At 42.4% G+C, this 288358-nt stretch overlaps 1 protein-coding gene and 1 pseudogene across 10 annotated transcripts; one reads left to right on the forward strand and one right to left on the reverse strand.

Annotated features, from left to right (window-relative positions):
• The first annotated feature begins 13982 nt into the window (after positions 1-13982).
• LOC148010138 (ARM repeat superfamily protein) lies at positions 13983-211789 on the forward strand. Of its 10 annotated transcripts, none has more exons than XM_087672320.1 (25): positions 13988-14260; positions 14337-14528; positions 59630-59730; positions 67443-67653; positions 68717-68789; positions 68897-69206; positions 69313-69421; positions 69573-69709; positions 78869-79048; positions 79136-79326; positions 79645-79785; positions 79870-79958; positions 80042-80189; positions 117344-117423; positions 117513-117556; positions 119475-119638; positions 122640-122806; positions 122915-122975; positions 155362-155434; positions 176428-176529; positions 176624-176720; positions 192406-192546; positions 192644-192924; positions 209830-209973; positions 210667-211789. In XM_087672320.1, the coding sequence occupies exons 2-25, from the start codon at positions 14486-14488 to the stop codon at positions 210865-210867; spliced, it is 3288 nt and encodes a 1095-aa protein (XP_087528446.1). In that variant the 5' UTR covers positions 13988-14260; positions 14337-14485; the 3' UTR covers positions 210868-211789. The 10 variants fall into 10 exon arrangements, 9 of the variants coding, with proteins under 9 accessions (XP_087528443.1, XP_087528448.1, XP_087528449.1 ...); XM_087672319.1 differs by having other exon boundaries at positions 14403-14528; XM_087672315.1 differs by lacking the exon at positions 14337-14528.
• Positions 81442-102754, reverse strand: LOC148010139 (uncharacterized; annotated as a pseudogene).
• Positions 211790-288358: the final 76569 nt, after the last annotated feature.

Below are 288358 nucleotides of genomic sequence, written 5' to 3' on the forward strand. Positions count from 1 at the left end.
TGTCAACTCTTCCATGACTTTGTTAAGGAAATGAGTGCCTCTGTCACTTACCAGCTCTAAGGGACTGCCAAACCGGGTGATGATATTCTCGTACATGAACAGGGCCACGCTGTTACCATCGTCCCGCTTGAGGGCTTTAGCTTCACACCACTTTGTGACATAATCCGTACATACGAGGATGTATCGGTTCTATTTCCTTCTGGTAGGAGGATCGATCGGACCTACAAAGTCGATGCCCCACTTCTCAAACGGCTTCAACGGAAGGATAGGTTGCAATGGCATGGCACTTGTCTTCGTGGGTTTCCCCATTCTTTGACAAGCATCACATCTTTTACAGTAATCATAGGCATCCTTATGAATGGTAGGCCACCAATATCCCGCTAGCAGAGCCTTCCTGGCCGTAGCTTCTCCTGCAAAGTGACCTCCACATGGCTCGTCGTGGCAAGCCTTCAGAACAATCCCAATCTCGTCTCCTGCAACACATCTTCTGAGCACTTCATCTTTGCCTTTCTTGTACAGTGCACCGCCTAGCAGGGTGTAGGGGGATGATTCTAGCATGAGCTTCTTCCTTTCCCGACTAGAAATACCAGGAGGGTATTGTTGGGTTGCCAGTAGATTGGCAATGTCTGCATACCAGGGAGTTACAGTTTCCACCAAGAATAGGGAAGCATCAGGGAGGTCTGGATCATCCTGCTCCTCGTCTGTAGTTTGTGGGATACGCGACAAATGATCAGCCAGAACATGGGAACGACCAGGCTTAGTAATCACCTCAAAGTCAAACTCCTGGAATAAAAGGAGCCATCTCATCAATCGTCCTTTCACATCTGCTTTGTTCATCAAGAAGGAGAGGGCCTCATGATCCACATAAAATTTAAAGTGGGTAGATAGGAGATAATGGCGAAACTTCTCCAGGGCAAACACCATTGCCAAGCACTCCAGCTCTGTCACTGTATAGTTCCGTTCCCTATCAGTGACCTTTCGGCTTGCATAATAGATCGGTTGATCCAACTTCGAGGAGCCCTTTTGGCAGAGGACAGCACCTAAGCCTTCAATTGATGCATCAGTGTGTACATGGAACTCTTTCGTCCAATCAGGAGGTTGCAAGATGGGTGCCTCTATCAGACACTGCTTCAGAGTGTGGAAGGCTTTGTCACATTCTTCCGTCCAAGTAAACTCTGCATCTTTCCTCAGAAGCTTGTGCAAGGAAGTTGCCTTTGTCGCAAAATGGGCTATGAACCTTCTGTAGTAACCCACATGGCCTAGGAATCCCCTCAACTGTTTGAGGTTGGTGGGTGCTTGCAGAGCTGAGATCTTTTCGATTTTTGCAGGGTCTGTTGATATCCCTTGTGCTGAGACAATGTGGCCCAACAGAACTCCAGAAGAGACCCCAAAGATGCATTTGTCGGGGTTAAGGGAAATCCCATACTCCCGGCATCGATCAAAGCATTGCTCCAGGTGGTCCCAGTGTTCACGGATCAAACTATAGACACAAAAGTCATCCAAATATACCTCAATAAAGTCGTGCAGATGATTTTGAAATGCAGCCATCATGACTCGTTGGAAAGTAGCAGGGGCATTGCAGAGCCCAAATGGCATCACTCGGTAAGCGTAGGTCCCCCATTCTGTGGTGAAGGTTGTTTTGGACTGGTCTTCTTCTGCGATCTGCACTTGGTTGTATCCGCTAAATCCATCAAGAAGAGAATAAAGTTCATGTCCTGCCACTGTGTCCAACAGTTGGTCTGTAAAAGGGATAGGAAAATGATCCTTCTTTGTCTTGGAATTAAGCTTTCGGAAATCCACACATATTCGCAATTTGCCATTCTTCTTGGGTACAACCACGATGGGTGAAACCCATTCACTGTTTGCCACTGGATAGATGAACTCGGCCTCCAGAAGCTTTAACAACTCCGCTTTCACCAATGTGGAATAATTCGGGTTCATTCGCCTCTGTCGTTGCCGTACTGGCTTGGCATCAGGATCCAAGTCAATATGATGCTGACATATTGTGGGATCAATCCTCTTTAGGTCTTTGTAAGACCATGCAAACACGTCCAAATTTTCTTTCAACAAGTTGTACAAGGTTGACAACTCCTCTTCTGGGAGACTGCTACCCACCTTCAAGTGGCGTTCAGTGCCTTCTGCATCCACAAAGGTTAACTGCCTTTCACCTTCTACTTCACGAATGAAGGTCCCGCGGACCGCTTCTGGATACAGATCCGACTCCTTCAAGGGAGTGGTGTCCTCTTCTGATGTCCCACTAGAACTGATTTCTTCTTTTGGTGGAGACTTAGGTTGCTCTTTAAGATATTGGAGTGGGATAAGAGCCATTTCGGGTTTGGTTTCAAGATTAATTACGTCTTGGCTTGAAGACTCATCTTCTGATGATACATCCAGGAACGTCACATAACAGGGACCTACTGATGCCTGTTGGGTTGATGGGACTGGTGCTTGTTGGCACGGTGCATCATCATCATCTTTCTTTGGCAAGGATGGATTAGGACGGCAGGAGCCACACTTGAAAGACGGCTTGTTCTTCTTCATCCATTTCTTATAAAGGTTTTGCATATGAGATGATCCATTTACCAGACCAAATGGTACCATTGCCATTCTGTCCCATAGCATGAGCTCATCGGCTTCTGATGCTTCTGGAACTTCTTCCCCAAATGTATCCTCTTCAGGTGGGATAGAGCCCTCTGGCTCGCTTTCATCATTCTCTTCGTCCATATCATATTCATCCTCTTCTGTCTCTGTCTCTGCTTCTGCGTCTGCTTCTGTCTCTGCTTCTGTCTCTGCTTCTGCTTCTGCCTCTGCTTCTGCTTCTGTAGGAGCTCTGTAACAGAAGAACAGATTCTCTGGTTCCTCTCCTGCCTCTGTCTCTGGCTCTGCTTCGGCTTCTGTCTCTGCTTCTGCTTCTGCCTCTGCTTCTGCTTCTGTAGGAGCTCTGTAACAGAAGAACAGATTCTCTGGTTCCTCTCCTGCCTCTGTCTCTGGCTCTGCTTCGGCTTCTGTCTCTGCTGTGGCCATATAACAGGGAGAGCAGTACATCCATGCTTCTATCTCACTGTCAGAAGTGATTTCAGAAGTCATGCCTGGTTCAGGCAGGAAGTATTCACCCATTGATAATGGCTTTGCATCTTTTGGAAGTCGACTTATTGTATCCACTGTTAAGGAATGTGCCACTGTTTTCTTAGGAAGGATTTGTTTGACAGCATCTTCGTCTGCTGATGTTCCATCTGTAGCCTCATTAAGGGAATCAGAAGATAATTCCAAGGAGGTGGATCCATGTCCTTTTTGAGAACCATACAGTTTCAGCACCACTTTGTTGGGTCCTCTGCCCAAGGTCAAAGTTCCTTTAAACCAATCCGTCCTTGCTCGGGCTTCAAAAAGCCATGGTCTGCCTAGTAACAGAGGATAGGATGTACCATAAGAGTTTGGCTTCACCATCAAATAGGTTAGCCAATAATCTTTTCCAGCCACTGTAGTCTTCACATATGGGAGAATGCCCAAAGGCTTGATTCTGCTCTGATCCGCCAGTCTGATGAGCCATTGGGTTGGTTGCACACCTTGTAAGCCTAAATCCTTCATCGTCACATCCGTCATAATGTTCACTGATGAACCACCATCAATCAGTGCATTTGCAATGAAGCAGCCTTCTATCCACACGCCAGTCTCTGGAGTACCCGGATCTAGAAAAGCATTAGCCACGTCCACTTCTTTTACAGGCTCTGGAGCCTTGTTGGACTTTGTCACTGTTGAGGGAGCAATCCTTAAACCACGTCTTGTTGTCAGTATGCTTTTGAATCTTTTCCGGCAACTGGGAGACAACATCAATAATTGTCGGAATGTGAGGTTTGGTTTAAAGGTATCTAGATCTCTGACCAGATCGTATTCCTTAATAGGATCCACTGGCTTCTCTAACCGGTTAGGAAATGGGGCAACACCCATTTTCATTTTCCCTCTTTCTTCCAACAGAGGAATTACAGGAACTTCTTCTGCCAATTTGGGCACTTCCTCCTCTTCTGTATCCTGGACCTCTGGTCCTGCCTCTGTAACTGTCGCTGTAACTCTCTGTGGCACTGTAGGGCTCTGTACGGCACTGTTAGGCTCTGTTCTGTTCTGTTCTTCTGGTGGAAGATTGAACTTCACTGTTCTGGTAGGAGGATTATTTTCTTTCTGGATAGGTGGTTCCTTCTGCTTTGCGCGCGTGATGGCAGCAACTTCCAATTCTACCAAATTGGAGGTAGGCTCTTGGACCTTGGACGGACTATCAGTAGCACTGTTTTTCACTGGGGCTGGGCTTGGACAGTCTTTTGCAGTGTGGCCTTCTCCTTTGCAACGACTGCATAAGGGCTTGTAATCCACTGACCTTCGAGGATTTGGACAATTTGGTGAGATGTGGCCCTTTTCTCCGCATCTGTAACACTCCACTTCTGATCTCTGACCACCGCCAGACTGTCTTCCTCTGTAACTTTGAGAAGGAAATCTTCTGGGTCCGAAATTAGGACCAAACTCTCTAGGCTTGGGTCCAATATCTTGTGTTGTCATTTTGGATTCCAACAAGTTGAATCTTGCGTCTTCTTCCTTCCTTCTCCTATCATGCATCTCCTTCAGGGAACAAATGTCCTCTGTATGGTTCTTCCGCAAACAGTAGGAACAGAAGGCTCCAGGGATGGTTGGTTTCCGTGTACATTCAGTGGCTAAATGGCCTGCTTGATGACACTTACCACACCAAGTATTTGACCGCATCACATCTCTTCCTGCTCCTGCAACGTTGGATATGCTCGCTGTGTTCACTTTCAACGTCTGTAGTTGCTCTGTAATCACATCCATCAACTCCTTTTTGATGTTTGCAACTGAGTTGGATAAATAATCCTTCAAGCTTTCTCCTCCAGACGTACTGGTAGGAGGGTTTTGAGGAGTCTCTGTAATCACTGCATAAACGGGTTGGGCTGGTACAGAGGGGTCTCTGTTCTGGTTCTGATTCAGAGCTCCTGTTTGAACTGTTGGCTGTTGACTCCAGTTGGTAGGATTCCACTGTTGCTGCTGACTTGTCATTGAGGAAATTGGTTGAGACCATTGTTGTTGTGGTTGAACCATCATTTGAGGCATGGATTGTGGCCACTGTGGATTTGGTGCACTGTACTGTGATACCGGGGGCATCTGTTGGTAAGGATAGGGAACAGTCCCTGGGACTGCATTTGGTGGGTACATCATTCCTGGCACCAGAGGAGGTAGGACTCCTCTTCCTGTATTCATTGCTAATCTAGCTTCCACTTCATCGTACAGTCTTGCACCTTCTGTTGCAGCTTGCAGGGTGGCTGGTCTTTGTAGCTCCACAAACTTACGGACTTCTGGTTGTAATCCTCTGAGAAACACTCCCTTCTGAATGCCATCATCTAGATTATGGTTAGTCCATCTCTTCAGGATGGATTCCATTCGTGAGACATAGGCTTCTACTCTTTCTCCAGAGGACTGACTTAGGTTCATGAATTCCTCTCTCATCCGCTCTTCAAAACCTTCACGCCTGAATTTAGTGAGGAAGGCCAACTTCAGGTCGTCCCATGTGCCAAAAGTTCCTGCTGCTTGTCTCTCATACCACTGAAACGCCGCGCCCTTGAAAGTGGCGGGGAATATTGCTAACCAATGCTCAGGGGTTCTGGCATTGTTAGCCACACATGCTACCATAAACTCTGCTACATGAAGATCGGGGTCTTCATTGTATTCTCCCTTAAAAACTGGCAATGGGACTACATTCGCTGGTCTGTCATCAATATTTCCAGGACGGATCTGGCTTGGAAGTGGACCTCCAACAGGAGGAGGAAGGGCTTGATGTGCCATTGGGACTTCTGTAAAGAGTTCCGCAAGGGCGTCAAAGGCGGCTTCTGCTGCGAGCTCGCTCTCGGCTCTGATTCTTGCTTTCTCTCTTCTTACGTACCTCTGGACTCGTTCTAACGCTTGCCTTTTTATCGCATCATTCATCAGGGGGTTGGCTCCACTATGTTATTAGTGCTCCACAGAGGGTTAACAGAAGGCTTCAGTCTCTGGAGGACTCTCTTGCCAACATTTCTTCTACTTCTTTCTTTTCAACGTCCCTAAATTCTGCTTTCATGCCACTGCACAGAGGAAGGTATTCGGTTCTGAAGGTGTCATAATGCATACGTCTGAGCATTGTAGTGGTGCCATCATCATAATAATGCCAGCTTCTGATGGTTTCAATAGTGTATGTTGTGAAAAACACTCTGTCTACCAACTTCCAGTGGGTTGCTAATTGAACAAACAGAAGATTATCAGTACACCAAGCATCCCATGTATCTTGCTGTTGAGCATCCACGAACAAATTCCAACTCTTTTCCTTCTTGTCCCTGTGAACCTCTACAGACCAAGACTCCTGAAGCTTCTTCACAATCTCCCACTTGATGTTGTCTGGAAACTTCTCAATGAATGCCAAATCTTCCATGGATGTTCATTCTCTCTGTTTCTGTTCTTCAGTTTGTTCCCAAACAGTTTGCCACCAAGATGCAAGTTTCTGCTGCTTCAATAGAAAGAGGAAACTGTCCACCACATAGAGCATGCATCATGATGGTAATGTGTTTCCGCCATTGTGGGATGAACTTCTTGTGGAAAGTGACTTTGATTATGAGAAATTCCAACTCTTCAGTGGAAGAAGGAATTTTACAAACATCCATTGAATTCTTCTCTTCTTGGCAATGCCAATTCCTTCATTTTCAGCCTCTTCTGGTGCTTGTTGATGGCAAGGTTCCCCGGCTGCGCACCAAAAACATGGAGCCCCGAGAGGAACACCAAGGAAAAGGGAATTCTCTTGCAAGAAAATCTATCTTGTAACATCAACAAGCTTGTTTATCATATTTTATATTGTCACAATGAAGAAAAGAACACCAGGCACAACAAATCTTCATGCAGCATCATGTAAATCTCCCACGGTTTTTAGTAGAATCAACCATATTCTCCAACATCTTTACAAAATCCATCAATATCACAAAGAAAACAAAGAAGTACACCATCTTTGAATGGAAATACATCACATAGTATTCATCTTCAATATCTTCATAGTCTTCTCTCTCAATCTCTCATATACAATCACTTTGTTTCAGTAGAATTGGCTATCTCTGATTCTCTCTCACACACTCCATCAATAATACATCATATCCTCACTACAATCTCTCAAAATTACTCTCAATAATCACTCTTAGGTCGTGGATACCCCTCCAAAGAGGTATGTCTGATATGAAAGGTCACCAGAGCCACTACAGTGTCTCTTCACAGCTCACTACTGTCACTTCACTCTAGTCTTCTCTTGAGTCTTCAACAGCTACTTCTTTCACTTCCTTCAGCTCTTTTGCACTTGTATTCACCTCTTTCCAAGGCTAGAAAACTTTCCCCAAAATCACACATACATTCCACAGAACACTTACAGAACAGTCTACAGAACAGTACCAGAACAGCTACAGTACAGAACAGAACAGAAACAGAACAGAAGCAGAAACAGAACAGAAGCAGAAGCTCTACAGAAGACCTACAGAAGGTTACAGAAGGTCATCAAAACTTCATAACTCACTCTCAAACCATTTCAAAACTCTCACAAAACATTCAATAAGCTTTCACAATATCTCATTCTTCATTAATCAATACTCCATCCCTCCTTACAGAAGACAATCAGAACAAAAACAGACCAAAACAGAACAAAACAGAAGGTATACAAAACCAATCAGAACCTATCAGAACATCACAGAACCATCAACAAACATCATGATCTTCCAAAACACAATCAATATCATCTAAAACACTCTCAATCCACTTCCAAACCAATCAATCATCCCATAAAATCAATCATTCAGCTCTCAAAAACAACAAAAATCAGCCAAAAAACAAGTCATTTCAACACTCAACAGAAACCCTTGGGATCTTGCTAAATTGCGAATGATCTAGGATCGAATGTTGGAAGTATTCGAGGAGAAGGATTTACACCTTAGCAGTTGGCCGTACGAACGACCACTAGAGTGCTCGTGATTGTACACTTAGGTGCACTGTTTGTACTTCTTTGCTCAAGGAACTAATTCAGGAAAAACAACTAATGCTTCAGGTTAAAATCCTGGAGGGAAAGGCAGTATCAGCTACCTCCGACTGTCTGTCTGATCCCATCCAAGGGGGTTATTAGCCGCGCCAGATACGTGGACCAAAACCTGCGGCAAGAGGTCTCTCCATGGGTGCTACTTGGAGCAGGAGGATGCTTGGGTGCCAGGGGAGGCTCTAGCCGTAAATTCCTTGCCTCCGAATCGTGCACCAGTGATCGACGTGACTCGAGATGGGATCTCGAGGCCCGTATACTAGTTAATAGGCGGAGCTGGGAATAACGATCCCTGAGGATTGCTGGGATAGCCTTCGGGCAAGTTATTTTATGTATTCCAAAGACTATGATAAATAAAGATCAAATGTTGAAAAATGAATTTACTTGACATTGTTTTTTGTGTCAGTGCCTAAGTTACGTGAAGGAACCAGTGATTAATTGGTTAATTAAGGAAGCTGTTTTTGCTTGTCAAACTAAATGTGATAGATAATTAGATAATTAAGCAACCCAAGAAAAGTGCGGTGGACGTGACTCTGGTTTCGTCCTACGGAAGGGTAGTCCCAGTTGGCCGGGAACTTTTCTCAAAGGAATTGACAGGGAGGTAACAATGACCTAGAATCTATAGAGCTAGAGTCCCGATTTATGTTGTTTTAGGGGAACGGAATGGGACTAAGCCTTACGGGCAGAGAGATTGAGCTTCGCATCCCTCTCGTTTCCCATTCTCCTTGAACCAAGTGCAGTATAAATCCGCTTCGACCCTAATGTTTCAGCGCAAAGTGGTTCGACGCTAGCTACCTCCTAGGGACTTGACTATTAGGAAAACCCTGATTGAGGTCGGTCTTAAGTGGGAAGGGCCAGATGCTTCCGCTTCGTGGCAGCGGGAAGACCTTGATCGCAAACCCCGTGACATTCCTTGTGAGTGCCGGGCGGTGCTTTCTAGACTCTCTTCCCGATGGGCTGCTAAGACGTGTCCTACAAGTATACAAGGGGACACATTACAGTTGGTATCAAAGCGAACCAACGGGATCTAATATTTACAAGGAAACTTAATGAGGGAAAGTAGAGCAATGTTGCCGTTAAGAACATTTCCTTACTTACTTATGGATATTGGGCTGCAGAGTCGCGAAGCATGGAACAAATTCTTGGTGTTCAGGTTAAATTTATGACTACAATGCGTGCTTGGATTATCAATGGAGGCTAGGCATGATGAATATTTTAAACTGCATCTACAATCCTTCACCCCTATATGTGGAACGGAGATGGACAGGTGAATCAGGGATATATTACATAGCAGCCCACCGACTTGCGTACCTTCAGACCAACTTGAAGAGAATCAAGTGGATGGAGGATTTAAAGATCGTAAAGCTGTTCATCTTTGTTGAGGCTCACGCAAACGCAACCCTACATGTCAGCGGTCGAAAGGTCAAGCAGAACAAGTATGTGTACGAGGAAGTGACTCGAATAATCCCTGTCGACAGAATCAAGGTGCTGGGACGTTATGAGAAGAACGGGTATCAAAGGAAGGGATACACCAAGCTTCCTATGACCTATCGATTCCTGAAAATCCATGACCCCACTCCATATTATTACTCAGTCCCCGTGGTCGAATGTAAACAATCCTATTTTCCCCAAACTAATGTGCCAATTAGCTTGTTCTACCTTCCTAAAAATAAATGTACTCAAAAGGGCTACGTCCACATGAATGAATAAGATTTTTATCATTGTCTATCATGGCTGTAAGTGTTAGTAAAGGAGTAAAGTGATTAGGTCACTTGGCTAAAAGATGAACTGGGCATATTAATGTAATGTGAGAAACGTTTAGTAAGTTTTTATCGTAAAGAATCTTATTGCCCAGGCGCAACCTCAAGTGCAGATTCCTAGCCCAACCCCTGCACTAAGTACAGTTGTAATTCAAGAAAAGAAGTTCATTCTCAAACAAATCAAGCCACCTAAATTCGATGGTAAGGGAAGGACTGTCCAAACTGATGCCGAGGTCTGGATCGAATCCATGGAGGATTATTTCGAGGCAGCAGGAACTGCACCCGCTAACCAAGCTATGCTCGCCAAACTAAAGCTTACCGGCGAAGCAAGACTTTGGTGGAAACAATGGTGCAAAGACCAAGGGGTCTCGGAAGGGTTAGTTACTTGGGAAAAGATTAAAAAAGCTGTGCGAGGGAGGTATCTGCCACCTGCCTACCGCACACAGAAGATGAACGAATTCTATGAATTAAAGCAGCTTAGACTATCCCTGGATGCATATTATTCAAAGTTTGTCTCTCTCTTAAAGTACGCATCTCAAATGGATATGACACAACAAGTGTCAAAGTTTTGTGTTGGGTTAAATCCACCTATAAACACCTGCTTGGAATCAATGCGCCCAACGGACCTACACGATGTACTCATTCGAGCTGTGCCAATAATATAGGAGGTGTAGACCAAGCCAAGGAATAACAGGACTTGGTCTTACAAGGATCAAAACAAGGGAATGTATAGGTCTCAGGTTAAGAGAGCACAGGGCCAAAATCAGGGACAAAGGAAGAAAGCTAGGGCCAACATTGTCAACAATTTCGTTCCTACACAAGGTAATGGCCGCAATCTCTGTTGCTTCCATTGCAACGAGCCTGGTCACTTTAAAAGGCAGTGTCCCAAGCTTAGTAGAAGACAACGTCAAGGGCCATTCCAAGGAGCCGTCCATGGCCAAGGAGCCACCGTCATGGCCAGAGGGAGAACTTCCAGTGTTGCCAACAAGGAGCTGGGTGATGAAGAAGATCCATCCATGGAAGCTGACATTGAGAGGGCAACGGTTCATGCCGCTCTTCACAAGAAAGGCCCAAATCGCCAATTCTTGGTGATTCAAACTCCATCGGATTATCAAGGTAAAAGCTTCAAAACCTTGATTTATTGTGGCAGTACACATTCCTTCATTTCACCAGTCTGTGCAAGAAGATTAGGAATAGCCACAAAAGATACACCTACCTTACTTGTGGCATTAGCAAATGGTCATGAGGTCTCTTGTACCAGGCAAACTGCTAAGGTGAAATTCCTACTGGGTGGAAAGTCGACTTTGGTCAGATTCAGGGCAATGAATCTAGGTGTCCACGAATGTTTGCTCGAAATGGATTGGCTAATACCCAAGTGACGCCCACAATCACTGTGGAAAGAGCCAAGTCTCCTTTCGAAATTCTGAAGGGGAACTAGTTACAACTCAAGGAGAGGCTGGTAAGCAAAAAATTCAGCTGGCAAAAGCAACATGGATAATAAAAGGAGTTAGGATAGGCCTACCTGTCTATTTGATTAAACTAAATAAGCTAGATCAGAATCACGAATCTAGGGAGGAACCTTCATGACTAAAGGAATACACAGACATATTTCTTGAAGAGCTGACAGAACTTCCTCCTCAAAGGGAAGTCGATCACGAAATCAAGCTGGCGCCAAGAGCTGCACCATCGCAAAGAGACCGTATAGGATGTCCATCCTGGAAGCGATTGAGCTGAAGGAGCAACTCAAGCAATTGTTAGACCAAGGCTACATACGTCCTCGTAGTTCGCCATGGGGAGCTCCAGTGCTGTTCCATAAGAAGAAAGATGGAACGCTTCGGCTATGCATTGACTAACAGAGGGTTGAATCAATCAACCATTAAAAACAAATACCCCATTCCAAGAATAGATGAACTTCTTGACCGTCTTTAAGGTGTGAATATCTTCTCCAAGATAGATCTCAGGTCTGGATATTATCACATAAGAATTAAGGAAGAAGATATCCCGAAGACCGCATTTAGCACAAGGTATGGACACTTTGAATTCCTAGTCATGTCATTCAGGCTGACAAATGCTCCTGCTACCTTCAACAGGTTAATGCAAGATATCTTTAGGCCCTATCTTGATGACTTCTACTCGTCTTCTTTGACGATACCCTAGTCTACTCTAAGCAGGAAAAAGATCATGAACCCCAGCTTCGCATTGTCCTCGAAACAATGAGAGCACACAAGCTTTATGCCAAGAAGAAGAAGTGTGCATTTTTCAAGCGACATATCGAATATCTGGGATTCATTGTATCAACGGAAGGAATTTCAGTAGATCCGGCCAAGGTCAGAGACGTTCTGGAATGGCCAACACCAACTTCTGTCAAAGAAATACGTAGTTTTCTTGGATTGACAGGATGGTGCAGGGTCTTTATCAAAAACTATGCTTTGATTGCAGCGCCTCTGGACTGATCTACTAAAGAAGCAAGTATCAATTGTATGGTCATCTGCTGAACAGACCAACTTTGACAAACTAAAGCAAAACTTGGTATCAACACCCATCCTGAAACTTCCTGATCTTAGCAAGGAGTTTGAAGTGATAACTGATGCTAGCACACTTACCTTAGGGTGTATGCTCTTACAAGAAGGTCATCCCGTAGCATACTCTTTAAGGAAACTAAAGAGCCATGAAAGGAACTATGCTACCCACGATCTGGAGTTGTTGGCTGTCATCCATACTCTCAAACTTTGGAGATACTACTTGTTGGGTAACAAATTTGCCTTAGTGACAGACCACAAAAGTCTTAAATGAATTTTCACCCAGAATGAGCTCAATATGAGGCAACACCGATGGATTGAAGTACTGGAAGAATATGACTTCGAAATCAAATACCGGCCTGGAAAGGAGAATGTAGTTGCCGATGCACTCAGTCGCAAAGCATTTCCAAATTCTCTGATTTTGCAAGATCCATCAACAGCAAGATCTCTAGCCACAAAAGTATCCATGCCAAACAACCCAATTCTTGAGCTAGCTAGAGAAGAGGCATGTCATGACCCAACCTATTAGAAATTGCTAAGGGAGATCCCCATCAAAGATCAAGATCCGAAGCTGGAAACGGAGTATCAAGAATTCTCTATCAATAGTGGACTTGTCTACTTTAGGACAAGATTATGTATCCTGGCAAGTCAATCTCTCAAGCAAAAGATACTTTGGGAAGCCCATGACTCCCCTTTCTCAGGACATCCTGGCTATGCCAAGACCCTTAATGCGGTCAGGAAGAGCTATTATTGGGATAGGCTCAAAGGTGACGTTCTCAAATATGTCATGGAATGTTTGTATTGTCAACGCATTAAGGCCGAAAATGTCAAAATGCCAGGGAAATTGCAACCACTTGATATTTCCCAAATGAAATGGGAATTCATTAGTATGGACTTTGTTATTGGCCTACCCCAAGTTCAGGGAGGATACAACTCCACTATGGTCGTGGTAGATATGCCTACCAAGGTTGCACATCTTATCCCTGTTCAGATAAACTATAAAGTCTCAGACATCGCACGGTTGCTCATCAAAGAAATATTCAAACTGCATGGGTTACCCAGAAGAATCATTAGTGATCGTGACTCCCTCTTCACATCACACTTCTGGAGGGCTATCTTCGAGGCCATTGGGACTCAACTCTGTTTTAGTACAGCTTACCATCCCCAAACCGATGGTCAAACGGAACGAGTCAACCAAGTCATTGAAGATATGCTTAAGGCACACTGCTGTCGCAAACCCAAAAAGTGGATTCAATATTTGCCACTGGTTGAGTTTGCCTACAATGCTTCTTACCAACAAAGCATTCAGATGACCTCTTTTCAAGCATTGTACGGGCATGATTGTCGTAGTCCTTTGAGCTTTTCGGATCCAACCTTGAGGGTTAAAGCTTCAAAGCAAATGCTGGAAGACATGGATGACCAAATCAAATCAATAAGACAAGACATCCAAGCCGCCAAGGACAGACAGAAGGGTTACGCAGACTTGAAACGGCAAGACAGATCCTTCATTGGCATTGCATACACTTGATTGAAGGCATGGCATGAGTATTTGTTTGGGATGATGGAGCTCATGTGTCTTCAGTGCCGATTACTTTTTGAATGGAAGTGCGAACTGTTTCTCGAGGCATTAGAGGCCAGATATAAAAATAACAAGGCAAATGTTCTCAAAGCCTTGGGCTCCATCATAACATTTTACTCGTCGTCGATGGAGGCGAGAGCGATGGATTCCTTCTTGCTTGACGTTCCTTCGTCGTCATCCTCGCAATTGGAAGAAGACAGGATGGAGCTTCTGCAGGAATCAGTTTCTGAGAGTAACCTCCCTCCGCTTGGTCGTGTCCTCAACGTTTTGCTTTCAGCAAAGCGTCAGGACCTGCAATTTCAGAGCAGCAAGAAAGGTGAGCTTCTTATTGAACTATTGCATGCGCGCTCAAAAATGCACGAGCGCACAAGTGCACATACGTTTTCCTTCAGGTACCACTTCATGGTAATTAGTGGGAAGCCAAAAGGATGAAAATCGACTAGAATAAATGGTAACAGTATTCCTGTGAACATCGACGACATCAAAGGTGTATCTGGCTGGGATCATAGCTAAACACAACAGCACGAGGGGTCAGAGTGTGATGCATGTCTCGAACCTAGTCAGCACCCCCATAAACCTGCAATGTAAGTCCTTAACTGAAATACAAAGGCCAGGATGTAAGTACTGGAAGAGACTAGAACCTGCATACCAATGCTTCATGTTGAGATGCTTTGGTGCTAAGCAAAGTAAAATAAAGCAAACCTAAAATGAATAGATGGGTAAATGAATGTGTGCAGGAGAGGATACAAGAAAATTTCAAAGGTGCCTATGGGCCTGACTCAATTAGCCTAAGAAGGTAAAATGGAAGGAATGCTAGACTAGTCTAAGGATGTACTGCCTAGTGTATCCGAAGGGACCTAGAAGGTGCTAGCCTAAGGGGGGTGACCACCATCACTCATGCTGTTTTGCAAGTCTCTGCTAAGGAAAATTGTGGCAAGGGAGAGTGTAGTAGAAGCTTTCGTATGAATGGCTAGATGAGCATGTGGTGAGAAGTCTAATGTGCCTAGTGCCCAAGACCAATCAACCATACGTTCAATTGTTTTGAAAGGTGCTAATTGAGTTGGCTGTCCATGTTACCACATGCCCAATGGTGCACCATTGTGGTGGGTGGGAATTAGAAGGAACAAGATCAATAGGTGCTGGTGCTAGAAGACCTCTTTTCTTCTTTTCCTTTACAATTGCACCTCCCTATTGTTCTACTAATGATAAGCTTAAAGGTTTTAACTATCTTACTTGGAGTGCCATGACAAAAGCTTGGTTTGTGCAAAAGAGCCTATGGTATGTTGTTTTGGGAGCTATCCCGCGTCCCTTGATTCCAAACTCTATTCACCAAGACAACTACAAGGAGTTAGTCCATGAGGCTCATGGCTACTTTGCTATTCTCAGATGCATCTCTAAAGAGGTCCTTCTAGCCGTTACCTTGTGTAGGACATGTCAATTTAAAAGTGAGGGAGAATTTATCCTTGCACATGCTTTGTCTTCTTCACTTGTGTACTTTGCCAAGAGTTGCCTTCGCATTTTGGGTGTGGTATTTGGGCAAAAATTTATTTGGGCTCCAATGTCAACATGGCATAAGTGTTGCTTCACACGATTGGGTCCTCTTGTTTTCAAATGCTTACACCTTTTACATTTCCATTTCTTTGCATCTCCCTTTGATGCATGATGGTCCACTTTCTCAACCTCGTCCTACCAACTAGGCTGAGATCGCTTATTGTCTAAACACTTTGATCCTGAGGAAGCCATGACTTCTACAAGTTTAGGAATCAAAAGCATTAGTGAACCCTCCATGAGACGCAGCCTGTTTTGAGAGAGAGAGAGAGATTGCTGTGAAAACAGAGTTGTTTGAGAGAGAGAGAGAGAGAGAGAGAGAGAGAGAGAGAGAGAGAGAGAGAGAGAGAGAGTATATTAACGTCTCTAAAAGGCCAATGTGGCCTATGAGACCAAAACAGTACATACAATGATGATGGTGTGTTTCTCATCTAGAACGAGAAGAAAGATGAAGAACATGCCTATAAGACTGAAAAGGAAATGAAATGAAATGAAATAGTGTCCCATAAAGGGAAACATGTCAGTGATCTGAAAGTGAGAGTAGAGAAAGGAAAACTCTCCATCAATGATATGTCTGTTCTCTAGGGAAGTGTATCTCTGCATAGCTAAGGCGTCTTGGCATCTGTCTCCTGTGGCGCTCAATGATGGCTTTAATTTGTCTGTGGTGTGGATGTCTAGGCCTTCGTCCGGGTGGACGTGGGCGCCTAGATCGGCTAAGTGCCACTGCTCTATCCAAAGGGACACCTACAGAAGATGAGGTCCAATGATTATGTATTCCTGTAGGCTGTGTGGCAGTAGTAGTGGTATCTGCCATACTCTGTCGTGTATCCATGAAAAAGTCAGTGACTGCTCTCTGTCTATGTGAGCCGAGCTGTGGGGGCCTCCTACTCCGTAGAATTGTTGCTCTGCGCCTCTGGAGCTCCAAGAGGAAAAATCCCAAGCATCTCTGATCCTCATACTGCATGATCCGTCTCAGGGGTTCAAAACCCTCTCGAAACAGACAGTGGTATCTACCTCGTATGTCGTAATATACAGTGCATCGGCAGATGTAGTGTTCCTCTGTCTCTGGCTCTCTGTCGCTTAGTGGGCATATGCGTTCTTCTGTCTGTATACCCTCCCATCTGCCTGTCTCAATCCTCAGGTGGTGGGATGAGGTGCGGATCTGACCAATAGCTGTGCGTAGTCCATGAGGCAGCTGTGTGTCCATGTAATTGGGTCGGGTGATGAAACCATCCTCAGATACCTGGAGGAAGTGGGTCTGGTAGTGTGCCATCCTCGTGCCATGGGGCGAGGGGGGTCGGATCCAGGTCTTCTCCGTATCTAACTTCAGTATGTCTGCTCTGATCACATGGTTTAGCTCTGATCGGCTTAGGTCAAGTGTAGGGCAATCCAGGCTATAGTCAAAGGGGGGTAGTCTGTCAATCTGCAGACCATGTAGACGCATCCATGTGCTCATCTGAGCATACCAACAGTGTCTGTCACCGTCTGCTGCTAGTTGTCTAGAAGAGAGAGAGAGAGAGAGAGAGAGAGAGAGAGAGAGAGAGAGAGAGAGAGAGAGAGAGAGAGATAGATAGAGAGATCTATTAACGTCTCTAGAAGACCAAAATGGCCTATGAGACCATAACTAATACAATTGGTATCATCATCTCTCATCGGAGAAGAAAATAGAATTATGTCTAGGTCTACATGATAAATTGAATTGGAAAATGAAAAATATGGAAAATTGAAAAACTGAAAAGAGTATAGAGTATCTTCCTCTCAGTGTATGGAATCCACCAAGACTTTGCAAGCTGCCTCTGACTAAGTCATTGTGGTAATCTTTGTTTGTAACGAGCAATCATGACGTGAATGTGTCGCATATGAGCATGCCTACATTGTCGAGCAGGTACCCTAGGGCGTCGTGCTTTGCATAATGTTGTAGCTCTGTCTACTGTGATGCCACTTGATGGTGTCCCTCGATGGCGCGTGTCAGTAGGAGATGTAGTGTCTAAGGTGGTAGTGGTCGGGGGGTCAACTATATTGAAAATGTTTGCAATTGCTCTTTGGAGGCGTGGATGTGGCTGGGATTGCCTCCGATCCTGGAACAATGCTTCTCTGCACCGTTGGAGCTCCAATAAGAAAAGGCCTAGACATCTCTGGTTCTCATAGTTCATCACCCATCTCAATGGTCTAAAGCCCTCCTTAAAGAGGCAATGGTACCGGCCTCGGATATCATAGTATACAGTGCATCTACAAATGTAGTGTTCCTCTGTCTCTGGCTCCCATCTACAAAGTTGACACATCCTCTCATTTGCTGCGATATGGCTTCATCGACTTGTCTCAATCAAGTTGATGTGATGAGGTGCAGATCTGTCCAATAGCAACTCGAAGCTCATGAGAAAGTTGAGCATCCATATGTCTCGGCCTCACTATGAAACCATCATGGGAAAGCTGCAAGAAGTGACATTGGTATTGTGCCATCTTTGTGCCTAATGGAAAAGGGGGTTTGGACCAAGTCCTCTTTGTCTCCGCTTTAGTGATGTTTACTTTGATCACTCTATTCAACTCTGAATGGTTGAGGCTCAAAGTGGGACAATGAAGGCTGTAATCGAACGGTGGCAATCTGTCTATATTCATGCCATGCAATTTGAGCCACGTGCTCATATGTGCATACCAACATTGTCTATCTCCCTCTGCTGTGTGCTGTCTTGAAGACTCCAGAGCTAGCCTAAGGTATCGGTCTTCAAGGAGCTGCCATATTCTGTGGAGAAAGGTGATTGCTTGGAATAGTGCCTCCACTACCATGGGTGTTGCACTCAACTCTGCTCGCATGATCTCTTTTGGTACTTAGGCTTTTGCCCTTATCATACGTGCTATCATCATGACCAGTAGTCTCTCCATATGTTCCCAGCCATCATAATGTTGTGCTTTAGGTTTGTTATTGTCCATGAGAGGCACCTGTCTAGTATGATAAAGGCTTGGGTCCCAAATGGTTGCTCCATAGAGTAGTGGGCATAACTAAAGCATCAAAGAGCCACAATTTGGTACGAGGCTTGTGGAATTGTATATGTGCACACTGTTGCTCTAGAGTGCCCAAAGCTACATATGCCTCGTGTAAGCCTAGTATGTGAAGTCTCCTTCCATGAAAACTATGGCTCTTTGAAAGTGACCCCAAGGTATACATATTGTCTAACCATTTCCACAGATTGACCGTCGTACATAAAGTGAGGCTCTGAGCGTGTCACCAAGGCTGCCGAGGTGTTAAAGACCATAATTTTAGTCTTTCCAAGATTAACCTTGAGGCCTTTCTCTTCACAAAACACATGCAATGTATCTAGATGTCGCTGTAGCCCCTCAAGTGAATTTGAGATGATCGTTTGCATATAACAAAATTGGTATCAATACACCAACCAAGTTGGCTCCCATACCACCCCATCCTTGTATGTAATTTGAAATCTTGTCAATGTACAATCCAAACAGCAAAGGAGAGAGTGGACAGCCTCGCTTTACACCAACTGTGGTAGATACTGAGTTCGTTGTGCCAGGCACTCGTACTCTGCTTGTCACAGTCTTATACAATGTATAGATACACCACTGTATATCCTCTAGGATGCCAATGGTTTGCAACCTCTCTATGAGTCTTGCATGGGGTACCGTATCAAAAGCTTTGCGGAAGTCCATGAAACAACAATAGATGTTTTGCCTTTGTGATCGTTCCTTCTTAATCAAGGCCCTCAGCGTGAATATATGGTCTAATGTATTGTATCCTTAGGGGAAGCGAGCTTGTTCTGCAGACCATATCCCCTTTGTTTCAGTCCACTAAGATCTCTGCTCTTAAAAATCGGCACTATTGTGTGGTCACACCAACTTGTTGGAAACACCTCACATACAGCTCTATTGAAGGTATTTGACAAGATAGGGACCAATGCATAACATGCATGTGTAAAATGTTCTGCCACAAGGCTATCTTGATCATGTGCTCTCCTATTCTTTAATCTCCAAATGGCATACCTCACCATTTTTTCCGTAAAGAATCCACGCTGTGTTGGCCTAGTGTTTGATGGATAGGGAATCTGCTCTTGTGATGGAACATCATACAGTGCACTAGCATGTTCATGCCATATCGTAGGTGATGTCAACTGAATTGGGGGTTGTCTACCATGAAATAGCCTCCATGTCTTCTTGCTGTCCTTGCTCAAAAAGAGCTGATACATCTCAGACTCCAGTTTGGCTAGATAATCCCTCTTCTTTTTCCTCACAAGACGATGGAAGACATTCCGAGCATGCTTGTGTGTGCATGCCCCTAGTGTAACATCCCTTTGTAGAGGTGAAACCAACCTTCCTTCTTGGAATGGGTGGTGATATCCTGATTTAAGAGTTAATTACATCAATAAATAAATGCACATAAAACGAAATACACACTTTACCATAACATTCTTGGACAGTAGACTCCCTGTTGGCCCCAAAACTGGCGCCCCTTGTGGTATTTCTTTAGCTTTCATTCAATTGGAAGGAGTACAACTTGAGATTCTTCAATCTCCTCTTGCTAACCAATTGCTCTTGCTGTCATAAATGACCAGCAAGCCTTTTGGGTCATTTGCCCCTTGATTCACCCAGGACTTCTTCTCCAATTTGACCCTTGGCTGGACAAATGCTGCCCCAAATCAATTCGGGATGGGTTGGCTCTTGAAATCCCTTGATAATCTTCAATTATCAGCTGCTGATTTCAATCCCTTGAGCTTTCAATCTTTGGCACGGATCCCAAGGTGGCTGCTAAACCCTAATTTCTACTGTAAATTAGGGTTTATTGCAGAAATTACAGATCAGTCCACCAAAAATGGCTGAGATCACCTCCGAATGACTGAGAATTACTGAGAATGGCCAAGAATAGGCTGAAGGAGATGAGAGAATGCTGTAGAGAGAGAAAATTCTGAGATTTGTTGCGAAGAACTGATCAAAATCAGCTGCTGCCTTGTTGTACCAGCCCCAAACAGATGCACCAACAACAATAGGAGCATCAGAGATTGTGATCTTTAGGAGAAAGTGCATCAACAGTAATTGCCAGCTTCCCAAGGTCAAGAATATGCAATCTCCATCACCAAAATTGTCTCTAATGGCTGGGAAATGGCCCCAGAAGTTGGTAGCAACAGTCCAACATCTCTTTCCAACAGCTCTAAAATGAAAAAACGAGATTTCCCTCTCCCTTCAGCCCTTTCTAGCCTTTCCCCTACTTGCACGGGAAAGTTTTGCCAAGTGGCAGCTTTCTTAATCCATTTTCAGAAATTTCCAGCCATTTAATTAATTTTCAGAATTAATTCTGAAAATTAATTCAACCCTTAATCCATGCCTAGAAAATCGACCTTGCCTATCCAAAAATTAATTGGCTAGGCCATTTGCAACCCAAAGTGGTCCCATGCATTAATTGACCCTTGGACACGCATTAATCCATTAATTAATGCCTAGTCCCTAGTATCACCACTGACACTTAATGGCCAATTAATGGTCCCAGGGGCAAACTGATAGCAAAATTCACCTAGAATCTAACAAGTGTAACTTGTTACAACTTTTGTCTTTGACACCCATCTTTTTCACATGGTCCTTCAGCCTTCAACTATGAAAAAGTAGCTTGCACCTCACATGTGCAACACATGTGCATCTTTTAATTGCACATTTGATTAATCCTTTAATCAAATGTCAATTAAACATAAGCAAAGCATCAAATTTTCACGTCCTCATGATAGACCACCGGTGCCCTTGAAATCCTTGCAATCATCCTCGATTGCACTGTAATGTGTCAAAGTAAACAATATTGCATTGGAATTTTTACAAGGCATCATAGTCAACACAACATTGGCCACCGTTGGCTAACTATCTCATATGCCCACCATTTGCTGAAAATTTCCAGCCAGCATAAACATAGCATAAAGCTCAACAATAGTCTAGAACTGTTGCCAAAAACTCATCGGATGCATCCCAAACTCTTGTTTCTCAACAGTGCTGACTACACAACCATAGTAAAGCATAAACCGAGCCGAAACCATGACTGAATTGTCAATGGCATTCAATACACATGCTGCTGTCCATAGAACCAGCTGAATACCATTGAAACTAATGATTATACACTGAAAACTAGCACTCGGTAATCAGTCTCTCATGATCATAACTTGATGCAAATGTACAGTATCAGAGCTGTAGTGAAAACCATACCCATCTGCATACATACCACAGTGACTAGTACATTGAATAGTGACCTCATGGCAGACATACTGTTAGCACAGTACCTTGGATGCATGTTGAATACATCCCAGATCCACTATACACGAGAGCAGTCCATTCTTGGAGGAGTGGAAGTGCTATCTCCCCCTTGAGTATCAGGTGGTACTCTGGACCCTTGCCATGCTGAACCTGAAAGAGCCCGATCCAAAGTCGGCTCTAACTGAAAGGTATCAAGGTAAAGCTACAACAACTGAGGGTGGTTTGCCAAGTCATCCTCTTCCATCCATTTAGCATCCATTGGTGAACAGTTGTGAAACTTTACCCAATAACTTATGGAAGCTTTACCTTTGACCTTTTCTCTTTATGTGCCAAAATATGCTCGGATACCAATATCTCATTCAGCTCCTCTACATTGGACTGAATTTCAGCAGATACATCCTTAGGCACTCACATGAAAGACAGTGTGTATCCGCTAGTGTAGAGGCAATTTCCATGATAGCCAGCATTAAACGGAGCATTTGCATGACCAGCACTTATTTCTTGAGCCCCAAAAGCACGACGGGGTACGAATGCTTGCCCAAACACGTGATTTTGCACACCAGGCATCATACCGATGCCGCCATACATCGGATTATGCATTCCATGAGCCATACCCGAGTACATTGGGTTATGCAAGCCATGTATTGGCTGCTGAAAATTATGGGGAGGCGTGCTATACATTCACACATTCGGTCGCTCACCCACCATAGCATGAAAAATTGTGCTACCACCAAAGTGAGCTGGCTGCCCCAAATTCTCATGCAAGCCTTGCTGTCCAAAAACCATAGGACTAGCATTTACATCATGAACTTGCATTTGCATTTCTTACCCAACTGGCACCAACTGCTTTTCACCATAAGCATCTTTAGGAGCATCTTGAGAAGGCTTTGGCTTGTTTTTCGGTGCATCTTGCTGTCCTGAAGTTCTAGAAGAGGATTTTCTCTTCTTGCCCTTGTTGTCCTTCGTAGGAGTGTTCAAAAACCGAGTAAAGTGAGGATCTTTTGCCAATTCAGCAAAGATATTGGCTGCTGCCCTCATTCGATTCTTGAATGCATCATCGAATTCCATTTCCCCTTGTTGATCATCATCCTCTTTCTGCATTGAGGGTCCAACATCTTGGCCTTCAGCCACATTTTCAACATGTTGTCCATGATTCGTGCCTTGTCCAAGATCAGGCATTGCATTTCCTTCTTCCCCATGTGAATGTGCATCATGAGAGGCATCATTACTACTTGATTGCATCCCACTGTATGAAGACATCTTGCTGTAATTTCTTAGCTGAGCACAAAGATTAGCACTAGCACAAAGCTTTGGCTTGCAATTAGGTGCCTCGGGCTCACCAAATCAAGAGATTTGATGTATCCCAGCAATGGAACCTTGAAACCAGCCTTTCTTTTTGGAATGGGTGGTGATATCTTGATTTAAACTGGCGCCCCTTGTGGTATTTCTTTAGCTTTCATTTAATTGGAAGGAGTACAACTTGAGATTCTTCAATCTCCTCCTGCTAACCAATTGCTTTTGCTGTCATAAATGACCAGCAAGCCTTTTGGGTCATTTGCCCCTTGATTCACCCAGGACTTCTTCTCCAATTTGACCCTTGGCTGGCCAAATGCTACCCTAAATCAATTCAGGATGGGTTGGCTCCTGAAATCCCTTGATAATCTTTAATTATCAGCTGATTTCAGTCCCTTGAGTCTTGAATCTCTGGCAGGGATCCCAAGGTGGTTGCTAAACTCTAATTTTTGCTGTAAATTAGGGTTTACTGCAGAAATTGCAGATCAGCCCACCAAAAATGGCTGAGATCACCTCTGAATGGCTGAGAATGACTGAGAATAGGCTGAAGGAGATGAGAGAATGCTGTAGAGAGAGAAAATTCTGAGATTTGTCGCGAAGAACTGATCAAAATCAGCTGCTGCCCTGCTGTACCAATCCCAAACAAATGCACCAACGACAATAGGAGCATCAGAGACTGTGATCTTCAGGAGAAAGTGCATCAGCAGCAATTGCCAGCTTCCCAAGGTAAAAAAAATGCAATCTCCATCACCAAAATGGTCTCCAATGGCTAGGAAATGGCCCCAGAAGCTGGCAGCAACAACAGTCCAACATCTCTTTTCAACAGCTCCAAAATGAAAAAACGAGATTTCCCTCTCCCTTCAGCCCTTTTTAGCCTTTCCCCCACTTGCACGGGAAAGTTTTGCCAAGTGGCAACTTTCTTAATCCATTTTCAGCAATTTTCAGTCATTTAATTAATTTTCAGAATTAATTAATTCTGAAAATTAATTCAACCCTGAATCCATGCCCAGAATATCGACCTTGCCTATCCAAAAATTAATTGGCTAGGCCATTTGCAACCCAAAGTGGTCCCATGCATTAATTGACCCTTGGACAAGCATTAATCCATTTATTAATGCCTAGTCCCTAGTGTCACCACTGACACTTAATGGCCAATTAATGGTCCTAGGGGCAAACGGACACCAAAATTCACCTAGAATCTAAAAAGTGTAACTTGTTACAACTTTTGCCTTTGACACCCATTTTTTTCATAGGGTCCTTTGGCCGTCAACTGTGAAAAAGTAGCTTGCACCTCACATGTGCATCTTTTAATTGCACATTTGATTAATTCTTTAATCAAATGTCAATTAAACATAAGCAAAGTATCAAATTTTCACGTCCTCATGACAATAGGTGGGCCCTAATTTCTGCACTCATTATCATACCAAGCATTTTGAGGGGCAGTGCCACTGCGTGGTGCAGTAGAGCCCTGTATGTAAAACTTTTGCTAGAGATTTAGTGACATCCTCCAGTGGTTCATGCTGGTCTAGTTGGCTTAAGCCATCTCGTATGCGAAGTTTGCTCTAGAAACTCATAGTGCGGAAATGTGTGTACGTGTGTGCATGTTTCTTGTATTTGACTACATGCTAGGGTGAATTTTAGGATTGTATAGTCGGTTGCTAGACCGATCGGCTTATTAGATATCTCAAAATGCTTAATTTCTAGAATTAACATTGGTTAGTCCGTTACATAGTCCGCAATGCTGGCTCCCTTTTTGCTGTTCCAACAAGTGAAAGCATTTGCTCCCGGCCATCTCGATAAGCCATTGAATATAGCTAATCCGTGAGCACTTCCTAATGCTGGCAAATGGGATTGATATACTGTTATCTCCTTATCTTGAGATGTCTTATCAAGCCCTAGTTCCGTCCAATGCCAACTCCTTAAATATCTCATGTTCAATATCATAAAAGGCCAACTGCTTACTTTCTGTTTGAGCATTAAAGTCTCCCATTAGTAGTATGTCTCCAATGCTTGTATAATTCATAATGTCCTCGTAATACTTCAAATGGTGATCCCTCCCCAGGGGCAAATCCTGAATAGGCAGGTGGAAAGTAGCATACTACAATATATAGATCCCTCGAGCGCCCTATCCTTAGCCTTACCCACATATATGTAGCCTGCACATCTCGTGACACCACATGAATCATGTCTTGGAGGCTCTCACAATAAAGGATAGCCACCCCACCCGACCTTTGGTTCCCCCTGGCCTACAAGGCTAAGGCGTGTAAACACTCTTCCATTTGTATCCCACAACATCTAGCAATCTAGAACTTATACATTGATTTGTCTTTGTATACATAGCTATGTCTATCCCACGGATAGTATCCTCAAAATAACCCGCATCAAGTCTCATTGAACCATTACAATTCCAAAGGGACATCCTTAAAAACGTCTCATAGGCCATGTATCGTCATTGTGACCTTTGTTTTGCTATGATTACTTTGCCATCTCTATACACAACATACTTGCCTTCTTTATGTGCCTCCAACACTGTTGGCATGCTAGCCCTTCTCTGCTCTAACTGTGTGGGTGTGAGATCCTCATCGAGATAAACCTTTTCGCCTTTCAAAGCCTTTCTTTTTGAGAGGAAGGCCCTCTTATTATCCATGTCCTCAAATTTCAGCATGAGGATTGGACCTCTTTTGTCACTTGGATCAGCCACCCTCCAGGCATCCATTATGCGTGTCTCATCCTTACCCATCTTAGCACAAAGTGTTTTAGCATCCTCTAGGGGTGTTCCTTTTTCAACCCACCCCACCACACGAATACGTAATGCATGGAGTTTCATTTTTGCTTCCTCTTCTAGTGTCGTATTCATTGTTTCTACTTTGTTCTAAGGTATCCCTTTGTTTCTTTTGACTACCTCAATCCATTGTGCATTTTCTTTCATTGGATGCTCGACATTTTCTATTTTCTTTTGAGCTTCCTCTACCACATTCACCCATGTGTGCTTTTTTAAACTTTCCACCTCTTTCTTTAATTCTAGTGCAATTGGCATTGCTGTTTGTGCATCCATCATTGACTTGTATGTCACTAATTCTTTCTTACATGCCTCTAACTACCTTTTCAGTTCAGCAATCTCCATATCCTTGGCTGCTATACGTGCATTTGTATCAGATTTCAATTCATTCATATCTACTTTCCAAGCATCACTTACTTTTTTCAAGTTATTTGTCATATCAACCTGCAGGTCAGCCTTGATGCCATTTATGACTTTTTGTTGCATCTTGCCCCAGACCGTCATACATGTTTTCAAGTTTGCATTCAAGTTTGCATCCATTTTAGCATTTAATTCCTTTTCCCATGTTGCATGCTTTGCATTCATGTCACTTGTCACCTTGTCAATCGTTGGCATACATATTGCTGCAATCTCATCTCTTATGAGGGTTTCATGTCATCCAAACTGTTTGTTGCAATCAGCCTTTGCATCTTGCACTTGTGGGAGTGGCATTTTTACGAGCTTGTTGGGTTCGAGTCACGCCTACGCTCAGAGAGGAGTATCGGTGATCCTCGGTAGGACACTGGGGCACTTTTTACTTTCCTTACGAGAGGTTTTTTCGCCTTATTTATTCTCTTTTATTTGATGTGCTGTGTTAGACAATTTGGGCACTTATCATGTTTTACACCTTTCAGGTGTGAACACACTCTAGCAACCCTAAGGTTTAAGGGTTGTACTTTGTAGTTTCATCTTACACTTTTTAGATTATTGCATTGGGAGTCATGCCTGTACTCTCACACACTCTCTTCATTGTCAACTGTACTCCTAGCTGAGCTTCGATCTCTGTGCATTCCCTCACCTCTAACATTCGGTATTAGAGTTGGTCCTCAGCTCAGCTTAGCCAGTGGCCACCATCTCCAGCTGAGCTCCTCAGGATTCAGCCCCATCCGCCAGCACCAGTAGCGCTGCCCACAGCTCTAGTTGTTCCTCCTTGCGCCGCTAATTCCATGTGCCCTGTGCAGCTGCCCCAGGGAGCGATCCTGTCTGTGTTGCCAGTCTGGGCAGTGCCTCTGTCTGTGCCGCTAGTCGCCAGTGCTACAGGCGCCCGTCCCAACATGTATCGACCTGCTCCCTGCACTCCTTCCAGCAGCGCCCGCCACCTGAGCAGTTGCCGCCAGATCCTGCCCCACCTGTTGTGTGAGCCGCGCGCCACTAGTACTTGCCACCTCAGCCACAAATCTGCCAGATCCAACAGATCTGCCTGCCGAAGGTCCGCCTTGCTCCAGCTCTACACTACTCAGTTAGCATTATCAGAGGTAAAAAGAAAAACATATTAATTTTTTATTCAGATTTAATCTTATGGAAGGGGCTTGTGCTTGGGCAACATATCTCTGTTCTTGCAAGTGTCTGGGACACATTTCTTGTAGAGGTTTTTGTGAATTTTGGGTCAGAAATTTGGGGTTTTTGATGTCAGCTCAGAAATTGGCAAATGTACATTGGTGACAGCCTGTAACAGACTGAATTTGTGCGTTTTGGGACAATAAATTTTGGGGCTTTTGCATTTTTGGTGCTGTTGAGCACTATTTATGCCTTGGACAGCGTGTACAACAGACTGCTTTTGACAGAGTGTGATTAGATTTGCTAATTACAGCAAGGTGCTTGCTGTAATATATGGAAATTCTAAGATTTCTAGGTTAGTCTAGCTTGAAATATTGCTCTTGTGCTCCTTGATCCGTGACATTTACCATGGCAAATTAGGGAGGTAATGTATTCACATATGTGTCCAAGGAGGATAGGTCGGATGGCAACAACTATTCTCTATGGTCTTTTATGATGAAAAATGTGCTGATTGCAAAAAAATCTTTGGGATTATGTCAGTGGTGAAGAAGTTCGGCTTGGAGTTGTGGGTCCTGCTACACCTTGACGTGGACAAAGGGCAACTCAGCCCACTCAGCCTGTTCAGCCCGCTCCAACTCGGCCACTTCCCCAAAGATTAGCAGCATAAAATGCATGGGATACACGGGATGCTCAGGCATTGTCACTGGTTGCATGGGTAGTTCAGCGGTCCATCATCCTGAACATTCGGTCTTAGCTTCTTCACGAGAAGCATGGCTGACCCTAGAGTAGATATTTGTTGGAAAAAATGAGACACTTATCTCTTTCTTGAAGAAAGAGCTTAAGACTATGAAGATGGATGAAGGTGATTTTATGCAGGATCATCTAAATAAAATTTAGGACTTGCGTGAGCAGCTTATGAATGTAGATGAGTTGATCTCTACTACTTTGAACTTATTGCTGACCTCGTATTTGGCCTTTCACACGGCCTTGAATCTCACTATGAGAATTTTCCCACAACCACTTACTTTCCTTCAGTTGGTTAGTTTGCTCTTAGGGGAAGAGCAAACCAGAAATAACAATGGGGTGGATGTTATAGTCTTTGAGCAGGCTTTTATGGCAAGGCAAAAGGGCAAGGGCAGCCAAGCTAAAAATGCTCTGTGGAGCTCTGGGACATTAGGTACTTCACAGAGTAGTAAGAAACAGGGGGCACACAAGCCAAGAAGGGCAAGTATCACTATTGCAAGAAGCCAGGTCACTACATCACAGAATGTAGGAAGCGCATAGCCAAGGAGAGAAAGGAGAAGTTAGGGATTTTTGTTTTTGATGCACCTTCTACTGCTACCGAGTCCGCATCTTTTGTTGCAGATCGTGACTATTGTTTTTATATTGTAGTTATGACTCTTCTTGGGCTAATAGAGCATTTAGCTCTACTGAGGATGCGAGCATATGGTTCTTTGACTGTGGTGCTTCTAGGCATATCATATCTTGCAGGGATTTGTTTTCCTCCATTATTGTAGCTCCCGTTGGCAAGTTTGTACAGTGTGCCAAGAATGCATCATACCCTGTTAGATTGTGTTGACAGCCATTGATGGCTCTATTCTTTGTTTGCAAGATGTATTATTTGAGCCAAGCATAAAGAAGAACTTGTTGTCTATTTTTTCTTTGGCGAAGTGTGGTTTGCAAGTCACCTTTGATGATAACAGATGTATAGTCAGAGATAAGGAACACATGACTTTGGTTTTGATGGACACTTTATGTCATGGGTTATATGAGTTAGATGCTTATTTAGTTGATTAGGTGGTCTATCTAGTGTCTACTCTCACTCTTGCTATGTCACAAGGAGAGTTATGGCATACTCACATGGGGCATGTAAACTATGGTAGCTTGATTCTTATGCAGCGTACATAAATGCTTGATGGTTTACCTCTTTTGGAGAGACCTCTTGAGCATATATGCGAGGGATGTGTTTTGGGAAAAATGCATCGGTTTAACTTTCCTCGTGATGTTGCTTTTAGAGCAACTGCCAGATCACAGATTGTGCATTCAGATGTATGTGGCCCTATGCAGACAAAGTCATTGGGTGGCTGTTACTATTTTGTCACTTTGATTTTTGGCTTTTGTAGCACTTGTTGAAAATCAATCTGGTTGGAGGATTAGGACTCTCCGTTCGAACCGAGGGAGGGAATACATGCCGTCTATGTCGAATAATTTTTTGAAGCAGCAAGGCATTGTCCATCAGTGCACTGTTGCTTATACTCCACAGCAGAATGGGTTTGCAGAGAGGAAGAATCGGTCACTCATGGAGATGGCCAGATGTATGCTTAAAGCAAAGAGCTTTCCATATAGTTTTTGGATGGAAGCAGTTATGTGTGCTTGCCATGTTTTGAATAGGTGCCCTGCAAAGGCATTAAAGAATGTCACGCTTTTTAAGGCTTGGAATAGTCAAAAACCTTATGTTGGACATTTTGGTACTTTTGGGTGTCTTGCATATGCTCACATACCCATGTTACTAAGAAAGAAGTTGGATAACAAGGCTATTAAATGCATTTTTGTGGGGTACATCAGTGAGAGCAAAGAATGTAGATTATATGATCCTGTCTCTAAGAAGGTATTTGTCAGTAGGGATGTGGTTTTTGATAAAAAATTAGAAGTATCCCTTGCTGGTTTTGATACATATCAGGCTGCCAATGATGTATTTGAAGGGCTGTTGCCCATTTTTTTTGGTGATACAGTTGGAGCTTCAACAAGTGAACTTAATGTTCAGCCAGCTGTGCCATTGTGTAATGCAGAAAATCAGCCTATGGCTGATCTGAATATTCAGCAAGATGCTGAATTTGAAGTTCAGCAGGAGTTTATACATAGTCAAGAAGCTATGCAGATGCCTAGATGGTATTTGTAGACTATGAAAGATAGTCATTTGGATGCTCCTATTGGTGGTCGTACTAGAAGGCAAGCTTGTATGCACGATGGTGTATACAATTTTGTTATGGCAGCAGATACACTTGATGATGAGGAGTCTGAATATTTTAAGGATGCACAACATAGTGTGCATTGGATGGTAGCAATGCAAGCTGAGTTTAATTCTATCATAAAGAATCAAACATGGAATTTAGTATCCTTGCCTATTGGGAAGAAAGCCATTGGTACAAAGTGAGTCTATAAGCTGAAAAGGAGTGCAAATGGATCCATTGATAAATATAAGGCTAGGCTTGTGGCCAAAGGCTATGCACAGAAGAAAGGCATTGACTATGAGGAGACATTTACTCCTACATCCCGCATGACTACCATTTGTTCTATGGTTGCTTTGGCTACCCATTATGGATGGACTGTGCATCAACTTGATATAAAGACTGCAGTTTTACATGGGGAACTTCAAGAAGAAGCGTCTGTACATCAGTTCATTGGTTTGGTAGTTGTGGGATCTGAACACTTGGTATGCAAGCTGAAAAAGGCTTTGTATGGTTTGAAGCAAGCTCCCCGAGCTTGATATGCAAAGATTGATGCCTTTTTCCTCAGCCAGGGGTTCATAAACAACTTATTAGAGTCTACACCTTACGTATGTAAAGAGAGGGGATCCTTGTTGGTCAAATGTCTTTATATTGATGGTCTTTTGCTTACAGGGACACATGCTGATCAGATTTCAGCATTTAAACAAAGTTTGCAGTAAACTTTTGAGATGTCAGGTTTGGGGCCTTTGCACTATTATTTGGACATTCGGTTCATTCATGATGCTAGAGGCATTGAATTATCACAGTCTAGATACATTGGTAGACTTCTTGAGAGATTTGGCTTATAGGACTGCAAGCCAGCTTGTACACCAATGGAGACTGGACTCAAGCTGCCCTTGCATGATGACAATGATTTGTTTGATATCCATATGTATGCTCTAGCAGTTGGACGTCTAGATATTCAGATTTGGCCTTGTTTTGCATAAATAAATGAGACATCCAAATGCTGGAGTATATGTATGAATGTCAAATAGATCACTGTCACGATGCGAAGAAAACTTGAGTCCAGTCTCCATCGGTGTGCTAACTGGCTTGGAAACTTGGAAGCCAAATCTCTAAAGGAGTTTACCAATATATCTGGACTATGACAATCCAATGCCTCTAGCATCATGAATAATCTGAATGTCCAAATAGTAATGTAAATGCTTCAAATCTAACATTTGAAAAGTTTGATGCAAATTTTTCTTGAATGCTGAAATTTGATCAGCATGTGTCCTTGTGAGTAGAAGATCATCCACATAAAGACAAATGACCAGCAAGGATCCCCAAATGTTGAAGATGAAGATGGCAACTATCAACTCAACACATCGTAGACAGTAGAGAGAGAGAGAGTTTAGACTTAGCTAGACACACGATTCGTTTTTCTAAAGTGTGTCAATGAAAGTATAGTGTATAACCCTTAAACCTTAGGGTTGTGTAAGTGCCTTAAGGTGCGTTCACACCCGAAAGTGTGTAAAGTGCTTAAAGTGTCCGAATTGTGTAACATAAACACACAAATAGAGAATAATGTGATTGGGGGAAAAAACCTCTTTTGGAGAGTAAAAAGTGTCCCAGTGTTCTATTGCGGATCATCGACACTTCTATGTGAGCGTAGGCATGAGTAAAATCCAACAAGTAAAAGGCAAAATTTTTTAAAACAATGTCAATGGACATAATTTCAAATGGTAAAAAATTCAGTGACCACTTTTTTTAAAGAAGAGTTCGATTGCATGCTACTTGAACAATACTGTATGGTACGAAATGTACCATTCACGCGTAGAATGCAACCTTGCCCTACTCACAACCAAAATATCATCAAAATTCTTGGGAAGAAAATCTTTGAATTCTTATGAATATGCTTCCAAGGTTCTCTCCTATGTTGAGCTCAAACAGTGTATTGAAATTTTCAATCCAATCATGAGTTAGGACATGCTTTTGAAAAATGGATTAAAAATCTGCCCATTTTTCTAGATTAGGGCTATGCCCTACCCACCAAGCGTATGTCTCCACTACAATATGATTTGTATCTGTCCAATACATTTAGTGTCATTGAAGTGATACAAATCAAAATAGGCCATCCATTTGGCCAGCCGTGAGTCAATGTTTGTCTCGTCATATTCCTTCTTCTTCCCATTAGGTTGGAATTGAAGAGGCAATATCCTCATGGCGGTTGTGGGTATAAATGGAAAATGGGGAGTGCATATATCGGCCAATTGCCATCGTATGTCTTTGACTTGAGAGAATTGCCACTACTGACGAATCTCGATCAAATTTCATAAAAGTGGGTGCTTTAGGATGCTGCTTGTGTGTATGTTTGGGTCCAAATGGGCATCCTCCATGTGTTGAGGTTTGGTAGAAGTGGGGGTATCAAAAGGAGAGACTCCTCAAGATTCAAGAAGCCATGGTGGTGAAAGAGAAGGGATAGGTCGGGAGAAAAGGATATAACGGGAGAGTATGTGTAGATTAGAGTAGAGAGATAGACAGAATGTAGATGAAGGCATGACTCTAATTAGAGTGCAATGTCATCGGCCAAGTGTAGCCATGCAGCATGCCATAACTTCCACTGCAAATGCTATGGTAGGATGTGTGGCTATCATGGCATAGATCAAACTGCCTATTATGGATGCATAAGGGATCTTGGCCATCTCAACCTTCTGCTCATCAAATTGCAAACAAGTAGCCTAGCAAACCTTCACATGAGAAGGTAAAGGATAGCGAATAGTCTTAACATCCTGCTCTACTTTTGGTCTACAGTTGGATAGAATGTCTAGTTCAAAGGTTGCAATATGGAAATATGCTTTGTCACTCCCGGTCCCTTTTTTAACTTTGGGGAAAGTAGTTGATCTCAAAATCTGCACACGATCTCAGCTATGATGCGGTCCATAGTTGCTTCATTGATATGAGCGGTAGTGAGTCTGCGGTGTCTTGTGATAATGGCTCTAATTTGATTGTGGTGTGGCCTCCTCAGACCTGGTCCCGGTAGACGGGGTCGTCGTGCTCGACGAAGGGAAATGACTCTATCCAATGTGACTCCACGGTGTGGCCTGTAAGGTGTCTGGTGGGGTGGCTCTGTCTCTGCTAGACTGGTAGTGTCAGTAGGGTCGGCTCTATAGAAGAAGTGTGTCTCACTGCTCTTTGTGTGTGTCCCTCTGGGTGAGCTGACCTCCTGTCTTGTAGTAGTGCAGTTCGGCGCCTCTTGAGCTCTAGGAGGGAGAGACCTAGGCATCTCTGGTCCTTGTACTCCATGACATGACGAAGGGGTCCAAATCCATCACGGAAGAGGCAGTGGTACCGTCCTCTTGTGTCAATAGTATACTGTGCATCTGCATATGTAGTGCTCCTCTGTCTCAGGCTCTCGACCGCAAAGCTGGCAAGTCCTATCCTTTGCTAGGGTATTTGCTCATCTGCCTGTCTCCATCTGAAGCCTATGTGAGGAGGTGTAAATCTGTCCGATAGCAATCCGTACGCTATGGGAGAGATGGGTGTCCATATATGCTGGCCGAACATTGAAACCATCATCAGAGAGACATAAGAAATGACTCTTGTAGAACTCCATCCTCGATCCTAGAGGCAATGGTGGATGGATCCATGTTCTTGCTGTCTCAATCCTCAAGATATCAGCTCTGATCTTGGTTCAACTCTGATCGGGCGGCTGAGAAAAAGTGTAGGGCAGTCAAGGCTATAATCCAAAGGTGGAAGACAGTCAATATCCAAACCATGTAGGCTCATCCAAATAGTCATCTATGAAAACCAACAATTCTTCTCGCCTCCTGCTGCTAGTTGTCTAGATGAGGTTAGTGCCAATCTAGAGTATCTATTGTGTGGAAGTTCCCATAGTCTGTGCCAAAAGGTCACTGCCCTGAAGAGTGTCTCCATAACTATAGATGCTGCCCCTAGCTCTGCTCTGACAATGGGATGTGGGGTGGAGGGCTTACTCCTAATCATACGTGCTATCATCATGATTAATGGCCTTTCCATGCTATCCCAACCATCATAATAATCCCTCTCTACTCCAATCTGATCAGTGAGTGGGCTAAGGCACCTGTGGTACAAGCTGCAACCCCATACCTCTGCTCCATATAGTAATGTGGGTGTGACTAGGGTGTCAAACAACCAGAGTTTGGTGCGGGGCTCTTGGAACTGTATGTGAGCACATTGACTCTCGAGTGCCCCTGGTGCTACGTATCCACGTGCCAGACATGTCTCTGATGCCCCTCTCAACAAAAAACGTGGGCCAGAGAAGGTGACTCCCAAATAGACATATTCCCTCACATGCTCCAGTATCTCTTCCCCAAATGTGAACCGGTACATAGATCTAGTAACCCATGCTGCTGAAGTATTGAAAACCATGGTTTTGGTCTTTCTAAGGTTCATTGTGAGGTCTTTATCTCTACAAAAGATGTGCAAAGCATGTAGATGGCATTGCAATGCCCCCGGTGAATTTGAAATGAGAACAATATCATTTGCATACAGTAATATCAGTATCAGCACCCTTGCCAGGCTAGGTCTAGCTCCTCCTCCTCGGTCTATGTAATCAAACACTTCATCTATGTATAGACCAAACAATGTGGGTGAAAGTGGACATCCTTGTTTCACTCCTATGGTGCTGTCAATCCTCTCTGATAGCCCCCCAGATGCTCGTACATGACTTGTCACTGCCTCATATAATGCATAGACACCCCATTGTATACCCTTTGGTACTCCAATGTTCTGCAATCTCTGCATGATGCGTGTACGAGGCACTGTATCAAAAGCTTTGCGAAAGTTTACAAAGCAACAATAGATCCTCTTGTCTCGGGTTCGACCCTCCTCAATAATGGCTCTTAAGTGTGAGAATATGGTCCAGCATGGTATATCCTCATCTGAAACCTACTTGTCCTTGTGCTCTCTTGCCTTGCATTTCATCCCACTCACTGAATTCATGTTCCAATATAGAACCATATATCTTGGCCAGAGTATGACTGATCATGATAGACTTGTAGTTGCTAGGAATCAGGGGATTACCACTTTTAAATAGCGGAATTATAGTATTGTCTAACTAACTCACAGGGAAACCTTCACATACTGCTCTATTGGACATATATGCTAATATAGGTGCTAATATGTCACAAGCATGCGAGAAATGTTCTGCTACTAGTCCATCTTCATCCTGTGCCCTTCCATTTTGTAATCTATAAATTGCATCCCTAGCCATTTTTCATGTGAAGAATGACCACTGTGTTGGCCTACAAGCTTGTGGGGGCTGCATAGGTGGCTGTCCTGGCAGGTCATACAACTGTCTCCCATAGTCAAGCCAAGCATCTGGTGATGTAATCTGTATGGGGGGTTGTCTTTCATGAAAATCTTCCATGTGCTTTTGCTATCCCGCCCCAAAAAGGGCTGATATATCTTTGCTTCTGCTTTCGCTAAGTAGTCTCGTTTCTTCTTCTGCACAAGGCGTTTGAAGAACGCCTTTGCTTGGTGATGTGTCTGAGTGCCTAGCTCCACTTCCCTCTGGAAGCGAGCTCGAGTAACTCTACACTCATCATCATACCAACTATTTGGGGAGCAGTAGATCGTGTGGGTCTACATCGGGGCAAGGTGTGTGGGAATGCATACATGGCTGATTCATGTATGGCCTCTGCTAAATCTCTTGTACATTCTTCCAACAATCTATTGAAGTCCAATGTATGTAAACTGGTCTGCAGAGAACCACTGTAGATGTGTGAGGCTTCTGTAAAGTAGTATTTGGGATGTTTAGGGAGGCATGGTGTTTCATGTTTCATATGTACACAAGAGAGCATGAGTGTCAAAATAGCATGATCTGCTGCTATGCCAATTGGTCTCTTAGATATCTTAAAGTTTTGGATGTCTGGTATCAATGTTGGTGAGCCTATCAAGTAGTCCACAGTACTTGCCCCTCCTTTGTGATTCCAACATGTCAAATTGTCAGATCCTAGTCATTGTGGCAAACCATTAAAGATGGCTAGTCTATGTGCACTTCCCAAAGTCAATAGGTGTGTCCCATAGGTACTCACTTCTTTATCCTGGGCTCTCCTGCGTAGGCTTATTTCATCTATGTCGATCTCTATGAACATGACATTATCATGCATATAAAAGTCACTCTGTCTATCTCCAGTGCGTGCATTGAAATCTCCTACTAATAGTATGTCCCCAATGTTAGCATATCTCATGATATCCTCATAAAGTACATTAAAGGGAGATCCATCTCGTGTGGCATAGGTAGAATTTGCAGGAGGAAAGTAGCATATTGCGATGAATATATCCCGTGGTCTTCTTGCATGTATCCTAATTCATAAATATCGTGCATCATCATCTCTTTTCATTACTTGCACTATTCCTTTGAGATCTTCCTGGTATAGTACGGCCACACCTCCAGAACCCCTAGTGCTTCCTGGTTTTCTAGCTGTTGGACGAAATGCACTTTCCCACCTATATCCCCGCACGTCGGGTAGTTGGCTGCCTTTACATTGGTGTGTTTCTGTGTACATCGCTATATCTATGTTTCGGAAGCTATCTTCAAAGTAACTAGCATCGGGATCCATTACAATTCCATATTGACATGCGAAGTGTCTCATAGGCCTCGTACCGTCATGAAGTCCTTTTGTCAATGATGATGACTTGTCCATCCTTATAAACAGCCCACTTTCCCTCTTTGCGAGCCTCCAATACCTTGGGCATGTGTTCTTTGCGATGCACTATTTGTGTTGGGGTAAGGTCCTCATCCAAAAAAATCTTCTCATCCTCGAGGGCTTTCCTCTTGGAGAGGAAGGCCTTTTTTTTCTCTCTGTCTCCAAAGCGAAGAATTAGAGCCTTGGACTTAAGAGTCCTCTTTCCCCACTCTCCAAGCATTGATGATAGGTACGTTTGAAGCCCCAATTTTGTCAGCAAGTGTCTTAGCATCTTCATGTGGGCTGCTCTTCTTCTCCCATCCTACTACCCGTACATGTAAAACCCTAGCCTGTCTCCTAGCCTCTTCTTCCAAGGTAGCATTCATTACTTCAGTTTTGTTCACTGATGTTTCCTTATTCTTTTTTACTACCTCAATCCATGGGCTGGCTTCTTCTATCTGCTTTTGTGTTGTCTTTGCCGCTTCTGCCCATGAGTGAATCTCCCTTTTACATGCCTTCAAAGCCTCTTTCTCTTTTTGTAATTCTTCTCACATGCTCATTTCTTTTTTCTTAAATGTATTCAATTCTTCCCTCAGTTCTAAGATTTCAGATTTGTAGGCATCTACAACTTTCAACATTTCAGTTTTTAGCGTGTGCATTTCAGACAACATTTGTGCGTGTAAGTCATTCTTAATCTTTATTTGCACGTCTTGCATTTCTGCCCCTTGATTTACCATTAGTTCGGCTTTGACCTGCTTTCGTATTTCTTTCTCCAATTCTTGTCTCATAATTCGTAGTTTAAAGCGAATCATGAGATGAATTTCTTCGTATTTTTTTTCATTCATGGTGCGTGAGGTCTTTGCATGCCTGTCAGATGCTGGGGAGACGGTCCAATCACGGACCCTACGGCCATACGTCTTGTATCGTGTGTTCTTAGAAGGGGTGTTGAACATTGCTTCCATGGACGGTTGTGTTAGTTCTTGATCAGATTCATCTCCCAGATATTCATTTTCCACAACAAGATGAATAGATTAATGTGATAGTTTGTGATAAAAGTAAGTGATAGGGCTTGAATATATAGGCTGAGGTATTAACCTACACCTTTGATCCTTATCAAATGCTAAGTGGTGTAAAAAGATGTACACACCGAAAACACACTTTTACGCATAATAATGTGTGTTCACACGGGGATAAATAAATCTTACAAATCCCTCTTTCGGGTCATGGGTGGCTGAACCCATGACACGACACATGGAAAAAGGAAAAGCGAAGTTCTTACCTCTAAGAGGGAGTGTCTAATCCCGTACAATGATTCTGGAAAGGAAACACATAAGTGAGAGAGATGCACAGTGAGGAAGATCATGACATGGTCTACTGAAAAGCTTAGGGACCTGAAGTAAGGCATGGTTTAGAGCTGCATATGCATGGCTCAAAGGTTGATCAAAAGCTAGCGTGGCTCAAAGGCCTTAGGCACATGACTAGAGGCCAAATACACGGGTATAGCTTTCAGGATCAACTCAGAGGTCATGTGGTAAGTGGTTACAATCCCCCTTGAAATATAGCTCCTAATAGAATCATAAAAGGAAAGTACAAATCTTTTTGGATAAAAATCTAGGCAAAATACCCCACACAATAAGTGTTTGGAAAGGTCTTAACACATGCATTGGCATGGTTAGTGTCTAATTCTAAAACACATTATTTATTTATTTAGGATTTGATTCAAAAAGCATATTGACAAGGTTTAGCATTGCCAAGAGACAATGATTGAACGGAAACATTAAAGGCAGTGTCAGAAGTAGTAGGTGGTCATCAGGGTCCCTATTTGATAAGGTATTAGTAGTGGCATATTGGGCATGTTGCTTGTCTTTCTTCTTGTGGTATTGGTCAACAGTGTGGCCAATACTTGCAGTATCGACACTTGGGCAGTTGTTTCTTGGTGTAGAAGACTATTGGTGCTATGTCAGCATCTTATGGCAACCATTTCTTCATATTTCATCTTTGGAGCCACCTTGAGAGCTGTCATGGTTTGATGGAATTGTGCTTCTTTCATTAGGCTATTAAGATGTATAGTCTTTTTATCATCATGATGCGGACGACTATTAAGAGTGGTCAATTGTTGGTAAAGAAGACTTAAATGATCGAGATGTTGCTTAAGAGTCTCTGAAGCATAGTTACCTGGAACGGGGAACGAGAACGGGAACGGGACCCCTTGGAACGGGGGGAACGTCCAAGGTCGGGGAATGGGAACGGGGGGAAAGGCACATGTCTTAAGTGCCCCAAATATGCCCTGCATGACCCAAATTGCCCCAAAGAATGTCCCTCTAATTGCCCCAATACCCCTCAATGCTTGAAATTGACCCAAATGTCCCAAAATTGACTTGATTACCCCCATAGCTCCAAATTGCCTTGAATTGCCCCAATTATCCCAATTTCCCTTGAAATTAGACAATATAAATGGATGAATACCTTGAAATTGAGGATAGAGTGAAATTTGATTGTGATTTGCAAGAGTTGATAATGCATCAAATTTGAACTTTGCATTGACTCCTAATTAGCTTGTGGGTTGTCTTGACACTTTGAATCTTCAACCAGAGAGAGAGAGAGAGAGAGAGAGAGAGAGAGAGAGATTAGTGTGTGCACATTAGGCAATGGAGATGGGTGAATATGTGGTAGAAGGAGTGTGACCCAAGCAAAAAGAAAAAACTGGAAAAAACGTCAATTTTCGGTGAACAGGCTTGGAATGGCCGTTCCAAACAGGGAACAGCCTTGGGAACGGCATGGAACATTCCCTGGCCGTTTCACCTCCTTGGAGGGTTTAGAACACGTTAGGCCGTTCCTACAGGCTGGAACGGCCGTTCCCTGTTTCTATGTTTGAAGGATTGTAGGAGATGCTAAATTTCCGTTTTTGTAAGATCAAGCTAATGAAGAAGATTGTCAGAGAGGCTAAGCCCGATGATGGCAAGTGCGCTTTTGTTCTTCTCAAGCCATTGTTGATGAAGTTGTGCATTGCCTTGAATGTGCTCTAGCTCGTTAGCGGAGATGATTCTCCATGCGCCTTCTCACATAAGTATGAGCTGAATCTTTGTCTTCCAAATGAAGAAGTTGATGCTTGCGAATTTTTCAATTGTGATGCTATATCTCGACATCCCAATGGTAGATGCCATGGAGAGAGCTCAAATTGAAAAATTATGAAATTTTGATGAAGAAATTTGAAGAAGTAGGCTTAGATTTGAAAAGCCCCAATTTTTATTGGGTAAATGATGGAAAATTTTGATAAAAATAAAAGATCCCAAATTTCATGAGAAGTGCCCCGTAAGAATTTTAAAACTTCCATTAATTTAAGGTTTGAATCAAAACCTTATCTTTGGTTGATGAATGATATCGAGATGATGAGAAGGCCTTGATGACATGGCTGATGTTGTGGAACAGCATGAATGCAATAGGCAGGTGACGTTGGCTGGTTCACACATGTTGGACGTGACTAGTTGAGACAAATGGTAGGGAGGTGAAGGAAATGTAGATGATTGTTGCTGCTTGTTAATGGGCACTGATGACTGATACGCCTAAACCAAGACGCAGGACACACAAGTAGAGCAATGAGACTCAATGGACAGGGGCTTGATGGCCAGGACAGTGCGTGTTTTTTGATTGGACAAGTCAAGCATTGACACGAATGAGGTTAGGGATCATCATCATCATCATCATCATCTTCTTCTTCTTCTTCTTCTTCTTGCAACCACAAGAATAGGTATCTCCTAGCACTAGCAGACTATCCTCATCTGTTGAGATGTTGAGCTCTACATGAGCTGGCATCCACTATGTGCCTTGGTGATGTGGCATGATATTATTCTCTGGTGTGTTAGGTGACCGACATGAGGATACACCAATGATTCTACAACTAAATTGCACCTACGCAGTCCATCCTTGGTTATGGCACATTCATTGTGCATACGTTGTGGTACTTTCATATTAGTCTTTTATCATGTTGTGGACTTAGTTCTTTTTTGCGGAAGAAGAAGAAAGAAGAAGAAGAAGATTTCAGCCCTATCTCTTACGTGGCATGCAATTTAATTTTTGGTTTAATGCTCAATTTTGGCCACCAAAAGATGGAGGTCTTACGTGTTGCTGAAGCCTTTTGTAATTCTCGCAAGTGATTAAGTGTTAGCCGATGTGATGAGATCCTCTATGACATCTAGGATCACTGAGTGGTTTCTTGCTTTTAAAGAGTTTGAATTCACCTTTATCAAAGAGGATCCTATAATTGCTTAGATCATAGATTTGGTTAGATACAAAAAGCTATTGGAACTTGTGCCTAGCTTGTAGAAGGCAACATGAAGAAATGCAAATCATGTTGTTCTTATCAACAACAATAAGAGAGCATTGTAGAAAGGGAGCATTGTGTATGTTGTTGTAGATGCTAATGGAAAGAGGTGTTTACATGTCATCTCAAACGTTGTTGTAGAATGTAGATGCTAATGGAAAGAGGTGTATACATGTCATCTTGAAGATAGCAATGTGCAAAGCAACCATGATGCTGAGTATAGTAGCCTTCACGTAGTTTTGTAGGAGGGTGTGCAGATGGGGGGGCGAAAAGTAGCAATGAAGGGAGATGCTTTGTTGGTGTGAGAGGTGCAAGGAATATGGAAAGAATAAAGATGCTCTTAAACAATGGATTTATGAGATTAGAGAAATCCTCAAGAAGATAGACAAGCTTGAAATATGGCATACTGGAATGGAAGAGAACTAGAGAGCACATGACATGCTTGTTGAGCTAAAATATGCATTACTTGCTGATTAGTCTCTTAAACAGCTCCAAAACACACTAAAAAATGCTATTTTAGAGTAAAAAAACCCTAAAACGAGGAGTGGTTTAAGAGAGTTCAGTGGAAACCCTAAAACGTGGAGTAGTTCGAGAGAGTTAAGTGAAAACACTAATTTTTGGGATGCCCTTCCACATCTATAAATAGATAGGCTGCCCCCATTCAGCCTCATTCCGTATGTGTAGGTTTCTCACTCCATGTGCAGATTTCAGCCATTAGCCTCCTCCTACGTGGCTGTCCAGCCCTTGAGACTGCTGCCACTCCATCTGTGTTTGCTCCTGCTGCTGGCGCCTTCATCCACGCTGACGTCAGTTGCTAGCGACATCATCATCTGCTGCAATTTGATCATCTAGTCATCGCTAGCCACATTAGACGCTGTTTCAGCCTGCTGTTTATCGCAGATAGTGCACAATTTTCAGCCTCTGATCGATGGTACACTACTGCGTTTACTAGTATCCAGCCTCCAGACTATTCAGCACTCCTACACTTTAACTGGTGGTCACAGACTTGGGATCCGTCTTCAGTGGACGTTACACTCCGACATTGCTCTACCCTTGAGCACATTGTACACTCTTACATTCATTCACTTTAGAGTTGTGTTCTCTCTCTCCCTTCTTTTGTTTGTATTTGAGTTTCTATGTTTGAGTTTTGAGTTTTGCATTTAGGGTTTGAGTTTTTGAGTTTTGCATTTAGGGTTTGAGTTTTACCCTCTATGTCTGTGTTTGTCTCTTTGTGTTTCTGTCGTGGTCATATACTCTGTGTGTCCTCAATGAACCCTAGCAGTTTTCATCACATGGTATCAGAGCCGGGGCTCTTGTAAAGAGTATCCTGCGGATATTGTGGAGAGCTAGTCTTCGTGCAAGGCTCACAATACGACTTGTAACCGAATCACAATGTCTCAGACACCTTCTTCTCCAGTTTCTATGATGTCTTATCAGGCTTCTCCATCATTGGAGGCCTTGAGATGGCATTATGGACTCGGTGAGGAGGACGACACTCTACCTTCATCAGATTTCACTAACATGACAGAGGAGGACTTTTGCAACAAGTACAGTGATGTTTACACCCCTCCTACCAGTTTTGCTACTACATCCAGACCGGTTGATGAGGCTGGCCACGTCTCCGCCGATCATGGAGGACATATGGCATTCGGAACGTATGGTGATCCATCTTCATTATCTCAGCCAGGTCCAATGTCAAGTTTGTATAGTTTTTTCGTGTTGCATGATTCAAAACCCTCGCCTGTTTCTTCTTTTGAGATACAGGATCCGGATGGCTTTGCGTTTGTGAACTTCAATAGAGGGGGCTCACGAAGCAGATGGAATTCAGGTACATCTACAGCTTCTGTTTCATTTAAGCATATCACACACACTTCTCACTTCCCTCCCATCTCACCCTCTTCTATATCACATCTTGATCACCTCTCATCATCTTTCCAAAACCTTGGATTACACTCCACATCTGCATCAGACACCTTAGGGGTTGGATCTTCCATCTCCGCTCCTAGCACCTTTTCCTTCTCCATCCCATTTTCTACCTCTTTGCACCATGGTACTTTGTTAGGGGGAATGCCACCCTTTAACACAATGCCTCTCACCTTTCAGCAAATGAGCACACCCATAACTCCTTGGTCAACTGTGATGGGCATCTCTCTCACTATCCCTAGCTTCACATCTCACATGACCACTCATACACAGGGGTTTCTATCCTCTGCTTATGGTGTGTCTTTACACTCTCCTTGGGTTACACCTACATAGGGATTTCCATCTTCTGCTCCCCGTGTTCCCATCCCATCTCCTTGGGTTCTTCATGTGGCTACAATGCCTATGCCTAGTCATCCCATCCCTATCTATGAATCCACCTTGCACACTACTCGCATGCCTGGTGGGCACTCTGGGGCCCATTCCCGAGTGTACTCCACTCCCCTATCCTACCCACACTACACTTTTTCACACTATCCATCTCCGAGCACTACCACTCCTGTTGCGACGGCCAAGAATGCCTTTACGGATAAGACACGTTTTAACGGGTCAAATTTCACCACTTGTTCTAATTTCATGCAACAAGTGCTTGAGTCTCAGGGTCTTTGGGACCTCATCATTGGTCTAGAGCCTATGTCGGACCCTCGGCTAGCTCACCCTGATTACATCCGTCAATGGAGAGCCCGCAACGCCACAGCCAATGTTGAGCCGATGTAGGGATTGCTTCCTAAGTTTCACTCTTAGTTGCAACACTTTTTGCTCGCATTAGAGTGTTGAGTCATCTTCTCGACCGCTATGCAGCTCGTGATCGTACTCGGCGCATCAATCTTGACTTTGAGCTTCGAGAGTTCTCTATTAAGAAAGAGGATGATCTGAAAGTCAAGTTGGCTGAATATAGGCGGTTACTTGCCGAGCTCGCCACTACTGGCTTTCCAAAGTTAGATGACGATCAAGTTATATTCTTCTTGAATAAGTTGCCCAAAAAATACTTCAATTTCATTCAACACATCATCTCCCAACCTTGATTGCCAACCTTCAACGAGTTCGAGTGCCAATTCTTGCATTACGCAAGGATGTATGATCAAGTCCACAAGAAATTCTCATCCCAGCCTTATTTAGAGTCGAGGGGGTTGGTTGCCTCTTCTTTGGGAGGGAAAACCACCAGTGGCAAGAACTCGCAAGATGCGAACGCAAGCCAATCAAAGGGCGACTCCTCTTCCTTAGATGGAACCAAAGAATCTAGACCTATCTGGTAGCAACTCCCTAAGAAAAACCGGTTTTGCACACACTGCTAGTGAGGAGACCATGTGGACGAGGAGTGTCGCTCCAAGGCTCAAGGTCTTCCACCTAAAAAGCCTTAGCAGACCGCTGCGACTGCATAGTTCAGTGGGGCTACGCCTTCCGCTCTTGCTTCATTTGCTCCTTCAGCACCCGTCGTTGCTGTTGGATATGTGGCTCGAGTACAGCCTCAGCAGGCCATCTCTTTCACTACCCCTGAGGGACTGGCTGATTGGTCTGCAGGCTCCGATCCCATTGCACTTCATGCATCTATCTCACCTTCCTCCCCACCTTGTCAGGCGTTCCCTTGGCAGAGCCCTACTACTAGACATACGCGATGGTAGACACGTTCTTAGGCTAGCTTGTCTCTAGGTCCTTTCGGATATCCTAGGTTAGTCTAGCATTCATTTTTCGCACTCTTAGAGTCGGGCCTATAGGATTCATTGCCCTTAGCTTTTTCATTCTTTTGACTTCCGCTGCATTTACTCACACACATAGACATTCATTGCATCTCTTTTGAGTTAGATTTTCTTTCTGTTATATTTTGCTTTGGAGCATCTCATCACTAACCTCTGTGTTTGCAGATTCTCATCTCTTTTGCTGGGTTTTGTCTTTTAGTGTAGAGCTAACTTGCAGATTGCTTTGGTCCTACTTGGGCTAGAGACGTGGGGATGCACACCGTTCCTTTCATGGTTTCATTATTCTAGGAGAGCTTACTCTTCTTCCAGCATGGCGGTTTCCCCTCTCGAGGCGGATCATGCTACATCTTTCTCGATGCTATCATGGTGGTAACTTCTACCTTGCTCTTCTAGTGGGGTGCTTCATTCACTTCATCCAGTTCCTTTTCTTTCATTCCTTATGGTTCTCGGCACCATACAAAGACCGACATTAGGCTCCTCTTCCTTCTTTGGCATCTACATCCAGGTTGAGAGGGGATTTCTACCCTTCTTGGTATTTTACAGGCTTCAGCACTTTGTCTTCGATATCGGCTTCTTCCTGTAGTGACGGGAGAGGTATGAAGATCGAGATAGTCAGTCGTTATGCGTAGGAAGAGACCAAGAGAGTGAGATAGAGTAGAGTAGAGAGTGAGCATGTTTTTAGGTACAATGACGAGTGTGTATCTTTAGATTTTTAGATAGATATATATGTGTAAGTACAAATGCTAAGGGTGTGTTCACATCCGAGCACATTTAAAGGCACGAGGTCTTTATTCCCAACAACCTTCCACCTAAAGGCAATGTGGCTTAAGAGGAGAAAAGAATGAGCTAAGTCTAGGTATGTACAAAGCTGAAATACATATATCTATCCAACTCCCATCATTTGTCTCGGCAATGAGCAAACTACTCTGCTGGAAGATCCTTTGCGAGAAGGTCTGTAGGATTATCATCTGTATGTACTTTGACAAGCTCAATGCTCTTGCTGTCACGTACATCTCTAATGAAGTGGTACTTCACCTGTATGTGCTTTGTCTTTGCATGAAAGACAGGATTCCGCACTAGCATGATAGCACTCTGACTATCACAATGGAGAACAGGTAACTTTGTGATGCCAAGCTTTCCCACCAGACGTGAAAGCCATAAAGCCTCCTTTCATGCCTTAGTGGCAGCTACGTACTCTACCTCTGTAGTAGACAATGCAACACACTTTTGTAGCCTGGAGATCCAAGAGATTGCTCCTCCTGTGAAAGTAAACATATACCCAGAAGTGGACTTTCTGCAGTCCGCATGACCAGCATAGTCTGCATCTGTAAAGCCAACAACAGATGCCTTCTGCTTGCCAAAGGAGATGCACAACTCCTTTGTGCCTTTGAAATATCTCATAATACCTTTCACTGTATCCCAATGCTTTTTGCCAGGGGTTGCCATGTATCTGCTAACCACTCCCAGTGCAAAGGCAATGTCAGGAAGTGTAGCAACCATAGCATACATCAAATTGCCAACATTTCAGCCTTCTCATCATCAGATGTAGGGCTGTCCTCTGCACTGAGTTTCACATATAGAGGCAATGGAACCCCAATTGTTTTCCCCCCCTCCATATTGAAACACTGCAAAACCTTGGAGATATACTCTTGTTGAGATAGATAGAGTAAGCGCGTCGACCTATCTCTGAGTATTCACATGTCAAGAATGTGATTTGCATCACCAAGATCCTTCATGTCAAAGCTGCCATGAAGACTTTGCTTCAATGAATCCAAGGCATGAGTATCCCTGCCAGCAATTAGCATGTCATCAACATACAAAACCAAGATAATCAAGCTGCCATCTGCTGCCTTCTTGGTGTACAAGCAGTGATCCACTTGACTTCTATGAAAGCCTTGGGACTGCATGAATGTATCAAACTTATGATACCATTCTCTTGGTGCTTGTTTCAGCCCATACAAACTCCTTTTGAGTTTACATACCATCTTCTCTTTTCTTGTTTCCACAAACCCTTCAAGCTACTGTATATATATGTCTTCATGCAGATCACCATGTAAAAATGCAGTCTTTACATCCATCTGTATGAGTTTCATATCTTCAACTGCAACCAAGCCCAAAATGGTTCTCAATGTAGTCATCTTGACTATATGAGAGAAAATCTCATTAAAGTCAATTCCATGCTCCTGCTTGTACCCCTTTGCAACCAATCTTGCTTTGTACGTTGGTGAGGAACCAGAAGTGACCTTCATCTTGTAAACTCATTTACATGGAAGTGTTTTCTGCCCTCTAGTAAACTGCACCAAGTCCCAAATGCCATTTTTCTCAAGAGATTCCATTTCTGACAACATGGCTTTATACCATTTCTTGCTATCGTATCTGTCCATTGCTTCCTTGAAGCAAGTTGGTTCACCACAGACTGTCAACATGACATAATCAGCCACATTGTTTGCACCAGGAACAAATCTGTCAGGTTGTCTAGTAGCTCTAGACGATCTCCTAACCCAATGGCCATTGTTTGCTGGCTGTTCTTACAAATTTCCATTTTCAGCGTGGTCCTGGCATTTCAGCCTGCAAATCAGCATTAACAACTTGCTGTCCTGGCTGTTCCCGCACATGTAGCGGCTCATTATCATGGGCAATAGCTGGCTGATCATTTCCAGCATCATTTCTTGTATTTACAGGTTCATTTACAATAGGTATTTGCTGCTGTATAGCGGGCACATTTTACTGTCCAAAAGGTATTTCTTCCTGGAATACAACCCTACGGACCTCCTCAGTCTTTTCAGGCTGTTTATGCATGCGATCTTCCCGGAAGATAACACCATTGCTGCGTATTACTTTCCTTTTCTCGGGATCCCACAATTTATACCCCATTTCACCCTCATCACCATATCCTAGGAAAATACATTTACAAGACTTTGGCTCAAGTTTGCTGCGTTTTTCTTTACGAATGTGCACAAAAGCGTCGTAGCCAAACACTTTCTGGTGAGCATATGAAGGTGGCTTGCCCGACCACGCTTCTTGGGGAAACCCCCCCCCCCCCCAAAAGACCTGTTTGGTGACCGATTAATTAAGTGAACGGCTATCATAATAGCCTTTGCCCAAAAATCATGGGGTAATGCAGCATGAGACAGCTTCGTACGGACATTATCTTGTATGGTCCGATTCATACGCTCTGCAACTCCATTTTGGGGTGGATTATGAGGGATAGTGAGCTCCCTCTTTATCCCTCTACTGTCACAAAATGCCGGAAAGGCCTTGGACACATATTTCCCACCATTGTCAGAGCGAAGACACTTAGTGTCTTATCAGTCTGATTTTCAGCCAATGCCAATAATTTTTTAAACTTGTCAAGTACTTCATCCTTGCTACGAATAGGGTAAACCCATACCTTCCGTGTAACATCATCGACAAAGGTGACAAAATATTTCTTTCCCCCTAAAGATAATCCTGACATTTGACATACATCGGAATGTACCAACTCTAGAGGAGAAGATTTTAAAGAAAGACACTTTTTATGAGACGTCTGTGCATGTTTGCCATAAATACAATGATCACAATGCTCAAAATTAGCATAACAAAGACAAGGCATCAAAATTAGCATCACAATGCTCAAAACGAGAAAGCAATTTCATTCCTGTTTGACTCATGTGTCCCAACCGGCCATGCCACAAAGAAACACTTGGCTACTCGGTCACAGCAACAACATGGTCACGCATACTGGATACATGAAGTGGATACAAAGTATCACTTTTGCAACCTCTGACAATCACTCTTGATTCCTTACAGATCTTCCATTTTTCATCACCAAAGGTGGTATGAAAACCATCATCATGTAGCTGCCTTGTGCTAATCAAGCTCTTCTTGAGCTAAGGTACATTGCCATACATGCTGAAGTGTAAAGACAGAGCCATCCTGAAACTGTAACTGCACATTGTCAATACCTGCAATGTCACATGCATAGTTGTCCCCAAGATGCACAATACCTTGTCGACCCGCTGTATAGGCAGAGAACCACTTACGTTGAGGGGTGACATAAAAGGAAGCACTTGAATCGAGAATCCAGGTATGCATGTCATCATCTGTATCTGCAAGTAAATCATGTGTACCAAAGTGTGAAGAGACAAAGAGTACGTCACTCCCACTATTACTGTCATGAGTGACTACATTCACCTCTTCAATTTTTACACTGCTCTTCCTAGGGTGACTATCCTTCTTCTCTTCCTTGCTATCATATGTCTTCTTGCCTTTTCCTTTCTCTTTCTTTCATTTGTAGCAATCACGTTTAAAGTGACCCTTCTTGCCACAATGATGACATTCAACATCTTTGCCACGTAATTTACTGCGTCCCTTGCTATCATATTTGCCCTTTTGTTGTGAACTACCCCTAGTATGCAAAGCACTGGAAGGCTTACTGGATGCATTGCTCTGCCGATTCATTTCTTCCATAAGTAGAGCACTGTCTACATCAACATACAAAAGGATCACATTAGAATTGCTTATAGAAATTTTGAATGTATCCCAACTCTCTAGTAGAGTGCAAAGCAAGAAAGTAGTCTTAAATTCCTCATCAATCATGAACTTCAAGGAAACCAGCTGGCTGAAAATGCAGTTAAACTCACTCAAGTGAGTAGACATTGCTGTACCCTCTTTCATGTGCAAATCCATAAGCTTTTTCAGCCAATACACTTTGCTTGTAGCACTCTTTTCTGCATACAGCTCTTCCAGTCTAGTCTGTTAGCAGAGTATTTGTCAGCTTATGTGTGAGTCTGAGCTTGATCTGGGCTGGGCATTTTTATTAGTATTTTAGGTATTTTTCTGGTGTGGCATTTTATGCCAGTGGAGCATTTTATGCACCAGTCGGCCAGCATTAATGCTGTCCGACCAGCATTATTGCTCCCCACTTTTTTATCCTATTTATACTCAGTGCTCCTCCTCAGTCAGTATCATCATTTTCACCATCTGCAGACTCTGTGGAGAGAGGAGCCAGAGCCAGTGCGAGTGCCCACGCAGCCAGTGACTCACTGTTGTATGCGACTGTCTCGTGTTCAGATATATGGATTCCATTTCCCGTGCATACATCTGAGTTCTCATCTGTATCGTGTTCTTTTCTTTTCTCTTTTTGTCTTGTGTTTCAGCAGTTTATTTCAGCACATGTTTATGCTTCCACCGCTGCTCCACTTCTGACATGGTATCAGTTTTCAGGATGTGTGTTTTTGCTGTGTTTTATTGCTGATTTCAGGACTGTTTTGTACCCCTGCTGATCAGACGACTGCTGTCGCAGCCAGGCGACCTGTTTTGGGCTGTTTTCAGCCTGCGTTTTTTGCAGTTTTGCCATCGCCTGCTGCCTACGCACCCTCTACTGCCTGCGTTTTTCATCTGCAGCTGCTGGCGACAGTTTTCTACCTGTTTTTCTCCAGTTTACAGTCTGCATTTTGCTGATTCAGCATCTCTCGTGGCTGGGTGACTATTAATTCAGGCCGTTTTTACTGTTTTTGGCAGTTTCTGACTGATTTTTTGACTTTCTGCAGCAGATTTTGTCTTCTATTGATCAGATTTTGGTTTATATTGCATGTGAACTCTCATTTTCTGCCGTTTGTGCTTGTGTTTTGGCTGTGTTTCCTCTCTACATTCCATCTCTTCTCTACTTCTCTTCTTATCCTCTCCATATGGCTCCTCCGTGCACTTCCCCTGATGATCAGTTACATGGACCTGATTATCTCACATGGAGTGCTGTCATGAAAGCTTGGTTTGTGCAGAAGCGGTTATGGTACATCGACTGTGGAGCTATTGCTCGACCTCTCTGTCCTTCTCCTCTTCCTGAAGACTTTGATAAGGACAACCATGAGGAAGCGGTGCTCACATGGGACTCGGACGATGCCCGTGCTTACTCGGCATTGCTTCGGTGTATTTCTAAAGCGGTCTTACCGTCGGTTACCTCCTGTAGGACATCTCCTGAAGTATGGCAGAAGTTGCAGCAGATGTACGAGGCACCTTCCACCATGTGGGCAGTCACACTTTATGACCAGCTCCAGCAGATGAAGTTTGAGCCGAAAGATACTATTCAGTCTTTTCTTCTTCGTGTTACGTAGGTACAGGACCAGCTTTGGCACATGCAATCTGCTCTTTCCGAGGCGCATCTCGTCAGGACGGTCCTCTATAAGCTCCCCCCGGAGTTTGATGGAGTGGCCAATGCTTTGCGGGCGCACACATCATCGACTCCTGTCAGTTTTACACATATGACCTCGATGCTTCTTGAGCATGAGACATCCTTGAGATTACAGGGGCGGCTTCCGGCACATTATGGAGGTGAGGCTTATGTAGCTTCAGAGAGGGGTGACGAGAAGAAGAAGTTGAAGGCCCAGTGTTACCACTGCGGCAAGAAGGGACATTTGCGGAAGGACTGCAAGAGGTTAGCGGCTTCCAGGAAGGAGCAAAAGACGAAGCAGGATGTTGACTCTACCGATGAGTCCTCTCCTTCATCAGAGTCCGACTCAGATCCTCCGACCAAGGTGAAGTCCAAGGCGCGGAAGGGATCCTCTTCTTTGGATCGCGGGAAGGGCTTGGTGGCCCCTTCCTCGGCTGCTTTCTAGTGGTGGTGATGAGGTCATTCCTCACGACTCTCTTGTGCCAGAGAGAGAGTGTGAGCGGGTGTTCAGATGGGGCAGCCGCACCTCATCTATACTTTTATACAGGTGCACAGGTTCCAGAGAGGGACGTCCCTGATGCATCGACTTCAGTCTGGCGGAATCAAATCCTGGAGCTGGGATTGACATCAAGGTTCATGCTGAGCTGATTATCTGACAGAGAGCGGGAGGCTTTCGTCCGGAGCTCATATGAGGGGACACTTTGGCGGTCTGGCCAAAGGCGGGGAATCCATGGTCACCTATGTTCCGGGGCATTTTTGACAGGATGGTCTTGTATGCTACTGCGAGACATTGGTGATGGACACAGAGATATGCTATGATCTTCTCTATTTTCAGGTGTTTGGTACGATTGACATCAGGTTCTCTCCGAGGCACCTTGGTGGTGGCTTGATCACCCACTGCTTGGGTATCCATGGTTCTACTTGGTGGTTCTATAGTTTCTGATCCCTTTTCATTGTACTATTGTATTGTATCAGATCACCCATGATGTGAGAGAGGGTGTTAGCAGAGTATTTGTCAGCTCATGTGTGAGTCTGAGCTTGATCTGGGCTGGGCATTTTTATTAGGTATTTTAGGTATTTTTCTGGTGTGGCATTTTATGCCAGTGGAGCATTTTATGCACCAGTCGGCCATCATTAATGCTGTCCGACCAGCATTATTACTCCCCACTTTTTTATCCTATTTATACTCAGTGCTCCTCCTCAGTCAGTATCATCATCTTCACCATCTGCAGACTTTGTGGAGAGAGGAGCCAGAGCCAGTGCCAGTGCCCACGCAGCCAGTGACTCACTGTTGTATGCGACTGTCTCGTGTTCAGATATATGGATTTCATTTCCCGTGCATACATCTGAGTTCTCATCTGTATCGTGTTCTTTTCTTTTCTCTTTTTGTCTTGTGTTTCAGCAGTTTATTTCAGCATATGTTTATGCTTCCACCGCTGCTCCACTTCTGACATAGTCCATATAGCATATGCAGAATCCAAACCTTCAATGTTGAACAGCAAGGCATCAAAAATCGATAGCTCTATGGTTGTGCGCGTAAGCTTATTTAACTCATCCCAATTGTCCTGTTCCATGTCCACGGGCTTTGCCCCTTTGGTTTTGATCGGCTTTGCTTGCTTCTTTTGTAACAGGATATTGTAGCATTGCTTTTCGCCAAATTGCAAAGTTAGGTGCTTTATGTGCATGAGATTATTGCTGTCACTGCTGCAAGCGATGATTTTTAGCCAAATATGACAAAAAAATCAGCAAATGCAGGCCCAAACTGTCACCCAAGTGACCAAGGTACAAACAAGTACCAACCAGCAATAAATAACCACGTAGAAGCACAGACTTCAGATCTGTAATTAAATTTTCAGAAGCACGAAACCATGTGCTACAACATTCCACAAGTGATTACAGCTGTTCCAAGGGCATATGCATCACATTACATGAGAGATTCCAAATTTAACCTGCAATTTTGTTGTGCATGTACCACGGGCATAAAATTTAACTCAAACGGTCAAAACCCCAAAATTTTTGTGCTCAAAGCATCAACCACACATCTACATTTTCTCTGTCATGCATAGAACAGGCCAATTTTGCCAAAATAGAGCAATTTCAGCAAAACCCGCAAATTTTACGAAGTGTTGATGTCCAAATTGCATGGAATTCAACCTATATGCACATAAACTAACCAAATGCTGCATAGATTTTACCCAAACTGCAAAAGCCCCAAATTGCTTTGTGCATGTACATGAAAAGCCCCAAATGTCGGGGACAAAATGTCACAGATTTCCCTGCAAAATTTCTAAGCCAGATATCATTATTGCATCTTGCTCGCACCAAATCTAGACGAATCCCCAGATTTTCCAAGTCTTGTGTGGACTAATTTCAGTGAAATTGAAAGAATTTCACTAAAATGTGAAAAGCCCCAAAGTTCCCGGGCAAATGTGTACCGACTTTGCAATTTTTGAGTTAGATTGTCCAATTCTATGTTGAGATCCTCAAATTCGGGAAAAGTTGCAAATTTTTGGGCCTAAATTTGCCCAAAATCCTGACTGTGCCTACACGCACGAATGCCCGTCAGTGGGCAAAGGGAGTTTCAAGAAGAAATTGATTTTGTAAGAAAATTATGACGGGTCCGTTGACCTGCCAGGCGGGTTGCGTGACTGACAGCCCGTTGGCGGCCGTCCCAAGCGCGCCTTATCTCACTCCTGCCATCCGCTGGTCCTTGTTGCAGGCTGCGCGCTACCCGCTGCCCGTTGCACGCTATTTGTCAGTTCTGTTCGCTATGATGCTGCAGGCCTGCTTCCTGCTCAACTGATTATCGCCCTTATCAGGCCGTTGCCTTCTCGCCCAGCCTGTCACACCACTGCCATACACGTGTTGGTCACTTGACTGCTGCCTTGTCGTCAGACTGTTAGTCTTCAGTATAACCTGTGTTGAACGAGCCTTGTGGCTCGAGCAGCTTGTGCCATAGTCTCACGAAGCTTGCGAAACCTACGCTCTGATATCAGTTTGTAGTGATGGGAGAGGCACGAAGATTGAGACAGCTAGTCGTTACGCGTAGGGAGAGACAGAGAGAGTGAGATAGAGCAGAGTAGAGAGTGAGCACGTTTTTAGGTACAATGACGAGTGCGTACCTTTAGGCTTTTAGATAGATATATATGTGTAAGTACAAGTCCTAAAGGTGTGTTCACACCAAGCACATTTAAAGGCACGAGGCCTTTATTCCCAACACTTCCCCCTGTTGTTCCTTACCCTTTGCATTGCATGATTTCATCATCTTTGTACTAGGGCACTTGGGCAAGTGAACAATTTCCCCATGAGGGACACTGTCCAAGTGGCACCTGCTGCATGAGCATTCTTTAGCATGTGGCATACTTTGTGTCTCATTGTTCAGAGCACCACTTGAGCAGATCCTAAGCTGTTTCCATCGGCGGCTGTTGTTACTACACCACCATCCTTCATCACATGGATACCTCATCACCTATTTTTCCTTGTCATCGACACCCTGAGTGGATGGGTTAGCTTGTACTGTTTTGTGATGTATTGGGTGTAACCTCCCTACTCCCATCTTCTGGGTCACTTTTACTCAATCGACCGCATTCCATAAAATTTAGCTCACTTAAAAAAAAAAAGTTCCATGTGGTTCCATCCGCCTTTGTAGGGCTTGGTAGGCAGCCATTGTGCACTCTTTGTCCGATGCCCTGTCCTCTTTGGGGTGACTACTTGGATTCCCTTGGTATGATAACCATTGCCTCTGTAGTCTTGGTAGGCCACTGGGTAGTCGACGTGCACCCTTTGTCCGATGCCATGGCTGCTTTGGGGTGGGATGCCTTGGGGTCAATAAACATCGTAGTGGTTGGCCTAACCTTTTAGCTCAGTTTTGGGCCTGAGAGGGGGTGTTGAGTTAAAATATGCATTATTTGCTGATTAGTCTCTTAAACAGCCCCAAAACACACTAAAAAATTGTTATTTTAGAGTAAAAAACCCTAAAACGGGGAGCGGTTCGAGAGAGTTCAGTGGAAACCCTAATTTTTGGGGTGCCCTTCTGCATCTATAGATAGACAGGCTGCCCCTATTCAGCCTCATTCCGTTTGTGCAGGTTTCTCACTCCACGTGCAGATTTCAGCCTAGCGACATTATCATCTGCTGCGATCTGATCATCTAGTCATCCCTAGCTACATTAGACACTGTTTCAGTCTGCTATTTACAGCATACTGTGCACAGTTTCCAACCTTTGGTTGGTGGTACACTACTACGTTTACTAGTTTTTAGCCTCCAGACTGCTGTGCTTTGGTGACTAGCCTGCTGCCATTCACTATTCAACACTCCTACACTTTGACTAGTGGTCATAGACTTGGGATCCGTGTAAACGCCCCGAACAACGTAGTATGCTTAACAATTATGATATTCGCTTGTTTTCGAGATTTAATATAAAAGAGAATGAACACCTAAAGCTGAAAATGAAAATTACTCACAAAATTACAGCCATGAAAATGTAAAAGTAATGGAGACAAAGATTGAGGGTTGAAGATGGGCAAACAAACCCCCTCCCCTCCCCGAAGGAATGTATTTCTACTCAACCCAAGTCCCTTAGGGAAGAGCTCAGTTACAATCAACCTGAGAGTGAGGAGAAGTAATTCTCACTCTCACAAGATTATGCAAAGATGTATAAACACACATGCATTATCTATTATGCAATGATAAAAACTGATTTCTTTACAATATTAGAGAAGAAAGAGGGGAAATCAGCCTTTTTCCATCGTTGACCAGCAGTACATGGATAGGGCTTGCTTCTTGTTGCTAAAATGGAAGAAAGAGCTCGAGAAGGAGGTGCTGTAATGAATTTACAGGCTTGCTGTCCTGTAAAACAACAATGATAGAAGAGGGAATATGGAGGAATTTGATAATGGAGAAGTGGGGGATGATGATGGGGATGGATGGGGCCAGTTTCTGGCTATCTGTGGGTGCTGTACATTAGTTTACAGCAAAAAAAAAAGATACTGAATGAAGAAAAACGAGCTCTTATTTATAGGAGAGGGAAGAGATAGTACAAAAGGGGAAAGTGGAGCAGCACAAGACAAGTGTCGAGCCACATGTCATGAGATGTGACAAGTGGTGGGACACTTGGAAACTTGTGTGACAAGTGTCTTGATACTTGTCTCTTCTCTATGGCCTTCCTTTTTGGGCTGAATACTGTCAAGAATAGAAATAACTAAATTTAGTAAGCACAGTCAGAGTACAGAATTTACTATTTTTAGAATGACATCCCTATTTTTTAGGACTAGCATTTTTAGGCTAATTGGAGGCTCCTAAAATTTAGGGACCCCCCAATATGGGTGTCATATGAAAGCTTTTTCCGTGTACATCGCAAAAACGGTATCAGAATCTTCATGTAACTTTCCTATGCAAAGAAATGTGCATTTCAAGCTTTCAGCCTACACATGCACATTGTACAAGCATTTCATGATCATGCCATCTTGTTGATTGTAACCGTCTGTTCTGGTGGATCTAGCCCACACTTCAAGGCATCAATCCTTTCTGTGTGCGAGTCTAACCTTGATATGCGTGAGTTCTGGTCACAGGCGCCCAATCGGGCCATATAGGTGGAAGTGTGAACTATCTTTTCTCTAACCCACCACGTGGGTCCACCATAACCTGTGACCACTCATCAGTGGCCAGCTCCAATGCACTTTTCTTTATATCTAATTAGTGCAAAGGAAACAAATTTAATAAATCATTATATAGACAAATTAATAAAAAAGGATACAAATTTTGTTTCTTTAGAGTTGTGACAATCCGTCTCTGGTGGATGTCACACTCCGACATTGCTCTGCCCTTGAGCACACTGTATACTCTTACATTCATTTACAGCAAGCATTCACTTCAGAGTTGTGTTCTCTCTCTCCCTTCTTCTGTTTGTGTGAGTTTTGAGTTTTGCGTTTAGGGTTTGAGTTTTGCCGTTTGTGTTTGTGTCTGTCTTTGTGTTTTTGTCGTGGTTGTACACTCTGTGCGTCCTCAGCGCAAACCCTAGCAGTTTTCTTCACAATGCCAAAACCCCAATATATCTATGTTGCGGAAATTCTTATGTATGATGAACCCAAGCATGTAGGAAATGAGAATTTGTACATCAAGCAGAATAGATTTTGAGTGTGGGAAAACTAAGCAAGACTCTGAAGAAGAAAGACATGCTGTTATTAGAAAGTCATGAAGAACACCACGGTTCATTCTGAATGGTAGATGAGATGTGTTGATGGGGTTTTTCAAAAGAGTACTCAAATATGAGAAAATTGGTATATGCTTAGCTGCATCTCATGTGGAATGTTCTGGTGGATACTTTTGGAACTGCTACGACTAAGATGAAGATATTTTGGAGGTTTGATTCAGCATAGTTTTAACAGATATGTTGCTTATTGGTTTAGAACGTATACCAGAACCAGCTAAGGCAGTTATAGCCTGTGGACTGTTTGAGAAATGTAAGTTGAATTTCATAGGGCCTTTACCAGGAGCCAGGACCGGCAAAGTATAAAGTCCTATTTGGAGTAGACTATATGACAAGATGGCCTGCAACTTTTGATTTTTATTACCTTTTGACTACTTCATGTGTCTTGACTTTTGATTTGTAAATTGTATTGGATCTGAGTCAGAACATAAAGTATCGAACTTTTGAGCCTTGAATCTTGAATTTGAAATATCAAACCATCACGTTTTGAGGACACTAGTGTGCAGCAAGCAAATGCATAATGCAATAAATGTAACTTTTAGACTTTTAGCAAATGATGTGTTTGTCTATTTGTACTTTGGTGGTAATGTTATATTTGTAGATGATAAATGTATAATATTAACAATAAATGTGCAATATTAACATGCTTATATTGTTGAAACTCTTGGTTCTTATAATATAAATTCTTTCATATCCAATAAGATTGCTGAGGAGTAGATGTTGCAAGATATGTTATGGACAGTTTTTGTTGCAGATTTTGGGGTACTATGTGATTAGTTTCATATTTGGACCCAGGCTTCAGGAAGGATATTCTTAGAGTTGAAGGCTAGATTTAGTTGAAGCTTATCCAAAAGGATTGGATGAGTATTTGCCACAACCATTATGGTCATTTAGAGTTGTGTAGAAGGCAATCTCAGGTTCACTCCATTTCAATTATTTTCTGGGCAAGAATTAGTAATACCCATGGATGCCATGATTCCTTCTTGCAGTTTTATCAGAAACATAGTCAAACACAGCTGGAGACGGATGAAATGCTTTTGAGAATACACTTGCAGGCTTGCATTTAAATAGAGAAGCAGCCATTGATTACTATGTGTAGCAAGTTACTAAGAGAGAGGAACGGTTCAATGCTCAACTGAAAGAGAAGATCAAAGGTGGATGCTTACACTCACATATTGTAGTAGCTTGGACACCATTTTTCAGATAAAGTTGAAAACTAAATGGGAGAGACCTTTTTGTGCTAAAAAAGGCAGATCCTAATGGGACCTACTTGTTGCAGGACTCGGATGGTTCAGTGCAGCAGAAATAAGGTCAATGTTTTTAAGTTGAAGAAATGTATCATCATTGGGGTTAGGTAGTGTAGCCGAATGGACTGCTCATATTTCATGTTCCAGTCTCAGGGGGTTTGCTAATGATGGTGATGGCAAAACAGAAGTTCCTATCCCTATCCATCCTAAATAAACAGGGTCCAAATGATGAGTTTGATTCATTTCCCAAGGGCTGAAGGATGTATGTCATCTAGGTACCTTAGGAGTTAGTAGGAGTAAGTAGTTGTGAAGAATCTTAGCATGGCAATTGCATGCGACCAGGCATGCAAGGAAAAGTAAAGTTGGCCATCCATTGTATCTCAAGGCCTGCATGCTACAAACAAAGGTGGAAGAAGTCAGAGATTGCAAAGTTCATCCAAGTCTATGCATGTGCTAAGAGAAAGTAGAGGAAGAAAATTTATGTTGTGACACTTGTTTTTCTAACAGTAATCATTGTGCATGGAGAGTTTTGCTTGAGCGAGAGTTTGGCAGGCTGTTCTTAGCTTTCTTTGTTTGAGCATGATCATCATGCCATCTGCCAGTAAAGTTGATGGTTTTTGATCCATCCAAAGCCTTGTATCAGGGATTTGCCTCATAAAACATAGATACATTAGCAATAGAGCTTTGTTTCTGAGATGTTGCCATTGAGTTAGATGTTCTGAGTTCCTATAATATAGCTGGGTGATTGTCAGAGAGAAATTGATTGTGTTTGTGAGGTGTTTGGGTTCCTTGGGTTGAGGTGATTGTTTTATGCTATAGTCTCTTGGTTTGGTCAATTAGAGGCTAGCACAATATCAATCTACCTGTATTTGTTGCTGCTAAGTATGGAACTGATTAAGATTGCTACTCTGATATTCTAATTGCTGACTTTGAATGCGAATCTTCCATGCCATACAGTGGCTAGCCTGCTTTGCATCTCAGTTCTGTCAGTCTAGTTGATGGCTTATTGTACACATAGAGCACCGGTGATTCATATTATTAAAAAAAAAAAAAACCACCACCTTGCCCTAACTGCAGTCTATATGGTTATTTTCAGGTCCAACCAATAAAGCTTTGGTGGCCTTTTTGCGTCATGCTGAGTTCTCAGCAAGGAAGGGCCTTGCTTTTGACAAACTTATCGTCCCTCTACTACAGCATGTATGAATCATATTTAATAAAACCATCAGTACAAGTACTTTTTAGGATACATATTCTGCAATCGATTTATGAAAATTATGTTCGTTTCCTATGTGTAACTTGATTAATGTTGGTCCCATTCTTGATTTTGGAGCTTTTGAGCCCTGCCATATCGGTGGAAATTTAGGAGGACTAGATAATGCAAGAAAGAGAGAAGAAACAATGTTGTATCAACATCTATTAAAGGCTTATTTGAGGTGTTTCAACAGATTTCATGGTAATGCTAGAGAGAGAACATACGACCAACTAAATTGCTTTCTTCGAAGTAGAGCTTTCCCAGTATAGGTGCATGTCATTGATTTGAAGTCGGCAAGATGTTTTGAAGAGTTGACTAAAATTACAGTGGTAGTCAGCAAACATCTTACCTATCATTCAACCTACTAATCTTCCATTGTTGTTGATATAAACTTTCTATACTGACTGCAATATGTCTATGTCCTCCTTGTGTGATTTGTCTTACGCGTGCACTATAGTTCCTGCCTAAAACCTACAACCCCTTTTTCTTATGACAATGGGCATGTTCCACATCTTTGATTCTGGGGTAGTGGTCACACAAGTGATGGCAATTCTAACATTGGCTTGCAAGAATGTGACAAATCACATCCATTTAATCAGATTGCAACAGAAGCTATGGTGAAAGAACGTTGTGTGTGACTTGTTTGCAAGTTCAGGAAACATGGTTGTGGTATGGTGAAAATGATGAGGTAGTGGAGAGATGATGAATATGAGAGCACAACATTTAATTATGCACTTGAGGGCTGCATATAGGTAGCTGATGAGCACATAAGAAGACTTAATGATCTATGGAATAGGTCCGCATGATCCTTGTGTACATTTACATTCTTCCTATTTATGCTGGGGAAAATGATGAGACACGGGAGAGATGATGAATATGAGAGCACAACATTTAATTATGCACTTGAGGGCTACATATATTTAGCCAATCAGTACATAGGAAGACTCAATAAGCACCTTAGCAGCAAACTGAGCCTGACGTGACCTGTGTCAATGCCTTATGGATGTTGAGCATCTGATGTGACCAATGTTGATGCCACCTCTCATGACCTGTGCTGATGACCTCTGCCTGATGCCTGATCACTGCTCGCCACCTTGCCTTGACTGCTGACACCCTTGACCTGCCCTCTTGCCACCCTTGCTTTGCCCGCTGACACTTGTTGCCAGCCCACTAACTTCCTGTCCTTGCCTGCCGATCCCCATCTCTGCTTGCTGACACCCCATCTGCCTGCCCTTCCTGTCTGTTCCCATTGCTTGGTTTGCTGTCCTGCTCCAGAAAAATAAAAAAGACAAAAAAAGATTAAGAGAATTCTATTAATAATACATTGGCGAAAACCCCTGAGATAGCTACAAAGTATAAGGAACTCTATGAAGAGTAACTAAGTACATAAAATATACAATGGTTGTATGAACAACCAATCTGGTGGTAGTGTGATACACCATATTGATTGTGGAAATTTGAGGCTTCCTGGACAATGCATCAGCCACCATATTTTTCCTACCATCAATGTGCACAAGTTGGAAGTGAAACATAGAGAGGAAATTCACCCATCTCATCTTAGATAACTTCTTTTGGAAAAGAAAATAATGCAATGTTTGATGATTAATTCGAATTGTGAAATTTGTTGCGAGGCAAATAATATTTACGTATAAATAGTCCATGAGTTATAGCAAGAAATTATTTCTTATTTACTTGCAAATTCTTTTCTGCACCATGGAGAATGCGACTCTCTTAGAACACTATATTGTGGCTTGATTGACCTGTCAGCTATCTCTTGCTTGCCTTGGACTTGGTGCCCTATCGATTGCCTACCTTGGTGCCTTGTCTACCCCCGCTCAAGTGATCGTCTAAGTATATGTCCAAACCTCAAACATGCATTCCAAGCAATACATCACAACCCTCTAATGGAGCAATAAAAAACTCTTCATTGTCCACGTGTGATGTAACTATGAATATGTAACTAAAGCTTTCCAATGAGGGGTATAATGGGTTGTACATGGCCCTTGCATGCCATACCAATCTCTCCCATGGGACCCATCTCACCCTCCTTGATATCCATTATTGCCCACACATCCATCCTCACTCTATCTTATTCATCCTTAATCAATTCATTCACTTGATTACACTTTTAGACTTAGCCCTCTTACCATTGTTATCCATACCCCTATCCTAGCGTATCTCAGTTCATGGTTTTGTGACTTGTCTAGCTGATGCATGACACTATCTCAGTGGGTGACTTCATTCTGGAGGTCTTTTCATGTGACTTTTAGCTCTTGACAGTCCAAATTGTTGCCTTTGTGTCCACACAATGTGGCAGCTTGTTCTTAATTAGTTTTATTGCTGCATTTGCTAGTTTCACCCTAGATTGCTACACATAGTATGGGGGAGTTTTGGAAATAGGGGAAACAAAAACAACAAAAAAATGAGGTTTTGGAGTTTCAACTAGTTTTGAAAATGGGGGGAGGAGTTTTGGATTTTAGCTTGTATTCCATACATAGGTTCCTATATATATCAATGCCTACAACCACATTTACTCAAATTTCACACAAAACTTCAAATCTTTATGTCACATGAATCATCATGAAGTTTAAACATGTTACAATTTTGAACTTACTAGTCACAACATACATGATCATTACAAGATTAAAGAACATAAAAACGTTGATAGGCGATTGATCATGGACAATGGACAATGGACTTGAGAGGCTAGGACTCACAATACCAATCTCAAGATTTAGAGACTCAAAACAAGAAAATGACTCATGATACCTAGTGGCAAGTCCAAGATGCAACCACTTATATGTTATGATAGATCATAGTAGATATAGAATCATGATACAAATAATTGCCAAGACTCAACATTATGTAATCAAATGATAAAACCTATGTGCATGTGTCAAGATCCATCATAGAATGATAGGTCATTATTAGTAGAACATGGATGATGGGCCATGGCATAGTGACATATGTGTAGACTCTAGTCTCTAAGCATCATTTGAGGACCCATGTATCATCTCCTCATCAGAGGACTCCCTTCTTAATTGAGAGGATGATGAAGCAACCTCTGGCTCTGCAGCCTCTGCCTCTGCCTGTAACTTATGCTTGCAGATTCTATTGCAAGTGTAGTTCTTACTCTAACCTTCTTGTATCCACAAGTCTCGTGGACTAGTATTGATAGCTCCTTGAAAAACACAGAGTAGATATCACACTCATTTTGAGGTATCTCTAGGATATCATGCACCTTTTGTATATCAATTTTGTTCACATCACCTGTAAAGACGAATGGACAAAGACATGAGAGAAGTTACAAGTTACAACTAAAGCACTTATGCTCAAGACGTAATACACCCAAACAATCCAAGGTTAAATGCATCCAAACAATTCAAGGTTAAACAAGTTAGAATTCATCATATGCAAAGGCTTAGATGACAAAGTTTCCTTTTTTAGAAGATAAAGTTTGCAGTGGCAAGACACTAGGCACTCCAACTGGGTTGTTTTGAGCTTGTTTCTCTTCTTTGTGTGGAAGAGAACTACATTTGCACGACCTAGTCATGCATACCTAACTCACAAAGCAAAACAAAAGAGCCCATGTACTCTAGTTTCTCTCTAAGGCCTTGAATAGTCTTGTGAGAGAAAACGAATGACAATGCATTCTTGTTCAAATTTAAGAGATCGAGTAGGCAAAAATCAGCATTTAACTGGGCAATAGGTTACATTAGATTATCAAATGCCACATATCAAAGTTGAAGCATAATTGCAGTATTTCTCCTGAAGGTGTATCTCGTAGAGCTTAGCTGCGGGTCAGTCAAAATGAAAGAGAGTGATTGCAAAATGCTAGCAAATCATCCTCTATCCTCCTCATCGTATCCAAGTCATCCCTGTGAGGTGCTGCATGTAAACCATGAAGCTCTCCTCCAACTCCTCGTTATTGTATTGATCTTGATTGCACCAAAGAGGATGGAATATAGATGCAACAACATGGATTGGTTTATGAAACCAATCCTATCGTATATTCCACACTCTCGGATCTCTTCAATCCTTGAGAGTGATGGATCATAGACTAAAAAACAATGAGTCATCATTTATATTATATAGATAAAAGTTGAATAATAGATAAATGATAAATGAACTATGAACACATGTCACACACACTAGGTAATTTACTTGTCTTGGGGCAAGCAACTATTGTGAAGTAAGGCTTCCTTGATTTATCCATGTACTCATAGAGAAGACCTAGAGTACTCTCCCTCCATTTTGGTGATGTATAAGACGATGTAGATCGAAGTGAGTCTCTTCACTAATGCCACATGCTCCCATCTAAGATAGTGTATCTAAATGTAAGAGCCTTTGGAGACTGTTTCACTCTATGCAAGCTACTTTTCACATACAATGATCCATATCTAATTTGAATGGATTCGTATAGGCTGCTTCAATACAATAAATATATAGATAGATCTTGTAGTAGAGGGCTTGAGTAGCTTGAGTGTGTTGTTGGCCTTGAACATACTAGTGATTGATAGTTTCTACTTTACAAATCATACCATGCTTTTTATTGTCTTAAAGATGTTGTTTACCCAAGCTATTTGACCAACATCTTCAATGGCAAATCTAGGGAATGTGAAGCACATGGAGTCTATGTGATGCTAGGAAACTCATCCTCAAGCATATATCCCATGGGCATATAGTTGTTTCCATTGTGTGACAATTTTCACTGCATTTTGGACCCCTATGTCCATGATGACTTCTTCCATGTAGCATCAAATATAAGCTCATGTGATCATAAGGTGTGATGCAAAGGTATCGATGACCTTAATAAACATAGTGCTCTTACATGAAGACATCAAAACATTATAGGCATTCCTTCTATGAATGTTCGACTACCCATTATATAAGATCGTGTATCTGTATTTGACCCATGTTTCCTTCAAGGACTTCCATTGAACCTCTATGGATGCATTTTTCCTCCTTAACTCTGGCGTATACAATACCTCAGCTGAGAGATCTTCCCACTTGCATCCTGTGTGGCTAATTGCCTTGATAGTCCACTTCCACTATTGTATGGTATCCATATTGAATGGAATGACATAGCGAATTAATAAGTGTGCAAGCTCTTGAGTTTCATATACCATTGCTTGCTTTTGAAACCCTACATGGATACTTGCACCTTGCAATGGGCTGCATTGCCCATTAGAAAATGGCAATGGAGTTCTTTTGGTACTAGGATTCGACGTTGATGCGGATGCACTTCTTCTTGACGCTACCAATGTTTGGCTAGCCTCTACTTGACTAGTGTAAGATTCAATGGCCTCGTGTTATGTTGGATAAGAGGATTCTTCCTCATGAAGCACAAGCTTTTGCTTTCGGTGCCAAAGATCGAGGGTTACCTTTACATCCGCTAACACATTTGTGCAAGGCCCAGTATCCTTGTTGGGCACGCATGCTAAATGGTCCTTCACATAGGTTACACTACTTGATTACCATAATCTTGGAGAGATTTCATCATGTTCATGCTCAACAGCTCCTAAGGATGTATTTCGCTCCCTTCTATTGCTACCCTTCATCTTCCAGTGTCTGTTGTAACATTCTAGTGCCTGGAGAAGTGCGTTTCACTCCCTCTATAGAGTAGCTCTTTTCCTCTCATTGATATATTCGCTGGGTTTTTCTCCCATCACACTGGAGATTCCTTCCAAGTGTTGTGGCTTGATCAACAAGGACAATGCAATTACCTTCCAGCTCAGCTCAATTGTATTAGCATGATTCATTCAGCATGGTTCAATGTTCATCCTTCTTTATTCTTTTGAATTTTTGAGGTTTTTTTTTTGGGTCATAGTGTTTGTTGTACATATTTTTTCTCCACGCAAACCCAAAGTCATTTAGTGCATCGTATTACATTAATTCCAATTTGGTCTCCATTTATAGCTCCAAAAAGGCTTTGTTTGTACTATTTATGAGTGTTTTTTTCTCTTCTCTTCATCATTCCATTCATCAGAGTTTTTTTCTCTCTTCTCTTCTCTTCTCCATGTTTGCCGAGTTCACTCTGTGTTCCTCCCTGCAAACCCTACTGTCTTGCTGGTACGCCATCTTTTGACAAGTTTGTGGTGCTGTCCAGCTGATTGAGACACCATACAGCAGGCAAGTGCATTCTGGAGGTCTTCTTCACATTTCCATCAAGCTCCAAATACTGCAGATTGCTGCATTCTGTCCATACAGCTTGGCGACCTGTTCTTCATTATTTTCCACTGCTGCATTTGCTGGTTCATTCCTCCCTAGACTGGTACAGCAGATTGCCTTCATCTTAATTGCATGTTTCTAGCTGGGGCTAGCACCCCAACACCCAGGCTATAGTTGTCAGCCATTAGCCACATTTTGTAGGCTTTGTTTGGGGAAGATTCAAGCCGTCTACAACAGTCTACATCTTTATCAGCCCTACATGAGATACCTACGTTTTTGCATTTTCTCCTTTCCTGAAAGGCTGCCTAGAAGCAGCCTGTTGAGAGTCACTACACAAAGAGATCTTCATTGGACATTCTTGTGTTTTTTTTTTAGTTGGTTGCCGGGTAGTCATATTCATAGCAGCCATCATTATGGGGAAATTTCAGCATATCATTCTTTACCAACAACCCCTGAGGACTGTGTTTTGGTACCTCTATTATGGTCCTTCATCTTCTAGTGTCCACTTTGACATTCCATGGCGTGGAGGATTTCGTTTCACTCCCTCCATAGAGCAACTCTTTTCCTCGTTATTGGAACCTCTTCCCAAAGGAGTGCATTTTGTTCACTTCACAATGGAGAGTCCTACTAGGTGTTGCTACTTGATCTACTAGGGAAGTGTAGTCATCTTTGAGCTGAGCTCTATTGTATTACCATGATTCAATGTTTATCATTCTTTATTCTTATTTTGTGTTTTTGAGTTTTCTTTGTTAAAGTGTGTGTTTTCCATACATTTGCTGTCCCGCCCTGCAAACCCTACCGTTTCTTAACATGTAGGTGGGCTCATAGATTGGTATTTCATGGCTAAAGTGAGAGCATGATGGGTACCCAATGGCTAGTTGCACCAGTCATGGACAGAGGTCTAGCATGCAGCTATGAGGATTTATAGGGCAGCTAATCTTTTTTTCTAGCTACGTAGCAAGTGAGTGCTATCCCTTCACTGGATTTCTCATATACAGAATGGGCTCTGGGACATTGACATAGATGGCAGCTGATGGTGACATTACAGCTTGGTATATTGGGACAGTGAGATGCAGTCATGCTATCGAGCCACCAGGCATATCCATAGCAAAGACCCCGTCCACTGCATTTCAAATTTGGGTGGAGATATTTCACATCCATTAGAGAGACTGTAGTTGATTGTATGCATGAGGAGGAGCAGAGGTGTTTTTCTTGATACATGGGACTCAGGCATCTTCTTCCATCTTGAATCACATATGGTTTGGCCTCATGAATCCCTTGCATTAGACTTTCTAGGGGAATTTTCAGTGATTTTGTTTAATCATTAATGTCCTATAAAGGTCACCTATTATATTCTATGTTGGTTTAGATTGACTGAAGTGTTTATTAACAGAAATCTCCTCTTGGAGAGACGAGAAGAAGTGCATTGCTCTTTCTGCTTCCATTCTGCCACATTTCAAATTCTCTAATCATCCCTCTGATCCAGGTTGTTAAGTCAAGAGATAGAAGCAATCGCAAGCAAGTTTCACATATTATGGAGTGGCTACTTCAACAGACGTTTTTGCGGACAGCTGTTGTCGATTGTCTGACAATGATAATACGGCAAAAACAGTTTGATCATAATGTTAAACTAGGCTGGTGTATTGTTGTGTGTGACATTCTTCAACAAAGGATCAAGATGAGACAGTCACCTTCTGGTATGGTTTTGAAATGACAGAATTTGAAATGGATATTTCTTTTATTGAGTGCGAGAATGAATGATATTTAAGTACTTTATCTCTCTAGTTTCATGCCGAGCAATCGGTCATGTTTGTTTACTGAAAAGGATAGGGATAATGTGTACCCATGCTAGTCATTTTTTCCTATAGGCTATATGGTTACTTTAAGATGCTGATTCACACTAGGTCTTACGGATGTACTATTCCATTTCTGTGTCATATCATGCTGTCAAGGATGAAACAGTATGAAAAAGAGATTTTTACTCTAGTTTCTCACTTTAAGCTTGATTGAACACTTGGCTTTCTCCTGTCTTCTCGTTCAGCTTACAATCTTAGTTATGTTTTATGTGCTTTTGATGACTGCCCTCTGCTCTTGATAATGTCTTTGGGTATTTCAGCCTTAAAAAAAGAGCATATCATTTTTCATTTTTAAAAAAGGCAACTAAAATCTAGAGTATATACCTTTTATTCAGGCAAAACCATTGTTCTTTAATTTGTTAATGTACAAAGGGGATAGTTCTCAAAGCATGGATTATCCAAAAATATTAGATTTTGTGTAAAAATGGATGCATGTGAGAATGATGCACATCAATCACCAACAAAGTAGCTATGATAGAGTAACCGTTGCAAGGGCTAAAGAAACAACATCCTTCCTTCAATATTGTCCAGAGTGCCCAATAACTAATCCAACTGAAAAGCTCGGAAGAAAGGCATGCAGGTGGTGGGGGGGGAGGAAGGGAACATAGAAGGAGAAGAGGAGTTGGAGAAATGGAAGGGAAGGTGGAGGAACAGTGATACAGATTTTGGCAAAGTATACACAAAAAAAAGACGGGGGGAAGGGTGGGTTGGAGGCAACGTGGTTTCATTTAGTCTGTATGGTATACATTTTTTACACAGCCAAACTTGCAAATTGTTTTCTTTAGTGGATAAGTTCTTCTCAGGACCTGAAAATCATCTTCATCCAGTTTCAGTGAAGATTTCTCAAGCTTTGTTTAGAGTATCATGTGTTGGTGCTATAGTATTCGTCTGATTGTTCTTGCAGGGGTTTGGGGTGCAGAGGTCACGCTTCTAACGAACTGTATACCTGATCTTTTGTTGCTTATGCATGCATCAAGGTTACCCTCTTTTCTTTATTCGGCTAGAAATCTCACATGTATGTGCATTTGCTGTTTGCTTGAGATATGACCTTTATTTATATGTTCCCCCTGTCTTTTATATACAGCTCAAAGAATATGCCCACGCGATTATCTCTAACAGCAGCAGATTGTGTCATCCTGCTATCATTATATATAGCTGATACTACTAATTCTTCTCTTGAGAAAACTCACACATCAAAACAGAGAGATAATTCACAGCTTATAGCTTCTTTGGATTCAAAGTCGCAAAATCACCTTGATAATGCGAACCATTTTCAACTAGTATCTGAGGTTGGAGCTGCAAGTACATCAGGAAGGCCAGACATTACATCAAAAGAAGTATTACTTTGGAAGCAGCTGGATAGCTTGGTTGAATTTCTTTTTCAGCTTAGGAAGGTGAGTGTAATTCAATATCATAGTGTCTTTCACACTATGTCTAGTATGAAGCCCTGAGTTCTGAAAGATTGGTCCTCAAATATGTCTTTTTTGTCTCTTTCTCTAGCAGTGGAATGAAATAAGCCGTCCTCTTCATGCTAGAGGGATGCTTCAAGTAGAGAAGGGTTTGAAGAATTTGGTGCACTTTCGTGATACCCTTGAAGCTGAAGATGGAAGTAAGCTTAGTGTTTAGCTTCAAATGTCACATGCCCTGTTACTTTTGAGAGTTGCATACTTTGACTCATCTGGGGTGCAAATGGTGCATCATTTGTCTCATTTTCTGTTGCATAGACTGAGTGAGTTGGATAATTTAATCATTGGGTGCAGGTGGAGGTGACCGCTTTGTTCTGATGGTAGTATTGTCTACTTGCTGGGGTCGTTATGGCTCATTACTGCTAACTGAAAAATTCATATCATCCTCGGAGTCCAATGTTTTGCTTCAGCAGTGGATTGAGGGGCTTCAGGTTAAAAGTCATTCACCTCAAATTCATGAGGTTTTATACCCTAGATTTTGAATAGTTGAGAGCTTTCTGGAATGACGTTACCACAAGCTGTTCAAGCTTGTAAAAAGTTGTTTGTTCTAGTATGCCTGTGAAATAATTGGAACTACAATGCCTGAATACGACTCTGATGTCAATATTCAAGATGTTTTGTATGAGATGTGCAAAAATGGGCAGTCAATGATGCGAAGCAAGCGATGATAAATGTTATGGGTATGGTGACTTAAGGGTACTTTGAAAGTCTTGGCTAGACTTTCAAAGTAAAGATAGGCATATATTTAGAAGTAAAGACGCAAAATAACATGTCACATCATGTTCACTGTATGTCCAAGACTCTCAGAAGTCTAATAGGAGCTACACATGACATGATCCTAATCTGTAGACCGTTTGTGGATAAAAAGCTGGTGACAAGCAGATTATGGAAATGTTGTTCACAGATTCTTGAGCTGAATCATTGGATGTCTGAATGGTAATGGATGCCTATTGCTTGAATGCTGAAAGCAAAAATATGGCAGCATTACATGCAGATAATTGAAATGAATGGGTGGATGACTGAATGGTAAATGGGTCCAACAGTGTCCACAGACACTTGAACTGTATCATTGGATGGCCGAATGTTAATTGATGCCTATTGTTTGAATGCTTGTAATGTGCCTAGTCTTTTCAATGAAATTAATATTAGCATTGTACTCTGGACTCTTGCAAGCTCGACCCTTGATTGCAATTCTCGAGTTATATTGATTGCGAGTGCTTGGAAAAAGAAAAAATCCCAAATAGTGAGATAATTAAAAGCAATGGCCGAAGCATACATTTTGGATAATAATGGTGATTGAGATATAATAGATCTAGAAGACCATATTAATAATAGTTGTAATAATAATAACAATAATAATATTGTTGATAATAGTCATCGTACAACTTATTGAGACAATAGCAATAATAAAAATAATGGAGTTATTAAGATAAATAGGCATCAGTGTTAAGTATTTATAACAATGATACTATAATAGCTCGTTTTCGCTTTGAATTGGTTGTTTCTTTCATAACAAGGTTGTTTTAAACAAATAATAACAATTTTTTTTTTTTTCTAATTGACTGTTTTTGCCAAAAACTAGTTGTTTTCTAGGTGTGTGTATGAGTCTATGACACTAAAAATGGCCTGTGAATTGCCACTAACCATGATGTCAATTAATAGATTAATTAAAATTAATTAAAATATTGTGAAAAATGAATCATAGAGGCTAATAAAAGGTTACGATAGACCCAAAACGGCCGTGTTGACATCATCACGATATCAAAAGCTGCCATTGAAGCCCCAAATAAAAGCAATTAATAAAATTATGAAAATAATTGTAAATAATAACATATAATAGCTAAATGAAGACCATGAAAGGAATAAAATAATGAATAATTATAATTGTAGCTTATATCTAGGATAGAGCGACATTGACTCATCAAGCCAAGCAAATAAACCGTTGTTATTTATTACAAAATCAGTTTTAAAGAAGATAATAATAAATATAGATATGGATAATTATAGCCAATAGTCCTCTAGTTAAAGGCCATTATTAGCCTAGTGAATCTAACATAGACTAAAAGGGTGTCAGAATATGTGACGATGTAGAGAGATAGTAGGGTTTGCGGGGAGAAACATAGTGTGTATACGGCAAACATTAAGAGAGAAGATAAACTTTGAAACACAAGAGAATAAGATGATGAAGTATTGAATCATGCTATGTGAAGAAAAGCTAATACAACGGAGTTGAAGCTTAGAAGATAACTACATTGTCATGTTTGAATTAGGTGGTAGCACCTGTAGGGAATTTGCACAGTCAAGGAAGCAAAACACAGTCCTTTGGGCAGCGAGTGTCAGAGTGCAGCGATGCGGAAGCGTGGGACCAAGACTGAGAGAGAGAACGCAGAGAGAGGAGAGAGAAAGAGATAGTGGAAGATGAAGGCCTGCTGTATAAAGTGTGCTGTATACAAAGATATGCAGATATGTATACGGGCGCAGTGCATGGGACTGCGTGTCTCCACCTCGACGATGCAACCTGCTGTTCATCTCGAAGTCCGCTGCAGTCTGCACGATCTCCAGTCTGAAATCTGCAAACAGAGATGTAATCTGTACGAATCTCCAGCCTGAAACCTGCGATCAGAAGTGTGAGAGATTGTGCTGGACATCGGCTATAAATAGCCAGGAAATATGCGCCTAGAATAGACAGGTTGGCTGCATTAAATGCAGCCGACTGGTGCAGTACAATCGTGGCAGTCCGATTGGTCAGTCCGACCAGTCCGACTGGTACGGCCATGATCTGACAGACATCACTAACACCCCCTCTCAGAGCCTGGACGGGGCAGAAGCCTGAGGGATCTGGCATGTCTCCGAAATAGAGCCTGGGGAAGTGCCTTTGTAAACAAATCTGCAAGATTGTCCTCCGTCTTGCAGTACTCCACAGCGATGGTCTCATCCAGAAGCTTCTCTCTGATGAAGTGGTACTGGATCTCTATGTGCTTCGTCCGGGCATGGAAAATAGGATTCCGTGCCAAGGCAATGCAACTCTCATTGTTGCATTGCAGCAAAGTAGGACGAGTCTGGGGGCAGCCAAGCTCCTCTAACAATCTCCGAAGCCACACATCCTTACATGTGGTGGAAGACGCGGCCCGATACTCTGCCTCAGTAGACGAAAGGGCTACGTGGGCTGCTTCTTGCTACTCCATGAGATAACACCTGCACTCAAGGTAAAACAGTAACCTATAGTAGACCGCCTGTGGTCCACATCACCAGCCCAATCTGAGTCGCTCCAACTTGCAAGTACAAGATCTGAACCACCTGTGCCTGCTGGATAATGAATCCCTAAGTCAGATGTCCCCCTCAAATACCGAAGTATCCTCTGGGCAGCCTGCCAATGCACCGTCTGAGGTTCACTCATGAACCCCGCCAAGAGACCAACAGCAAAACAAAGATCGACACGAGTGTTGAGGAGCCAAATCAATGATCCAATCAACTGACGATAGCGGGAAGCATCCGCCAAGGGAGAATCTGAATGTGAAGTGGCCTTCCAGTTCGGATCCATAGGAGTAGAAATAGTCCGACAATCCTCCATGGCAAAAGAAACCAAGAGCTCCTGTACATATCTCTGCTGAGAGATGAAAATCCCCCTCTGAGACTGATAAATCTCATGGCCCAAGAAGAAATGGAGTAGACCCAAGTCCGTCATCTTGAACGTCTGATGTAAAGCTGCCTTCGTCTCTTTGACCTTCTGTGCATGATCACCTGTGACAATCAAATCGTCAACATACAACACAAAAAGCACACAACCAGCCTCGGAAGTGTGTACATAAAGCTGCGGATCGGCCTTGGAACACTGATATCCCAACTGCGACTGAAGGAACGAATCAATCTTCTCGTTCCATGCACGTGGAGCCTGCTTGAGGCCATACAAGGCCCTCTTTAACCTGTAGACTTGCCCATCTGAAGATCCAAAGCCAGGAGGCTGCTCGACATAGATCTCCTCCTTCAAATCACCATTAAGGAAGGCCGACTTCACATCCAACTGGTAGACAGGCCATCTCCTATGGCCAGCCAAGGCAAGAAAAGCTCGAATAGTCGCCATATGAGCAATGGGGGCAAAAGTGTCATGACAATCAATCCTTGGGCGCTGTGCAAAACCTTTAGCAACAAGGCGAGCCTTGTCCTTGTCCAAAGAACCATCTCTAAGGTACTTGGTCTTGAAGACCCGTTTGACGCCAATCACCTTCGTATTCGGGGGGCGTGGCACGAGATACCAAGTGCCATTCCTCTCAATAGCCTCCAACCCGGCTTCCATAGCTTTCTTCCATGGTGCGGACTGTAAAGCCTCCTTCACGGAGGTGGGCTCTCAATCCTGCATAACATGGGTCATCAAACAATAGTTAGAGCAAACAAGCTCCGTAGAATGTGCCTGGTGCCTCCATGACCGCCGCGGACCATCCTGCGGTCCCCACTCCTCAGGGACCCCCTCGATCCCTGAATCTCGGAGTGTGTCACGGGCCCAACGAGGAGGAGGCCGGACCTCTCCTTGTCGCTCTCCATCAGCTGAAGACTCTGGGATATCCACCAGTGGTAAGGCCTCGGGGGTGACCTTTGGAACAGTAGACTCTGTATCGGAAATTGAATCGGAATCAAAGGCGTTGGCTCCAAAGGAACTGTCTCGGGAGCCCAACTCTCCCCTGGATCTCCAAGAACGGGATGCTCCTCACCTGCTGCTATGGTCGGAACCTCCACGAACCGCACATCTCGACTGGTGTACACATCCCACTTGACGGGATCATACAAACGATAGCCTTGGGTCTGAGAGCTGTAGCCAACAAATACCTGTCTTCGGGAAGCTGCTTCAAATTTATCACGATGAGTCTTGGGAATGTGAACATAGGCATCACACCCAAAAACCTTGAAATAAGAAACATCGGGCTTAGTCCCAAAGTAGGCCTCAAAAGGTGTCATCCCATCAACGGCCGAAGTGGGGGATCGGTTAAGGATGTGGACTGCACTAGCCACAGCCTCGGCCCACAGAAACTGAGGTGTTTGTCGGTGCTCCATCATGGTGCGCGCCATCTCGATCACACTTCGGTTCTTCCGTTCAAGAATGCCATTTTCTTGAGGAGTGTTGGTATTAGCAAACTCCTGGTGAATACCTTTATCTGCACAGAAACGAGCAAACTCATTAGAAACAAATTCACCACCCTTGTCAGATCGCAAGGTCTTCAATCGCCGGCCTGATCGGTTCTCCTCAAAGAGAAGCCAATCCTTGAAGTGGGAGAAAGCCTCCGACTTCAACGCCAAGAAATAGGCCCATGTCATCCTGCTGTAGTCATCTACGATCAACATGAAGTACGAGCTTCCTCTCAAGGACTCGTTTCTCATAGGACCATAAAGATCCGTAGATACAAGCTCCATTGGTGAAGTAGACCGCTGCGAAGCTTTGGTGGGAATCGCATCCCTATGCTGCTTTCCATGAATGCAGGAGACGCATGGCTGCTGGCTCACCACTATGTCCGGCAACCCTCGAACAAGCTGTCCACGTGATGCCCTCCGAAGTAATCATAGTTCAGGTGACCAAACCGCGCATGCCATAGCTCTGACTGTGTCTGAGAGGTAAGAAGAAGAGTAGGGAGGGCGGTAGAAGACGTCAATTTGTAGATGCCGTTCTCCTCATATCCTGATGAGAGAACCTTTCTTGACCCAGATCAAGGACTCGCACTGAATCACTGTTAAACTCCACCAAAAGTCCAAGTAAACAAATTCAGTTTGTCCCAGTGAGACTGTGCCTTGGCCAACTCTGCACGAGCATCAGAAGAGAGTTTGGACTCATCTCTCACCGAAGGCCGGTCGATCTCCTGTACAAGCTCCGCCAAATCGTAGGACTCAAGGATGGCCAACATCATCACTCGCCAGATACGGTAATTGTCGCCATCGAGCTTTTGATCTGCGGGAAGAGCCGGTAAGACAGGCACGTTCCGATCGATGATCGTCTGGAACTCCAAGTCAATCTCTCTGTAGACATCTTCACTTGTAATGCCTTCACAAACGCAAAAGTAGCCCCCTCGGACTGTGAAAACGCAGCCTGCTAGGGCCTTTTCTTCCGCGTCCCGAACCTTCTTCACCTGCCAGAGGTGATGAAAAAGCAAAACCTGCACTTGAAAACTGAAAACTCAGACTTCCTCTTCTTCAAACAGCAGTAAACAGCAGCAAATCCACCAACTGGACTCCTTTCCCGCACGCCCATGCTCGCTTCAGCCTTGTTCCGATGCGCAGCCCTCCCGCTCGCCCTTGAATGCTGGAAACGCAGCCTTGTGTCGCGATGGAATCTCCTCTTCAGGCTGGTTCTTCACTCAATCAGCCCTTCTTCACTGCTCTGATACCATGTCAGAGTGCAGCGATGCGGAAGCTTGGGACCAAGACTGAGAGAGAGAGAACGCAGAGAGAAGAGAGAGAAAGAGACAGTGGAAGATGAAGATCTGCTGTATAAAGTGTGCTGTATACAAAGATATGCAGATATGTACACGGGCGCAATGCGCGGGACTGCGTGTCTCCACCTCGACGATGCAACCTGCTGTTCACCTTGAAGTCCGCTGCAGTCTGCATGATCTCCAGCCTGAAATCTGCAAACCGAGATGTAATCTGCACGAATCTCCAGCCTGAAACCTGCGATCAGAAGTGTGAGAGACTGTGCTGGACATCGGCTATAAATAGCCAGGAAATATGCGCCCAGAACTAGGTTGGCTGCATTAAATGCAGCTGACTGGTGCAGTACAGTCGGACTGCCACGTGGCAGTCCGACTGGTCAGTCCGACCAGTCCGACTGGTACAGCCAGGATTTGACAGACATCGTTAACAGTGAGCTATTGAAGCAATCACTAGAAGGTGAAGGATAGGTGTTGAGGGAGCAAAGCACAGTCCTCTGATGCCGTCTGGGATGAGAAACATGATCACCAACCACTGAGGGAGTGAAACGTAGTCCTTGGATACCAGGAGGTGGGCTAGGGCTGCAAACACAGATGCTTGAGGTGTGTGTGAGTTGACACTTGATGAGATGGAGGTCGCTAGGGGAAGGAGCAGCCACCTAGCAGTTAAATGCAGCATGTGAAGGCATGTCGATCCAAAAATGTAGGTACGTGGGGCTATAGAAATTGACTGATGGCTACAAAGCGCAAATGCTGATTGAGAGAGAGAGTTGACGCCTTTGGTGAAGATGATGATACCAGGTAGGGGAAGCTCCAAAAGCAAAGGCCTGATGATGTGGAATGGGGTGCCTAAGGCAAAGGGTGAAGTTGGACTGGGCAGCTACGACCCCTCGAATTGCAATGCCCTCTAGAAGGGGTGTGAGCAACAAGGGAGAGGTTGGAGAGAGAAGGGAAGGGTGTCTGATGATGGAAGAAGAGTTGCGAAGAGTGTGGGTGGTATTTATGGAATGAATAAAGAGGCGGCCTATCTATAGGCCTCAACTGTCTAGGGTGGCGTACCACTAAGTGGGCTTCCATTGATAAAGTGCCCTTAATGAGGGCTCCAGCCCTTTTTGGGCTATCATTCCGAAACCCTAACTGACGTGGATACATGCAAAAGGTGATTTCTTAACAAAGGGAAGGGCCAAGAAGAAAAGGGAGACAAACCAATAGTAAGATTATAAATTTCAAAGGTCTATGACAAGCCCATAATGAGATTAACAGGTTGTTATAGGAAAAAGAGAGGTAGATCACTCCTTGTGAAAAAGAGAGGTAGATCACTCCTTGTTTAACTTGAACTGGAATCCCTAAAGCTAACGTGGGAAGCTTATGAGCCAAGGAGTTTTGCAACCCCTTTTAGACCGATTTCAAAATCCCATGACCCAAAAGCCAATATTCTGCGATCCTCCCTTTCCCTTATAAATAAAGCGCCACCTAAAAGCTAGGATCACTCCTCCCTCATGTGAGAATTATGTTAATGCATTGTATGAGAGGTGAGGCCAAGAGAGAGAAGTACATGCACTAGGGTTGAGGTTTTGCCAGAATTAGAGCTCAAGGATTTGGTGACATATGGTGATGCAGGAGCGCTGTTGAGGTAAGGACATGATGTGCGGATCTAGTAATTGCGATTGGACCCTAAAGGTGTGTGGAGGCACCTTCCCTGTCTGCAACATCCAATGGGACATCTATGAATCCTTGGATCATCGAGGATTTGTAGGTGCCACCTTATTTCTCTTTGTCTTCCTAATTTGTTGGATAAATTCACCCCTCTCACTCTCTTCATTGGCCTAGTTGTAAGAGGAGTAGCTCCCTCGAGTAAACGTGTGTGATGACCATAAAAATCTAATTATCCTATAGGCCCAAGATTTGTCAGAATTGTCTTTCATCGACAATGAACTAGCCCATGACAGGTCACATTTGTTGGTCTTGAAGATGGACTCTAGTTCCATTCTAGTCAAAGGGAAAAAATCCACTCTTTGTGCATCACCTAGCAATATTGCATCTCAAGTTCTTTAAAAGCTCATGGCTGCTTGACTGGCCACCAGCAAATAAATAATAAATCGATCTTAAATCTGCAGTGAAAAATTGTTTCCTGCCATGTAGCATATCTGCCCGACCTGTCCAGCATGCTGGACCTGCCCGAAAACTTGCCCATACTGTTGGTGATTCCAAAATTGCTGTCTGATCCTGCTCCTATACATGGTATGATTGCATACACTGCCATAAACTTCACTGTACATACCTATGTCCATATTGGAGGTGACCAAATTTCTAACAATTGTATTTCTATCTACAGTTGGATTTGTTGCATCCACAATTGTTGTGTGGTTTTATGAAAATGTGGTGAGAATAGTTTAGGCTAGGTCTAATTAGGTTAAGAAACAAGCATGCTTCAAGGAATGACCAGCCTAGATCCCACAAAGTGTGGGTAGGATATCCAAAAGTAAGTGCAAACCCCAATTCATTGTTGTGGAAACCCTAAGGCACTAAAGGGGTGCAAATCCTAAAATGCAAATGGGGCATTGGTCTAAAGAAGGGGCCTAACCCTAACCTTAATTTTAGTCAATATAAGGATGGGAGGTCCGAGTTGTAATCATCCGTGTAATACATCCATGTTGTAGAAGCTCTGTTAGTGTAACTTTTGAGAAACCATTCGCTTATTTTATTCTATCATCTCTCCATTGTTGAGAGAGAGAGAGAGAGAGAGAGAGAGAGAGAGATTAACATTTACGGAAAAAAAAGAGAGAGATTAACATCTCTAGAAAGCTAGGATGGCCTATGAGACCATAACCAATACAACTGGTATCATCATCTCTCATCAAAAAAGAAAGAAAAAAAAGTCTAGATCTACATGATAAACTGAAATGAGAAATGAAAAATAAGGAAAGAGTATAGAGTATCTCCCTTTTAGTCTATGGAATCCACCAAAACTGTGCCAGCTATCTCCGACTAAGTTAGCGTGGTAATCTTTGTCTGTAGCGAGCAATCGTGGTGCGAATGTGTTGCATATGAGCATGCCTACGTTGATAGACATTCGTTTTCCTTTGTCAAAAAAAGTCAACAAATAAGGGTCATTGATTTTTATTTGCTGACTGTGATGTGTTGTGTTTTACAAATAGTGTATTTGTTTGTGTGTTCCAGCACAGCTCACAGTTGCAATCAGTGGAAAACAATGGCCAACTGTCAAAGAAGAAAGCTGATGAGCTTCGTGTTTTCTTTTTGACTTGCTTGGCCCTGCTGTTGGGAAGGTTTGGTACTGAGGAATTGGAGTCTCTGCTTCAAGAATTTGGTCCGGAGCTCTTGCATGCTGTTTTTGGGCAGGTAGAATGGCAGCATTCCTCTATCTGGATGATGATACGGACCATCGGCTTCAATCATCCTTGCGTCTTGAGCCCTGTTTTTTTGCAGTTACGAGGGGAAGATGGAGAAGCTGTAGATTTAGCAGTTGCAATTGTAAGAACCCTTTTGTTCCAAACAAAGATGGACAACAACAAAAAGTTCAAAATGGAGACTATTGCATCCTCACTTATAGATTTACTGGATGAACGGGATTCAACATCTAAGGCTGTTGTGGTGCTCATAGCAGATTATCTAGCAGCGTATCCTCTGAGTCTTATTACTAACAAAGTTGGCTCTGATCTGACATCTCCTGCATGTATGGGTTGCCCTTGTTTGCATGATACAGATGACGCAAAGTGCTTGTCATGTTCTGATATCTCTGCTTACCCGTGGATGTGCTTTGTGTTCTTGTTCAATGTTGCATAAACATAACAATCTTTTAGTGTCTGCTTTTTCTGATTGTGGGGCTTGAAGCATACGGTTCTCTTTGTATTTCGATTTGACATCTTTGAGATTTAGAAGCTCTCTTCCAGCATTGTGTTTAAGATATCTATTGTTGTCTCCTTATTGTCCTGTAGAAATCCTTCCACCTCAAATGTAGAACGGCTGTTCACAATCCTTGTTTCAGGAAGTTTAGCACAACGACAAAATGCAATTTGTGTTCTTTCTGAGCTACTGAACTTGCTGTCATCTGAAGACAGCATGACTAGTACCTTCAGGTACTGTCTAGTGCCATAACTTTGTATTGTGGATGCAAATTGCAAGGGTTAGTGAGCAGTTTTCTGGAATCGTTCTTGAAGCAGACAAAATATTGCAGCTCATTTACTGAAGTGCCTTGGTGATGTTGAGCTTGCAAATCGGCTAGAAGTTTCACAACTTTTTTCAAGACTGGGTAATAATACACTGTGGCTGCACTTTTTAGTATTGCATAACTTCATTGTATTTGGCTCTTCAAATGAATTGCATTTTTTGCAGATCCAAACTTTGTACTACCAGCCCTTGTCCAGCGGGTGTATTCTCGTGATGAAAAAGTACGCTCATCAGCTAGTGCATCTATTGTGTCAGTTTTGAAAGGGCACAGCAATCAGTGTGATGCGCTGTGCGTTCTTCTTGATTGCACTAGGTAAGATGGCCAATCTGCTTTAGCAGACTTACACATTGGTTCCATTTAAGTGTTTTCTTTTTCAATATGGCAGATTTTCCTTTCCCTCCATTCAGAAAGGAGCAAGATTGAATTTATCTCCCTGACTTGCTTGTAGTAGTTGGATAAAATCTGACACAGAACTTGACACAATAAATAGGATCAAATAACTTAATATTAGTGATGGAAAGCCATATTATCTTTCAAAATTAATACCAAGCCTAACAAACTTGCTGCTGCTAATAGAAGTTCACACTTTAAAGCTTTTGTTTTTGGCAAGGGCAAATCTGGAAAGTACAATCTCCTTGATCTAATAAGCTTACTCCGATGAGATCCGTTCTGGTAACATTTACAATGGGTCTGGTGTGCTTGACCATATCTCATTGGAGTGAGATATCACCACTCTTGAGGCTGTTAGTAATTATCATTTATTTCGTTCTTTCTGCGTGTCATCTAGTATTAGTTTGAGTCAGATGGACATTAAAGTGCTTTGACAAATTGGCACTGTTTGCATTGGTTCTTTCTGCCCGTTTCTGTGTTCTAGGCGAAGCATCATGTCCCCCATAGTTTTGTAGAGGGTCCAGCAACTGTCCTCAGCCCTCTGGGTGTTTCTCCATGCAGCTGCCCATTTTTTGGCAGGTCGAACTTGCATGGAGGTAGCCTTCTCACTCTCTGTTGTCAGCAGTTTCCTCTCACGCTGCTGCAAACCAACATCTCTTTGCATGATTTACAGAGTTTGAAGATTCAATGTCATGGATCATTAGGACAGGTATACGGACCATCGAGGCAGACAGGCGAATTGCAAAGCTAGGCAACCTTTTCCCCCTCACCTTTTCTAGAGAAAAGTGAAAATTCTATTAACATTCCTCAGAAGAGTGTTGGGTATTTGACTCACGCCTCACTTACGCCTACGCTCATATGGGAGTGTCGGTGATCAGTAGGACACTGGGGCACTTTTTACTCTCGGTAGGAGAGGTTTTTTCCCCCAGACTTAATAGTCTTATTTTTGTATGTGCTTATGTGCTTATGTTACACACTTATGGGCACTTACCGCGTGTTGGGTGTGAACACCCCCTACAACCCTAAGGTTTAAGGGTTGTACTTTGTACTTTCATGTTACACTCTTTCAGTCTATTGGATTGGGTGTCGTGCTTCACTCTGTCTCTCTCACTCTCACACTGTCTACTGCACTCTCAGCTGCATTTCGATCCTATCACCATCTTTACATTTGGTATCAGAGCAGTCTGCAATCTGCAGACTGTAGCTCCCACTGTTTGCGGCCCCCGTCAGTTCTGCAGCTCTCGCCAGTAGAAGCTGAAGGCACCATCAGCACCTGCGTACGCCACCTGTCCCAGCAGTGCCTCATCCTTGTCAGGCACGACCTGCAGCTCGTCACCCGTACTGCTCGTCAGCTCCACCGGCCTGTTCGTCCGCCCTCACCTGCCTGTGCAGTCGCCAACGGGCCTGGGCGCCGCCTGCCTCTAGCGCCGCCTGCCTCCAGCACGTCCGCCAGCTGCAGGCTTAGATTTCTGGTAGAGGGGGTTCCTACGCAAGCAGACATAGAATTCTAGATACGCGTCTGGGCCACGGCTGATGCAAATTTCTGGGCACATTCATCAGAAATTTTGGGGCTTTTATGTATTTTGAGGACAGTTGCATATGAACTGCAGTTACAGTCACAGAAAGACTGTTTTGAACAAATTAGAGGCAAAAATTTTGGGGATTTTGATATTACAGTGTTGTTGCACTGTTTGCACCTTGGGAAGCGTGCATTAAAGACAGTTGTTGCTCTTGAAAGTTTCACCATAGCTTTTGCTTCCGCTTCGTGCTTCCACTTCAAGGCTCAGTCCCTTTATGTAGATGAATCTACAAGTGTTGTACGCAAAGAGAAAGGGAAGAAAAAAGTGTCGAATGATAATGATGCATCTACTAGTCATTTGGGATTTGATGGAGATTCCAATGGTTTAGAGAGTTTGGATGATGAGCTTGGTATTCCTTCAGTAAGGACACTAGGTACACATAGAGAACACATGGTAATGTAAATGCTTCATCGAGTGATCCAATGGTACGTAAGTCTAGCAAGGTTACACGCCTGTTGCCGACCTTCACGTCAGGTTTACCACTGTTAGAGCATTTGGGGTCGGAGGTCTACCACAGGGGTAAGAGATAGTAGGGTGAAGGGAGATTGGGGAGAGCAGTAGATGAAAGAGAAGGGGTTTGAAGAAATAGAAGATGTAGAAGAAAATTGATAGAGGTGAAGCTTGTCTATTTATTTCAGCATCCTGTCATACATGGAAGACATCAGCTCATAATCACAGCTCTTAACCAAATACATCCAAATAAGGGTGGATCGAAGTACAAGACACACTGAGACAATAGCTCAGCTCGTACACAAATACATAACATAATCCATAATCATAATCCATGATCCATGTTGCTGCCATCCATTGAATGCTATAGGTATTCACCTCAAAATTACATGCAAACTTCAAACTAGTAGTGAAGAAGCCACTACAAGCAGGACACACATCCAAATCTCCAGTCAAATCACTATCAAAGCTAAAGAAGCACTTCAGCCTTGTCAATAACAATGTATTCTAGCCCTCAATCAAGGCTCCAAAATGCGTACAAATCCAATCATAAGCCTTTAATGAATGCCAAGGTTGCCCCGCCGTTTAGGGACCGTATCTGATGCATACGTTCACTTAGATCATTATTGGCCAGTCATATTATTTTTTAGGACATGAAAATAATTATTAGATTAATTTTCAGTATTTAAAGATTGAAAATTAATATTTAATTATAGATAATGTTGGAAAAACCATTTGGGAAGGATGTCACTTGTCAAAAATGCCCTTGCAAGTTTGAAAAACGTATTTAGAGACTGGAGAGAGGCATTTTAGTGTATTCAGCATGCAAGAGAGGGAGGAGATGTTGCTGGTTTGATTTGTAGCTATAGGAGAACCTTCCGAGATAGGGCAGCAGTAGTAAATGACTGATTTTCTTCAGTTCTTTGCATCTACAAGCTGTTGAGATAGGGCAACAATAGTAAATGGCAGATTTTTTTTAGTTCTTCGTGAAAAAAGTTTGAATTTTCTCTCTCCTCAGTATTCTCTCTCATCTCTTAGCCTTTCAACAGCCTTGCTCAGAAGATTACAGCATTGAGATCACCAGAGGTCTAATTTAGGCTTAGGCATTGAGATTACATAGGGCTTAGGCTGTTTTGAGTCAAATTTAGATGGAGGGACTAGCAAATCAATGAATTTGGGGCATTTTCCATCTCCATCAAAGCGGGTGAAACTAATTGATTGCCAGAATCAAGGGGCAAATCAGATTGAAGACTTGCTGGTCATTTTGGATAGCAAGGGGAGTTGGAATATTGAAAGGGATTGGGAGAATACCATTGTACATCAATTACTTCTTCAATTAAGTTAAATAAATATTGAAAGGGGTATCTGTTTTGGGGCCAACTGGGTGTCCAATGTCCAAGATTATATGGTAAAGTGTGCATTTCAATTTTGTGAATTTGTTAATTGCTATAAATAGTGCTTAATCAGGTTATTTATCATTCTATCCGAGGAGCAAGATTGGTTTCATTGGTCAGAGATACCCAAGCAGAAGATTGGATTTGCTAGCTTTGTGATGAGAGCTTAAGATAGAGAAGCAATGCACATGCAGATGTACATCATAGAATGACATGTAGAAATGACACCACTTGCTCTTTTGTGATAGCTTTGGCTCGTTTTGCCATGTTATAGAATATAAGGACCAGAGATGCCTAGTAAATATAAGATTTGTCTTGTCGTACAAGGGATTGATTATGAGAAAACCTTTGTGTTACAATGCGGTTGACTTCTTTCCGTTTATTAATGGCTTTAGCCTCCCATCATCATTGGCCTATAGATCAAATAGATGTCAAAAGTGCCTTTCTAAATGGTGAAGTAGTCTCTTGGGTTTACTCTTCCAGACTATAAAGATAATGTCTTTTGTTTATGAAAGGCCATTTATGGGTTGAAGCAAACAAACATTCTTGGTTCCATAGAATGGATGATTTTCTTAGATCTCATGGATAGAAGTTTGCCCCTAACGATCCGAACTTGTACATCAAAATTGCTTTAGAGGGGTTCATCTATGTCCTTTTTTATGTCATTGATTTATTGATCATCTATGTTCTTTTTTATGTCATTGATTTATTGATCACTGGCTTAGATTTTGCAACTATAGCAAATAAGGCACAAGTTTGCTCCACATTGGAAATGTTTGATCTCGATCATCTATCCTACTTCTTGGGCATGCGGAGCTTGTTGGCCATGTAGATGCGATCTTTATATCCCAGCACAAATGTATCCTTTAGTTAGTGGATTAGTGTTGCTCCGACTAGACATGTCCCATTGCTACAACGTTATATCTCACTTTGACACTATTGAAGGATTATCATGTATAACCTTTCAATGAGCATAGTTGTTATTTGGCCATGGAAAAGCTCTTATGGTTGATAATGTGAGAGTGTGCAACGGAAAGAGAAAAGTGAACACGGAGAGGAGACAAAGTGAGAATGTAGGAGAGAGAAGGAACAATGTGACTACAATGGCTGAAGATAGAAGGTTGCAATAGTTAGCCCCAACACGCAGCTGTGCGTTAGCGTGGGCGCTAGATGGTAGCGGGGGGATGTGAGAATGAGGAGGGCTAGTTGACCACGAAGGATCAATGATGGATAATGGATAATGAAAGTGGGAGGCCAGGTTGCCTATATATAGGCAAAAAAGAGGAAAAACTTTAAATGTGGTCAAATCCCAAAAAAATAGCAAAAAACACACAAATAGAAATGCACTAGTGTGCCCTCCATCTAAAGTATCTAAAACTCATAAAATAATAGAGCTCCTAATGTCCTTGTTTGACTCAGAGTGAGGCTCATAGGCAGGAGATGACCACATAAGACACACATTACTATTACCCCCTCTTAGATCTTGGATGTGGCGGAAGGCCAAAGAAGATGCGGATCTAAGGGTGGCAAGAAGTGTGCCAATGCTGATGTAGTCCATCTTCAAATCCGCATCTTCTTTGGACGCATCTCCTTGTGATGGACCCCTGTATGGAAACACATCCTTTTCGGGATGCATTGGAGACTAGTCTTGTGTTTCGAGACAAGGTCCCTATGTTTCGCACCTGCGTTTCCTGTGTCCCCTTTAGAAGATTATTTTTATGATTGAGTGAAGCCTATGTTCTTGTTAGTCACCTTGCTCGAGAGTTGGGATACTTTCAAGATTGCCATTAGTAACTTCGCATTTGCAGGTGGTCTTACGAGTGCTAATGTTGCGAGTAACTTGCTTACTAAGGAGATGAATAGAAAGAACAATGTAGGGTCAAAGAGCTCCAATGCACTTATGGTGAGAGGAAGGTCAAATGCTAGGGGGAATTCTCGTGAGAGAGAGATGAAGAAGCAAGTCACATAGCAAAAAGGATGTAGAAGGCTACTTCTTTAACAAGAGGAGACACATAAAAAAGCTTTGCTACACGTAGAAGAACAAGCAAAAAGGTAAGAAGGCAAATGACGAGAATTACAAAGAGAAAAGCAAGGTAAAAATTGAGGAGACATTATGTAAGATTGATGGCGATGTCTTGTTTGTATTCTCTTTGTAAGGAATGTCTTGTTATGGCTAAAGGGCTGAAATCTAGCACTTTTTTATTCTTTGTATGTTTCTGGTGTTAAAGACCATGTCGTAGCTATCACTGGACAACCATTTGTTCTTTATGGCGTTATCGTTTAGGGCATATATCAGTCATTAGAATGAAATCTTTGAGCCATTTGAACTATCTTCATTGTTTAAATTTGTCTAATTTTTTCTTTTGTAAGCATTGTCTCTTTGAAAAGTAAATGATGTGGTTGGGAAAATGAATAAGACCATACTGGAAAGGGTTCGTAGTATCCTCTCTAATGCTGGTCTCACTAATGGGTTTTGGACTGAAGTTGTAAAGGCAACAATGCATTTGATTAACATGTCTCCTAGCAATTCATTAGATAGCAATATATTAGAGGAGTTATGGTGTGGCAAGAGACATAATTATAATTGCTTGGGCGTGTTTTTGGTTGAGGCATTTATGGATATACTTAGGAACAAGCAGAGTAAACTTGATTGTAAGTCTAAGAAATGCATTTCTCTTGGCTATGGAGAATTGGGTGAAGTGGGCTATTGCTTGTGGGGTCCGGAGTCAAAGAAGGTAGTCCGTCACAATGATGTTAATATGATGATAAAATGTATAAGTAGCCTATTAAGACAATTGAGATTTGTAGAGTAGTGTTTCAAGAGGATGGACAGTCAATATATGAGCAAATTGTATGACCTTTTCCATTTGATGCAGGGCTTGGATAACCAACAAATACTGAGGTGGGAGTGCCACAAGATGGTGGACAGCCTCATGTTTTGTAGGATAGTCAAATGGGATAGCCAAAGGCTTTTGTTGAGCCAGTTTTACATAGGTGTATGAGGGTTTCTAGACCACCAATAGATACACTCCATCTCTAGACTATGTCATGGTCACGGATTGCGGTGAGCCTTCTCATTATGTAGATGCTATGATATGGATGATAGTCATAGATGGAAGAAGGCTATGTAGTCAGAGATGGATTCTTTAGGAAAGAATGCTACTTGGGAGCTAGTTTTGCTTAAGAGTAAACATGCATTGCCATGCAAGAGTCTACAAGTTAAAGGTATCTCCATTTGATGTGCTACCTAAGTACAGGGTAAGATTGGTGGCCAAAGGATTCAAGCAACAAAAGAGGATTGACTTTAATAAGATATTCTTACTAATAGTAGAGATGATTACCCTTCGTATGATTTTTGCTTTGGTTGCTAGAGAGGATATGGAGTTGGTTTAGGTGGATGTAAAGACGGCTTTCTTGCATGGGGATTTGCATATTTACATGTAGCAACTTGAGGGGTTTGTCATGGAAGACAAGGTGTAATTGGTATGTAAGCTACTTAAGAGCTTATATGGTTTGAAACAGGCTCCTAGGAAATGATATGGTAAGTTTGATGCCTTTATGTGGTCTTAGGGGTACACTAGGAGTGAGATCGATTACTGCCTATATACTTAGAAGGCTAGGGATGGTAGCCTTATGATCTTGATTCTATATGTGGATGACCTGTTTATTGCTAGGAAGTCCATTATGGATGTGGATGCTTTAAAGAAAAGGTTACATGAAACATTAATGTTGGTCACATTCTTGGCATGCACATTTTGCAAGATCAAGACAAAAAGATACTCGATTTATCTTAGAAGAAATACATTGGGAAGGTATTTGAGCATTTTAATATGGAGAGGGGATAGACTATTGGTGTTTCATTGCCTCCATATTTGAAACTTAGCCAACAGGACAGCTCCAAGTCATATGGGAGAAGGTTGAAATGACTAAGATTCCTCATGTATCCATAGTTTGTAGCTTGATGTATGCCATGGTTGTTACACGTCTAGATATTGCCTATGCAATGGGAGTTAGCAGGTATATTGCAAACCGTGGTAAGAAGCATTGGAAGGCAGTGAAAAGTATCATGAAATACTTCAATGGCACTAGGTCTATGTGCATATACTTCGAAAGGAAGGATGTATCTATTCTTGGATATGTATATACTGATTTTGTAGGGAGTATAGAGTTCAGGAGATCTACTATAGGTTTTGTCTTTACTTTCACAGGTGGTGTAGTCTCTTGGATCTCTCGAGTACAGCCATGTACGACTTTATCTACCATTGAGGCAAAGTATGTTGTAGCCACTGAGACTTTCAAAGAAGCTATATGGCCTACTTGTCTAGTGGGAGATGTAGGTATTGCAAGAGAGGTGCCTACATTGCATTGTGATAGTTAGTGTTATTCAATTGCTACGAAATCCTGTTTTTCATACAAAGATAAAGCACATTGAGATGATGTATCACTTCATTAGGGAGTTTCTTAAAGACAAGTGCATTGAGCTTGTCAAGATGCATATAGATGACAACCTTGCAAATCTTCTCACGACGAGTTTATCTTTTGAGTGCTTTTTGTACTATAGAGTAATAATGGGCATTGGATAGTATCTTCACTATCTTCTTATACTCCCATAAAGGCACATTGGCTTTTAAGTGGAAGGTTGTTGGGGTAAAGGCCAATGGCTAATAGCTAGATAGGCACCTCTTGTATATATGTATATACTGTACAATCAAATATAAGTAAAGATAACAAAGAATAAGGGTACAATTTATTTTGTATCCACACAACTCTTGTGCTATTCTCTCTCTCAACCCTCTTGCACTCCATCACTTCTACCTTGCATTCCACCTTTCCTCTCAATTCTAGCCTTGACATTTTGTTTTTGGTGGATGGAGCGCTTTGGATGAGGGGAAAACCTCTATTTTTAGGCACCCATTCAAAGATGACAATTGCATTATATGTGTGCATGCTATCTTTTACTTCTACACAAAGTGGTTGACTTTGGATGCATCATATTCACAACATCTCTTATGGCAGTCTCTATAGCAGTATCTTATGGCAGCATACGGCACATACCTCTATAATTCCTTCATAATTGTCACTCTAATAGTGGTTATGTAAGCCTATTTGTTTTGTGATGTTGGAGCCAAGTATCGCTTTTCTTCCCATGGGCATAGATTTCCTTTTAAAAAGAAGATAAGGGGGGGGGGGGGGGGGAAGAATAAAAGAAAGCATAGTTAAAATCGGTTTTCTTTGTAGATCCTAGTAGGCCATTGGGTAGTTGTTGAGTATCCTTTGTCTCTAATACTATGGCCTCTTTGGGGTGGTCATTTGGACTCTCAAGGGAAGGTAGCCATCACTTATGTAGTCTTGGTAGGTTCTTGGGCAATAATCATTGTACACCCTTGGATGGATGCCTTAGTTTGGCCTCTTTGGGATGGTCATTTGGACTCTCAAGGGAAAGTAGCCATCACTTATGTAGTCTTGGTAGGTTCTTGGGCAATAATCATCGTACACCCTTGGATGGATGCCTTAGTTGCTTTGGGGTGGAATCTCTTGAGGTAATCTAGGTTAAACTATGCTTGTAGTCTCTCCTAATTATAGTTTTAGATGTCTTGGTTGCTTTGGGATTGGATCTCTAGGGGTAAGCTATGATTGGAATTCCTCTTGGTTATAGTTTTGAGCCTTACAGGGGGTATCAACCTAAAAAAGGTGCATTTTCAGTTAGATCTTAATTAGTTCATTTTAAACAGTCCAAAACTCAAAATGCTATAAAGTTTGTGTCTCTTAAGCAAACCTCTAAACTTTGGTTGGCTTTTTATCTTTTAATATGTGGGGTTCATAGCCACTAGCTATCACGAGGACGTGAAAGTTTATTGCCGTGCTTAGTGTTTGATTAAAAGTTAATCAATTGTCCAAATGTAACTTCTAGATGTGAGGTACATGTCAATAATTTCACATTGTGGGACTGGGATTAAAGTAACCAATTCACAGTGGCGATGCAATATCCGGCGATGAAAATGTCAAGTAGAGAGCAAAACGTGAGCAACAGTAGAGAGTGAGAGTCAACGAGAGAAATGCACGATGTTCTTGGGTACAATCTTTTTTGTGTGTACCTCTTTAGGTTTTAGATAGATATATATGAAAGTACAAATGTGCAAAGGGTGTGTTCTCACTTGAAACTAGCCGTCCTTTTTGGAATGGGTGCGAGCTTCCCAAGGTCAAGAATATGCAATCTCCATTACCAAAATGGTCTCCAATGGCTGGGAAATGGCCCCATAAGCTGGCAGCAACAGTGCAACACCTCTTTCCAACAGCTCCAAAATGAAAAAACAAGATTTCCTTGTCCCTTCAGCCCTATATAGCCTTCCCCCCACTTGCATGGGAAAGTTTTGCCAAGTGGCAGCTTTCTTAATCCATTTTCATCAATTTATCAGCCATTTAATTAATTTTCAGAATTAATTAATTTTGAAAATTAATTCAACCCTTAATCCATGCCCAAAAAATTGACCTTGCCCATTCAAAAATTAATTGGCTAGGCCATTTGCAACCCAAAGTGGTCCCATGCATTAATTGACCCTTGGAAAAGCATTAATCCATTAATTAATGCCTAGTCCCTAGTGTCACCACTGACACTTAATGGCCAATTAATGGTCCTAGGGACAAACTCACGCCAAAATTCACCTAGAATCTAACAAGTGTAACTTGTTACAACTTTTGCCTTTGACACCCATATTTTTTACAGGGTCCTTGGGCCTTCAATTGTAAAAGAAGTAGCTCGCACCTCACATATGCATCTTTTAATTGCACATTTGATTAATCCTTTAATCAACTATGAATTAAACATAAGCAAAACATCAAATTTTCACGTCCCCGTGACAGACCACCCCCTTGAAATCCTTGCAATCGTCCTCGATTGCACTGTAATGTGTCAAAGCAAACAATATTGCACTGGAATTTTCACAAGGCATCATAGTTAGCACAACATTGGCCACTGCTGGCTAACTATCTCTTATGCCCACCATTTGCTGAAAATTTCCAGCCAGCATAAACATAGCATAAAGCTCAACAATAGTCTAGAATTGTTGCCAGTTATGCAGGCCATGCATTGGTTGCTGAAAATTATGGGGAGGTGTGCCATACATTCCCACATTCGGTCGATCACCCACCACAGCATGAAAAATTGTGCTACCACCAAAGTAAGCTGGCTGCCCCAAATTCTCATGCAAACCTTACTGTCCAAAAACCATAGGATTAGCATTTACATCATGAATTTGCATTTGCATTTCTTGCCCAACTGGCACCAATTGTTTTCACCATGAGCATCTTGAGAAGGCTTTGGCTTGTTCTTCGGTGTATCTTGCTGTCCTGAAGTTCTAGAAGAGAATTTTCTATTCTTGCCCTTGTGATCCTTCGTAGGAGTGTGTGAAAAACTGAGTAAATTGAGGATCTTTTGCCAGTTCAGCAAAGATATTGGCTGCTCCCCTCATTTGATTCTTGAATGCATCATCGAATTCCATTTCCCCTTGTTGATCATCATCCTCTTTCTGCATTGAGGGTCCAACATCTTGGCCTTCATCCACATTTTCAGCATGTTATCCATGATTCGTGCCTTGTCAAAGATCAGGCATTGCATTTGCTTCTTCCCCATGTGAATGTGCATCATGAGAGGCATCATTAAAAAGCTTGATTGCATCCCACTATATGAAGACATCTTGCTGTAATATTTCAGCGGAGCACAAAGATCAACACTAGCACAAAGCTTTGGCTTGCAATCAGGTGCCTCGGGCCCACCAAATCAAGAGATTTGATGTATCCCGGCAATGGAACCTTGAAACCAGCCTTCCTTCTTGGAAGAGGTGGTGATAACCTGATTTAAGAGTTAATTACAGCAATAAATAAATGCACATAAAATGAAATACACACTTGACCATAACATTCTTGGACAATAGACTCCTTGTTGGCCCCAAAACGCGCGCCCCTTGCGGTATTTCTTTAGCTTCATTCAATTGGAAGGAGTACAACTTGAGATTCTTCAATCTCCTCCTACTAACCAATTGCTCTTGCTGTCATAAATGACCAGCAAGCCTTTTGGGTCATTTGCCCCTTGATTCACCCAAGACTTCTTCTCCAATTTGACCATTGTCTGGCCAAATGCTACCCCAAATCAATTGGGGATGGGCTGGCTCCTGAAACCCCTTGGTAATCTTGAATTATCAGCTCTGATTTCAGTCCCTTGAGCCTTCAATCTCTGGCACGGATCCCAAGGTGGCTGCTAAACCCTAATTTCTGTTGTAAATTAGGGTTTACTGCAGAAATTACAAATCAGCCCACCAAAATTGGCTGAGATCTCCTCCGAATGGCTAAGAATTGTTGAGGATGGTTGAGCATAGGCAAAAGGAGATGAGAGAATGCTGTAGAGAGAGAAGATTTTGAGATTTGTCGCGAAGAATTGATCAAAATCAGCTGCTGCCTTGCTGTACCAGCCCCAAACGGATGTACCAACAAGAATAGGAGCAGCGGAGACTGTGATCTTCAGGAGAAAGTGCATTAACAGCAATTGCGAGCTTCCAAAGGTTAAGAATATGCAATCTCCATTACCAAAATGGTCTCCAATGGCTGGGAAATGGCCCCAGAAGCTGGCAGCAACAGTGCAACATCTCTTTCCAACAACTCCAAAATGAAAAAACAAGATTTCCTTGTCCCTTCAGCCCTATATAGCCTTCCCTCCACTTGCATGGTAAAGTTTTGCCAAGTGGCAGCTTTCTTAATCCATTTTCGGCAATTTTCAGCCATTTAATTAATTTTCAGAATTAATTAATTTTGAAAATTAATTCAGCCCTTAATCCATGCCCAAAAAATTGACCTTACCCATCCAAAAATTAATTGGCTAGGCCATTTGCAACCAAAAGTGGTCCCATGCATTAATTGACCCTTGGACAAGCATCAATCTATTAATTAATGTCTAGTCCCTAGTGTCACCACTAACACTTAATGGCCAATTAGTGGTCCTAGGGACAAACTGACACCAGAATTCACTTAGAATCTAACAAGTGTAACTTGTTACAACTTTTGCCTTTGACACCCATATTTTTCACAGGGTCCTTGGGCCTTCAATTGTAAAAAAAGTAGCTTGCACCTCACATGTGCATCTTTTAATTGCACATTTGATTAATCCTTTAATCAACTGTGAATTAAACATAAGCAAAACATCAAATTTTCACGTCCTCGTGACAGACCACCCCCTTGAAATCCTTTCAATCGTCCTCGATTGCACTGTAATGTGTCAAAGCAAACAAAATTGCACTGGAATTTTCACAAGGCATCATAGTCAACACAACATTGGCCACTGCTGGCTAACTATCTCTTATGCCCACCATTTGCTGAAAATTTCCGGCCAGCATAAACATAGCATAAAGCTCAACAATAGTCTAGAACTGTTGCCAGTTATGCATGCTATGTATTGGTTGTTGAAAATTATAGGGAGGTGTGCCATACATTCCCACATTCGGTCGATCACCCAGCACAGCATGAAAAATTGTGCTACCACCAAAGTAAGCTGGCTGCCCCAAATTCTCATGCAAACCTTGCTGTCCAAAAACCATAGGATTAGCATTTACATCATGAATTTGCATTTGCATTTCTTGCTCAACTGGCACCAATTGCTTTTTTCCATGAGCATCTTGAGAAGTCTTTGGCTTGTTCTTCGGTGCATCTTGCTGTCCTGAAGTTCTAGAAGAGAATTTTCTCTTCTTGCCCTCGTTATCGTTCGTAGGAGTGTTTGAAAAACTGAGTAAATTGAGGATCTTTTGCCAATTCAGCAAAGATATTGGTTGCTCCCCTCATTCGATTCTTGAATGCATCATCGAATTCCATTTCCCCTTGTTGATCATCATTCTCTTTCTGCATTGAGGGTCCAACATCTTGGCCTTCATCCACATTTTCAGCATGTTGAGTGTATATTGGTTATGTCTTGAGGGTTCTCCATCTCTTGTGTCCTCTTAAGTTTTATTGATTCATCTATTTTTTGTAGTTCTTCCTCTCTCTCTCCCTCTCTTAGTTTTCCTCTCTTCTCCCTCACAAGCTCCTCTCCCTCTTACATAGCGTCCTAGTCCGCTCTTCCATGACTAGGTGGTGCCCTTACCTCATTCACTTTGTGGAAAAAGGGAGTTTGGCATAGTATAGAGGCTTTCATACGGAATTTCCTTCGTCATAAATTGGTGCCCCCGCTGAGGACATTCTCAAAGATCAGGCATTGCATTTCCTTCTTCCCCATGTGAATGTGCATCATGAGAGGCATCATTAAAAAGCTTGATTGCATCCCATTGTATGAAGACATCTTGCTGTAATTTTTCAGCGGAGCACAAAGATAAACACTAGCACAAAGCTTTGGCTTGCAATCAGGTGCCTCGGGCCTACCAAATCAAGGCAATGGAACCCTGAAACCAGCCTTCCTTCTTGGAATGGGTGGTGATAACCTGATTTAAGAGTTAATTACAGCAATAAATAAATGCACATAAAATGAAATACACACTTGACCATAACATTGTTGGACAGCAATCAATAAATGCACATAAAATGAAATACACACTTGACCATAACATTCTTGGACAGTAGACTCCTTGTTGGCCCTAAAACTGGCGCCCCTTGCGGTATTTTTTTAGCTTCATTCAATTGGAAGGAGTACAACTTGAGATTCTTCAATCTCCTCCACTAGCACAAAGCTTTGGCTTGCAATCGGGTGCCTCGGGCCTATCAAATCAAGAGATTTGATGTATCCTAGCAATGGAACCTTGAAACCAGCCTTCCTTCTTGGAATGGGTGGTGATAACCTGATTTAAGAGTTAATTACAGCAATAAATAAATGCACATAAAATGAAATACACACTTGATCCTAACATTCTTGGACAGTAGACTCCTTGTTGGCCCTAAAACTGGCGCCCCTTGCGGTATTTCTTTAGCTTCATTCAATTGGAAGGAGTATAACTTGAGATTCTTCAATCTCCTCCTACTAACCAATTGCTCTTGGTGTCATAAATGACCAGCAAGCCTTTTGGGTCATTTGCCCCTTGATTCACCGAGGACTTCTTCTCCAATTTGACCCTTGCCTGGCCAAATGCTGCCCCAAATCAATTTGGGATGGGTTGGCTCCTGAAACCCCTTGGTAATCTTGAATTATCAGCTGCTGATTTCAGTCCCTTGAGCCTTCAATCTCTGGCACGGATCCCAAGGTGGCTGCTAAACCCTAATTTCTGCTGTAAATGAGGGTTTACTGCAGAAATTACAAATCAGCCCACCAAAAATGGCTGAGATCTCCTCCGAATGGCAAAGAATTGCTGAGCATAGGTGGAAGGAGATGAGAGAATGCTGTAGAGAGAGAAGATTCTGAGATTTGTTGTGAAGAACTGATCAAAATCAGTTGCTGCCCTGCTGTACCAGCCCCAAACGGATGTACCAACAACAATAGGAGCATTGGAGACTGTGATCTTCAGGAGAAAGTGCATCAGCAGCAATTGCGAGCTTCCCAAGGTCAAGAATATGCAATCTCCATTACCAAAATGGTCTCCAATGACTGGGAAATGGCCCCAGAAGCTGGCAGCAACAGTGCAACACCTCTTTCCAACAGCTCCAAAATGAAAAAACAAGATTTCCTTGTCCCTTCAGCCCTATATAGCCTTCCCTCCACTTGCATGGGAAAGTTTTGCCAAGTGGCAGCTTTCTTAATCCATTTTCGGCAATTTTCAGCCATTTAATTAATTTTCAGAATTAATTAATTTTAATTCAGCCGTTAATCCATGCCCAAAAAATTGACCTTGCCCATCCAAAAATTAATTGGCTAGGCCATTTGCAACCCAAAGTGGTCCCATGCATTAATTGACCCTTGGTTAAGCATTAATCCATTAATTAATGCCTAGTCCCTAGTGTCACCACTGACACTTAATGGCCAATTAATGGTCCTAGGGACAAATTGACACCAAAATTCTCCTAGAATCTAACAAGTGTAACTTGTTACAACTTTCCTCTTTAACACCCATCTTTTTCAAAGGCCTTTGGACCTTCAATTGTTGCACATTTGATCAATCCTTTAATCAACTGTCAATTAAACATAAGGAAAGCATCAAATTTTCACGTCCTCGTGACATCACCCGTGTACATATAAAAGGCATGGTGGCCCTTTATTCCCAACAACCTCCCACCTAAAGGCAATGTGCCTGAAGAGGAGAAAAGAATCAGCTAAGTTTAGATATGTACAAAGTTGAAATACATATACCTATCCAACTCCCATCATCTGTCGAGAATGAGGAAACCGTTGTGTTGGAATTCCCTTTGCGAGAAGATCTGCAGGATTATCATCTGTATGCAGTTTGACTAGCTCAATGCTCTTGCTGTCAAGTACATCTCTAATGAAGTGATTCTTCACCTGTATGTGCTTCGTCTTTGCATGAAAGACGGGATTTTGTGCTAGCATGATAGCACTCTGACTATCACAATGGAGAATATGTAACTTTGTAATGCTAAGCTCTCCCACTAGACGTGAAAGCCATGAAGCCTCCTCGCATGGCTCAATGGTGGCAACCACATACTCTGCCTTTGTAGTAGACAATGCAACACACTTTTGTAGCCTTGAGATCCAAGAGACTGCTCCTCTTGTGAAGGTAAAGATATACCCAGAAGTGGACTTTCTATGGTCCGTATGACTAGCATAGTTTGCATCCGTAAAGCCAACGACAGATGCAACTAGTCTATGACTCATATAAAGCGGTAGTTCCTTCAATTAATACCTGGACTTTACATACACACACATAAATAGAGACCTCTCTCCTTCGCTCAACAGCAGATTGGCCCTGAAGACCGGTGCCCCTCTCGGTATTTCTTTATCAAGTAAAAGATAGAAAATTATAAAAATGGTAATGTTCCAAAGTACATAACCTGTGAATAGTTGGTTTTCATCTCTTCTAAGTAAATCCCAGGTGCATAGTAACAATACAGCATGTCCAGATCAACATCCCTTACAGTCCAGCATGTGCAGAATTCACTGTTCTTAGTGTCCAGCACACTGTTCTTACTGTTCAGCATGTGCAGAGTTCACTTTTCTTATTCAGCATGAGCAGAGTCCACTGTTCTTACGATGCAGCATGTGCAAAGTTTACTGTTCTTATTCAGCATGAGCAGAGTTCGCTGTTCTTACGATTCAACTTGTGCAGAGTTCACTGTTCTCATTCAGCATGAGCAGAGTTCACTGTTCTTACGATTCAGCATGTGGAGAGTTCACTGTTCTTATTCAACATGAGGAGAGTTCAGTGTTCTTTTTCAACATGTTCAGAGTTCACTGTTCTTCTTCTGCATGAGCAGAGTTCAGTGTTCTTACGATTCAGCATGTGCAGAGTTCACTGTTCTTATTCAGCATGAACAGAGAAAACACAGAATTGTACCTTCAATGGAATCAATCCATCATGCAAAGCATTTCTTCTGAGAATAGAGAGAGAGGTGATCACAGGGAGCAAGCTATACCTCCGTGCTTGAGTCAGAGACGTAGAAATACTCTCCACGGCTGGTTTTCTTGCAGCAATCTGCCCTTAGCTCCTCTAAACTTCATTCTCCCATCTGCCCCTTATGCCTATTACGTTTTTTTTAATGCTCTCTCTCTCTCTCTCTCTTTTGGGAATTTGTGCCACATGGCATACATGTAACAATTTTCCTGTTTAAACCTTCCGGTCTAAAATTCTCCATGATCGGTGCAAAATTTGACCTCGGTACAGACCAGAGAATTAATCATCGTGTAAAAATGAAGACAATGACGCGAACAAATTCTGGGGTCCAAAAATAGTAACTCCCTAAATTTTAGGGATGGTGACCCCTACATTCCTCAAGTTGTTGTGTGCAACTTTTCTCATTGCGACCACATCAAAAGTGTAATGTGGCTCAGCTAGAGTGACTTTTATTCCGTGAGCATTCTCACATGTGCATCTTCTATCTTAGCCAAGCTCATTATCCTGCACCATCTCTAGCGGCTAAGCACACAGTCCCAAACCACTGGCATTCTATTCTTCAGTGCCCATTCAATATGGAACTGGTCCTAAGGCTCGGACAAACTATTAGTCCAATTTGTTCCAATGGCTGCCTCTTCTAGCCATGCAAAGATCCCGCTTATTCCAAGAGAACTCTGGGGGTAAAGAGCAACAGCAACAAAAGAAAAGAAAAATAAAATATTTATATAAGTAAATAAGAAAAGCAACTGTAAAAAGTATCACCACCTGGTGACATACCCCCTCTTGAGAGAAGCAAGCGAGCTCGATTGCATGCCATACATGCTAATGGATGACACAGGGTGATAACAAGATTCTCCATGTTATTAGTGCTATCGCATGTATCACTTGCTAATAGATGATACGGGGCGATGGTAGGAGTTTCCCCACTACCATTTGTGTCATCGCAAGTTCAAGTCTAACATAGATGGAGGATTACATCGTGTATCCAACTATGATATTATTAGGAGCCTTTCTAATATACATGTTTCCGGATGCAACACACGGCAATAGCACGTATGCGCGAACTATTAGTGTCACAACATGCATATTCATTCAATTGAAGTGTAACAAATACAACTTCAAAGCACTGAGATTTCATTCAATGAGATACAATATTCAACTGTACAATAGAGAATGTACATTGCTTCAAAAAGCATTCTAAGTCACTGTAGATTCGAGTAAGAAAGCTTCTCGGTAAAGTTACAATAACTGAGGCGCATTTGCCAATTCAGCCTCTTCCATCCATTTGGCGTCCATTGGTGAATAGTTCTTGAACTTCACCAAAAATCTTCTTATAACTCTACCTTTCACTTTCCTATCCTTATGTGCCAAGATCTGCTTAGGAATAAGAATCTCATATAATTCCTCTACTTCAGGCTGTCCCTCTTGAACCAAATCTTTTGACAATTCACCAATAAAAGGCCTCAATAGGCTCACATGGAATGCATTATGACTTTTCCAATTCTCTGCCAATTTCAGCCTATATGCTACGTCATTGATCTTCTCTGAGACTTGAAAAGGGCCATAATAACGCATACTCAACTTTGGAAACAAACGTTCCTTGCCCTTCTGTTTTCTCAAACGTCCCTTTTCAAAACGCAATAAGACCCAATCATCCTTTTTGAACAAGAGCTCCCGACGATGACTATCAATAGCTCTTTTGTGTTTAGCTTGTGACTTTTCTAGGGTATACTTGACCTTTTTATATGCTTCTTCCCAATCTTTTACATGACGATCTCCTTCAAAGATGCTATTTTTTTTTCTGCAAAATGGGAGGCAATTTCTTTCCACGTTCCACAATCTCAAAAGGTGCTTTGCTAGTATATGAGTGCACTGTATTATTGTATGCATACTCAACCGATGGCAAGTAGTGTTTCCAAGAAGTCTTATGATCTGAAACATAACACTTCAGTAAATCTAAAACAGTCGAATTTGCTTCTTCAGACTGTCCATCAGTTTGTGGATGGAAAAAAGATGAAAATTTCAGCGTAGCGCCCATGTTTTCAAACAATGCTTTCCAAACTTGGGTCTCTATCACTGACAATTGACCGTGGCATTCCATGGTACTTGAAGATATTTTGCATAAATATCTTTACCATGTGTTTTGACTTAACCTTTTTCCTTACAGGAATGAAATGTGCCTATTTGCTGAATCTGCAAATGATAGTCCACATTCCATCATTCCCTGAATAAATTCTTGGAAGATAAAAAATGAAATCCATGGCAATACTTTCCCATGGCCTTCTGGAATAGGCAGTGGTTGCAATAACCCTGGTGCCTTCTGTCTATCAAATTTGACCTTTTGATATACAAGGCAAGATCTGACATATGCATCAATATTAGATCTCAAGGCTGGCCAATAGAAGAAAGTCTCTACCGCATTGACTGTAGCATCAATACCACGATGTCCTGTATACGGTGGAGCATGACTTTCTAATAAAACTTTTGGCCTTAGCTGTTTTGTAACGCATAGTCTTCCATGCATCATGATAAAGCCTTCTTTGAACACATAATGGTCATGATGTTGGCCATTGATCAACTGTTCATAGATTTCAGAGAAATCTTTATCATCAGCATACTCCTCTTTCATATTATCCAATTCATGGTGATAAGGAATTGAAACAGCTGATACCTGTGGTTTGCGAGATAAAGCATTTGCAACTACATTCTTCTTGCCTTCCACATGCACTATCTAAGAATGAAACATAGATAGGAAATTTGCCCAACGCATGTGTTTCTCTGACAATTTAGCCTGTGTGAGAAAGTATCTAAGTGTTTGATGATCCATTTGCACTACAAAATCAGCACCAAGCAAATAATGCTTCCAACTAGAGAGTGCATGGATCATAGCCAATAATTCCTTCTCATAAATTTGGTAAGTTCTTTCAGCGACAGAAAGTACTCTACTCTCGTATGCCACAACTCGGCCATTCTGCATTAATACAGCACCAATGCTGCTTCCACATGCATCACACGGCACTACAAATGGCTTAGACAGATCTAGCAAAATAAGTACTGGATCTGTAGTCATTTTCCCCTTCAAACATCTAAATGTTGATTTCTCTTTGTCAGTCCATTGCCATTTGACATCCTTCTTTTCAAGCGTATGTAAAGGAGAAGCAATCTCTGCAAAGTGTCTTACAAATCTTGTGTAGTAAGAGCATAGGCCAAGAAAAGTGTGGATATCATGAACAGTTTTCAAGTCTGGCCAAGAGACAATTGCTTCTATCTTTGCAGGATTCATCTTCACACCATCTTTAGAAACTATGTGCCCAAGGAAGTGAATCTCTTTCAAAAAGAATTCACTCTTCTTACCATTTATGAGCAATCTGTTACGCTTAAGCTCATTAAAGACTGCAACTAGGTGTTTTCTATGCTCCTCTTCATTCTTTGAAAAGATAATCATATCATCAAAGAATGTGCCGACGAAACTTCGATAAGGGTGGAAAATTCTATCCATCATCATGTTAAACGTAGCAGGAGCATTGGTCAATCCAAAAGGCACGACTAAAAATTCATAGAGACCAAATGTCGTTCTAAAAGCAATCTTATGGATATCCTGTGGCCTGATTCTGATATGATGGTATCCACTTTTTAAATCTATCTTGCTAAACATTCCTGCTCCCTGTAATTGATCAAGAATGTCATCTATCATCTATCCTCGGAATCGGAAACCTATTCTTGATCGCGTTCTTATTCAAGGCTCTGTAGTTAACACACATTCGCCAAGAGCGGTCCTTTTTCTGAACTACAACACAGGTGAACAAAACGGAGAACTACTAGGCTGAATTAGTCCTTTCTCTAAAAGCTTATTAACCTGTGTCATAATCTCTTTCTGTTGCGCTACACTGACCCTGTACGGTGGCCTATTGGGTGGACTAGTCCCTGGAATAAGATCTATGGTATGATCTTCAGGCCTCTCAGGGGGTAACTCTCCTGGTAACGAATCTGAGAAACAATCATTGAATTTATCCAAGAAAGCCCTTCTACTTTCATCTAGTACAGACACATTACTGTCAACTTCATTAACTTGCTTTGCAAAAACCAAGTACGCAGAAATATGATTTTTCATTATAGAAGTAATTGCAGAAGCAGAAACAACTGGGATAGACTCTCCTTTAAGCTTCACATCTAACACATGAGTCTTGCTCCTATGTATAAGAGTAATCGTTCTATTGTAAGTATCCAAGATAGCATACTTCCTGTGGCACCATGGGATACCCAACAGAACATCACAGCCCTCTAGAGGCATAATATGGAACTCCTCTGTGTCCACATAGCTCTGAATATGCATACGAAGTTTGCCAAGAATGGGGGTGACAGGTTCAGTATGTCCTGGGCATGCCAAATCAGTTTGTCCAACTGGTTCCGTTTCCTCAGGACGTATACCCATCTTAGCTGCCAATGCTGGTGAGATAAAGTTTGCACGAGCTTCAGGATCAAAGAAAATAAGCAATGTGGAATCTCTGATCTTTCCCCAAGCTCTGCACAATTTTGTAGCATCATCAACTGATTGATCTCCCACCATATCAGGCACTAAGCCAATGCTGGGCTTCTTTTTACTTGGCGCATCTTTATCCTCCGCATCTTTAGAAAATTGCTGTGGGCACTTAGAAGCAATATGGCCTTTTTATTCACAAATAAAGCATTTTCCAGCCATCATTAAAGCCTTTCTTTCTTCAAATGTTTTGCCAAAAAGTGGCCTCTTTTGTCTTTTACCCTGTTTAAAAGAAGTCTGAGGTTGCTGCTGAAATCTTTTCTTCCAAAAAGGCCTCTTTGTAAAACTGGTCCTTTCTGGAAATTGCTTCTTCTTCTTGCCAGGATCCTGCTTAAATTGAGAATCCTTCTTTTCAGTGTCTTTAAAGTTGTCAGCTTTTCCTTTCAACAATGCATTTGCCACACCAACATTTTCAATTAACTGTACCATATGTGTAACCCTAGTCTTGGTACAATAATCCCTGATGGCTTCAGGCAAACCGCAACAATACTTTTCAATTTGTTCTGATAGGGGCACTATCCTGTAAGAACTCACGGGCAAAAGTGCTTCCCAAAATTTCTTATTGTACTCTTCTAAATCCGTACAATTTGCCACGTCCAATTTATGCCATGCAATCATGACATCTACTTCAAACGTGTTAGTTAACCATGAGGCTGGAAACAACTGTTTGAAATGAACCCAAGTGGTAGGTGCATATCCTTGTATCAACAATACGTTCCACCACTGCAAAGCATTACCTTTCAAAAAAAGTTGCAGCCTTCCGCATCTTAGAAGTCTCAGTAAAATTTCCTCCTATGTAAGCTGCATCAAACTGCTATATAAATGTCAAAGCTTTCAGCTAATCTTGCATACCATTGAAGGTTTCAAAATTTATTGCCTAACCACCCTCTTTATGGTCTTTAGGCTTTGCACTTTTTGGTGTCAGGTTGTCATAGACAGGTGGCTGTAAAAAGGGGAGTCCCTTGGGTACATTATCAGCATTCATTTCACTTGTCTTAGCTGCCATATGCCCACTAGGCTGAGAAAAACCAGCGGCTGCATTTTGTACTCCAGGCATCAAATAAGGACTTTGCAGAGTCTGATAACCGGGTTGTAGACCAATATTAGTATAAAGTGGGTTCACTGCCTCAATAGGCATCATTCCTGGTGGCCCTCTAGACAAGTATCCTTGATAACCTGTGGGTAATTCAGCCATTGCTTGAAAAACTTGCCCAACACCAAAGTAACCAGGATAAGTAGCAAATTGAGGAGGAATAGTTTGCTATGCCACTTGTGCATAACTGCCTTGACCATTCACTCCCTTATCCTGTGCTTGCGCTTCTTGTTGCACTGGACCTGTCTCCATGTTTGGTGTCTTTTCCATATGTTCACATACATTAGAGGTTTGCCTTTTTGAGCGCTCCATGATATGATGTGATGACTCAGCCTGAGAATCCTCATTATGTGACTTAAATTTTTTTTGTATCCAAGGATTCTTTACCAGCTATTGGAAAGAACCGACCATACTGACGAGTTGTGCCATAAATAAGTCCTCCTGTTCTTGCTTCTTATCATGTGGTTCAATCTGAGTTCTAGAAGGTATTGACACCTGTGCACCAATACTCTCTCTTCGGTGTCTATGAGGAGAAGAAGAACTCTCTTCTTCATGGGGGAGTTTTCCTTTGCCTTTATCCATGTCTGCAATTTCTCCAGTCTTGTAATCTCTGTAAAACCTGTGTGTATGGCCTTTTCACCCAAAACTATCCGAGCTTAAATTCTTACAGAAAAGAATTCAAATCCGGGGATGGTACCATGCAACCGGTCTATGACTCTCATAAAGCGGTAGTTCCTTCAATTAACACCTGGACTTTACATACACACACACACACACATAAACAGAGACTTCTCTCCCTCGCTCAACACCAGATTGGCCCTGAAAACCGACGCCCCTCTCGATATTTCGTTATCAATTAAAAGGTAGAAAATTACAAAAATGATAATGTTCCAAAATACATAACCTGTGAACAGTTGGTTTTCATCTCTTCTAAGTAAATCCCAGCTGCACAGTAACAGTACAGCATGTCCAGATCAACATCCCTTACTGTCCAGCATGTGCAGTATTCACTGTTCTTAGTGTCTAGCACACTGTTCTTACTGTTCAGTATGTGCAAAGTTCACTGTTCTTATTCAGCATGAGCAGAGCTCATTGTTCTTATGATTTAGCATGTACAGAGTTCACTGTTCTTATTCAGCATGAGGAGAGTTCACTGTTCTTACGATTCAGCATGTGGAGAGTTCACTGTGCTTATTCAACCTGAGCAGAGTTCACTGTTCTTATTCAACATGTGCACAGTTCACTGTTCTTATTCAGCATGAATAGAGAAAACAAAGAATTGTATCTTCGATGGAATCAATCCATCATGCAAAGCATTTCTTTTGAGAATAGAGAGAGAGGTGATCAGAGGGAGCAAGCTCTACCTCTGTGCTTGAGTTAGAGACGTAGAAATACTCTCCATGGCTGGTTTTCTTGCAGCAATTTGCCCTTAGCTCCTCCAAACTTCATTCTCCCATTTACGTTTTTTCTTTATGTTCTCTCTCTCTCTCTCTCTCTCTCTCTCTCTCTCTCTCTTTTGGGAATTTGTGCCACATGGCATACATGTAACAATTTTCCTGTTTAAACCTTCCGGTCTAAAATTCTCCATGATCGGTGCAAAATTTGACCTCGGCACTGACCAGAGAATTAATCCTCGTGTAAAAACGAAGACAATGACGTGAATAGATTCTGGGTCCAAAAATAGTAACTCCCTAAATTTTAGGGATGGTGACCCCTGCAATCCTCAAGTTGTTCTGTGCAACTTTTATCATTGTGACCACATCAAAAGTGTAATGTGATTCAGTTACAGTGACTTTTATTCCGTGAGCATTCTCACATGTGCATCTTCTATCTTGGCTAGGTTCATTGTCCTGTACCATCTCCAGTGGCTTAGCACACAGTCCCAAACCATTGACATTCTATTCTTCAGTGCCCATTCAATATGGAACTGGTCCTAAGGCTCAAACAAACCATTAGTCCAATTTGTCCCAATGTCTGCCTCTTCTGGCCATGCAAAGATCCCGCTTATTCCAAGAGAACTTCGGGAGTAAAAAGCAACAACAACAAAAGAAAAGAAAAATAAAAGATTTATATAAGTAAATAAAAAGTAACTATAAAAAGTATCACCACGTGGTGACAATAGATGCCTTTTGCTTTGCAAAGTAGATGCACAAATCCTTTGTGCCTTTGAGGTATCTCATAATACCTTTCATTGCTTCCAAATGCTTTTTACCAGGGCTTGCCATGTATCTCCAAACCACTCCCACTGCAAAGACAATGTTAGGATGTTTAGCAACCATAGCATACATCAAGCTGCCAATAGCTGAAGCATATAGTATCTTGGCTATTTCAGTCTTCTCATCATCAGATGTAGGGCTGTCCTTTGCACTGAGTTTCACATATGGAGGCAATGGAACCCCAATTGTTTTCCCCTCCTCCATATTGAAACGCTGTAAAACCTTGGAGATATACTCTTGCTGAGATAGATAGATAATCCTTTTGACCTATCTCTGAGTATTTGCATGCCAAGAATGTGATTTGTATCACCAAGATCTTTCATGTCAAAGCTGCCATGAAGACTTTGCTGTAGTGAGTTCAAGGCATGAGTATCCCTACCAGCAATTAGCATGTCATCAACATACAAAACCAAGATAATCAAGTTGGCATTTGCTACCTTCCTAGTATATAAGCAGTGATCCACTTGACTTCTATGAAAACCTTGAGATTGCATGAATGTATCAAACTTATGATACCATTCTCTTGGTGCTTGTTTCAGCCCATACAAACTCCTTTTGAGTTTACATACCATGTTTTCTTTCCCTTTTTCCACAAACCCTTCAGGCTGTTGCATATATATGTCTTTATGCAGACTACCATGTAAAAACGCAGCCTTTACATCCATCTGTATAAGCTTCATATCTTCAGTTGCAACCAAGCTCAAAATGGTTCTAAATGTAGTCATCTTGACTATAGGAGAGAAGATCTCATCAAAGTCAACTACATGTTCCAGCTTGTACAACTTCGCAATCAATCTTGCTTTGTACTTTGGCGAGAAATCAGAAATGACCTTCATCTTATAAACCCATTTGCATGGAAGGGTTTTCTGCCCTTTAGGCAATTGCACCAAGTCCGAAGTGTCATTTTTCTCAAGAGATTCCATGTTTGACAACAAGGCTTTATACCATTGCTTGCTATCCTGTCTGTCCATGGCTTCCTTGAAGCAAGACGGTTCGCCATAGTTTGTCAACATAACATAATCAGCCACATTGTTTGCACCAGGAACGAATCTATCAGGTTGTCTAGTAGCCCTAGATGATCTCCTAACCCAATGATCATTGTTTCCTAGCTGTTGAGCCTACAAATTTCCATTTTTAGCTTGTTGTCCTGGCATTTCAGCCTGCAAATCAGCATTAACAGCTTGCTATCTTGGCTGTTCCTGTACATCCAGTGGCTCATCATTATGGGCAATGGCAATTCCAGCATTATTTTCTACATTTGCAGGTTCATTTACAGCAGGTACAGCGAGCACATTTTGCTGTCCCAAAGGTGATTTCTTCCCGGAATACAACCCTACGGATCTCCTTAGTCTTTTCGGGCTGTTTATGCATGCACTCTTCATGGAAGATAACATCATTGCTGCGTACTATTTTCCTTTTCTCAGGATCCCATAATCTATAATCCATTTTACCCTCGTCACCATATCCTAGAAAAATGCACTTACAAGACTTTCGCTCAAGTTTGCTGCGTTCTTCTTTACGAATGTGCACAAAAGTCTCGTAGGGAAACACTTTCAGGTGAGCATATGAAGGTTGCTTGCCCGACCACACTTCCCGATGGATCCCCCCCTCTTCCCTCCGAAAACTTGTTGGGTGATCGATTAATCAAGTGAACAAGTATCATAACAACCTTTGCCCAAAAGCCATGGGGTAATGCAACATGAGACATCATAGTACGGATTTTATCATGTATGGTCCGATTCATACGCTCTGCAACTCTATTTTGGGGTGGATTATGAGGGGCAGTGAGCTTCCTCTTTATCCCTTTGTTGTCACAGAATGGCTGAAAGGGCTTGGATACACATTCCCCACCATTGTCAAAGTGAAGACACTTAAGTGTCTTATCAGTTTGATTTTCAATCAATGTCAAGAATTTTTGAAACTTGTCAAGCACTTGGTCCTTGCTATGAATAGGGTAAACCCATACCTTCCATGTAGCATCATCGAGAAAGGTGACAAAATATTTCTTTCCCCCTAAAGATAACCCTGGCATTTGAGATAAATCAGAATGTACTAACTCTAGAGGAGAAGATTTCAACGAAAGAGACTTCTTATGAGACGTCTGTGCATGTTTGCCATAAACACAATGATCACGATGCTCAAAATTAGCATAACGAAGACAAGGCAAGTAACCCAAATGAGAAAGCACTTTCATTTCAGTTTGACTCATGTGTCGCAACCGGCTATGCTACAAAGAAACACTTGGCTGCTCGGTCATGGCAACAACATGGTCACACACACTAGATACAGGGAGAGGATACAAGGTATTACTTTTACAATCTCTGGCAATCACTCTAGATTCCTTACAGATCTTTCATTTTCCATCACCAAAGATGGTATGAAATCCATCGTCATCTAGCTGCCTTGTGCTAATCAAGCTCTTCTTGAGCTGAGGTACATGCCGTACATGTTGGAGTGTGAATACAGAACCATGCTGAAACTACAACTGCACATTGCTAGTACTTGCAATGTCACATGCATAGTTGTCCCCAAGATGGACAACACCATGTCGACCCCCTGTATAGTCAGAAAACCACTCACGATGAGGGGTGACATGAAAGGAAACACCTGAATCTAGAATCCAAGTGTGCATGTAATCATCCGTATCTATAAGTAAAGCATGTGTACGAAAGTGTGAAGAGACAAAGAGTACATCATTCCCACTGTCACTGTCATGAGTGACTACATTTACCTCTTCAATTTTGATAGTGCTCTTCTTAGGCTGACTCTCTTTTTTCTCTTCCTTGCTATTATATGCCTTCTTGCCCTTTCCTTTCTCTTTCTTCCATTTGTAGCAGTCACGTTGAAAGCGACCCTTCTTGCCACAATGATGGCATTCAACATCTTTACAATGTGATTTACTACGTCCCTTGCTATCATATTTTCCTTTCTGCTATGATCTGCGTCTAGTATGCAAAGCATTGGAAGACTTACTGGATGCATTGTTCTGCTGATTCATTTCTTCCATGAGTAGAGCATTCTCTACATCAGTATATAAAAGGATGAAATTAGAATTGCTCATAGCAGTGCTGAATGTATCTCGACTCTCTGGTAGCGTGCAAAGCAAGAAAGTAGCCTTAGATTCCTCATCAATCATGAACTTCAAGGCAACCAGCTGGCTGAAAATGGAATTAAACTCACTGAAGTGAGTAGACATTGGTGTACCCTCTTTCATACGCAAATCCATAAGATTTTTCAGCCAGTAAACTTTGCTCACGGCACTCTTCTGGGCATACAGTTCTTCTAGTTGAGTCCAAACAGCATAGGCAGAATCCAAACCTTCAATGTTAAACAACAAGGCATTAGAAATCGATAGCTCGATGTTTGAGCATGCAAGCTCATTTAACTCATCCTAGCCTTCCTGTTCTATATCGGTGGGGTTTGCCCCTTTGGTCTTAATCAGCCTTGCGTGTTTCTTTTGCAACAGGATATTATAGCACTTTTTTTTCCAGACTGGAAAGTTATGTGCTCCTTCAAGCTTCTTAATGTGCATGAGATGATTGCTGTCACTGTTGCCAGCCATGATTTTCCAGCCCAAATTTGACCCAAAAATTCAGCAAATGCAGGCCCAAAGTGTCACACAAGTGACCAAGGTACAAACAAGTACCAATCGGCAATAAATAACCATGTAAAAGAAGAAATTTCAGATCTGCAAATAAATTTTCAGAAGCACTAAACCTTGTGCTACAGCACTTCACAATTGATTACAGCTGTTCCAAGGACAAATACATCACATTACATGAGAAGTCCCAAATTTAGCTGCAATTTCTGTTGTACATGCACCCACGGGCACAAAATTTGACACGCACGGTCAAAAGCCCCAAATTTTTGTGCTCAAAGCATCTTCCATACATTTGCACTGTCTCTGACATGCATAGAATAGGGTAATTTTGCCAAAATAGAGCAATTTCAGCAAAACCCCCAAAATTTTCCAAGTGCCGTGTGCGGGGTTCAATGTGCATCAATGTTGAGAGATTGGGTAAATTTCAATCCAATTCTTGCATGTACATGAAAAGCCCCAAATGTCACAGGCAAAATGTCACAAATTCTTGGAATTTCTGAGACAAATATCACAGTTGTGTCTTGCTCGTATCAAGTCTGGACAAATCCTCTAAATTTCCGCACAAATCTGCCCAAAATTCTGAATTGTGCTTACACGCATGAACGCTCGTCAAGGAAAGGAAAGGAAACCTCTTTTTTTTCTTTTAAATTTCAAAAAAAAAAGGAAAACGTTGACCGTCAGGTTCGTGATGACCCGGTTGGTCATGGCCCTCACGTGTGACCAGTCGGACGTCCGTTGAAGCGCATCTCGTCCGGTCGCGCAGCGTGGCCAACAGCCCGTTTCACCTACGCGGTTTTGTGTCTCTTGTGCTTGGTGGCTTCGCCTACAGCTTGGTTGCCTGCGAGTGCAATATGGTCGCCTTTGCGACTGTAGCCTGGTCGCCTGCGACTGTTTCCTACAGCCTACGACTTGCCAACTACTGTTGAACGTGTTGCCTGGTCTGCACGAGTTGTCACCTGTCTGTCCAGTGAGAGAACAATGATGAGCTGACTTGCACGGACTTCGAGAAGCGAGAACACCTTAGCCGCAGCTCTGATACCAATTTGAAGTGAGTGATGCATAGTGACGATGCAATGTTTGGCGATGAAAATGTCCGGTAGAGAGCAAAACGTGAGCAAAAATAGAGAGTGAGAGTCAGCGAGAGAGATGGACGATGTTCTTGGGTACAATTTTTTTCGTGTGTACTTCTTTAGGTTTTAGATAGATATATATGAAAGTACAAATGTGCTAAGGGTGTGTTCACACTTGTGCACATATAAAAGGCACTGCGGCCCTTTATTCCCAACAGGGATCTCAAGATATTAGTTGGTTCCTAAGGCAAAAGTTGTAATAGGTTATGCCTGATAGGTACTAGGTGGTACTGGGTGTCAAAAGTTGGTCTTTAGAATATTTAATTAGTCATTAATGTCAGTGGTAACCTTGGGGAATTTGCATTAGTTAATTAATTAATGTGAGTATCGAGTGCTTAAGATCAGTTGGGTGATACATTGGCCTAGCCAATTGAATTGTTGGTTGGTTAGATTATTTTTCTAGGCATAAAAATAATTATGAAGTTAATTTTTAGAATTAATATTCTGAAAATTAATTTAATGGGTTGGATAATGGTGGAAATTTAGTTTAGAAGGCAGCCACTTGGCAAAACTTGCCCTACAAGTTTGGGAAAGCTGAATTGGTGTTGAAGGGAGAAGTAAATATTGTTTTTGCATTTTGGAATTGTTGGGAATAGAGGTTTGGTCATTGCTTGCTATTGGGGCCATTTCTCAGCCATTGGAGATGTTTTTAATGAAAGCGGTTGCACATTTGTGACCATGGGAAGTTGGTGATCACGGTTGATGCACTTTCTCTTGAAGATTACAGCCTCTGATGCTCCCTTTGTTGTTGGAGAATCCATTTAGGGCTGGAAAACCAAGTTAGCAGCTCGATTTCAACAAATTCTCGCAACATATCTTTTCTCTCTCTACAATAATCTCTCTTTCTCTCTAGCCATTTCCTAGCTTTGCTCAAAGTTTTATAGCAATCCAATCACTGGAGGTGGAGATTTTGGGTGATAATTTGTTTCCGAAGGAGTATAAGTGAAGGTCAATCCCCTAGCAAATCAAGGGACAGATTGATTTGAAGACTTGCTTGTCATTTATGACAGTATGAGACACTAGGATTAGTGGAGGAAGAGGTGGAAGAATCTTAGTTGTATTCCATCCATTTGCAATACAAGTTAAAGAAATCCCGCAAGGGGCACCATGTTTTATGGTCAACAGGCTGTCCAATGTCCAAGATGAGATGGTAACGTTTGCATTTTCAGTTTATGTGAATTTTATGCTTGCTGTATTGTTGGTTAATCGGGTCATTACCACCCTCTACAAGGAGGAAGGCCGGTTCCTTGACTAGCCATCCTTGTTTTGCAGATTCAAACTCTCCATCAACGTGCTCTTCTAAGACACCTTGTGGAGGGCTCTCGAGCCTTTGTCAGCTGAGGCGCTTTGTTTGCGGCTCTTTCTTTGCTTCATTGACTTCTGGCTGTGCTTTGAAAAGCTGCTGTCCATCAGTGACTTCTGTCCTAGCCTGTGCAGCTGCTGCCTAGCCGGTTAGAGTAATCAGCAGCCTGCCACATCTGCAAATTGGTGCATTTTCAATCAGCTAGTGCCACCCAGCCTGAGACATGATCTAGGAGCTGTCACCCACTTGAGACAGGCACATTATGCAGTAGATTAGCATTTTTGTGCTGCATTGCTACGCTTTCCGCACTGTGGAGGCTTGATGACCCACATCATCCATATTGCATTTGTATGCATTATGCATTGGCCACACATAGTCAGCTTATGCCCAAAAGTTACATGCATACATTCACATAGGCACACCCCCACCCATTCTCTCATCCATTGTATACATTGTATTGTGTGAAAAAGAAGAAGAAGAATAAACTAGCAAGAAAACATTTTGGCCCCCATCTCTCTTCTTGTGTTATTGAGCGAGCTTTCTCTTGTGTGTATGGTGTGTGTTTGGCGCAACAGCTTAAGCAAGTCCCTTACCATGAAATGTGTACCATGGTATCAGAGCAATGCCATTGAGAAAGGTTAGTTTCGAAGGTTGAAGTGAAGGAGAAGAAGCAAGGATTTGAGCAAAGCAAGCAATTAGTAAGAAACTCTTCCATTCTTCCACTCTTTCGCTTGGATAGTGCTTGTGGAGACACTAGAAGCGAGGCAGATAAAAAATCTCAGATTGTTGTGAGATTTACTGCTTTAATGGCCATTTGAGTTCGTTTTTGGTTCTCGTCTTAGATCCACATGGTTGCAGACAAGAGTTTCAAGGTATACTGTGATTTCAGTTTCGTCAACCGAAAATGGGTGCACAAGTTACAGATTTTGAACTTGTAAGTTACAAGATTTATTTGATAAGATGTTATAGATTACATGTACTTTTGTGCAGTCAGTGAAAAAGATTGCTTGGTGTGTTGCTCTGCATTTGTTGTGAAAGGTTGCAAAAGACTTGCATATTGTCTCTGTTAGTGGAAATCCCATCATTGAGAAGTTCGACAATAATAACTATCAATCGTGGAAGTTTTGTGTGACAACTTCCTTATTGGAAAAAACCTCTATGAGTTTGTTTTAAGTGAAGAAAAAGAGCTAGAGCTAAGTAACCTTGTGATTGCAAAAGAATTAAAGGCATGAAAAGAATGAAATGCAAAAGATAAAAATGTGATCTATTGGCTATTTGCATTTATTAATAATACTATACTGGGATATATTAGAAATGTAAAAACTTCACATGCAGCTTGGACAAATTTTGAGACCACATTTTTAGAAAATACAAAGATACGCAAGATTCAACTATAAAAAAAAGTGAATAGTTTGAAGAAAGAGAAGATGTATGTAAATGAGTATTTTCAAGAGGCCATGGAAACTTTAGGGTAGGGGAAGCTCTAGAAAAAGAGGTGGATGGCAGAAGAAAGATTCTAGCAATTTTAGTTTTGTTTGTCATTATTATGGCAAAATAGATAATATTGCAGCCGAGTGTTATACTAAGAAGAATGATATCCGCAACAGTGATAAACTGCATCAAGAAAACTATGCATCGCCTTCATGATAAAATGAATAGAAAAATGAGCGTCCGTTTATTATGCATCATATGATGAAGGTTGTTGCATGAAAGGAGACACATGATGCATAGTATGTTGATTTAAGTGCATCTAATCATATGACCAGCCATGTTAAATGGTTTGGAGAGATGAAGGATTTTAAAAATCCAAGTTATATGCAGATGAGTGATGATTCATGCCATCCAATTTTGCACATTGAAAATGTTTTCTTGTCCTTATATGATGGTCGGACAAATAATTTTTCAGATATATCATATGTGCAATCCGTCACAAAGAATTTAATGTCTGTTAGTCAGATGGTAGAGCTAGGCTGTAGGTTTAATTTATTGCAAAAGGTTGTTTTGTGGAAGACTTAAATGATAAGTACAGGTTGGTCGCAAAAGGAAGTAGAGTTGGCCGTATGTTCACTTTAGATGCTGAAATTTTGGTTATGAATGTTGCTATGTATACTAAAGACAAAGAAGTGGTTGCAGACATTGATATATTTCACAAACATATTGGACATGCAAATATGTAAATATTGAAATTAATGCAGTAGTCCAAAGAGTTGGTTATAGGATTGATTGCTTTTAAAGTTATAGAATTTTATAAAGTGTGTGAAGCATGTCAGTTTGGGAAGTAGGCAAAACAACCTTTTTCACATGATAGAGATGTGACAAAAAATATACTTGATGTTGTGCACACAAATGCTTGGGAGCTTACTCAAAACATATCTCTTAGTGACAGTAAATATTTTGTCACGTTTATTGATGATTGTTCAAGAAAGCTATGGATGTATTTCATAAAGAAAAGAGTGATGTGTTTGAGCACTTTAAAATTTTCAAGGCTATTGTTGAAAGAGAAACAGGCTTGAAAGTTAAGTGCTTGAGGTTAGATGGAAGGGTAGAGTATCTCTCTGATGAGTTCAGTGACTTTTTGAGGTTTCATGGGATAAAGAGATAATTTACTTGCAGTTATATCCCATATCAAAATTGATTGATGGTAGGAAATTTTGATAAAATATTTTTAATTTGAAGTTGTTTATATTGCTATCTATATTATGAATAAAACTCCCATGACTGTCACTACTGCAGTTCATAGGATAACCCTCGAAGAATGCTTTACAGGCAAGAAGTCCAATGTGTCACACTTGAAAGTGTTTGATTGTATTGCATATATTCATGTGTTAAATGAGGTGTGAAGGAAGCTTAATCTAAAAGCTGAAAAATGTATTTTCATTGGATACCCTTTAGAGCGAAAAGGATATCGCTATGATAACCATATCATAGATGAGTTCAGAGTGAGTAGCGACATTATTTTTTATGAGATGAGTAGTTGGTATGCATCCAGTGGTGATGCATTGGATGATGATGATAATCATGATAGTTATGTGCAAAAAGAAGAGAAAAAATCATAGAGCCTTAGTGGATAAAAAACATAATCTAATACTATATCTATATTTAGCCTTTGGTTTGGGAGACTAAGGAGTGACCCCACATCTTCAGGTGCATCTACAAGTATTATAGGTAAAGACAAAGGGAAGAAGAAAATGTCAGATGGTAATTTAATGCATCTGTTAGTCATTTGGGGTTTGATGGAGATTCTAGTGGTTCAGAGTGTGTGGATGATGAGCTTGGTATTGCTTTTGAGTTAGGACACGAGGTGTATAGAGAGCACATGGTAATGTAAAGGCTCCATTGAGTGATCTAGTAGTAGGTAGTTCTAGTAAGATCATGAATACTATTAAAAGATTTGGTTTTGAAGGTTATGCAGCTCACCATTATGTTTATATGGTAAAGGTGGTTGAGGATGTTGAGCCCACTTGTTTCGAGGATACTGTTGATCATACTCATTGGGATGCAGTAATAGACGAGGAGATGGCTGCATTAGAGGCCAGTTGACTTGGGATTTAATACCATTGCCTAAGGGCAAGAAAGCTATTGGTTGTAAGTGGATCTAGAAAATAAGCATAATACAAATGGTTCTATTAGCAGATATAAAGTTAGGCTGGTTGCAAAGACTATGCTCAAACATATGAATGGCATAGATTATGAAGAGACATTCAGTCCAGTTGCTAGGATGACAATTGTTAGATTTGTGATTGCTTTGGTAGCAACTAAATATTGGAGTTTGCAGTAAATGGATGTAAAGAATTCATTTTTGCGTGGTGAATTGTAAGAAGAGGTGTATATGGAGCAGCTAGTAGGTTATGAGGATTTAGAGTATTCCACATATATGTGTAGGTTAAAGAAGGTACTCTATGTGCTGAAGTAAGTACAAAGAGCATGGTTTGATAAGATTGGAGAGTATCTTGTCAACATTGGCTTTTATGTTTCTGATATTGATTACTCACTTTATGTGAGAAAGGGAGATGGAAGTTTAGTTATCATAATCATCTATGTAGATGACTTGATTATTATTGGTGACTTGGACAGTGGGATTGTTAATGTCAGATTTTTTGAAGAAGTTTGAGATGAAGGATTTGGGTAAGCTAAGTTACTTTCTTGGTATTGAGGTGATCAGATGTGATGATGGTATATGGCTATACTAGAGGCAATATGGCTTTCAGAGTGCATGTAAGCCTCTTGCAATGCCATTGGAGTAAAATGTGAAAGTTGAGTGTTGATGTTGAGGATGAGATAGAAGACCCTACTATGTTCAGGAGGATAGCAGGGAGGATTTACATGACTATCACAAGGCCAGACTTGGGTTATGTTGTTGGTTTTGTCAATAATTTTATACAGATGTCTAGAAAGCCTTATTTGGATGCAGTTAGATGCGTATTAAGGTATATGAAGTCCACTTTGCATTATGGACATTGTTATGAGGTAGGTAATGATATACAAGTATTTGGAGAGAAATGTAGATTGGGTCGGTAGTATGTTTGATAGAAGATCTATTAGCGGATTCATGTTTTCCCTTGGTAGTGTAATAGTTACGTGAAGCAAAAAATAACCTACAATTGCTTTATTGAGTATAGAGGTTGAGTACAGAGGTGTTACTATGGCAGCATGTGAAGTTGTATGGTTGTAAAAGTTATTGGGTGATTTGGGTGTATTGAGAGATGGTTTAGTCCAGTCAGAGTGTAAGAGTGCTGAATAGTGAATGGCAGCAGGCTGGTCACCAAAATGCAGCCGCCTAGAGGCCAGAAACTGGTAAACGCAGCAGTGCACCATTGATCGGGGGCTGGAAACTATTCACAGTTTGCTGTAAATAGTAGGCTGAAACAGTGTCTGAGAGTGTCAGGGCCTGCAATGCTGAAAACGCAGGCTGGCTGACCCTGGAGATGATGGACAATAGGTTGAACAACAGTCTGGGACAGTTTGGTGCAGTGGCCAGCAGCTGAGAGCTGTCGCCTACAGCAATGGATAGGCTGAAGATAATGTGGCTGTAGTCAATGATGGCTGGATAGTAGATGGAGGCGGGCTGCACGCTGGAAGCTGAGCGTCAACAGCAGCAGAGGGTGGGTGGGCTAGTGTAACCTACAAAACAAGGATGATAGCTGAATGGGGGTAGCTTGTCTATTTATAGATGTGGAAGGGTGCCCCAAGTCATTCACTGTGACAACATGAGCAACATACAGTTAGCCAGGAACCTAGTGTTCCATGGGAGGACAAAAGACATTGAAGTGCATTACCACTTTGTGAGAGAGAAGGTACTTGCAGGTGAGATCGACTTGGTATATGATAGTACATAGGATTAGATAGTTGATATCTTCACAAAGACATTGGATATTGAGAAGCTTCAAACAAAGCTTAGAGTTGCAAAGATATAGTTGAGCTTAAGGGAGAGTGTTGTGATGGCAAGCTCTACATGTGGGGACATTGATGATGAACCGCATGGTTAGATGGATTTGCACTTCTACACTTAAGCATGTTCGTGGTCATTATGACTCTTATATGGCCACTGATTATCACTTATTATATTTGGTTTGTTACACTTATCTACAAGTAGCATAGTTATAGCACCAGTTGATTAGTATAGTTAGTTATGCAATGCTTGACTTAGTAGGCCACTTTCCTTTACGTTGTATCTTATCTATACTTTGTGTACATTGAATTGTGTGAAAATAAAGAAGAAACAAGTAAGAAAACTTTTTGGGCTCCATCTCTCTTTTTGTGTTCTTGGGTGAGATTCCTCTTGTGTGTATAGTGTGTGTTTGGCACAACAACTCAAGTCCCCCCACGACGCAATTTGTGATGTTGCAAGCCTTCAGACCATACAAGGCAATACATTCTACCCTCGTAAAATTGTTCTTGAATATCTCCATTTGGGGTGGTGCTCTTCACATGTACTACTATATGGGCACCATGATGAAAGCTGCAACAGATAAAATCACCCCAATAGAAGCGATGCATGAAGCTAAAGTCATCTGAATTGAAGCCATGCATGAAGTAGGAATGAAGGTCTCCAAGTAATAGCTGTAGGATAAAGTACGGACTTGCACATCTTAGGGCAAGTTATGCACCTCATGACTCAGGCCCAGCCATGAACCTTGCAACTCAGGCCCAGTTACACACTGCTTGCTAGTCTTTAATGATTTCAACGAGGCCTTAAAGCCCAATTTGGAACCTAAATCTTAAAAATGTGTTGTTATTTGTCAAATCCTCTCATGCTAAAACAGTTTGGGATGTTTACATTTTTCTAACCGATTTCCTTGGCAGCAATATGGTTCTCAAAGCATCTCCACCTGTGCATCCAGGCGAGATAAGCAGCATTGGAACCATGGGAAAATTGGCACCAGGTCATGGTCCATGTTAACAGGTTCAATGTCTGCTTTCTTTTTCGATTTACGTTTATGGGCTGATTTATTATGTTGGATGTCTTTTGCAGATGTTGATCGAATCATGCGACTGACTCCATTATGGGCTTGTGAGGCAAGTAAATGGCAAATGTTTTTTTATTCAGGAAAGTTAAGAATCTATGTTTCTTGAAGTTGAGGAAACATAGCAGAGTCATTAGAAAAGAGAGCAAAGAACTGGGGTGCCCACAGCTGGCTGCAAGGTGACTAGTATGCATTGGTTGTACCTATACTTCTTTGCTACCTGAAGACATGTTCGTTTTGGAAAGATCCTAGATCTTGCTGCCCTGGCTCTCTCCTAGAGAATCAAAGAGAACCTGCAAATCTGCCAAACCCTACATTCTATCACCTGATCTGGAAGATAAATTCCTCCTGTATTGCAGTCTCTCCTCCTTTATCTTGCATCTCTTGCCCTTAAGAGTGCTTAACCCTATTGAAAGCCCCCCCCCTTGCTGTCCAAATTGGCCAAGCTGAGTCTATCCACTCTCTCCGCAGCCTTTTGGAGAGTTGGAAATTCTCCCATGTCAGAGGAGTTGTCTGAAGACTGTGTGACTGAGCCAAGGTGGGTCTCTTGTGCATCATTAACCTCCTGAAGAGAGGAAAACCAAATTGCCAGGTGCTGTGTGGAACCTTTGATGCTGGAGCCTAGGAGTGTGTTTCTTTGGAATGTGTGGAGGAGAGGGTTTGGGGGGCAATTGGTGATCCCACTTGAGCAGCTGGTTAGAGGTTTCTAGCTGCTCTTCACTCTTGCCATCTTGTTTGTTGCTTTATCCTGTCTCTTCTTCTTCAAATTGCCTCCTGAGAGGTGGTGAACCCCTATGGCAGGCACCCATAAGGCGGTCCATATGACAAACATTTCCCCCTGGGGGGTGTCAATTTAAAGCTGGAAGATCCTTGCACTAAAGAGATGATGGCCTACGGATGGGAGCAGGAAGAGTTATGGATGAGGGACTTTACAGATGTATAATGAGGGCCTCCTTCAAACCACACTAGTACATATCCTATATCACTAAATCATGTGCTGTGTACCGGATGTAGGAGAGAGAAGGGGTGGGACAGGACTGGGGGTATAGGCTAACTCCAAGGGGGGGGGGGGGGGGGATGATGAAGGTGGGGCTGAGGGAAGGAGTAAGTGGGATCAGGGCAGGATTCTGGGCAACTCAAGGTGTGAAAGAGGGTGTGCCTGCAGAGCTGGAGGAGTGGGCATCATAAGGGGAGAATGAGAAAGGGGGCAGCTTGAGAAACTATGCCTCTTAGCCATACAAGCAGCAAGTTTGCACATCAAGATAAGACCAATGAATCTGTGATGCTGTGAACAGAAAGATCCAACTGTTATTTTCAAGTTTGTGAAAACTTTTGTAAGATGTGGTTATGATGTTGTAGCACCTGAATTATACTTTTTGTAACAAGGATCACAGGAAGCAGATTCCATGGGCAGGTGAAGCAGAGAAGCCATATGAAGCCACTGGAAAATCGCAAACATGGTTCCTACTGGGACTTTTAACTTTGGATGCTGGCTGAGGAAGGAATGTGAAGAAAGTGCTTCAGTAAGGAGAGCTGGGATAGATAGGAGGAGCAGATAAGCCAGGTGAGTGCATGGGTGAACATGAAATGCGAAGAGAGATGGAGTAAGGAATGAGGGGATAGATAGGACAAGAAGCAGATAAGCCAGAGGAGTGGCAGTAGAATAGGAAGGCAGCACAAGGTAGGAAAAAAGCTGTTTGCAAAGCAGAAAAATACTCTGTAGCTATGCAGAGTTGTAGAGCTTAGAGGAAATCAAGCTCTTGATTGTTAAGAATCAAAGTACACTACTGTCGAACAGTGGTTGCTTAGAACGAATGGCAATGCTTTTTGGAGGGCATTTATGAATTCGCAAATAGCTTAAAGCATGATGCCTAGTTTCCATAATGTAACTGGAGCTTTCACATTAGATTGAGTGAGATGGAGGGATTACTTTGTGATATATGATTCTAAATCTGTAATGGTGTTTGCAGGTGAAAGAGTGGCCTCCATTAATTGAGATGACTTTGAAAAAGATGTTCTCAGAACCATCAAATCCTGTTTGCCCAAGGTTTTTGAGTGAGATCAGTACTTATCTCTCTGACAATGTCTCATGTGTCTTCAACCATGTTCTTGCCTTTATGGTCGCTCAGCCAGAGTAAGCAACTTTACTGCATTGAGCTGTTTGTCTCCAGATATTTTGTTCCGAGGGGTCTTACTAGTAGAATTTTCTCTCTTGTTTGAAAAAAAGGATGTCTAAATGAATGGTTGAGCAAGGTGACAGTAGTTAATTTGGTCTGAGTATGTATCGAGTGATGGCATTTATGTTGAAGGATGTCATTTGTATAGAGCATCTATAATATTTTAGAGGCTGGCTTGTGCACAGTTATCTTTGCTGTTCATTTGTGTGACAAGCCAATAAAAGGGATCAGGCTTTTGAGTGAGGAGCTGTGAATTAAGATTGAAGCTTCCAATTCAATGGAAAGACCATCAACTGAAGTTGACCCTGATCACCATTAACTGAGATTGACCTTGTATGTGAGCTAATTGCTTAAGTAATTACTTGGAAAATACATCAATCTTATACTTATGCGGCTCATTGGTCAGTAGTCATTATTCTAGATGTGATAGTGGCATCTTTTGAGCATATCTAATACTGTAATGGCTGCCTGTATAATTTGATCTGGAAATGTATATGATTGGCTAATCTGTTTGAATTTCTTAGAGAAAGATGCAGGCATAAGACACTTTCTAATCTTGATCATGTCTTGCAGGATAGATAAATTGTTATGCCAACTCAGGGAATTCTTGAAGTACAGCTTGATAGGATTCTAGAAATTAGGGAGAAGCCTCTTAGAAACTATAGTTTCCGAGAATACCTTGTATAATGGAAAGATTTTCCTGAAGGAGATGCAACATGGATCGAGGATTCAATTCTCTAGAGAGACCACTCCTAGTTTCTCTCAAGATGAGGACATCTCCATCTCTTTAAGGGGAAGAGAATCTAAGATATCTAACTTTTTTAAAAAAAGTTTTTAAAATGCAGCGAACTGTCTAGACACTTTTGAAGGGGAAAACAAATGGTACCTCGGTGATATAATCACCACTAGAGTAAAAAGCGAAAGAACAAAGACCCTTTACCTACAATAAATAAAGAATAAAAGAATTTATTAGTGGATACACAATGCCTTTCATGTCAGTTTGTTGAGGCCTTTTCATGGTGATATGCTAGAGGATATGTCTGCTGAAATTCAGCCTGAGGTTAAGGAGCTAGATGAGATTTTGGTACTTGAGCAGATTCTGATACATAAGGAAAGAAAGGTCAAAGGTAAAGCTTTCAGGAGATACTTGGTGAAATTTCAGAATTATTCAACCATGGATGCCAAATGGATGGAAGTGGATGACTTAGTAGACCATCCTCAGTTGTTGCAACTTTATCCAGATGCCTTTCAGTTAGAGCCGACTTTAGTTCGGGCTCTATCAGGTTCAGCATAGCAAGGGTCTGGAGTATTGCCCGATGCTCAAGGGGGAGGTAGCACTTCCACTCTTCCAGTTATGGAAAGCTCTCGTATGTAGTTCCCCACTCAATCACCTTGTAGCCTCTCTTGTCTACCTTTGAGTGTGTGAATGATCTCTGTCCAATACTTGTGGACATGTGATGCTGCTTTATAACCTCAACTGCATCTGTTCTATCCAGATGTTCTATGCAATAATGCAGCTCCTGCCTCTAACATTGATGAGCTGTTCACTCTGTGAAAGAGAAGTCTAGGGTGGATGGCACTTGTCTGTTGATCAGAAATCTGATGGGCTGTGCTTCCTCCATGATCTATTCTCATAGCAGCAAAGAAACATGTTTCTTTGGTTTAGAAACTTAAATGTTTTTAGAAGTAAGATATATTTATGGGAGTAAAAAACCGGAGTTTAAAAAAATTTGAAGTCTGACTTTACTAAAATGTGAATGATGTGGACTGTTACTGAGGAAGATGAACATGAGCATGGAGCAGCCACAGTGATAGTGATGATGATGATGACGATGACGACATTGAGTCTGAGTAGTAACTCGCAAGGGCTCAGGATTTTGGATGAGAGACAAACTTTTTGGTATTTTGTTTAGTTATTGGAGTCTGTCACTTTAGTATCTATTCTTGTCCCGAGAGCTGATTATATGACTCTAGTCTCATTTGTGGGTTTCATGATTCATTTGGATTTTGATATTTTGTCATTTTGTTTTGTAATGAGAATCATGATGTTGCAACTTGACTCATTCCACCTTGCACATGGGCTATGTAACATGTTTATTTCAATTTTCTGTGTGATATTGTATGAATCATGATGCTTGAGCCTGAATCATAGTATAGCTTGTCTAAAGACTAAACATTGACATAAGTCAATAATTGATGTGTTACTACTAATGTGTTATGCTCATATGGCTCCCATGTATCATCACTTATGCCCAATTGGCCATTTCTTGTTGAAGAAAAAGTTCTATAGAGGTCAAAAACCTCTTTCCTATTTTAGAACTTTAATAAAACCGTGTTTTGAATTTTAAGAATACGTTCTATAGAGGTTTAAAACCTCTTGTCTAGTTTACAACTTGAGAGGAAGAACAATAAGGTCTTGCCCCTTGGCTTTGTTTAGGGCCCTAGGGTTGCAAGTGCCGATGCTTGGATCTATATGTTGCAGCATTTAGGAGAACATTTCAAAGCAATTACTGTTGTCATCATCATGATAATAAACTTTATGATTTGCAGGTGCCACCTATAGTTTAAGTGGCCTGTGCATGTCCTTGCAAGCTAGGAATAAACTGAATGGAGGGTGTAATCTTTTCACTTTTAGATTGCCTAGGAGATTTCTTCTATGCCAAGCATTGCTGTATTGGGAGATAGGCATTGACATGCTGTTGACTTGGAGGTTCTAGGATCACCACTTGAAGCCTCAAAAATTTAAAAATGTGTTCAAGTCAAATGTTCATTACCCTTAGCATGCAGATGGATTATGTGATATTAATAAGATACTGCCAGTGTGCTTTGTAGGTAGAGCAAGTTTTTGTACTTTTCTTCCATGTCAGATTATTGATGCAAATATTAGCAATTTCACAAGCATTTAAATTTGACATCAGTCAGCTGGAAGTGACCAATTCTTGCTGTTGCTTTGTGTAGGATATCAGAAGAGGTTTTGCAAACAACAGAAGGTGGACTTAATCAACAAAATGGGAAATTGGATGTTTTAATATTCGAGCGATTAAGTCCGTTGCTTGTCTTGAAAGTCTTACCTCTAGTAGCTTTCAATAATGAATGCTGCCATGAGCTTTATGGAGGACTTCCAGGTGAATGAGCAATGCTACATTTTCTCTGGTTCTTTTCTTTTCATAGTCTCAGATGCAGGGGGGCACATGCAAGCCAGATATCCCACTGACAGCTATTCGTTTGTTCAGAAGCTACTATGGTTCAGAAATCGTATGGTACAAAGTCTCTCACTCAAATTTTATTTGAGAGGTAATTTTCCTTGTTTGACAATCATGTTTGAGGTAGCTCGCTGTGGCTTGAAGTCCCAAGTGCCATATAAACAGCTGGGGTTCCTTTGAATAAGGAAAATGATAAAACTTAGAATAACCAAAATATCTGTCGGTAATATTTTTTATTGTGTGATTATGGAGAACTTTACAGCTTTTTGAGGTCAACTACAGTTAAAACCTCAACAGTATGTAAACAAATGAACAAAAGAAGGGGGTTTCAGTACACACATTTCACGCTCTGTGCCTACCAGATCAAGATGTTGACTAACTACTAGTCCTTCCACTAAGACTTTTGAAACAAATATTTTGGGGCTGTGCTTGTAAACAGCATCCTTGCGTAATGGATAGAATCTATTGTTGGATATTTTGTCAGCTGTAGGTTCATCCTTATGACCTAAGCCAGGGTTTTTTTTTTCTGCCATATTTAGGCTTGGCGATCTCTAACATAGATGTCATGGCATACTTGTATTCTCATTTGAGTCACCATGAAGGATAGTTCCAGTACCTTAGACACATGGAGCTTGCAAGTCTCATGAGATTGCAGCAGGTCCTCCCACACCACCAAGCGGTTCCTGATTTAAATTAAAAGAAAAGAAAAATCTTCTACGACTGATGCCTTCTTGTGGATATGCTGCCCTTTGGACACCGAGCTTGCACTTAGGGACAGAGTGGTGGCCCTTGAGGTTTCTTCTTTGGCTTGTGATTTGTATTGCCTTCAGCCATGTTGTACAAAGAGAAAAGACCCTTGCAAGCGTAGTCTTAGAGGGTCCACATTGATACCCATGTTAGAGTCATTGAGCCCACAGAGTCCTAACATACCCTACCCTAGATTGTTAGAATCCCCTTTGTCCACGGGGGCTTCTACATCCAGCATGTCTCATACATGACTCCTTGGCCATGTTTCACTTGTAGGATGATCTGATATCTAGCAATGGAATGCCTAGAACATGACAATAGCAAGCCTTCTTGAGGGATGAGGGAAGCAGCAAACAGGCCACAGAGGAGTGAGGTAGAATGCTAGAGATCTCATAATGCCAAATAGGGGAGAGAACACCGTGACAAAAAGAGCACCTAGATGTGGCATATCCACAAGATTAGAGAGGCCCAGAGCCACAAAGACAGTTAGTGGGAAGCCATCCAAGAGCTATAGATTACAAAGCCCTAGATAGCAATAAGTCCTCATATGCTGTGATGCAGCCTTGTGCAGTAGCAGTGATGCTAGTAGCCTCCCAGTAGGCCGTAGATGTGTCACTGTCTCCAATACCCCTCGTCACCATGTGGAGTCACCGGAGTTGATCCTATCATAGGTCCTTGATACATAGCAACTCGGGAAGTTGAGTTGGGTCAAAAGAGCAAGTAGGAGATGCATGACTTAATGAGGATTTCTCTCCTTCTGACTCCGTGAGACAGGTGTGTGTCGATGTAGCTTGGGCGGGTGATGAAGCCATTCGGGGAGATATGCAGGAAGTGTTCTCGGTAGAAAGCCTTCTTGGTTCCTAGTTCCGACGTGGGGGTCACCCATGTCCTGGCGGTGTCTGTCTGGATGATATCCATTTTGGTGATGCGATTTACCTCCTCTCGGCGGCTGAGCTCCAGGTGTGGGCAGTCTAAGCTGTATTGTAGTGGGGGGGAGGTGGTCCATGTGCAGGCCATGTAGCCGTAGCCAGGTCTCTGTTCGGGCATTCCAGCACTCAGTGTCCCCTTGTGTTGCTAGCTGTTTGGATGAGTTCAGGGCGAGTCTGGGGTACCGGTGCCGAGGCAGGTCCCATATTCGGCGCAAGAAGGTCACGGTCTGGAAGAGGGCCTCAGCCACGAGGGGCGGTGCCTCCAGCTCTGCGCGGATGATCTCGTGTGGTACAGAGGGCTTGCTTCGGATCATCCGTGAGATCATAAGTATTAAGGGTCTCTCCATCTGCTCCCATCCCTCATAGGTGGCCTTCTCCTTAGGCAGTGGCTGATCCTGTGGGGCCCTCGGCGTGTGGTAGAGATTGGACCCCCATATGGGAGCCTCGTACAGGAGGGCTGGTGTGACCAAGGTGTCAAAAAGCCAGCGCTTTGTCTGGGGTTCCTGGAACTGTATGCGGGCACATTGGTTCCCCATTGACCCGAGGGCTGCATAGCCTCGGTTTAGTCTATCTTCCGCGGCTTTTCTCAGGGTAAATCTCGGTCCAGAGAATGTAATCCCCAGATAGACGTATCTTTGGACCACGTCCACGATTTCTCCGCCGTATGTGAAGGGGGGTACCGACCGTCGGAGCCATTGGGTTGACGTGTTGAACACCATGACCTTGGTTTTCCCCAGGTTCACAGTTAGGTCTTTGTCTTGACAAAAGGCCTGTAGTGCGTCTAGTTGGCATTGTAGCCCTTCGGGTGTGCTGGAGATGAGGACTATGTTGTCTGCATATAGTAAGATAGGTATTAGTGTCCCTCCCAGGCTCGATCCCTCCTCGCCCAATCTATCTATGTACTCTGAGATCTCATCAATGTAGAGGCCAAATAGGGTGGGCGAGAGTGGGCATCCCTGCTTGACTCTGATGGTGCTGGTGATCTCCTTTGACAGCCCTCCCGGTGCCCGAACTCGGCCCGTTACCGATTCGTATAGTGCCAGTATCCCCCATCGTATTTCGGTTGGTACCTCCAGTTCCTGTAGTCTCTGCGTGAGCCTCGCTCGTGGAACTGTGTCAAAGGCCTTGCGGAAGTCCACGAAGCAGCAATACACCTGTCTTCCATGTGCTCTGCCCCCCTCTATGATGGCTCTCAGTGTGAGGATATGGTAGAGAGAGAGAGAGAGAGAGAGAGAGAGAGAGAGAGAGAGAGAGAGAGAGAGAGAGAGAGAGAGAGAGAGAGAGAGAGAGAGAGAGAGAGAGAGAGAATTTCATACAGCACCTTTACGAAAAAAAAAGAGAGAGAGAGAGAGAGAGAGAAGGGGAGAGAGAGAGAGGGCGAGCGATGAACGCGATGGAGATGCTGTCGCCTGCGCGTCTAGCCCTAACGCGGCCTGTCTGACTTTCGTGTTGCCTTCTTCCCTGTCGCGAGGAGCTCCGTTGACCCCCAGTTTGCACAGGGACTGGTGACGCCGTCCTCCTGCCCCTCGTCGCCTGACTGGGTTGCAGCAGCGCCCGCCAGCCATTCAGCAAGGGAACACATGGGCGACAGCCTGGCGCCCCCCACCTGAGCCGTTTCACGATTGCCTTGCCCTGGGTTCCGCGCTTTTTGAACGACCAGCAGGATACCGAGCCAGAGGCGCCACTCTTTCTTCAGACCGGCACGTTCGTCAGCAAACCACTGTCAGGAAAATCAGGGCAGACCCGTGCAGAACAGGGGAGCAGACACGAGCCACAGTGATGACTGCTCCTGCACAGTAGCTTTCAGACAGGGATTGGCATCTGCTAGGCTGCTGTGCACAGGCTGGAAAGAGAGAGACAGAGAGGGAGAGAGAGGGAGAGAGAGAGAGAGAGGCCTGTACCCCTGGGGGTCTGCGACCTGTGAGCCACCCCTTCGCTTTTCAGCTGCCTGCCGCCTGTTCCTGCAGCGATTGGCAGAGAGAGAGAGAGAGAGTTCTTGGCAGAGAGAGAGAGAGAGAGAGAGAGAGAGAGAGAGAGAGAGAGAGAGAGAGAGAGAGGGACAGGCAGATAGACATTTTACAAGGACAGATCTGTGCCGAGGAGGCAGCAGATTATTGAAGAGCAGAGACTGTAGACAGTGCATCCTGCTGCTGCAGTGAGGGAGCGAGCGAAAGAGAGAAGACAGCGGTATGGCTGGCCTGGATATGGATTTTCTCGACCGGACGGTGGCAGCCCTTGGCCCTGATTCCGATACTGAGGAGCTGGAGGATATGGTGCCATGTACGGAGGAGCCGCCTCCGGGTTTTGAACTGCCACCGGCAGGCAAACGCTCTAAGCACACTTCAGACGAGCCAATGGGTCCTCAGGACCGTTCCTATGCGCAGGTTGCCTCCGAACCTGTGGATTCGCAGGAAATAGACTGGGAGCATTTGCTGGACTTTGCCAATACTCTGCTTGGCGATTATGTCCAGCATAATAATGAAACTTTCTCTGCTGCGGCTGCGGATGATGTGCTGGAAGCGACAGTGGACCCAAAATCAGTCTTGCGGTCCTTCTCGGTGTTCTATGACCGTGCAGTTATACTTTTTTTCACCGGCAGGATCCCAGTGCTCTCACATATTCGCCAGTGGATGCACCACTTATTGCAAGGGGAGTATGTTGAGGAGATCTTCCTTGGCCCTCGCGGCTTTTATGAGGTGCTGTTGAAATCCGAATCGCATCGAGCTGAGCTACTGTCCAAGTTGCCACTATTCTTTGACCGCCGCTTGGTCCATGTGGTACCATGGCGCCCTATGGCTGACTTCCAGCGTCTGCTTCAACGCGAATGCCCGGTGTGGGTGGAAGTGGAAAATTGTCCAGCGGTATATTGGCCATTGTTGAAAGATGCGATGGCGGTTGTGGGCACAGTGCTGGTTCCCCCCAGCCTCAGGGCTATGAACCGAAACCGTCTATGCATGCTATGGGATACGGCCAGGAAAAGGCCTGCGTGGCTTCGCCTCAATTGCGCTGGCATGCATCCTTTGCATTTTCGCCTGAAATGGGGCAATTTTGCCGGACACTGCTTTTCATGTGGTAAATTAGGGCATTTTGTAGCTGAATGCCCGGAACGGCAACTGTCTTCTGAGGAGACGCAGGTCGTGCAGCCCAAGGATGACATGGTGCTCGATGCCCAGACACAGGAGACCCTTCAGCCCCCTACTGTCATGAAAAAAGGTAAACAACAGGTCCGAGCTTTGGATTCTCCTAGCTCTGATTGGATTGAGGCACGACAAAAAAAAGGTAAAAAGTTGGACGCGGGCCTGGCAGATCCTGGGCCTCATGTTTCCCCGGATTCCGTGCGCACGTACACGCGCAGGAAAGACATGGTCACCCCACAGCAGGTTGTGCGTACCATGGCCCCGTCAGCCCCCCGCAATCCGTCTTCAAGGAAAGTCTATTCCGAGGGCCCCAAGGGCCCACCTGCTAAGCTGGCGTTTGATGCGAAAGGCAATGTGATTACTCCTTGGGATAGGCGTTATCCCCGCCCTGCTCCCAAGGTAGTGGATTTCCCTTCTACCTCTAAAGCAGGTCGCCCGAATTCATTTGCAGTATTGGCTGATTTTCTGGATGAGGGTGTCCTGGATGCCCTCGCGGAAAAGATGCAATCGAGGCAACAGGCGCCTCGTTCCTGACTTCCTTTGTTTGAAAATATATGAAGATTGCCACGTGGAACGTGCGAGGCATTTGCTCTCGCCATAAGCAGCATACCATGTGGTCTGTCTTGCATGAAAATCAGTGGGATGTATTATGTGCAGTGGAGCACAAAAGTCATGGTGAGGCAGGAAAGGTTGTGGATTGTCGTGGATTTCGTCTGTTTTATGCAGGGACACATGCTAAGCATTATTCGGGCGTGTTGATGATTGTTCATGAGAAATACCAGCCTGTTCTTGTTAAAAATGATGTGCACGGCCGCTTTTTGGTAATCGAAGTCCTATTTGAAGGTGAGATTTTATGGCTACTGGGGCTTTATGCTCCCAATGATCCCACATCCCGACGGGATCTATGGTTGACTTTGCAGGGCTCCATGGCACTTGGCCGCAGAGGGTTTTTGATGGGAGATTTCAATATGTGTGTTGACTCTTCGCAGTCCACCTCAGGGCATTCGGTAATGGATACGCCAGAAAGCCGGGTGTGGAACTCCTTTGCTTTGCACATACTTAAGCAAGATCTTTGGTCGTGGCTTCACCCTTCTGTTTCAGGTTTTACTTTTCATTCTGCGCAATATGCAACCACTTGGTCGCGATTGGACAGAATGTATATCATGCAGGGGGATGATTTTCTTCCCGAGATGCTGGAGATGAAGGTCTTGCAGCAATATGCGTTGTCGGATCATTTTCCCCTCCAGCTTGAGATGCGGGCACAATCTGTTGCACCTTTTATGCAGTTCCTGGATAAGCTCCCTTTACGCTTCAACTCCTCTTATTTGAAGCATCCAATTTTTCAGGATTATATGCAGCAACTGATTGAGAGGTTCTTACTGGACTTCGCCTCTGAGGGCTTGGCTTCGTTTGCACGCCTGCTCTCTAATGTGCAGCGGGTTGCTCGGCAGTATGGGATTCACACTGCCTCTCTTTGTCGCCGCCGTCGACTTGCAGCAGAGGACTTATTGGCCTTGGTCCGCTCCTTGCTCCTGGATTCCCCAGATGATGATTTTCTGCTGTCACTGGAGCGGCGTTTGGCCCATCTTATTCAAGTCTTTAGCTTGAAATCTTATCAGCAGGCCAAGCTGCATAACTTGACTGACACATTGCAAGATAATGCCTGCCAGTCTCATAAGTTCTTTCGCGCCTTGCATGCTTCTCCGGCTCGCGAAAATATGACTCGACTTCAGGACTCGGAAGGTCGCATGGTCACTGATCCGCAGACCATTATCAATATGTGCAGAAATTATTTTATGGATCTTTTTGGTTCTTCATCCTTGCCGTCTAGCCAGGTTACGCATGCCCGCTCGGTCTTCTATCAGCTGGTCCACCAGCAGGTTCCGCTTGATATGCAAGCCTCTTTGGAGGCAGATATTTGCGAAGAGGAGGTTATGGATGTGTTGTTGCACCTGCCTAAGGATAAAAGTCCTGGTTGGGATGGTCTCACTAATGAATTTTTTGAGCACTCAGCCACGCAGTTGGTAAAGCCTTTGGTGGTCATGTTCCAGCAGGTTTGGGAAACAGGGGTCATGCCTTCTTCATGGAAAGAAGGCCTCATCAAACTGATCCCCAAGGTCCCTTCGCCGTCAAAGCTGCAACACTGGAGACCAATTTTGTTGATGGGCGTGATGTATAAAATCTTTTCCAAAGTGCTGGCAAATCGGCTTCACAAGCACCTTCCAGCTCTTGTGCACCCCCTCCAATATGGTTTCATTAAGGGACGCAACATTTTGCACAATATCTTGAATGTGCAAATGGCTATTGATTATGCGAGGCACTCCAATCAGCAAGTGGTCTTGATTCAACTAGACCTGGAAAAGGCGTTTGACTGTGTGGACTGGTCTTTCCTTGCAGAGCTTATGTCTGCTATGGGCTTTGGGATCCGCATGTCCCGATTGATCTACACCATTAGTACTGAGGCTTCTTCAAGAGTTATGCTTAATGGTGGGGTCACAGAGCCATTTCTCCTTGCACGCTCGCTCAGACAAGGCTGCCCTTTGAGTCCTCTCTTCTTTGCCTTGGCGACTCACCCGGTCCTTTCAATGTTATCCTCCATGGCGGCTTCTGCCCAGCTGGCAGGGTTATCTCTTCCTTTGGGGCAGCACTTCATTAGCCAATCCTTGGCTGATGACTCCTTTATGATTTTGCAGGCGGACAGGGATAACATTCGCAAGGCATTAGATGTTTGGACGCTCTTTGGTCAAGCTTCTGGTCTTCGCATCAATGCCTTCAAGTCAGCCATTCTCAGTTGCACGGAGCCTGATTTAGAGTCATTAGGCTGGCAGGGCCAGGTGGTTTCTCGTGGCGCGATTGTCAGGCATCTTGGATACCCATTGGGGGTGGATGTACGGCCAAAGGCCCTGCTGGAGTGGATTTCACACAAACTGGCCGCCAAGTTTATGTATTGGAAGTCGCAAGCCTGGCCGTTCCATGTCCGCCTCAAAGTGGCTCAGACAATTATGCTACCAATGCTGACGTATTTCCTGCCATTACTGCCATGGACGCCCAGTACTTTGAAGGCTCTTACTCATCCCATTCGTTTCATGCTATGGAAGAAAGATTCACTGCAGGCAGGCATTTCCTGGATTTCATGGTCACATGCATGTACCCCTAAGCGCATGGGTGGTGGAGCTATTTTGGATGCAGAAACTCATATGCTGGCTCTTCGTTGGTCTCTGTTTCGTGCCATGTGTGTGGATCATCACCCGTGGACCATCATAGCCCGTTATTTTCTTGAGGACAGCGGCCTCCGCCAGGGTAACACACGGCTTCGAGCCTCATGGTGGCATGTCCTTAATGCTGACGCTCGTTTCTCCAGTCCCTCTTCCTCTTTGTTAGTGCATTTGGTCGGCTCTTGGAAAGTGGTGCTCCAAAAGGCCCGTTGGCATCCTGTAGGGGACCGCGTGCAGACAAATTCTTTTCAGCTGGAATTGTTGGCGGTATCCACATTACTTTCATGGGAAGATAAACATCAGCTCAGACCAAGATTTAACCGCATGGCCCGTTTGGGTGTGACTTCGATTGCGGATGCTACCCTTGCCACTCGCAATGTCCTTGCATCATTTCGGACTGCTAGGAGACTTTTCAGGATCCCGCGCGGATACCGTGATTTATGGGGGAAGCTTTCCTCGGAACTTCAGGGTAGGCAACCCTTTCCTGCCCTAGCTATGGATCGCCCTTGGCAGGACTGGGACCTTGCAGGCCGGTTGAGTCTGGAAAAGGCCTCTACTAATCAGGTGTATCATCTTCTCATTAAAGATCACCAATGGTTGGGCGTGAAAGTTAATGCTGTTTGGGGCCTGCGGAAATCACTGTCATGGTGGCAGGCAACGCTGATGGAGGGATGGCAGAACAAGACACCTTTCAAATGCAAGGTCTTTCTGTGGCGGGTAATGATTGGTGGTCTTCCTCTTGCTTCGGCCCTTTCCAAGCGTCGAATCTCGAATGGCACTTGCTTCTTCTGCACCACTTCGGCGGAATCGGCCCGACATCGTTTTCTTTCTTGCCCGCTCGCCAAGAATATCTGGTCACTCTTGTCACGAATCTGGCACGCGGTGGTGGGGTCTTCACTGACTCCCTTCGATTGGGTTTTTGTGCGCCCGAAGTATCCCACACCACCACCGTTACATATGAAGATCTTATTCCATTTTTTCAGATACTGGGGATGCTGGCACATTTGAACCACCCGAAATGCTTTTCTCTTTGATACGGCTTCTAATGTACCGCGACATATTGCAAGGCTTAAAGGGCTCTTGCATTGGCAGCTAGATCTCATCAGGCACTCTGACTTGCTCCCTCGGGAGGATTTGTATTCCTGGCATTTGGCAATTGCCTCTGGGTCCTTGCCATGATTGGTGTAACTTTTTAGTACCCTAGTCCGGGGATTTCCCACACGTTGGCCTATGGCCCTCGTGCCTCTTGTACTCGTGTAATCATGTAATCTTGTACTTTCTTCGTAATTAATACAATTACCTTTTACGAAAAAAGAGAGAGAGAGAGAGAGAGAGAGAGAGAGAGAGAGCATTAAAAAAAAAACGTAATAGGCATAAGGAGCAGATCTGAGAATAAAGTTTTGAGGAGCTGAGGGTAGAAGCTGCAAGAACATCAGCTATGGAGAGTACTTCTTCGACTCTGACTCATGTACGGAGGTAGAGCTTACTCCCTCTGGTGAACTCTCTCTCTATTCTCAGAGGAAATGCTCTGCATGATGGGCTGATTTCATCGAAGGGTTTTTTCAGCTTTGATTTAGTGTTGTTTGTTGGACAATTTTAATGCTGGAATGATGCTGTCCTAAAAGAGATGTTGTTCTGGACATGCTGGATAGTAAGAACAGTGCATTTAGAGATCTGGATAGTAAGAACAGTGAATTCAGAGTTCTATAGATTGCAATTCTGCACATGAATCATTGAGTTATGGTCATAAGAAAATGCGTTCCTAAAAGGGATGTTGTTCTGGACATGCTGGACAGTAAGAACAGTGAATTCAGAGTTCTACAGATTGCAATTCTGCACATGAATCATTGAGTTATGGTTGCAGAAAATACTTTCCTAAATGGGATGTTGATCTGGTCATACTGAATTGTCCTTAAGCAGCTGGGATTTACTCAGGAAAGATGAAAAGAAACTGTTCACAGGTTATGTGTTTTGGAATATTTAATTTTTGTAATTTTCCATCTTTTAATTGATAAACAAATACCGAGAGGAGCGCCGGTATTCGGGGCCAATCTGGTGTTGAGCGAGGGAGTGAGGTCTCTGTTTGTGTGTGTGTGTGTGAAAAGGCCAGGTGTTAATTGAAGGAACTATGGCTTTATGTGAGTCATAGACCGGTTTCAATCACTACTGGCCTCTAAATACTCTTTGAGGTCTTTTTGCAAAGACCTAGCCCCCATATTGGGAATCCCGATAGCAAAGCTGAGATAACTAATATATTGAATAGCCATAATTTAGTTCGGGTTCGTGGAATTGAGCATATACACATTTTCCTTGAAGTGCTCTAAGTGACACATAGCCTCTATTCAACCTAGCAGTTGCTGCACCTCGCAATGAAAGTGTAGGTATTGTAAATGTGACTCCCAGATATACATAGGTTCTAGCGTACTCAACCATATCTTGGCCAAGAGTAAAGTTATGTCGCGCTTTGATTACCCAAGGTTGTGTGGTAACGAGCCTTAATTTTAAGTCACTAAGCTCGCAGTAAAAAATTATGGGCCTTTTCAAGTCACTGAAAGATCAATGATGTTTGTTATAGGTTACAACTTCCAGAGCATTGGAGAATTCACAATGCTTTTCATATCCATGTTTTGAAGCTTTATGAAGGGTCTTCACCATTGGAACTTGTAATAGAGGATCCACTTGAAGTAGATGAATATGGCAAGATACTTCAACCAGAGCAAATAGTCTTTTATATGATCAAGAAATGAAAAGAAACATTTCTAGAACATGCCTTTTAGATTTAAAAATTACTCTCATTTAGATTCTAAATGGATGCCAGAAGAGTATTTTAAAAGACTATCTAGAAATACTTGCAGCTTATGAAGAAGTTGTAGGATCAGAAATACTTCAAGCAATGTCTTGAGAACAAGATGGATTTTAAGATGGAGGGATGTAACCAACTTTTTGTATATCAATTGTTATCAAGATATATGGGCTCAATGATTCAAATTAATTTGATGCTCATATACTTTGAAAGGTGATTTATATTATTTGAGTATATTCATCTTTCTAATCAAGAGTGGCCAATGGTTAGGGCACCCTATAATTATACTTGGGTCGTCATTGATGAGATGCCAAAGAGAAATTGAAAGTTGAGTCGAGCAGGGAGATTGACTAGAAAGCTTAGACGACTAAGACTTTTAAACTCGGATGAAGTAGTCTTGATGGAGATAAATAAGGTTATTGATAAAGAACTGTGGATGATGAGAGTGATGTGGCTGTTGATGTGAAGAATTGGTACTGAAGAAGATGATGCTCCTATGGGTACTGTAGATGACGTTCAAAAAGATGTGGTAATTGATGGAAAATGATATTTGCATAAAGAATCACTGATGGCACAGTAGAAGAAGAGAAATGAAGCATGGAAGGATGAGGATACAGAGGCTCTTAAGTCCTTTAGATGATCCTCTACGAAAGTCCTGTAAGCCAATTTGTGCTCTTTCTAAGGGATGTGTCTATTTACTTGATTGGCGACTTGTGCACGTATAGGTGGATTTGGGAGATGGATTGGGAGAATTCTAAACTTTAGGTGATTACTATTTTTGGAAGCTACTCAAATGAAAATTCTGTTCATGTTAAAGGCTTTGGAATTTTGCAATGAACAATTTTGTCTTCAGCGGCTATCTCAAATTCCTAACCATCTGAGAGATTGTTAAAGTAGAAGGTTTAGAAGCTTCTTTCTCTAGAAAAGTGATATGTGACATTTAGTATAGAATGTGTCATTTTGAAGAGACAAGTATCTCTACACTTGTCATTTTCAGCAAACACTTGTCATTTGTAGCCTCTGTTTTTCACTTTTGAGCACCCAAGCCTCACACCTATGTTACCAGTCATGTGTATCTTGTGTGGTAATCTCTTATCTATAAGTCTCAGCCTGAGTGAGACGAGGACATTAGGAGCTTTGACATTGTCTTTGTCTGTCATGTTATGTGTTTTAAACACTTTAGATGGAGGGCACATTAGTGCATTTCTTTTTGTACACTTTTTGCTATTTTTTAGGGGTTTAATCACATTTAGGGTTTTTCCTTTTTTTCGCCTATATATAGATAGTGTGTCCTCCCACTTTCATTATTCATTATCCATCATTGATCCTTTGTGATCAGCCAGCCCTCCTCATTCTCTCATTCCCCTGCTACCATCTAGCACCCACACTGATGCGCAGAGCTATGTGTTGGGGTTGACTATTGCAGCCTTGTTCTTTTAGCCATTGCAGTCACCTTGTTGCTTCTCTCTTCTACATTCTCTTATTGTCTTATTTCTCTCTCCTTTTTCACTTTTCTCTTTCCATTGCACATATGATACCCATGGTGTCAGAGCCACGCGTGGAATGTGGAGATCTTGAAAATGAGTGTTGTTCGCGACGACGAAACTTGCTAGGTGCTTTCTACATGTGCTGAAATCTTGCGTTTGGAGTCAAAGAGGGCTGGGTGGCTTGTTTCCAACCCTTTATCACTGCGTTTACTGGGGAAGATTTTCGTTTTTTTCCTCAGGTAGCTTCTAGCAGGCTAGGTGATGTCAATCTGCACGTGAGTAGCTTCTACTAGGCTGGGCGACCTCTTTTTCCCCCATTCAGGTCTATGTTTCTAAAGGCAAATCCTATATCTATTGTGTTTTTGGTTTGTTGGAGTAAGTCCCTATATTACTTGTGTTTCTATGCAGACAGTCCCTGGCACACTTGCTACAGGAATAGGCCTTGCATTGGCTGCGCTTTGTGCAGGCATCCCCCCTTGAATCTGTGTTTTGGTGCTTGCCAGCCTCCTTTCTACTAGGTAGCAGAGAGACATGGGTATGGAGCACAGGGTGGGGGTGGGAAGAAGCTTCATGAGAGTGTTCACTTTGCTTGATTAGATATTGATGCTTAGAGCTATTATAAAGGAAGATAGGGCAAATGGAAAGAGGATTATAGCTGCTTTGTGGATTTTCGCAAAGCATTCGACCTGGTGTTCCGAGCCAAGCTCATGCAATGACTGTAGGATATTGATACTCCAGAATACCTACAATGGGGAATTTATGCCTTGTATGAGTTAGTGACAAGGAGGATACGTGCTCTAGAACAACTTTTTGATATGATGGGTAATACCTACGAGGTGAGTACTAGTCATTGCAATTTGGTATACACATGCCATGGTTTTTCACGTATAGCTCTGAAACTAAGTATGTATCAGTGTATGATCATCAAAGATTAAATACTAGTTGCAAGTTTTTAGTTAATGATCATCAATTATCAATGATTGCGAATAGTCGTTAGTGAGTGTGGTACTTAGCAACTTAGGGATTGTACTTTCATTATCATTCTCACATACTAGATGTGATCTTTCATCACTCTCTTCTCTCTTATTGTTCACTTGATTTTTTTTTTGTGTATGTATATGTGTATGTGTGTGTGCGTGTGCGTGTGTGCGCGTGTTGCTGAATCCTAACCTAACATGGCTAGTGTATTGATACTCATCTTGTTGTATATGGATGATCTGGTATTGATCACGGATTTCCTTGAGGGCTTCGTAGAGATTCATGGATGTACTATAATGGATAGAGGATTGTTAGTGAACCTTTGGAACACCAAGATAATGGTGTTTAAAAATACTTTTTTCATTGTTGGTTGGCTTCATGGCAATAACATTCAACATATCCAATATTGTGAGATTGACTATCTCACTTTGACCATCTACTTGAGGAGGATAATAAGAGGAAAAAGTAAGCTTTGTACTTACCAAAAGAGACTAGTGGTTTGTGGATCTCTATTATCCTTGATGGATTGTGGTAACCAATGATACTTAAAGATTTGTTGAATAAATATTCTAGCCATATGTTGAGACTTGATAGGCTTCTTGACTAGAATGAAATGAGTTTTCTTGCTAAACCTATCAATAATAGTCCATACTTCATCATTGCCATTTGTTGGTTTTAGCAAGGCAAAAATAAAATCCATAGCAATGCTTTTCTACAGTTGGCTTGGAACTGGTAATGGTTGCAAAAGCCCTATAGGCTCTTGATGAGCAATTTTAATCTTTTGGTACACAAGACATTCTTTGACAAATTATTTAGTGTCTCGTCGAAGACTTGGCCAAATGAAATACATTTGAAGTGTCTTGGTTGTGGCCAGAATATCACAATGAGCTATATAAGGAGCAACATGACATTCCTCAATTACCTTAGGCTTGAAATCTTTAGTGCATAAATTATCCACCATCAAAAGAAATCCATATTTGAAAACATAAGACTTTATCCTTTTACTAAGTAAACTTTCCTAGATGATTTTAAAAACTTTACGAGAAGCATACATGTCCTTGATACTAGTGAAATTTGTATGATGAATCATGGGGAATACATGAATCTAAGGCCTTCTTGATAGGGCATAAGCTACCTTGTTTTGCTTCCCAGGAATATGTAGTATTTGAAAGAATTGAGCTAATTAATTGGCCCATTGAATATGCTTCTCAGAAAATTTTGGTTGATTGAGAAAATGTCTGAGACTGTCATGGTCCGTCTTTATGAGAAATTCTTTACCTGAAAGATAGTGCCTCCAATCTTTTAAAGCTTGAATGATGGCCATTAACTTCTTTTCATAGGTAGTAGCATTCTTTTTTGCATTTTGTAGTCTTTGCTTGCATAAGCAATCGCATGTCCTTTGTGGTTTAAGACTCCACCAATGCAGTCTCCTGAAACACCACATTACATTTAGAAAAATTTTAACAAATTAGGTATAATCAAAATAGGTCTTTTGCTAATATAGAACTTTGGAGCTTGAAAAGCTTCATTTTCTAGTTTAGTCCACTGTAATGCCATTGCTTTCTTAGTTAAATAATGCAATGGTCTAGCAATGATTGCAAACCATTTAGTGGATCTCTTGTAATAAAAGCATAATCTTAAGAAACTTGGAACTTAATGAATACTAGTCAATTCTTGCCATCTTACAATAGCCTTGAATTTTTTTGGATCGATTTGAATCTCATCTTTGGATACAATATGGCCCAAGTAGTGAATCTATTCTAAGAAAAAATCACTCTTTTTGCCATCCACATAAAGTTTGTGCTTGCATAGCCCTTAAAACACTATTTTGAAGTGTTGCTTATGCTCTTTTTCATCTTTTAATGGAAGCAAAATATCATCAAAGAAAGTACTTGTAAACTTCCGATGTGCTTTAAAGATTCTTTCCATCATTCTATTCAAAGTTGCAAAAGTGTTGGTGAGACCAAATGGTAGCACAAGAAACTCTTACAAATCAAAAGTTATCTTGAATGTTGTTTTATGAATATCTTGAGGAGCAATCCTTATTTGATAGTAGCCATTCTTCAAGTCAATCCGGCTGAATACTTTGGATTCGTCCAAGATATCATCAATTCTTGGAATGAGAAACCTATTCCAAATTATCATTTTGTTGAGGGCCCTATAGTCCGCAAACATGCACCAAGATCCATTTTTCTTTTGCATTAAGAGGATTGAAGAGTAAAAATGTGAGGAATTGGGTCTTATAAGACCCTTCTCCTAGAGCTAATTTACTTGCTTCATAATCTCCTCGTGTTAGGCTCACATGATAGGGTGGCCTATTTAGAGATGAGCTACTAGGAATGAGATCAATGTGATGATCTTCTGATCTCTTTGGTAGTAACTCGTTAAGTAAAGTGTGAGCAAAAAATTCTTCTTACTCCTCTAAGAAACTCATTCACTTCTCGTTCATATTAGAGATGGACTTTTCAATTCTAAACTCTTTGTTAGAATCTTTGACAAGAATCAAGTACGAGAAAATAGACTTTTTCATTACTTTATAGATTTCTAGATGGGATAAGATGGGAATAGAGTTTCCTTTCACTGTCACATCAAAAGATATATTTTTACCCTTAAAGAGAAATCTAAACTTATTTGATTCCAATCAATGGTTAGATATACTCTTCTATGCTAGGGTATTCCTAATACAACATCACAATGACCAAGATCTTTCATGACAAAACTCTCATGATCTACATAATCTCCTATCTCAATTCATAGTTTCCCAAGAATGGGAGTAACTAAAAACTCCATTTTTTGAAAGTAGCACCTGACATTTTAGATGTTCCAAACCTCTCCTTTGGTAGAGGTAGAGCTTTAACAATTTGAGGATGGATATAATGATATGTAGCTCCTATATCAAAATGAATGAGAACCTTTTGATTAGCAATCTTTCCTCAAGCTATAAAAAGCTCTCTTTTCTCTGACATAGTTATATCCTATTGCAAGGATTTCTTAGGTATAACATTTGCTTGAAGTGTCTTTTCGGTTGGTTTCTTTGTCTTATTAGGATATTAACTAGCCATGTGTCCTTTTTCTCCACTAGAGAAACATCGTTCTTCTCTTGTATATTTTGCTAACTATTGATATGCTAGCTTTCTTTTGAATCGCATTGGTAGTGTATCTCCATTCTTATGCTTTGATTCTAGTTTATTTGACTTCTTTTGGCCAAACACCTTAGACTTTTTTCATTTTGGTTTTTCTTTTAAGGCTTTACCAAGCATCCATAGCATATGCAACCCTTCAGCAGCTAGGGTGGCATCTTGGGATGCTTCCAAAATGTGTTAGGCTTTTCCATCTTGATAGCTCGCCGTACTGTTGGGTGTAATACATGGATTAACTTTCTCATCTTCATATTGGAAGGAAGTTTATCAAGAGATGTAAATTTTAGAGAAACTATTGCAAACCTATTAATATATGTTTCAACATTGTCTCCATGGCTTTTTAGCTCATCCCATTCTTGTTGCACATCAGCTTCAAGGGATGAAGGCAAAAAATTCTTGTTGAACATCTCGTTAAACTCTTTCCAAGACTTGGGTTTCTTTCCCTCTGGAACAACTTTGAGTCACCAATTTAAAGTGTCATCCTTCATATGCATTTCAACCATCCTAATCTTTAATTTTTCTGCATAATCTTCACCACTAAAAGAAACATCGAATTATTTAGTAAAAGGCAGCTTTTTAAGAATCTCTCTTACCATAGAAAATGTCAAACTTGACACTTTTCTCTCTAGGCTTGAAGTCTCTTTTAGCATTGTTTTCCTTTGCTTAAAGCATCTTTGGAGATTTAACTACCATGGAAATAGTTGGTTCTCTGACTTTCTCCTTGCCCTTCTCCATGGTGGGATTCTTGGAATAAGAGGAGGCAACTTGTGTATGATGAGACTATGAAGTCATTGCTTAGCTAGATCCTGGAATGATAGGTGATGTGTTACCTTTCTTAGACTTAGTTGTATCAATAACATTGATACCTTTCATGCTAAGGTAGACCTTCGTAGTCATAATACCATGTGTCTCAAGAGCCTTCTTGGTAAGATAATCTTTAAAGATCTTCACTTCAGCCCATGCTTTAGGTCTTCTCTCTATCAAAGCTTGAATTTTTGGATTGGCTTCTTGCTCCTTGTATCTTTGTATCTTCTCATAATCAGAGAAGCATACAGATATAAAGTGTCAGGAGCCTTCCGTTGTTGACCAAAATTCTCCTCTTCGCCTCTTGACATAGTGAGAAAGCTGAGCTCAAAGATCTTGTTACCCTAGAAAAGTTCTTGTAAAGAATAAGTCCTTGCTCTAATATCAATGTAAGCGTAGGGAAGAATGTGAGAATGACAATACTTTGAACTTAACCAACTCAATTAATTATCACCATGAAAATTAGATAGATAGGAGAGTATAAAGCATGTGGCTGAAATTTCATCATGAGAGCTTATTTGAAATGAAGAGGTGAGACGTTCAATATATAGGTGTGGAGCTTAGATGCTCAAAAGTGAAAAGTAGAGGTTACAAATGACAAGTCTAGGGATACTTGTCTTTTCAAATTTATATATATTCTATTCTAGATGACACATGTCACTTTTGTAGAGGAAGAAACTTCTAAACCCTTTACTCTAAAAATCTCTCAATGGTTAAGAATTTGAGAAAGCCGTTGAAGACTAAATTGTTTGTTGTAAAATTTTGGAGCATTTGACGTGATCATAATTTCCATTTGAGCAACTTCGAAAAATAGTAACCGTCTAAATTTTAGGAGTCACTAAATTTAGATTCTAGAGGGCTTCATTATATAGGTTTAGTGGTTTACGGCTCTTTGCTTTGATCATGAGTATTTGGTTTCAGTTTCTGAAGCCACTTATTATATGGGCTTTTGGTCAATGCGACTATCCAAATGTAGAAGTCTTAGTTATCTAAGCTTTTTGGTCAATTAGATCGCTCGACTAAACTTCTAATTTTTCTTCAGTATCTCGTTAATGATGATCCAAGCATAATTATAGGGTCTTCTAGTCATAGGCCACCCTTAAATAGAAAGAAGAATATACTCAAATAATACAAATTACCTTTTAAAGTATATGAGCATCAAATTAATTTGAATTATTGAGCCAATATGTCTTGGTAACAATTGATATACAAAAGATTGGTTACAAAGTAGCGAATTGAAATCGATTGTGCATGCTATGTGATATAGCCAAAAAGAGACCCAATTGGTTGTGCCTCAATGTAATATTTCTACACAATTAAAAATTAGTTGGCTAGTTCGAAAGTTAGTTAGTCAATTAATAAGTTAGTAAGATTACTAACTAAAGACTAACCAAAGTAAAAACTAACTAACGTTAATAATTAACGATTTTTATTTAATTAAAATATATGTTAAAAAAACCTAGAGTTGTGATCCGATATTTTTCTCGGATTGACAAGGACCGTAGGTAGCGACTCTTCACGGAAGTTACAACGTGAACGATAGTTATGAACCATATTAATCACTAGTGTTAATGTGTATAGTATGGATGGTCCAAAAATATTAGATTTTGGGCAAAACTAGCATATTTTAGATATTATCCTAAAAAGATATGGAGATTTCTAGAACTGGATGTTATATTAAAAAAAAAAGCAAGCAATGTTTTAGCTAGTTTTGGAGATTTTATAAAAAGAAAAAAAAAAGAGATTGGCGAAATCACGCGCGCCGCGATCACAGTTTATAGGTAGTAAACAACACTTCGAACAAGGAGAAAAAGGAGTGATTTGAAAGATTTCTAAGCAAGTCTCTTGTGTCTTGGAGTTTTACCCCTCTTCGGAGCCAATGGAACCATCAGATTTATGATTTGAGCATCAGATTACTAATTTTTCCAAGATCCCCTCTACAAAGAGCTCTTGCTCTTAGCCACAACCCTTCTTATCGTGTTTAGCTATAAATATGAGGCATGGGAGGTACAAGGGAGCGGAAGGAGACCTCGAGAGGCTCTGAGAGAGAGAGAGAGAGAGAGAGAGAGAGAGAGAGAGAGAGAGAGAGAGAGAGGAGTTATCTCGAGAGGTTGCAAGGGAGAGAGTTAGCTCAATTTGCCCTATCCCGCCATCTTTTCTTACGCTTTTCCATCACAAAATCCATTCCTTCCTTATCTCTCGAATCTACTTGTGGACCATGGCCCCCAAGCGAAAAATGTCGCGTTTGGATGGCACTCCTACAATCAGCAATGAAGCTTCGGGCGAAGGCATCACTGTCAATCCAATTGTGGCACCGGTCGTAAATAATGTATTTTCGAATTGATAGATGCTTGCTTTGATTCTCACATGAGATACATTAGGCTTTATTCTTTGGTGTGCTAGAATAGGTCATTGAAAAGGATAAACCACATCTCGAATATTCAAAGATGAAGTTTGCGAAGTGTTTGTATCAAGGGAAGTTAGTTGCACCTAGTTGCTATGCGATGAATCCATGCATAGCACAAGTAGAATATGGGACTCTAAAGTATTAAGCATTGATGAGTCTTCGATTAATCTTTACTCAGGACAATACTGTTTAAGATTCGTAGATGCAGATAGACGGTGCATACATGGGAGAGATTATGTGAACTTTACATCAATGATACGCGACTCCCTGTCTCAGGAGAAAGGAAGCTAAAGTCAAGATAAAATGCTACATAGTAGGAAAAGGCTAAAAGATAAATATCACTTAGAGAAGAGGCATAAATGCTCTTGCAAGATTGATTAACTCGCATTGAAATGATAGGACTTACATTGCGTAGAGTATTTGAACTCTTAGCATATACCTTAGCCGAAAAAAGGGAATGTTAAGTAAATTTTACATACAACGGCTTCTGATCCCAAGGGAGAGAGAAAATACGTGATGGAAAGGTTATCACAACTATTCCTGCAATGTTTGAAAAAGAATACCATTGTTTTTATTGGTTGATCAAACAATGTCCTAAATGCTTTTGCATTAAACTGATTATTGAGATGTGATTGGATGATTATTCCAAGTGCGTGTGTTTGATGATAAATGCATGGCAAGGTTTTGTGATAACAAATTTTCATGGGAATAAATGAATGTTTTTTGAGAGATGATATTAGGCTGATTGTCTTGATTCTTAATTAGATTAAGGAAAGAATATTTTACGCGAGTGGATAATCTCCAAGGTCACACCGTGCTTCAACCTGAGAAGGCATTGCTCGATTCACGGGCCGAAGGTCAAGTTGTGAAAAGGCCAACCACAGAAGTTGTGTTTCACTCTTAGGCCGCTTGGGGTCAGGTTGAACTCTGGACATCCCTTGCCAGTTCGGAACGGAGTTGAAGACTGCCATGAGCCCAACATCTGTGTTGCATTGGAGGATCCCGTTCTAGATAATGGATGGAAATTATGGTGCCATGTGATTTGGACCGGTTACTTCTGTCGGACAGAAAGGATACATAATTTCTCCTGTATGGGCAGGAGATAAAGATTAACGTGAAGATAAGTTAAGGAATTTGTTTGAACTTGTTTGTCAAAGGATTGCTTGCTTTGTTTTGGTGTCAGTGCCATAAGTTACGCGAATGAACCTCGTTCCCTAAAAGGCCTAATTAATGAAGCTAATTTTAAATGTCACACATAAATGTAATAGGACCTAATTAGAAAACTAAAGCTATCAAGTGAAGTGGATGGGCGGAACCCCCGACGGGTCCGTCCTACGGCATGGTGGTCATAGAGAACTGGGAGGCTTCTCACAAGGTTTTACCAACGTCCGACCTTCAGGTATTGTTAAGTTAGAACCCGATTCATGCCGTTTTAGGGGACCGGATTGGGACAATGCCCTACGGGCAGAGAGGTTGAGTGGCGCATCTCTCTCATTTCCCATTCTCTTTGAACCAAGTGCGGTATGGGTTCGCTTCGGCTTGGGTATCTCTGCGTAAAGTAGGATGTCCAAGACTCGACGCCAGAATGCTGTTAGGAGACCTTGACCACTAGGAATCTAGATTTCAGGTCGATCCTAGTGGGTTCGTCTGCAAGCGTTCCGTTGCAAGGTAAACTTGGAAAACCCTAGGTGACAAACCTCGGAGCATTCCATGGGAGTGCCGGGCAGTGACGCTTAGATTCGTTTCTCGATGGACCGCTAAAACGTGCTTCATAGGCGGGCACGTTACACTCAATTATAGTGATATGAGGCTGTTAAGATATATGATGGTGCAGAGAGACAATAGGGTTTGTAGGAAGAAACATAGTGTGTGGGCGGCAAACACTAAGAGAGAAAACAAACTCAAAAACACAAGAAGAACATGGTGATGATGCACTAAATCATTATGAGAAGAAAAGCTGATACAGTGGAGTCGAAGCTCAAAAGATGATTTCACTAACTTGTTTGACTTAGGTGGCAGCACCTGTGGAGAATCTAGATAGTGAAGGGAGCGAAAGGTAGTCCTCCAGGTAGTGGGCTATCAAAGTAATCACTGGAAGGTAAACGACAACTGTGAAGGGAAGGAACCATAGTCCTCAGATTTCATTGGAAATGAGGAAGATGATCTCTAATTGTTATCAGCAAACGTAAGGTATGATGTGCCACTAGGTGACCGAGAAGGAGGCCAGACAGAGGAGAACACTCCATTTGAGGAATGCAAAGTCCAAGAGGTCACGCCAAGTGTGGGGTTATGATGCCAGGGTGAGGGGAGCACTTCAAGCTGCCAAATGCAAGAGTAGATGAGATCCTACGATGACGCCGAACTTAGCACATGTCTCAAGTGTGATCTTATGCTCAAGTTGCTAGTCAACTCGATGACTCACAGGAGTCAGATTGGGAATATTTACTAGATTTTGAAAATACTTGGAGAATATGTGGAACATGACCAACATAATCTTTTTAATTTTACGAAGAGGATGTTCTAGATACGCATGTGGACATGAAGGTGTTCTGCCCCTTTTCCTCTTTCCACTAGCAAGGTGTTATTTTGTTATTCACTGCTATAATCCCTAGCATGTGGACATGAAGAGAATGTCCCATTTGGGTGGAGGTTAAAGGTTGCTTGACTATTTTTTGGCCACTATTGAAAGATGCCATGGCTACCATTGGAAAGGTTTTGTTTCCTCCAAGTAGGCAGCTAACAAAAATCGGTTGTGTGCTTTAGAACACAATACAAATTGTTTGCACACTGGTTCTACATGCATGTATCCTTTGAGATGAGGAGGATGATCATCTTATGAGAGAGGATGTGGACAACCCAAAGTCTCCATGTTGCTCTTGAGAGAATTGAAGAAGTGGCTCATTATGATAGACATGGTGCATTGATCTAGAGCTAGCTATTTGCACTTTGGAGGTTTGGAGAGTCGAGATACTACTAACTAGGCTTTTGAAAGGAGGCCCTAAGAGAGATTAGTGGAACCCAAATGAGAGTGTTTGGAGAGACCCGTTTTCTTGGAAAGACCTTGTGATGTGGTCTTTTTCGGTTACATCCCCAAGTGTTGCTATACATCATTGGTATAGACATGGTGTATTTGTACCTTTCTTGTTGACTTTTGGAGGATATTGGATAATAGCTGCCAAATCTAGGAAGATTTTTCCTTCTTGTGGTTAGTAGCACATAGGAGGTTGATAGTTGACATGTGGAATGGCCCTATTAGTCATATGCAAAGTCTGAGGACAGCCGCCATATGCACAAAAATTTTGGGGCAATATTGAAATGTTGTTAAGAAAAGATAGGCTGAGATAACCATGTCTAGGCTGTGAGAAAGACTTGAGTTAGGAAGCATGGGATAGTGAAACTCCACCATCTAAAGGATGGCACAAAGGGGAGAAATGAATCACCAAGAGAGAGAGGGGCAACAACCATGTGACAAGGGTGCACATGTTCTTGGTACACATGTTCTTGGTAGTGTGTGTCATTATTGGCGAGGTAACAGATATTCAAAGACACTGCTTGTGGAACTGCTTTAGGACCATAGAGGTTTGGAAGATAGCCCTTAGGATGGAAAACCATGGTATAATTGGGAATGATAGACTTGGGGAGTTGTAGCTTGGGTTGTAGAGAGAGGTCTAGTATGTGGATATAAAGATCTTTAGTGGAATCACTTGTGTCTCAATGTTGGTCAAGCACTTGAGCATGATCACAAAGGTTCTTGCCACAAATGGGAGTTGATTGCCAACATTATTGCTCACTTCATTTGGGTTGCGAGCGTAGTCAAGCCATTGATTTGGAAGACATTTCTACTGCATAGACTCTTTCTAAGATTTGGATAGAGATTATCTACACACTCCATGGGAGATGAAGAGATTATAGGGTGACTCTAAAGGCATGAGGAGAGATACCTTATTCGTACTAGGGACTTTGGTGTCTTCTTCTACTTTGAGTTTGATATACTTTGGCATTACAGCTAGCAAGACTCACTACTTACTCAGTTCTCATATTGGATTTTATTTCTAAGGTTGCTTGCAGTCCTATATTTGCCTTATTTCTTATTTTGTAATTATATCTCGAGGAAATTTTCTCCTGAGGTTTTAGTAATGAAAATTACTTTTCTTTTACCAAGAAAAGAAATTTCTATTAATAACACATTGGTGAATAACGAGGTAAAATGCAAAGTACAAGGAACTCTGTGAAGAGTAACTAAGTACATCACAAATACAATGGTTGTGTGAACAACCAATCCGGTGGGCTGTAATGCCAAACCATATGAGGGACAGTTTGGAAAAAAGTGCCCGAATCCCATATCTGCAAAAAAGCCTCTGTTCTCTTCCTCATCCTCTCAGAGCTACCCTGCATCCTCTCCCATCTCCCACGGAGAGTGTGAATGATCTTTGTCCAGATCCTTGATAGAGTCTTTGCTGTGGATACATCCAGAAGGTTGATAGCATGGTTGCATCTCGTAGTCCAAATATACCTGGCTATGATACTGGCAATCAACTCCCATCTATAGGAATGCCCTTAGATCCACTGTGCCTGTGAGTAATCTGGAGTGAGAATCCTGCTTAGATGCTATCTAATGATGAGAAAAGAGTAGCTCCCTTCGACATCCTCATAGCCACATATCGTGCCTCTATCTGTGACCCATGCTACAACCCCCCAAGTAACCACTATGGTCTTTGTCGTGGTGTGAAATACCATCCTGAGGACTTTCCAAACCTCATGGGCTCTAGGGCAGTCCCATAGGCAATGTCTTTGTCTCTCCACCGGATCGCCGCATCTTGTGCATGCTACTAGGTCCCTGTCGTATCCAGGCCACGTGCCAATTGCTAAGCTCCTGTGAGCTACAAGCCATAGGAAGAGAGAGATACTCCTAGGCTTGAAGGTATCATGTAGCCTCCTCCAAAAGTCACCTAGGGACTTTGTGTAATTCCCTCTCCGTGCCAATGGAAGGAGGCTGTTGGTTGTGCTCTAATCTTGCTTATATGTAATCTCCTCCCCAATCTAGTAGTGCAGCCAAAGAAGGCCACATCCCAAGGCCTATGAAGGAATGGATCCCTCCACACCCACTCTCTTGGATCTGAGTATACTTTGTAGAGGTCTCCTTTGGTAAGCCGAATATCTCCATCCATCAACCACACAAGTGGTTGGGTTTGGGTCAACGCGCCACTTCCTCTTGAAGTGAGCCACTACTTTGATCCTCTGTTTGGAGCATCCAATGATTGCTTCTTGGACGAGATCCTCTCGCTGGAGATAGCCATCCTCCTCAACCATATAAGTAAATGTCCTGTATATGCTAGTTGCAAAGACTGCTAGAAGAATGTCCCCTATAGAGAAGAGACCGGTACAAGTCTGAGAGGTGTCTGTATCTGTCCGCCAATCTAGTGGAACTCTCCTCATCGCAGCCTTAATCATAACTCTAGCTCCCCTGAGCCCTTGTAGTCTCTGTCTCTGAGCCTTCTGTGGTAGCTCCAGGAATGCAAACCACTCTCCCATTGATACATCAACCTATAAAGAGAATCTCCCCCATGATATGTATGCTTGTGATTATAGAAAGCTCCAAGATGAGCATTATCACCATTTGAGAAGGATTGGACCAAGTGTAACTTCTTGAGTGTTGCTCATGATTATTTTGAAGGTACTCTTAGTATGGACCTTGAAAACACTAAGGCAATCTTGGAGCGTTCTTGTCCTAAAGGCGTGTTATAGATGGGTAGTCTATTGTCGGGTTTCACTCATGCTATGCTCACAGAGGAGTATCACTGATCAGTAGGACACTGGGGGACTTTCTACTCTTCGTATGAGAGGTTTTTTCCCCCAGATTTATTCTCTTTTTTTTATATGCCTATGTTACACATTTATGGGTACTTATCGTATTGTACACACTTCGGGTGTGAATACCCTCTTACAACCCTAAGGTTTAAGGGTTGTACCTTGTACTTTCATCTTACACTTTCAATCTATTGCATTGGGTGTCGTGCTTCACTCTCCACATTGTCTACTCCACTCTCAACAGAGCTTCGATCCTCTCCACCTCTCATATTTGGTATTAGAGCTCAACCACAACTCAGCAGATCCTAGAGCCATTGCCTCCAGCTTCTTTGCTGTTGTCAACAGCTCCACTATCTCCAGTAGAGCCACCAACCAGTTTGCCTTGCCAGGCTGCACCATATCAAGCTCCGTGTTAGTCTGAACGTTACCCGAACCGCTAGCCAAGACACATAGCGCCAACAACGCTGCCATTCCGTCTCCCTGCGCCCTTGGTCTCTGCATCGCCCCTGGTCAGCAAGGCCGCCCATTTGCCTTGTCACTTGTGTTGCATGCACCCAATACTGAAGCCGCCAGCGCTCCGCTTGTGTCTAGCGCTGTGCCCGCGTGCAGTGCCGCTAGTGCCGTCCATGTGGACCCTCTATGCTCTGTCCCTGCGCGCACTTGCCGCTTGTGAATGGGGCCGCCCGCGCCTGTGGCCAGCGACGCCTGTGCATGCGCTCCTCTTCTGCCGTTGACCTGCGCCTGAACCTCCGCCCGCCACTGGCTTGATTGGTTTTTGAGGGTTTTTTTTTTTGGAGAAAAGAAATTATTACTTTTTTATTCGAGATTCATCTTTGGAAAAGGGGCTTCTGCCCGGGCAGGCAAAAAAGTTTGAATATGTGTCTGGGACACGATTGATGTAAAAATTTCTTCGCAAATGAGTCACAAAATTTGGGGCTTTTGGGTTTGTATATGCAGAGCAGTTGTAGTCTGAAATAGACTGTTTTTGAGCATTTTGGGGCTTTTGCTTCTACCGTGTTGTTGAGCATTAAATGCACCTTGGATTGCGTGCATTATAGACAGTTTTGATAGAGTGTACTTCAGTTTGCTAATTGTAGCAAGCTATTTGCTGTAGTTTCTGGAAATTTTGAGATTTCTAGGTTGGTCGAGCTAGGACATTGCTCTTTTGCTCTTTTTGGCATTGATTATCATGGAAAATCAAGGAGGTGATGTATTTACCTATGTATCCAAGGAGGACAGGTTGGATGGAAATAACTATTCACTCTGGTCCTTCATGATGAAGAATGTGCTGATTGTGAAGAATCTTTGGGACTATGTAAGCGAATAAGAAGTTAGGCCTGGAGTTGTGGCTCCTACTACTCCTCCAGCAGGACATGGACAATGGGCAACTCAGCCCATTCAGCTTGCTCTACTTCAGCCACTTCCCTAACGATCAGCAACTCAAAAGGCATGCGATACACGGGATACATAGGCTTTGTCACTGATTGCATTGGCAGTTCAACGGTCTATTATTCCTCACATTCGGTTTGTAGCTTCTTCACAAGAAGCTTGGCTGACTTTGGAGCAGATGTTTGGTAGTAAGAATGAGACTTGCATCGCTTTCCTAAAGAAAGAGCTTGAGATACTGAAGATGGATGAGGGTGATTCTATGTAGGATCACCTAAACAAAATTCAGGACTTGCGTGAGCAGCTTATGAATGTTGATGAGTATCACTCATATGCACAACTGATATCTACTACATTGAATTCATTGCCGCCCTCGTACTTGGCCTTTCATAGGGCCTTGAACCTCACCATGAGGATTGCCCAATAGCCGATTACTTTTCTTGAGTTGGTCAATTCACTCTTAGAGGAGGAGCAGACAAGAAGAAACAGGGGGTGTAGATGTTATAGCCTCTAGGCAGGCTTTTATTGCACAACAGAAGGGCAAGGGCAGCCGAGCAAAGAATGCTCCGTAGAGCTCTGGGAATTTAGGTACTTCACAGGGTAATATGAAACAAGGGTGCATGTAAGTCAAGAAGGGCAAATGCCATTATTGCAAGAAGCCAGGCCACTACATCACTGAGTGTAGAAAGCACATAGCCAAGGAGAAGAAAAAGGAGTCAGGGATGTCTATTTCTGATGCTCCTTCCACTGCTACTAAGGTAGCGCCTTTGTTGCAGACCCGGACTATTGTTTTTATACATGCAGTTATGACTCTTCTTGGGCTGATAGAGCATTTAGCTCTATTGAGGATGTAGACACATGGTTTTTTGACAGTGGTGGTTCTAGGCACATCACATCTCGCAGAGATTTGTTTGCTTCTATTGATGCAGCTCCAGTTGGCAAGTCTGTATAGTGTGTCAACAATGCATCATACCCTGTTAGAGATATTGGGGAGATTGTGCTCATAGCCATTGATAGCTCTATTCTCTGCCTACACGATGCTTTGTTTGTGCCAGGCATAAATAAGAAATTGCTATCTATTTCTTCTTTGGCACGGTGTGGTTTATAGGTCACCTTTGATGATGACAAATGCATGGTGCGAGATAAGGAATACATGACTTTGGTCTTGACTGGCACTCTATGTCATGGGTTGTATGAGTTTGATGCTCTTTTAGTTGATCAGTCGGTATATTTAGTGTCCACTCTTACTCCTGCTATGTTACAGACGGAGTTATGGCATGCTTGCATGCGGCATGTAAACTATGGTAGCTTGATGCTTATACAACGTACCCATATGCTAGATGGATTACCTCTCTTTGAGCATCGGTTTTCGTTTTCCCATGATGTTGCTTTTAGAGCCACAGCCAGATTACAGTTAGTGCACTCAGATGTATGTGGCCCTATGTAGACAAAGTCATTGGGTGGATGTTATTACTTTGTGACTTTTATTGATGGCTTTACTTTTTACTAGCTCCTGCTGGGTCTATTCTTTAGTGAAAAGTTAGAAGTGTATGATGCATTATTGGCTTTTGCAGCACTTGTTGAGAACCGATCTGGTTGTAGGGTAAAGACTCTCCGTTCGGACGGACAGGGGGAATATATGTCCTCTATGCTAATCATCAATTCACTATTGCTTATACTCCACAGTAGAATGGGGTTGCAGAGAGGAAGAATGAGTCACTCATGGAGATGCAAGATGTATGCTGAAAGCAAAGAGTTGCCACATAGTTTTTGGATGGAAGCCATTATGTGTGCTTGCCATGTTTTGAATAGATGCCCCACCAAAGCATTAAAGAATATCACTTCTTTTGAGGCTTGGAATAGGCGGAAACCTTCTGTTGGGCACTTTCATACTTTTGGGTGTCTTGCATATGCACACATTCCCAAGGTACTTTTGGGTCAAATGCATTTTTGTGGGGTACAACAGTGAGAGCAACGGATATAGACTATATGATCCTATCTCTAAAAAGGTATTTGTTAGTAGAGATGTACTTTTCAACGAAAAATCAGAATTATTCTTTGCTGGTTTTGACACATATCAGGCTGCCAGTGATGTATTTGAAGGGCTGCTGCCCATTTCATTTGGTGATTCAGTTGGAGTTTTAGCAAGTGAACTTAATGTTCAGCCAGTTGCTCTATTGGAAAATGCAGAAAATCAGCCATTGGCTGATCTGAATATTTAGCAAAGTGCTGAATCTGAAATTCAACAAGAGCTTGTGCAGAGTCATGAGGCAAGACAAATGCCTAGGTGGTATTTACAGACTATGAAAGATAGTCATTTGGATGCTCCCATGGTTGGTTGTACTAGAAGGCAAGCTCGTATGCATGATATTGAACATACCATGGAGTTTATTATGGCAGCATATACAATTGATAATGAGGAGCCTCAATGTTTTGAGGATGCACAACATAATGTGCATTGGTTGGTAGCAGTGCAAGTTGAGTTTGATTCCATCATTAAGAATCAAACATGGGATTTGGTGTCTTTGCCTATTGGGAAGAAAGCCATTGGAACAAAATGGGTCTACAAGCTGAAACGGAATGCAGACAGATCCATTGACAAATATAAAGCCAGGCTTGTAGCCAAGGGCTATGCACAGAAGAAAGGCATTAACTATGAGGAGACATTTGTTCCTACCTCTTGCATGACTACTATCAGGTCTATGGTTGCTTTGGCTGCCCATTATGGATGGATTGTGCATTAGTTAGATATAAAGACTATATTTTTACATGGGTAACTTTATGAATAAGTACATATACAACAGCCCATTGGTTTTGTAGTTGAGGTATCCGAACACTTGGTTTGCAAGCTGAAAAAGGCTTTATATAGCTTGAAACAAGCTCCTAGAGCTTGGTACGCAAAGATTGATGCCTTCTTACCCAGTCAAGGGTTTATAAACAGATCATCAGAGTCTACTCTTTATGTATTTAAAGAGGGGGGATCCATATTGATCATTTGTCTATATGTTGATGACCTTTTTTTTTTACAGGGACACATGCTGATTAGATTTCAGCATTTAAACAAAATTTGTAGCAAACTTTTGAGATGTTAGACTTGGGGTCTTTGCATTATTACTTGGGCATTCAGTTCATACATGATGCTAGAGGTATTGGTTTATCACAGTTAAGATACATTGGTAAACTCCTTGAGAGGTTTGGCTTACAGGATTGCAAGCCAGTTTGTACACCAATGGAACATGGACTGAAGCTCTCATTGCATGATGACAGTGATTTATTTGATATACACACATATGCTCCAATTGTTGGATGCCTTATCTACCTATGTAACACTAGGCCGGACATACAATTTGCAGTTTTAGCCCCGAGCAGATATATGCATCAGCCACGCATGTCACATTGGCAAGTTGTCAAGCGTGTTTTCCGTTACTTGCAGGGTACTGGATCTCTTGGATTGCTTTATGCCAAGGGGGGACCATTGCATTTACATGCTTGTAGTGATTCTGATTGGGCTGGCGATTATGATTCATGCCACTCCACTAGTGGCAATTGTTTCTTTCTTGACTCATCTTGCATATCTTGGCTTAGCAAGAAACAGTCCACTGTTGCCACATAGTCATGTGAAGCTGAATACAAGGCAGCTTTCACTACCAGAGTTGAATGTGTATGGCTTAGACGCTTGCTAGCTGATCTGGATGTATCTGACGGAGCCTACTTCTTTGTTCACTGACAGTCATAGTACCATTGCACTGGCATGGAACCTAGTGTTTCATGCATTCTCGAAACACATTTAGATACATTATCTTATTATTAGAGAGAGGCTACATGTAAGAGATATCAGCCTTGTCTATTGTCCTACCACTAGTAATGTGGTAGACATCTTCACCAAAGCTCTTCCTCGTGACAAATTTGAAGCATTTCGCAATGCTTTAATTTGATCTCCTTTGGTGGTGGATGACCCTTGTATTTTGATCACTCTTCACTCCAGGGGGATTTGTTGGGTTTCACTCACGCCTATGCTCACAGAGGAGTGTCGCGGATCAGTAGGACAGTGGGGCACTTTTTACTCTCCATACGAGAGGTTTTTTCCCCTAGATTTATTCTCTTTATTTTATGTGCCTATGTTACACATTTACATGCACTTATCGTGTCGCACACAGTTCGGGTGTGAACACCCTCTTACAACCCTAAGGTTTAAGGGTTGTACCTTGTACTTTCATCTTATACTTTTAGTCTATTGCATTGGGTGTTGTGCTTCACTCTCCACACTGTCTACTCCACTCTCAGCTGAGCTTCGATCCTCTCCACCTCTCACATCTATGAAGTGTTATATACTTTGGCATTGCCTCTTGGAGGAGCAAGGAATTCTAGGTATAGATAGCAAAGATAGAGTAGACCTTCAAAAACGTTGGGTGATGTTTGTGCTCCTTGTCGTTTTTTGCAATTGCAAGATCGAAAAGAGCCTTTCATGGTGATTTATGATGTTGTCATGGGACGGGTGATTTGCAGCAACATGGTCATGAGGTGGCCTGTCAGAGCTGTATACTCAAGGCAGGGGACTTGGAGTTTTAGCTATGACAATGGGGATTTAGTTATCTTTCCCCATAGCCATGCTGCCTATGACAATGGTCTTAGCTTATTCTCACCATAGTCACATGGGATGGGAAAGGGGAATGGGCACAAGTACATGGGACATTGGATGGCCATGGATTGCCATTGCCTGTCAAGTTCACTGGGTGGTCACATAGGATAGGCATAGGGACAGGAAACCAGGACAAAGGACCCAAAAATGGCCATTCCCTGCTACTGAGCCTGTTTCCAAATCCATCTGCGTCTGATCATGTACAATAAAAACAGTATAGATACTTTAACTATGGGACCATCTCCAGCTTGCTCCACATGCTGTTTCAGTGGCAGATTCCTTTGAGACCTTTAATTGCCTTGAGCTCGATTTTAGGGACTTTGCAAGACAAAGGAGTGACAAAGTCCTTCTGAGGTAAGGCTTGCTTCTCTTATCTTTGCGATCCTCCTTCATGGTGCATGATATGATAGAGAGAAGGGAGGTGAAGTCTTGCATTGTGAAGGGCAACTTGTTGCAGCATTTTGTCTACTGATTAGTACTAAAGTCGTACTTGAGTGTGTATCTAACTTTGAAGGTATGCTAATTAATCTGTCTTTGCTACTGCTTAGTGCCAAATTTACAAATCAAGCGATGAATTCAAGGTATAATTGAATGATTAGCTGTGCTCTCAACTGTACTCGTTGAGGGAACCTACTAATAATAAAAAATGAACAATTCTGTAATTGCCACAGAGTGGGCAACATTGATCATTATTTGTTTTTCCACTGTTTTGAATTATAAAATAAAGGAAAACCTTTCATGTTGAGGGGAAAACCTTTCATGTTGAGGGTTTCTACACATGCATGCACATGTGCACATTGACTTGTGGCATGTATGTACACACACACATACACACCATGAATAAAAAAGATGTTTATTTTCTGCAAAGTTTTCCTTTCTTAGTACTATATTATTTTACACAACAATGCTATCTTGTACTAGCTATTACTCTCTAGTTTCTGTGATCTGTCATGTGGATATGATGTTGATTTCCGTTGCATGACTGGGTGTTGAACAGGGCTTGTGGGTGTTATGAGGCTCATGAAGTGCGGAAATTGTCTGCTGAGTTACTGGGTCGTTGCCTTCCTAGTGTAAGATTTGTGCCATCATCTTATTATCAAAGCAATAAGTTTGCATCAAAGTTTGTGGATGTCAGTGCAGCTTGCAGATGGTGAATATAAAAGATTGATATGTCCTCATGGTTTTCTTACAGGCCTCTATCAAGCATTATGTAAGAAATAATGGAGCATAAGCTTAAGGGTTTCTTGAACCTAGTGGCATGATTAAGTGGTGGCTGATTCATCTTTTACTTGAGCTCATGTGAACTTGAGCATTGTTCTTGTTACATGCTTTTAAGCATAAAGGTGGTCAATGAGCTAAAGACTTGGGTTAATGGGTGGTGCATTAGTGTTTGAATTCTCTTGGAACACGTGGCTTCTGATTGATTCAACCTATGCATATGTCTTCTAGATTTTATAGCTACCAAAACATGAGATCACCCATTACTAATCTGGGTCAAGCAGACTTGAGCTCTAGACCCTCAACTTCACAATCCTTTTCTAGTTTGTAAGGTTCCTTGGGTGTGAGACCCACCACTTCAACTCTATTTCTAGGATGATAAAGAGAGCTGTTAAGTGGTTTCATCAACTGAGGTCTGCAGATAATTCACTGTAGTTCCATTTTCAGCACGTCTCTTCAACATGGCACTAGTAGAGGGTTTTCCACACACCTAGAGTGGAATACAATTACTGCATTCACAAATTGCATGATCGCATGGATTAACAAATTACAGGATGATCATGGTTGGGACATATCTTAATCAAGCTATATAAATCAGCACTTATGGTGGAGCCTAGCAGTCTAGCTGAGAAGGAGGTTCATTGGGCCCATGGATAAGCTAACACTACATCATATGCATACGTTGAGGATTCTAGTTTAGGCACATGGCCCCAGATTTTATTGGTGCTTTGCGTTTCTGCATAGCTTTTGGATACAATGCCACGAAATCAACTTCTAGAGAGGCTATTAGACTCTTGTGATTCCATCAGAGATTGTGGGGGTTGTTCCAGTGTGAGAGAGGGGTGAGCTGAGTGTGTTATCGGTAAATTTTGAGAGGAGCTACAGAGACAATGTAGTTGAAGCAAGGCTGACTGGTTTCCCTGACAGCTTTTTGGCATCTACATAGTTGAGATTATTGGGTTTATAGAGAGAGGCATGACTCAGAGGACTGTTGGTAACTTTACTACTCTATGTAAAATGAGTCATCATGATATGGCTCAGGAGAGATTATAACACCACATGGATGCATGAGATGACTTTTGCACATGGATGGTGCATGATTAAGTACAAAGGCAGCTAGGTGGATGTGACAATGTTATGGTATACGTAGGCAGAATTACTTTGACTAGTTTGCAGCAGGCCTGATCCTGGTGGAAACTCTATTCTTGGCCTTCACCTATACTAGTTTGAATCCATGGTCTCTCACAATTCCTATGAAGCAATCAGGCGAGACATATTACCATGTTGGGCCCTAGAGTCATTGTGGAGTATTTGCACACGATGACCACCCGTCATCGTATGGTGCAGTACTTCATTGGTTCTTGGAGCTTGGGCTCGACCAAAGAAAGATTAGCACCCTTCTACAATGATTAGGACTCCCTGAATTCAGGGCCCCAGGGCTGCCTAACGCCATGATGGAGACTGATAAAAGACTGGACATTTACTTTTATTGTTAAGGAGGATGGCCATCTCCAGCGAGAACCTAGGCAACATTCATTCGATGCTCCCCTCTCTGTGTAGGTGCCGCGTGTAGTGTCACTATCTAGAAGAAATCAATAAGTTATGAGTGGCACCCTCCTCTTTGTGTAGTGCCAGCCTATAGTAGTGATGTGTGGAGCCTCTGAATCTCAACTAGGAACTGGTCCAAGTGGCATTCGTGTGGAGACTCCATAACTAGTCTGAGCGAGGTTTCTCCTCCAAATAGCGTGGGGTATCTCTCTAGCTACCTGTGCCATGGTGAATCTCCCAACAAATGTAGTGAAAGTGATCCCTAAGTAGACATATGAGCCCGCAACCTCCTCCTATCGAGCTCCTAGAGTGAAGACTGATCTCTTCCTCACTAGGGCTGATGTGTTGAAGATCAAGATATTGGTTTCCCAAGATTAATCATCAATCCACGTTGTGTATAAAAGTCATGAAGGGCATGGAGATGTTGCTGTAGACCCTCTTGTGATTCAGAGACGAGATCAATATCATCAGCATAAAGCATAATGGAGACAAGTATACCTGCTATCTCCACCCCATTGCCGCCGCCTCAAGTGATGTGATTTTCTATCTTGTCGATGTAGAGACTGAAAAGTGTGGGGGAGAAAGGACATCCCTGCTTCACTCCAATGGTGCTAGAGACCATGTCTGCAAGTCCTCCTGGGCATCCCGAGAGAGAGAGAGAGAGAGAGAGAGAGAGAGAGAGAGAGGGGGTGATGACTTGCTTCAGCCCTTTCCAAGCATCGAATCTCTAACGGCAATTATTTCTTTTGCACCACTACTGTGGAATCGGCCCGTTATCGATTTATTTCTTGCCCTCTCGCTAAGAATATCGGGTTGCTCTTGTCAGCGGTTTGGCGAGCAGTGGTTGGTTTCTCGCTAAGCCCTTTTGATTGGGTTTTTGTATGGCCAAAATACCCCACACCGGCGCAGTCGCATATGAAGATCTTGTTTCACTTTCTTAGATATTGGGGATGCTGGCACAATTGGACCACTCGGAATGCCTTTCTTTTTGATTCGGCCTCTAATGTTCCGAGACATATTGCGAGGCTTAAAGGTCTCTTGCATTGGCAAATAGATCTCATTCGGCACTCTGACTTACTCCCTCGGGAAGACTTACTTCCTTGGCATATGGCAATTTTCTTTGCGTCTTTGCCATGATTTTTGTAACGCTTTTGTTGTTTAGTATTGAGATTTTACACACGAGGGCTTAGAGCCATCGTGTATCTTGTAATCATGTAAACTTGTACCTTTTTTTCGTAATTAATACAATTACCTTTTACGGAAAAAAAAAGAGAGAGAGCGAGAGAATTGGGCCATTTTATTTCGGAATGTGACAAAAATCCGGAGGTTTTGCAGCAATCTATAGATTTAGACATGGATATGCAAGATCACTATGCTCCCCACATACATTAGCAGCTTCAAGCTGATCCTGAGATGCCTCCCCAGCATGGTCGTGATGAAGGTAAAAAGGAGGTTTCTCAAGTGGGCCTTGAGCGTACTTCCCTTCCAGTTGACCGGAATGTGTCTTCTCGGGAAGATTCTTGGGTATCGGTAGTTAGACGTAATGCAAGACAAGCTGGTACTCTATGTGGATGACATGCTTTTAGCAGGGACCACTCATGAGGAGTTAGATGCTCTTAAGGCTCAGCTCAAGAAGAGCTTTGAGATGAAAGATCTGGGATATGCCTCTCATATACGTAGTATGCACATTACGTGCAATCGATCTCAGGGACTACTCTATTTGTCACATAGGGAGTACATTCATAAAGTTCTTAAGCGCTTCCGCATGCAGGATGTTAAGCCTATTGGCTGTCCATTACCTTCTCATGTGAAGGTTTCACATGCCGATTGTCCACAGACAGATGAGCAAAGGGCCGAGATGGCCAAGTTTTCCTATGCATTAGCTGTGGGTAGAGTCTTATGTATGCCATGATAGCCACCCGTCCAGATATTGCTTTTGCAGTTAGGGTTGTGGCACGTTATATGGCTAAACCTGGCAAGAAACATTGGGATGCCGTGAAGGGTATCATGAGGTACTTGAAGGGCGTAGCAGATACGTGTCTTTGTTATGGCAGCCAAGATATAGGAGTCATGGGGTACACTGACTCTGATTATGCAAGACATGCAGATAGTAGGAAGCTCACTTCTCTGGCTATGTGTTCACTTATGCTAGAGGGGCTATCTCTTGGATGTCCAGGGCGTAGAAGTGTACGGCCCTTTCTACTACAGAGGCCGACTATATTGCAGCCACAGAGGCTTGCAAGGAGGCTAACTGGTTAGGCCGTTTGATTGCAGACCTTGGTATGACAGATGCTATGCCTACACTGCTTTCGGATTCTCTAAGTGCCATTTAGCTGGCCAAGAATCCGGTCTTCCATGCGAAAATGAAACATATTGAGGTGAGGTATCACTTTATTCGCGAGGTCGTTGAGGACAGGCCTGTTGACCTTGTCAAGATTCCAACTGAGCAGAATCCTACAGACTTGCTTACGGAGAGTCTCACTACAGAGCACTTTGCCTTCCTCAGGAGATTGATGGGCATTGGATGAGATGACATCCTTTTCCTCATCCTGTTGTACATGTGTACACGTTGTACTGTCTTTTCTTTTTTCTCTCTCACTGGGGCAGATTCGCCTTTAAGTGGGAGGTTGTTGGGAGTAAAGGAGGCGCCTCCGCCTAGCCGCCCGTGTATTACTACACTGACAGTACCCGCCACTGCATACTGCAGGTGGCGGGCACCCATCACAGTCACTTATTCTTTATTCTTTTAGTGACAGTTTGAATAAAGGAAGGCCCGGCCACACATTGTGGTTATTGGAGTTCCCACTTTTGAGTCTCTCTTTCTCTTGGCTCTTACTCTCCATCCGCCATAGCTCTCACCGCTAAACTTCTTCCTCCTGGGTTCCATTTCCCTTTCGTAAAGCTCTAAATTTCTGATTCCGGATAAGGGACCAACAAAAAAACTCATTTTACACCCAGTTTTCATGTTTTGCGCGTGATCTTGTTGCTTTTATAAAGAAAGCTATAAAAGCTTGCTAAAACTTAACCACATTAAGAAAATAGCACGGGCAGCCAAAGCTATAGATGTAAAAGGGAAAGGAAAAGCGGTGGTTCAATAGTTTTCTCATTTCCGATTTATTATGAGAATTGCTTTATGGAATGTGAAAGGTATCTCTTTGCGTAGCAAGCAGTATCGGTTGTGGAAAGTTGTGTTTGCTGAAAAGTGGGATGTATTTTGTGCGGTGGAGCATAAACAGCATGCTTTGACTGCATCCTCCTATGTTTATAAGGATTATGTTGTTTTTTTCAGTGGTCAAGCTCCATATAAATGCGGAGTTATGTTGGCTGTCAAATCTTGCCTGCAACCATCCCTGGTTTCTCAAGACCCTCGAGGTCGATTTGTAATTTTGGAGATACTTTATGAGAGAGAGGTTTTGTGGTTGGTGGGTGTGTATGCTCCTTCCACGGTAAGGGAGCGTCGTCAACTTTGGGATGACCTGCGCTGCCTTTCCATGGCTCGCCAATGTTTTGTCATGGGCGACTTTAATGCATGTCTATCTAGGGATCAAGCTACTTCTCTGCACTCAGTTATGGATGGTCATGAGCGATAGGCTTGGGATGCCCTTGCAGCTGGATCTTTGAAGCAGGACATGTGGTCCTGGATGTATCCATCACAATTTGGTTATACCTATTGATCTTTGCAACATCCTAACACCTGGGCTAGATTAGATTGGATATATATTTGTTAGAGTGATTCCTTTCTTCCTGCAGTTATTGACATGTGGATGGAACGACAGCATGCCTAATTAGATCACTACCCTTTGGTCTTGGAAATGACCCATAGACCTGTTCATGTATTTAAGGCTCTTCTTACTCAGTTGCCACTTCGTTTTAATCAATCTTTTCTGTAGCAGAATTAGTTTTTGGAATATGTTCAGCAACTGATCACTTCCTTTAGCTTCAAGGTCCTATCTGGAGGGAGGAATGATGGGCTGTTTTTAGGGACAATGCCCGACAATTATCCCGTCAGTATGGTATTCAGTAGGCTTCCTCTTTACGAGCTGAATTGCAGAATGCCCAATCTTTATTGGCCCACTTCTTGTCTTTTAGTTAGTCAGGGGACTGTAATGATGAATTGATCACATGCATTGAATGGTTGAAAGGCAGGGTTCATTCTCTTCAAGAATAGGAATATGCAAAATACAAGCTTTTGGGCCAGAGTAGAAGCTTTATACGATAATAACTGCCAATCTCATCAATTCTTTGCTTGCCTGCACTAGAAATATCCTAGGGAAAATATTGCGCGCTTAATGGATGAACCGGGTGTTATGGTGACAGATCCGGCCTCCATCATTTGTATGTGTGTCGACTTTTATAAGTCCTTGCTGGGTCCGCAAGAGAATTCTTTTGATGCTGTCCTCTCTACTCGCCGCTATATTTGCTAGTTGGTAAGCAATCAAGTCAAACCAGAATGGGTGGACTTAATGGAGGCGGATATTTCACTAGATGAAGTGGAAGAAGTGCTATCCCATCTACCCTGAAGGAAAAGCCCTGGTTGCGATGGGCTTCTTAATGAGCTGTTTTCAGCTAATGTGTAGCAGCTTAAAGACCCATTGACTTGCCTGTGCCAGCAAGTGTGGAACTCTGGTATCATGCCATTCAATTGGAAGATTGTTGTCATTCGGTTGTTACCCAAGGTTCCCTCCCCTACCTCTTTGAAACAATGGAGATCTATTCCGTTATGGGTTCGTTATATAAAATCTTCTCCAAAATCATTGCGAACAGATTGTAGAAAGTTTTTCCGCACCTGGTTCATCCCGTCAATATGGTTTAATTAAAGGGGAATATCATCATAACATCTTGAATGTTCAACTGGGAATTGACTATGCTAAAGCTTCAAGATAGCAAGTAGTAATGCTTCAGCTCGATATTGAGAAGGCATTTGATCATGTTAGCTGGCCTTTTTTGCGGCAATTATTGTCAACAATGGGGTTTGGCCCTCGCATGGTTTCTCTTGTTGACACTATTGGTCAGGGAGCTGTAGCTCGTATTGCTCTTAATGGAGGGATCACGGAAGAAATTTCCTTATCTCGATCTTTTAGGCAAGGGAGCCCTCTCAGCCCTTTGCTGTTTTCTTTGGTCACTCGCGCGATGCTCTCATTGTTGGACAAGTTGGCTGATCAAGGTGAGATAGTTGGCTTGAATCTTCCCAGTGGTACTCAACTTGTGGGTCAATCTTTGGCAGATGATTCTTTTATGTTCCTTAAGGCTAATCGCACTAATGTTAATCGGGCAATGGTGGCATGGAATCTTTTTACTTTGGCATCTAGTCTTCATATTAATTCGCAAAAATCTACACTTCTCTCCTGTATGGAGATTGATCTGCAGGCCTTGGGCTGGCTTGGAATTGTGATCCCAAAGGGAAATATAACTAGACACTTGGGATATCCTATTGGGGTGGAGGTAGCACCTCGGGCTTTACTGGATTGGATGGCCTCTTAGATTCATGACAGGTTCATATACTGGAAATCTCAAGGCTGGCCTTTACATGTTAGACTGAAAGTTGCTCAAAGTATTATGATCAGTATGATATCGTTCTTTTTGCCACTCCTTCCCTGGACTAAGAAGTCCCTTTTGGGACTTGTTCAGCCTATTAGGTTTATGTTGTGGAAAAAGAAGGGGTATCGGTTAGGCCAGGTTTGGATTTTGTGGCAGCATGTGACTACCCCTAAACGAATGGGGGAGCAGCCCTGTTGGATGTTAATTTGAATATGAAAGCCTTGAGGTTGGCCCTTTTGCAGGCGTTATGCGTACAGAGTCATCCTTGGTTGGACATTGCAAATTTTTTCATCGAAAAGACTGGCATCTCTTATGGTAATACGATTATTTGTGCCTGCTGGTGGCATGTGCTCAACTCCTCGAGGCCAATTAAGACCACCCAATCTTTTCTCCTTTCTCATTTGATTGCATCTTGGTAGGAGATCTTACGTTTTTTAATTTGGCGCCCTCTTGAGATTTACAAGGAGGCAAATTCACTGCAAGGAGAGGTCTTAGCCTCCTCCAGGTTGTTGGATTGGCCGGACAAAGATTTGCATAGACTCAAGTTTAATCGGATGGCTCGTTTGGGGTTGCAGACAGTTTTTGATGGTGTTATTCCTGGGTAGTCCTGTCTTTCCTCTTTTCGGCGTATTCATCAACACTTTCGGGTACCCCGTGGATATTGTGATATCTGGTCATACAGGTCACACCTTAGAGGTTCTCTCCTTTACCAGTGCTACAGCCATTGTGTCCATGGCGTGACTAGAAGTTTGTGATTCTGGATGATTTTGAGAAGAGGTCTGCAAACCAGATATACCATCAAATGGTGGAGGCCAAGAGATGGGCCACTACAAAGGTGAATAAATTATGGCATATTAGGGACGGCAAAAAGAAGTGGTAGGAAAGATTCCTTCATTTTTGGAAGTCTAAGGTTCCCTATCAGGGGAAAGTCTTCTTGTGGAGACTGCTGATTGGTGGTCTTCCAACTGGAGAGGTGCTGTGTGCCCGAAAGATCTCTGCTGGTGGTTGTGTATTTTGCACTACATGTGATGAAACATTGCTTCATTTTTTTGCCTTTTGTCCAATAGCGCGACAGATCAGACGTTTTATTTCTCGCGTCTGGCTCTCGGCGACTCAGCTCTGGATAACAGCCCGGCCATGGATTATGGGAAACCTGCCCTTTCGTGCCTTCTTTGCATTCTAATTATTCATGCCTGTTCCAGTTCCTTAGATGGACTGCCTTGTGGCATATTTGGCGAACCCGGAATGCCTTTCTTTTTGATTCGGTCTCGGGCATCCATGGTCATGTGGCCTGTATTCGAGGTTTAGTGCTATGGCAGATTTCTTCTATGATATCAGCTGACCTGGTTCTTCCTGACATTGCTGTCCACTGGCTGGCCATTGTTCTCTCTACACAAGCACTGTGATTTTCTCTTTGTGACTTAGTCCTAATAGTCTTTCGTCACTTTCTTTGAGGACCTGATGGTCTGATGCAACAGAATGTACACACACACACACACACACACAGAGAGAGAGAGAGAGAGAGAGAGAGAGAGAGAGAGAGAGAGAGAGAGAGAGAGAGAGAGAGAGAGAGAGAGAGAGAGAGAGAGAGAGAGAGAGAGAGAGAGAGAGAGAGAGAGAGAGAGAGAGAGAGAGAGAGAGAGAGAGAGAGAGAGAGAGAAGATCTTATTTCACTTTTTCAGATATTGGGGATGCTGGCACATTTGGACCACGCGCAACGCTTTTCTCTTTGATTCGGCCTCTAATGTACCCCGACATATTGCCAGGCTTAAAGGGCTCTTGCATTGGCAGCTGGATATCATCCGACACTCCGACTTGCTCCCTCGTGAGGATTTGCATCCGTGGCATATGGCAATTGCCTCTGGGTCGTTGCCATGATTGGTGTAACTTTTTCAGTGCATTACTACGGGGCTTCCCCACACGTTGGCCTAGGGCCCTCGTGTATCTTGTAATCAGAAAAAAGAGAGAGAGAGAGAAAGAGAAAACCTCTTCACATGATGGCTTTGTGTCATCATGTATCTTGTAATCCAGTAATCTTGTATTTTTTTCGTAATTAATATAATTACCTTTTACGAAAAAAAAGAGAGAGAGAGAGAGAGATTATATGGCATATCGCCAAGAGGACAATCACTAAGAGCATGAGGAGACATTTTGTTGGCCCCTTCACTAGACAAGAAGCTTGCCAAAGCTCTTGCAGCCTTGCCTTTAAGCAATTGCCCAAGAGATGATGGGTTGAACAGGACCTTTTCCAGCTACTGGGATCTTCCATGTTGGTAGCCTAGTGTCTCTAATACTGTATTCACCAATCATGGGAAGTCCGGTTTGGACCAAAGTTGTCATTTTCAGGTAGAAACACATCATATAGTCTAAACACGTGTAATACAAATAGATTGATATATTGAAAGCAAGAAAAAGAGCATTGAGTTTTTCAGTACTTGTAGCTTTTCATTGCTCTTAAGGATCATCCGTTTCCTCAAAAGGATCGTTGGGTTGTTGCTATCTTGAGATTGTGAGGAGCCCATCAACCTTGTGCCCATTTCCTCCAATTTGACACAATTTTTATAAACTCCATGAAAGGCAATTGTGACTCATGGATCCTCCATAAATATCTTGGCTAGTCACATAAATATCACCTTTAGAAAATAGAATTATCCAACAAGAAGTCCTCCACTTGAGGGGTCGCAAAGACTGCTAGAAGAATGTCCCCTACCGATCCGAGTCTGAGAGGTGCTTGTATCTGTCGGCCGATCTGGTGGAACTCCCTCCGTCACGGCCTCAAATCAGAACTCGAGCTCCCCTAAGCCCTTGTAGTCTTTGTCTCTAAGCCTCCTATGAAAGCTCCTGGAATGCAAATCAATCTCCCATTGATACAACAACCTATAAAGAGAATCTCCCCCATGATAAGTATGTCCTCTGTCCAAGAGTGTGGCTGAAGTCTAATCTCAAAAGGTGATTGAGGAGAAGAGGTTGCCTTCTCTTTTCTCCGGCTGTAGTGGGCGGTAGTTGGTGAAGCTTTGATAATAAAGATCTTTAATCTCTAATAATAACAGCTGCAAATCTGACCTCAAAGCTCCTCCCTAACTTCTTGATCCTGATCTCCTACAAAATCCAATGGATGCTGGTCTTGCATGGTCCTCCATGTGCAATTGTCATAGCATGTAGCCTCCCTATTAGAAGTTTCTTCCAAGGCTCATCACCTCAAAGCAAACCCGTGACAAGGAGCTTAGCCATCAAGGCTTTCCTCTAGCTGGCTGCATCTATGATCAACAACCCTCCCATGGATCTAGGCTGTATGCAAGGTTGTCAGGTACGAAATGTACGATATGGTATGGTATGATAAATATTGTACTAATTGGTACCTTATGATTTTATAAGGTATGGTACGATATTAGTACGAAAAGAAAAAACAAAAGCTTGGTTATTTTGGATTATAGATAATAGAGCACATGTTTAGAGCTAAAATAGCAATGCCACTTGAGTTAATAGGATGAATACATGAGGATAACAAGGAAAAATCTCACGCACAACATGTGCAATGCGCTACTAGAAGACAGATGGGAATGTATATGTAATACATCAAAGAACAAAGCAAAGTTTAGGGTGGATGGACAAATAGGCTCTTCATTTTTTTTTTGTGTGTGTGTGTGTGTGTGTGTGTGTGTGTGTGTGACGAGAGAGAGAGAGAGGCTTGGCAGTTAGTTTGGAGAGAGAGAGAGAGAGAGAGAGAGAGAGAGAGAGAGAGAGAGAGAGAGAGAGAGAGAGAGAGAGGAGGGGAGGGGAGGGATGCTCTTGGAATTGCATACTCATCTTGGAAGTTGGGAGAGAGAGTGTGTGTGTGTGTGTGAGAGAGAGAGAGAGAGAGAGAGAGAGAGAGAGAGAGAGAGAGAGAGAGAGAGAGAGAGAGAGAGAGAGAGAGAGTGTGTGTGTGTGTGTGAGAGACGGATCGCGATGGCGGGGAGTTCGTTTGCGCTGGCGCCGCCTGTGTTTGACGACCTGCAGAAGGTCGTCTGACCTGCCCCGTTTCGCCCTCCGCTTCCTCCTGGGCCCTGCCAGTACGTCTGACCCTGCGCCTGCGAGTCCGTCTGGCCCTCCTGCGCCCGTCTGGCCCTGCGTGCGCCCGTCTGGCCCTCCTGCGCCCGTCTGCCCTCCTGCGCCTGTCTGGCCCTCCTGCCGCCGCCCCTCTGACCTGCGGGCTTGGCGCCGCCCTGCTCTCTCGCCTGTCGCTACCCCCTGCGCCCCTTCGTCGTCCCCTTGCGCGCCTTTCGTCTTTGACCCACCTGCGTGCTGCACCGCCCTGCCCTGTGATTTCTTCGCCTTCCTGCCCTGCGCGCCGCCTGGCCCCTTCCTCCAGGGCAGCGCAAGCTTGACTGGATCCTGCGCGAAGCTGGGGACCAGCAATACGTCCCTGCGCAAGATCGACCTCACCTAACCTAGCTCGTCCTCTGCCAGGACGCGTGTGAAGACAGCAGTATGGCTGGCCTGGATTTGGATTTTCTTGACCGGACGGTGGCAGCCCTTGGCCCTGATTCCGATGCAGAGAAGCCGGAAGATATGGTGCCATGCACGGAGGAGTTACCGCCGAGTTTTGAACAGCCGCCTGCCGGCAAACGCTCCAAGCATACGCCTGATGAGCCAATGAGTCCTCCGGAACGCTCCTATGCGCAAGTGGCCTCTGATCCTGTGGATTCGCAGGAAATTGACTGGGAGCATTTGCTGGACTTCGCCAATACTCTGCTTGGTGATTATGTCCAGCATAATATCGAATCTTTTTCTGTTGCGGGAACGGATGATGTGCTGGAAGCCACGGTGGACCCCAAATCAATCTTGCGATCCTTCTCGGTGTTCTATGTTCGTGCAGTTATACTTTTCTTCACTGGCAGGATCCCAGTGCTTTCGCACATTCGCCAGTGGATGCACCATCTATTGCAAGGGGAGTCTGTTGAGGAGATCTTCCTTGGACCTCGCGGGTTTTATGAGGTCCTGCTGAAATCAGAAACGCATCGCGCTGAGCTCCTGTCCAAGTTGCCGCTATTCTTTGATCGCCGCTTGGTCCATGTTGTGCCATGGCGCCCCATGGCCGACTTCCAGCGTCTGCTTCAACGCGAATGCCCGGTGTGGGTGGAGGTGGAAAACTGTCCGGCGTTCTATTGGCCCATGTTGAAGGATGCGATGGCAGTTGTGGGAACAGTGCTGTTTCCCCCAAGCCTCAGGGCGATGAACCGCAACCGTTTATGCATGCTATGGGACACGGCCAGGAAAAGGCCCGCGTGGCTTCGCCTCAATTGTTCGGGCATGCATCCTTTGTATTTTCGCTTAAAATGGGGTAACTTTGCGGGCCACTGCTTTTCATGTGGTAAACTGGGGCATTTCATGGCCGAATGCCCTGAAAAGCAAACGTCTTCGGAGGATGCGCAGGTTGTGTTGCCCAAGGAGGACATGGTGCTTGATGCCACGCCCCAGGAAGCCCTTCAGTCTTCTCATGTCATGGATAAAGGCAAACAACAGGTCCTGAGTGTGGATTCCCGTCGCACTGACTGGACTGAGGCACGTCCTAAAAAAGGTAAAAAGTTGGATGCAGGCCTGGCGGATCCTGGGCCTCCCGCTTCCCAGGATTCCGTGCGCACGTATACGCGCCGGAAAGAAATGGCCACTTCATAGCAGGCTGCGCGTCCTACGGCCCTGTCGGGCCCCTGCAATCAGTCTCCAAGGAGAGCCTATACCGACAGCCCCAGAGGCCCACCTGCCAAGCTGGCGTTCGATGCCAAAGGAAATGTTATTACACCCTGGGATCGGCGTTATCCCCGCCCCTCTCCCAAGGCAGTGGATTTCCCTTCTGCCTCCAAAGCAGGTCGCCAGAATTCTTTCGCAGTATTGGCTGATTTTCTGGATGAGGGTGTCCTGGATGCTCTCGCGGAAAAGGTGAAATCGAGGCAGCGGGCGCCTCGTTCTTGACTTCCTTCTTTGAGGATACATGAAGATAGCCACGTGGAATGTGCGAGGCATTTGCTCTGGCCATAAGCAACATGCCATGTGGACCGTCTTGCACGAGAACCAGTGGGATGTATTGTGTGCAGTTGAGCACAAAAGTCACGGTGAAGCAGGAAAAGTGATAGATTGTCATGGATTCCGTCTCTTTTATGCAGGGACCCATGCTACGCACTATTCGGGCGTGCTGATGATTGTCCATGAGAAATATCAGCCTGTCCTTGTTAAAAATGATGTGCAGGGCCGCTTTCTGGTGATCGAAGTCTTATTTGAAGGAGAGATTTTATGGCTGTTGGGTCTCTATGCTCCGAATGATCCCGCATCCCGACGGGATCTTTGGTCCACTTTGCAGGGCTCCATGTCACTCGGCCGAAGGGGGTTCTTGATGGGAGATTTCAATATGTGTGTTGACTCTTCTCAGTCCACTTCAGGGCATTCGGTAATGGATACGCCGGAAAGCCGGGTGTGGAGTTCCTTTGCTTTGCACGTGCTCAAGCAAGATCTTTGGTCGTGGCTTCACCCTTCTTTTTCAGGGTTTACTTTTCATTCCGCACAATATGCAACTACCTGGTCGCGACTGGACAGAATGTATATCATGCAGGGCGATGATTTTCTTCCCGAGATGCTGGAAATGAAGGTCTTGCAGCAATATGCGTTGTCGGACCATTTCTCCCTCCAGCTTGAGATGCGGGCACACTCTATTGCACCTTTTGTGCAATTCCTGGATAGGCTCCCTTTACGTTTCAACTCCTCTTATTTGAAGCATTCAATCTTCCAGGGCTATATGCAGCAGCTGATTGAGAGGTTCTTATTGGACTTCGCCTCTGAGGGCTTGCCTTCATTTGCACGGCTGCTCTCTAATGTGCAGCAAGTTGCTCGCCAGTATGGGATCCATCATGCCTCGCTTTGCCGCCGACGTTGACATGCAGCAGAAGACTTACTGGCTTTGGTCCGTTCCTTGCTCCTGGATTCCCCTGATGATGATTTTCTGCTGTCTCTGGAGAGGCGGTTGGCCCATCTTATTCAAGTGTTTCAGTTGAAGTCTTATCAACAGGCCAAGCTGCACAACTTGACGGACACAATGCAAGATAGCGCCTGCCAGTCTCATAAGTTCTTTCGCGCCTTGCATGCGTCTCCGGCTCGCGAAAATATGACCAGACTCCAGGATTCGGAAGGTCGCATGGTCACGGATCCGCAGACCATTGTCACTATGTGCAGAAACTATTTTATGGAACTTCTTGGTTCCTCTTCCTCGCCTTCTAGCCAGGTTACGCATGCCCGCTCGGTCTTCTATCATCTGGTCCGCCAGCAGGTTCCAGTTGATATGCAAGCCGCTTTGGAGACGGATATTTGCGAGGAAGAGGTTATGGACGTTTTGTTGCACCTGTCGAATGATAAAAGTCCTGGCTGGGATGGTCTCACTAATGAATTCTTTCAGACCTTGGTCACGCAGTTGGTGAAGCCATTGGTGGCCATGTTTCAGCAAGTGTGGGAAACGGGGGTCATGCCCTCCTCATGGAAAGAAGGCCTTATCAAACTAATTCCAAAGGTCCCTTCGCCGTCAAAGTTGCAACACTGGAGACCAATCTCTTTGATGGGCTCCATGTATAAAATCTACTCCAAAGTGCTGGCGAATCGGCTTCACAAGCACCTTCCAGCTATTGTGCATCCTCTCCAATATGGTTTCATTAAGGGCCGCAATATTCTGCATAATATCTTAAATGTGCAAATGGCTATTGACTATGCGCGGCACTCCGGTCAGGAAGTGGTATTGATCCAATTGGACCTGGAAAAGGCGTTTGATTATGTGGACTGGTCTTTCATTGCAGACCTCATGTCGGCTATGGGCTTTGGTACCCGCATGTCCCGATTGATCTACACCATTAGTGCTGAGGCTTCCTCCAGAGTTATGCTTAATGGTGGAGTTACAGAGCCATTTGTCCTTGCACGCTCGGTCAGACAGGGTTGTCCTTTGAGCCCTCTCTTCTTTGCCCTGGCGACTCACCCGGTCCTTTCAATGTTATCCTCCATGGCAGCATCTGCTCAGCTGGCCGGGCTGTCTCTTCCGTTGGGTCAGCACTTCGTTAGCCAATCTTTGGCTGATGACACCTTTATCATTTTGTAGGCAGACAGGGACAACATTCGCAGGGCATTAGATGTTTGGACACTCTTTGGTCAGGCCTCTGGGCTTCGCATCAATGCCCTTAAGTCAGCCATTCTCAGTTGTACGGAGCCTGATCTACAGTCCTTAGGCTGGCAAGGCCAGGTGGTTTCCCGTGGCTCCATTGTCAGGCATCTTGGATACCCATTGGGGATGGATGTACGGCCAAAAGACCTGCTGGAGTGGATTTCACAAAAACTGGCGGCGAAGTTTATGTATTGGAAGTCGCAAGCGTGGCCATTCCATGTCCGCCTCAAAGTGGCCCAGACAATCATGCTTCCAATGCTAACATATTTCCTGCCTTTGTTGCCATGGACGCCTACTACTTTGAAGGCCCTCACTCATCCCATCCGTTTCATGCTGTGGAAGAAGGATTCACTGCAGGCCGGCATTTCCTGGATTTCATGGTCACACGTATGTACCCCTAAGCGTATGGGTGGAGGAGCTATTTTGGATGCACACACTCATATGTTAGCTCTCCGTTGGTCCCTTTTTCGTGCCATGTGTGTGGACCATCACCCATGGACCATCATAGCCCGTTATTTTCTTGAGGACAGCGGGCTCCGCCATGGCAACACACGGCTTCGGGCCTCCTGGTGGCATGTCCTTAATGCTGACTCTCGTGTTTCCAGTCCCTCTTCCTCTTTGTTACTGCACTTGGTCGGCTCTTGGAAAGCGGTGCTCCAAAAGGTGTGTTGACACAGTGGCGCCCAATTTCTTTGATGGGTTCAATGTACAAAATCTTTTCCAAAGTAATGGCAAATCGGCTCCATAAGCATCTCCCTGCCCTTGTGCACCCTCTCCAGTATGGTTTCATTAAGGGCCGAAATATTCTGCACAATGTTTTGAATGCCCAATTGGCCATTGATTATGCCAGGCATTCTAATCAGGAGGTCGTACTGATTCAACTGGACCTGGAAAAGGCTTTTGACTATCTGGACTGGTCTTTCGTTGCTGAACTTATGTCTGCTATGGGCTTTGGTGTTCTGATGTCTCGTCTAATCTACACCATTAGTGCTGCGGCGTCTTCGCGAGTCATGCTGAACGGAGGTGTTATTGAGCCATTTGTCCTTGCCCGTTCTGTCAGACAGGGGTGCCCTTTGAGCCCTCTATTCTTTGCCCTTGCGACACATCCAGTTCTTTCCATGTTATCTCATATGGCCGCCTCCTCTTAGTTGGCTGGACTGTCGCTTCCTACAGGACAGCAATTCATTAGCCAATCTCTGGCGGATGACACCTTTATGATTTTGCGTGCGGACAAGGATAACCTTCAAAAAGCATTGGATGTTTGGGGTCTCTTTGGTCAGGCGTCCGGCCTTCGTATCAATGCGCTCAAATCAGCCATTCTAAGCTGCACGGAGGCGAATTTGTAGTCCTTGGACTGGCAAGGTCTGGTTGTTCCTCGTGGCTCCATTGTCAGACATCTTGGATACCCTTTGGGTGTTGATGTTCCCCCAAAGCAGCTTCTGCAGTGGATTTCTCAGAAACCGGTGGCTAAGTTTATGTATTGGAAGTCTCAGGCCTGGCCCTTCCATGTTCGCCTCAAAGTAGCCCAAATAATTATGTTGCCAATGCTCATCTATTTCTTGCCATTGTTGCCCTGGACTACTACGACTCTGAATGCTCTTACTCAGTCTATTCGCTTCATGCTATGGAAGAAGGAGTCATTGCATGCAGGTATTTCCTGGATCTCGTGGTCGCATGCGTGCACCCCCAAACGCATGGGTGGCGGAGCTATTTTAGATGCCCAAACTCACATGCAGGCACTCCGTTGGTCTCTTTTCCGCGCCATGTGCTCGGATCATCATCCATGGGTCGATATAGCCCGTTATTTCCTTGAGGGCCATGGGCTTCTGCATGGCAATACCCAAATCCGGAGTTCTTGGTGGCATGTTCTTAATGCTGATTCGCGGTTCTCCACTTCTTCTTCATCGCTGCTTACTCATTTGGTATGTTCCTGGAAACATGTCCTTCAAAAGGCTTAGTGGCATCCAACGGAGGATCGCTTGGCTACTAACTCTTTTCAATTGGAATTACTGGCAGTCTCGCGTTTACTTTCGTGGGAAGGTAAACATGAGCTTAGACCACAATTCAACAGGATGGCACGTTTGGGCTTGTCTTCGGTTGCGGATGCCACCCTTTCCAGTTGCAATGTGCTTATATCGTTTCGTACAGCTAGGAGGCTTTTCAGGATCCCTCATGGATATAGGCCTTTATGGGAACAGCTTTTGATGGTGCTCCAGAGCAGACAACCCTTTCCTGCCCTTGCTTCGGATCGTCCCTGGCAGGATTGGGACCTACAAGGCCGGCTGAATTTGAGCAAAGCTTCTGCTAACCAAGTGTATCATCTTCTGATTAAAGATCATCAATGGCTAGTTCCTAAAGCGAATGCTTTATGGGGATTGCATAAATCCCGGTCATGGTGGAGGGCAACTGTGATGGAGGGCTGGTTGAACAAGACACCCTTTAAATATAAAGTCTTTCTTTGGAGAGTGATGATTGGGGGTCTTCCGCTTGCTTCGGCTCTTTCCAAGCGACGAATCTCCAATGGCACCTGTTTCTTTTGCACCACTACTATGGAATCCGCCCGCCACTGATTTATTTCTTGCCCCGTCGCTCAGAAAGTCTGGTTATTTTTGTCGGCTGTTTGGCGAGGGGTGGTTGGTATCACCCTGCGCCCCTTTAATTGGGTTTTTGGCCAGCCCAAATACCCTACTCCCGCACAGCCACATATGAAGCTCATGTATCACTTTCTTCGATACTGGGGCTGTTGGCATAACTGGACCATTCGGAATGCTTTTCTGTTTGACTCCGCCTATAATGTTCAGCGGCATATTGTGAGGCTTAAGGGCCTCTTGTATTGGTAGTTAGCTCTTCTCCATCGTTCTGATTTGCTCTCTACGGAGGACTTCCGTCCCTGGCATATGGCAATTTCCTCCGCATCCTTGCCATGACATTGTAACTTGTAGTACTTGGAACCTCTTCACATGATGGCTTGGATTGTCGTCATGTAGCTTGTAATCAAGTAATCTTGTATTTTTTTCGTAATTAATATAATTACCTTTTACGAAAAAAAGAGAGAGAGAGAGTTGGAATTATGATAATAAACATAAGGCTTAGGAGTTGGAAGATATTGTATGGTCTAGTCTTCAGAGACGAAAAATAGCATGTTTTTTGGTACGAAATGGTACGGATACGTACGGTACGGTACGATACGAACCGTACGGAACGAACTAGTCCGTACGTAGGACGAATGCAACTATGGCTGTATGATGACACCCCAAGCAATCTTCACCCTGGTTGGGCTCTTGTCTCCTCTCAACAAAATGAAGTTCCTAATAAGGCGCTTCACCTGGCTGATGCATGACTTGGAGAATGCCCAACAAGAAATGTACCACATAGTTGCAAGAAGGACCTGATTGGCGATCACTACTCTCCCTTCTAGTGAGAGTCTCACTGAGCTTCAATAAAGAAGCTTTTGTCTTATACTCAAGAGAGGCGCCAGTTGTTGTTCTGAGGTATAACGCCAATCCCCAAATGGCATCCAAGATATCTCATCGTGGTCCCGCCGAGAACCCACATGAAATTCTCATGGACTCGCTACTCTAGCTACCTAGTGTCACATACCCAAAATCCATAGGACTTGTCCCAATTAATTAAGTCACTTGCTGCTCTACAAAATATCTCCATGGCCGATACAAAAGCCCTAAAGTTACTCTCATCCCCGTCTAGATAGACTAATGTGTCATCCCCAAACTCCACATCTAGAAGCTCTTCAAACTCAAGGATGGGTAACCTGATGCCTCTAATACCTATAGATTTGTCTCTCAAGAATGAGCTCATGGTCTCTACTACAAATAAAAAGGGCGTTACTGGGCAGCCGACTTTTGAATGCTGAATCTGTCTCATTGTGCCCAACCGGTTGTAATGCGGCTATGAGCTGAGGAGTAAAGAGCCGCTATTCCCTGACCCACTGCTCTGGAAATTGCATCCTCAGCATTGTACCCTCTAATAACTCCCAATCGATGCAGTCTATGCCTTGTCAAATTCGAGAAGTAGCCAATAAGGTCCTGGTTCCTAGATCGAGCCAAAGCTGTGGACTCCCAGAAAGTGAAGATGCTGCACTCTTGGACAAAACTTGTATGTGTGGGATGGATGATACCTGGCATCAATGGGGCTAATCTGAGAGTCGAGACTGATCACATTTGCAAGGATAGGCAGTTCCAAGCAAAGTTATCGGTCTCCACTGTGCGATCTCCAAGTCTCCACTTCCTCTGGGAATGAGGTGAATCGATCCCTCAGAAAGCCTCTTTGGCATGACCCCTGATGGTGTGATCTTCTGGAAAGCTGAGATGAGTCCTACACTGATGAGATCCGATAGCTCAAAAAGGACTTATCCAGTCCATCTTCTCTTGGACACTTGCCTGAGGGCAGTGTCAAAAGCACCTTCTGCGCCTCCTCCTCTGTAAAATGGGCCATCAGCTATCTGCTCATCCTGTCTATAATCACCTTTTTTGTGCTCTGCTATACTGTCTCTCTATCCCTCTCATATTGTGGGGGCCTAGTAGTGGGACCCAACTAAAGCTGTGTAGTACTGTGTAGCCACCTGTCCCTGTCTTGCCTCTAAAGGGCCCTGTGCAATGGATCCATCTGCTCTCTTGAGTCTCGTAATACCCGGTCTAGAGTGTTTTGGACCTGTGGTGTGGAAAAAATGTCTATTAACCCTGTCACTAGACTGAGTCCAGAATGAAGCTCTCATGTGAAACCTGTGCTCTGATCTGGCTTCCTTCATAGCATCGATCTCTGCTCTGGCAATGTGCATCCTCTCAGCTGTCCATTTACACCCTGACTGTCTCTCCTCTCCCCCTGTAAGGCAGCCAATTATGCTCTGGCAGATCTCTCCTCTACAAGGCCCTCTCCCCTCGTGGCCTCCTTGCTTGAAGAAGAAACTGATCTCCTGTAAGCTGTCTTGCTGCTCGTTCAACTGAGAAGGTCTAGATCTTCATCTGAACTGCTGCTGATGATGCTTTATGTGCCCCCCACACCACCCCCACCCCCCCATCAAACCACCCCAAACACTACAAAAAGGGGGAAAAAAAGGTAGCTTTTGTTGATCTGCATTTTCAAGTAGTATATAAGCCAGTAATGTCTTTCATATTTTGCTTCAAGAAATCTTTGCTCGCATAGCATATCTGTATTTTTTAAGCATGTTTAAGTATTGAGTGCATAGAAAAGCATGATCTCAAAGTTGCTTTATTCTTGAGTGATGCAAGCTATTAGTTTTTGCTTACATTGTTGTCCAGCTCAGCAGACAGGTGTTTTGTCAGTGGTCAGGATTGTGTGATTTTCCTGGTTTCTGGTGTGGAGAACAATTTACTAGTTGTAGTCGGCTTATTTTTTGAATGTATCTTTCCATTTTTCATACTGAATGAAATCCAATAATTCAAGACAACTGGAAAGTGTGCACGTTTTTTTCTTTTGCAAATGTTTTTTAGCATAAGTGGTTCTGATAGCTGGGAAAATGATGAATAGTATTTTTCCCTTTGGACTGAACTTAAAAATTCAGTTTTCAAAACATGACTCTGAAATCTGAATATGCTTGTACAATGTCAGATAGTTCTACCTCAGTTGACCAAAAAGCTGGAGTACGCAATGCATCACCAATCAATCTTAGAGGCAAAGTCTTGTTTATTTGCTCTTTGCAATATGATTTTGGTAAGAAGTGTGGGTACTTCCTCTTTTGATCTAGTATATGAACTTTGTTGGATTTCCAAATTGGTATGGCCTTACAAATCTCTGGCTGTTCCAGCTAAGAGGGAAGACATTGCTTGAGTTTCCTTCCCTGCTACAGACACAGCAGTTACTAGCCGAAATTTTGTTATGGCCTTGCCTGCCAACAGATGAAGGTCTCTCTCTCATCTTTTCCAAATTATGTCAGATCTTTGAGAGTAACTGAAATGCTAGACAAGCTTGATAATAGATCTTCATTCATGACATATATTAAGAGCACTCTTATTTGCTTGATGAACTAATGAGTGGTTTCAGAACACCAACATCTGCTTTTTGTTCCGACTTGCGTAAACAAAAAGCCAAACTCATGAAACTAATGTCTGCAGAAAGTTCAATAAATACCTCATCACGATGTGAGATTACTAGTAGAGACAATCTAGTCATTTAGGTTTTCGTGACTGCTGCATCAATAAATGGATTTGGCAGACACAAGTTCCACAAAAGGGTAAGCAGTAGAAAGAGGTTCCGAACTTTTGTTTTCAAGGAAGTTATCTTAAGAGCGAAGTTTGACATCATTGGGATGGCTGTTATGGTGGGATGGGACCTGAAACCACTGACTATCCTACATGAATGAACACAGAGCTGATCTCCCAGGGTGAAAGAGGATCTCGAATTCCACATTTAGAAGCAGTGGAAAAATATGTCTAGTTACTGCATAAAAGACGTCACATGGCAACAGTGAAAGAGGTACTTGTCTGTCAAACCTCATTGCTTATTGCAAGCGATCCACATTATCAAAGAGCTCATTGCTTTGCGCAGCACAGCATAGTTAAGCATGTTTCTGTCACATCTGCCAAAAGTTTAAAAGTTCCTGCAAACCCTTGTTCCAGAAGTCTGCAGCCAACAAGGAAGATAACTTTCAGGGTTGTATTGCTTCTTCAAGGCAAGGACACCGGGGAAACTGTCCAGCCACTATATTCCTGTTTTCTGAGAAGCTCTTCCCTGCTATGATATATTGCCAGAGAAAAGCTTCTCTCTTAATGCCAGCTTACTTCCCACCATCTTTGCAGCTTTTGCTTCTTGTGAGCTTTCCCAAAACTTGTTTACAAAGTGAACTAACCAGTCAATATATTCCTAATTTAGGGTATCCTTTTTGAAAGAAAACCTTGCAATAGCATTCCAAATTCTCACAGAGGACCCCATTGTCCTGTCTGAAGCAGAAGCATGGCCCGTAGAGCCATTGTGGAAGAAAGAAAACTCATGTCTAGTCTCCGAAGTGAATTACTCTCTTTGCAAAGTGCCCAGTCCAACCATGACTTCCCCTTTTTTTTCAGAGAAGAGAAATAATTTTACAAATAAGACTCCTTGGAACAAAATATCCCAAGACAAAATGCAAATCCCTCGAGGTTATTGCCCTGCTAAAGGTATACCAAAAGCTCAGCTCAACTGTAATCTCTCTTGCCTCATGCCATCAGCCTGTTTGAGGTGATTGACATACTGTAGGGCTAAGTTTCAGTCAATAAATCTGGCTGTAAAAGGCCTCCCTTTTAATATATTCAAAGAATTCTTCCATTGGTTAGGCTTTCTTAAATTTGCTAGATGTGGTCCAGACACATTCTTTTAATAACTATCCAAGGCTGATCTTGGGCAGATATCAAACATTTATTGCCTAGACATGATGATGCAATCCAGCATGCACTTTCAGCGAACAGATCCAATTATATTTCCAGTGTATAGAGTTTTTGTGCTATTCACCATTTTCCATCATGTAAGATGGATTGCACTACCACTTATCCTAACATGAAGAGCCCGGGTAGATGGTTTTGTGTATCCAATCTAACATGTATATTTCATAGCACAAGGTGATACAGTGAACCTAATGTGTATTCCAAGTGCCCAACAATACTGATATTGGAGAACATGTTCAAGTCATATAATATGATGCCAAGCTGCTGTTCCCCATAGATATTGTTACTGAAGCCTCTCCAAACAGCAGCTTTTATCAGTATTAGCAGACTGCACTGCATAGAAAAGAGAATCATTTTCTGGGCAACCAAAGTACCATCAGTTCATATTGCAACCCCTATAACTGTTCATGCTCTACAAGCCTACAATATAGACTACTAAAGGGGTAAAGGGGGAGCAGAAGTTGCATAAAACAAAGCCAAATGATGATGTGCCTTTCTGGTATTCCTGAATTCCAGCCGGAGGGCCATCCCAAGATACACCTTGCTATGCTGTCTTTATAGATAAGCAAGCTTTGCCATAACTGCTATATCCATTACCTGTGTTATTTGTGATTTAACATCTTTGAATAAGCCACAATGTGCCTAATACAAACCCCTCTTTGATGCAAAACATGTTAAAGAATATTAAGAGTTTTGCTGTCAGTTATGACAGCGATGTGATGCCAATCAGTAGTATCTTGGCAAGCTTGTTTAATAAGCACTGGCTCTTTATTCAGCCCTTGTATTTGTAATGTACTTTGTAAATGTATACAGGGGATTATTTTGTACTCCGTAAACATTTACAGGGGCTTATTTTGTACTTTGTGTCCTACCTTGGAAATGGGTCTCTGAGGGGTTACTAATAGAGATCTCTTTTGTTTGAAAAAAATGGCAGTAATCTGAGTAAACCCTCTTGTCAAGAGGATGGTGTACCACCTTGGATCCTGATTTCTTTATTGATTTATCATCATCAAGAAAATGTGATTCCATACACCAATTTACTTTTTTTTTGGTGCAAATATTATGTTATTCAGAAGAATTTACAAGAAGTACATGTGCTCAATAGTCTGGCCAAAGCTGTCTGAAAATTAGAAAAAACTCGGATGCACAAGTCTCTCAAGGTGGTCTGAGGGAGATGGGGAATAGTAGCCATGGAGAGGGAATGTATCACCACCTAGGATCATCTGCTTTCATTGCTAAAAACAAGCCATGGCCACCCTAGGTGAGAATGAATTGATACCGAAGCTCTTGTTGGTGGCAAGAGTCACCCTATTGCTGATCCAAACAGCCACGGAGAATGTCATGTGATGATCGGAGCCGAAGGTGACTAGTGTAGCAACCCTTCCATTTTTGGCTTCCCCCTGCCAGATTCTGCACGCCACGGAGCCACCCTCTCGCCTAGCCATCCTCCCACCAGTCACACAACCCCCACAGGCTGCTTGGCACCCCTCTCAAAACAACCGCATCACGTGCTGTTCTGGCAGCCCATGACCTGCCTTCCCTGCAGCTGCCCCCCCAAGGGGCATTCGTTGGTACTCTCAAAAGGTCCCCCATGAAGACCCACAATGGAAACCCATGGTCTGATGCTGAAGTACTTTGCAAGTGCTTCCCAGTCACACGCCTTGCACATCAATGTCATGAAGGAGCAGCTCTTGTCTATTCACGCCACGGAAAGGGAACTAGAGGAGACTGTGATTTCGGTAAGGTCGTTGAGCACTCTCTCTCTAGGGCACAACTCCCCGATTGGCTTCTTTCTACCTTGCACATTGGTACCACATAGATGGCAGAAGCAATACCGATGGATCAGGGTACGGGGGGAGCGTCCAAGGTCGGGGAACGGGAACGGGGGGAACGGCACATGTCTTAAGTGCCCCAAATATGCCCTGCATGACCCAAACTGCCCCAAAGAATGTCCCTCTAATTGCCCCAATACCCGTCAATGCATGAAATTGACCCAAATGTCCCAACATTGACTCGATTATCCCCATAGCTCCAAATTGCCTTGAATTGCCCCAATTATCCCAATTTCCCTTGAAATTAGACAATATAAATGGATGAATATCTTGGAATTGAGGATTGGCTGAAATTTGATTCTAATTTGCAAGAGTTGATAATGCATCAAATTTGAACTTTGCATGGACTCCTAATTAGATTGTGGGTTGTCTTGACACTTTGAATCTTCAACCCGAGAGAGAGAGAGAGAGATTAGTGTGTGCACATTAAACAATAAGGACTATGACCCAAGTTTAAAAAAAAAAAACAAGAAAAAATGTCAATTTTCAGTAAACAGGCCTGGAACGGCCGTTCCAAACAGGGAACGGCAGGGAACGTTCCCTGGCCGTTTCACCTCCTTGGAGGGTTTGGAACGCGTTAGGCCGTTCCTACAGGCCGGAACGGCCGTTCCCTGTTTCTATGATCAGGGCATTTTTATGGTACGTCTCACTTTAGGTGGAGGTAGCTTTGGAGCTTGTTGGCATCTTTCCCCATAGCCTCCATGAAATGAGTCATTTACATGGTCTCGTGGTATAGCAACTCACTGTTGAGAGCTTCGAGCTCCACAACAGACTCCCTTAGTATCCAGTAACCCTACTTTTTCCCAAACTAGCAGTCGAGTACCATCAGTTGTTTTGATAGAGGATTTTGGCTGCCTCTTCAGCAGGGCCCTCTCCCCTTCTTTTGCTGATGCAATGATGGCCACAAGGGTTTTGAAAGTATGGGTGGTAGTGGAAGATACCAAGAGAATGCTGAAGTTTTTAGAGATTGAGGTTGGCAGACACACCTTTAAAGAGCAAGTCATTGTGACAAGGCAGCCCAGCCAGTGCTTACAATGTCATGACTTTGAACACTAAGTCGTGGAGTGTGCTCGCTTTGGTGCAAAGATGACTCAGCAGGTGATTGCACAAATGGATGATGAAGGTTTCAGGAGGGTGTAGCATCGCTAGAGGGGGAGGCGACAAGACAGGTTGCAACGGGTACCACAGCCCTAGCCTCACTAGCAAAGGGTTAGGGGCCATGAGATAGGCCTTGCTAGTGGCCCCCCCTTTCGCAGCCACAATTTCTCTCTCTCTCTCTCTGTCACTGAGATGCATGGCCTGAGATCAAAAGGCCAGGCTGGCTTCAGGAGGGGATATACAACTCTAGACCATATCTTTACATTGAGGGCAATCATCGAAGAAGGCAAGGCATTCAAGAAAAAGATCTACTGCTGTTTTGTGGACTTTCGCAAGGCCTTTGACACAGTGCCACGTGCTAGACTCATGAGAAGAATGCAAAACATTGATGTGCCTGTAGAGATACAATGGAGTATCTATGCCTTGTATGAGACAGTGACGGGCAGAGTACGAACACCTGAGGGCATCTCAGATACAGTCAATAGCACGATTGGGGTGAAACAAGGCTGTCCACTTTCACCGACACTATTTGGGTTGTACATAGATGAAATTTCAGAATATGTGGACAGAACTGGTGGAGCCAGAGCCAGCCTAGCTGGAGTGTTGATACCATTACTGCTTTATGCCGATGATATTGTACTTATATCTGACTCACCTGAGGGGCTAAATAGACACTTGGATGCATTATCAACTTTTTGTAGAGATAGAGATCTTAAGGTGAACCTTGGGAAAACTAAAGTTATGGTATTTAACACTTCAGCTGCTTGGGTGACAAGAGCTGAGCACCAATTTACTTTTGATGGAGAGCCAGTGGAGATGGTTAGGCAGTATGTCTATTTTGGGGTCACATTGAAGGGACCACAGTTCTCTTGGAGAGAGACATTAGAGGCTCGTTTGGCAAAAGCATATGCAGCCTTAGGTGCATTTGAGAGGCAATGTGCTCACATACAATTTCATGAGCCACGCACCAAATTGTGGCTTTTTGACACCTTGGTTACACCCACACTCCTATATGGGGCAGCTATTTGGAGTCCGAGTCTCTTTCACACGAGGAGACAGCCTTTGGGAGGCTGGTGTTGGGTTTTCAACTCACGCCTCACTTACGCCTACGCTCATATGGGAGTGTCGATGATCAGTAGGACACTGGGGCACTTTTTACTCTCGGTAGGAGAGGTTTTTTCCCCTAGACTTATAGTCTTATTGTCGTATGTGCTTATGCGCTTATGTTACACACTTATGGGCACTTAGTGTGTGTCGGGTGTGAACACCCTCTACAACCCTAAGGTTTAAGGGTTGTACTTTGTACTTTCTGGTTACACTCTTTTAGTCTCTCACACTGTCTACTGAACTCTCAATTGCACCTCGATCCTTCCATCTCACATTTGGTATCAGAGCCATCTTCTGTCTGCTGTCTGCAGCCCCCGCCAGCTCTACCAAGTCGACCTGCAGCTCGTCTGCCCGCCAGCACCGCCTGATCCTATTCGCCAGCCCCAGTCAGTTTCACCCTGTACCTGCGTACTGCCGCTACACCTGCAGGTGCCGCCATCTCAGCCAGACGTGCCCCTGTGCCCGTCAGTCTGCCAGCGTATAGATTCCCCTGCCAACGCGCAGCTCTTGCTCGTCTGTCTGTGGCAGGCCACCTGTCTCCAGCGCCAACTATCGCCAGCCCCTCCTGATCTAGCTGGGAAGCTCCGCCAGCTCCGTCTGACTGTGGCGCAATGCCAGCTCAAGGGCCGCCTGTCTAAAGCGCCACCTGCCTGTGGTACGCCGTCTGCTTGTGACACGTAAGCAACCTGCCGTCCTGTGCGTCGGCTCCGACAGCCCGCCCGACTTCCGTCTGACGAGCGACCTGCCACACTGCCCCGTCCGCTTGCAATCCACGTCAGGTAATTTAGAAAATTAAAAAAAATATATTTTTTTAAATTTTAGTCCAGAATCACTTTCTAGAAGAGGAGGTTCATACGTAGCGACACAGCATAGAGGATACAGGTGTGGGATAAATTTGATGCAAATTTCTGGACTTGTTCATCAGAAATTTTGGGGCTTTTATGTATTTTGAGGACAGTTGCATATGAACTGCTGTTACAGTCACAGAAAGACTGTTTTGACAGAAATTTTGGTATAAATTCTGGGGATTTTGATATAACAGTGTTGCTGAGCACTGTTTGCACCTTGGGAAGCGTGCATTAAAATACAGTTTTTTGACAGAGTACGCCCTTGCACATTAATTGCAGAAGTGTGTTTGCTGCAATTTCTGGAAATTTGCAGATTTCCAGTCCTTACTGCTTTGACATTGCTCATTTGTCTTTGGAAATTTGTCATCATGGCAAATCAGGGAGGTGTTGTCTTTACGTATGTATCCAAGGAAGACAGATTGGACGGAAACAATTACTCGCTATGGTCATTCATGATGAAGAATGTATTAGTGGCCAAGAATTTATGGGATTATGTCAGTGGAGAGGAACCCGTTACTTCTCCTCAAGGCGCACGTGGACAACGGGCACCTCAGCCCGCTCCACCTCAGCCACTTCCTCCAAGAACTGCAGCTCAAAAAGCTTGGGATACACGTGATGCACAGGCCTTGTCGCTGATTGCTCTGGCAGTTCAGCGGTCCATCATCCCTCACATTCGTTCAGCATCTTCTTGACGAGATGCATGGTTGACTTTGGAGCATATGTTTGCAGGAAAGAGTGAGACTCGAATCTCTTTCTTGAAGAAAGAGTTAGAGACTTTGAAGATGAATGAGGGTGATTCTATGCAGGATCACTTGAATAAGATTCAGGACTTGAGAGAGCAGCTCATGAATGTAGATGAGTACTTTTCGGATGCACAGTTGATATCCACCACCTTGAATTCCTTACCTCCTTCGTACTTGTCTTTTCATACTGCATTGAACCTCACCATGAGGATTGCCGAGCACCCACTCACTTTTATTCAGCTGGTTAGTTTGCTTCTAGAGGTGGAGCAAACAAGGAAAAATAGTGGTGTGGATGCTATAGTCTCTGAGCAAGCTTTTGTGGCAAGGCAGAAAGGCAAAAACAGCAAGGTGAAAAATGCTCCACAGAGTTCTGGCACTCCGGGCACATCGCAGAATCAGAGACAAGGGGGGACGCAAGCTAAAAAAGGAAAATGTCATTATTGTAAAAAGCCGGGCCACTATATCACTGAGTGCAGGAAACGCATTGCCAAAGAGAAGGAGTCAGGAATGTTTGTTTTTACTACTTCCACTGCTAGTGAGTCCGCGTCCTTTGTTGTGGACAGGGACTATTGTTTTTACACTTGCAGTTATGACATCTCTTGGGCCGATAGAGCACTTAGCTCTACAGAGGATGCTGACACTTGGTTCTTTGACAGTGGTGCTTCTAGACATATTACATCTCGCAGAGATTTGTTTGCTTCAGTTAGTGCACCTCCTGTTGGGAAATCTGTACAGTGTGCCAATAATGCATCATACCCTGTTCGTGGTATTGGGGAGATTCAGCTCACAGCCATTGATGGCTCTATTCTCCGCCTCTGCAGGATGCTTTTTTTGTGCCTGGAATCAAGAAGAATTTGCTTTCTATTTCTTCTTTGGCACGTTGTGATTTGCAGGTCACATTTGATGATGACCGTTGCACGGTTGGAGATAAAGAACGCATGACTTTGGTCTTGACAGGATCTTTGTGTCATGGTTTATATGAGTTGGATACTCTTTCAGTAGATCAAAAGGCATACTTGACATCCACTCTTACTCTTGCTATGATACAGGCGGAGTTATGGCATGCTCGTTTGGGGCATGTAAACTTTGGCAGCTTGATGCTTTTGCAGCGTACTCAGATGCTGGATGGCTTTCCTCTCTTGGAGAGACCTCCTGAGCACTTATGCGAGGGATATATTTTAGGGAAAATGCATCATTTCTCATTTCCTCGTGATGTTGCTTTCAGAGCAACAACTAGATTGCAGTTGGTGCATTCAGATGTTTGTGGGTCTATGCAAACCATGTCATTGGGCGGTTGTTATTATTTTGTGACATTCATTGATGACTTTACACGTTTTTGTTGGGTCTACTGTTTGAAAAAGAAGTCAGAAGTGTATGATGCATTTTTGGCTTTCAGTGCACTTGTTGAAAATCAATCTGGATGCAAAATTAAGACTCTCTGTTCGGACCGAGGGGGGGAATACATGTCCTCTATGCTGAATTCTTTTTTGAAGCAGAAAGGCATAGTCCATCAGTACACTACTGCCTATACTCCACAACAGAATGGGGTAGCAGAGAGGAAGAGTCGGTCACTCATGGAGATGGCCAGATGTATGCTGAAGGCAAAGAGCTTGCCTCATAGTTTTTGGATGGAAGCAGTCATGTGTGCTTGCCATATTTTGAACAAATGCCCTACCAAAGCCTTGAAAACCATCACACCTTTTGAGGCTTGGAACAGCCGTAAACCTTTTGTTGGTCACTTTCGTACCTTTGGGCGTCTTGCCTATGTCCATATTCCACAGGTACTAAGAAAAAAGTTGGACAACAAGGCTGTTAAGTGCATTTTTATGGGATATAGCAATGAGAGCAAAGGCTACAGACTCTATGATCCCGTTACAAAGAAGGTTTTTATCAGCAGGGATGTTGTTTTTGATGAAAAATCAGAATTATCCTTGGCTGGTTTGGACACATATCAGGCTGCCCGTGATGGTTTTGAAGGGCTGCTGCCCATTACTTTTGGTGATTCAGCTGGAGCTTCAGAAAATGAACCTAATGTTCAGCCAGCTGCTCCTATGGAAAGTGCAGAAATTCAGCCATTGGCTGATCGGAATATTCAGAATAATGCTGAAACTGAAATTCAACAAGAGCTTGGACACAGTCAGGAAGCTAGACAGATACCTAGATGGTATTTGCAGACTATGCAAGATAGTCCTTTGGATGCACCCATGGCTGCTCGTACTAGAAGGCGAACTCGTTTGCATAAATCAGCACATACCATGGAGTTTGTTATGGCAGCAAATACTTTTGATAATGAAGAGCCTGAATGTTTTGAGGATGCACAACACAGTGTGCGTTGGATGGCAGCAATGCAAGCTAAATTTGATTCTATTACTAAGAATCAAACTTGGGATTTGGTGTCCTTGCCGTTTGGGAAGAAAGCCATTTGAACGAAATGGGTCTACAAAATGAAAAGGAAAGAAGATGGATCCATTGATAAATACAAGGCACGGCTTGTAGCTAAAGGCTACGCACAGAAAAAGGGCATTGACTATGAGGAGACATTTGCTCCTACTTCCCGTATGACGACCATCAGGTCTATGATTGCTTTGGCTGCACATTATGATTGGACAGTGCATCAGCTAGATATCAAGACTGCATTTTTACATGGGGAACTTCAGGAGGAATTTTATGTACAGCAGCCCATTGGTTTTGCAGTTGAAGGCTCAGAACATTTGGTATGCAAGCTCAAAAAGGCACTATATGGTTTGAAACAAACTCCTAGAGCTTGGTATGCAAAAATAGATGCTTTCTTGCTTGGTCAGGGGTTTCTAAACAGCTCATCTGAGTCTACCCTTTACGTATGTAAAGAAGGGGGATCTATGCTGATTATATGTCTTTATGTTGATGACCTTTTGCTCACTGGAACACATGCTGATCAGATTTCAGCATTCAAACAAAATTTGCAGCAAACTTTTGACATGTCTGACTTGGGAGTTTTGCATTACTACTTGGGCATCCAGTTCATACATGATGCTCGAGGTATTGGGCTATCACAGTCAAGGTATATTGGGCAGCTTCTTGAGAAGTTTGGCTTACAGGATTGCAAGCCAGTTTGCACTTCCATGGAACCTGGACTGAAACTGTCATTACATGATGACAGTGATTTGTTTGATATACATACATATGCTCCTGCAGTTGGATGTCTTATCTATCTATGCAACACTAGGCCGGACATACAGTTTGCAGTTTCAGCTTTGAGCTGGTATATGCATCAGCCGTATGTCACATTGGCAAGCTGTCAAGCGTGTTTTTCGTTACTTGCAGGGTACTCGATCTCTTGGGTTGCTTTATGCCAAGGGGGGACCACTGCAGTTACATGCTTACAGTGATTATGATCGGGCTGGTGATTATGATACACGTCACTCTACTAGTGGCAATTGTTTCTTTCTTGGCTCTTCTTGCATTTCTTGGCTTAGGAAGAAACAATCCACTGTTGCCACATCGTCATGTGAAGCTGAATACAAGGCAGCTTTCACTACCACAGTTGAATGCGTATGGCTTAGACGCTTGCTAGCTGATCTGGATGTATCTGTTACGGAGCCTACTCCTTTGTTCACTGACAGTCAGAGTGCCATTGCAGTGGCACGGAACCCAGTGTTTCATGCCCGCACGAAACACATTGAGATCCATTATCACTTTGTTAGAGAGAGGCTACATGCAGGTGATATCAGCCTTGTCTATTGTCCTACCACCAGTAATGTGGCAGACATCTTCACCAAAGCTCTTCCTCGTGACAAATTTGAAGCATTTCGCGATGCTTTAAATTTGATATTCTTTGGTGGCGGATGATGCTTGTACTCTTGATCACTCTTCACTCCAGGGGGGTTTGTTGGGTATTTGACTCACGCCTCACTTACGCCTACGCTCATATGGGAGTGTCGGTGATCAATAGGACATTGGGGCACTTTTTACTCTCGGTAGGAGAGGTTTTTTCCCCCAGACTTATAGTCTTATTGTCGTATGTGCTTATGTGCTTATGTTACACACTTATGGGCACTTAGTGTGTGTCGGGTGTGAACACCCCCTACAACCCTAAGGTTTAAGGGTTATACTTTGTACTTTTTGGTTACACTCTTTTAGTCTATTCTCTTGGGTTTCGTGCTTTACTTTGTCTCTCTCACTCTCACACTGTCTACTGAACTCTCAGCTGCACCTCGATCCTTCCATCTCACAACCAGGATGGACCAGAGAAGGAATACTATGACGGGTGGGAGCATATGGAAAGACCACTGGTCATGATGATCTCACGTATGATACGAGCGAAGAGCTCGACCCCACATGAGCCCCATAGTTCCTCCTCCTCAGCTTCTTCTTCTTCCACGTTGAATAGGAGCGTGTTTAGCAACTACTAGCCCTGTCCATGAGTTTAAACCTTGCATACTTGAACATGAATAGCCTCCACTAGAGTGGCATGTGTAGTTCCGGGAAGTTGATTGTTAGGCAAGAGCTACAGCCAGCCCTCCCTTGACGGATTGATATCTTACTTCTTTAGGAGCACAAGCTTTTCGGTGCCCAAGCTAGTAGGGTGGGGAAGGTACTCCCAAGGAGTTCACACACCTATTAGCACTCTGTTGGTGCCCACAGCAAGAGTGGAGGAGTTTGCACTTCTATTGGTCTGAGTTTGGTGGTCTATGTGGGAGATCATGGAACGATTGTGGTAGGAAGGGTACTATGGGTGAGGCTTGATGTGGGGGACTCTTGTCTTGAGGTCCTCAACATCTATGCTTCTACAGAGGTTCGCACACACACTAGCTTCTGGATGGAGGTTGCAGTAGGTCTTCCCATTGTTGACTCTTGGAAGGTTGGAGGTGACTTCAACAATCTAGAGGCCCATGGCAAAGGAGGAGCATGAGGCATGGGAGGTCTTCCTCCTTGCAGTATTCACACAAGTCTTCCTCCTTGCAGTATTCACACAAGATGCTTGGAGGGACCCAACCTTTCACAATCAAGACAACTCTTTGGAGTTTTCCTAGGGATATAGGAAGTTGGGTGGCACCCTCTTGGAGTGGCTGGATAGGTCCTATGTTGGGGAGTGGGGGTGCTCTAGAGGAGGTTGGGCAGGTGGCTGGGATCACCAACCCTCTTGGATCACTATTAGTTGCTACTCACACTGGCTTGCTTCTGCACTGGACACTCACTTCTACCACATTCCAGATTCGATCTATGGATGGGAGGAGGCAGATCAAGCAGCTTTGGACCAGGGTTTGGTTGAGGGGTGACCAGATTGCAAAGGAGGTAGCAAAGGTCCTAGGGGAGTCCAGCAAGATTTGCTAGGAGGCAGCCCTCTAGGCTCGGCAACAGTGCTGGGAGGAGGAGAGGGCACTTCAGAGAGACCTAGCAGCCATCCAAATATTGCTCCAAGAGGCACCTAGAGATCCGACCTTGCACGCATAGGAGCTTAGAGCCTAGCAACCCTCGTGGGCCTAGAGGATAGGTGCTCAGAGTTCTTCCACGCTTCAACTGCATTTTGGGCGCAGAAGGGGACACGATGTACAAAGGGTTCTTCCAGGCACATCAGCCTTGTACCACAAGTGACCACCTCCAAAGTCTCCATGACGAGCATGGGAGGCTCCACTCTTGCCCAAAGGAGGTGATGGAGCTTGCTACGGTTTTCTATAGATAGCTTTTCCAGTAGGAGGTAGTATCAGAGAGGGTGCTTTGATGTTGACAGCAAATGTGAGAGCGCACCTCATCCCTTGTAACAGAGGTGATGGGACAAATACTCCTTGAGCCATTCATGGAGAAGCAATGAGCTGAGGCATTCCACACACAGGATGGGTAGAAATGCCCTGGAGAGGATGGGTGTCTAGATCCTTCTTCACCACTTTTTGGGAGGTGGTGAAGGACCCCCTGCTCCATGCTTTTCAGGAGATTTTCAGCTTAGGACGGATGGTATGTGCAGCGTATCAGCAGGACTAATCAGTCTTCTCCCCAAAGGGGGAGATTGCTCAAAGCTGTCCCCAAGACATCATCCATGATACACAGATGGGTTTCTTCCAGGATGCTGCTTGTGCAACATTTTTACCTTTTGTGAGGCCACTAAGTGGGTTCGCGGCCAGAGGACGGCAGTGCTTCTACTGGATTTCGAGAAGGCCTATGACATGGTCGATTGGGACTTCCTAGAAGGTACTATGGCACGACTGGGACTTCGTGGAAGGTACTATGGCACAATTGGGCTTCCCCCAGGAGTGGATCAGAGGGGTATTGGCTCTGTGCAGGTCAGCCACCAGCAGCGTACTCATAGGGGGCAGGAGGGGGGAGGAGTTTCATGGAATTTTCTCCTTGAAGTGACCCAATACCACTTCCCAACAGCCTGTAATCCAATGTTCCTTAAAAATCCAAGCAGTAATGTAGCTTTTCTAGCCAACACATGAAAGGGAATATTAAGTATAGTCAGACCCACATGCACCTTCGTGTAAGTATTAAGTCAACCTTTAACAATCATCAAGCCTTGCAATCTGTGCTAGTCTTTCAACGAAGTTCCATTGCTTGTTATAAAGTTCTCAATATCCTTATTTGTCCCTTTGCCTGTGGTTGCAGCTTTGAGCGCCTCTATTCGCGTCCCTACTCTTCATCTATGTGCTCTCATTGTCACTTGTGCTATCTCCTACTCTATCTGTCATTATGCCATCTCTGGCGTTCTACCTCACTCCTCCATTGCCTAGGTTTGCTGCCTCCCTCATTTGTGGGGGAGGCCAAAATGAGGGAGGCTTGTCATTGTTGTTTCTTGAGGCATCCCCCTGCTAGATGCCTAATCATCTTGCAAGTGAAGGGGCAGGGTGGGGAACGAGGTGGCCTGGACAATGGGGTTGCAGGTATGACAGGGTGACAGCAGGCAGGACAGGAGGGGACAAGGAGGAAAGGGGGCGGTGGCAAGCAGGACGGGGGTGGCAGCCAAGGTAGGGCATGGGCAGCTAGGACAGAGGGAGGTGGCTTGCTCAGGGGGTGGCGAGCAGGGAGGGGAAGGTGTGTAGAGCAGGGGTGGCATGCAGAGCAGCAGGAAAAGGGGGAGGCAGCCATGGCAGGGGTGTTGGGTAGGAAGGGGAAGGCATGCAGAGCAGGGGTGGTGTGCAGGGCAGGTGACAGCGTGTAGGGTAGGGGGTGGTGGGCAGGAAGGGAAAGGTGATGCACAGCAGGGAGTAGGCATCAGCCAAGGATGCAGCCAGCACAGGAAAAGGGGGAGGCAGCCAGGACAGGGGGTGCTGGGCAGAAAGGGGGAAGGTGTGCAGAGCAGGGTGGTGTGCAGAGGGCAGTTGGCAGGGTGCAGGGTAGGACCATAGGGGGGTGGGGAGGAAGGGGAAGATGAAGGGCAGCAGGGAGCAGGCATCAGCCAAGGACACAGAGTATGACAATCACATTGTTTCAAGGTCAAAAGCTGGTATTTCACAAAGCACACCTGCATGTGCGCGCGCACACACACGTGCCTGCATGTGGTGCCCCCATGCATGCCCTGAATGTATGCACACCTGGATGCATGCACACGTGTGTATGAGCGTGTGCACACTATTTTTGGGAAACTGTGCATGGGTGACTATCCACCATGAAGTAGAAAAGCTAAAAAATACAAAACCTTCCCCACATTGAAGGGGGTGGATAGAAAAGCCTGTGTTAATTGTGAGAGTAGGTAGGTAAGAGTTTCTTATCGGCACTTTGGGAAGTGGACACTGCGTGGGGAGATACTGTTCACCTAAACATCCAAATACACAACAAGAATCTTATCTCCAGCACAGATACATACATCTGTTGACTGAGGAGGTGCGAACTTAGATTCTTTGTCCATTCCCATTTGTCTTAGAAAAGTGTGGCTTACATTGCTTTGGCCTTGTTTCATGTATCATGCAGAGAGCGATGTTGAACAAGAACCCTTGTTGAAGTTCTTTGACAGGAACTAGTTGACTGATTTTGTAACTTTTGCTGTTCAGCTCTTCATATCTAGCACTCCAACTGTGGCGGGACCTAATTGATGAAGGCCATGCGATACAGTTCTCCAAGCTCATATAATAGTAGCTGCAAATCTGACTACCAACTCACTCCAAGTTCTCTGCCCATGTTTGCTAGCACTGCTCTTTTGTGTCAACTCATCAGCAAGAGAAATTAGAATTTGTCTTTTACATCTATTTTTAAGCTGAGAACCCCAAGTTAAATTTAGTCTGATTGAAAAGGTTTGGTCTTGAAACCAAAAAGCATCTATAAGTGGTCTTAATATCATGGTCCAAGATCAAAAGTGTTTTCAAGTGGCAGCTCAAAAGCATCTGTAAATGGTCTTAATATCATGGTCCAAGATCAAAAGTGTTTTCAAGTGCCAGCTCAAAACTTGAAAAACCAGTGTTCTGCCTTGTTTAAAGAGGATTTGTGGCAAGTTAACTTGCTGTTTTAGTTTTCCAAATCACTATTATTTTTAACAGTTCTAGAGATATTGTGTTACTAAACGTCAGCAAAATGTTAAGATGCTGTGAAGTTTACTATCAGCAAGGCAAAGTTAAAGCGGGAATTGAATTTTCATCAGACACATTCAAGCTACAGCATGGCTGCATTGATTGCTTTGCACTGATGGTTCTTATGGAGTTGGCTGATTCGAAGGAAAAAGACATCTCACTGAGAGAGAAAAGTACGGCAATTTCTCCAGTTAGTGTAGAAGTCAAAGCAGGTATAAACCTGAACTTTCTTGCACCTCTGTTGTTCTTTTGTTACTTTGTGTCTTTAAGGTCCTGCCTTTTGTCATATCTGTGAACCTTGGGTTTCAGAATACAGTACGAATTCAAAGCATCCCATCCTTCTCTCTATTATATCCTGTATTACTGATAGCCAACAGCATATCCCTTTCATTGAGAACTGTAATTGGGAAGAAGCCGAGAATGCAGCACACAAGGTCATCAAAGAAAGTTCAGCGAAGGAGATGAGTATACAGACATCATTTCGTTTGTGTATGGCAAATGTTCTTATTCGTGCAACACAAAAGATATCAACCCCTGAGCAAACTCTTTTTGCCATGCAAGTCTTACCACCTGTAATGGCCTTTGTCCAGGTTTGTGAACAGTAATACCAGTGTTCTGTTTTTATATTGTTTACTGGAATTATAATTATCCCACTTATATACTGCATGAAGAATGAGGGAAAGGGAGGAAGGGAGGGGGGGACACATTAGCACCTTCTATAGACCAAGTTCGTGTTTTACAATGTTGTAGACCACAAGCCAAGAATTGTGGGTCTGTTCACTACAATTATGAGGTGGCATAGAGTATGTGCTAAGAACCCTGTGGATCTGTTGATGGCAACTAGGTAGGTCATCCTTGCAAAGAAGTGAACAACAAGCTTTATTAGATCTACTACACTTGTCTTATGCTGCTTCTAATCCAAAAGAAATAGAAATAGAGTTCTTTTGTGTCTAGAAATGGCCGAATCAGCCTATGGGAAATAAGGTAGTGACATCTGAAACTCAATGAATTGTCATTTTTCTCAAGTAGAATTAAGCAAACATGACTGAAAAAAAAGAGAAACATGTAGCTAGGAAGAACAGATAACTGGAAAATGAAAGCTAGGGGTTTGATACATCTCCCAGATATGGCAAAGTTGATGAGTGGTGAGTGGTGGATGCAGCAGGGAGCAAACCTTCCAAGCTCAAGTGGTCCTGATGCAAAGTGACATCAATGATATCTAGTTGCTGCAGAGTGACCTATGCCATTGTGATGAGTAGGTTAAGAAAAGGGAAAAGGGATAAGGCTGATGGGGCAGGGAAGAGAAGGCAGGCTAAGAGGGCAAGGACAAACCAAGCATCCTGGGGCAAGAATTGGCTGAGGCAACAAAAAAAGAGTGCTGCTACCTGGTGAGGAGGTTCAACCTCAAGTCAGCTTGAAGTATTAAGTCACAGCAAGATATCTAGTTGCTGCTTAGTGACCTTTGTGGCTGCCATTGGTGGGTTGAAGGCTTAAGGAAAGGAGGAAGGGGGGAGGCTGGCAGGGGCAGGCAAGGCGAGGGTTGAGAGGGGGACAAGAAAGGACACAGCAGGCTGCTGCAAGGATGGGCTGTGGGGAAAAAGGACTGCTGCTTGCTGCAAAGTATCCTCATGGACTGGAGGGATGCACTTTGGATGGAGGTGTGCCAGATGGGGAGAAAGAACATGGGATGGGAGGAGCCATACAAGATGTGCAGGCAGGATGCAGGGGGGGAAGGCAAAAGGCAGCTATCTGGGAGGAAACACAGGTTTTAGCGATTTCAGGTGGCAGGGCAAAAGGTTGCACTGGATGAAAAGGGTGGCAGAAGCTGGGAAGAGAGCTGTGTTAGAGTGCAGCGATGCAGAAGCATAGGACAAAGACTGAGAGAGAGTGAACACAGAGAGAAGAGAGAGAGAAAAGGAGACAATGTAAACACACAAAATCTGCAGTGTAGTATGCTGTATAAGAGTGCAGAAATATACACGGGGGCAAAGGAAATATCTGCATGTGTCTCCGATTTGATGACCTCGATCTCCATCAGCCCGACAGCCAACAGATCTCAAGATCTGAATCTGAATCATGAATGTGTGCCACAACCTGACTATAAATAGCCAGGAAATAATGAATGCCCAGCACCAGGTCGGCTGCATTGAATGCAGCGCAGCCAATTGCAGAAAATAATAAAAAAAACTGTCCGACTGCAGGCTGCCACGTGGCACCTGTGCAGACTGCTGACGTGGCTGCTGACATCCGCACTGCTGATGTGGCACTCTGCCGTACGCTGCTGACGTGTCCGACTGCTTGTCCAGGGGATGACTCTAGCTCTAACACCCCCTCTCAGATCCCGGACGAGGCATCAGACTAAGGGATCTAGAATGTTGCCGAAGAAGAGCCTGGGGAAGCGCCTTGGTAAACAAATCTGCAAGATTATCCTCCCTCTTGCAGTTTTCCACATCAATGGTCCCATCCAGAAGCTTCTCCCGAATGAAGTGATACTGGATCTCAATGTGCTTCAACCGGGCATGGAATATAGGATTCCACACCAAGGCAATGCAACTCTCATTGTCGCACTGCAGAAGAGTAGGACGAGTCTGGGGGAAGCCAAGCTCCTCCAACAATCTCCGATGCCATACAACCTCACATGTGGTGGAAGACGCAGCCCGATACTCTGCCTCAATAGAAGATAGGGCTATTGTGGGCTGCTTCTTTCTACTCCAAGAGATAACACCCGTACCCAAGGTAAAATAGTAGCCTGTAGTAGATCGTCGGTGGTCCACATCACAAGCCCAATCCGAGTCACTCCAACTTGCAAGAACCAGATCTGAAGCATCTGTATTTGCGGGATAAGAAATCCCTAAGTCAGAGGTCCCCCTCAAATACCGAAGAATCCTCAAGGCAGCTTGTCAATGCACCTGTTTGGGTTCAGTCATGAACCGCGCCAAAAGACCCACAACAAAACAAGGATCAACACGAGTGTTGAGAAGCCAAATCAAGGATCCAATCAACTGACAGTAGCAGGAAGCATCCATTACAGGAGAATCTGAGTGGGAAGTGGCCTTCCAGTTCGGATCCATAGGAGTAGTAATGAGCCGACAAGTCTCTATCTCAAAAGTCACCAAGAGCTCTTGAATGTACCTCTGTTGAGAGATGAAAACCCCCCTCTGAGACTGATAAAACTCGTGACCCAAGAAATGAAGAAGCCCCAAATCCGTCATCTTGAATGTTTGATAAAGCTGTCTTGGTCTCTCGGGCCTGCATGATCCCTTGTCAGAATCAAATCACCAACATACAACACAAACAACACACGACCAACCTCGGAAGTGTGTACATAAAGCTACGGATCGGCCTTGGAGCGCCGATATCCCAACTTCGACTGAAGAAACGAGTCAATCTTCTCATTCCATGCACGCGGAGCCTACTTGAGGCCATACAAGGCCTTCTTCAACCTGTAAACTTTCCCATCCAAGGATCCAATGCCAGGAGGCTACTCAACACAGATCTTCTCCTGCAAGTCACCATTCAGAAAGGCCGACTTTACATCCAACTGATAGACAAGCCATCTCCTATAGCCAACCAAGGCAAGAACAACTCGAATAGTCGCCATACGAGCGATGGGGAAAAAAGTATCATGGAAATCAATGCCTAGGCGCTGAGGAAAACCTTTAGCAACAAGGCGAGCCTTGTGCTTGTCCAAAGAGCCATCGCTAAGGTACTTGGTCTTGAAGACCCACTTGACACCAATCACCTTCTTGTGATAGGGACGAGGCACAAGAGACCAAGTGCCATTCCTCGCAATAGCCTCCAGCTCGGCTTCCATAGCCTTCCGCCCCAATGATCAGGCTGCAAAGCCGCCTTCATTGAAGTGGGCTCACGATCTCGCATAACACGGGTCAGGAAACAATAGTTGGAGCAAACAAGCTCTGAAGAATGTGCCTGGTTCCTCCGTGATCTTCGCGGTCCATCTTGCGGTTCCCACTCCTGAGGGACCTCCTCGATCCCTGAATCTTGGAGTGTATCACGGGTCCAACGAGGAGGAGGCTGGACCTCTCCCCGTCGCTCTCCATCTGTTGAAGACTTGGGAACATCCACCGGCAGAAGCTCTTCAGGGGTGGCCGGTGAAAGTGAAGACTCGAAATCAGAAGAAGAATCTCGAATTAAAAAAAGAATCTCCATCAAAAGACTCTGGCTCCAAAGGAACTGTCTCGAGAGCCCAACTCTCCCTTGGATCTCCAAGAACAGGGTGCTCCTCATCCCCCTCTATGACCGGAACTTCCACGAACCGCAAATCTCGGCTCGTGTAGACATCTCGCTTTACGAGATCAAACTGACGATAACCTTGGGACTGGGAGCTATAACCAGCAAAAACCTATCGTCGGGAAGCCGCCTCGAACTTGTCACACTGCGTCTTCGGAATGTGCACATAAGCGTCACACCCAAAGATCCTGAAATAAGAGACATTAGGCTTAGTCCCAAAGTAAGCCTCAAAAGGGGTCATCCTATCAACGGCCGAAGTGGAAGATCGATTGAGGATGTGAATTGTAGTAGCCACTGCCTCGGTCCACAAAAACTGAGGTGTCTGTCGGTGCTTCATCATGGTGTGTGCCATCTCGATCACACTTCGGTTCTCTCGCTCCAAAATGCCATTCTCTTGGGGAGTATTGGTGTTAGCAAACTCCTCATGAATGCCCCTATCTGCACAAAAACGAGCAAACTCATTAGACATAAATTCACCTCCCTTGTTTGAACGCAAGGTCTTCAGTTGCCGGCCAGAACGGTTCTCCTCAAAGAGAAGCCAATCCTTGAAGTGAGAGAAAGCTTCTGACTTCAAAGTCAAGAAATAGGCCCAAGTCATCCTGCTATAGTCATCTACAATCAACATGAAGTACAAGCTCCCCTCCGGGGACTCGGTCCTCATCGGGCCACAAAGATCCGTAGATACAAGCTCCATGGGTGAAATAGACCATCTCGAAGCTTTGTTGGGAATCGCATCCCAATGCAATTTCCCAGGAATGCAGGAGACACATGGCTAATGGCTTACTACTATATCCGGCAAAACCTCGGACAAACGATCCTCGCGACGCTTTCCAAAGGTACTCATAGTTCAAGTGGCCAAACCAAGCATGCCAAAGCTCGGACTGTGTGTGAGATGTAAGAAAAAGAGAGATAGGAGGTGTGGAAGACTTCAACTTCTAGATACCATCCTCCTCATACCCTGCAGAGAGAACGTGCCTCGATCCACGATCAAGGACTCGAACAGTATCACTATCAAACTCTACCAAGAGGCCAAGAGCACAAATCTTATGGACCAAAAGCAAATGATACCCCAAGCCTGACACATGCAACACCTCGAAAGTGTGGGTACCACCAGATCCATCTGGAATAAGCTGCATCTCACCCCGCGCAGCAATAGACACAGAAGAGCTGTCTCCAATAAGAATCTGCCAATACGAAGGTCGCAAATGGGTAATACCAACATGAAGAGTCATGTGCTAGGAGGCACCATTGTCCACGATCCACTCACGAGCCTGGGAAGCTGCCATCGCAGCATTAGAAGTCTTCGGTGGAGAGCCCTCAATGACCGCTAAGTATAGAAAAGCAGCTGATGAGGGTGCGGCCACCACTCTAGAATGCTTCGTGTCCTTCTTCTTGGTGTCCTTTTTGTCTTTGTCTGGACAATACTTCTTCGTGACCGGTCTTATCACAAATATGGCAAGTCGATTCCTTCTCCTTGTCCTTCTTGGATTTGTTCTCCTCCTTCTTCTTTTGGTTCTTTCCCTTCTTTTGAGAAGCTTGACTAACCAAAGCGTCCAATTTAGAAACATTCCGCCCCTTCAACTGTTCCTCTTGGTCCAAGACCATAGGAACCAACTCTTCCCACCGAAGAGTCGACTCCCGCCCTGATGCAATAAGAGTGGAATAAAAGGTACCGAATCGTGACGGCAACTGGAACTGTAAAGTGATCACCATGTCTTCGGAGGAAATAGGCTTCCCCGCATTTTGAACCTACATCTGAAGCTTCCGAAGCTTGTTGATGTGTTTCCGAAGCGAAGAAGACTTATTCACGAACAAGGTTCGCATCTACACCTCCAAAGAAACCTCTTCATCAGGGCCATCCGGTTGTACATCTGATCGAGCTCCAGCCATATCTCTTGAGCCATCGTCAAGTGCTCGATGTGAGCTATCATAGCTATAGTACAAGACAGAAAAAGAAAAAAAAACGAATCCTGGCATTCAGTTTGTCCCAATGAGACTAGGCCTTGGTCAACTTCGTATGAGCACTAAAAGAGAGTTTGGACTCATCTAGCTCCGAGGGTCGGTTGATCTTCTCCAATACAAGCTCCTCCAAATCATAAGACTCGAGAATGGCCAACATCATCACCCGCCAAATGCGGTAATTGTCACCATTAAGCTTTTGATCCGATGGAAGAGCAAGTAGGACAGGCACCTTCCTGTCCATGATCGCCTGGAACTCCAAATCGGCCTTTGTAGACATGTTTACCTGCAATGCCTACACAAACGCAAAATCAGCCCTCTTTGACTATGTAAACGCAGCTTTCTAGGGCTAGTTCCACCACTGCCCAAACCTTCTTTACCCACCGGAGGCGATGAAAAGGTAAAATCTGCAATGGAAGGCCTCAAACACAGCCTTCCTCCCCTTTGAACAGCAAAATAATCTACAACAAATTCACCAGATGGACTCCTTTCTCGCACACCCACGCTCGCTTCAGCATTGATTTGATACGCAGCCCTCCCGCTCGCCTTCGAATCCTGGAAATGCAGCCTTGTGTCGCACTGAAACCTTCTCTTCAGATAGGTTCAGCCCTCAATCAATCCATCTTCACCGCTCTAATACCATGTCAGAGTGCAGTGATGTGGAAGCGTAGGACAAAGATTGAGAGTCCTTCTATTCAGATAGACTCTTTTAGCCTTGTATTGCCTTGCCCTAATGCTTCGAACATAAACTTGTAAACTCCTCATGTAGCCTTGTACTACAACCTTTGTACACTTTGTGAGGCCCGTGTTATAGCCCTGGATGACCATCATGTTTGTGATACCCACACTTAGCCTTTTCTATGACAGCCTCTAGTGTTTTGCTGTGTTTATGGTGTGCCCACACTTTGCAGGTGTTGCTTCTATATGCTTTGTACTTCTGGTTGTGATTGAGGAGGGGTGTTTAGATGTTTGCAATCACACCTACTTTAATCTCTTTGTAAGGAGCAGTGAGGGCTCAGGACTAGAATCCCATATGCACAGTAGGAGAAGTGCTACCATCTAGTTTCCTATAAAGCATTGTACTTGCTCTCTTTTCTAATGCAATGTCATAGTACTTTTGTCCTTCTATAAAATCTCTATGTCATTGTCAATCAATACACAAGATTGTGTTTATGAGTCCAAGCTTCCATCTTGAAACCTAATTCACTTGTGTAACAGTCAGTCATGTCAGTGTCTTCATGAACTCACACTTTCTCTTCCAACCTCCATAGCTTCCACATGTGCCATGCTCTAGATCGTGCATATTTAACAAGCCATGTATGCATAGAGCACAATCTGTCTCAGCCAACAGATCTCAAGATTAGAATTTGAATCATGAATGTGTGCCACAACCTGACTATAAATAGCCAGGAAATAATGAATGCCCAGCACCAGGCCGATTGCAGAAAATAATTTAAAAAACTGTCCGACTGCAGCCTGTACTGTCCGACTGCAGGCTGCCACGTGGCACCTGTGCAGACTGCTGATGTGGCTGCTGACGTGGCACTCTGCTGTACACTGCTGAGGTGTACGACTGCTTGTCCAAGGAATGACTCTACCTCTAACAAGCTGAGGGAGCAGTGTCATAGAAGCAGGCAGCAGGGATGGTGTGCGAGCTGTTCGCTCCAAAGTCCAAAGAAATTTCTATTACACTTCAATGATAATGGTTGACGGGTGATGTGCTGGAAATGCAAAGTGATGGCTGTCAACTGACAGGTGGTATACCATGAGTGTTGCTCAAAAGAATGACTGATTGTTGAGTGTGGTGCCATCAGATGTCAAACAGAAAGAGACATACAAATGAACATGACTCTAGGGAAGACACAGAAAGTGTTAAAATACTGAGAATGCGTGCTATGGAGGATCACTGATGAGCAAATAGACAATCATAATGAGGCAAAAGCATTGACAAGGAAGAACAAATAATATTATCCAAGCATAATGCAAGTACAACTGATTGATAATGACTGATAGAATGAGTGTGGGGATGAGTGCCTTTTATAGGCTTACAGTAGGGTGGTATTGGTAGGTGAAGGTAGGCAAAAAGGGACCATGGTATTCAACAACCGTGGTTTTAATAAACAGTGCATACATGACCTAGTCTAAGGTTTTATTTGCAGTTTGTTTCTTTGCCTTATTGTCCCATACAAAGAGGCTATGGTGGATGTGATTGCACATTTCTTAACACCCCTCAATCACAACCGTAAAAGACACTCAGTATACAGAGGTTGTCCTGAGTAGAACCTTGCTAAGTGTGGACATGGAAGAAACAAAAACAACCATACAAAGCTAGAGGTTGTTACAAGGCCTCACTAAGTGTGTAGAGGCTATAGTGTGCAAAGGCTACATGAGGAGTTTAGGAGCTTATGGTGGGAACATAAGGCAAGTCCATATGTTAAACTTTAAAAAAGTTTATCATGAGAAAATGAACTACAAAAGAGAGACTAGTGAGTCTTATCCTTTTGATCTTGAGTTTCTTCTTCTCCTTCTGCTTCAATGTTGTCTTCATCTTCTTTGACTATAGCAAGATATGCTCTTTGAGACTTTTTCTTAGCATAGCAGAATTTCTCAATATGCCCAGGTTTCTTACAAAAGTCACAGACTACGCTCTTCTTCCCTTTCACATAGAGGAGTTGTTGATCTCTTCTTAGGATGCTTGTTTCTCCTTTGTTTTTTATCTTCTTTTCTTCTTCCAGGAGAGAGGCTTTGATGTCCACAAGTTTCGGCTTTGGCATGTTGATTAATGTGGTAGGTACATTATCAAACTCAGGTGGAAGACTTTTGAGAAGCACTCCAATGCAAATGTCTTCATCCATCTTCAAGTTGATTCCTGCAAGTTGTGTCAACAAGCTTTCCATACAATTCAAATGAGTTGCAAGTGAGGTATTATTTTGCATGTCGGACCTAAAAATTTCAATTAGTAAACCATATTTTGAGGATTTAGAATGAGCTCCAAATAAGGTTTCTAATCGATCCAATGTCGCGTAAGAGGTTTCACAATCATCAACATGATGAATGTAGCTGTCATCAAGTTCGAGCTTGATAATTGCTTGAGCCTTGTCATCATTTTTATCCCATACAACTGAAAGTGCAGCTTCCCTTGGTTTCTTCTCTTGACCACTTGTGATTGACCACAAGCCTTTCTTCATTAGGATCAATTTGATCCTAGTTTGCCATGTGTGGAATCCAACACCATTGAATGGGGATGTGGGTGAATGCTTGCCCATTTTGAGATTGCAAGATCAGCAGCAAATCAGCTCCAAACAATTCCAGTTTCAGTTGAGCACAAGTGCTAAAGAATCACTAGGTGATTAGTATCAAGAGGTACTAGGCAATTTAGTGATTATGATGCCCTTGAAGTTGGAATCTTCAAGATCTGATGCAATTCTTGATTTGATGCTGGAGTTTTAAAAAAAATCAGTTTTGATTAGAGGCAAAGCTGATTGTGTTAACTGACATAAGTGCTAAAAGCACTAGATAGGTGTCAATGGACACTGTTGCTTGAAATGCTTGATACTCTTGTCAAGATCTCCCCTCCTTACTAGTAAGTAACTTGAATGCTTGCTGAAGACTGAGTGTTGGAGTAGATTAGAGAGTCAGTGACTTGATTTGAGCCACAAGAGTGAGAGAAGGAAGTAAAACAAGAGTTTGAAGCTTGATAGCTATGGCTGCCCTCTTTAGGGTTTTAATAGGCGATTGATTTTTTCCTTATTTCATCACGTAGACTCAAATCATTTTGCAAACCCTCTAAGCTAGAGATAGAGTGTTTGTGTGGCTTCAATTGCCCTATGGTCGTGGGCAGCAGCGATGCACGTGCAGGCTGAATCGACAGTACGAATTACAAATGGCGCAGACTGGTCAGCGATCTGTTGCAGGCGCAATGCTGGAGCAGAGAAGCAGCAATGTTGGGCTTTGAAGTGATAAGGAGGAGCACCTAGAGTCAGGAAGGGTTACCCAGAAGGAAGCACCAGCTAAAATGGCCTGGATTGGGAGCTTCAAGTCCTCCACTGAAGGTGGGTAGCTATGAAGATAGGTGAGAGATCCAAGGAAAAGTGGAGGGGGCCAGAATTTCAAACTGACATGACTCAATTTGTGGCTTGATGACTCACTGACTTAAAACCCGCTCTGATACCATGTTAAAATACTGAGAATGCATGCTATGGAGGATCACTGATGAGCAAATAGACAATCATAATGAGGCAGAAGCATTGACAAGGAAGAACAACTAATATTATCCAAGCATAATGCAAGTACAAGTGATTGATAATGACTAATAGAATGAGTGTGGGGATGAGTGCCTTTTATAGGCTTACAGTAGGTGGTATTGATAGGTGAAGGTAGGTGAAAAGGGACCATGGTATTCAACAACCGTGGTTTTAATAAACCATGCATACATGACCTAGTCTAAGGCTTTATTTGCAGTTTGTTTCTTTGCCTTGTTTGTCCCATACAAAGAGGCTATGGTGGATGTGATTGCATATTTCTCAACAGAAAGTACGTGTGTGTTGCACGCATGTGTGTATGCGTGCTTGCATATAATATCATAAATACAAGGAGCCCTTGCAAAATAGTAGGGGGACCCTCTGCTTGTACTGCTCCCAGGTTGCTTTAGCTTCTTGGGTCACAGCTTCCTAGTCGTGTGTTAGGAATAAAGGCTCCTGTGCCTTTAAATGTGCTCGGGTGTGAACACACCCTTAGCACTTGTACTTACACATATATATCTATCTAAAAACCTAAAGGTACACACTCGTCATTGTACCTCAAAATGTGCTCACTCTCTACTCTCTCTCTCTCTGTCTCTCCGCGACTAAGGAACACCCACTGTCTTGATCTTCGTGCCTAACCCGTCACTACAAACTGGTATCAAAGCGATGGTTACAACGTTCGCGTTTCCAAGGAGTGTCAGGTCGCAGGACTGACAAAAGCCCACTCGACAAGTGAAGCGAGCAGGTCGAGTAGAATATCAAGGCAGCAAGCAGTCAAGTGAAAGACTAGCAGGACCAGCGGGCGCCTGCTAGTGGGCGACCAGATTTGACGGGTCAATGTCAGATGGGAGTAACAATCGTTGAGGAGTAGGCGAGAGGGGCGTAACGGGTGACTGCAGCATGACTATTGCGTTGACTAGAGGCATCCAATCACAACGGACTGCTGCTCAACGGGGTTGGAGGCGTGCATCAAGCGCTCACGCGCGATGGGGACAGGATGTCGGGCTACACGGACAACAGACGTGATGCAGCCACCACGGGCAATCAACACCCCTTTCTTTTTTTTTAAAAAACGATTTTTTTTTTCAATTTGATTTATTTCCCCCTTCTTCCAAGTATTCACGTGAGCAAGCACAAAGTCCGAATCTGTGCAAATTTTCCTGTTAAAATTTGGGGGTTTTCCTGAATTTGTGCCCGACACACATTGCAGTGTTCTTTGGACCAGAAATTGCAGACATTGAATGCGTAGGCCTCAAAATTTTTTTGGGATTCTCAAATGCAAGTGAGATTTTTTCTTGGATGAGTGATTTTTTTTTTTTTTTTGTTACAATCTTGACCCGAAAATTCAGGGCTTTTCTTGGATTTGGGGATTTTGATGCAAGACAAGCAAATTTGTCTCAGAAATTGCAGGAATTTGTGACATTTTTCCTTTGACATTTGGGGCTTTTAATGTACATGCACAACTTGGGCTGAAATTTACCCAATTTCTCAACATTGATGCACATTGGACCCTGTGCAATTTGGGGCTTTTGCAGTTCGGGCAAAATCTGTGCAGCATTTGGTCATTTTATGTACATGCAGGTTCAATTCCATGCAATTTGGACATCAACACTTGGTAAAATTTGGGGGTTTTGCTGAAATTGCTGTATTTTGGCAGAATTGGCTTGTTCTATGTATGACAGAGAAAATGCAGATGTGTGGTTGATGCTTTGAGCACAAAATAATTTGGGGCTTTTGACTGTGTGTGTCAAATTTTATGCCCGTGGGTACATGTACAACAGAAATTACAGCTAAAATTTGGGATTTCTCATGTAATGTGATGCATATGCCCTTGGAACAACTGTAATCAGTTGTGGAATGCTGTAGCACATGGTTTGGCGCTTCTGAAAATGTATTTACAGATCTGAAATCTATGCTTCTATGTGGTCATTTATTGTTGGTTGGTACTTGTTTGTACCTTGGTTACTTGGGTGACAATTTTGGGCCTGCATTTGCTGTTTTTAGGTCACATTTGGGCTGAAAATCATGGCTGGCAGCAATGAGAGCAGTAATCTGATGCACATAAAGAAGCTCGAAGGAGCACACAACTTTGCAATTTGGCAAAAACGGTGCTATAATATCCTGTTGCAAAAGAAGCAGGCAAAGCTGATTAAAACCAAAGGGGCAAAGCCCGCGGACATTGAACATGAAGATTTAGATGAATTAAATGAACTTGCATGCTCAACCATCGAGCTATCGATTTCTGATGCCTTGTTGTTTAACATCGAAGGTTTGGATTCTGCGCTATATGGACTCGATTGGAAGAATTGTATGCTTAGAAGAGTGCTGCAAGCAAAGTGTATTGACTGAAAAAGCTTATGGATTTGCGTATGAAAGAGGGTACAACAATGTCTACTCACCTGAGCGAGTTTCACTCCATTTTCAGCGAGTTGGTTGCCTTGAAGTTCATGATTGATGAGGAATTTAAGGCTACTTTCTTGCTTTGCACTCTACCAGAGAGTTGGGATACATTTAGGACTGCTATGAGCAATTCTAATTTGATCCTTTTGTATGCTGGTGTAGAGAATGCTCTACTCATGGAAGAAATGAATTGGCAGAACAATGTATCCAATAAGTCTTCCAGTGCTTTGCATACTAGGCGCAGATCACAGCAGAAAGGAAAATATGATAGAAAGAGACGTACTAAATCACGCAACAAAGATGTTGAATGCCATCATTATGGCAAGAAGGGTCACTTTCAACGTGACTACTACAAATGGAAGAAAGAGAAAGGAAAGGGCAAGAAGATAGATGATAGCAAGAAAGAGAAGAAAGAGAGCCAGCCTAAGAAAATCAGTGTCAAAATTGAAGAGGTGAATGTAGTTACTCATGACAGTAATAGTGGGAGTGACCTACTCTTTGTCTCTTCAAACTTTTGTGCATATGCTTTACTTATAGATACAGATGATGACATTCATACTTGGATTCTCGATTTAGGTGCTTTACTTGTAGATATAGATGATGATATGCATACTTGGATTCTCGATTCAGGTGCTTTCTTTCATGTCACCCCTTATCGCGAGTGGTTCTCTAACTATACAGGGGGTCAACATGGTGTTGTCCATCTTGGGGACAATTATGCATGTGGCATTGCAGGTATTGGCAATGTGCAGTTGCAGTTTCAGCATAGCTTTGTCTTCACACTTCAGTATGTATGGTATGTACCTCAACTCAAGAAGACCTTGATTAGTACAGGGCAGCTAGATGATGATGGTTTTCATACCACCTTTGGTGATGGAAAATGGAAGATCTGTAAAGGATCTAGTGTGATTGCTAGAGGTTGCAAGAGTGATACTTTGTATCTACTCCATGTATCTAGTGTGTGTGACCATGTTGTTGCCATGACCGAGCAGTCAAGCGTTTCTTTGTGGCATGGCGGTTGGGACACATGAGTCAAACAGGAACGAAAGTGCTTTCTCGTTTGGGTTACTTACCTTGTCTTCGTTATGCTGATTTCGAGCATTATGATCATTGTATATATGGTAAACCTGCACAGACGTCTCACAAAAAGTCTCTTTCTTTGAAATCTTCTCCTCTAGAGTTAGTACATTCAGATGTATGTCAAATGCCAGGATTATCTTTAGGGGAAAAGATATATTTTGTTACCTTTGTTGATGATGCTACACGGAAGATATGGGTTTACCCTATTCGTAGCAAGGATGAAGTGCTTGACAAGTTTAAAAAATTCTTGGCATTGGCTAAAAATCAGACAGATAAGACACTTAAGTATCTTTGCTCTGACAATGGTGGGGAATATGTGTTTAAGGCCTTTCAAGCATTTTGTGACAGCAAAGGGATATGGTGAGGAGGGTGAAATGGAGTATAGATTGTGGGATCCCGAGAAAAGGAAAGTAGTATGCAGCAATGATGTTATCTTTCGGGAAGATTGCATGCATAAACAGCCCGAAAAGACTGAGGAGGTCCGTAGGGTTGTATTCCGGGAAGAAATGCCTTTTGGACAGCAAAATGTAGCCGCTGTATATTAGCAAATACCTGTTGTAAATGAACATGTAAATGCTGAAAATAATGCTGAAAATGATCAGTCAGCTATTGCCCATGGTAATGAGCCACTACATGTGCAGGAACAGCCAAGACAGCAAGCTGTTAATACTGATTTGCAGGCTGAAATGCCAGGACAGCAAGCTGAAAATGCTCAACAGCCAGCAAACAATAATCATTGGGTTAGGAGATCGTCTAGGGTTACTAGACAACCTGATAGATTCATTACTAGTGCAAATTATGTGGCTGATTATGTCATGTTGACAGACTGTGGTGAACCATCTTGCTTCAAGGAAGCAATGGACAGACAGGAGAGCAAGAAATGATATAAAGCTATGTTGTCAGAAATGGAATCTCTTGAGAAAAATGGCACTTGGGACTTGGTGCAGTTGCCTAAAGGGTAGAAAACACTTTCATGCAAATGGGTTTACAAGATAGTCACTTCTGGTTCCTCACCAAAGTACAAAGCAAGATTGGTTGCAAAGGGGTACAAGTAGGAGCATGGAATTGACTTTGATGAGATTTTCTCTCTTGTAGCCAAGATGACTACATTGAGAATCATTTTGGACTTGGTTGCAGGTGAAGATATGGAGCTCATACAGATGGATGTAAAGACTGTGTTTTTACATGGTGATCTACATGAAGACATATATATACAGCAGCCTAAAGGGTTTGTGGAAAAAGGGAAAGAAAAGATGGTATGTAAACTCAAAAGGAGTTTGTATGGGCTGAAACAAGCACCAAGAGAATGGTATCATAAGTTTGATACATTCATGCAGTCTCAAGGTTTTCATAGAAGTCAAGTGGATCACTCCTTGTACACTAGGAAGGCAGCAGATGGCAGCCTGATTATCTTGGTTTTGTATGTTGATGACATGTTGATTGCTGGGAGGGATACTCATGCCTTAAACTCACTGAAGCAAAGTCTTCATGGCAGGTTTGACATGAAAGATCTTGGTGATGCAAATCACATTCTTGGCATGCGAATACTCAGAGATAGATCAAAAGGCCTACTCTATCTATCTCAGCAGAAGTATATCTCCAAGGTTTTGTAGCGTTTCAATATAGAGGGGGGGGAAACAATTGGGGTTCCATTGCCTCCATATGTGAAACTCAGTGCAGAGAACAGCCCTACATCTGATATTGAGAAGGTTGAAATGGCCAAGATGCCATTTTCTTGAGCTATTGGCAGTTTGATGTATGCTATGGTTGCTACACGTCCTGACATTGCCTTTGCAATGGGAGTGGTTAGTAGATACATGGCAACCCCTGGCAAGATGCATTGGGATGCAGTGAAAGGTATTATGAGATACCTTAAAGGCACAAAGGAGTTGTGCATGTGCTTTGGAAAGTAAAAGGCATTTGTTGTTGGCTTTACGAATGCAGACTATGTTGGTCATGCGGATTGCAGAATGTCCACTTCTGGGTATGTGTTTACTTTCATAGGAGGAGCAATCTCTTGGATCTCCAGGCTACAAAAGTGTGTTGCATTGCCTACTACAGAGGTAGAGTATGTGGCTGCCACTAAGGCATGCAAGGAGGCTTTATGGCTTTCACATATGGTGGGAGAGGTTGGCATCATAGAGTTACATGTTCTCCATTGTGATAGTCAGAGTGCTATCATGCTAGCACGGAATCTTGTCTTTCATGCAAAGACAAAGCACATACAGGTGAAGTACCACTTCATTAGAGATGTACTTGACAGCAAGAGCATTGAGCTTGTCAAAGTGCATACAGATGATAATCCTGCGGACCTTCTCACAAAGGATCTTACAGCAGAGCGGTTTGCTCATTGCCAACAGATGATGGGAGTTGGATAGATATATGTATTTCAGCTTTGTACATACCTAGACTTGGCTGATTCTTTTCTCCTCTTAAGGCACATTGCCTTTAGGTGGAAGGTTGTTGGGAATAAAGGCCCTCGTGCCTTTAAATGTGCTCGGGTGTGAACACACCCTTAGCACTTGTACTTACGCATATATATCTATCTAAAACCTAAAGGTACACACTCGTCATTGTACCTAAAAACGTGCTCACTCTCTGCTCTCACTCTCTCTATCTCTCCGTGACTAAGGAACACCCACTGTCTCGATCTTTGTGCCTAAGCCGTCACTACATCGTGATGCTTCTTGACCTCAGCTTCTGCTTCTTGGTCGCTTCAGCTTCTGTTGGTGACTATCCACTGACTTGGTGCTGGGCTGCCCATTCTTTGGTCCATCTCGACCCTCTACAATAGTTATCTCCAAGTTGACATGGTACAAAAATCCCACCACATGAAAGGAAAAAATGCAATAGGAGCAACAACTCTCTAGCTACCTACCCAAGGGAGATGTCCACTACAAGGCTTATAGAATAACCAGTCCAGCAGTCTATAATGCCAAACCATATGGGGCATCCATAAGGGTGAGTAGCGTCCTGGATTACTAATTGTTTAAGGCCGTACACCTCCTACTCATGCAATCTCTCCCATCTATCTCTGAGGGTGTGCGTGATATATGTCCATATGTAGGTGAGGTTTGAAGTACAAATGTGCTGCTGCTCTGCAGCCTCATTACACCTTGCCATCCAAATATGCCAGGCAATGATGCTTGTAGAACATAGGAATCATGGAATTATTGCTTTTACAGAAGAAAGAAGGTTCTCCCAGTCTAGCCATTGGAGATACGTAGGCATTGTCAGTAAATGGATGGTTTAGTTAGGCCAGCATGAAAAGATTTTTCGCTGAAGACTTCTCCATCCAGTACGACCACCTCAGCTTCTTTCAACCTTACATTCATCTGTTTTCTGTACCTGGGGAAGCATTGTCAGTTTAAACAGGCTTTTCTTTATGTCAATCCATGCTCCCATACTAATCCATATCGGCTCTATTTTTAACAAAACAATCGGAAAAACAAAGAGGTTTGCACTCTGTGCAGTCTTTTCTTTCTTTGCCTGATTTTCTCACTCACCTGTGAGCTTTTATTCCTACAAAGGGATACTAACATTGTTTTAATTTCTATAAAGGATGGCCTGGCTTCCAAGTTACAATCAGCGTGTCTGCAAATTCTCTTCAGTATCGTCCATAATCTAAAGGAGAGAGTGGTGCCATATGCAGTTGACTTGCTCAACCTAGCTACTGGAATCTTGAGGAGCCAGGCATCTGATGAGGTCAGAATACAGCTTCTTGACAGCGACTTCAATGTGTAAACTTAAACTTTTGGGTCCCTATCATTTGTACTTCAAAATCCTGCTTTTATGACAAACAGCCTGCTTGCAATTGTGTATGGTTTCTGTCCTGCTTAATTGGTTAGGTGGTTGCATGTCGGAGATGTAGAGATGAAATTGAGAAACAAGCCATTCAGACTGCCTAGATGTGGATGTGCATATGTTACACGTGTATGCACATGTCTACTTGAGCATTGCAAAAAATGTAGGTATGTAGAGATGAAATTGAGAAACATGAAGCCATTCAGACTGCCTAAATGTGGATGTGCATGTGCTACATGTGTATGCACATGTCTGCTTGAGCATTGCAAAAAGTATAGGTATGTATGCATAACATGTATGTGAGAACATAGGTGCTGGAAATTAATGAATGCATGTTTGCTATGCGAAGAAAGCTGATCTGTAAGTTGAACAAAACGCTGTGGCTGTAATAAAAACATGTCCGCACATGACCATGGTTGCATGTGAATGTGAGACATCTGTGTATTATAGCATTTTCTAATGAAACAGAAAAACTTGTGCATGTGTATGCATGTATGCAGGGGGGTGTGTTGTGTATGAGGTTTGGCAAGGAAAAAGGAAAGAGGAATTGCTGTGCAGGCCATTTTTTGCCCAACATGCTTTTTGAATTTGCAGGAACGCTTAGCAGCAGCTAGGTTGTTAGTCTCACTTCTTACATCAGAAGATGCTGTGACAAGAGAAGTAGCACCATATCTTTCAGAAGCTCTTCTTGTCCTTGAAAGCATTTCCAGAATGGACTCTTCAGCGGAATTGCGAGCCTTCTGCGAAAAGCTTCTTAATTGCATGAAAGTCCCTGATTTGGCAATGAAATCATAGAAGCTGTTAAGGGCTACATTAAACAGCAAGATTCTCGTCTGAAAGGTATTCTGGAGAGTGGAGCACAGGTGACCATGCTAAGGGATATATGGTTCTGGGTGCTTAGCTTCATGCTGTTGGCAGCAGCTAAGGGTTTCAAAAAGATAAAGGTGCTTATATGGCAGTGCTTGTCTACAACCAAGATTAGAGCTTACAGGAAGATGAAGGGATATGGCAATGCAATGGATACAAAATTAAAGCTGCTGCCTTCTGAATTTTTATGCAGTTCTTCAGTGTATATCATGAGCCGCTCTCTTGAGGGTATGATTGTACCAATTAGAGAGCTCTCTGTTGATCAATCACTAAGCAAGCAAGCTGAGATGACATCCTGAATTGCTGCAGAAAAGTGATCAGTGTCACAAATAGGTAGTGTGCCATGGCCTGGAGTTAATGGTCGTACAGCTTCTCTTGTTATTGTGATGATTGTGGCATTGTAATCTGCTATCCTCATGAGTTATAAAAAAGTAGTGTCTTCTATCAAATGGATAAATAGAGCAAGAAGTTGCTGTTGAAGCATCATGTGTTATAGCATTTTGCATCATCTCACCATATGAAAGTCTCAACCACAGACCTGCTAGACTCCATAAAATGATGGCCCCCAAGATAATGGCATCTTCTTGTTGCATGACAAGCTACATGCCATCAAAGAACACAATGGGATGGAGATCTCAATTAAATGAAGTGCATTTTATACATTCTCTTTGGATGCATTTGTCAAAAGTCTCCATGATAATGTTTCCACATGTACACACTATGATATTATTGTTGGGTAAGTATAAGCTCTCTGAATCTTGTGTTTGGCAGTTGTATGCCTTTGAGTGAATTTTGTGGCACAATCATAAGCCATTATTAGTGTTGATGGGTTATAAAGAATGCAAAATCAAGGGCACCATAAAGAAAAATAAAGTCTGAGACTTTTGTGCTGGATATGAGAATGTTTTGCAAAAAGTTTTAATGCTTTGCTTAGACATGGTTTAGTATTGCAGTTTTGGATACATTTGTTGTTTAATGTGCAAGCAATACATATATAGTCACAACTTTACATAGGTTCTAAACCTTCAGGATGAGGGTATCCACAAGCTGATGTGCGTGCAATATCTCAATTCAAGAAGCAATAAAGGCATCTATGTCTATGAGATAGGAATGCAAGTTATTGTAGGAGGCCACTGGACCTATTCACTGAGGTGTTTGGGGACCTACAAAGACTTAGTTGAATGTAGCAACAGCCTATCCACAAACTGATGTGCGTGCAATATCTCAATTCAAGAAGCAATAAAGGGATCCACGTCTATGAGATAGGGATGTAAGTTATTGTAGGAGGCCATTGGACCTATTCACTGAGGTGTTTGGGGAACTACAAAGACTTGAGTTGAATGTAGCAACAGCCAAACTTGGAAGAACTTTCACATTGGATGTCAATATGCTTGCTTTGCAAAAATCAATGATTTGTAAGCAAGTAATGTCATATGTACCACTAATATGTGGAATTTCACCGAGGAGAGCAAGGTTTTCACTTGTTTCAAAGTTTTCAATGTTATAGTTTCAAGGTTGTTTTAAAAGGAAAGATGGAGGGGGTAGTAGTTTTTAAGGAACATGATAATTGTCTAAAATTATAGGACTAATTAACATTGGCTTGGTAGTAAATCCTAAGATGTTTTATAACGTGTTACTTGAACCAACTTGAATTGGTATTATCTATTGGAATGGTAAAAATATGGTTTGTTACTTGTCATGCAATTGTGCTCAAAATAACCTAAGGGTTATTTAGAACATTGCCTATTTGCTTTAAGACTTACTAAAGATTTTATGGCCAATTTGTCAAGCTCTTAAGCTAGTTTAAGGCAAATATGTATAATTTCATGTGATTGCACATAATTGCAACTATGAATTAGGACTATAAGTGCAACTTCCGTGATGGCTTCAATTGTTAGGTTAGCCCTTGGGACTCTAGAAACCTTATTAGAAGTGAAGTTTCCCCTTACATGTATAGTCTTTCTTCAAATAGTGTGCAAGCATTTCCCACTTTGCATCATAATTCTTTACTTTTAAATTAGGAATCTGAAAATTTTGATTGTATAGCACTCACAATCACAATTAGAGTTCCCCTTCATCGCATCCTTAGATACATTATATATGCAAGAGTGCAAAGCAATCTTTGTACTTTTGCAACTTTTTACTTGTGCAAAATTGAACTTGTCACAACTTAATATTTATTGCAAGCTCTATATTACATTTACAATTGTTATGCTCACAATCACATTTAAGAGTTACCCTTGACTTGTAATTGTGAGTTTGCACTAGCCTTTGTAGTAAGACTTGCTTCAACTAGAAACCACAATCATGAAAATTGCATGTTTTGATAGGTGGTATTCTTAATGTACATGCAATCATACATAGTCATGCTTTTTTTCGCAAACATAATTGTGTATGATCAAATCACAACTCACACTTGTTGACATAGGTTTGAAAAATGCAATTGTGATCATCTTAAACCACATTGATAGCACTTAGAATGATCACCCAAGCAAAGAAACTTCATCTGCCAAGACCCAATCAATACTCTACAAGCATCACCCCAAGGGAAGTATTAGTATAGAATTTTATGGTTGATGTCATAGTCTCTATTGGACAAAGCTTATAAGTTTGGAAGTGATAAATGACGAGGTTTTCAATTTCAATTAAGTTTTTGGCCTATAGGTAATTGGTGTCATCACAGCAATGTTTAATCTTTGAGTTTTTTGTATCGGACATGTAGAAAACAATTATAACTTCACAATTGTCTCCACATGTAGAAAGTAGTTCGACCTCACTCTTGACATTTCTTACAAGAGCAAGTGCTTTACCAAATACATCATTCTTAGGTATATGTAATACATGACAAAAGTTAGGCATTCTATTGAAGATATCCAAAACCTTGAGTTTAAAGAAAATTTTGAGTTCTTCCACATTGCCACATGGAAAACCTAGATTTACTTGCTCGTGTTTTATCCCCATTTCATATTTAGAAGACATTGTGCCCCACTTCATCATTGTCCAAATATATGCTATACATTGAACCCAATGCACTAAGGACAATTCCAATCAATTCATGGTTTCTCAGTTGTCCAAGATGCAAACATCCTTAACCATTACTAACATATCAATATAAATGCAACAAGTGGCGAAGAGGCATGAAAGAGAAGGAAAAACTAGAGTTGACCCTCATGATATCTCATAAAGGAAGGAAGTAGGCATAATTTTGGGTGGAAGAGCAAATAGCTTGCACAACTAACCTCTAAAAGGTAGAAGTAGCCAATGCCAACCATCTTAGAAGAAGGAAGAAACTTTAAGCATATGTTGATATTTGTAACAAAAGCTAGTATCCCCATCCCATCCCAACCATCTACAAGCATGTATTTGTCTATAGCTAAAATGACCACCATTGCCCCTACAACCCTTGCCACCAAGACCATTAGTACCATTCTAAGCTCCACTTTCTACCAATGTTACCATGAGCACTTGGCTTTCTTCATTGTTAACCGCCATATTGATTTATAAATCTACCTTTGCCTTCCCTTTTATCACTACATAACCATCACCTCTATGATCAACACCATTTTCCTTTAACATTTACATGCCAACCACTCCAACCTTCTCTCTTAACAACACAAGCACTCACCCACTATTAAGCCCAAATGTAGAAGGCTAGAGGAGGATAATGGAAATTCAAAGTCAAAGAATGGTCAAAGCAATCAATGAAGCCAACAAAGGCTAGACAATGGCTAAAGCATGAAAGAATCTCAAAAAATGGAGACTTCAAAGTTTTGGGAAAATATTAAAATATATCACGCTAAGAACGTATAGTTGAAACATTTAACTTAAATAGCTAGATTAGATTTTATCTTACTATGATTTATCTTTATTTAAAAGTGAGAATTCGGCTCACTAGTGCAAATGATAATATCACCAAGGGTTAGTTTCTAAATGATCTACTGATCTGTGTGCAACGTACGTAGATCCACAAGCAAGTATGTCCAACATATTTGAACTAGAAAGCTTCGAAAATGTTAAAGAGATGACCAAGCTTCAAAGGGAAGTTGAAGGTTAAGGCTACTAGCTTGGGAAAACCTATATATATAATGTATGAATGAAACAAAGTTCTCATTTTAGTGTGTGAAATTTTTGAGCTCTTGCTTTCTTTTATATCTTCTTCCTTTCACCATAGCTATTGCTTATATGAATGAGAAAGAGCAACTACATGCGAGAGAGAGAGAGAGAGAGAGAGAGAGAGAGAGAGAGAGAGAGAAGAAAGAAAGTTATATTAACATCTATGAAAGGCCAAGTTGGCCTATGAGACCAAAACGTTACATACAAAATGTTTGGAAGACTTTCCAGATTCCAATAAAGCTACCATCTAAAGCTATGATAAACTAATTGAGTAGGTACAAAATGCTACATAGGCTGGGTACAATTCATATGTGTTCCAAGTATGGTGTGGAATTGCTCAGGGAGCTTGGTCATCCTAAAATGTCCCGCATGGGTCTATTTAACATCGAGAGGCTGAATTGGTGGGGCAAGGCCCTCCGGTGGTGGCATAGTATCCCTTGTATCCTTGACATGTGTCTCCTATGGGGGCGGGGGCCAGTTGGGCAGGGTTTTGCTTCTTGTTGTGGTTATGGCTAGGGTGGTTCCCCGCGGGAGAGAGAGAGAGAGAGAGAGAGAGAGAGTGTGTGTGTGTGTGTGTGTGTGTGTGTGTGCATGTGCACGTGCACACATGCAAGTGAGAGTGCAAGGGACAAAGGGGGTGACGTCATTCTTAGTCTTCTTCACCTTGAATGCACCATTTCTTCACCTTGATTGTTGCAATCCATATCAAAAAATCATTTTAATTTTCTTTGAGCATGTAAATCAATATTAGAAGGCTCAAGTCACCACCTTGAACAAACCAATTTCTTCACCTTGATTTTTGTAATTTATGTGAAAATGTCATTTTTTCTTGATTTTGAGAATGGAATGTGTATGCATTTAATGATCAACTTGACTATTGCATTTTACAGAAAAAGTTCATTGCAAGAATATACGGATAAGAAGTGCATAGTGTACTAGCTTCAAGACCCAAAATATTGCTTTTATGTAATAATTCACCTTGACAAGGAGCATCCTTCACCTCAAATGAATGCTCTTGGCCACAAAAATCATCATGTCACACTCTCCAAGGTAGGAAATAAACTTGAGAGTATCTTTGGAACAAGTCCTAACTATAGTGAAAAAGCATTACTTGAGAGTGTTAAGCCCACAATGGAAGTTGAAAATCATCACCTCCACTACTTCCCTAATCGCATCTAATGGGCCTAAAAATATTACTAGACACTACCTTCTTGTTACAAAGTAGAAGTTGTACAATGTGAAAGTAAGTCCTAAGTTTAGTGCAAAAGTATTACTTAAGTTCAAAAGTAAGTCCTAATTACAGTGCAAAAGCATTACTTGAGTGTTGGACCCAAAATGGAAGTTGGAAATAATCACTTCCACTACTTCCCTGATCACATTGATTGGGCCTAAAAATCTTACTAGACACCACCTTATTGCTACAAAGTGGAAGAACACCTATGGAGAGTACATTGTAGGCATTCCTAGTCAAATAAGAGTTTTTTGGGTCAAACTGACTAATCTAGGCATAGGAGCATTGATGGTGCACATATTGGATGTTGTATGCTCGCGTAGTGAACGCCGGAAGGTCCCCAAGAACAAAAGAACTCTACTTTTTGCACAAAACTCAAGGTAGAAAGCATACATGACATGAACAAGAGACCAATTGGGTGCAATCTCCCCCCATGCCTTGTGTGAGCGCTCCACAAAGCATGTATTTTATGTATTAATCATCTTCAAGCTCAAATAATAGCCCAAATTACAAAATAGCATGCTTTTGGCTTTTTGAGTTTGCTTTAGCACAAAATAGAAATAAAGCTAATGGGCGGGTGCCCAAAGAGTCAGGCATACCCAATACAATGTCCAAATACAAATATCATAATCGTGCGCCCATGCGTATACAAAATAATAAATAAATATCTAATGCCTTAATAAATAGGCGCGACAAAATATAGGCGCTATGCCTAAGGTATGCGCCCATCAAAATATAAGTGATAACTCGAATACACGCTATCCTCCAATGCTTTCCTCCGCCACTGCTGCTATCTCTACACATCAACTGAAGCATTCACAGTCGTTAGTAAAATAATACAATTAAACCGACAAAAGTGAATACCTAGCAGTCTTCAGCTACATAAATAAATCAACTGGTTAGAAATCAATCCTAACCTTAATTTATCACGAGTGCGCACTCTAAACTCATAAACATTTATTAATCTAATATGTATTTTGCAGAATCACCTACTGTGGAATCACCCATGTACACACTAAATTAATGAAACTCCCGAAAAGGATAGACGTCCCCATCAACTTCTCGCACAAAGAATCCACTTTGTGTATGAGCCCCGGTCAACAAAGTTTACGGAATCCACCGTAAAACCTCACGGAATCCACCGTGGCACGGAATCTACCGTGAAATATGCCTCTTGGCAGCATACCCCCTGGGTGGGATAGCAATTGTCCTCAATTGCTATTAGCTCAATGTGGAGCTAACAAAGTGGGAAAAGCATTTAAGTCTCTAGCGTGCATCCATTGGGCCTCTTCAACAGGATGGTTTTTAAACTTGATTAAATATCTAAAATATCTATGGTCAGTTCTAGTGGTCATAAAGTCAGTATCTATGATAGCTTCAAGCTCAAGTATTTCAGTCTCTTCATCTAACAAAGGTGGGTTTTCATAAACAAGGTGTACAGGTAATTGGCCTCTAAAGGGTCGTAATAAACTAATGTGAAATGTGTTGTGAATTTTCCAGTGAGGTGGTAGTTCTAATTTGAATGCATTGTCATTGATTTTGTGAATGATCTTAAATGGTCCATAGAATCTAGATGCTAATTTGATAACTGGATGTTTATCTACACTTTGTAATCTATGTTTCTCTATTCTTAACCAAACATAGTCATCAACTTTGAAATTCATGGCTTGTCTTTTCTTATTGGCTTGTTTTGTATATGTTTGCTGGGCTTTGGCAATCATGTCTTTAAACTCATCAAAAATAGTAGCGTGCATATTAGCAATATCATCAGCACTCTGAATTCTATTTGATAAAGATGCAATAGGTGTAGACAATCTATAATCATAAATCACTTCAAACGGTGCTTTCTTTATAGCTGTGTGTGGTGTATTGTTATATGCAAATTGCAGTAAATACAAATGTGTATCCCATGTCCGTGGTTTAGAAATAGTGTAAGCACGTAAAAGATCTAAAATAGTACTGTTAGTAGCTTCTGTTTGTCCATTAGTTTCAGGATGAAATGCAGATGAGAAATCAATCTTTGTTCCTAGGTTAGCAAACAAAGTAATCCAAAAGTTATTACAAAATCTAGAATCACGGTCAGAAATAATAACTTTTGGTAATCCATGATTAGTGAAAGCAGTTTTCAAAAACAATTGTGTTGTCTGAGATGCTATTAAAGTTTTCTTGCATGGAATGAAATATGCTTGTTTACTAAACCTGTCTACAATAGTCTAAATCATATCATGGTTAGCTTTAGTATTAGGTAAACCAGTAATAAAATCCATAGAAATATGTTCCCATGGTCTTGATGGAATAGATAAAGGCATAAGTAAACCATACTGTTTACCATGATGTCTCTTAACTCTTTGACAAATCAAACATTCAGAAACAAAGTTAGATACATCAGTGTCCATATGTGGCCAATAAAAATCTTCAGTCAGTGTACGTAAAGTAGATATGATACCTCTATGACCTTGATATGGAGGGCAATGAATCTCATTCAAAACAAAGGATCTAAATGGAACTGTAACACATAATCTCTTTTCATAAAACATGAATCCATCATTGTAAGACAATGAATCAATAGGAATCCAGTTATTTTCAACTAATTTATTCCAATCAACATGAAAAGTAATGACTTGATGATAAGTATCTTTCATAGGGGTTAGAGAATCAAATGATATAACAAAAATATTATGAATGGTGGGTCTTCTACTTAATGCATCGGCTACTATATTTTCTTTACCTGGTTGATATTGAATAAGGGGATGAAAATTCTGAATAAAAGCTGCCCATTTGATATGTCGGTTAGATATTTGGGGTTGACTAAGGAGATGTCTAATACTTTGTTAATCAGTCTTAATCATAAACTCAGAACCCATTAAGTAATGTTTCCATTGTCTTAAAGCTTGTACAACAGCTAACAATTCTTTATCATATGTGGAATATTTAAGTTCGGAGGGTTTCAATTTACAACTAGAATAGGCTATGGGATGATTATCTTGCATAAGTATGGCTCCTATTCCAAATCCGCTAGCATCAATAACTACTAAAAAGAACGGTCTATTAAAATCAGGTAGTTGTAATACAGGAGCATGGGTTAATGCATGTTTCGATAAATCAAAAGATTTCTGTTGATTATCAAACCAATGATAAACAATACCTTTCTTTAAAAGTTTAGTCAAAGGCAAAGCAAGTAATGAAAAATTTCGCACAAATTTCCTGTAAAAACTAGCAAGACCTAGAAAATAACGTAACTCATGCACATTTTTTGGTATAGGCCAGTTCAATATTGCTTCTATCTTCTTAGGGTCAACCTTAATACCTTCTGATGACATAATATGACCTAAATATTCAATTTCTGGTTGAAAGAACTCACTCTTTTCCGGATTAGTATACAATTGATTATCTTTTAACAACTTGAAAACCAAAGACAGATGTTCATAATCATCTTTCTCATTTTTATTGAATACCAAGATATCGTCAAAGAATACTATAACACAATGCTGATATTTCAAAAATATGTGATTCATCATTCTACTAAATGTAGCAGATGTGTTAGTCAATCCAAAAGGCATCACTAGAAATTCATAATGACCAAATTGTGTTCTAAATGCAGTCTTAAATATGTTAGATTTATCTAATCTCATCTGATGATAACCAGATTTAAGATCTATTTTACTGAATATGGCATAACCTTGTAGTTTATCCATAAGATCATCTACTCTAGGAATTGGATATCTATTCTTTACAGTAATCTTATTTAGGGCACGATAATCAATGCACATACAATAAGTATTATTATTCTTCTTTACCAACAAAACAGGTGCGCCAAATGGAGAACTACTAGGTCTAATTAATCCTTTATTTAATAATTCCTCAACTTGATTTTAAATTTCTTTCTGCTCTATCTGGTTATGCCTATATGGTACTTTACAAGGTGGTTGTGTACCAGGAATTAAATCTATTTTGTGGTCTTCGAGATGTGAAGGAGGTTTTAGCTTGCAGTTCATTCACCCAAATTAGATAAGATTTATTACTTTTGCGTAATACACATTTAGCTTGAGTATGAGTAAGCAGTGGAAAAGCATTAGAGACATGCATACCATACAATGTAATGTTTTTTCCTTGAAAATGAATTTTAATTGAATGCGTGGAATAATCTATGTCAGGATTATGCTGATGACGCCAAGGCATACCTAGGATAATATCACTGGACTGTAATGGTACAACTAGAAATTTCCTTCTTTCAGTATATTCACCAATTTGAATTTCTAAATCATGTACATCTTGTGTTTCATTATACCTTGTGCCTAAGAATGCTGCTTTAATGCAATAATCGTAGGAACAGTTTGTAATTTCAATTCTTTCATTAACTTTGCAGAAATAAAATCATGTGTACTACCATCATCATGCAAAATAATCTTTTCTTTTCCATGCACTAAACATTTCATTGTCAACAAAGAATGTGGGGTTGGCATACCTGGTAAAGTATCCGAAGGAGTAGTAACGTCATCCTCATCTTCCGTAAAGTCAGGCATTTCTTCATGTTCTTCGTCTTCCATTGCTCCAAGATAGTTGATATGGACAGGTGGCTTCTTCGATTGGCAATTGGTTGCTAGATGTCCAGGTTGATGGCATTTGTAACACACTATAGGTTTGGCTTTAGATACATTGTTTGCAATGGCAGGAAGTCTAGGAATATTAGGATTTGGTTGTGAGGATGGCTTAGGGTTTTGATTGGTATTTGATGGCAAAGCAGGTGGTTTTGTCCAAGACTTACGGAAAAATGATGAAGGAGATCGACTTTGATTAAATCTTCTAAAATTTGAATTGAATTGCTTAGAACCATAGTTACCATTTGTTTGAAATTGTTGTGGACGTTTGTCTCTTCCTCGAACTTTGTCTTCAGTTTCATGAGCTAAAGAAATTGCATCTTCAAGAGTTGCAGGTTTGAACATATTGACTTCAGCGTAGTAATGCCCAAGTAATCCAGACATATACTTGCGCTTGTGAGTCACTTCAGGTACGTCTTCAAGCATGCGTAGTTGAAGTAAGGCATTCCAAAAGTGTTCGGTGTACTGGAAAATAGACTCACGATCTCTTTGCTGAAGAAGATCCCATTGCTTTATGGCTTTTTCATGGAATTGTGGAGGAAGGAAATTCTGCATAAACTTCTTTTTGAAACTCTCCCAGGTAGTGGGACAATCTATGCTCTTACGAACCACGGTCCACCAAAGAGATGCTCTATCCACTAAATGATTAGTGACACACTTGATTTTATCTTTTTCAGTGTATGTCTCCTCATGAAAGTAATCATCAAACTGACTAATGAATGCAAGAACAGTCTTTCCATCTCGAGTGCCATTGAAAGTACGGAATTTGAAATTTCTTTTACTTATCTTTGTTTCTTTGCTGATGGATTGAGCTTCGAGAGTCACATCTATGGTTCGTCGGATAAGATCTTCAGGTTGTGGTCCATCTTTGTCAGTAGTCGATCTTTGTAAATTGGCCAATTGAACTTGTAAGGCTTGCCGGGCTCTTCATTCTTCGTCCAACTGCATCATAATTAAATCCAACTTTTGTTCCACCGTAGGTTCAAGAAGATCGCCTTCAGCCATTAAATCATCCATATTTTGTTTCGTCATCCTGTAAAAATTCAAAAGACCTCACACTCTCAAAATCCAATTAGCGGGATGAGCGTAGCTCAAAGTCGGGTATACAAGGCTTATAGATTTTTATTTGGCTTTTATGGTCTTCGACTTTTGCAGTTGCGGGATTTGAAATCTTCGTAAAATCTGCGTATGACCTTCTGTGTGTGCTGAAACTGATTCAGCAAGTCTGCATATGCAAACAAAATCTTCCAGGGAACAACTTTGCAGTTCGGTGCTTCTGCGCAGGAACAGTCCTTATGGGAGTTTTTGGCACAAGTCAGTTCTGACTTCTGGTGACTTGCTGGACTTACAAAGTTGCAGAACTTAGGAAACTTGATCAACTTGAAGTTTGTTGTGACTTAAGACTTGCTTGACTAAGCTTAAAGCTTAGTCTACCTGAAATGACGAATTTTAGGGGGAGGGGGGCCGTTTTTTTGTGCCGCCAAATCCGTTTAGGACATGCCGCATTACTGGTCGATGATTTTTGTGGGGCCTTAAGCTTTTAAGTAAGCTTATTAGGCTTTTGACTTAAGCTTTTAAGCTTTTGGTAATGGAGGAAAGCTTACTGTTGACTGTGAGAAAATGACTTGGAGAAGAAGATGTTGTCGTGGTCCTCCGCCGTTTCAGGCCGGTCCTTCACGATCAGAGGCTGTAAATAGAGGTTCTTGGCCGCCAAGAATCCACCCGTATCGACCGTTCACGATGAGACTGACCATAGAGCTCGATCGTTCCAGGAGCTCTGCCTTCGCACAAGATGGGTAGCGATTAGAAGCTCTCGATCTCAGCTTCGCTCTGATACCACTAGTGCACACATCGGATGCTGTATGCTCGCGTAGTGAATGCCGGAAGGTCCCCAAGAACAAAAGAACTCTACTTTTTGCACAGAACTCAAGGTAGAAAGCATGCATGACATGAACAAGAGACCAATTGGGTGCAATCTCCCCCCATGCCTTGTGTGAGCGCTCCACAAAGCATGTATTTTATGTATTAATCATCTTCAAGCTCAAATAATAGCCCAAATTACAAAATAGCATGCTTTTGGCTTTTTGAGTTTGCTTTAGCACAAAATAGAAATAAAGCTAATGGGCGGGCGCCCAAAGAGTCAGGCATATCCAATACAATGTCCAAATACAAATATCATAATCGTGCGCCCATGCGCATACAAAATAATAAATAAATATCCAACGCCTTAATAAATAGGTGCGACAAAATATAGGCACTATGCCTAAGGTATGCGCCCATCAAAATATAAGTGATAACTCGAATACATGCTATCCTCCGCCACTGCTGCTATCTCTACACATCAACTGAAGCATTCACAATTGTTAGTAAAATAATACAATTAAACCGACAAAAGTGAATACCTAGCATTCTTCCGCTACATAAATAAATCAACTGGTTAGAAATCAATCCTAACCTTAATTTATCACGAGTGTGCACTCTAAACTCATAAATTTTTATTAATTTAATATGTATTTTGCGGAATCACCCGCTATGGAATCACCCATGTACACACTAAATTAATGAAACGCTCGAAAAGGATAGGCGTCCCCATCAACTTCTCGCACAAAGAATCCACTTTGTGTATGAGCCCCGGTCAACAAAGTTTACGGAATCCACCGTAAAACCTCACGGAATCCACCGTGGCATGGAATCCATCGTGGCACGGAATCCACCATGAAATATGCCTCCTGGCATCAATTGATCATCTTAATTGATTGTTTCCATCACCTTGAGTAGAACTTCATCCTACTTGACTCTTCACCTCGACTAACTTTATTAATCTTAATTGGTAAACTTCCACTGCTTTACCTACACTGCACTGCCTCCACTACATCACCACTCAAGGTGGTCATCAACTTGACTAGTCTCCACCTTGATCAAGGTGATCTTCACCTTGATTAATAGCCACATGCACTCAAGGTGATCTGCAGCACCTTAATTGATCCATTTCCACTCAAGGTGGTCATCACCTTCATTGCATATTGTCCATTACATCCACTCAAGCTGGTTATCACCTTGATTATCACCATGACTAATATTTACCCTGATCAAGGTAATCTTTGTCTTAACTGTCCCTCATCATCTTGACTAGACTAACTCCACTCAAGGTAATCCAACACCGCCTTCACTTATTAGCATCATCGTACTAAGTTCATATTGATTGGACATCAACCTAATTACACCCCATTGACTCCACTCAAGGTGAATATCAACCTCACTACACCCCATCAACTCCACTCAAGGTGAGTATCCCCTTAATTAGATCATTTCAACTAACATCTATCACCTTAACTCGACAATTTTGACTCATTAGGGAAGTCTTGGACTCAAGTTTGGGTTTTGTAAGAAGTTCCATTTCAATATAGAGAGAGGTAATTCAAAAATCCTTTTAAAAATATAACAAAACTATTAAAATTTTCTCATTTCTTCAAAGTGCGCAAATTATCATGTATCTTTTAATTTTTTGATTAGCCTTAATTAAGAGTTTAGAGGTTAGTACTTAGAATAGATTGCCTAATGCTCAAAATGTGATGGCTCATATCTAAATTGACTTGGATTAATGACATAGTCTCTTTTTATCAAAAGTTATGTTTGCCACATTACATTATAAGACATTCTCATTTTTGTGTTTGCCACATTTCATTTTGAAAAATTTTCACTTGATATATTCTCAGTTTTTTTAAGCAACTTCATAAACATCACAAACAAGGATGGGTAGGGCCAAATCAACATCTCATGCAAAGATAGATGGGATCAAATCAACATCACAAATGGATATGACAGTATCCAAATCTCATCAAAGAGGTATAGGAAGTAAATAGACATATCACCTCCATGTTGAGCTTTACCTTGATACGAGCCATCATATAAGAAAAACAAACCTTTTCTTCCATTCGAGAACATAGAAAGATTGGTTAGCTTTTGTTAGAGATGGGTATATTGGCCTCTTACAATATATACATTTAGATGCAACTAGCAATGCATATCAGTGAAAAGAGATTTGTTAGTGTCGTCACTCTCACAAGCAAACCACCAAGACCCACGAACCGCTTATTGCTTCAAGCGTTTCAAGCTGAGAGCTATGGCTACCTCTCACATAGTCGTGTGCACTCTTCCACACACCAATGTGGTGAGCTTACATTTGAATCCGATCAAGTACCTCCTTCCATCTTTAATAGCTCCATGATTCAATATGCACCCTCAAGCAAGCTCCATCTCTAGGATGTGAGCTTCGAACTCCATAGCCATGTATGCAAGAAGGGGGAAGAGAAGAAGATGATGATAATGAGAGGAGAATCTCCACGGTCCTTCACACTCCCTCTCTCATGAACAAGAAGGAAGCAAGAGCAAGAAGCAAGAAGAGAACAAGTTTGGCCACACACAAGAACGAGCTTCTCCATTCATTTCTTAACTTTTATACATGCCATTATCCCCTCCTTAAGTGGCCATCCCCTTTTTGGTCCCATTCCTCTATTGTCTTTTCTTCTTCTTCCTTTTAGTGTAGGCCTCAACCCGCGCCTCTTATTCTTTACAACTTGCATGGGAGTGAGCCTGACGCTCTTTTATAAAATGAATTGCAATGTAATTGGCACTTTTCTTGCTAACATATTAAGGTGTGTTTATTATTGTGTGCTTCCCTTTACATTTGATACTTTTTCTTGCACTTCATGATTTCAGATTTTTTTGAGTGCGCATTTATCCTCCATCTTCCTCTTGCCTTGAGAGTGTCTTCCATTTTTTATTTTCTGACTTTTCTGTCTTGATCTTCCAAGGGTGTAACATTACCCCCCTCCTCGATGGGTGCCAGTCCCATGGCACCTAATGGTATGGGCTGAAACTGTTGAGAGTTGTTGAGGAATGGTTCTTGGGGTCATTGGAGAGGTGGGTCACATTGGGAATGCTCTATGAAGTGAGTTTTCTGATAGGGAAGATAGATGATTGGTTGAAGAAGGCCTTCGTAAGGTGTTGGTGTGCCATGCCATTGTACAATGTTCCTAGAAAGAAAAAGAGTGCACTTCCTAGGGGATTGTGTTTACCTTACCATGCAATGCATTCTGCAAGTGATGGTGGAATTGGGATATGGGTCGAGAACTATAGGCCTAAGGTGTTGTCCCACACTTCAGGACCAAATTCATGTAAATGGAGGTATTGTGAGTGACTTAGGGAGACATGTCTATCAGTCATGTCATGCCCTTGATGTGCCCTAAGTTGTGATGTGGGGGAGGTCTAGGGTAGTCCCTAGGTGCAGTGCTTGTGACACTCATAGGGTACAAATGGGTTGATTTCATTGTTGTGTTCCTTTTCTTTCTCTTCTTTTCCTTTCCTTTTCCTTTTTTTTTTTTGAATTATAAAGAGAGCACATTAAGTGGCATCCCATTCATGAGCAGGGACCAAGCTTCGTGGAGGCTTAAGGGCTTTGCTTAGGAAGGTCGTGCTCTGCATATACCCCTTTAAGTTAGCTCTTACATTGAGTAGTGTAGATGACAAAAATGGGTGGTTACGCCCAATGAATCTATTGTCGCTCATGTCATCTAATAGGTTCATACAAAATGTTGGCAAGAAGGTAGTTCTCATAATGAGATGCACCATTGCATAGCTATCTATTTCGTCATTGATATAACAAAGAGGGGTGGTAACCACTCTTCCTCTGTAGTAGGTTTTTATTTTAATAATATTCGCAAGAGACAGAGATAGTTACAAGTGGTAATGAATGTAGGATTTGGGCATGAGGAGAGGTCTTTGAGAAAACCTATTATTGGTGAGCGGGGATCCCTTTCAATGAAGATCGTGCTTTCTTCAGGGGTTGAGGCATTTACATTGTAGATCATAGGAAAGTCATACCTACCATGCACCTCCTGGTTGAACTTAACTTCAATCCTCCTCGCGCAGGGCATGTAGATAGGATTATCCCTTTCATGTGGTAAGGTGCCATCATAGAAGGCCATCCATGTCTCTAAGTTAGAGTTCTAGATGTTTCGGGGTACCTCCACCACCTTGTCTTCCTAGTAATCTACAAGCTCCTGCTACCACCTCTCGTGGGGTGTCGCATTCTTTCCTCTAGCCATCTCCTACTCAGCCTCGCGGAGAGCTTTATGACATCCTCCACCCCCCTTGGAGATAGTACCCTATGCAGTGTACGAGGGAAGGTGTAAGAGAACTCGAAAGGGCTCCCATTCCTCCCACAGTACAAGTTCCTAGCCTAGTTTACAAGGTCGCACTCCTCACTTTGAGGGATAGCCACCTGTGGAACTTGTTGGAGCTTCCTACGGGCTAGTTCCACATATTCTCTATGGATGCCTCATCTTCACCATCCTTTCAGGTGATATGGCTTCCTCCCCTTGCTCTTCTAGTTGTGCTTGTGGTTGCATTAGGGGGCTCGGTTCATGCACTTATTCTTCCTCTTCTTGGTCTATTCAAAATCGGACCCTTCATCTTGGATCATCTTCATTGGGTCTTATGGAGGTGGTTGCGCTTGCTACTAGCTCCCCAAACCCTAGCAATGTGAGTTTTTGTAAGGTGAAGCCAACTGAGATTAGATGGGCTCGTTGCTCATCTACTCCCAAGCTAGTGCTAGGCTTGGGTGCCTTGGCATGGAGTTCATGTTGCAATGCTTTTCTTGCCAGTTATAATCTTCTTTTTACTTCCTCTGATGTTTCTTCTTCTCTTGACTGCGTGACGTTTAGCACTGTTCTTTAAAAAAATTATTGTTGCTCTAGCATTTCCGTCTCAATAGCCGCAATTTTGCTCTGCCATGAGGCGTTCATTCTCTGAATGGCCCAACCGGTAAGCTAAGTCTTTGACTCTATCCTCATTCTTGGCTACCCATTTCTCTGCTTTCTATTTCATTTTCTCTAGCCTTGATTTCGGTACTAGGCTAGAGTGGTGATTACTTGCTCCTGTTCCCGTCACAATACATGCATTTGTTGTTGCTCGTGGTTATTGGACTCTACTTGCTCCCTTGGTATTGTCTGTTCATGGAGAGCTGCTTGAAGTTGGTTATGTATCTTTTCTAGCTTCTTCGTGGCCTCCTCATCTTTTTGTATCTTTGTTGCATGTAGCTCTTTCCTTGCCTCCTCTTTTTGCATCTTCAACTCCTCATTTTCCAACTTGAGGCATCTTTTTTCCCTGGAGTTGAAGGTGCACATGTTTTCTAGGGCTATATACGGTTGTATCTTTCTCCATGATACAAATCCTTTAAGCTCTCTTCTCCTTGCCTTACCTTTAAGGCCTCTTTCAATGCAATCATCTCCCTACTGTTGACGGTCATCACCCTTGCTTTTTCTACCATGTAGGCTGTTGCAAAGGCAATCTTCTCTTCTTCTAGCTCTACAAGCGCAGCCTTTTTCTCCTTAGGCATCTTGTTAAGTTGGTTTTGAAGCTCTTTGACCAACTTGTCGTATTCTGCATTGTTGTGCATGGCTAAAGGCACCAAAGTAGTAGACACCTCCAAATGGGGTACCTTCGGCCCTTGGCACGATTCTACCATCGATTGCGTTACTATTGGCCTCTTCATTCCTGCAAGGGGGGAGCTAGGGTAAAGTGCAATTTCTTGCACTTTCCTCACTAAATACTACACCCAAGCCATGATGTTGCTTTCATTGACCCCCCCTCCCCCTCAATGGTTCCTTGTGTCGGGGTGATTATCGGGGTGCTTATGATTGGTGGGATTGTGTGTAGAGGGGCTTTACCCTTGCCTTTTGCCCCACCGGTCTTGGTCATGCCTCTTCTGCCACTACACTTGTGCTTGGCATGTCATCTCGTATTGGGCTCATCATTGTCAATTCGTGGGATCGAGAGGGTTGCTCCACCGATCTCCAATAGCCAATGATATATGTTCCTCCTCTTGTTGCCTCAGTTGCTCTTCCTCCTCTTCTTGTTTCTTTCTTCACTCCTCTTCAAGCCTTTTTGATTCCTCTTCCACCCTTTGCGGTTCTCTATTTCCTTTCGAGGTGGACTAGGTTCTTCTGATGGGGTTTTTAAGAGTGATCTTCCTTCCCCCAACCTGGCTTAACAGCTCTAAGCCTTGCTGCTCGTTGACTGTCCTTTTGCTTGAAGTTGCATGCTGCTGAGTAGGTCGCTTAGACTCCTTCTCATTAGCAGCTCTTTCTGTTTTGTGATGTTGATCCTTATTCAATTCATCCTCCCCCTACTCTTCTACTGAGAGTGAAATAGGTGGGCTCGTTGGAGTGGGGGAGCGATGGTTCTCTTCGATTAGCGAATGGTTCTAGCTTTCCTCTACCACTTCATCTCTTTCTTCCTTCCCCATAGCCTCCTTGATTATGGCCATTAGCACTCCTCCAACCCCTATTGTTGAAGCCTTGGAAGCATGTTTTTTCCTCTCTAACTCCATTGTGCTAGTAGCAGGAGACTCCCCTTGCTGCCCTTGGCATTGTTGCTAGTACATTTGCTGACACCTGGATTGTTTTTCGGACAAAGGCTTTCCAATTTACCTCATCCATTGCATTTGCTGCAAGGCTTTCCAGCAATGGCAGTCCTATTCTATTCATGTGAGCATTGTATCTCTGGCTTAAGAAGAGGGTATGGACCATTTTTGCTTGCAGTAGTTAGATAGTCATGTTAGGAATGTCAGCTAAGTTGATTCCATCATTTGTGTGGACTTTTTTTTTCCATCCCAGCATCCCATAGACATCCCTCTTTAGCCTCTTCTCCAGCTTGTCTGCTAGTCCCATGGCCTTATCCACAATTAAGGACTGAGTGCAACATCCACCCTTCTAGTGATATCTCGTTGCCTAATGGTTACTTTTCCACTATTCCTCTGAGCATCAAAGGTCCTCAAGAACTCTGTGTATTTGATGTGGTTGATATCCTATGACGCCTTCTCCATGTACTTGGCAAGATTACATCATTCTATCATCTATCCAATGGCCTCTTCAAATGTCACAAATCCTTCCAGATTGTGGATAGTGCAGTATTTTAGTTGGTTGAATGCGCATATCTCCATGGCTAAGCCTTATCTTCTATGTTCCTCCTCCGAGAAGGGGATCCTATTGGCTTTATCGTGTTGACCTACCATTTGGGTTCGTGTCGCCACACAACAGCCCACAATTAGTTATCTTTAAAGGACATTTCTTGCATGGAAGGTAAAGTGACTAGAAAGATTATTGTCCGATGATGAAGGGTATAAACCACAAAATGAGAACTCTCACATCAATCAATCCATGCATTTTATGCATTCATTCTTCCCTATGAAATTCAATTCCTATATCAATTTTTCATCCTTTTTCCACTTTTACCCCCTCTCCCTTGGAAGGGATGAAAATCCTTCCTAGGATTGTGGAAATCAAGGTGTATGGGCATTCCGTGCATCCATGGTGTACCTTACTTTTTCAAGAGCCAGTCATAAAACTTGGGGTTATACTCTAGGGTCACATAATAGTCCATATCCTATGGACACATGCCCACTTGCATGATATAATTTAATACATCAGTCAAGAGGTCATCGGAGATGATTGGGCTTGCAATGTGGAGTTCCTCCTTCGTTAGGATCCTATCCAAGTATGGATGGAGCATGATGCTGTCTTCTAATGGTCAAATCCTTGTCATGGCTAACACTCTAAATAAAGTTAGGGCCACATATGCCAGGTCATACTCGGAAGTCTTGATGCCACATCATTGCTCCGCATTTGTCATGACTTGATAACCCTCTTGAGCCCATGAAATGCACAAAGAATACCACTTGCGTAAGAAATTGGACTCAGACTCAACTAATCATTGGAGTTCAGCAAGTTCCTGTGGTGGTGGCATGGGAATTTCGCTCTTCTTGTAGGAGGTGATTAAGCATTGGCTTAAGGCCTCTTCTCACAAAATTTCAATGCCAATCATTTCATTTGCAATAGTGGGGGCCTTAGTGAAAATGAATTTGTATTCTTCCCAAGAGCATGGCAAACAATGTACCTGTGACATACCGATCATTAAATATAGTCCATAATGTTTGGTGGTCGTCTGGGGTCTTTCCTAGCTGTTGCTGTCCACACTCCACTGGAATGTTTGGCTAGGTGACCCGAGGTCCACCTCACAGGGGAACGTCCTGTCTCATCCCATGAGGATTGACCTAAGTGTTTCTTGCTAACCTAACAGTCTCCTATCTTTGACTAGCTCACGTTCGGAGGTGTCCTTCAGAGGCTTCTCGTTTGAATAGAGAAGGGGTCATTACCCTTGGTTCATGGAGTGCAACACTTTTTTCCAGTAATGGGCTCTGGTTCGTGGAACCCTAACGCGTTCTGGCACAGCCGCTGCATCTTTCCCCTAAGATAGTGATCAACGCGGGCTCTAAGACTCTGACCCTAGGGTAAGTCATCGTGTTGGCTCTTATCCTATTTTTCCATTTCAAGAAAGCGCCTGACTCATCGGGTCCACCCAACCATCAAACGCCTTTCGTCGGGAAAGGTCACTCGTCCGCTTCCCTTTGAATGGTATTTTCTTTAGTTATCTAAATAGAGCATACTACCACGCTCTTGAATACATAAAAACAGTTTCATTAATTACCCTTTTAGCACAAGGTTCGTTTCACATCTCCATTAATTCATGACACGAAAATAGTGAAATCAGTCCTTTCAAAACATTGAATAAAAGTATATTTATATATTTTTAGTTTTGCCCTCAAAACCAGAGGTGCGTCTGCCCTCAAAAACCAGAGAAGTGTTTCCAACCTGCATTTCCTAGCTCCAATGCAAAACTGCATTGATAACAGTACATATTTCTTCTCTGTCTTAGGACCGACTACATATTCTAGGAATAAATTCCGACAAGAGCCCCTCATGGTTATGAGTCGCCATAGGAGGGAACGTTCCGTACTTGACCGTCTGTCATCCTAGGCGTTGGCCCCAAGGAAAAGTCAACTTCTAAAATCACCCTTAATCTGGGCAAGAATATTTCCTTCCATTAGTGAAGAAATCACAATCACATCCAGGTTTCAAAAATCAGAAATCATCAACCTTCCAGTCCTTTGCAGTCAATATTTCTTGAGCAATTAATGCTACTAAAAATAGTAATTTATAAAGCCGATTATAACTTTATCGAAAGATTTTTCAATGACTTTGATTTTGATAGCCAATAATTTCTAAGGATTTCTATTCCATGCTTCTTTCTTTTTGCGGCTATTGAATTTTCTACGGGAAGACTTTGCTTGATTTGTTTTGCCAATTTCCTAATTTTTTGAAATTATGACAACCAATTCTTTTCTTTCTTCAATTACTTTCTTTTTCTATGACTTTTTTTTCTAAGTTTACTAAATCAATCATTTCCTATACTTTCGTATTTATCTATTTTGTCACCCAAGAGTTAGAAAATCCATTTCTAAGTAATAATCTATATTTGGTATGTCGTCTATGATAGTTTATGATTACGAAAGTCTTTCCATAGCCAAATCAATCTTATTTGAAGGAGTCTTCAATTCTATTAATAACTATCATTATCATAGAAATAAGTCCTATATGTTTAAACCCTCATTGAAACCATTAATTTTTAGTCAAGAGAATAACTCAAATTTCAATGAACTATACTTAACTTTTAGAGATAGACTTAACTAATTTATCCTTAGTTAATATTTAATATTTCTAAGGATTCCCCTAATGTCATTCTTATAAATGTGATACTGAATTTTATGGTTAGCTCAATCATGGAAAGAATTCTAATATTATATATATGTCTCTTTAATACTAATTCTAATATTCTAATAATATTAGTTTTTTGATAGATTACTTTGGTAAGCTTTAAACTAGATATGATACTAACAAGATTTTTAAAATTAACATTTTATGTAAAATTTCTCAAAGCATAATATTTAGTATAACATTTCAATTTAGAAAATTTTCAAGCATGCTGTTTATTTTTTTAGTATAACATTCTATGTTAGGATATTTTTAGAGCATAACAATCATTCCTTCTTTTTTTTTAACTTTATTATTCCATGTATGTATACAACTAATTTTCTAATTATTTCCAATGACTAGAACCTAATCTAACTTTAACTATGATTATCAATAATTTTTTCTTTCTAAAAAATTTTATCATTCGATTAAAAAAAATCACCAAAATGCTAACATTAAAAATTAATTTATAGAGCTTTTCTAATTCATGATTTTAAGAATAAAATAAATTTTATTATTTTTCTAAAATAAAATAATATTTTTCTAATTTATTTTAGAACCTGGTTTTGGCTAGGATTATTCGTAGCCAAAGCCCCGCATTAAGTGATGATGTTGGCGGCGCAGCCACATTTGGGGGTGAAGCCACACCTCGTCTTTTTGTGGCGGCATTATGAGGATATTTTTGGATTTTAGAGAAAGAAGAAAATTAAGAGAAGATTTTGGTAGCGTAAGAATGTCGTCGTTGCTTCTTTGATCACCCTTCTTCACAGCAGAGTCTGTTTAGCTCCACACTCATGCTCTTACAATGAAAGGGAGGGGTCTTATAAATAGGAGAGGAGGGGAGGGTGTGGGACGTTGCCTACATAAGCAGCATCTGAGAGGTGTCACATAGTGACACCATGAAAATGATGGATAATGGGTTAATTAACTAGGTGTGAGCTTGTTAAAATTTTCTAAATTCTTTTTAACATGAAAATGCCATGTCTAAGATATTTCTAGTGAGGTGGCAGTTTGAGATTTTTTAGAAAAAAACATTTTTTAATTTTAGGACAAAATTAGAAAGAGGATATGAGGTGTCCTAATGAAGTTTGAAGTTGCTAAAATATCCCAAGATTTTTTTTATGAAAATTGGGAAAAATTAGAGGAGGAGTACTGATGTGGCAACTTAGGAATTTTCAATCAATTTAAAAAAATCTTGTTTTTTAATTTTTCATGAAAATTTAGGATATGAGAAATGAGGTGTCTTGTGGAGGTTTAAAAGTACTAGGATTTTTCTAACTTTTATATATGATAGTTGGAAAAACAGGGAATGAGTACTTATGTGGCAAAAGATGGGAGGAAAAGTACTCACTTTTTTTAATCATTGCTTATCTCTCTCTCACCATTTGTCATTCTCTTCCTACTTACAATTGACCTCTTTCTCTCTTTTAGTTAACTACTCTTTGGTTTTTAGTTGGAATTAGTCTAACTAGATGATTTTTCTTTTCTTCCCAATTTCCATTTTCATGCATGCATAATTTCTTACGTGTTCTGTCTATGACTAAAGTGGAGTTTTAATGATAAAGAATAACGCACATATTCTATTGAAAATAATTAGCCAGTGCTTGCAAAAACTATTCTTTTTGCACGTGTCCACGTGCTTTTAAGTAAATGTACAACCGTGCATCAAGAGTGAGTTCACAAGTGTAAATTATATCTTTATATATGAAATATGCATACACGTGTTCATGTGTATACGTGTGTACATATACCTAAGGAGGAGTTCACATGAATAACTTATCCCACCGATTCGGTACTTTTAAGGCTTAAATCCTTTGGCTAGTGGGATTTGTTAATTTTTTTGTGTGTACATTTTTGTGTTGCCAAGGCGGCTTGTTATATCCTCTTCCCCTCAGAGAAATTGAGATGTCCTCATCTCGAGAGAAACTCTGGGTGGTCTCTCTGGAGAATGGACTCCTCGATCCAGGTGGCATCTTTTTTAGGGAAGCCCTTCCATTGTGCAAGGTACTCATGGAGAGTATGATTTTTGAGAGGCTTCTCTCCAACCTCTAGAGTTCTCTCAGGCTGGACTTCTAAGATTCCTTGAGTTGGCATTACAATCTGTCCATCATCTAAGACATGATCAGGACTTGGGACATACTGTTTTAGAAGATTTACATGGAAAACATTATGAACTTTGAGATGAGGGGGAAGTTCTAATTTTTAGGCATCCCTACCAAGACATTTGATATCTAGGGCTTAGCTTCTTGAATTTTCCAAGAGATAGAGAACTTTTCTTAGGTCGAACCCTTAAGAAGACCATCTCACCCTCCTTAAATGTGTGAAAAGTTCTCTTGGTGTCTGCATAAGCCTTTTGCCTCTATCTTGAGCAGCCTTAATGTCTTGATGGATCGCTTTGGTCTGTTCTTCCATTTCTTCCAGTATTTTCCTAGATGCTTTGACCCTTAAGGTCGGATCTGAAAATTTTAGAGGAGACAAGCACTCTTACCCATACAATGCCTAAAAGGGAGTCATACCAATGCTTTGTTGGTAGGAGGCATTATAGGAAAATTCCACCAAGGAAAGATATTGGATCCACTTCTTAGGCTCTCTGCTGCAATAAGCCCTAAAAATGTCCCCCAGTACTTGATTGACCCGTTCAGTTTGCCCATATGTTTGTGGATGATAGGTAGTACTGAAACACAATTGGGTTCCAATAGCCTGGAAGAGACAAGTCCAGAATTTGGACATGAACAGTGAATCTCTATCACTAGTTATCCTTTTTGGCAGTCTGTGCAATCACAAGATCTCCTTGACAAAAAACCTAGCAATGTCAGATGCTTTGAACGTAGTCTTTACTGGGATGATATGAGCAACCTTTGTCAACAAATCCACAACTACTAGGATAGAATCATAACCTCCCTGCACCGTAGGAAGGCTAACCACAAAGTCCATACTGATACATTCCCATTTCATTTGTGGAATGTCAAGTGGATGTAACTCTCCAGGAACTTTGATCCTTTCTGCCTTGATTCACTAGCAACTCAAGAATTGATTCACGTACATCAGAACATCAGCTTTCATTCCTGGCCAGTGATAGCTTTTCCTAACAACATTGACAGTCTTAGCATAGCCGGGGTGTCCAGCTATGATGATAAAGAGACAGTTCACATGTAGGTATGCCCCATAACAAAATGGTGTTGCAGAAAGGAAAAACAGGCATATTGCAGAAGTTGCACGTGCCTTGATGGCTGAAAAGAATATGCCTAAGCATTTTTGGTTTGAGGCTATTCATACTGCTGTTTATATTATGAACAGAACTCCCACAGTTGCGTTCATGGTATGACCCCCAAAGAATGTTTTATAGGTAAGAAGCTTGATATCTCACACTTGAAAGTGTTTGGCTGCATTGCGTATGTTCATGTGCCAGATGAGTTACGGAAGAAACTAGATCCAAAGGCTGAAAAGTGTGTCTTTATTGGATACTCTTCAGAGCAGAAAGGGTATCGCTGTTATAACCCTGTCACATGTAAGTTCAGAGTGAGTAGGGATGCCATCTTTGATGAAATGAGCAGTTGGTATGCATCTAGTGGTGATGCATTGGATGATGATGATGATCATGACACTCATGTGCAGGCTGAAAAGCAAGAATCACGAACTCTTAGTGGACCAGAGACATCATCTAGTAGTCTTTGGTTTGGGAGACTAAGGAGTACCTCTACATCTTCAGGTGCATCTAGTAGCACTACAGGTAAAGACAAAGGAAAGAATAAAGTGTCAGAAGGCATTGATGCAGTTCTTGATGGAGACTCCAGTGGCTCAGAGAGCTTGGATGATGAGCTTGGCATTCCTTCAGTAAGGACTCCAGGTGTGCAGAGAGCACGCGTTAATACAAAGACTCCATTGAGTGATCTAGTGGTATGCAGGTCTAGCAGGGTGAGATACCTTGCTAAAAGATTTGGTTTTGAAGGTTATGCATCTCACCATTATTCTTATATAGTGAAACTAATTGAGGATGTTGAGGCCACATGTTTTGAGGAGGCTATTGGTCATGCTCATTGGGATGCAACAATGGATGAGGAGATGGCTGCATTAGAGGCCAATAAGACTTGAGATCTAGTATCATTGCCGAAGGGCAAGAAAACTATTGGATGTAAGTGGGTTTACAAGATTAAGCACAATGCATATGGTTCTATTAGTAGGTACAAAGCTAGGCTGGTTGCAAAAGGCTATGCCCAAACATATGGCATAGATTATGATGAAACCTTCAGTCTAGTTGCTAGGATGGAAATTGTCAGATGTGTGATTGCTTTGGCAGTAGCCAAAGGTTGGAGGTTGCAGTAAATGGATGTGAAGAATGCCTTCTTGCATGGTGATCTACAGGAAGAAGTGTATATGGATCATCCAGTAGGTTATGAAGATTTAGAGCATCCCACGTATGTGTGTAGGTTGAAGAAGGCGCTCTATGGGCTCAAGCAAGCACCTAGAGCATGGTCTAACAAGATCAGAGAGTATCTTGTTAGTATTGGCTTTTATGTTTCTGATGCTGATCACTCACTTTATGTGAGAAAGGGAGATGCAGGTTTGGTCATCATAGTCATCTATGTGGATGACTTGATTATTACAGGTGATAGTGATAGTGGGATTGCTGAAGTCAAGAGCTTTTTTAAGAAGAAGTTTGAGATGAAGGATTTAGGTGAGCTAAGGTACTTCCTTGGCATTGAGGTGATCAGATGTGATGATGGTATATGGCTGTCCCAAAGACAATATGGCTTGGATATGTTGTCCAAGTATGGTATGACAGCATGCAAACCACTTTCCGTCCCGTTGGAGCAGAATGTAAAGTTGAGTGTTGATGTTGGGGATGAGATAGAAGACCCTACTATGTTCAGGAGGATAGTGGGGAGTTTGATTTACATGACCATTACAAGGCCACACTTAAGCTACGTTGTTGGTCTTGTGAGTCAGTTTATGCAAGTACCTAGAAAGCCACATTTGGATGCAGTCATGCGCATATTGAGATATGTGAAGTCCACATTACATTATGGACTTTTCTATGAGGCAGGTACAGATGTACAGGTGTTTGGATACACCGATGCAGATTGGGCTGGTAGTATGTCTGATAGAAGATCTACCAATGGATACATGTTCTCTCTTGGTAGTGCAGCAGTTGCTTGGAGCAGCAAAAAGCAATCTACAGTTGCCTTGTCGAGTACAGAGGCTGAGTATAGAGGTGCTGCTGTTGCAGCATGTGAGGTAGTATGGCTACAAAAGTTAATGGTTGATTTGGATGTGCAGGTGGAAGGTCCAGTTGTCATTTATTGTGACAACATGAGCAGTATACAGTTGGCTAGGAACCCTGTGTTCCATGCCAGGACAAAACATATTGAGGTACACTACCACTTTGTGAGAGAGAAGGTACTAGCAGGTGAGATTGACTTGGTGTATGTCAGCACACAGGATCAGATAGCTAACATCTTCATGAAGGCATTGGGTACAGAGAAGCTTCAAAAGTTTCGAAGCTTACTTGGAGTTGTAGAGATGCAGTTGAGCTTAAGGGGGAGTGTTGAGATGACAAGCTCAACACATGCGGACATTGATGATGGACCGCCTGGTTAGATGGGTCCACACATCTACACTTAGCACGTCGGTGGTCATTATGAATCTCACATGGCCACTGACTCATTACTTATTATATTCAGGTTGTTACACCTATTTACAATTGGCATAGTTATAGTGCCAGTCGACTAGTGTAGTCGGTTATGCATTGTTTGACTTAGTAGGCCACTTTCCTTTATGTTGTATCTTATCTATATTTTGTGTACATTAAAAAGTGTGTGGAAGAAGAAGAAGAAATTAGCAAGAAAACGTTTTGGCCTCCATCTCTCTTCTTGTCTCTTGAGTGAGCTTCTCCTTGTGCATTCTGTGTGTGTTCGGCGCAGCATCTTGAGCAAGTCCCCCCACCACGTGATTCTTGACATCATATTCGTCGCTAGAATCGTTATCATCCGACTGCTCGTCGTCTCCTAGGGCTTGGTATGCCTCGTGTTGTTGGTTAGGAACTAGGGCCCAGTTATACATGAGGTTTAACTTGTGCACCCTGGTCCATTGCCACTTGGATTCCTCTAAGAGATCCTGGAATGGTTTGTAATTTGCAGTTGGATTTCTAGCTAACTGGTTCGTTAGGTATTCCAGTACCCGCTGGAGTTCCCTTTTGTTGGATGGTACGTGGAAGGTGGCAGGCTTAGGCTTTCCACGGAGGCTGCCTACCATCATACAGATTGGTGTAGAGAGTGCTTCGTTAGACTTGCTGATCATTTTGATGGCTTGCTCATACGCCTCATGATCTAAGAATGGCAGGTCAATTGTAGTAAGAACATGCATCCAATCCCGCTCATCCTCCTCTGGGCATGGGATATACTTGGTCAAGGGCCCATAAGACTTCTTGACCTAAGTGTTACCCTTGAGCATAGCAGAGATGGCATCTAGGTCGACTAGTGAGGTCTTCCAAGTGTCCATCTCTATTCTTACGGCGTTCGTTCTATTTCCAAGGAAGATGAAGCCGTTACCCCAATCTTCAATGACTCTAGCGTTGCACATCCAGGGTCGGCCTAATAGGACATCGTAGTCCACTCCCTTCATGACTATAAAGTCGATAGAGAACTGGACACCTGCTATCTTCATTGGCCAATTTTTTAGTACCCCGAATGGCTTCACTCTCATACAGTTTGCTAGTGTGACATTAAATCGAGCAGCTTCGATAGGCAGGTTTCCCCAAGTCTGAAGCACTGCATGGCTAAGCACACTAACCCCAGCTCCCATGTCTACGATTCCCTTTCTTGTTGTGTCACCCAAGGCTAGGACCGGCAAGACCACGTACATCTCAGAGCCTTCCCAAAAGGCGTTGACGTGCAAGGATTTAGGCACGGAGTGCAGCGTCAAACCTGGCAATTGCGTTTCAGCATCCTGGTCTTGAGGGTCTGCCGTGACCTGCTCTTGTGACCCTTCAACCCACTACTTAAGATCTTGCCATAGGGTAGGATGCTGCTTAAGCATATTTCCCAAGCTAAGTGTTACAAGGGTGGTCACTAGCGTGGTCAGGAGGTCATTGGATACTCATCCTTCCCCTAATCTAGATTGTCTGAGCTAATGGCCGCGGCTGATCTGCGGCTTTGTCGCGTCAAGGCTTTGTCTTAGAGGCACTGCTTATGGCACAATTGCTTCTGTTGACTTAGGTTGAGGTGGTGATATTGGCGTGCTTATGCTGGAGAGATCATCAATCTCATCCTCTATGATGGGCTCAGCGTCTTTGCCTGTGCGTCGTAACTGCTCACCAGCTGCTGGATAACATCTGGGAATACACTCAAATCGAGCTCCTCATTAGACGGATGGTCTAAGCTCTCTTCTGTCATGGTCGAATTCTTGCGCCCCACTACGCTATCGATCAGGTTGAATAGACTTGACAGATCCTCGTTGTTGGCATTCCTTGCTTGGTCCTTCTCTGTGCTTTGATGGTTTGTCTATATCTTGGGTCCTCCTATTGGTGGGTTCCTTAAGTGTTTTATCTGAGTGAGTTCCTTTGGTTATTGAATACAAACCTCAATTTATGGTCACTCGATGAGTGTGTTGTTTCTCATGCACTTGTGCGCAATCAGGCTTTCAGCTTTCTTAAGTGTACTTCAAGTGCGGAAATTCAACGTGAGTGCAGCAAGCAATTCCTTAGCATCTTACACACTCTCGCTTGTTTAGGCCTGATAGGCTTGTAGGTCCATTTTCTGGCCGTTTTGTCAGGGTTTAGGGTTTCCTCGTATGTTGCCTTGTTTGTTTTCGGTCGATCAGGTTTTACGACTCAGCGGCTCGCGTCTAAGTCCTTGGGTCTCGCAACTTCCCACTTCTAGCTGCTAAGCAGCTGTGCGCTATAATTTCCCTTATTACGTGTGCCAGAATCAAGTTCTGAGCGCCCGAAGGGTTTCTACAGTTTGCACTACTACGTATTTGCCAGGTCAGGTTAAATTTCTAAAAAATTTGATAAAAAGTTGCACTCGGACCAACTGGTCCGAATTGCAGGGTCCAAGTAGGTCACTTGGACAGGCCGAAGCACAGGGCCAAGGGTCGAGTTCCTGGGTTTACTCGAACGGTTTTGATTCGGACAGGCCGAATGGCGAGTTCGAACAGGGTGATTCGGACAGGCTGAACGGCGCGTGGTTAAGGGCCGAATTTGAGACTCGGACGGCTGAGGCCGGATGTGCCACGTAGCAAAAAGCTTTGACTCGGATGATCGAATGGGTTAACTCACACAGTTGCCTCGGACGGTCCGAGGGCCGGTCGAGTGGGTCGAGTGATAAGGGCCGAGGGCCGATTCTCGGACTCGGCCCAGGAGAGGCCACTCGGACGGGCCGAGTGTGGCGCACGTAACCCGCATGAACGCGATTTCGATCATTTCACCAAATGTAGGCCGACGCCATAGCCATGCACTTCCATATCCTATCAAGGGAAGTAGAGGGAGAGATTCGTATACCTGAACGGGCCGGTAGGTGTGTCGGTGATGCGATCGAATCAATACGGGCTGGAGCTCTCTCTCTCTCTCTCTCTCTCTCTCTCTCTCTCTCTCTCTATGAAATGGCACAAATTAGCTCTCCCTTGGTCTCCTGGCTCTTATATGCCTCCCCAAGTGTGGCGTTGATGCCTCCACTCACTCACTTGCTGATCTTAGGCATCACTAGCGAGCATTTTACCCATTTTGCACGATTTTTGCCCTGTTTTGAAACAGTAAACCCTACCCTTCTCCGGTTCGATTTCCTAACTCTAACCTATGCTAAATGCAACAAAAATCGAAGGCAAAAAACTGAAGTAGATTCTCCATGCTTTCCGATCATCAAACACCAAAAAATCCCAAAATACTTACTTGTTTTGAAGATAAAAAACACACAAACTTCCTACCTATCTCAAGCTCCGTTTCGGGGATGAATCCCCTACTTCGATGCTCGATATGAGGCGCACAAGTGCTCAAGCTTGAATCCATTGGTCCCGGCAACGGAACCAAAATGTGGGAGCTTTCGCTCAACCGCCAAGACCCACGGACTGCTTATTGTTTCAAGCGTTCCAAGGAGCTCTAATGGCTATCTCTCACCTAGCCAACGTGCCGTCTCCTACGAGTGTAGTGAGCTTACCTTGATGCTTGATCGAGTACCCTCCTCTCTCTTGCACCCCGGTAGCTCCACGATTCTTAATGCTAGCTCAAGCATCCTCAAGCCTCCTCCATCTCCAAGCTCCATCCTCCATAGCCGCATGCACAAGAGAAGAGAAGAGAAGAGAAGAGAAGAAGAGAAGAGGAGATGGTGAAGAGCTTCACCCTCTTGATCCCTCACTCCCACACACACTCACTCCCTCACTCTCACACTCCCTCTCTCAAGAGCACACACAAGCAAGAAGGAGAGAGGAAGAGAGGAAGAGAGGAAGAAGAAGACTCTTTTTGCCACACACCAAAGAATGAGCTTCACATTCACTTTTCAACTTTATATATAAAACCCTAAATCCCTTTTGGGCGGTAATCCCCTTTTTCCCTTTTTTACATGGCCGGCCGTAGCCTAGGCCCTTTTTCCCATCACCACTCTAATTTCATCCTGTTCTCAACTAATGCGTAAAATTTGCACAGGAGCCAGCCTGGTGCTCTTTTACAAGGATTCGGGAGCGCTTCTATATTTAATGGTGCGCATTTTACCCTTTTGTTGCCTTGGGGCAACACTGAAACTTTTTGAGGGTCGTGCCCAAACATTTAATTTTTTCAAGATCTGGTTTCCGGTCAAGGTGCCTTTTTCTGCTTTTACCCTGCGCCTTTTTTGCTATTTCCTTTTTTTCGTTTTCCGCTCCTCTGTGCTGTGGGAAACATGGTAACGGTACATCAACCTATCAACAGGATATCTGACCCTCTGCGAGTGTCTAGGTTGTGGTGCATTGCTTGATTCCCCTCTCTCATGAGGCTGAATATACCTGCTCTACCTCATGCCAGGCGTAAAGACAGTCGGAATACCAAGCTCATTGTCTAAAGTGTCAGCGGACTCATATCCAGAAGTCATCCTACCAGATGTCATCATCAAACCAGATGCATTCTCAATAGCTTTCTCTTTTCCTTTGTTGTAGAAGATATCATATCTCCCCCTCATTGACATATCGGTGTCAGTGGACGGTGAGCCAGAGCTCCTCAATCTACCTATCCAAGGAGATATTGTCTGACCACTAGGACTTGTCATAGCAGTACTCTGTTGCAAATCAATTGTAGATACATGAGTAGAAGGTGTTGAGATATCGAGCTCCACTCATGATACGCCAGGGTGACCGTTGTGCATTTATGTCACCGACGTGTTAGTTGCAGACGCGGTTGGTACACCGCCCCTGAATAATAGCTACACGATAGCTATCCTTATCTACTCTAGTTTGTGGCTCAGTTAGTATGCCACCTTAGTTAGTTGAGTTTGGTTTGAGACCCATATATACAGGGTTATTCTATTTCTTTGTAAGAGAGTTCATTTGGCTTCCACAACTAAGAAGAGGAAAACTGTTTTCAGCCTCCACCCTTGTGTGTATTCCCCCATTGTGCAAGCAAGAAAGCTACAAGTGAGACTCCTTCCTTCTCTCCCATAATCTTGACATGGTATCAGAGCCTTGTTCGTGGTAAGGAGCTCAAGAAAGCAAGCCAAGCTCGCGGTGTTCTGGTAAGAGGAGCAGTGTTGCTTTCATTTTCTGTTTTGGGAGCAGATCTCTGCAGGTAGCACAGCCGGAAAGTGCAGGAGTGCATTGTCTCAGGTTGAGACGCCCTTCGCGGTGAAGCAAGAGGGCAGTATATGCTGCGGGTGAGAACTTTAGCTCTCGGCGACCCTGTTTTTTTGATTTGAGGCCATTTCGGGGCCTGTTTTGGAGGCGGAAGTTTTCTGCACGCACTCAGGAAAAAGCCCAGTTTTATGCTGTGCAGCCACTGTTCTATAGGTCGGTGAATAGTTACTGTAAACATTGCATTGTATGCTTGTGCGCAGAGGCATTGGGAGCTACAGAATCATCCCTGTTGCCTGTTGATGCAAAATCGTCACTAGGAAGTGACTGTGTGGTCAAATACCACTTTCGCCAGTTTTGCAGATTTTCCCTTGTGAGGGTGAAGCTGTGGTTTTTGCAGTGACAGAATTTTTTGCAGTCTTCTGTAATGGCATCTGATTCTCTTTCACAGATTGTCACTGAAAAGCTTGACAAGAACAACTTCCAAGCATGGAAGTTTAGAATGACAAATTTCCTTATGGGAAAAGGATATTGGGAATTTGTTGCAGGAAATGAAGAAGAACCAGTTCTTCCTGATGTTCCCAATCAACAACAAATGCAGGCATTTAAAGCATGGCATGAGAGAGCCAGGAAAGTTATGTATTGGCTGTCTATCAGCATTTCAGACTCTATGATTGTGCATATTCAGGATGCAAGTATGCCAAAGGAGGCATGGGATACTCTGTCAAAGATGTATAGCACAAATACGCAAGCCAGGAAAATGCAGCTCAAGCAAGAGTTGCACAATGTGCAAAGAGAAAATATGAGCATCAATGACTACCACATGAAGGTGAAGAAGATTGCAGATGCACTTGCTTCCATTGGGTCACCAGTGGAAGATGATGATTTAGTTTCTGTGACCTTGAATGGTCTAGGAAAGGATTATGCGCAGTTTCGGACATCCATTTCTGTCCGTGAAAGATTTCCTGATTTTGAAGAGTTGATTGCTCTTCTAATTTCTGAGGAGCAGAGAAATGGTGGTGCATCTTCTTCAGGAGGAACTTCAAAAGAAGCTGTCTTCTACTCAAATGCTGGAAGAGGTAGAGGCAGAGGTAGAGGAGGCCGATTTGGAGGCCGTGGTAGAAATCAGAATATGCAGCAAACTCAAGAAAACCAGTCCTATGGAGGAGGACATGGTAACTCTAGAGGCAGGGGGAGCCAAAGAGGTCGTGGTGGATGGCAAAGAGGCCAAAATACAAACAGTAATGTTGAATGCTACTACTGTGGTAAAATGGGTCATATGGCTAAAGACTGCTATAAAAAGCAGAATGACATCATGAATGGAAAACTGCAACAAGGGAATTATGCATCTTCTAGTAGACAGGGTGATGACAGAAATGAGCATTTGTTCATGGTGCAGCACATGAACAATTCTGTGACAAGTGGAGAAGAAAGCAATGATGTATGGTATGTTGACTCAGGTGCATCAAACCATATGACAGGTCATGCAGAATGGATGGAGGATGCAAGGAAAATGGAAAAACCAGGATTTGTGGAGACTGGTGATGATACTGCACATCCTATTGTGCAGATTGGAAAAATTCCCTTGTCTATGCAGGATGGGAAAAAGAAATACCTGTCCGATGTATTTCATGTCCCGAATATCACCAAGAATCTGGTTTCTGTCGGTCAAATGGTTGAGCAGGGCTTGCAGGTCAGATTTAATCCTCATGGATGCTTTGTTGAGGATATGAAAAATAAAGGTCGCTTGATAGCAAAAGGAAAGAAGAAGGGTAGAATGTTTACATTGGATGCAGACATGCCTGAATTGAGTGCAGCAATGTTTGCACATGGGACCGGTGTAGTTGCAGATATTGATATCTGGCATAAACGCATTGGTCATGTTAATGTACAGCGACTTAAATCAATGCAGGCCCAAAACATTGTTGTAGGATTGCCTAAGTTCAAGGTTGCAGAAATGCATAAGGTATGTGAAGCCTGTCAGTTTGGAAAACAGGCAAGGAAACCATTTCCTAGACATGTTCAAGAGAGTGAGAAGCCATTGGAATTAATTCACTCTGATGTGTGGACTACTAAAGCTGCATCTCTTGGAGGCTGTCATTATTTTGTCAGTTTTATTGATGACTATAGCAGAAAAGTTTGGGTGTATTTTATGAAAAAGAAAAGTGAAGTTTTTGGGCATTTCAAAACTCTTAAAGCTATGGTTGAAAAAGAAACAGGTCTGCAGATAAAATGCCTAAGGTCAGATGGAGGGGGAGAGTACCTCTCAAATGAGTTTGCAAAGTTCTTGCAGGAGCATGGCATAAAGCAGCAATATTCATGCAGTTATACCCCACAACAAAATGGAATTGTAGAAAGGAAAAACAGGCATATTGGAGAGGTATCTCGTGCCATGCTCAATGAAAAAGACTTGCCAGATTTTTATTGGGCTGAAGCAGTTGCTACAGCAGTCTACATAATGAACAGGACTCCCACTGCAGCAATACATGGAATGACTCCAGAGGAGAGGTATACTGGTAGGAAACCAGATATTTCTCATTTGAAAATTTTTGGTTGCATTGCCTATGTACATGTGCCAGATGAGCTGAGATCCAAGTTGGATCCAAAAGCTGAGAAGTGCATCTTTATTGGTTACTCTCTGCAGCAAAAAGGGTATAGATGCTATAACCCTTCTACTCGTAAGTTTACAGTGAGCAGAGATGTTATTTTTGATGAGATGAGTAGCTGGTATAAACCAGTAAATGTGATTGATGATGTAGATGCACAAAATGGTAATGCTGCACAGAATTCACAGCAGCAGTCACAAAATATTAGTGGACCTGGAGCGTCCTCTAGCAGTGGTTCACATTCTTCCCCATGGACAGGCAGATTGAGATCAGGAGAATCTTCTCAAAGTAATGCAGATAGTGGTATGCAGGTATCACGAAAAGGAAAAGAGAAGATTGATCAGCCCATGTTTGATGTGAATGCAGGTCACTCTTATGTGGATGGTGAATCCAGTGGCTCAGAACAGAGCATTGATGATGAGTTGGGTATTCCTTCTATTGTTACACCTGGAGTAAGGAAGACCAGGGATGTTTTGAGAGCACCTGGGAGTGAACCCACTTTGCGCAGGTCTACCAGAGTTAGGTATCCTGTGGATAGGCTGAAATATGATGGATTTACAGCCATTCACTATGCATATATGGTCAAGGTGATACAGGAACCAGAACCCACTTCTTTTGAGCAAGCCATGGGAAAAGAAAAATGGGAGAAAGCCATGGATGAAGAAATGGATGCCTTGGAAGCAAACGCTACATGGGAATTGGTACCTTTGCCTAAAGGTAAGAATGCAATTGGCTGTAAGTGGGTTTATAAGGTGAAGCACAATGCTGATGGTTCTGTGAACAGATACAAGGCAAGATTAGTAGTCAAGGGGTATGCACAAACATATGGCATTGACTATGAAGAAACATTCAGTCCGGTTGCAAGGATGGCAACCGTAAGAGCAGTCATTGCTATGGCTGCATCAAAGGGATGGTCTTTACATCAGATGGATGTAAAGAATGCCTTCTTGCATGGTGATTTGCAAGAAGAGGTCTATATGGAGCAGCCACCAGGTTATGTGCATGCTGTTCATCCTGAGTTTGTTTGCAGGTTGAAGAAAGCCTTGTATGACTTGAAGCAAGCACCTAGAGCATGGTCTGACAAGATAGGACAGTATCTTGTCACTATTGGCTTTCAGATTTCCAAGGCAGATTTCTCACTTTATGTGAGAAAAACAAAGAAAGGTATTATGCTACTTGCCATTTATGTTGATGATTTGATTATGACAGGTGACAGTGATGAAGATATCCTTCATGTGAAAATGCTATTGAAGCAGAAGTTTGAGATGAAGGATTTGGGAGAGCTGCGTTATTTCTTGGGCATTGAGGTGATTAGATCACCAAGTGGGATACAGCTCTTGCAGAGGCAGTATGGATTGGACATGCTGTCCAAATATGGGATGACAGGCTGTAAGCCTATTTCAGTTCCTTTGGAGCAGAATGTGAAGCTGAGTGCAGATGCAGGTGAGCTTCTGGAAGACCCTACTATGTACAGACGCATAGTAGGAAGCTTGATTTATATGACTATTACCAGGCCGGATTTGAGCTATGCTGTTGGATTGGTAAGTCAGTTTATGCAGGCTCCAAGGAAACCACATTTGGATGCGGCTAGACGCATACTCAGGTATGTGAAGTCCACATTGCAGTATGGACTATTTTATGAGACTGGGGTTCAGATACAGTTGCATGGATACACTGATGCTGATTGGGCTGGTAGTATTTCTGATAGACGATCTACCAGTGGATATGTGTTCTCTTTTGGGAGTGCTGCAGTCACTTGGAGCAGCAAGAAACAGCCTACAGTTGCCTTGTCGAGCACAGAGGCTGAGTACAGGGGTGCAGCAATGGCTGCATGTGAGGTAGCTTGGTTGCATAAGCTACTTTATGATATGCATCAGTCTACAGATGGGCCAGTTGTCATTTATTGTGACAACATGAGTAGTATACACTTGGCAAATAACCCAGTCTATCATGCTAGAACAAAGCACATTGAGGTGCATTATCACTATGTGCGAGAGAGGGTTTTACTAGGTCTTATTGATCTAGTTTATGTCAGCACAGAGGATCAGGTAGCTGACATATTCACGAAGGCATTGGGCGCAGAGAAGCTGCGCAAGTTCAGAGACCTGCTTGGTGTGCAGGAATTGGGATTGAGCTCGAGGGGGAGTGTTGAGATATCAAGCTCCACTCGTGATACGCCAGGGTGACCGTTGTGCATTTATGTCACCGACGTGTTAGTTGCAGACGCGGTTGGTACACCGCCCCTGAATAATAGCTACACGATAGTTATCCTTATCTACTCTAGTTTGTGGCTCAGTTAGTATGCCACCTTAGTTAGTTGAGTTTGGTTTGAGACCCATATATACAGGGTTATTCTATTTCTTTGTAGGAGAGTTCATTTGGCTTCCACAACTAAGAAGAGGAAAACTGTTTTCAGCCTCCACCCTTGTGTGTATTCCCCCATTGTGCAAGCAAGAAAGCTACAAGTGAGACTCCTTCCTTCTCTCCCACAATCTTGACAGAAGGGGTATCTGACGGCACTACAACCGGTGATACATACCAAGAGGCCATCTCATCAAAGATAACATCCCTGCTCACCAAAGTCTCCCTGGTAGAGGGATCATAGCATTTGTATGCCTTCTTCTCCTACAAATGAAAACACACTTATAAGCTTTTGGATCCAGATTCTTCCTTTTCTCATCTGGGATGTGCACATAAGCAAGGCAGCCAAAGACTTTCATGTGACTTACATCTGGCTTATAGCCATATAGCGTCTCATGAATACTTGCAGTGGGAGTCCGATTCAAGATATACATGGCTGTCATAACAGCCTCAACCCAATAATAGAGCGGTATCTTCTTCCCGTTCATCATGGCACGAGTAGCTTCCATCAATACCCTGTTATTACGCTTAGCCACTCCATTTTGCTATGGAGTATAGCTGTAGGTAAGCTGCCTACATATGTCATTTTCAGTCAGAAAATTGTCAAACTCTTTTGACACATACTCCCCATGATCTCAAGCAAGAGATATAACAGTCAAATTCCTTTTCAACCTACTTTTTAAACTGCTGAAAAATAACAAACACCTCATCCTTTGTCTGCAGAATATACACCCAAGTATAGCGACTGTAATCATCAATGAATGTCACATAGTACTTCGAGCCTCCCATAGATGCATTATGGGTTGGCCCCCAGACATCAGAGTGCACTAACTGCAATGGACGTGTACTCTGCCTTACATGCCTGACAAATGGCAACCTCGACTGCTTTCCATACTGGCAAGCATCGCATACATGGCCAATGTCTGTGTATTGGAACTTGGTTACACCTATAACAAGCTGTTTTTTCTGCATAATTTGCAGCCTCTGCAAATTCACATGTCCCACTCTCTTATGCCAAATTTCCAAATCTCTGACAATGCCAGAACCATGGGCAAACATAGCTGAATTTAGCTCTGGCAAAGTGGCATCAAGAGTAAACATTCTGCCATTCCTATGACCATGAGCAATCAACTTGCATCCATTTCCAAACTCTTCAATAAAGCATCCATGCTTATTGAACCTAACCTGCAAGTTCTGCTGTGTCATCTGACCTACAGACAGTAAGTTCTTCGTTATCGATGGGACATGTAGTACATCATGCAAATTTTTCTTTCTGCCATCATGAACCACAAGAGGCACTTTGCCTTTATGCTCAATGGTATGTTGCATGTCATCACTTGTGCATACATAGTCATGTCTTTCAACTACCATGTTAGTGAACGAATCACTATGAGGGGTCATGTGGTTTGAGGCCCCTAAATCAATGTACCATACTGCATCATCAGTGGATTTTTAGCAGCCCTATCTTTCAGATTCTGCATGGCAAACAATCTATCTCCTAAAGCATCATCTACTTGACTGGACGTAGCAAAATGTCCATGTTGTTTGCTCTTCTGATTGCCTTGCTTCTTCCAACATTCCTTCGCAATATGACCATACTTTCCGCAGTAATGACAATCCTTATCCTTATTCAGATTTTAGATGGAGGCTGCTACTGCCAGGAGCCTTCGCCTCTAGGGCTAGATCTCCCCCTACCTCTAAAGTTTCCACCACCTCTTGCATTCGATACCTGCTAGTTGTTATTGCCATAGGATGCATTTTGTTGGTCTCCTCTGCCAGAACCATAGCCTCTACCACGGCTTCCATGGCCGCGTTGATTGGAATAAAAGACTGCATCCTTGCTTTTGGAACTGCTTAACCCTGTAGCCAAGCCAAGTTTAACCTCCTCATGGATAAGCAGTGCAACCAGTTCATTGAAATTAGGCATTTCAGCCCGCACAAACACAAAAGCATCAAAAGACTTATATTCAGGCCCCAAGCCATTCAAAGTCACAGCAACCATGTCTTCATCTTCAACCTATGATCCAACATATGCCAGGTGATCTGCAATAGTCTTGATCTCCATGACATAATCCTGTATAGATTTGCTCTTTCTCTCCATATTGTTAAATTTGTGCTTTAACTGGATCTTTTTGGCACTTGTGGTCATGCCATGGTACTTGACTAGGATGTCTCAAGCATCCTTAGGAGAGCTACAGTTCATTATCTGCATTACCATGGCATCTGATATACATAGAGACAGCCAGTGCAACACCCTGCGAGCTCTTTCTGTCAAAGCTTGATGTAATAGTCTTTGATCAATTGTAGGTCTTTCTGGGAGCTCAGGTTCGGCTTCTACTACAGTCACCAACTCCCAATATCCTTTCCTGATTAAGAAGTTCTCCATGTGGAACTTCCATATGGCATAATTATGGTTTTCCAATTTCTCCTCCACAATCTGGGTAATATTGTCTATCCTGTCAGCATTTTCCATGTCGTATGCTCTACTTGACTACTTGTAAGTCAAAATCTTCCTGACAATTCAGTTTCAACCTGCAACTGTTTATGACAGTTTTTAGCACTCTATGTGCTCAGACAGTGAGTACTTCAGCCTGAAAAACAATGGTACATACACCTCCTGACACTTGGCAATCACCTAGGTATTGCAGCCTACATGTACAGACTGCATTCAATGCAAAACCAGCATGTATTTGGGCACCTTGTTCATGTACAGAGAAGCAGTCTGTAGGCTGAAAAATAACAATAAACAATAGCTCCTCTTTGAGCTCAACACAGATGGTATGTGCCCCAAGAACACTTATAGTAGTTCACAGATCTATTTCTGCACATGGGGTTCCAAACATGTCAATATGACACTGAATACATCATGTACTGCAAGTACAAGTGCAAAATATTCTACCTGCGAATTTCAGCCAGCTAAGACCAACCAATCACAATGTATTTCAGTCCACAAAACTCCTCGTAGTGTCACATACATATATAATCACAATTGGAGATCAATACATGATCATTTCATCATCCAAAACGGTCATGTCTTCAAGAGCTAATGTCATACAATTTATTTACTATTTATAAACAGTCAAAGCCATGTCAATACATTTATTTCCAACTTCAACCTTCAGCAATCAATAGCTTCCAATACCTTTCTTAATCAACCAGCCATTAAGCAGACATATGCCAGGTTATACAAAATGATTGAGCCTTCTAATGTCATGTAATGCTTCCAATACTTGTTGTCCACAGTAAATGACAGTTTTTAGCTTGTGAAAACTTTCCAGATCTTAGTATTTTAACAAAAAAATTCGAGCCCAAGTCACAAGAACAAGTGCATATGTCCTTCTTGCATGTATTTATGCTCCAACGATGCCAGAGTACATGTTAGAGAGCTTCAGTGTGTCAAGCATGGTTGACTACATGCTGTCCAGTCAATGTACAATAGTTCAGACCTCATTCTAACTCTACAAAACTGTTCACACATCCCAATGAGGAGATCTACATAAAGCATTTGCTGATTAGATGCCTTCAACACCTTCTAAAGGTGTGTGCACAAGTAGTAGAGCACTCCAATAAGCTCTTAATCTCTGATTTGCAGGCAGGAAAGAGGGCTGCCTTAGCAGCCGCAATCACATTGTCTAGGCCAGCAGCTTCTTCTTCTTCTTCTTCTTGATGATGATGGTCATGAGCAGCACTATAGTGCTCAAAGAGGCCTTGGAATGCCCCCCAACAAGCTTTGATCAACTGTTGCATGAATGAAAGCCACACAAGTCTGGTACATACCTTCACAGGAGCTCAATAGCAGCCAGCTCCTTCAAGAGACATACCTTGTCTTCAACATTTAGGTTCTACTCCACCAATGCCATCCTACAAAGAGCCCATTCATGGCTCTGATACCATGTTCAAAGTCAGAGAAAGGTTGGATCTAACACTGTGAAGAGCCAAGTGCTCTCTCACATATCTTCCATTATATTTCACCCATAACTCAAATGATTGTTTACAACCTAAGGTCTCAAGGACCATTTACACCAAACAACTAAGTCCTAAGCACTGACTTATTTAATGTCCGCATCATGTAGTATAGCTGGACAACTCAAGTGTTGAGTACAATCATATCAAAGACAGAAAATGGTGAGATAGCTGAAGGACACTTCAATGGGGACACTACTACATGCCAAGTGCTCCAGTCCCAATTGTGGTGGCCAACATTATTATGCGATGCAGATAGGTTTGTAAAGCATTGCGATGAGCACCAATGAACTAAAGTCCCTACTCATAAGGACAAAATAGAGTTGACCCCAATGATTACATGCCTACCATTTGAGAAGTGGGGAATTTATTTCATTGACCCAGTTAGCCCTGTAGCTCAATACTCTCAAGCCAAATACATCGTTGTTGCCACGTACTATCTCACCAAGTGGGGAGAACATTGAGCAACTCGCAAAAATGATGCAAGAACCACAACCAAGTTTCTTTGGGAGCAAGTAATCTCTCGATTCCGACTGCCCCATAAAGTTGGTTAGTGACCAAGGCACACACTTTATCAATGAAGTGATCGGTCACTTGTTATCCACCTTCCTAATAATACATAGGAAGTCCTCTCCATACTATCTGTAGGTTAATGGTCAAGTCGAATCTACAAACAAGATCTTGGTGGGTATTCTAACAAAAGTCGTCTCTGCCTCATGCAGGAGTGACTTGGACAACAAACTTATAGCAGCTTTATGGGCATACTAAATGAAATACAAAACAACCACATGACAGACTCCATTTAGGCTCACCTACAAAACTAAAACCATTTTTCATGTGAAATTCTTTATTCCTAGCTTGAGAATAGCAACCCAAGAATGATGGGAGGGCCAAGAAGCATGGAAAAATTTTCCTAGTGGAGCTAGAATGCCTCTTTGAAACCGGTCTCATTGCAAACCACGCTCTAATCTCGAAAAAAGCATGCCGTAAGAGTTGGTTTGACAAATATGTCAAGCAACAAGACTTTGGGCAAGGAGACTTAGTCTTGCTATACTTTGTTAAAGGACACAAGTAGAAAATGAATTTTAGGGGATTTGGACCCTTCAAGGTCCATATTGTCAATAGAATGGAGAATGTGGAAATAGAAACCCTAGAGGGACAAAGTATAGGTTTCTTCAATGGAAGCTGCATCAAAAAGTACTAACCCCAATCACATCCACTTCATGAACCTGTGATAACAGACCCACCATCGAATGTGAGGGTTGTGACCATCACAGAGCTCGAGGATGTGGATGAGGAAGTAGTAGCACCAGTCTACCTGTAGATCACCATGACCTCCCAAACCATATGCACCCTTGATGCACTAATTGATGAGGGAGCCGATGTCAATATCTTAATACATGAACACTAGACCGCATCAGGTCAACCCCAATTGTAACCAACCAACGCAAAACAGTGCCCCTTTAGGGGAAAACCTACCCACTCTTAGGAAAATGCAAATTGATGGTTTTTATTGTGATTGAGAGTCTATCCCTCATTTTCTATGTGCTACCCAACAAGAAAAGTGTTGGCAAGGAAACCTTGCTGGGACAAGTGTTCAAAAAACAAGCTTTTTGTAATGTAGACTATGACTTGCAGCGCATCCACCTTGCCATCGGGCATGTTAGAATTGTAATGGCTTTCAGTATGAGTACCATAGTTATCCCAAAACCTATAGTAGTGCTACTAGTAGCTAAACCTAGTGTCCACCCTAAGGAGGGGAGTGGTACATTTCGACATGCTTCCATAGTACCTTCCCCATCGCATCAAAGAACCACGGCCCAAACATGCAAGTAGATTCTCAAGCATAAACCATAGTTTCACAAATGTCAAACTTTGAGTGTGCATAATTTCCATACCTCTTGCTCTAGGCATAAACGGTGGAGTTGGAACTCCTATAATGTACATGTGACTAAGTAGCACTGGGTCTCGAAGGCCTTGCTCTGAGCCCAAAGATACTATGAGGGTAGCATCTCACTATGGTTGCCCAAACTCCTGACTGCTAGCTTGGATCCTCAATCTTAGGCCCTACAAACCAAGCTTTCGCAAAGTCAATCAAAACAGGGGAGAAGAAGAACAAGGACAGAAGGTGCTCAGTCCTTGAGTGCTCGAATGGTCTATTGACCCAAATTTCAACCAAGAGTCCATGAACAACTGAACAAGGCCTTGCATAAAGGCTCTAAGATAATAACAAAGAACCCCAACACCTATGTATCAATTGAGTTGCAAACCTCACAATCCAAGCCTTCCACACCCGTTGAGAATCTTCTACTGAAAGTGGCCCAAGTCAACTTATCCTGCTCGACCAAACCCACAATCAAACCTAAGCCACCAAAACACCTTAAGCCATTGCCACCCACAATGATCCATTCTTGAAGTGGCATCCAATATGGCCATGGCCATAGGGGATGATTTGGCTACATGCATTTGATGGCTGGATTCAACTTTCACACTGTTCGCTAGAAGTTATAAACATTTCAACCTAGGTATACTTGACGAGCCTATAGCAAATGAGGTATGTTCCTTACCACGTTCTTGGGAAGAATATGAGTTCATATTTATTAAAACTTCCACTATTGCAAATGAGACAAGAAAAGGGAAAAAGCCAATGTTTGATCACATCTTATCAAAAAAGTAAAATTTCCATGCCACTCTAGGAACTCTCTGAACTCCAATGACTCGTTGAATCTTAGTCCAATTTTATACGTAAGTGGTATAATTTTTGTCTTTCATGGGCCCAAGAGGGACATCAAATCATGACCAATGTGGAGCAAAGACGTGCCATCAAGACTTCTAAGTACAACCCAACCTATGTGGCCCCCACCTCATTTAGGGTATTGGCCCTAACCAAGAATCAGCCATTAGAAGACAATGTCATGCTTCACCCATGCTTGGATAAGATTCTAACGGAGGAGGAACTCCACATTGCAAGTCGACTCAACTCATGTGACCTCTTGACTGATGTCTTGACTTACATCACACAAGTTGGCATTCATCCATGGGATTTGGACTATTATGCATATCTTGAATATAACCTCAAGTTTTACGACTGGTTCTTGAGAAAGCAAGGCATACCACAAATGTGTTGAATACCCATACACTTTGATTTCCACAATCCTAGGAAGGATTTTCATTCTTTCCAGGGGGAAGGAGAGTAATGGATGAAACGTCAAAGGGAGTAATGGATGATTTCCACAATCCTAGGAAGGATTTTCATTCTTTCCAGGGGGAAGGGGAGTAATGGATGAAACGTCAAAGGGAGTAATGGATGAAAACTCAAAATAGGAATTGAATTCTAAAACAAAAGAATGAAGTATGGATTGATTGGTATGCAAATTCTTAACTTGTGGGTTTTTTTGGGTTATATTCCTTATCGTATGAGAGTTCTTATATTTTAACACTAACCTTTCTAGTCATCTTACTTTAAGAGATAGATGCCCTTTAAAGAGAACTAATTGTGGAATGTTATGTGGCGACAGGAATCTAAATGGTAGGACAAGAGGATAAAGCCAACAAGCTTCCCTTCTTGGAGGAGGAGCATAGAAGATATGGACTAGCCATGGAAATCTGGGCATTCAACCAATTTAAATATCACAACATCCACATTTTGGAAGGAGTGGTGATAGTCAAAGAGGCAGTGGCATAGATGCTGGAACGATGCAGCCTCACCAAGTACCCAAAACAAGTGGGACAAGACATAGACCATAGTAAATGCACCAAATTCGTGAGGACCTTTGACATCTAAAGGAACATTGGCATGGTGATTGTCATGCCAAGGCAAGACCTCTAGAAGTGTGGCGGTTCACCTTAGCCCAGAAATTATAGAAAAGGAATTGGGGCTAGAACAGAGAAGCTAGAAAAGAGACCCAAGAGGGATGTATATGGAATGTTATGGATGGACAAAAGAAGGGTCTACACCAATGATGGAATCAGCCTAGTAGATATCCCAGATCCCACCATTCTTGCAGGCTAAAATGATCCATACACTTTTTTCAAGCAAGAGATACAATGCCCTTATGAGTAGAATCGGGGTACCCTTGCTGGAAATCATTGCAACCAATGCCATGAACAAGGTAAATTGGAATGCCTACATATGGAAAACAAAATAAGCCTCAGTAAAGGTACTAGTTGTAGCACCAAGGGTGGTAGGAGGAGAGTCCCGGCTACTACCACTACAGAGTCTGAAAGGAAAAAACCTACCTATGAGGCCTCAACCATAGGTTTTGGAGGAGTATTAATAGCCACTATCAAGGAAGCTCTAGGGGAGGTAGAGGAAATGCTAGAGCCATCACTAGCTCACCAAGATCCGTCACTAATCCATGAGGAGTATCGCTCCTCCACCCTAGCAAGCCCGACCTTCTTGATGTCAGGAGGAGAACAGGAGGGAGAAGAAACCCATAAAGAGTAGTAGGACAACACTTCAAGAGTCATTAATGAAAAGGAGCATGACCAACCGCCTCAACTCTAAGAAGTCTCAAGTGAGAAGACAGTTAGTGAGCAACAAGGCTCATAACTCTCAAGCCAAGGGGGAAGAAGGAAGATTACTCTCAAAATCCCCATATGGAAGGCCCTCTCCACCGTTGAGGAAAACAGAGAGTTGCAAAGGGTGGAGGAGGAGTCAAAGAGGCTAGAAGAAGAGCACTGAAAGAGACAAGAAGAGGAGGAAGAAAGGCTAAGGAAACAAGAAGAAGAGGAGATCACCTTTGCCATTCAGAGATTAGTGGAGAAACCCTCCCAATCTCAAGAATTGGCAATGATGAGCCTAGTAAGGGAGGACATGCCAAGCACAAGCGCAGCACTGGAGGAAGCTAGACCATGGCCGGTGGTGGAAGGGAAGGGTAAAACCCCATTGGACCCCATCCCACGAGTCTTGACCACACCAACAATCACCCCAACATAGGGTACTGCGGAGGGGGTGGTCAATGAAAGCAAGATCGTGCCTTGGGTACAATACCTAGTTAGCAAAGTACAAGAAATTGTGCATGCAGCTAGTGAGGGAGCCTCTCTTGCAGGAACCAAGAGACTAGCACAACAATAGACGTAGAGTCGCACCAAGGGCCAAAGGTACCTTGTTTAGAAGTATCGACCACTTCAATACTTTGGCCATGCACCATAATGAAGATTAAGATGAACTAGTGAAGGAATTTCAAAGACAACTCCACAAGGCAACTAAAGACAAAAAGGTTGCATTTGTAGAAGGCTGTGTTCGTAGACTACAGGATGGAGCAAGCAAGAGTGATGATGATCATTAATAGGAAAATGATCTCATTAAAAGAGACCCTGAAGGCAAGAGAGGGAGAGGAGGGTGTCAAGGAGTTGTATGATGAAGAGAGGGAGACCCGCATCTCCTTGGAAACTATGTGTGCCTTCAACTCTTGCAAAAATAAATGCCTAGAGTTGGAAATAAAGGAGCTAAAGAGGAAAAAAGAATAAGCTATGAAGGAGCTGCAAGAAGTAAGGAACCAACGGGATGAGGAGAACAAGAGGAAACTAATGGAGCTATACAACCAGCTACAATCAATTCTCCATGAACAAGACATACTTAAAGAGCAGGTGAAAAGAAAAACCCAAGAGCTAGAGCAAATGCATACATTGCGCCAGGAGCAAGAGCATGCAATTTCCACTCTAGCCTAGTACCAAAACCAAGGGTTAGAGTAGATGAAGGAAAAAGCAGAAGAGTGGGCAGCCAAAAATGAAGATCAAATCAGAAACTTAGCCTATAAGCTGGCCCACATCAAGGATGAGCTCCTTCTAGCAGAAAGCAAAGCTATGATTGTCGAGATAGGAATGCTAGAGCAACAACGCACATTCTCACAAACAGTGTTGAATGTCACATAGCTAGGAGGAGAAGAGACGATTGATTTGAAACTAGAGGAGCAATGCACTCACCTACTCTCAGCTAGCTTAACCGCACAAGAACTCACTCTACTGGGTCTTGGGGAGCCAAAATGCCAATGCAACTACAACAACAGGAGCCACTAGAGCTCGTCCAAGAAGAAGGATCTAATTTTGAAACGGACCAAACAAATGCAGGAATCAAGCCCCTCTATGCAACCACAAGTGCAAATAAAAGAGCAAGGGGAGGAAGCAGGGCCACCTGAACAAATGGTGGAGGCAAGGCACAAGCATAGGGAGCAAGTGAAATGTGCCTGTAAAAAGTTTCAAGCTAAGACACCGCAAGTTTCTCAACTAGCCATCCCTCAACGTGAGGAGTGTGATCCCATCAATTGGGGCTATGTACTTGCAATGTGGGGGCAAGGGGAGAACCGCAACCCCTTCGAGTTCTCTTTCACCTTCCCTCACTCATTGGATAGAGTGCTATCTCATAGGATGGTGGCGAATGTCATCAAGCTTTCAGCTAGTCTGGAAAGGAGATGGCTAGAGGAACAAAGGAGACACCCCATAAGGTGGTGGTAGGAACCTCCAAACTATTGGGAAGAAAAGGCGGCAGAGGTACCCTGGAGGATAGAGGGATATGAGACACAGCCAAGGTGGCACCAGAACATCTAGGACTCTAGCTTGGAGGCCTGGATCACTTTTTGCAATACCCTACCTTATGAGTGGGATGATCTTATCTACATACACTACCCAAGAGGAATTGGAGTTGATTTCAACTCGGAGGTGCATGGTAGATACGACTTCTCTTTTATGTATAATGTAAATGCCTCAATCCTTGAAGAGAGTTTGATTTTTACCGTAAGGGATCTCTGCCCATCTATAGTAAGTTTCTTGAATGACTTCTCCTCATGCTCTGACCATGCTTTCATCACCACATGTAATTACCTCTGCCTACTGTGAGTATTATTAAAACAAAAACCTATTGTAGAGGAAGAGCAGTTAACGCCTCTCTTTTTTTACCTCAATGCTGGGATTGATAATTGTGCGATAGTGTGCCTCATGATGAGAGCCACTCTCCTACCAGCATATTGCATGAGCATCTTAGAGGACATGAGTGATAGTAGATTCACCGTGTGTAACCACCCATTTTTGTCATCTACTTCACTCAATGTAAGAACTAGCTTAAAGGGGTATCTGCAAAGTAGGGCATTCCTCAGTAAAGCCCTCAAGCCACCACGCAATTTGGCCCTTGCTCCACAACGGGATGCCTCTTAGCATGCTCCCTTATTAAATTTTCTCATTAAAAAAAAGTGAAAAGAGAAGAAAGGATAAGAAAAAAGGAGGAGGACAAGAAGGAAGGAAGTAGAAAGCAAAGAAGCACAACAAGGGAATCAACCACCTATATCCTATGAGCGTCACAAGCACTGCACCTAGGGACCACCCTAGCCCATTTCCCACTTCACATACTTAGGGCACCTTAAGGGCAGGACACACCTAGGGAGCTCCCACTCACCTATGGTTAGACCTGTCTCCCTAAGTTGCACCCACAACACCTCCCTTTGTACAAGAACTAGGTCCTCAACAAGTGTGGGACAACACCTTGTGCTTGTGCCTAAGGTTTTACCCAACTTCCAATTCCACTAGCATAGACACCATGCACTGCATTGTTTGTGAGATAGGCACACCCCTAGATAGTGCACTTCCTTTTCTTTTCAAGTACATTCAGCAACCCGCGATCAACCATCGGCATCGGAGGCCCCCATCATCTACTCAATCCATCCACGGCAACTCTCCATCCATTTTGATGTGTCTCTTCTCCATAGCCAACCTCCCAAAACCCCATCATCAACCCACATGGCAAACCTTCAACCACTTGAGCCCTTATCAACAAGTGCCATGGGTTTGGCACTCGGCTAGTTCGGGGTAATGTTACATCCCAAAAGGAATCCCAAGACAAAAAGGCCCTAAAAAGTTGGAAATTGAAGATAGCCCAAGGCAAGAAAAGAGGAAAAGAAAGGCAAGCTCAAATTTTTTTAGGAAAATCCTTAATACAAAAGGAAGTGCACAATAATGAGTGCACTAAATAATCTAGCAAAAAAAGAATTGGGCGCATTGTAATTCATTTTGTAAATGAGCGCTAGGATCCCTCTTGTGCAATTTGTAAATGTAGACAGGCATGGGCAAAAGAACTGTGAAAATAGGAAAGAAATAAGGAAAGAAAACCTTGGCTAAAACGACCAGCCATGTAAACAGGGATGGATGCTTGAAAGAGGAGGAGGGCATGTATAAAAAGGCATAAAGGGAATGAAGAAGATCATTCTTATGTATGGCCAAAACTAGCTCTCCTCTTCCCGTATTCTTCTTCTCTTATCTTTGCTTGTCTCGTGTGGGGTAATGCAATGGAGCATAGAGTTTGGAGCTTGAGGATCCAGCATGCTTGAGGTTGCATTTTGGATCGTGGAGCTATTGGAGTGCTTGAAGGAGGAGGCAATTCGATCGAGCATGGAGGTAAGCTCGCTACATTCATAGGTATGAGAGTGCATATGGCTATGTGAGAGGTATCCATGATACTCAGCTTGAAATACTTGAAGCAATAAGGGGTCTGTGGGGTCTTTGTGGTCGAGCAAGAAGCTCACACACATCTGGTAAGGTATCTCAATGTTGTCATAGGGATTGGGATATCTCTTAAGCAAATATTCAAGTGGCTTTCAATAAATTCCAAGATAAGATGAATAAATGGATGTGTATGCCTCTCCCCCTTTCTAGGTAGATGACTATTATCATGTTTATTCTAACATCTACAAATGTGTATGTTGGCTCTCTTCTTCCTTTTAGCCAATTAGGGTGGAAGGAAATAGAGGAGGTACTTAGAACCTTCCTATGGTCCCATGAAGAAAAGATACCTACAACTCAAATAAACTGGGACACTATTACAAAAGATGGAAAGATGGGAGGAGCTGGTCTAGAGAGTTTGCCTCGGAAAAGGCACAAGGCCTTACTATGTCCTTGCTAAGGATGATGGGAATGGACCAACCATGGTGGATGGTTCTCTTTGGAATATTGCAATGAAAACACAAGGCCTACAATGGTTGAATCTAGACTAACAAGACATCATTACTATCAGGATCCCCTAATTAGAATTTGCATAGGAAATGGTAGGTATTTGGCAAAAATTCATTGCAGACATGTCATGGAGTTTGAGAGGGTCCAAGTAGGGGGACTCCTCTCTAGATAGAAGTATATGGCTGTCCCCATATGCCTTTAACCCAACACACCCTCTAGTTCTAAGGAACCCAAAGGCTATTGTGACTCTCCACAATAAAGGATTGAGAATATGGGAGACTTAAAGTCACATGCCATGGAGCTAATTGTGAAGTGTTTCTAGCTAAGGAAAAGCAAACAAGTCTGCAACAAGAGTGGCCAACTTCAATAGTTTGAAAGAAGGATTCAATCCTCTAAGACATAGCCAATCCATCTAGCAAGAAATTGTGGCACTAAAAATCTTTGTTCTCTCAAAATGGAGGAAGGAATGCTGAATGGCAAGCTATGCAATGTGTAAGAGGAGAATCAAGAGAATCTAGAAGGCCCTCCCTTCCTACAAGCTCAATGTCCTCTGTGGCGACTAGTACTAAAAGAAACTACCCTTGCGGGCAAGATTAGCCAAGTGGATGAGAGTATCACCCTAGTGTCCATTTTGTGGGTAGGTAGAAGAAACTAAAAGACACTTATTATGGGACTTCCTTGATGTGACGCCGATATGGAGGCCCATCAAAAGGTGCCTTAGTAACACCAACTTGAAGGATAACTTTGAGATGACAATGACTTTTTCAGCTAACCAAGCACACTTGGATGAAGGTGGATGGAGGTTAATCCATATAATTATGTAGTCACTCTTAAAAAAGAAACTCAAGGCTCTTTGGTTAGGGTGGGAAGGAGAGACTTGATGCTTGTCTAGGCTAGCTAAGGCAAGAGGAGCTAGTTGTATTAGGATTTCTAAAAGTGGAAATTTGGATTTTTAAGTTGTTCTACAAAAAGCTAAGTCCCCAGGCCTAGAGCATTGCTGCATCTTTATGATGTTGTATTTACTTTAACTTTGATAATACATATGAAAGTTAGAGCCCGCGTGGAAGCACACAAAAGCAGCAACAAGAGCAAAGCAAGAGCTATGACAAATGGAGTAAGAGAGCAAGAGAGAGAGACATTATGTGGGAACTCCAACAGTCACAATGTGTGACCAGCCTTCCCTTATTCAAGAGTCACTGAAAAGATAAAGAATAAAGTTGTAGTGATGGGCGCTTGCCACCTGTAGTGTACAGGTGTGCAAGTACACTGTAAAGTGAGTAAACATGGATGGCTAGGCATACGTACCTTTACCCCCAACAATATCAAACACATTACAAAAAAATTTAACTTTTTACATTACAAATCATAATATTCTTGTTGAATTGAATGTGTTTTATGGATCTTATCAATCTTTCTGATTTGAAGTTGATTTTATGCATGAGATGAACACTCATAGATTTTTCATGCCAATAAGATTTTGTTGAAAATCTATCATGTAACTTAAAATGTTCTCTTGATGAAGAGTACCTTGCAAAACACAAAACAAAAACCAAGCAAGTTACTTGACCAAAGTCGAAATTCACATTTCACTATTTGCACAAGAACTAACTTGTAACTTTAGGGAGTTTCACAAACGTCCAAACAATATCTCACTATACAAGCATGTAGGTGATATGTCACATGGAGATTTTTGAAAAGGGTGTCCACTGATGAAAAAATTGGCTAGAATCTCCAACTTTGCCCAAAAATGTACACATCTTATACCCACATTGCAGAGAATTGAACCTGCTACATGGCAAGGGTGTAGCAAATTCAATTCCAAATCACCAATCTTATTTTGTTATTATATATCAAGAAGAGTAAATAAATATATTTTCATATGAATGAATTGATTCAAATCATTTGTTTGAAGACAAACTGAAAGTAGAAGGCATGATTCAAAAGCTCAAGGCATTCAAAGCATTAGAAAACTTAGTGTGCAAGCATAAGGCATGGAATATCATCTGGTCCATTCAAAAGTGACATAGAAGCATAAGAAATTTGAAAGCAAATCAAATGCATAAGTTTGAGAGCATAAAATTGATGGTTCCAAAGCATCAATCAATCGGGTCACTCACATTTTCCACATAAAAACCACTCGATGTAAAAGCTTCATTTCACCTTTTCTTTTAATAATGTGGTGGTAAATAATATTACCAAAGGAGGCAAAGTAAAATGTACAACATTAAAAGCCGCACTCAAAGACCATTTCTTTTTCTTTGATGCCTAATTCGATTCTAGTTGCATTTGACTCCAAAATGGCTACATTCGAATGGCTTAAAGGGAATGATTCTTTTCTTTGAGGCCATCTAAAATCAAGCATTTGAAAATATTTATTCATTCAATTTTGTGTCTTAAGTCATTCGAATAAAGCATTTAACTCTAAAGAAGGGTTTACTTTAGTGGCTAATATTTGCTAGTTGGATAAAATTTTATGCATATACAATTTTTAAAAAAATGTTGAGTAGGTCAAGTTATAACCTTCAGATTTTTATTTGCCTATATTTCTAAGGTATATTGAGGTTATAAATGTTCTTTCACCATTCTTGTGAAAGAAAAATTCAAAGAAATAGGTTAAATTCTTTGCCAAGGTTTATAAGTCTTGGGGTATATATAGAAAGATTCACCACATTGTGTTATACCTAAGCTTTATATACATATTGATTAGTTGACTATTTATGAGTAGCAAATTTTTAACCTTTCAAGAGAAGATAATACGAAATATTAGGATAAGTATAGCTTTATTGATATAAAGGTAAGGGATAGTCCAATGTTTGTTGACCATACATATAAGGCATCTTCAAATAGAACTCACATACTATCTAGAAGTTTAGATAAGGTTATAACTTCTGATACATACACCAACCATCATTGCTCAAGTAAGGATTTTGAGATGTTTTTGTTTCAACCACATTACATTATTTAACTATTTTATTCCTTTATACCACAATTTAGTTCATGTATCATTGCAAGTTAGTCCATCACACACACACACACACACACACACACACATGTGTGTGTGTGTGTGTGTGTGTATGTGTACACAACACATTGCAATAGCATGTATACAATCAAACATATATATATATATATATATATATAGGCATGCATATGCTATAACTATAGAGGCACATTGAAAATGAATCATTTGTATGGAGATATATTTATATAAATAAAACACTAATATATGCATTGAACCTCTATTTATATATCTATAGATAAAAAAATTGGGTGCCAATAACACTATCATCCTCCCGTTGTTAAGTTTCCCATTCATGTGACAAGATGTGACCCATGCCTTTTGGGTGGTTTACAGTTATTCGCAGGTAGGCTAGTGTTACTGCTTCCTCATCCTCCTCCTTTAGTTTAGTGATGGTTGCAACCCTCACATTCATTGGTGGATCTATTATCGGAGGTTCATGAAGTGGATGTGACGGAGGGTAATACTTTTTGATGCAACTTTCGTTGAAAAAACCTATGCCGTCCCCTTTTAGGGTTTCAAGTTCCACATTCCTCATTCTATTAATATTGCAAACCTTGAAAGGTCCCAATCCCTTGAATTTCATTTTCTACTTATGTCCCTTACAGAGTATAGGAAGAATAGGTCTCCTTGCCCAAAGTCATGTTGTTTGACATGTTTGTCAAACCAACTCTTGTGTTGTGCCTTTTCATAGATTAGTGCATGGGTTGCAATGAGATGAGTCTCAAATAGGCATTTCAGCTCCATTAACCAATTTTTCCATGCTTCTTGGCCCTCCCATCTCTCTTGGGCTGCTAATCTCAAGCTTGGAATAAAGAATTCTACTAGTAGAATAGCTTCAGTTCCATAGGTTAGTTTGAATGGGGTCTATGCTATGGCAGTTTTGTAGGCTTTCCTATAAGTCCACAAAGCTACCATGAGCTTGTTGTCTCAGTCACACTGAGTGAAGCAAAGACTACTTTTGTCAGAACACTCACCAATATCTTGTTCATTGACTGTTGGCTTGAGGATAATATGGTGAGGACTTTTTGTGGATTATTAAGAAGGTGGATAACAAGTAAGTGACCACTTCATTGATGAAGTGTGTACCTTGGTCACTAACCAACTCTATGGGGAAACCAAACCGTGAGATTACTTGCTCCCAAAGGAACTTGGCCGTGGTCCTAGCATCATTTTTCTGAGTTGCTCGAGCTTCTGCCCCACTCGATGAGATAATATATGGCAACAATGATGTACTTGGCCTGAGAGTACTATGTCACATGGCTAATTGGACTAATGTAATCAATTTCCCATTTTTTGAATGGTTGGCATGCGATCATCGAGGTCAACTCCGTTTTGTCCTTACTAATAGGGACTTTTGCATGTTGACACTCATCACAATGCTTCACAAAGTTAGTTGCATTGTGGAATAGCATTGGCCACCACAATTGAGATTAGAGCGTCTTGCATGCTGTGGTGTCTGAAATGTCCTCTAGCAATCCCACCATATGCTTCTTTCAGCACATTGACCTGCAATCAACTGATAGGGTTGGATTTTTAAGATCAATCTCCTTAAACTAACTTTTTCTATGGCTCATTCCGCAATTCGTTCTCAAGGATGTGGACTATGTCATCCACCCAATATGGTGTGGGGTATACTCTAAAAACAAATCTCGTTTGCTAGACATTCTAAAAAGATGTGCACCTAGTAGGTCATCACTGATTCCCTGTTGTCCAATGGCTTCTCCTATGGGTATGCAGGACATGTGATTTGCCATATAGTGTTGTTTGCCCTTGTGTATGACCAGAGAGAAGTCAAATTCCAAAATCAAAAGTAACCATCGAGCAATGCATCCTGTTGTGTAGGGTTTATTCACAAGATAAATCAATGCTTGATGATCCACAAAGAAGATAAAGGGTGTTAGTAGAAGATAGTGTCTAAACTTCTTTACAATGAACACTATGGCTGACCCTTCCCTCTCTATTGTGGAGTAGTTCATTTTCGTATCAGTGAGTTGTCTACTAGCAAAGCTCATTGGATAGTTTAGGTTATGTTCACCAAGTTGGCACAATATTTCCCTCACAGTAAACTTTGATGCATCAATGTGCACATGGAAGGTAATGGACCAATCTGGGGCTCTTAAGATAGGAGCTAAAGTTAGAGCTTGTTTAAGCCTTTCATAGGCTTATTGACATTCTTTCACTCGAATACTATTAATATCTTGTACAAAGGTCTAGCAATCAATGCATAATTTAGCATAAACCGCCAATAGTATCCTAAGTGGCCTAAGAAACATTAAACTCCCTTGAAGTTGGTTGGAGGGGGAAGGTCTATAATTACCTTGACTTTTGAGGAGTCTATGGCTATCCCATTCCTCAACACAACGTGCCCTAAAATACAATTGTGCTTCACCCAAAACTAGCACTTTAAGGGGTTCACTTAGAGGCCATATTGCCAACACCATTTAAAGACTATTCGCAGCTTTTCCAAGTGCTCTTCTCCTAGTTGGTGCGGACAAACAGGTCATCGACAAAAAATTTCAACCATTTTATGAGCATGTCCTTAAAGATGGCACACATGAGTTATTGGAAGGTAGCAAGGGCATTAGTCAGCCCAAATGGCATGACTATGTAGGCAAACACCCCCCATTGGGTGGCAAATGCTATCTTGTGCCTATCATCCGGATGGACTTCCACTTGGTTATAGCCTGAGAAGCCATCCAAAAAACTGTAGGAATCCTTTCCTACCACTCTCTCTAGCATGTAATCAGTATTATATGGTAACGGGTAGTTGTCTCTCTTCGTAGATAGTTGCATTGACCTTCTTATAGTTTACACACACTTGAATCTTCCCATTCTTTTTCATGACTATGACTATGGGTGACACCCAATCTATGTGCTCTATATTGTAAATGAATCCTATCTTCAATAGCTTATCAATCTCTTCCTTCACTATGTGTGCATGCATAGGACTCATCATGTACAATCATTGCTTGACTGATACTGCATTAGGGATCATAGGGATCTTATGAGTCATGATACTTGGTTCTATCCCTTTCAACTCGTCTAAGGACCATGCAAACACATTGACAAATTCCCTTAAGAGACTTATGAGATTATTCTCCTCCTCCTCAGTTAGCTTTTCCATTATGTGTACATCCTCTTCCCTCACCAAGTTGACCTCCTTAACTTTGGCTTGTCCTTCAATGGGCTCACTTGCCTGTCCTTTTTGCTTGGCTCCTACTAATACCACTATTCGATCACCCTCCTTGAGCTTTATGAAGCACTTGGGTAGGTCCTAGGGTTTCTTTTGCCGTTAAGCCTTTGAAGACTTTGATTGTTTCTTTATCTCCTCCTTTAGCCTCTTGAGCCTTAGGTGGACTGGAAGGTCCCCCTTGGTGCGCTTGGTCCCATGTGGTCGAGGTATTTCGGGGTCACTATTAGAGCTCACCTCTAACTTGGAGTTGTACTTTCCATCCTCACTTGAAGAGACTATGTCCCCTCATGGTTGCAATTGTGAGGCTCACTCCATTCCAAATAATGGTGTGGTGCAAGATTGAACTAATCTTGCTTGCTCATAATCTATCACGCCTAGGCATTCTAGCCAAGCTCGATTGCAATCTATCTTGGAAACTCCTTTGCTCACTCTAAACATGTTGACCTCTCAGGGTTTATTGTCTGCTCTGATTTACTCAATCACTCTTCCACTCATGTCATGTTCTATGGTCTCCACTTCCTCTTTGCTTTCCCCATTGATGGAACAACAATCTTCATACTCATCATCAGAATCCTCATACTACTTGGACTATCTGTTTCTTGTAGGGTTTCTATTCTCAAGCTTTGTCTCACTTGTCATGAGACTCAAGCTATATGAAAGGTTTAAGTCGAGCACCTTAGTCCATTGCCACTCTTTTCTTTCCATAAGATCCTTGAGGGGCTTTAAATTGGTAGTTGGGTTGCTAGCTAGCTCATTTGATAGGTATTGGGGATTTTGTGGAGTTCTAATGTGTTATTTGGGATGTGATAGGTGATTGGCATTGGTTGGTTGATGGGACTCCCGACCATCATGTACAAGGGCATTGTGGATAGGTTAGGGGTTATGGATTTGTTAGCCTTACTAGCTGAATCTACAGCTTACCTATATTCATCCTCATCCTCCAAGAATGGGAGATCAATGGTTGCCAACATGTGCATCTGTTCACACTCTTCCTCAGGACAAGGAATGTACCTTGTTATAGGTCCATAATTGCTTCTATCCCTTGAGTCGCCCTTTAGCATGGCAAAGATGGCATCTAGGTCCACTACTGAGGTTTTCCAAGTGTCCATCTCTACTTGAATTGCTTTTGATCTATTGCCTAACAATATCATGCTATAACCCCATTTCTCTATCACTTTGGCATTCCTTATCCAAGGCCTGCCTAGCAGGATATCACAATCCACTCCCTTCATGACTATGAGGTTCATGGAGAATTGAAATGAAGGTTTCCTCTTCAATGGAAATTACACAAATACTAACAAGAAATGCTGAGAACCATAGCTTGCCACTTCTTTATTCAAGATGTCTTACAACCAAGACTTACAAGAGATGTTGAAGCCATGGTACCTTGAGAATCAATTGATGACAGCTGTTGCAAGTAACTCACCCCTTACAATGGTGGGGGAAGGAATTACCTTCAAGCTCCAAGAAGTGGATATGTGAAAATGATTAATAAAAGATGATTTACATTGGCACCCTCTTCCCTTTTATACTCCAGTTTAAAATAGGCTAACTACCTAACTAAGTAGCATGAAAAATTGCTTATTTACAATCCATCCCTGCTCAAAAGTTTTGTCCTCAAAACTTTGAAGATTGAAAGGACAATTGGATGGTAAATGTGAAGAAATGAGATAATCTTCCATTGAAAAGAATCTCTAAAAAAAAGCTCAAAATAGTGGAAATCTGGAATATTGTCCAAAAAACAGGGTAGTGATAGTAAATGACCCATAACTTTGTATAAAAATGTCGAAATGACGCATATGAGATATATAAATGAATTATACTTCATAAGGTATCCATCCATATCATCAAAATCCAATTTTGATGTCAATAGGTCAATTATTTTCATAACAGAAAATTATAATAGCAAGTTGTCCACTGTGCAATGAGCTAATTATCTTCTTGAAGAAGCCATGGAAACTAATCTAAATATGAAGTATGTTGCCAATATGATTCTTCCATAGGCAATCCATTCCACTTGAGAAGATATTCCATAAAAATATGGTTCCTTAGAACTTTCTCTCTCTTGCCAATAATCCTTTCGGGCTCATAGATGATTAAGCTATCTTCATCAAGAGGAGGCAGTTCTTCAAGAACTTGTATGTCAAAGCCAATGTATTTCTTGAGTTGAGACACATGAAAAACATTGTGAATGCATATGGTTGAAGGCAAATCAAGTTGTATGTCAGAGCTAATGTATTTCTTGAGTTGAGACACATGAAAAACATTGTGAATGCATGTGGTTGAAGGCAAATCAAGTTGGTAAGTAAGATCTCCAACTTTCCTTGTGATTTGATATGGACCATAATAGCGATGAGCTAGCTTATTATGTCCACCCTTGAGAGAAGCATAATGAGACTTAGGTACTTTCAAAAATCCCCATTCTCCTTCTTCAGAATCCACATGCCTTCTTTTATTATCTGCATATAATTTCATTTTCACTTGTGCCTTCCCGATGTTTTCTTTGCACTACTTCATTAAGGCTTCCATATTTTCCAACTCTTCTCAAGCAAGAGGATTCACTTCGTCATGAAACAATGATGAAGGTACTTGGACTTTATATCCATATAATGCCTCAAATGGTGACATACCAATAATCATATGATGAGTATTATTGTAACAAAACTCTGCAAGATGAATCCAATGATCCCATGCATTCTGTGTATCATGGCAAAAGTGTTTGAGGTAGATTTCTAACCATTTATTGACCCTTTTAGCTTGGCAATCTATTTGTGGATGGTAGGCAATACTTGGATTTGGTTTGGTACCCATGGGAGTAAAAAGGATTTTCCAAAAATTTCCCATAAACCTGGAATCCTTGTTAAAAACAATCTTCATAGGTAATCCATGAAGTTTGAAAATTTCTTCCATGAACTAATCTGCCACTTGTTTGCCTGAATATTGGACTTTGGTAGGTAAGAAGTTTGGGTTGATTTTGTAAGATGATCAACAAAAATGCTATTCCAACCCTGCTTAGTGGTAGTAAGTCCTATAATAAAATCCATGCTGATATCAATCCATTTACCATGTGGGATAGGCAAAGGCTGAAGTAGACCACTAGGCAATAAATTTGAATCTTCATTTTGCTAGCATAGTAAGCACTACATCACATACTCCTTGACATCTTTCCAAAGTCCCGTCCAATAGAAACATTTATGGATCTTGTCAAAGGTTTTAAAAAATCCAATATGTCCTGCCAAAGGAGAAGAATGCATCTCTTGTAAAATTCAAGACCTAAATGATGATTGAGGGGTCAAGTATACTCTCTCTTTAAACCAAAGAAGTCCATTTTGCAATTGAAATTGGGAAATTCAGATCCGTCTTGCTGTAATTTCTTTATAATACTAGTAGTATGCTCATCTAAAAGATACTTTTATTGAATGTCATGGATCCAATCCTTATGTATAGTAGAGATGGTAGAAACGGAACATGCCCACATCTTGGATAAGGCATCTACCACTAAATTATCCTTGCCTACCATACAAGAAATCTCAAAATCATATCCCTAAAGTGTAGCTAACCATCGTCTTTGTTTGGGAGAGAGATTTGGTTGAGAGAGAAAATACTTCAGCACATGATGGTTGCTCTTCACCTTAAAATGGCTTCCATAGATGTAGTGGTGCAACTTCTTGATTGCATGAAGAATAGCTAACGTTTACTCATATACGTGGAGTTCTCTTTCTTTATCATCCAACTTCCTGATTTCATAAGCAATAACACCATGGTCTTGGCATAAAAGAGCCCCAATACCTCTACCACTAGCATTAGCAAATATAGTGAACTCCTTGGAAAAGTCTGGGCACACTAAGATAGGTGCTGAGACGAGAAGACTTTTTAGCTCATTGAAACTCATAGTGGCTATAGCATCCCAAAAGAAAGCTTCCTTTTTCAATCTGTCAGTGAGAGGAGGTGCTACATGGGCATAATTATTGATGAATCTCCTATAAGAAGAAGATAATCCAAGAAATCCTTAGAATGAAGTAGAATGCTGTGGTATGGGCCAATCCTTGATGCATTGGACCTTCTTTGGATCAACCATAATTCCTTTCTCACCAACTATATGACCCAAGTATTCTACCTCATCAACCATAAAATTACACTTTCTTTCCTTTGCAAAAAGCTTTTGTCTTCTCAAGGTAAGAAGGACTTCTCTAACATGCTTCAAATGTTCCTCTCTATTCTTGATATAGATGAGAATATCATCAAAGAATACCAAGACTGATTTATACAAGAATGGTTGCAAAATCTTGTTTATAAGATCTTTAAAGTTGCAGGTGCATTCGAAAGTCCAAATGGCATAACTAGGAAGTGGTAGAGACCTCTTCCTATCCTAAAAGCTATCTTGTACTCATCCCTTGCTTTCATCTTGATTTGGTGATACCCTAACCTTAAGTCAATCTTAGTGAAAACTCTTGCATCCTTGAGTTTATCCAACAAATCATCAATGCAGGGGATTGGGTACCTGTTCTTTATGGTGCTCTTGTTTTAGTTTCTATAGTCAATACACATCCTAAATAACCCATCTTTCTTCTTAACAAGTAGTACGGGAGAAGAAAAATGTGACTGACTAGGTTGAATAAACCCCGTTTCCAGCAAGTCTTTAACTTGTTTCTCTACTTCTTCTCTCTCATACTTGGATAACTTATAAGGAGGTTTGTTGATGGGTTTAGTGTTAGGTATTAAATCAATAGGATGATCCACTTCTCGTTGAGGAGGCAATGATGTAGGTGGCTAGAATATGTTCTTAAACTCTTCCAAAAGTTTACATAGACATGGATCTTGCTCCTTAGGTGAAGTAGATTGTTGATTTTCATCTGCCTTTGATAGAAGAAGTGTGAAAATGCAAGACATAGCATTAATTTCCTTCATCATCTTCTTCTTGTTGATTATCTCCACTTGCTTTCTCTCTATGCCATTAAGTTTACTCCATGAACATCTAATTTAGATCCAAAAAAATTTTCCAAGATGTTTAAGCCAATTGCAGCCAATGATGATGTTAATAGGACCTACATCTAGGACAATCAAGTCCATCATAATAATGCAAGACTGTGATAATTCAATAGGAGTCTACCTGCATATCTCTTTGCTGAACTCTTGAGCACCATTAGCCACTTGTACCTTCAGTGGGGTATCTATTTCTTGAGGTAGTAACTTTAGTTCATACAATGATTTGGCATTGACAAAACTATGTGTGCTACCCATATCAATGAGAATATGAGAAACCTTTGAATTTATTGTACCCTTGAGCCGAAGTGTATTTTTTTCACCTTTACAACCCATCCATGCATCTTGAGATATATAAGATAACATGGGCTGACAAGAAACCATAAAAGGATCATCAATCTTTGATCCACCAAGACCAAATGGACCACCTAGATCATAAGGGAAACTATTAACTGGCTCTAATTCCTCCTATGTGTCTTGATCATCATGCTCATGCATCTCATCACAAGTAGAAACTGTCTCTACTTGCAAAAGATTTCCTTCTTGTGTCTTCTCTTCATTAAAGTCTTCAATATTCAGCATATTAACTTTGTCACATGTCCTTTGCACTTTTTATTGTACTCAGGAGACCATTTCTCCCCACATTTATAGCATAGACCTTTGGATTTGTCATTGGGAAGTGCCTTGCTGCTGTTGTCATTGGGATATTGCTTAGCTGCACCTTCAGCCCTCTTGAATTCTCCTTTTGGATCAGCATTATATCTAAAATTATTCCCATATTTTGAAGCATATGCTGTAGGGTAAGTTGGAACCTTGTTGAAATTATTTTGAAACTTGTTTTCAGCTCTAAATCCCTCTCTTTGTTGGCTGAACTGCTATCCAAATCTCATGGGCTGATTTGATTGATAATTCATTCCTATTTTGGGCTGAAATGAAGTCAAATCTCTTCTATATTTTTGGATGTACCTGTCAGCATATTGAATGGGTGCATGGACATTTGTAGGCTTGCATGCCCCAACTTCAGCTAAAAGATTTGGATCAAGACCAAAAATATATTTGTTTAATTTGGTTGAATTGAAAATGGCTTCCACATACATGAAAAGGTTTAAGAACTGGCGAGAATACTTCCTCATGGTAGAACCCCTTTTCCTAAGATCATACCATTTCCTTTCAAGCCTTTCCTTCTCCATTAGTGACACGAATACTTGAGTCATGGCTAATTTAAAGTCCTCCCAAGATTGAAAATTCTCCCCAATCTTGCTCATGTATCTCCACCATGTATGTGCATATCCCTCTAGGTGTAGGGCTGCATAATAAATCTTTGCTTGATCATTGCGTGGGTAGAGAGTGAAATACATTTCCAATTTGTTGATCCATTCCTCAAGTTCGGTCGTGAAGGGTTATCTCCTTTGAAATTGGATATGCTGATCTTGTCCTTGTATTCCTTGCCATAATGATAGTGCTGCCCATTATGATTGGTATATCCAAAAGACTGTTGCATATTAAAATGATCACTCATTGCTTACTGTCCATGATTAGGAGTAAATGAATGTAATATTTCCATGTAATTAAAAGTTAGTTGGTTAGTTCGAAAGTTAGTTAGTCAATTAATAATTTAGTAAGATTACTAACTAAAGACTAACTAAGGTAAAAACTAACTAACATTAATAACTAATAATTTTTATTTTATTAAAAATATTAGATTTTGGGCGAAACTAGCATATTCTAGATATTTTAGATATTATCCTAAAAAGATATGGAGATTTCTAGAACTAGATGTCATTTAAAAGAAAAGACAAGTGATGTTTTAGTTAGTTTTGGAGATTTTATAAAAATAATAAAAATAAAGAGAGAGATTGCAAAAATCACGCATGTCGTGATCGCAGTTTATAGGCAGTAGACAGCACTTCGAATAGGGAGAGAAAGAAGGAGTGATGTGAAAGCTTTCTAATCAAGTGTCTTGGAGTTTTACCCCCCTTTTGGAGCCAATGGAACCATCAAATTTATGAGTTAAACATTAGATCAGTGATTTTTCCAAGAGTCCCTCCACCAAGAACTCTTGTTCTCAGCCACATCCCCTCTTCTCTAATTCATTATAGATATGAGGCATGGGGAGGCACAAGGAAGCATAAGGAGACCCCGAGAGGCTACGAGAGAGAGGTAGAGAGAAGAATACCCCTACAAGAGATTGTGAGAGAGAGCTTGAGAGAGAGAGAGAGAGAGAGAGAGAGAGAGAGAGAGAGAGAGAGAGAAGAGGTTCCTTGAGAGGCTACAAGGGAGAGAGTTAGCTCAATTACCTCTATCTCGATCCTCTCGACTTAGCCATCTTCTCTTACGCTCTCCCATCTCGAATCTATTTCGCCTTCTTAATCTCCTGATTCTACTTGTGGACGATGGCCTCCAAGCAAAGAATGTCGCGTGCGGATGGCAATCCTATAACTAGCAACAAAGCTTCGGGCGAAGGCATCACTACCAATCCAAGTGTAGTTCCAGTTGTAAGTAATGTATTTCTAAATTGATAGATGCTTGCTTTGATCCTTGCATGAGATACATTAGGCTCCGTACTATGATATATGAGAATAGGTCATGGGAAGGGATAGGCCTCTTCTCACATATTCAAAAGATGGAGTTTGCAAAGTGCATGTATCAAGGGAAGTTACTTGCACTTAGTTGCGTATGGCTTATCCATTGATAGAGCAATTAGTCAGGGGTTATGAATAGCATAATCATAAAAATAATAACATTAGGAATATTGCATACAAGTATTAAGTAAATTTTGCATAGAATCGCTCTTTGATCCCAAGGGGAAGAGCGAATATGCGATGGAATTATTATCACGTCTATTCTTGTATTGTTTGGAAAAAAAATACAATTAGTTTTTTTGGTTGATTGAACAACACCCTAAATGCTTTTTACAATCAATTGATTATTGCATTGTGATTTGGATAAATATTCCAAGTGCTTGTGTTTGATGGTAAAAGCATGGCAAAGGCCAGTAATGACAAGTAGCCATGGGAAATAAAGGAATGTTTCACTGGAATATGATATTAGGCTTATTGCCTTGATTATGCTTAATTATTAATTGGATTAATTAAGGAAGGATATTTTGCACGGGTGGATCATCTCGAAGATCTCACCATAGATTACCATGAGAGGGCACTGCTTGATTCATGGGCTAAAGGTCGAGTGGTGAAAAGGCCAACCACAGAATTTTTGTCTCACTCCTAGGTCACTTGGGGTCAGTGGAGCTTTGGACACCACTTGCCTAGACTGGAACGGAATTGTAGACTCACGTGAGCCCAGCATTTAGGGCATTGGAAGATCCTATTCTAGATAAAGGATGGAAATTTTGGTGCCATGTAATTTGGAACGGATACTTTTGTTGGACAGAAGGGATACATAATTCTTATGTATGGGTAGGAGACAAAGATTAACTTGAAGATAAGTTAAGGAACTTGTTTGTCAAAAGGACTGCTTGCTCTGTTTCATGTCAGAGCTATAAATTATGCAAACAAATCCTATTTCCTAAAAGGCCTAATTAAGGAAGTTGATTGTGAATGTCATACATAAATGCAGTAGGATCTAATTAGAAAACTAAAGCTATCAAGGGAAGCAGGTGGGCAGAACCCCAACGGTCTGTCCTATGGCAAGGTGGTCCCATAGAACTAGAAGGCTTCTCACAAGGTTTTACCGTCGTTTGACCTTTAGGTATTGTTAAGTTAGAACCTGATTCATGTTGTTTTAGGGGGTCGAAATGGGACTATGCCCTATGGGCAGAGAGGTTGAGAAACGCATCCCTTAAGCAGCTTCCACTCCCTCCTCTACATCAAAGGATATCACCTTATTTGCCTCTTCAACCTCTCTAATAGTAATGACAGTTTGTTTTCCAATGGCCTTGGTTGACAGGTTCTATCTCTAACCCCCTACTTCCTCTTTCCAATTGTTCACACATTAACTTAGCACTCATCAAAGGTAGGACGCACCTAGGAAGTCTCGATTCACCTAAAGTTACACTTGTCTCCTTGAATCACTTGTACTATCCTCTTCTTCTTCTCCTTCACCTAGTGCCAACACCATCACTATGAATGCAAGGTGGAAAAGGCACTTCAATGGAAAGAGACTAATTACTTCAATTGTTACTAGCTATTGATCTATTAGAGAACCTTGCTCTTCAATACCTATTTAGACTAATTGTCCATTCTACCCTTCAAGTTTCCCTTTGATCTTCTTCAAGCATCCCTTTTTATTAGTAACGAAAATTTTTCCATCTTCATCAACCTTAGTTTCTTTGCTTTATTGACTCCCACCTTGACAAAAAAAAACCCGTGGAGGTGCCTTTTTATTACTAATGGCTATGTAAGCACGTGCACTCACATAGGAATTGCATCATAATTTATATATGGTTTGGGTCTAATACATCCATGTAGCATCCCCAAAACATTTGTAGGCATTCAATAGATAAGCCTTCACACAAAAAATGCTTGTTTCCCATAGGGTATTATAGAAAAGAACCCCTCGTGATGGAGCTATTCAACCTCTAATGGATCCAAAATCCTTTCCCAAGCATCAATACATCATATGTTCATTACAAACTTGCCCCATAAACATCAGTAGAGCATCAATCAAGCAAAAAATTCTATCAAAATAGTGAAAATAGGTTTTTCCTAAACACTAGGTCAATGGGTGACCTCAAAAACTCGAAACAATGCTCAAGATGAAAGCCTTCAATACCAAGAAGGATGCCAAATGAGTGGCCAAGGATGAATGGGGAGCAAAGTTTGGAGCTAAAATGGGATAGATGTTGGAGATGGAGCAACCAAGAGAGCTAGCAAAAATCACATCATTTCCCTATGGTTGTTGCTCCTATTGGAGTTCAAAGAAATGTTTAGAAGGTCCTCAGTAAGCCTAGAAGGTGTGGAGATGATCAAAGAAGCAATGGGACTTATGCATACGTCAATGAGTGGCTGCCATGAAAATTGAGAAAAAAACTCACTTCTTGAGCTAAAGTGAATGTTAGTGAAGCTCCTCAAATGCCCACTGTAATACTTGGTGAAAGGTAGCACAATCAACAACAAAGGGATGCAAGAGCTATGGAGGTTCAAGCAAGAAAGAGCAAGATGGTATGTGGGAACTCCAACTCTCACAATGTGTGACATGCTCCCCTTATTCTATTTTCATAGAAAGAATAAATAATACATCGGTTGTGATGGGTGGCCATCACATATAGTATACATGTGTGTGGGCATTGTGTACAAAGTAAATGTATGTAGCTAGGCACATGTTGCCTTCAAACCCCAATTAAAATGTTTAATAAGCTAAAATGGAATACATTGTGGATTTTTAAGTGCTATGGGACTTGCAATTTATATGCATTAATTTTTGGAAACTTGAGGTTTTATAGGGTCTCTAGTATCTTGGAGTCAACTTCTTGAATTCTCCCAATGATAGAGAACTCTTCTTTGAATAGACATGGAGAAAAAGCATGTCTCCCTCCTTGAAGATTCACTCTTGCCTTCCTAGATTGGCATAAACCTTTTGTTGATCCTTGGCTACTTGAATGTCTTGTTTGATGGCTTTGACTTGTTCATTCATTTCCTCCAACATCTTCTTAGAGACTTCCACTTTTAAGGTAGGATCCAAAAAGTTGAGTGGGCATTCAAGTACATGCTCCCAACAGGATATTATAGCAGGTTTGACTTGAATCACTGTCGATGGTTGTTGAAAGTATTCAACCTTAATGTGTGCCCAAATGCAAGCATCAATGTTGGAGAGTGTGCCAAGTGTTTGCTCAAGCATTAGAGACCGATTGGAGCTGCAGATGAACTATGTGAAGTAGGAAATGGCAAGAATCAATAGATGCAAACAATATGAGTTGTTTTTGCAGGGCTAGGGGTTTCTTCTAACTATATTGTCTACAATGGAACACTTGACAATACTCAAACACTCTAGTGCAAGGCCTCGAGAAACCTTGGAGTAAGCTAAAGTAAGTGGAAGCTCAATGGAACTAATGCATACCTCAGCATGTGGTCGCCATGAAATCTTCATGCAAGCTCTTCTTCCCAAGCTGAATGCAATGATGAAGAAGCTCATTAAATTCCCATTCTAATACCAATTGAAAGGTGGAGCATGATCGAAAATAGAGCGGATGCAAGAGCTATGGAGGTTCAAGGAAGAGAGAGCAAGAGGGTGTATGGGAAGTCTGATAGTAACAATGTATAACCCACCTTTCCTTATTCTATTGTCATGTAAAGAATAAAAAATAAAGTGTCAATGATGGGCAACCTCCACCTGCAATCTATAGGGGTGCGAACATTAACTACAAGTAAATGTAGGTAGCTAGAAATAGGCGTCCTTTAAACCCTCTACATCAAGTCCTCTAATCAATTTGTAGTCTTATGATGGGTGAGTTCTTCGAATCCGAATATGCAAGCATAGAGAGATGACAAAGGTACATAGACTACCATTGGTGGCTCCACAAATCCCCTAGATTGAAGTATTCATCATGGCTTGTCAAATGGCATGGATGATTGTAAATCAAAAAATTAAAAAAAATAAGAATCTATTTCACTAAGACATCTTGCTTGTGGATAATTCAAAGAAAGTGTATCAATAGAGTCATTAAAAGGCAATAGTTATAATTTTTGCCATCATCCACTAGAAAAGGTTGGGAGAGGGGAGTATATGGCCTTTATCTTGTTCTTTACTAATCTAGAATTAACTCTCTGGAATTCTTTGTAAGGTTGATGTGCAAGTTTGAAGATAATGCATTATTTTCTCTTCTAGTACTACTAATCGTACTTGGGGTACTTGTTATGGTTGTTTGATGGGGAATGATCATAGTGTAAGATAGTGCAATATAGGTTTAAGGAAGGGCATCTAAAAAATAGAAGAAATCCTCCATTACTATGAAGCTTTGGGGGGCGACAATAGTAACACAATGGCGTGGAGGGGGGGACACTAGAAAGGCATAGACATTTGCCGCTTGTCATTAGTCAAGGGTGAAGAAAGAAATGCATGCATCAAGAATTTGGAGCTTCTAAAGACCTAAGTGGGGTGTGAAAATTCAAGGGGGCAACCTACTACATGGAGAAGGGGCTTCAATCTTTTAAAGGACTAATTAATGAAGTTGATTTCTATATGTCTAATTAAAATATGGTAGAGTAAAGGATCATTTGAAAGAATGAAGCTAGCCCATCACAAGCTAGATGGCTTCTTGATCAAGAGACAACCTATTTTAAGTTGAAAGCAAGAAATAACAATGAAAGGTAGGAGAAAATACCACTTGGCCAACATGCAACTTTTATTTCCTTAATTTGTAGTATATTACAAGGCTTGGATCAAATATTTTATTATTTAATTGATTTACAATGTGGGACAAGACCCCCAAGCTCAAAATTAACACTTTGCACAACATTTTACAATGTTCTCATGATTCATGCCTAGAGTAGGAGTTCATGCTTTTCATCCACCACTATCAAATGTCTTTTCAACATTTTAGACTACGTACTCATGTTTGAAATGTAGTGATTTAAAACTAGCACTATTATTAATAAATAAGATATGGGTGATGAATGACTAGTCTATCAAGCATATCATCTTTGCAAGTTTTACCATTGCATGATGCTAATTAAAGTAGTTTCCAAGATGAGAGGCTCAAGTAGGGCTAGATTTAAATCCTTGCACACCTAGTAGTCTAATGTACCTTCTTGAAATCATGCTCAAACAAAAGAAGACAACTAAGCATATGTACCTAGTAGTCTAATGTACCTTCTCGAAATCATGCTCAAACAAAAGAAGACAACTAAGCATACGTACAACTTAGAGCCATAATCAATAGCTAGAACAATAAAAGTTGTCAAATGTTGTGAATTTGTTGCATCATTATCATAATTTATAGAAATGATTTAGAACTTGAATCATGTACAACATGATTTGAATGTGAAGCTATCATCCACAACATTCAACAATGCATTGTAGGTTTTGACTTTGAAATCACTTGTGGGGCATCTAGTATCAAAATGCTTGTTTTTCAAAAGGGCATATCGAATGATGTCTTTATCAATCATGACAGAGGGGAAGGGTCTTTCATTATTATAAAGCTCCTATTTTGGTTTTTTTTAGATGTTACAGTAAATTTCTAGGTTATGGTTATGCATTATCTAGTTGTTTACAACCAACACAATATTGTCTATATGTAGTTGGTCACTTGAGTCATGGGTATGCATTGTCTATAGTACCAAAACAATACTCTCCATATGTAGTGAGTCATAGCTATAGAATATTGGATACAATTGAAATTTATATACTCATTGCATATCTATATGTAATGATATATTGTCTTGCAACTAGTGTAATATTGTATCTATCATGTTATAGCTATAGAAAGCTAGGTACAACTTAGCTTTAGCTAATGGATACATATTGATATGTAACAAATTTTTTTGCACTATAGATGATTCATAGTTATAGAAGATAAAATGTGCAAATGTTGGATATAGCTTGGCTCAAACTTAGTATATTTGTATGTTGTGAGATAGATTCATGCCTAATACCATGTATTTGAAGGATACATGGTGCACTTATTGATATGGATTTGCATGCATCATCTTTAAATTTAGATCATATTATATCGTTTATGGTGTGAATGTAGTAGATTCATGGCATTGGACTCCAAGTGCATATATGTGTAGTTAGTTGTTGGATATATTACTTAAAGAAATAGTCACTTAGGTATTTAATTCATTTGGTGAGTTGCACTCATCGGTCAATCAAGATTTGTGTCCATGTTTTTTGCAAATACTCGACATTAGATATTTTGAGAAGCAAGACTTGAGAAAACCATTTGGAGTTGCCTTCTGTCATCCTTTGATCATTGCATTGACTCCCAATTTCTACCATTTCCCACTAGTTCTAGATATCGCTACCCCTATTTGCCCCAAAGGTCCCACTTTGTTGCATATATGACCACCCAAATGTTCCTAGTTGCTACCCAATTGCTCTTCCCTTCCTTGCACCACCTCTAACGCTACTTTGTCCTGAAACTACCTCCAATAGTGCCACCCTAGTATGTCCTTGTCCACCACTTGTCTCTTGGCAACCACCCAGGACTTGGCTCTACAAACCCACTTCTTGTAGCCCATCACATAACCTAGGGCTTGCTAGCTCTGCTAACCTATTTTGCAGCAGCATTTTATGCTAGAATATCCCCTTACTTGTGTGTTGTTCCTTGGTTCCACCAGCTCCTTGTTGCAAAGCATGTTTGAAGCTCATGCTAGCCTCTCAAGTTCACTCCTTGCACAACAATAGTGCCAACCTATTCTACTCCAGCTATTGCCCCTCTGGCATTGAGCACTGTTCTAAAGCTATTCTACTCCTTGCACAACAATAGTGCCAACCTATTCTGCTCTAGCTATTGCCCCTCTAGCATCGAGTAGTGTTATGAAGCTCCTACACTACCAATAGCATTTAAAGCTATCATGATGATGCATTCTCTTCCTCTTTTTTTCCTCGGTCTTCAAACTATAGGATGGATGGAATACCATGAAAGAAACTCAATCCACAAATACTCGTGAACAAAAACTAAGGACGTGAATGCAAACTTCGAGGCATTTTTGAAAATGTTCTCTTGCCAAATGCACTATGGATAGATGAATTAATCTCACAAGGTCTTCTTCTCATCCAGCATTTTCCCTGCAAGGTACTCGCAAATGTTAGAATCAATGGTTTTGATTAGGCTTTCTCCTAGAGGGGTTTTGAGACAAACTTACTAGAAAACAAGATCCTTTGTTGCCATCATGCAAAGTCACAATCCTTGACTCCTCCATTTCCATCAGAGAGCGCATTGTGTCCCTCATTTGCACCACAAGCATGAAGTCATGTTTGCCACAAATGTTTACTCACATTGTCATGTGCCTATGTGCATGTTTTGTATATTTATGTCCCTTACACATGACCCATTACAAAATCAAACTTTGGAACTTGGATGCCATGTCAAAGCTTAGATTTCAACAATCTTATGCACAACTCACAAAGATGAAGAAAGGAATAAGTATGTAAAATAATATTCTCCACAAACTGATTGAGAGAGTATGTGTATGCAACAAGGCCGGTTTTAAAATCATGGACCAAGGTTGGTTTCAAGACATGGTAAGATTGCATAGTAGTTGTTTGATGCCTCATAGGTTTTTCACACACACACACACAGAGAACAATGATAAAAATTCATATTTTTGGATAGCAAAACTCACCACGACAAACTCCTCTTAAATTCATTTGTTGTTGCTAACTCGAATGAGTCTAATTTGTTAATTGATTGGGACACAATGAGTCGATTGACTTTGAGATTCTTGATGTGCATAATTTGCAAGAATACTAGTGTTGAGGGTAAAGGCGCCTCTGCCGTGCCGCCCCGTGTATTACTACACTGACAGTACCCGCCACTGCACACTGCAGGTGGCGGGCGCCTGTCACGTCACTTTATTCTTTATTCTTTTAGTGACAGTTTGAATAAAGGAAGGCCCGGTCACACATTGTGACTGTTGGAGTTCCCATTTCTTGTCTCTCTCTTTCTTGCTCTTGCTCTCCCGCCATAGCTCGCGTGAAAGCTTCGATCCTTCTCACCTTTCAACTGGTATCAGAGCTTGGCATTCTCTTGCTCGAGCTCGACTCGGTGCTTCCCGACCTTCGCATCGACTCACTTCACGCATTGGGTCTCCATCCCGGCAGCCATATCCGATCTCCCCGAGCTCCCGTCACTCCCCGGCTTCCCGAGCACCTTCCCAGCCTATTGAGGCACCTTCAAGGCATTGATACTGAGGTATTTGATCATTCTTTCAGGGTTTTATTTTAGTCTATAGGTTGCAAACAGCAAGGGCAGCCATGGCTTCAAACCCTTGAAGCTTATTCCCCTCATATTGTGCCTTACACCTATCAAGGCTCAAAGAGGCTTGTCATAGGTCTTTGATAGGCCCTTCTTGAGCCCCCCATTACCCCCTTTTCAGCCCATGTGGAGCAGCAGCAAGTTCAGCACCAACAGGGCAGATTGCATCATTTTTTTCCAGGCTGTGAGCACTCATCTACTTCAGTTCCACACTTGGCCATTGCTTCTTGCTCTCTACCTTGATCAAGAGGGCTATAGACTTCATGTTTGATGTCATTCAAGCTTTGGGCATTCGTCTTGATCATTCGGGTCTGATCTCTTCAGATTTGGGACTGTCATAAACTGTCATAATAGGCTGAAAATAGGGCAGCACCATTGGCATTAGCATTTGTTGCTTATACTCCATTCCGGTTGTGCTATTTGATGCCCGTATGCGGTCTACATGATGCCTAGTGCCTTGGGAATGTATGCACATGATTATGCCATGATTTTGGCCTGAAATATTGGCTGATTTGGGACTGTTATTTACTGTTATACAGTGCTGGAAACAGGGCAGCCACACTTGGCATTGGCATTTGATGCTTATACTCTACTCCGGTTACCTTATTTGATGCCCGTATGCGGTCTACTTCCTACCCGGATGTATTGGGGATGTATGCATTTGGTTTGACCATGATTTTGGCTTGAATTCGGGGCTGAAATCTACTGTTTAGAACAGTAAATACATGCTGGAATAACAGTGGGCTGAAGGTACTTTACATGCTTTGGCACTTACCTACCGATACCGGATGTATGCTTTGAGCTTTGGCATGATGTCTCTGACATTTGGGGATGACTTGGAGCATATGTATGAGATTATGGGATGCTTTTGAGCTTCGCATTAGCTCCATCTTCACTGGCATTTGGACCGACTTGGCATGCTCGTGGACCGCCTATGCCTCATGTCTCTGCTTGACAGTTAGGCTTTTGCATTACATGCTTTGGTTCGTGACATATGCTATTTGGTTCGTGTATGCCATACCGACATTTGGAGCTTGGATTTGGATGTATTTGAGCATTCCCGGCTTACTTGATCACTGATCTTGGTTGCTATTGGATGTCATTGAGTTGACCGAGAGCTTATTTGGGCTTATGTATTGCTTCATGGTTAATACGACCGGTGCTTCATGTATGTCATGCTCTCTTGGATGCGCTTGATGCATTGACAGGGTCACTTATCACTGGTGCTTTCTCTTGGGTTGTTTGAGCTTCTGAGCTCGCTTTGTACGCCTTTTGTGCCAGTGGGAGCATTTTACATGCTTGCTTGACCTTTGACAGTTGCATGCTATTGGAGCACTTACATGTATTTGGAGCAGTTTATGTCTTGAGCAGCTACATACGCATTGAGACTTTGGGATCATACTCCGATCTTTATGGATATGCATTGATGTACTCTTGGTTCACAGGATGCTTATGAGCTGAGTCTCATATTTGGATCTTTCTCTTTGAGCAGACACCTATTTGTGTCAGGTTTTGGCAGTTACAGGAACACTTTGCCTAGAGTGTCTGGGGGTGTGCCTTTCACTGGCAGATGTTATTTTGACATGCTTCGGTGTTGAGCTCATGTTCTTTTCACGGTCATTGGCCTTGCTTATGTCCGTTTCATGCCGGCTTTGGACCTAGCATTGTTTGCTTGACATTGGATCCTATTTTGGGACAGTTTGCTCTCTAGACTGCATACATGCAATTTATTACAGCAAGCAGTTATTGGTGGACTGTGGTGTACTTTTCATGCTGAAATATCCTGATTTGGTGTACCGCACCTAGTACTAAGTGGGCAGTGACTTTTGGCACACTTTGCTCGCCCTTTGGACCCCGTTTTGGTCATTTTTGGGCAGTTTCTGCAGTAAAACAGCAAGCAGTTTTGGACTGTTTGGGCATTTCTAGCCTGCATAATGGTGTCATCTTCGCATGATAGTGCCATCTTTAACATTACAAAGTTGGATGGTACCAACTACTCTTACTGGAAGAGTCAAATTTGGCAGGTCTTGGTGCAGAAATCTCAGATTAAGCCACTTCGGTTGAGTGGGGAGCAGCCTGAAACTATGGACAATGACGACTGGCTTGAACTTGATGAGCTATGCAAGTCCACGATTGTATTGTCTCTCACTGAACAGGTACATTATAATGTATTTGAGGAAGCACAGAGTGCATGGGATCTATGGAATAAGATCAAGAATCTTTATGATAAGAAAAGTCCGGCAAGTCAGATGTACTGGTTGAAGCAGCTTATGGATCTGCGCATGAAGGATAATGCAACTATGTCTGCTCACTTGAGCCAGTTCCATGCTATACTGAAGAACTTGACTTCACAGGATATCACCTTTGGAGAGGAAGTAACTCCTCTTTTCTTGCTTGGGACTCTGAATGAGTCATGGGATGTATTCCGCACTGCTCTTTGTGCCTCTAGTGCTACTCTAAAATTGGCAGATGTTGAGAGTGCTCTTCTTCAGGAAGAGGTGAATCGCAAAAACTTGGATGCCTCTCATGGTAGTCATGCTTTGACAGTTAGAGGCAGGAATGATAGGTATGACCGTGGTAATGGCCGAGGCCGTGACTCACAGAAGGGTCGGTCTAAATCTCGTGGCAAGTCGCGTAGTAAGTCGCGTGGGCGCAATGCAAATGTCACTTGTCATCATTGTGGGAAAAAGGGCCATATTAGACCACAGTGTCATGAGTTGCGCAATGAGAAGCGCAAGGATAAGGGGAAAGATAAAGTGCAGGAGAAGTCCTCTGATCGCAGCATAGTACCTGCGAAGTCCAGCGTCAAGATTGAGGAAATTAATGTCACGCAGACTGAGGAGTCCGATGGTGGTGATGAGTTTATACTTGCAGCTAGTTCTTCTGATGCTTCACACTTGACTGAGACATCTAGTATGTATGCACAGTGCTGGTTATTGGATTCAGGTGCGTCCTTCCATGTGACGCCTTACCGTGAGTGGTTTCACTCTTACCGTACTGTATCTGGATCAGTTAGACTTGGAGATGACAGGCCTCTTGATATTGTGGGCTGTGGAGATATTCAGTTGCAGTTTTCCACTGGCAGTTCCTTTTTGCTCAGGGATGTACATCATGTACCTGCGCTTACACGCAGTCTTATGTCTGCAGGACAGTTGGATGATGTAGGGTTTCATGTCTGTTTTGGGGATTCTGCCTGGAAAATTACCAAAGGCAGACTTGTGCTTGCTAGAGGCGCCAAGGCTGGCAGCCTCTATCCTCTTGTTGTATCTGGGTCTTCTGTAGACCATGTTTTGGCAGTGGGCTCTATCCCACATGTATCACTTTGGCATGCCCGTTTGGGGCATATGTCTTTGAAGGGAATGAAAATGTTATCTGGTTTGCAGTATCTTCCGCCTTTGGACCATGCACGTTTTGACTCGTGTGATCATTGTCTTTATGGTAAGCAGAATAGGTCTACGCATAAGAAATCGGGTAGGCCACGCATGAGTGAGCCCTTGGCATTGGTGCATTCCGATGTTTGTGGGCATATGCCTTGCATGTCTATGGGTGGCGCGAAGTACTTCGTTACCTTCATTGATGATTTTTCTAGGAAAGTGTGGGCTTATCCCATAAAGCAGAAGTCCGATGTCTTGGCAGTTTTTCAGAGATGGCTTGCTCTTGTTGAGAACCAGACTGGGTATAGGCTGAAATGCCTTAGGACAGATAATGGGGGAGAATATGTCTCGCATGCTTTTGAGCAATTTTGTGATGACAGGGGTATTAAGCGTCAGTTGACCGCCCCTTACACCCCACCCCAGAATGGTTTGGCTGAGCACATGAACAGGACTATTCAGGAGCGTGTGCACTCTATGCTTAGCCATGCAGGCCTACCCCAGAGTTTTTGGGTTGAGGCAGTTAGTACGGCAGTGCATGTCATAAACCGATCGCCTTCCAGTGGATTGGATTTCCAGGTTGCAGAGGAAGTTTGGGCTGGTAAGCCACCCTCTTATGCGCATCTCCGTGTCTTTGGATGTGAGGCATTCTGCCATGTGCCCAAGGACAAGAGGAGTAAATTGGATCCAAAGAGCATTAAATGCATATTCCTTGGCTATAGTGAGTCAGGAGAGATGGGCTATCGCCTATGGGATCCGCAGGCGTGGAAAATAGTACGCAGCCATGATGTCGTCTTCCATGAAGACAAGATGCACAGGCAGCCTGAGAAGGTGGTTGAGATCCGCAGAGTGATCTTTCAGGAGGAGCCTAGAGCTCCAGCACAGCCAGTAGTACAGCCTGCAGCAGTTTCTCCACAGGGCGAAGGTGTTGGACAGGCAGTTAGACAGGCAGCAGAGCTTGCCGTGAGACGGTCTGCTAGAGACAAATGTCCACCTGACAGATTTCAGCCCTCTATGCATTATGTTTGGGTTACAGATGCAGGAGAGCCTTTCACTTATGATGAGGCTATGCGCAGGGGTGACAGTCACTCCTGGGAGAGGGCTATGTAGTCTGAGATAGACTCCCTGCATAAGAATGAGACTTGGGATTTGGTTGCCTTGCCTAAGGGCAAGAAGGCTTTGCCATGCAAGTGGGTGTACAAGCTGAAAAGTACCCCTGGACACCCCAAGCCGGCATACAATGCTAGATTGGTAGCAAAGGGTTTTAAGCAGGAACATGGTGTGGACTTTGATGATGTCTTCTCTCCTGTGGTTAAGATGACCACCCTGCGCTTAGTCTTGGCTTTGGTTGCACAGCTTGACTTAGATCTATATCAGATGGATGTCAAGACGGCTTTTCTACATGGGGACTTGCATGATGAGATCTATATGGATCAGCCTAAGGGCTTTGCAGAACCTGGCAGGGAGCACCTAGTGTGCAAGTTGAAGAAGAGCTTGTATGGCTTGAAGCAGGCACCTAGGGAATGGTATCATAAGTTTGATGCCTTTATGCAGTCACAGGGCTACAGCAGGAGTGCTATGGATCCGTGTCTTTACACGAAGAAAGCCCGTGATGGCAGTTTGCTTATCTTGGTACTCTATGTTGATGATATGCTGATAGCAGGGAAAGCTCATGATGAGCTAGATGCTCTTAAATCTCAGCTGAAGAAGAGCTTTGAGATGAAGGATTTGGGACAGGCCTCACATATACTTGGGATGCGCA

The sequence above is a fragment of the Lygodium microphyllum genome, chromosome 30, assembly GCF_053477565.2.
Source record: "Lygodium microphyllum isolate KBCC chromosome 30, Lygodium_microphyllum_v1.1.10, whole genome shotgun sequence".
NCBI lineage: Eukaryota > Viridiplantae > Streptophyta > Polypodiopsida > Schizaeales > Lygodiaceae > Lygodium > Lygodium microphyllum.

What these genes read in the sequence shown, in the direction of transcription:
- LOC148010138 (XM_087672315.1), top strand. Translation starts at nt 14,071, where the DNA reads ATGGAGGCGAGAGCGATGGATTCCTTCTTGCTTGACGTTCCTTCGTCG. An exon ending in CCTTGAAGCTGAAGATGGAA is followed by an intron (nt 69,422 to 69,572) that starts GTAAGCTTAGTG and finishes CATTGGGTGCAG; the next exon opens with GTGGAGGTGACCGCTTTGTT. An exon ending in AGCATGACTAGTACCTTCAG is followed by an intron (nt 79,786 to 79,869) that starts GTACTGTCTAGT and finishes TTCTTGAAGCAG; the next exon opens with ACAAAATATTGCAGCTCATT.